The 283,759-nt window shown below is 40.1% G+C and overlaps 16 protein-coding genes across 21 annotated transcripts; 3 read left to right on the top strand and 13 right to left on the bottom strand.

Moving 5' to 3' along the window:
• Positions 1–6,850: 6,850 nt before the first annotated feature.
• LOC117254049 (uncharacterized) lies at positions 6,851–9,587 on the bottom strand. The gene is made up of 8 exons (XM_033622023.2): positions 9,240–9,587; positions 8,945–9,012; positions 8,746–8,815; positions 8,233–8,300; positions 8,012–8,104; positions 7,608–7,752; positions 7,180–7,281; positions 6,851–7,066 (listed from the first exon to the last, which is right to left on the bottom strand). Exons 1-8 carry the CDS (start codon positions 9,585–9,587, stop codon positions 7,001–7,003), a joined length of 960 nt encoding a protein of 319 aa, XP_033477914.1. The 3' UTR covers positions 6,851–7,000.
• A 14,569-nt stretch (positions 9,588–24,156) lies between these two features.
• Positions 24,157–63,991, top strand: tsc22d2 (TSC22 domain family 2). 2 transcript variants are annotated; one of them, XM_033621820.2, is made up of 4 exons: positions 24,157–26,371; positions 45,489–45,560; positions 62,952–63,003; positions 63,544–63,991. In XM_033621820.2, the coding sequence occupies exons 1-4, from the start codon at positions 24,774–24,776 to the stop codon at positions 63,850–63,852; spliced, it is 2,031 nt and encodes a 676-aa protein (XP_033477711.2). In that variant the 5' UTR covers positions 24,157–24,773; the 3' UTR covers positions 63,853–63,991. The 2 variants fall into 2 exon arrangements, with proteins under 2 accessions (XP_033477711.2, XP_033477712.2); XM_033621821.2 differs by lacking the exon at positions 45,489–45,560.
• Positions 63,992–75,646: 11,655 nt separating this feature from the next.
• Positions 75,647–99,651, top strand: rubcn (rubicon autophagy regulator). Of its 3 annotated transcripts, XM_033622342.2 has the most exons (22): positions 75,647–76,009; positions 78,117–78,270; positions 79,782–79,865; positions 81,416–81,575; positions 82,351–82,457; positions 84,633–84,858; positions 85,527–85,952; positions 86,356–86,403; positions 87,207–87,302; positions 88,011–88,126; positions 88,410–88,608; positions 89,175–89,282; positions 90,230–90,304; positions 92,914–92,974; positions 93,265–93,397; positions 93,525–93,670; positions 93,815–93,879; positions 94,208–94,446; positions 95,090–95,151; positions 95,251–95,404; positions 95,551–95,644; positions 98,747–99,651. In XM_033622342.2, the coding sequence occupies exons 1-22, from the start codon at positions 75,972–75,974 to the stop codon at positions 98,881–98,883; spliced, it is 2,928 nt and encodes a 975-aa protein (XP_033478233.1). In that variant the 5' UTR covers positions 75,647–75,971; the 3' UTR covers positions 98,884–99,651. The 3 variants fall into 3 exon arrangements, with proteins under 3 accessions (XP_033478233.1, XP_033478235.1, XP_033478234.1); XM_033622344.2 differs by lacking the exon at positions 90,230–90,304 and having other exon boundaries at positions 75,648–76,009; XM_033622343.2 differs by lacking the exon at positions 86,356–86,403 and having other exon boundaries at positions 75,648–76,009.
• A 4,295-nt stretch (positions 99,652–103,946) lies between these two features.
• LOC117254046 (uncharacterized) lies at positions 103,947–126,627 on the bottom strand. The gene is made up of 16 exons (XM_078169120.1): positions 126,526–126,627; positions 125,732–125,776; positions 125,456–125,565; positions 123,687–123,856; positions 123,277–123,437; positions 117,878–118,088; positions 117,005–117,295; positions 116,275–116,481; positions 112,534–112,694; positions 112,349–112,393; positions 111,719–111,825; positions 111,293–111,462; positions 110,979–111,139; positions 109,833–110,043; positions 108,713–108,922; positions 103,947–105,327 (listed from the first exon to the last, which is right to left on the bottom strand). The coding sequence occupies exons 1-16, from the start codon at positions 126,625–126,627 to the stop codon at positions 105,002–105,004; spliced, it is 2,688 nt and encodes an 895-aa protein (XP_078025246.1). The 3' UTR covers positions 103,947–105,001.
• Positions 126,628–129,071: 2,444 nt separating this feature from the next.
• LOC117254045 (uncharacterized) lies at positions 129,072–152,751 on the bottom strand. The gene is made up of 19 exons (XM_078169121.1): positions 152,656–152,751; positions 151,289–151,499; positions 150,851–151,060; positions 146,341–146,501; positions 146,172–146,216; positions 145,462–145,568; positions 145,187–145,356; positions 144,648–144,808; positions 142,765–142,975; positions 142,327–142,536; positions 141,290–141,565; positions 135,229–135,389; positions 135,061–135,105; positions 132,399–132,505; positions 131,889–132,058; positions 131,382–131,542; positions 130,509–130,719; positions 130,187–130,396; positions 129,072–129,873 (listed from the first exon to the last, which is right to left on the bottom strand). The coding sequence occupies exons 1-19, from the start codon at positions 152,749–152,751 to the stop codon at positions 129,578–129,580; spliced, it is 3,219 nt and encodes a 1,072-aa protein (XP_078025247.1). The 3' UTR covers positions 129,072–129,577.
• Positions 152,752–158,258: 5,507 nt separating this feature from the next.
• LOC117254003 (5-hydroxytryptamine receptor 3A-like) lies at positions 158,259–171,580 on the bottom strand. Its single transcript, XM_033621957.2, has 9 exons — positions 171,320–171,580; positions 168,177–168,337; positions 168,008–168,052; positions 166,919–167,025; positions 166,644–166,813; positions 166,140–166,300; positions 164,816–165,026; positions 164,208–164,408; positions 158,259–161,037 (listed from the first exon to the last, which is right to left on the bottom strand). The coding sequence occupies exons 1-9, from the start codon at positions 171,372–171,374 to the stop codon at positions 160,742–160,744; spliced, it is 1,407 nt and encodes a 468-aa protein (XP_033477848.1). The 5' UTR covers positions 171,375–171,580; the 3' UTR covers positions 158,259–160,741.
• A 2,671-nt stretch (positions 171,581–174,251) lies between these two features.
• On the bottom strand, positions 174,252–183,863 carry LOC117254004 (5-hydroxytryptamine receptor 3A-like). Its single transcript, XM_033621958.2, has 9 exons — positions 183,767–183,863; positions 183,598–183,642; positions 182,889–182,995; positions 182,614–182,783; positions 182,074–182,234; positions 181,119–181,329; positions 180,724–180,933; positions 180,039–180,175; positions 174,252–174,448 (listed from the first exon to the last, which is right to left on the bottom strand). The coding sequence occupies exons 1-9, from the start codon at positions 183,791–183,793 to the stop codon at positions 174,416–174,418; spliced, it is 1,101 nt and encodes a 366-aa protein (XP_033477849.2). The 5' UTR covers positions 183,794–183,863; the 3' UTR covers positions 174,252–174,415.
• Positions 183,864–190,583: 6,720 nt separating this feature from the next.
• LOC117254005 (5-hydroxytryptamine receptor 3C-like) lies at positions 190,584–205,895 on the bottom strand. Of its 2 annotated transcripts, none has more exons than XM_033621960.2 (9): positions 205,803–205,895; positions 200,330–200,490; positions 200,183–200,227; positions 198,692–198,798; positions 198,401–198,570; positions 197,913–198,073; positions 196,476–196,686; positions 192,060–192,269; positions 190,584–191,000 (listed from the first exon to the last, which is right to left on the bottom strand). In XM_033621960.2, exons 1-9 carry the CDS (start codon positions 205,855–205,857, stop codon positions 190,705–190,707), a joined length of 1,416 nt encoding a protein of 471 aa, XP_033477851.1. In that variant the 5' UTR covers positions 205,858–205,895; the 3' UTR covers positions 190,584–190,704. The 2 variants fall into 2 exon arrangements, with proteins under 2 accessions (XP_033477851.1, XP_078024964.1); XM_078168838.1 differs by having other exon boundaries at positions 190,892–191,000; positions 192,060–192,102.
• A 2,948-nt stretch (positions 205,896–208,843) lies between these two features.
• On the bottom strand, positions 208,844–218,341 carry LOC117254297 (5-hydroxytryptamine receptor 3A-like). 2 transcript variants are annotated; one of them, XM_033622473.2, is made up of 9 exons: positions 218,273–218,341; positions 216,712–216,872; positions 216,568–216,612; positions 214,609–214,715; positions 214,187–214,356; positions 213,792–213,952; positions 212,549–212,759; positions 212,245–212,454; positions 208,844–210,656 (listed from the first exon to the last, which is right to left on the bottom strand). In XM_033622473.2, the coding sequence occupies exons 1-9, from the start codon at positions 218,325–218,327 to the stop codon at positions 210,361–210,363; spliced, it is 1,416 nt and encodes a 471-aa protein (XP_033478364.1). In that variant the 5' UTR covers positions 218,328–218,341; the 3' UTR covers positions 208,844–210,360. The 2 variants fall into 2 exon arrangements, with proteins under 2 accessions (XP_033478364.1, XP_078024965.1); XM_078168839.1 differs by lacking the exon at positions 216,568–216,612.
• Positions 218,342–223,837: 5,496 nt separating this feature from the next.
• Positions 223,838–232,501, bottom strand: LOC117254044 (5-hydroxytryptamine receptor 3A-like). The gene is made up of 9 exons (XM_078169122.1): positions 232,447–232,501; positions 231,845–232,005; positions 231,686–231,730; positions 229,929–230,035; positions 227,810–227,979; positions 226,902–227,062; positions 226,183–226,393; positions 225,305–225,514; positions 223,838–224,142 (listed from the first exon to the last, which is right to left on the bottom strand). Exons 1-9 carry the CDS (start codon positions 232,499–232,501, stop codon positions 223,838–223,840), a joined length of 1,425 nt encoding a protein of 474 aa, XP_078025248.1.
• A 2,400-nt stretch (positions 232,502–234,901) lies between these two features.
• On the bottom strand, positions 234,902–246,459 carry LOC117254042 (5-hydroxytryptamine receptor 3A-like). The gene is made up of 9 exons (XM_078169123.1): positions 246,405–246,459; positions 246,011–246,171; positions 245,863–245,907; positions 245,077–245,183; positions 239,313–239,482; positions 238,361–238,521; positions 237,646–237,856; positions 236,934–237,143; positions 234,902–235,191 (listed from the first exon to the last, which is right to left on the bottom strand). The coding sequence occupies exons 1-9, from the start codon at positions 246,457–246,459 to the stop codon at positions 234,902–234,904; spliced, it is 1,410 nt and encodes a 469-aa protein (XP_078025249.1).
• A 2,704-nt stretch (positions 246,460–249,163) lies between these two features.
• Positions 249,164–253,796, bottom strand: LOC117254041 (5-hydroxytryptamine receptor 3E-like). The gene is made up of 8 exons (XM_033622016.2): positions 253,650–253,796; positions 253,374–253,418; positions 252,859–252,965; positions 252,549–252,718; positions 252,252–252,412; positions 250,533–250,743; positions 249,557–249,766; positions 249,164–249,453 (listed from the first exon to the last, which is right to left on the bottom strand). Exons 1-8 carry the CDS (start codon positions 253,794–253,796, stop codon positions 249,164–249,166), a joined length of 1,341 nt encoding a protein of 446 aa, XP_033477907.2.
• A 1,940-nt stretch (positions 253,797–255,736) lies between these two features.
• Positions 255,737–262,176, bottom strand: LOC117254040 (5-hydroxytryptamine receptor 3A-like). The gene is made up of 10 exons (XM_033622014.2): positions 262,092–262,176; positions 261,878–261,932; positions 261,351–261,514; positions 261,023–261,067; positions 260,782–260,888; positions 260,135–260,304; positions 258,701–258,864; positions 258,257–258,467; positions 256,383–256,568; positions 255,737–256,232 (listed from the first exon to the last, which is right to left on the bottom strand). The coding sequence occupies exons 1-10, from the start codon at positions 262,116–262,118 to the stop codon at positions 255,943–255,945; spliced, it is 1,419 nt and encodes a 472-aa protein (XP_033477905.1). The 5' UTR covers positions 262,119–262,176; the 3' UTR covers positions 255,737–255,942.
• Positions 262,177–263,615: 1,439 nt separating this feature from the next.
• On the bottom strand, positions 263,616–264,744 carry LOC117254363 (receptor-transporting protein 3-like). The gene is made up of 2 exons (XM_033622582.2): positions 264,551–264,744; positions 263,616–264,207 (listed from the first exon to the last, which is right to left on the bottom strand). The coding sequence occupies exons 1-2, from the start codon at positions 264,697–264,699 to the stop codon at positions 263,877–263,879; spliced, it is 480 nt and encodes a 159-aa protein (XP_033478473.1). The 5' UTR covers positions 264,700–264,744; the 3' UTR covers positions 263,616–263,876.
• A 1,540-nt stretch (positions 264,745–266,284) lies between these two features.
• LOC117254422 (receptor-transporting protein 3-like) lies at positions 266,285–267,680 on the bottom strand. The gene is made up of 2 exons (XM_033622731.2): positions 267,411–267,680; positions 266,285–266,898 (listed from the first exon to the last, which is right to left on the bottom strand). Exons 1-2 carry the CDS (start codon positions 267,551–267,553, stop codon positions 266,568–266,570), a joined length of 474 nt encoding a protein of 157 aa, XP_033478622.1. The 5' UTR covers positions 267,554–267,680; the 3' UTR covers positions 266,285–266,567.
• Positions 267,681–269,705: 2,025 nt separating this feature from the next.
• dynlt2b (dynein light chain Tctex-type 2B) lies at positions 269,706–273,580 on the top strand. The gene is made up of 5 exons (XM_033621234.2): positions 269,706–269,870; positions 270,414–270,547; positions 271,594–271,663; positions 272,647–272,710; positions 272,813–273,580. The coding sequence occupies exons 1-5, from the start codon at positions 269,824–269,826 to the stop codon at positions 272,858–272,860; spliced, it is 363 nt and encodes a 120-aa protein (XP_033477125.1). The 5' UTR covers positions 269,706–269,823; the 3' UTR covers positions 272,861–273,580.
• The last annotated feature ends 10,179 nt before the right edge of the window (positions 273,581–283,759 follow it).

A 283,759-nucleotide genomic window follows, 5' to 3' on the forward strand; every position in this document is an offset into this window, starting at 1 on the left:
GGTCAGGGCAGAGCTCGCCACCATTATCATTTGATAACATATCTCCTGTTCATAGCAACTTGGGATGAAAATGTGACAATCAGCTTGCCTGGCTCTGGTAACCTTTGCCCCCTGAGACGGGTCAACAGGGGAGATCAAACGTGGTCCATCTGCACCGCCAGCAGAGTCAGTCTGCATGTGTTAGACACACAATGAGGCAGTCTTTTCAGAGGCCTGCACCCTCCATCTGTGGAATGGATCAACACCCCCATTGATCACGACTGCAACGCGTGGATGTCACACACACGCAAATTAACTCTGAAAAGCGCACGCATATATTTTCTCATATGAATAGACACTTAAAACATGGGTATGCAAATGCACATGACACTCAGTCACCACACACACACACACACACACACACACACACACAAGGTGAGCTTACATAAACTTGGAGCATGCTGAGGGTATTGGGTTGGTATGGATATGAATAGCAATGATGCGCCCATAAGGCCTCACCCACCAGAAGGACAAAAAGTTGAACTTACAGTAAGAAACAGACACCATTAATCGCCTCTTTTGTCGCCTTTTTGACCGACGCCTTTAATAAATCTAAGAAATAAACCCATCAAATGATGTGTATGTGCCTAGAAATGTGCAGTAAAAGCTTTTCCAGCTGCCGTGGTATGAAACCCTGCCTGCCTTGTTGTTTCCTGTTCCTCTTTTTGGTCTACAAACCTCCCTTTTCTCTCGCTCTCTCCATAAAAATGCTTGAGGAATGCGACTCATCCAACACCCACATTTTGTTTTTCTTATAAAGAAGGTCACTTACATTAAAAAGAGACAAAAGAGTTCTTCTGATTTTATCTGTCTTTATGCCGCTTTATTCCCGAAGGCAGAAGAAGAAGAAGAAGACGTATCATTATTTTATTTATACATTTAATGGGAATATACGTTTTTAGCCTGCGAGGAAGGACGGAGTTGTTGTTCTGCAGTGCAACAAGCTACTGTACATGCAGTCCTGCTTACACTGGTAGCGTGGTATGATAATGTACAGACGGGACATAAAGCCCCACTGTTCCGCACAGATGAATAGTCATGATTCATAGAGGAGGATGAAGTGAGTCTGACTCTGGATGGACATTTTCATGGTCTGATCAGTTTCACTGCTTCACTGGAAGTTTCTCTCAACTCTGTGATGTTTTTCTTATTATGACTTTAACATTTATTCATTTTCTAAATTGAAGTGGCTGTGTTTCTTATTTACTGACATACATTAAGACATTGCCAGTCTTACGTCTAAGCCAGAAAGATTGAAGTGAATACACCCAAATTACAAATGGGAGGGATTGTGGTTGAAAAGTGTGAAACGAGGCTCCCTTTAAATCCTGCTAATGACACTGAATGGAAGGTTTTTAACGTTTATGAACCAAAGCATGGCTAAAGTAACATTATCCCTTCATTTAGCACAGCTTTCCCTGAGTTACACAGACTCACGGCAGTAGTATCACTGTGACTCTTAATGCAAACATACTGTACAACACTGGAATGTTCAGTGGCATCTGCCAGGTCCAAATTCTTCTGGTTTTATGTCCAACTTTTGTGGTAAAATGCTCACTGCTTTGTGATGCTGCCCTGTTTGACTTCCATGCTAACTGCAGTGCCTCCTCTAACATTTATTCAAAACAGTTTGTAAATGTAAACCATATGTAAAGTCCCGCCCAGTAACCTCGCTTATAGAGTTAGGCCTGGTGACATCACGTGTGGCATCAACCCTCAACTCACAGGTAGTCATCAGTATCATGAAGACAAGTCAAATGAAATAATCAATAAAGCGACCATGCTCACTTTGATTAATGATCAAATGGCCAATGGCTGACAGCAGCACATGGATTTATGGGGAGCGTCAATAATGCCAGTCACAGCAGCTCCTCTCATGAGCAACAGACAGTTTGATGAGCCAAGACTTCAGGAGACAAGTGTTCTTCTAAAGACAAAAATATACAAATCTATATATATATATATATATATATATATATATTATTAATATTCAATGTATAATATATTCAATATAATAAATATTAGTGTAGAGCACTGTAAATGTGAAAAAGCATCCCACATTTATTACACAGCATCCCAAATTTGTTTTTCAAGTCAAATTTTTATTTTTTATTAGTGCAATATAAAGACAGTTATAACTTTACAGGCACAGAACTATACACTGTGTGTGTGTGTGTGTGTGTGTGTGTGTGTGTATACAGAAGATACAGAACATGACACAGTTTACAGTATATAAAACATAGCAAACCAAACAAGGATAAAAAAAAAAGTCATAATAACTCTAATAATACCTTTTGCAGTTATTGTCACTTTAACTAATATTATTACTGAGTGTTGTCGGGGATTTCTGTTTACATGGAAGAAAGAAAGGGAAAAAAGGGTGGAAAGAAATACATAAAATAGAATAAAATAAATTAAAATAAAATAAGATAAAATAAGATAAAATAAAATTGAATAAAATAAAATAAAGATAAATTAAATTAAATTAAATTAAATAATATACTGGAAAAAAACACACAATAAATTCAATAAATAATGAATAAATAAATTTAGATAAATAAATAGTTAGCTGTATGGTGGGTACATTGCAGGGCTGTCTATTCTTTAGTTGAAGTAAGTGAAGGTAGGGGTATTGATGATCTGGATTCCTGTCTCAGGAGACACAGAAACTCCTGTCAGTGCACATTTTGTAGTGGACAATCATGTCTGCTGGCCACATGTAGCACAAATGTGTGTTTCTATTTTAAAAAATGTTGCACCTGGTCACATTTCCATGCTGTGCTCAATACTGCCTCTGCTGTAAATACTGTGTCGTGTGGCTGATTACATGCTGCATAAAGTGAGAGCTGCTCTTAATTAACCTGCTGACATCAACAAATTGATTTGGATTACCCAGAGAATGAGCTTTAAAGTCTTTAAAGATGTTTGACCAAGTTCATTGTGAGGATACTTCACGTGATCTGGCTGTATCAAGTTGGAATGTGTACAAAGCAGTTCACCAATGTGAGGAAAATGCACACAGGGTCAAGTTAAACACCGTTAAATCCTGGTGCCTTTTAAGTAGCCTAAGTCAAGTGTGGAATTACGCGCACATTAGGGATGCATTGCACCTATCTGCTACTGTAATATGACTGAAGTGTTTAATCAATACAATAATAGACTTCATTCTACACACTGGGATGACAGTATTGATCAGAACCAGCCTTTCATTTAGCCCAGCACGGAGTACAGAATCTGCCCTAAAGGTATTAAAGGTTTTATTTTGAAGGGAACTTTGGTGGAAAGCATTTAGAGAGACAGGAAAAAGAAGAAAAGAAGAAGAAAACATTGGCGCTCAAGCTTAACAAAACATATATGTCTCAACCTGAGTAAGCTTGTGGATAGATTACTGTGACTGTTGATAGCCTCTCGCTGTCTTTGTGTCTACTGGACAGTAAAAAGAGGTCTTGAGGAAATGTGGCAGTTGTGTCACTTTTTTTACAGGGTGAACCTCATGACCAACAAAGGCTCTTTTGGAATAATCAGACTGCCCTTCTGTCATGCAACCATCTCATTCAAACAATATTCATAGAAGACTAGATTCAGCAGATCTGAAACCTGCAAGAATTGATTCTTTGGCCACTTGGGGGCAGCAAACATCATGCTTTATCACCAACACTCAGATTATTAAATTCATAATGGTACACAGGCTGTCGATATGAAACAGGAGCTGTAAGTGTAACAAGAGGAACAAATGGAGAAAGGACCAAACATGTTTTTACAGCTTTTAATTTGATTAATTTGAGTGACTTTTTATAGTTTGATACCACTTTCCTCTTACTATGTTCACTACTGATTCACATAACGTTCATTCATCAGTGTAATAGAATGCTGAATACTACAAATCAGCTAAATGGCTGTATGGATACAGTTATGTGTGACAGTTCATATAAGCAATAACACATAGTAAGAGACCCCCAACAGAGTACATTAGAGGGTTCTGAAGCCCTGAATCTCTCACCAGGCCTGTCCTGCCTCTTGCACGTACAGCATTGGACTGGGGCACCTACACAGACTCACAAAGACCATCCATGCTCTATTCTGAACCACATTAGGTGCACCACAGGCTTTGAGTTCAAAGGTGCTTACCTGTGGCTGAGATGATGCCACAACCTTGGCTCTTTTTTTTTTTTTTTTTTTTTAAGATTTTTTTTGGGCATTTTTTGCCTTTAATGGACAGGACCGTTAAGTGTGAAAAGGGGAGAGAGAGGGGATGACATGCAGCAAAGGGCCACAGGCTGGACTCAAACTGGGTGACTGTGGCAACAGCCTTGTACATAGGGCGCCTGCTCTACCACTAAGCCACAGATGCCCCACAACCTTGGCTCTTATGCGATGGCCATGCCCCCCTTGATATAATAGCTGGCACAACCCTGGTGAAAATGATTGGAGGCCGACATTACTGTCTTTAAGAGGCTGTGGCGCACTCAGATTTAAGGTAGCACAAAGGTAGTGGCATCTTGAAGAATTAGACAACGTAAGACATCCATTGGTACCACCCATGAAGGCATAGCTTGTCAGGAAGGGGGAAAAATAGCTTTCAAAATTTAGGCTAAATTTTGGTGAGGGAACAACTGGCATGGCCATTTTCAAAGGGGTCCCTTGAACTCTCACCTCAAGATGTCTGAATGAGAATGGGTTCTATGGGTGCCCATGAGTCTCCTCCAAACACGAGAAAGCTTGTTCCCACTGAATGTTTTGTTCCGTACAATCAATGCACTCAAATTAAAGTTGTATATTTGTCATGTTAACATACAGATACATAACACATTAGAACCAGTGTTGTTGTGGAACTCAGAATATTAACTGTAAGTCGAGGCGCATCAGATAATTAGTAATATTAACTGTCAGATAAGAAACCACAGTATGTCAGTACACAATTCCTTCACTATCACACTGACATAGTTTTAAACCAGCCTATACACTTCAACAGCATAATGGAATTCCTGAAATTCACTTGTGGCTTTTGGTTTTGGTGTGTCACCCCCAAAGACTTTCAGTGGCCCCATCTAGCCACCCTTATGAAAATTTCCCGGGGCACCGCTGCTCTCTTGGCACGCCGGGCATCAGAGCTCTCCACTCCTTCTCCAGAAAAGGATTACGGAAACAGGTCGTATTTATAACCTTGGTTCTGGGGCCACAATGATGTCTTGTTGATTTTCGGCCATACTGCTGGCAAGGCCCAAGGAACAGCATCATTTACCGAATTCTGTATCACTCAGGTTATTTAAGCGCTTCACCGTCTTTAGACTTTTTGTGGACAGGAATCATTTTCTCATGCCCTTGAAAGTGCTGAAAAGGGAGCATATTTTAGCACCAGAATTAAGAACTTAAACAAAAAGCTACTGTTTTTTTATTCTTTACTTTTGGTACTGTAAGTATATTTGGATGCCAATGTACTTTTACTCCTCTTTTGACCTGTGAGCTGTTTGATCTCTTCCAAGGTCTTCATTCCCATGGCAGCAGAGTAGCTCAGGACCTGGGTAGCAAACCTCACTCTCATTGTATTCTTTGGCAACTGTAGTGGTCCCTGACTTTTCAGTCTTGGTGGTTTATAGACAGAGAGAGAAAGAAGGACTCGGGGACTGAATGTACAGTCAGCTCGCCTGCTCTTTGTTAGATCTAGTTACAGTTTTCCACCTCCCATGAGGAGCAGAGCAAAACCACTTCCCTAAACTTTGTCTCATTCAGAGAAAGTCCCAAACGGGGCTCTCACGGACAGTCTAATGCACAGCAGACTATAGGACAGGACTTTTTTTTTCTTCTCAAAATATAACTTAATTCTTGACTTCTCAGATAACAAGGACAGAACAGACAGAGATTTTAAACATGAGCAGAAATCTTACTTAAAAACATATGTGCTAAAGTCCAGGGGTTTATAAATAAATTTTAATGAACCAGTGTATCACTGATGTAAATAGGTGGCACATGCACATTTAAAGAGGTTACCTCCCCAAACACAAGACACAAAGGAGGGCTGAGGAGTGAATCATGCCCAGATGTGTGCTGACTCAGGTTAGAACATTAGATGAGAAAATCTGGTCTAAAGGAGAATTAATATTTGAAAGCAATAGAGCAGTGGTTCCCAAGTGGTGGGTTGCGGTCCAAAAGTGGTCATGGGTCCACTCTGAATGGACCGCAAGCGACTCACAAACATGTCAAGTTTGTAAAAAACACACTTTATTTTTAAGTACAGTGAATTTCTGGCACAGAGTTTTTATTTTGAAGTGCTGTTTCCTGCTGTAGAATGAGTAAATAGCAGACAGCTACTTGACAGAGGGGCCAACTAGCTCAACAACATGGCTAAATGCAGGTATGATGCTGAATGTCTTAAACTGTGTGGACTGCAATAGAGAATGCCTTGCTGCAATATATTCCATTATATTTTGAATTGTCAGTGAATTTTGTTTTCCTTTGCATCCTTTACATTGTTTTCCTTTGCATAAAACTACACCAGCATGCAGGAAATAAAGTGTTTCCTGCTTCCTGGTGTATTCTTCTTCTGCTCTTCCTGTAGCCTCAGATGTTTTCCTTTGTGGGCTGCTCTTGTTTTCAGTTGGATCAATTTGTAAGAGTGCTCCTTAGCTGGCACCAGAATCACCACTTTCTGATTTGCTGCTGTTTGTGATCAGTAATGAGACCTAGTTTAAGTTTGAATGTCAAATTTCCAACTGTTGCTCAAAAATATTTCTATTCACATGGATTTTTTTGTTATATGAAAAACTAATTTAATATTTTAGTTAGTTTAATCAAATCTGTTATTTTGCATTCACTGACATGTTTTTTAATGATATAACTCTATATTTATCTGATAGGAGATGGTAAGGTACCTGGATATTGGACACGGGGACGCTGATCCAAGAAAAGGTTGAGATCCACCGGTGTAGTGTACGGTGTTTTATTGATTAATTAATTTATGTATTTATTTTACAGACGGAGATGACTTCTTCTTGTGGTACTTTGGCTTCTCCTTCTTTTTCTTTTTGCCCTACACAGAAACAAACATAATTAGATGTTTTCCATCTGACATCAGCTAAATAAACAAGGTTCTTTTCAGTAATGCTAACATGTATGAGTTGAATGTCAGCAGAGTGCACATACAGAGCGGGGTGACCAGTCCGGGTACTGTTGCTCATGGAGCTCTTTCTCTTTGCGTGCTGCTTCATAGTATTTGGCCTTCTCCTCCTTTGACAGTGTTCTCCACTGTGGACAGACGACAACACACTATCAGCATATGGACGGACACAAAACTACAGGCCGCATAAACAGGAGCATGAAAAATATCAGATCTACATTAATGAGAGAATGAACCCACAAACTCCCACAGTGCGTTAGTGTCGTAAAATGCTGGAAATCCTCGGTTTAAATTTGCTGGTAATGTGACATTAAATAGAAATCACCAGAAACTACTGTCAAGATGCGAGGATTCAGAGTAAGAGAATTAAATATCAAGCATATCTGCAGAGTCTTTTACCAACTGTGATGAAGGTTGTGTAACACTGAGGGTCTCACAGAGCGAACACACTTACCCTGTGTCCCAGCACAGCGTTCACCACTGCACTTTCAGTCATGGCCAGTTCGGCTGCCAATTTCAGCCTCTTTTCTTTCAAGAACAGCATGAAGGCATTTAGCGGCATCTTTATATCGTCCTGTTTGTCTTCACACTTTGGCTTTCTGTTGGAAGACAGAAGAATGTTAGAAAGAAATAGTGATAATGCAAGACATAGGTGAAATGCATCCTTGCATGGGCTTTACTGGGCTGATATCCGTACTAGCATGTTCTTAAATAAATATCACCTGCTGTCAAACAACAGCTGCAAGAAACAAAATGTGAGCGGGTTCGGTTATGGCTTGGTGGCCACTGCCACATATCATGGGCCAGTCATAAACTAGAAAAGCACAATTTGACCAAAACGGGCCAGCGTTCACTTACTTTGACTTCTTCTTGTTCTGTGACGGTGGAGGAGCAGCAGAGTCGGAAAGAGTGAAACTGTCTGCTGGGATCTCGTACACCAGCTCTCCCCTCCTACACAGAAAAAGAGAGACAGAGATACATTAGATAATACAAAATATTGTGTTTTAAGATACATACAGAAGCTCAGTATCTGTGTACACTTGTGTGTGTGTGTTTGCATCCACGTGTGTGTTACTTACACCTCTCCAACAGGACGCAGGTTCTGGGTCAGGCCCTCAGGAAGCTTTGTCACTAAGAAATTGTTACGCTGGAGACACAAACACACACAGAGCAGGTGGTTAGACAAGCTGCAGCAGTGACATCATGTTGTCTACCAGGTGTCAGGTACCAGGAGTCCCCCCCTCTCTTTTAGTTTCACAGCCAGTCACTTCACTTAAAGAAAACCTAGTCAATCTGCAATTCACTTAAATTGTAAGTTGAATTTGAGCTCAATCCGTGCATCCTTAACACTGAGCACCTAGATGGTGTGAATTGACAGCTTCATCTTCTAAATAGTTCCTTTTTAAATGGAGTTTAAAACTATATATACATGACAAAGTTTGCACGTCCAGAATAGATGTGTGTGTTTCTCAGGTAGAGCTGTGATTGTTTCAGCATTGATATCATTCTCCCACAGTGATGCTACTAAACTTAATGCCTACAACCAGCTAGTGACGATGGTTCAGAGTGTGTGTGGTTAACCAGGTTCTTACTGTTTGTAGTTCAGCAGCAGAGATAAAAAGAATAACATCTGCTGGAACCTCATACACCAGTTCACCATAACTACATAGAAAAAGAGAGACAGCGTTACATTATAATGATAAAATATTGTGTTCAAAGAAACATACAGAAGCTCAATATCTGCGTAAATGTGTGTGTGTATTTGTTAGCATTCATGTGTGTGTTACTTACACCACTCCAACAGGACGCAGGTTCTGGGTCAGGCCTTCAGGAAGCTTTGTCAGTGGCACATTGTTACACTGGAGACACAAACACACACAGACCAGGTGGTTAGACAAGCTGCAGTAGTGACATGATGTTGTCTACCAGGTGTCAGAGTTCTCCCCTTTCTTTTAAATATAGTAACTGCTTGAATGAGCTGCAGTGACATGTGTAGAGTAACAAGACTAAGAGTCATGATGCCATTGATGCTAGCAACCAACCAGTGAAGATGGTTCAGAGTGTGTGTGTTTGACCAGGTTCTTACTGTTTGTGGAGGAGCAGCGCAGTAACTGGCAGCTGCGCTCGAGACATGTTGCATTTGTTCAACATTCAGATCTGGAGCAGACTTCACTGGGGCTGCTGCCAGGGGGAGGCACCCATCATCTCCTCCACCACCCAGGCTTTCCACTGGCTGAGGGTGGATGCCGATGTTTTTACCAGCAGGGACAACAGGAGAAGATGGTGGAGGTGAAGATGGAGACAGAGTGGGTAGGTTGGCTGTGTCCACCAAATCCACTTTCAGTGTCCCTTGAATGGAGAGCAGGTCTCTCTCGTTCATCTCCTTCATAGCATGTTGAGACTCTGGATGCAGATCCATGTGTTTGGCGGACATTTTGTGTGCTGTTTCTCCTTATTATCACTGAACTTGTCCAGAAGAATGATCTATATGAAGCTTACTGGGCTCCTGTGACATGACACACACTGATAAGAGATGAGACACTTTTATAAGGATTAAAGTCAGGGATACTGATACAATAAATGCCCCCAATTAGCTGGCTGAGTGATAACAAACTTGAATACTACCACTGCAACTACTACAACAGCAACCATTACCACAACTGATAATAATAGCTGAATTAGAAATATCAGGAAAAATAAACACACATCCAATAGTAACCTATTATTGAGAGCATGAAAGGCATGAAATGTGTGACTGGAACAATTATGAGGTTTTTCCATTTCTGCTACTTTCTACTTCTACTTCACAACAGTTCAAAGGAAAATGCTGTTTACTGTATTTATTTGGCCGATGAAGTTTCTACTGACTAAACATTTTACACAGCTTATTAAACATATGATACAGTAATAAAATATATGCACATTTAAAGATTGAGGTGTTTTAGGTAAGTTTTACAGGACATAATTATGTTAGCACCACTAGCCCCACTGACCCTGCTAATGGTGTTAATAGAGCTAACAGTGCTAAATGGTTATTGTGGATCAAAATTAAGCCACTTACTCACCAGGGAAAAATGGGGGCAAACAATGCCAGATGAATCAGTCAACTTGAACTTGATGGCGTGGGCGGATACAGGTCTGGACACAGGCAAATATATATTAGGAATGATCAGAAATCATTCAAACATCTTGATTCAAACTGGTTTCCAGTGGCAACTATGGACAGTGATAGAATGGAACAGAATCCAGACACCATTTAGCCACATATAAAATCACAACAGACAGAATCACAGTGTTTGTTAACAATAACCCCCCCCATCATGTACATAAAATGAAATGATACTGAGCAAATGCTGCCTCAGTTGGTTAGCTTATGCCAAATTTAAAAAGGCACACCTGACAAAAATTTGTACACTAGGCTTATACTTAGAATATTCTTACTACTTTACCTTGCTGTCAGACAGCTATTTCAGATGAGGAACTATTATCTCAAAATCACCTGACTTGATTGATAAAAACAGGGATTATATTTAGCAGAACACAAGAGTTGCTACTCTGCCTCCATCAGTTAGTAAAGCAGTGAAAATATAAATATAACATACACTAAACTGATATTGATTTATACTTTTGGGTGGGTCTTTTTATGTGCTAAAATACATTTTGCTGCACCCCCTGCCACAGCAGCACATTGTTGAGCTTCTGTACTGATAGATTTGGTTCTATTTGGCTGGTATCAAAGAAGCTAGCAAATCAACACATAAAGTTAAATCACATTTGTTAACCTAAACTTGATATACACAATTTATTGATGAAATTTCATTTCATAATTTCAACATTTAGGTCATAAATTGTAAGTGATCATAAAATTATTACATTAGAATTCAAGTAAAATACCATAAAACATTTTCTAATGATTAAAGAATTTCAAAATCATAGAACATTTATCGGAATAATGTAAAACGTACCAATGCAACACAAAACAAACAACAGCTTTTTTTTTTTAAACTTCCCCCTGTTTAAGCTACTCTTCCCAGACAGTATCAACAAATGATGTTGTGATACCATTTCCACACCAAAGTTAAGTCACACTTATTTATGCATAAGAATGTGTTTTTCAGAACAATGTAAAATGTCTAAATACAATACACTCCAATAAACAATACTTTGAAAAACAACAACAACAACAGCAACAACTTTCTCCCTGTTTAAGTCACAAAGTCACACATCCCAGGCAGTAGCAACACATCACATGTTGTGAAATCAATGTCACACCATACCCCCCCCCCCCCTTCCAATTCAAGTCAAATGTTTTAATGCATAACAATGTGTTTTTCAGAAAAATGTAAAATGTATCATTGCTGCATAATGCAACTGCTTCTTCTCCCTTTTTCTGTTTTAACACCACAATTCTCTTTAAAAAAAAACATCAAATGTTTCTAAGGGTAACATGCAATTTATCATCCATATATTGTACATGTCCAAGGTCTGAAAGTCCTGGTTTAACTAACACTCCATTGAGGATCAGCTTCGATTGTGTATGCATGCAGGTATGAATCATGACACACTGGGACATAAAGTTTACCGCACAAAAGCCACAGTGTGTTAATGTGTAAATATATTTGATAAAGAAAAAAAAAGGAATATTGTTTGCATGCAAATAATCAACAATGAATACATCTTTATATGTATATTTTACACTGCCAATAATGACCCCTGAAACACACTGCATGTTTTCAATGATGAAAATGGAGTATCTGTACTTGTTCCTGTGACACTTGTCATAGTTTCTGTTTGTTTGTATCCAAATCATTATTCATGCCATGTCAGGTAAATATAAAAATCAACTGATCCTGTGTTTACTTCCTCAGAGACAGACTAAAACAATGATGATGAAGAAGGGATACAGGACAAAATGAGGAGAAAGTTAGGGGGGGAAAGAGAGAAGGTGATAGAGATGAGAGTGGAAGAGCCGGTACTGCTCACTGTGCCCAGGATAGGATGCCTTAGGCCTCTGTGCTTTTCAACACAAACAAAAAACTGACCTGATCCAGTTCAAAGGATGTCACTATCACAGAGTTTATTTTTTATTTATTTAACTGTGATTATTGCATGAGCAGGTAACCATTTCCACCTTTATCCCCTTCAAGTACTTGGCCAACAGAGGGCAGCGTAAACCTGCTGATAGTACGTTTATGTACCCATTGTACAGTGTGCTGGGGTGGAGAGTCCAGAACCTTTCTTTATGCAGTGTTCTTATTACAAATATGTATTTGTTATAATGTTATTTGTATTTTCAGATTCTGTTCCACATGTTCACTTAACATTAAAAAAGGAATAAGGTCTGGACAGGGATATTTAGCTCCAGCACACCAGTATCAGCATATATACCATGTCCCCAACAAACATGCAAAAACTATACTTAAAAGTATGCTAATACAGCAAGTCAAACACATCTGCATGTTGCTGGTGTTGGTGTGCTGCTATGATAATGTCTGCAACATTATAAAGCATACTGGCTGCAGAAGTGAGTGAAAAATCCAAAAGCAACCAGCTGACCAGAGACAGCTTTTCACTCCTTAGTGGGTTAAAGACCAACCAGAAGTTCACCCCGTCATATCCACTGGAGCTGGATTGACTGCATGTCCTCCTTGTTCAGTTGTAACTGACTCCAACTGGAGACAGGTACAGTAAATGATATGTGTGTGTCAGAGCTTAAAGGTCCAGTGTGCAGGGTTTAGGGGGATATACTGGCAGACTGGAATATAGTATCATAAGTATTTTTCTTTAATCACCTGAAAATAAGAATTGTGTTTTCGTTGCCTTAGAATGAGCCATATATATCTACCTTGTGAGCTGGTCCTTGTCTACGGAGTCCGTTATGTTGCACCACCATGTTCCTACAATAGCCCAGAACAGATAAACCAAACGCTTTTTAACTGACACTGCTTTATTCAGTGTTTTTACCAGTTTAAATCACCAGGTCTGTTTGTTTTGGAGAGGAAGAGACCTCTGTGGATAATTTGGCTCTTGGTAAAAACCTCCTGAATGTCTGGATCTTAAGCTATCAGAGAAAAAATGTGAGCATATATTAGCAGATGCGAGGTTAGTGGCCCGTCTCCAACGAGTCAAAGAGCATCGGAGAAACACTCATTTGTAACATGAAACTGCTTTATTCAGGGTATTTACTGGTTTAAATGACTGGATCCATTAGTGTTGGAGAGGAAGAGACCTCTGTGGATAATTCGGCATCTGATAAAAACCTCCTGAACATCTGGTACAGAAAAAGGTGAGCAGACATTAGCAAGTGCTCTTCACAGACAGGCTGAACAGTGCTGGAGAAACACTGCTTTATTTAGTGTTTTTACTGGTCTGTGGATAATTCAGCTCCTGGTAAAAAACCTCCTGCACAATGAACACTGAGGAAATTCTAACCGAGAGAAGTTTCGACTGGTTGCGATCTGCAATCCTCACCACTAGATGCCACTAAATCTCCCTAAATCTTACACACTGCTCCTTTAACTCACCTTTATATTACGTGACAGAGTTCATATTTACAGTCTGTTCAGTATTTTTAGATGTAGCCATCTACATGAGCAGCACACAGCATTCATTAAACATTTACTAATGTTCACTAAAACTATTTGTTGACGTGACTGTAACTGTAAGAAATGTAATAAAAGACAAAAGCTTTTTCATTTATTGGATTGCTCTATGAACTGCAGCACTCATTCAATTGTTTTTAATCTGCAACAAATCATGATGAAACAAAGTGTCCAGGATCACCACTGCTTCCAAAATATGCCATTTGCAGATTAGTTAGATCTCATTAAGCAACTTTATAAACTGCATTTTGGTTATTAAAGCAGTCTCATGTTTCAGTTGCTGTTTTATATTGACATAAATCTTGTTTTGATGTGCTGTCTGCCAAAACCAATCTAGCCTGTGCTGTGAACAGGCTTCTAACTAGTTCCAGGACTTTATTAGGAAATAGATGCATTCCAGCTTAAAGATGTTTAATTGATTCGTGGTACTTGGTTTGGTTTCTTAGTCTTTCGTAGAATCCTACACGACTTATATCATCCCAATCAGTGACCTGGCGCCACTTCTGGCTGTAACCCTACAGTATGTGTATTACATTAGTGCATTTGCACAGTTCTTTGAAATCTGTGCTTCTGGAAAAAACTGAGGATAATTTATTTACAGTCAGTATAATTATTAAAGGAATAATTCACCAACAAAATGACCATTTGGAAACAAGTTAGTCACGCCATGTTACCTTGAACTGGTAGAAAAAATTTTTTTTCTCAAATGCATCCATGGAAAATGGTGAACATATTGATTTATATCCCTGTATTTGCATGTATTTATGCTTCCTAAATATGCATTCATTCATTCATTTTCCGTGCTTATCCTGTTGGGGGTTGCCCGAGGGCTGGAGCCTATCCCAGCTGACACTGGGCGAGAGGTGGGGCAGACCCTGTACAGGTCACCTAAGGGCAATTTAGAATCACCGATTAACCAAGCCTGCATGTCTGTTGACTGTGGAAGGAAGCTGGAGTACCCAGAGAAAACCCACACTGACATGGGAGGAAATGCAGGCTCTGCACAGAGGAGCTCCACCCTGGGGTTCGACCCCCCACACTGGGTTTGAACCAGGAACCCTCTAGCTGTGATGCTGTACATTACTAACCACTGTACCACTGTGCCGCCCTCCTAACTTATATTTCGTTGCAAAAAAACAACACGTTTGGGAAGCACTTCATGTATGACTGGAAAAATGAGACTTTATACTTTTATAGTGCACGAGTTGTGTGAGTGTGTAGACAGATGGTTTGGTCTTGCTGCTGTTAAACATGGTCCCTAATAGACCCTTGTATTGTTAGTAAACAATATGATGTTTTGTTGGTGGGCGGGGCTTAGCTGGAGGCAAAACAGTTCTCCACAGACATTAGCTAACGCTAGCTAGCAAGTTCTGTTGGCTTGTTTTAGACAATCGAGGAAGATGATACGAGTGGTGCATTCTGAAATATATCAGTTCAGTTCATGTAGAAATATAATGCTCTGTTCCTTCGACCAACAGGGCTCTCATTTTAGTGTAGAGCGTGAGACCGAATTTACAAACGCACCATGTCAGGTCATCCACTCGCCAGGGCCGCGAGTGTTACTTGAAAATGTAAACACTGACCAGCGGGACCAGACTGGCTGACCCGTATGCTCTCACTCAGTGGATGGATGATGTCGCAGAAAGCTTTGTGGTCGATTACTATGCCAATCTTACAAAGGAGGACAACACTTCAACAGGTTCCTCCAGTTTGTTTTGCTATTGAAGCTAACGTTAGCTAATGCGCTAAAACGTTAACATAAAAGAGAAATCCAGTATTCCTCCTAATATACTGCCTCAATTTCAATTTTCTTTCATCCCTACAACAGTAAATACTTTTCCCCTAACCTGATATGAAGTGTGCGCTGCACATGTGAGCATTTCTGATGATTGCCTCCATCAAGTCCTTTCATCTTATATAGTTGTCTTTGTTTTCAGTGACGGCCAGTGGCGGCTGGTATGCCATAAAATCTAAGTCTTGAGCCATGATTCCTTCTATTCTGGCTCCCAATAACACGACAGGACGACATTTTAAGACTCCTATGTAGCCTACAGCCCTGTGGCGGTGAGTTGTGTTTTGCCTCCAGCAAACAAACTGACGTCATCGTGACATCATCCCTACAAATCAGTATGTTTGCCATTTTCCATGAAGGCTCCACATATTCAAGATAACACCACATGACTAACTGACATACAAATGGTCATCTTGTGGGGGAATTCCTTTAAGTTTAACCTTTTGACCTTTTACAGTGAGTTGACACGAGCCACTTAAACCTGTTTACTGGAGACAAAGACATGAAAACATGATAAACAAATGCTGGGCGCAAACAGGCAGTGACAAGTGACTGCAAACACACATATATAATTCACACTAACACACAAAGATATGTATTGTGCGCCTTGTTTTCAGTTACTTCATTTGTTCATATGTGAGGCGCTATGAATGTGCAAATAGACACAAAGACTCCACTGCATGAGACAGTGCACAAATAAAGACACACACACACACACACACACACACACACACACACACACACACACACACACAGGTAAAATGTGTCCATGTGGGAGTTTTGTTTACGATTCAAGAATCTATTTTCTCGATGCAAATTATTGCCTGGGAACAAAACGTTACTGCCAAAACAAGTCAGGCAAAATTATTCTGCTGAATGATAGAGATAAACATCTGACCATGAGTACAGAGGTGGAGTGGGAGTAAATCGCTGCACATTTTCCTGTCAAAACATTTCTCCTCTTCCTCACAGATTCCTCTGTACACCCTCCGCCCATCCACGCACCTGCATCACGTCATGCAGTAGCTTCAGTGGAGGAGTGACGGATCAGAAGGATTTTTAGCTTTCCTTTGTTATTGCTTCGCTCTGGCTCACATTCCTGTGAAAAACACTTTCAGTTATACGTGGGCATGTAAGCATACATTATTGTTTCCATGATTTGTAACACGTACACAGATTCATGAGTCACTGCCTCTGTTTTGCACACACACACACACACACACACACACGCACACACACACTTGATGTGACCAAAGCTGTCTGAAGGGAGATAATCCTTGAGGCCTAGTGCTTAAATTGTGAAGATTTCCATTGTTTTATTTCTGCTGTTGCTGCAGTTTTAAGAAATGAATCAGAACTATGTCTCATTCTGGATTATGGCTAAGAAATCTGTCTTCATCAGGAATGTTGTTTCACCTTCTCTGTGCTTATTTTCCCTGTTTTCAGGGTGACTGGCATTATTTCTTGTGTTGTAAGGGCTTTAAGATTCCAAGGCCTTGAACTTTGTACTTGTTTTTGGTAGCTTGCGGTTTTTGGTGATCAGGGAATTTTGACATATTGTAATGTTGCTCTCATTATAAGACCGTCTTATATAAGACGGGTTTGTTTCATTGCAGACAACAGATGTTCGTGATTCCAAAAAACACTGTACAAAGACAAGATATTTAATATTAAAGCTGATAACTTTTATTGTTTTGTTGTAAATATACACTCATTTTGAGTTTGATGCCTGTAACACACTACAAATAGTTGGGACAGGGGCATGTTTGCCACTGTGTTACATCACTTTTTTTTTTTTTAAGGTGAAATTTCTCTCTCAAGATTCAAAATCTTCAAGATTTAAAGTCTGTTTGCAAGAATGAGCCAAAATACCATCTGAACACTGTGAGACATTAGTTTCGCCATACAGCAAGCATCTTGAAGTTGGCGCTGCAAACAAAGGCTTCCCCAGGTATTACATAAATTTTATTTAGCATGTGCAACACTATTTTTGTGTGTCATTCCACTTTATTGCACATATGGAATGTTAGGGTGTCTTTATCCGTATTGTTGCATTGACTTCACACCAACGTCTGGTCTAAATTTCACGTGAATAGCTGCATTGGAAATGTGTACGATGAGAAAAAATGTTAAGATACTTGTTTTCCCCAGCGTATGTCAAAACTGATTTGCAAATCATTGCCCAGCTTGTTTGCAAATGGAGCTATGTATTGCTTTGTATCAACTTAGCGTCAAGCCTTTTTGTGCATGCTTGAGTCTCCTTTTCTTTGTCATTTTCCGTGGTAATGCCAACATGTAATGTCATGACGTACGGGGCCTGTCTCTGTCAGTTAGAGGGAAGCGATGTTATGCAAGCAGGTGTATCAGGAATGATTCACATCTGACAGCACAATCATAGCATCTCTTCCATCTTACTTGCCTACTGACGTCTGAGTATTAACTGTTGGTTAAAACTACGGTGATGAATTGATAAAAAGAAAATGAAACGGTTTTGGTGGCCTGTGAGTTATAATAATGTCATATAATTGCAATATCATATGAACTGAAAGCGTAAAAAGAAGTTGCTAAGCGTCAAAATATTATCCTGTCCGTGCTGTAACAGTCTTTGGAGGCTCTTTCCTCCCAGTTGTACCATATGGGCAGGCATTCTGTACATTACTGTGCAATACTCGCATAGATTATTACATAACTGTCGGAATATTGCATAATAACTGAACTGTGAAGCCCCCAAAGGGCTAATTCTGAAGGAATTCATGAGGTAGTGAAAACATCAGGAGGAGCATGCAAAGCTCAACAGAAAAAATATATTCAATGATCTCCAGAAGTACAGCAGATTTTAACTCAGAGCTTGTTCTGTGAATCGTGTATATTTGGAGCAGAGGGAGGCTTATGTGGGTGAAAAGGGACACCTTGAAACACACACACATGACTTCACTTTATTTAACACTTAGGTTTATTAGCAGTCAGACACAGGGAAATAAATGGTCCAGGTCAAAACTAACAGGCCAGTGTGTGTTTCTGTGGAAAAGGAGCCCAATAAACCTGAAACCATGCGCAAGGGTCACGTGCATATTTCATTATTTCAGTTTCAAGCTGGTCAAGCTGCCCTGAACCGGCCCCTTGTTACCTTTCCTCTGGGGGACCCCTTTTTTTAGCAAGTGCTGAGTGATGTTTGGTCACTCTGTTTGTTGATCGTGCACTCTCAGACCCCACAGTGCTTTGCTAAAGGCTAGAGGTCTCTCAGGTTGGGCTGCTGAGAGTGACCGCTGGCCAGGACCCCGGGCCCTAAAATACAGCGGTACAACGCTTGGCTTGTTACTGCGGTGGTACACTGAAAGTGGACCCAGCATGCTGAACTGTGACGCGCCGCAGCACAGCCTGGTAGTCTTCGCCCTCAGACCAGAGCAAATAAACATGACCAGCTACACAAACACTTTGGCTGGGGCTGGGAAAGCCCACGCACAGGCCGCTACTAAAGGAGGGCGTCTAAGTATAGAGGGCTTGTTGGAGCTGATGTTGCAACATTGTTTTCAGAGGGAGTTGTGTCCAGATCCATTTAGAGAGGAGTAAGGAGGAATGTTTGGCTAATGAAAAGAATCTAATCTTAAAACAATTTAAAACTGTTTTGCAAGTCACAAGTTAGTTTCAAGTCTGTGTGCTCAAGTCCTAACTCAAGTCCCAAGTCACATTTTGAGGCCCAAACAAGTCATAATGCGCTCTCTACCAAATGTAATGTCATTTTAACAACAAAATAATAATGTTAAATTAACAAAAATCATGAATGCATTTTAAAATTTGCATTTATTTGTTAAAACAAGCTTGTTAAAAAACTGAACTGGAAGGCAAAGCTCTCGATTTACTGGCCCATCTACATCCCAACCCTTATCTATGGTCATGAAGTTTGGGTAGTGACCGAAAGAATGAGATCATGGATGCAAGGAGTGAGGTCCCTCCGTAGGGTGGCCTCCTTGGTGCCTCCCATTAGAGCTTTTCCAGGCATGTCCAACTGGTAGGAGGACCCAGGGTGGACCCAGAACTCACTGGAGGAATTCTATATCTCATCTGGGCTGGGAACGCCTCAGGAGGAGCTGAAGAGCGTTGCTGGGGAGAGGGACATCGGGGGAACTCAGCTCAGCCTGCTGTTCCCTGTGACCCATCCCCAGAAGAGCAGATGAGGATGGATGGAAGTTTGTCAAAAAGTCATTTAGATTTTAAGCAGTTAATCAAGCATTAGCTCGCTAACTATGTTAGCCTCTCGAGTCTGTGGTTTGTGCATCTTTAAATGTCGAACAAAGACTGAAGTTACTGGTTCTCTGTCTGCAGTTTGCAAGTCACATATTTTACATACTTCAATGTGTTTTTTGTTGACCTACGCATAGCTTTTGTATGCGAATAAAATTATTTTTGGTATTATTTATTCCAACTGGTGCTCAGTTATGTAACCTTAGTTCTTCATGGTTTTCTCCTACAACATGATTGAATGCTGTCAGATGGCTTCAAACAAAGTGGATCTGAGAAATTAAGTGTCAACTGGCTGGGAATGACTAGCGTTAAAGTTAGTTTATTGAGGACATGAAGATAAATTAATTGATTTCTTTTTGAATAATATGTTTTAATCTTTAGGCATGGAGGAAGGTATCATGTACTTTCAAGTCAAAAGGCTCAAGTCTAAGTAAAGTCACGAGTCACCGGTGTTAAAGTTCAAGTCAAGTTGCAAGTCTGTTTATGATTCTGTCAATAGGAGTCTAAAGTCATCAGAATTGTGACTTGAGTCATGTGTCTTGAGTCCTCTGGTACATACACAAACTGATAACTGAATACTTTTAATCATAAAGCCACAGCCTCCAAAAGAGCCACATTAAAGTACTTTTCCCACACAAATAATCTTACTGCTTCTTGTATCATGTTTCCATAAATTAAGTCATAATCTCTGGACATTTTATCTGTTTTTCCACCCCAAATAAAATGCAGGAATGAAAATCAAGTTATATATTTTACTACTGTGTGTCAGCCCAAATCTATATTGAGCTGTTTTCCATCTCCTCCGTCTTATCTGAGGACTGCATGAAATTGTTTTCGTCAGGCAGACCTTGTGAGCCGGCAACCGGACATTATGTAACTCTGTAATTCAATGATTAGTCAGTCGTGTCAGGGGAATAATACGGCAAAGCAATTTCCAACCTCACTGTGTATCACCCATGTAATAAACTTTATGAAAATAGTATGGTTAGTTGTTTTGCCCTTTCTCACACAGTTGTGTAGTTTTTAAGAGCAATATAAGTGCAATGAATAGAAGACAGACAGGATGGGAAGGTGAAATGCGTTCATGAGGAAGTAGTGAAAATGTTTTATTACTACTTTTCCTGCCTTTATAGGTGAGGGATGAGAGCTGACAGGAAATGGGGGGAGATGCATCAAAGATCCCCGGCTGAACTTTCACCAGGGTTTTTGCGATTACATGGTCTTAAGGGTCACAAAGCCACCACGATGACCCCCAGTGAAACTTTTTTAAAAGTCTGGACCTGTGGTTGAATGCATATGTGCACTGATCACTTTTGTTTTTGGCTCATGATCTAACTTTCCTCTGTATATCAGTTAAAGACAGGTCAGAAAACATTCCTCTGACAACACTTTTGGGCAAGGCCAATTAAAAAAACAACTGATGTCACTCGAACATAGGTAAACATCATGACCTGTTTCCATTTCTTCGTGTCATGTGTTGATCTTATGACAAACTGTGCTGAAGTCAAGCACAAGACTTGGTGGCCTTTATTGAAACAGTGACATCTAGTCATCAGGTCATTGCTAATGAGTCACCATCAGGGCATAAAGTAATCAATACACTGCGGGTGAGAAATCAGATAAATGAGTTACTCGAGTGTCTAAAAGTAATAATGTACATGTAGTTTATTTGGAAATACAGTTCCTCTTATCCAAAATGGATTACCAGGTTTACTGATGGTGGGGACGCCTTACGAGCTGAGGTCACACATGAGTCACTGTGGTTATGTATGAGTTAGTATTAGTATAAATTAAGGTGTGCGTTGTGATATCACCTGGGCAGTGTCAAAGAGACATTACAGTCTCCTGATAAGAGGTGTGTCACAGGCTCTAACCTCCTTAACTTCTGTTTCAAACATCTGTACTTTATGTTTGAAAAAGTGAATATTCCTGTGCTGCTTTGGGTCTTAGTTTTATTAAGCAATAACCACTCGTGAAGAAGCAAATTGATCAACACCATTATAGTGTGATGGTAAATATTTTTGATTCTTCCAAAGCAGGACTAGGGGTCTGATTTTAAATGAACATATTCAATAAAAGGGAGGTGCAGTAATCACAGTTTCAGTCTCTGCAGCAAGTCAAATAACATATTTGGAGATGCACCAGGGAGGATACTAGAGATCATATGTGTTTCTCAATTTGTTTCTGATAAACATATTTAACATTCATGTCATTAACATTGGCCGCAAGAATGAAAGTCAAAGGGCAACCTCTAGCCCAGCTGGTAGAGTGAGGGCCCCATATAGGCAAAGTTCTTTGCAGTGACTCAGGTTAGCTTCCAATCTGTGGCCCTTTGCAGCATGTCATCCCTCTGTCTCTCCCCCTTATTGCCTATCTACAGCTGGCCTATCAATAAAGGCTAAAATGCCCAATAAAATAATCTTGAAAAAAAAAAAAAAAGAAAGTCAAAACTGGAGGAAAATGCAGTCGAAGTTATGAAATGCTGCAAATGCCATTGTACAGACGGGAGTGTATGTCTCTTAAGATAGAATATGTTTTTTATTTGTGCGCAACCCTTAGAGGTCACCACAGTCACGGGCCATATGTATGAGTTATTTCCTGTTTCCTGGACATGACTAGATATGAACACTGGCCACAAGAAAAATACTAAACTGTACATTATACTAGAAATTCTGTTTTCATTGCTAGTTGGTTTGGCAGATGGCAAGCCTGTGCTGAACCAGTGTTTACTGTTTATTATGTTACTAATTGAAGATGACTTTGGCAGGCGAAATCCTGAGTTTACTTGCGATCAGAAGTTTGGTTGGTAGTGTTTTCAGCCAGTCCTTACACTGAAAGGGCAAGATGTTTTGATGACTAAAAAGCAGTTGTGAGTTGACCTTCACACATGAGAAGTGGGTTAAATCTGTTTTAGCACATGGCTAAACAGTAATTCAGTGGTATGCATTATGAGTTAATACATCAGATATTCCTCCAGCAACAACAATGCGAGATGATTTTATCAATCTCATATGAGCTGCCTCATGATGTCAGCTTCATTTAGTTCAAGATTTAGTTTATTGTAATTTGTTTATTCTAATTTTTTCTTGAGTGTCGTTATGTTGTCTGTTTTGTAACTAATTTGATTTGTTATCTCAGCAATTTCTTTTTTGGGGTTAATAAAGTAGCCATTTTTATCTATCTCAATGACCTCCACATGTGCACAGGGACAAAACTGATAACACACACACTATTATTAATTTCACTCAAACCTGTTCATTCAAAAACACTGCAGTCATGACTGTTATCTTCGTTAAGCAACGTTGTGCCAAGTCAGCTAGGCTGTGTCTGAACAGGATACTGGCTCGGTAATTTCCCAGAGATAAGTGAATGTGATTCATTCAAAGGTGGTTTTTGACCGCCTCTCGATAGAATTAATGTTTCAGACTTTAATCCTGGATAAAAATGGAATTTTGCAGCAGAGATCAGTAGAGAGCTTACAAAAATGGACAGTTACTTATTTCAGGTGACTTTAGACAACTAAATGGGGCATTGTTAATTTCATGACTGTAGTATCAGCGACAGTTAATGCAAATGCTACCTGTTAGACTGTATTTGTCATTCAGAATCACAATCAAAATGAATTTTAATGGCAGAGTAGCCCTATTCGTCTTTTTTTATTTGATTCTCTTAATGAAGGTACATATACAGCCCAGGCATGAGCTGAGGCTAAAACAAGGACAACACAGCTGCACAGATATGAACACCAATTTATAAGGTACCTAACCTATATGAAATATTCACACAATTGAATTGTAAACAGTACGACAGTATGTAATGCTGCACAGTGCAAAAGGTGCTGGAATAATGATTAATGTAACAGGTTGCTACATGAGGTAGGCTGATATGACAGTACAGATGCTTATATTCATAATGATAGCAGTGGTATTAACATGTTAAAGAACAGTGAGAATTTAAACTACGAAATATATTATACGTGTGGTTATCCGGCGGTGTAATCCCCCAATAATAAGGCTACATCCCTCCAAAACTAACATCTATCGATAGCTGCCGAACGCTTTCCTGCTTCTACTCGGTGGGACGCTAACCGGAAGTGACGACAGCGAGAAAAAAATAGTTTTGGCCACGGAGAATAAATTAAGCTATTTTAAAACTGTTACACCCTCAACGGTTTCACAAGCGGTACATAATATAAATTTTTGTGGTGCCGTTGATTTATAAAAATGTTTTTTGAGCTAACAGGAAACTAGTTTGACCTCCATACCCAGGATGCACTTCGCTCTTGCCATCTTGTCGAGTGGTTGGGTGAAGAGCGGCAGGCAGGAGTTAGCTACCCGTTAGCATACTGCCGCTGTGGTAAAGTGGTTATCTGTCAGCTAGCTGCTAGTAGCAGCTGCCAAAAGTGAGCTGTCCACACGGCGAAAGGCAAAACTTCGCCGACTTTGGGGCATTTTCTCTGTCCACCGCTGGATTATATACTCTTTTTGGAAAGCCAATGGATTTGTTTACATCATGATGTCGCACATGCTGGTACCGAGGTAGGGAAAACTAGCTAACGTTAAAATCAGCTAACTTAGCTAGTCGGCAAGAAACACATATATAGCTGAGAGAGAAGAGTGGGCTGTGAGTCCGGGCCCGCCTCAGACTAAAGTACCGGTGGCAGCTGCTGAACAAGAACTTTGACAAGGGCCTGTTTGCAACTCCGCTGCCCGGACACAAGAAAGGCCGACCGGGTGTCAGAGAGGCCGGCGTGGGAGAACAGCAGTCGCCCGTGTGCTGTGACCGGACACCTCGTTGGGAGTTTCGCAGGGTCTGGCCCAGGTTGTGACACTTTTCTCCGACAAGAGAGAGGAAGAGGAACGCTATGGAAATGTCCTGTGACGGTACGTGTCTGTGTCAAATCCCTCAGCTGTGAATAACTTCGCAAGACATTAGTACAGCACTTTTTATCTGGGGGCAGACAGACTTGACGCAGATAGTCACCATGTCGAAAATGCCGGCGAAGAAGAAAAGTTGTTTCCAGATCACGAGTGTAACGCAGGCTCAGGTGGCGGCCAGCAGCATCACCGATGACACCGAGAGCCTTGACGATCCGGACGAGTCCCGCACAGAGGACGTGTCGTCGGAAATATTTGACGTCTCTCGGGCCGATCTCGGGGTGTGTGAGAGGAGTTCATCCGAGGAAACCTTAAACAACGTAGGGGAGCCTCAGGAGGGCCAGCCGCCAAGCACAGGTCCTGTCAACGGGGGACTATCTTATAAAAGTTTAGGCACTGGTCGTGTCACCCCACACAATTTAGGAGGAAGTGTGCCTGTGCCAGCTACAACTCAGTCTATTGTTCCGAGCTCAGCCACCCATCCGTCGACAGCCACCAGCACAGTTCCTGCTGCCACCGTCTCCACCAGCGTGGCTCACACAGCTCCTGTGAACACCAGCTGTAGTTCCCGTTTCAGGGTCATTAAACTTGACCATGGTACCGGAGAGCCCTTCAGACGGGGCAGGTGGACATGCACTGAGTTCTATGAAAGAGATTCAGATTCAAATGTTAATCGAACTGTGGATAGCATAAAGCCAGCTGTAATCCATGATCACAGTATAGACAGGGACAGTGGGCTAGGGGCCACCAGCAACTCTGTGGTCACTAGCAGTGCTTTTTCTGCACAGGCGTCGGACAACAGCGGGGACAGTGGCCACTCCACCATGCACCCTGCCCACCCCTACCCTCAAGAGCCTCTACAGCCAGGCTACAGCTTGGCTCCTCGGATAGGGAGTGGGGCAAGTGCCTTCCAGCCCACAGGGTACACAACTACAGCATCGCAACAACAGGCTCAGGTCAATATGCAGCCTGTTGCTCCCCAGACCTTCCTCTCTAATAGCCTCAATGGTGTGCACCATGGTGCCATGCACCAGAAGTCTCCCATTATGCCTCCTGCCTCGCAGGCCCAGCAGTATGCCTATTCTACTCATCCTACTGGCCACTCAGCTGGCCAGGCGGACTATCGTCAGCAGCACTTTGTCTCAAGCACTCAGAGCCTTCCCATGTCTGCCCACCCTGTGGGGCATCCAACCAGCCAGGTACCTTCGCCTCTAATCACCCCTGCTGGTCCGGGAGCCCAGGGGCTGGGTGGGGAGGCAGCCACAGCCCAGCCCCTGCAGCCTCTCCTGCTGCAAGTGGGCAACACATCAGCCATGGCACCCATCCCTCCAGGAAGTAGTCAACAGCAGCATGTCAGCATCGCTCCTGCACCTTCCATCGCCACCACCACCTCCCACAGCGGTGTCCAGAACACACCTGCCACAGTGCCCAGTACCACCAACACCCCTCCGGGAGTGCCAAGTCAGGCGCCTGGCACAGGAGGACTCGTCAAGCCTCAAGGAGCCCATGGAGGAGCAACAACAGTCTTCAGTAACCAGGCAGAAGATAGTAGGCAGAAGTCTGATGCCCTACCTCAGCCCGGTGCAGTTGTGGTGCCAGGGAAAGATGGTGTAAAGCCTTTCATCGGCGAGGGCCTCGGCCTGCCCACCCCTGCTGTCAACAGCCTGTTTGGCATCCATATTACCATGGATGTAGATGAGGACAGGTAAGAGAGTATAATGTAAAAAGCCCATGTGAAATGAGTCCACTTTCATGAATGTTGTTTTCTGCTTTTTTTTAAGCTGTGAGCAATCAGTAATGCAGTATTATAGTAACATCAGTTTTCCCCTGAGTCTATGAGCAAAAAGAGTCACAGTCTCTCATACATTGTTGGGGGTAGCAAGTGTGTAATTGGAAGTTTGCCCTCATATTAAACATTCTTGTTGCATTCTACAGCAGTATGGTCATACTCCGCCGCTCCCTTCACCAGTGCCAAAATTAGGCACACTAACTACATGTGTTTAGTTGTACTGTGGTTATGCAAAACACATTTTTTTTAGCTCTATTTGTAAGTGTAAAGTTGTAGATTGAGTGAAAGGGGAGTAGAAGGGTAGTGAAACCTGGCAGAGACAGGAGGAATATTCTGTCTTTGTCATTAATAGGCAGCCCACAAAACACTGGATAGTAACCTGGCTCTTTACACACCCACAGCCCCCTCCTTCAAGCCTCCATTCAACCATACAGGCTGTTTGGGTTTGGGGGGCATTAACAAGCACTTAGATAAGTTACAACACACGCAGTAGCTGTGTTTTGTAGCTGAGAGGGGAATAACTCCCTAAACGTAGGCGGTCTGTTTTTATTCTCCTGTCTGTCTAGGAGAGACGGTTAGTATGCTCGCCCTGGGCAGCGATCCCAGCTTCCCAACTTTATACCTTGTAAATACTGACCCTTCACTTGCCTACAGTACTTTTCTAATGTACACACGGTAGCTATTTTTAGGGTCTGTCGGATGGCCATCACACAGCTTGTGCTGAAGTGTTGCCACTCGTTGCCATTACAAGCAAGAAGAGGAGAGTTGGAGAGGTGATGTTTGAGCCAAGAATGACCTAGATGAGAGCTGTAGTCCACACACACACACACACACACAGAGGCATAGCCTGCCCTGTATTTATTTTATTTATACCTCAGTGTTTATCAGTGTGCTCTGTTCTGTTCTTCAGTGCTTATTATGAATGGTACAGTCGGACGAGGAGGTGTTTGTGTGTGTACTTTAGGAGGCTGAGGCCTGATTTTTATCACTCATAGTTCAGATATTCCTAAGGCTAATCATTGTTTACCAAGATACTTTATCCCAGCAGCATCACACATACGTTGATTGTGTGTGGAGGGCAGAAACATTGTGTGTTGTCACTGATTTCATGAGAGGAACAGCCAGTGCCTGTTTCCTAGTCATTTCTGTGTGTATTTGTGTGTGTGAGGACTGATATCAGTGGCTGTCTGAGTAGCTATGGTGATGCAGGCAGCAGGACAGTACGTGTCAGGGAGGTGGAGAGGAGACATACACCTGTGGCAGTGATGGCAGGCATGTAAAGCCACCTGTGTATGTGGCAGCGATGACATGGCCAGACCAAATCAGCAGGACGATGTCTGCTTTCTGCTCTGGCTCTCAGTCGTGTCCTTGTCAGGCTTGGCCATGTCCATGTTGACACATGAGCTTAAGGAAGTGTTGACTTGTTGCTGACCTGTTAGGGGTTTAAGCTCTTTTCTTTTTCGTTGTACACTTCCTCATTTTTCAATGAGATTGTAGAGACTTGCACACTTGTCACAAGTATAAAAAAAGTTGTGAAATAGGGTCTCAAGTGGCCACACAGGGATGCTATATATATATATATATTGCGCATTTTAAATCAAATTTAATTTCCATGGTCTACATAAATAATTTGGAGCTAATTTCCATAATATTAAAACAGTTGTTCCCCAAAGGGCTTTTTTTGTTTATCGTCCAATTTGCAATGAAATTACCGCATATCCAGAGGGGCTTCACTCACACTTTTTCTGACAATTGTTCAACAAAATGAGATCAACAGTGTGGGTGAAAGTTGAGTCGACACCAAGCTGAATATTGCTAAACACTTCCCTGAGGGTTTTGCTTGTCGATCACTTTGCACCAAACTTCTGACTACAACCAGAACATGTTGGACAAGAACATTGCAAACAGTGAACCAGAAAAAAAGTGCAGAAATGTACATAAGTTGTTGACCTTTTGTCTTGTTCAAATAAAACTTTGAACAGTCATTTAATTTATAATGAAAACTTTTAAAGTAAAGTAAGACTGGATAAGCACATATTTCCTATTCATACTCCCTAAATAATGAGAATAGGGTAACTGTTTTATTATGTTTCTATATAGATTTTTCCTGCTGCATACATACACTTGTATAAGCATATGTTGAATTATGGTCAACCTCAAAAGATTTGAGTGAGGTTATGGGGCCTAAAAGCAAGTTGGCAGTTATATGCATAATTTTAACTACCATCAGTTGTAATTAAAATGCCTTGTTAACTCATGACTTTCTTGTAAACTTTCTCAGTAAGGACCAAAAAAAGAAAACAAAAAACATAATTCGAGGAACACACCCCAATATAACGGGACACAGATTTTCAAATTTTTGTCAGAGGTGCATTGTTCTGCGCACAAGCTCAGCCTCATAGAGGAATCTGTTCCAGTTTTCATTGTTTGGTTCTGTTTTGAGTTAGAGTCCATCACAAAAGTGGAACAAAGGACTGTGGGTGTGGAGATGAGAGATTAGAGTGATTTCCCCTCAGTTTGGAATGGTTATTCCCCGCTCAGCACGCTGCATCTCTGCCAAATAAAGTGATGAAGACGCCCTTGGGACAAATTGGTTTCCCTCGATAGGAGCACTTGGCCTTTAACTCAATTGCTCACCCCAGGACAGCCCACCCTCCCCTTGCATTGTGTCAGTTAGGAATATATGAATCCATCATAGATACGCTTCTCAAGATAAATGAACAGTGGAGAGATAGTTGAATTTCGTGCACAATTTTCTGTATGTCATTACGTTTTATCCAGAGGCAGTGCATATTAACAGACCTGAAACCAAATGTGAATGAACCATACATCAGTGATGAATTGTATAGATGCAATACACCTTTTTAGGGATAGACCGATATGGATTTTTTAGGGCCGATGCTGATACCGATTTTTTTCCATTACCCTTAGCCGATGACCGATTATGGACTGCCGATTTTCTTGAGCCGATATTTGGGGCCGATACTGTTTAACAGTTAGAGGCTTTGAAAGTTTAAAACTTACCGTTGTCCTGAAGAAGCTTCCAGGGCTGCTTTCACCACTCTACCAGTGGGTGAGGGGTAACGCTGCATGTGCGCTGCAGGGTCTTCCAGCAACACAGAGCTGCCCGTGGATGCCTGTCTGTAAATCATGCCAGGGAAAAATGAATCCGCGAACCCACGCGCGTATCGGCCGATGCCGATACAAATAAAAAAACTCAAATATCGGCCCGATATATCGGCCGGCCGATGTATCGGTCTATCCTTACACCTTTTCCTGGATTAATTTGATTGTAAGAATCATCCTTTTACCACCATACCTCCACATTTTACAACACTAGCACCCTGTGCACACTTCACCCTCCTTCCTTCACTCTCCCTCTACCTCACAAAACAGCCTGTTGGTTGCTGTTTTTCTTGAGGCAGTTCCAGTCTAATCGGAAAACTGTTTGACTTTCTTTTCCAGGGCTAAAAATGGTCGTACTGTTGCAGCAAGTGAATAACTCACGTGGGTGACGAGAAGGTAGTTTTAATAGCCACAAGTAGGTTTGCACCTGCAGGCTTTTCCAACATAACCCTGCCTCACCTTTGTGCATATATACACATTCACACATGAGAGCGACCCAGTTCAACCACAGTCTCCTGTTGACTGCTGAAGAGTATGAAGAGCCAGGGTGGAGGTTTATTGTTCCTTGTCATTCAGGGGATTTTAATTTATCATCATGTAGTCACAAGGGAAGTTTTATGAACTTCATTTTGTTTCTGCCAGATCAAACGGCTGACGCTCGAATCAGCAAACAAACCAACAAAAAGGAGAGCAAACCAGTGACCACATGTACAGACCTCCTTGACTTGTCTGATAGCCGACGTATGATGTCACCGTGCATTTGTGGAAACTCAAATACCCACAAGATTAATTTCTCCCCACACACATTGAATGTCACATAAAGTTGTAATCTGTTTGGAAGCTTTCTGAGAGGTCAGCTGCAAAGTGTGTGTGAGTTCAACTCGATGGAAATTGTGAGTCGTTCCGCCTCCAACCGGGGTGAGTGTAGTGGCTCCTGCAGTTTGGAAAACAATGGTTCAACTGGTGGAGGGTAATTTTGTGAAGAGATACTTGCAGTGTATCTTTTGTTTGGTTGGACAAGCATTAGTTTTGAGTGCTGGAGAGGAGAGCAGAGTTTTAACCCCCACTGTTTGTCCTGCACTGAAAAACTGTGAAGGCACTTTTTTTATTCCTAGAGCAAATCATGAAGTTATTGCCTTATTTTTACACCAAACATGTTCCTTAACTTAACTATTTTATTGCAGAAGAGCCTACCTCCATTTATAGGTAGCCTGAATGTGCACGTGTTTAGTGCTTGTACTGTAGCGCCTGCCTACATTTCACCTCTTGGCAATTTGACAGTTCAACACAAAGGGGGGGATGGAGAGTCAGGTTTGGGATGGGGCATGTGTGTGTTGGGGGTTGTAGTTTGGTTTGCAGCAGTGCCTGGAAACAAGGGAGCAGCTTATTTTCCACAGATAGCTGACCTGCCTGAACTTACAGGGGACACATTCCAGGAGCCCTGAATGGCTGTGATTGTGGGACGTCCCGGGCTGTGCAGACGGGTCTGCGCCAGCTCTGTTTTTGGGCTGGACCACTGGCTCTGCCTCCTCCCTCTAATGTGTCTGCTCTGTCTCTCTGGCTCTTGTTTTTTGTTTATCCCTAACTGGGCTGTTAATGCTCTCCCTCTATGCCTCTAAACTGCTGATGCAATTTTGCGCTTCACATTCACACCATTGTCTTTTCGAGTTTAATTAATCAAGGGAGAAGACTCAGTTCATAGACTAAACTCTCTTTGCTTATAAATTGGGGTGAAAGTTTTGGTGTTGAGCAATCACTTGCACTGGAGTATGCCTTTAATGATGTGTCCTGGAACTTCTCTCATAGTGCTCATTAACAGTTTCCAATGATAGCGCTCCATTCCTGTAGAGGCAGGGCAAAAATAACGTCCTCATTTTGGGATGGTGCAGTGAATGTGTTTGATTTTAAAACATGTCAAGTTTGTTATATTGCCTAAATAAATTTTCAAAGATCCAAAGAGGCCAGCGGTGTGAGGCAAAGTGGTTGAATAAGTTAGCACAGCAGGACCCACCCTGTTATCTCAGCAAGATGTGGTCAGGGGATCACTTCCAATTAGAATGGACCTGCCAAAGCAAGTAAACAACCGAGCTCCTGGCATCCTACCATAACTAACTGAGTTTGTGCTGGAAGCAAGGCCATCGAATCAGCCATAGAGTATGTTGCAGGCTGTTCCAGGAATGAGGATGGCGTGTGTAAACTGTTGGTGTTTGTTGTCTTTTCCGAAATGGTCTCTGCACAGAACAGGTTAGAACCCTCTTTCGAGTGGTTGCAGCACGTTAGGTATGCACTGACTCATTGGTCCAGTCTGCACTTTGTACATGGAGAAGAGAGTGGGCTATGCTGAGCTGAGAGATTGTGTAATGTTCTGGTGTGTGTGGTGTAACTTTGGATTATAATTGGAGAATTTATTCAATCAAGAATATTACCAGAAATATGCAAAGTTAGCATGTCTGGTAAGGACAACTGACCATCAGAGATTTCAGAGTGGTCTGTAGTGTTAAGAGGGTATTTATGTTACTCTTACACTAGTCTAATGAGAGGCAGAAAGTTACACAAAAAACACAGACTTATCTTAAACCTTAGCCAGGCTAGCTGCAGGACTAATGTTTCTATGGAAACAATCAGTGAAGAAGAGAAAAGTATGGCTCATAATTTGTGGTTTGGTAACAATGTTGTGGAGTGAGAAGGGAAAGTTTTCAGACACCACAGTAATCTGATTGTCCTTGTTATCGGTGTTAGACGTCTGACGACCCCAGAGTTGTTTTGCTTTTTTTTTTTTTTTTTTTAAATCAATATTTTGTTGGATGATGGAAACAGCAATTACAAATGAAAGTGTCTGCTCCGTACAGCAGCAGCAGAGTCGTTGTACAGAGTAGTAAGAGTCAGATTTCACTTGTGACGAGAGAAAAGTGATTGAGTTGATAAAACGATTGTGGATTTATTGTCTAAGCAAAAAGAAAAAGCACCTATTTGGCAATACTTTGGAGTTAAAACCCAACGCCAATAAGGAATCTGATACGTCAGCGAGGGAAAAAGAGTTGGTTTCATCGGCTGAGAACGTGGAAGTGTGTAGCTTGCTGCCTCCTTTAACAGCACACTGTGGCTCCTCCTCCTGGTTTGATTCCTTACTGCAATAATTCAAACTGATCCACTGTAACAAATAAAAATGACTGTTTTGTTTTATAGATGCGTTTTTGATGAACGTTAGCAGTAGTGCTAATCTCACTCACTTGTAAACTCTTTGCCAGTTAACTGCTTTTAATGTGAAGCTGCACGATCAGAAGTTTGCATTAGTAGTAACTTTGACAGTGGTCTGATATTTAGCATCATAAGCCCCTTGTCCACCGCAGGAACTTTTCTCATTTACCTGGGATTTTGAAAAAACCTTGGCGCGTTTCCACCAAAATTACCCGTGGAAAAAACTTTCCCTCAACCCTAGACTTCCCCTGAAAAAAGTACCTAGTATGGGGATAGGACTTTTCAGATTCCCCTTTGCATCCTTATTGTTAGTAGCTTTTGTTTGTCCGTGGAGCCTATCGTCCTCAACCACAGCATCCCAGCTCTACGACTGCTGGAGTGAGTGGAGCTGAGCGGTTCGACACGGTTTGTCAGTTAGCCTTGATTTTTTTAGCTTAATTTAAGCAGAATTCATGGCAGATTAGTTATACTTCAGATAGTCAAGGCCGAGCTCCAGCTTTGAGCAGCAGATAGCTTTAGATGTCTATCTGAAGTTTGACTCTTAGTTTCATCTAAGCCATCATCAAAGTCTTTTTAAATCCAGTTTGATTTGTTGGTTCACAGACATCAAACATTGCCCAGTTCTAATTTCTCAGATGTACGTTTTTGCTGCTTTTCCCTGTCATATGTGATAGTGAACTGAACATCTTTTGATTTTGGACATTTGGCCAGAAAAACAAGCAATCTGAAGACATTATCTTGGTGTTTAAGAAATTTTGATTGACATTGTTCATTATTTTCTGACATATTATAGAGAAAGTAATTGGTAGTAAAACAATCTTTAGTTACAGGCCTAGCGCTCACCATGAAAAAAAATGATGCAAGTCGTTTTCATACAACAGCAGCATGTTAGTGTTGAAGTTCATCCAAACTGAGCACTTGCAGCCTATAGCGCACTCTCTGGATGTTTGGGTGCTGGTGTTGGTGCTGACCTAATAATGCAGCATGGAGCACACCACGGAGGGTGATATATTAAAGGACTTAAATCTGTTTGAATTTCCTGGCAATAAGATGTTTAAGTGACAAATGTGGTGTTCCAGAGTTTCCTCAGAGGTCAGCTGGCGTATTTCCAATTTTGTCACCTCTCACCCTGTTGGTTTACAGTAAAGTCAGATATTCTGATACAGAATAGAGGAAGTGAAAGAGAGAAAGCAACTGCTGTGCAGAGCTGGGCCCATCTCAGTTTGTCTAATGCTAATGATGAGCAATATTAAATCACAAAGTGCAGGGGGTTAAAAATATATTTCAGAGCAAGTACAACACAATAGGAAGAGGGCAGACAAAAGAAGATGCAAATCAATAGGGGTAAATGAAGTGGTTAGGTGATTCAGCATTTCTAGCACAATGCCTTTTTGTAGGCTTTTAAAGCTGACCGCAGATCAGAGCTTCGTCTTCAGGCACGGAGGAGAGGATTTGACAGGAAGTCTGTGGGATATAAATGTCTTCAGCTTTAAATAAGTTAACCAGTTGCTGGAGAAAATGTGGAGCTCTGTGCATCACAGCCGTTCAGTCTCCCAGAGTGGGAAGCAAGGGCTGAACAACAGGGTTACGGTGCCTGGGCCCCCCCGGAGCCCGAGATGACTGAATAGTGAGTAATGAGGATGTGTGGAAAGCATGGCAGGCAGCTGCATTTGAGTCATCCATCCTCTCTCTGTGCTCTCGCTCGCTTTCAATGGGTGTCGTCTACTGATCTGGCTCATTGGTGCCTGTGACTGTTCATCTGTTCTCTAGTCCTGTGTGTGTGTGTGTGTGTTGTGGTATGACAGTGTGGGATTGGTTGAGAGAGTTGAAGAGAGGCTCCAAGAGTGAATAAGAGTTTTTAGGGGGTGCTCATGTTTGGCTTCTTCTCGGCGTCTCTAGGGTCTGGGAGCTTTTTTTTTTTCTTCAGTGTCTTTTTCATTTACCATTCACTGCCTGCACCGCTTTTTTTTTTTCTGTCTGTCCCAAACTTGTTCTGAAAGGGTTGTCTGTGGGTACTTCCTACTACTACACATAGTGAAACAAATCACATCAAGGATGGCAAATAATTGAGTATAGTTTTTGCTGCTTTGAATTTATGAACTTTTCCTCAACTGAGAAGCAAAGAAGAGTAGATTGTGATACTAAAACCAAACTGGTAATAAATGTTTGAGGCTAATATCATTAATCATATTATAGAGTTTCAGATAATCCTACAGTGAGATATTGGCTGATATTAAATAAGCACTTAGCATTAAAAACAGTTTTTAATAAGGACCTTTTGAATTTAATTATTGAAGAATTATGATCAATAGGCCTGTCATAATGATTATGTTACTGACTTATCGAGGTCAGAAAAAATGATCAAGGTCATGTCCATTTATGGTATGATATTGATCTTGTGTTTACATGCGTGTTTGTTTACACGAGAATGTCACCAATATTTAGCCAACATGATGCCAGAATTCACAGCCGCTAAGCATAGTGAACATGCTGATTGTTATTTAGATTTTAATGTTTTTTCACATTCCAATTCCAATTTTCTAAATAATCTTAAGAATTAAAAGTTCATAGCTCATTAAAAAGGGGCACTTGCATTATTAGCAGGGTTGCTAATTAGCACCAGTCATCGGCCAAAAGCTGGTGAAATACACTGCCGGATTTGCTTCACTCACCAGTAAAAAAAATCAGTGTAATGTATTGAGTGACTGGTAGATAATTGAATCCACGAACCACAGTTGTAGGTGGACAAAAAAATTCATTTCCAACCCTGGTTATTATGCTATTATATTGAAATTGTATCAGTGGCATGAAATTGTCGTAAAATAATATTGTTTATCGCAATTATTTTCGTCCCCCAAATGTAGTTGTCATGACAGGCCTAATGAACAAAAATGAAACAGAAATTAAGCAGTATATTGGTTGGATTATTTGTTAATTCCATGAAATTGTGAAACATCTTCATAAAGCCAGAGATGACGCCTACAGGTTACCAAAAGTCAAAAACTAATTCGTCTTTCTGTCATATCACACAGAAATGCAGCAAATCCCTATAATTGAGAAGCTGTAACTTCGGATAATTTTGCAGTCTTGTATAAAGAATGACCAAAATAATGAATAGACATAACATTTCGTATCAGTATCTGCAGTCTTACAGATTCATATTTTTACTTAATCTGTCAGTCTTGTCAAGTTGTGTAGCGGTGGTTTTACTCTCGTGTTTCCTCTTTCCTCCTCTTCACAAGTTCTCAACAAGTGAACATGAGCACAACTCCAAAGGCCAACTAAGGTCATATCTGCTCTGCAACTTCAATCTAACATCCATGCAGGCAATGCAAATTCTTCACAGTGCTTTTTTTTCTGTTTTCAGCTGAGAGAAGCGCAGGTTTTGCAAGAACCTACGTTTCCTGCTTCGCTTTGATGTCCGCTTTCATATTCTGTCAAACGCTTCCTCTGTTGTCTTCTTCCTCTTCTCTTTCTCAAGTCAACTTCGTCTCGAGTGTCTCCTCTCGCCGGCATTGAACCGCTCTCTATCCCCACCACCACCTCCAGCGACTTACACCAAGCAGGTTTTCTTGCAAGGAAACGGACGTGAGTCATTGTGGCTGGGTAGACTGATAACGGTGTATTCACTCATCCAAAACAGCGGCGCCGAACAGATGGCACCTTAACTGATAACCAAATCAGGTTTTATTTGTCATAAGTGCCTGAAATTGTCCTCTTTTTCACCCAGAGACGCTGTCCAGATTATATCATTTATCTCCTGGCTGCCAATAAATTTCCTTGTGTAATTATGTGATTATATCTTAGTGTATGTTACTGCTACCACTTATGAAATAATTCTTTTCATAACTCTCTGTTGATTGCGTCATGCTGTGAATCAGACCGTGATCACTTGATTGCTTTAACGCAGAACACTGAAATCTCTAAAAACCCGATTTGTCATTGTGATAATCAGAGACACTGTCAGTCTTGTGTAGCCTTTTAAGAAGCAGCTAACCATCATCAGGCATGTCGACCTTCTGGTTCACACTATGGTGAGGTGTGATGACCGGTTCGTTCTGAACTTTCGCACTTTCATGTCCTGGTATTCCTCATCTGAGTCAGCCTCTAAGTTTAACATGTTAAAACACCCCCCCCCCCCCGCCCCCCATTCTTATCTGTCTAGCTGTGAAAGAGGAACAAAGGTATACATTTACATCACATGTTGACTGCAGTGGTACACTTTTAGTCACAGTTTGGTCTTTTGTGTTGTGCTGACAATAAATATTAATTGAATATTTAATCTATCAACCATCTTTTTGATTTTTATATTCATTACTCAAGCTTTGCAGTGTCGCCGTGTGCTGTTCTGCCACCCTCGGCTTCAAGGTCAGCAAAAAAAACTCCACGCCAAACAATGGAAAATATTCCTTCGCTGTCACTGAATGCACCTCAGTCAGCATAGCAGCTGAAACCAAGAAAAGCAGTGCAATGGCATTTTATCATTGAACCAGGATTGCAACGTAAATGATTGACAGTGTGACAACTCATTAGATGTTCGTTTTATCGGTGTGTGAGGCCACCAAAGACTCTTAAGTGGAAACGTTTCATATTTGATAGGATGGCACTCTTCAGTCAGACAGTTCACACAAATGCATCAGTAATTCATTCAATCATTCTCAATCATTCATAGTAAAAGAGTACTTATACTTTTGATAATTACCCATATTTTGCATTTCTACATTACATTTACTCCAGTAAAACTTTCCTCTTTTTCTCTTTCTCAGTATTGCTAACAGATGATAAAAGGGTTAAGACATTGGCAGAAACACAGGAGTCAGGAGGTGAACGGGGTGTTATAAACAAACTGGAGGATTTCTTCAGATGAAAAAAGAACATCCAGCAAAGCAGAACTGCTTCAAAATGTCCAACCCGTCAAAGATGTCAGGTGTTTTTTAAGGCGTCCTGAATTGTTAACATGAGCATATATGTACTGAGGAATCATATTTAGAAATGAGTAACAGACTGTACAGCGATTAACATGATAAAGCGCCTAGGCCCTCTCTCTGTGATATCCTTTTCTCCCATACAAAGACATGTAGAAGAAACCTTGGCACTGTGCGCTTCCTGTACTCGAATAACCTTTAGATCTAGGGAAGTTTACCTTGGGCAATGAATGTAATTACCACAAGACACACCCAGTGTGCGGTATGTGAAAGGATTGGTTGTTATGTGTCACAGGAATCTGCTGGAGCTTTACATGCACAGAGATATGAATGCCCAGGCAACCAGCAATACAACAGCTGGGACGACCTTGGATTGAAGCCAGAGTATGGTATTGAACAGTTGCAATAACACTTCCGTGGTTAGAAGTGTGGCTCCTCTGGGATCATGTATGATAAACTGAGGGAGTTTATGGTAATGTAATGTTTTTTGATAGACAAGTATAAATGAAAACCACCTGCCTTACCAAAAGCCAAGAAAGAGCCAAGAAACTGGCTCATTTTACCACTTAAGGCTGATTTATGATTGTGCATAGGCTCTACACAACTGGCTTATGCTGTTGTGAGCCTTTATACCTATTGAGGTCAGCAAAAATGATCAAGGTCATGTCTATATTTTGTATTATATTGGTTTTTATGCAGCTGTGTTGAGTTTCTTTGAAGTGCTGCAAAGCTTGCTTGACCAAAACCACATCTAAAACACACCCAAAACACGGCTTAATAGTGACAACATTAGCAGAAGTCCAAATTTCGGCTCCATTATAACTCACAAGGTTTATGGACAGAACAGTTGTCTTTTGCTTGAGACTTTACCCCCCACAAATACACCATGCTAATATTATTAGCATAAGCCTATGACATTTTACATTGCATAAATTTGCTTAGCAGCAAAGTGGAGTTTTCTTACATGAAGCCGAGAACAACAGCAGTGTTTAACCAAGTAGGGCTGCCACGATTAGTCGACTAATCAATGACTAATCGACTATTAAAATAATCGGTGACTATTTTAGTAGTCGACTAATCAGTTTGAGTCATTTTTCATAGAAAAGTACTATAAAAGTACCCCAAAATACTCTTACTGCAGCTTCTTACGTTCAGATATTGACAGCTTTACACACTCTCCCGTGACAGTGAACTAAAACCCTTTGGCTTGAGTATGAAAAAAAGACATGAGATGATATAATTTTGGGGTTTGGGCGAGACAGACCAACATTTTCCAACATTTTAACGCATTTTTCGATGAAATGATTAGTCGACTAATCGAAGAAATAATCGACAGATTAGTCGACAATGAAAATAATCGTTAGTGGCAGCCCTATAACCAGTACTTTTCTTTTTAACTTCACCAGGAATCAGCCGTATGTTTTATCAGTTGCCTGCCCTTTCTGCTCAACCCCAGGCAAAGTCACTGGAGAGTGACAGGCTCAGTATTGTTATACAGCAGCTGACAAGCAGAGACAGAAACAGCCAGTGTGGCAAAGTTCACTTGGCCAGCGCCACGCTTCAGGAACCAATTCTACACTTTATTTAACCGGCAGAGTCAATGAACTTGAGCCGGGCTAAGTGAAATTGAGCAGATAGGGTGGCTTTGTAGCTCCAGGCTTATGCTATCAGCTGCCACCCAGCTGAATGAGCCACGACGGATCCTGAATTATACTGACTCATCTGTACTCATGGTAACAATTATGTGTAACCCAAGCAGAAATTAACACTCTCTGCTTACGAGAATGCGCATATCAGTGTGACATATTTTCACGCGTTTTCACTGACTTTACATGTTTGCCAGACTTTGCTGAGGCGTTCAAGCCTGCCTTTAACATAGCTAAAGCTTGAGCTGTGATCTGTCTTGCAGAGGTTTTTGAAGCTGAGTCATTAAAATCCTAACAAACCTCTCTTCTTTGCCCTCCGTGCTGTAGCCTCCCATAGGAGAGTGGGAGGGGTGGTGGTTAGCTGCACAGCTGGGACTTTGCCTGACTCGCGTATGGTTGCAGGCTGGGACCCATGCAGAGGGTCACGTCCCTCTTTGCCACTGAGCCTCTTCCCCTCTCTCCCACGGCATCCCCTAATCACTACATTATGAGAAGAGCTCCTCCAGCCGCTGGGTCACGTCTCATCCTTCTGCCCAGTTTATTCAGCCTCTCCTTGAATCAAACTTCAGCCGAAAAGTTTTACATAAGTGATTTGAACAAGGAGACAGTTTTGTATGCATAGTCATGTGTTGAGGGATAAGGTCTGCTCAACTCTGTGTGCATTCAGCAACATCAAAGAGTTGGTTGCAGGAATAAACGACTTTAGGAAAGCAACCCACAGCTCAAAATCCAGCGTTTGCATCATGTTTGGTCTTTTGTGCCGTGAAGCTTGTCCTTTTTTTTGTAGTTGACACTAAGAGGTTGTTTTAAAATGGTTTTAATTTTAAAGGGAGGAAATTTAATTTGTGTGCGCTCCATTGAAAGCAGAAGCTTTCTTCAAGTGACCGCAGGGAGCATAGAGTGTTCATTCAGGCCCATGCAGCAGTTTAAAGTCCGGGTAAAGCAAAAATAAATATATTTAATGAGTTTGTTACACCACAGAAAAATGTGTTACTAAGCAGCCATTTTTGAATGATTAAAAAAGTTTCCAAGTTTATAAACGTATGTTTAAAATCATCAAAAAATAGACACTATTCTTTGCACCGAGACGCTTGGGTGTGTCCGCTGCATACGCTAAAGCAACGCTTACTGGCAGGAAAGCTGCACTGCAGTGGCTGCTCCATCTAGCAGCTATATTGGACATGTACAGCAATACATGTTTAAGGCACCAGCCTGAAAAATGATCTAGTTCTTCTGTCACAACAGAATGCTAAATTGTATTTAGCAATAACAGTAAAACTCAATGCTAAGGGTGGCTCCATAGTGTCATTGAACAAGCCTTTAGCCCCACCCAAAAAATCATTGACAAAAAAATGGTGATAAACAGTTCAAAGATCACAATTCAGTAATATGTAGTTCTCAGTCTTTTTACGTGTTTTCAACATGTCTTTCCAAACATGTATAATGCACATTTTGCTTTACCCTGACTTTAAAGAAGTATTTCACTGCTGGAATTTTGGTCTTTTCATAAAACTGAGCTGTCTATACAGGAGACAGATGCAAATACTTTTGACATTGGTGCTACATTTTCTCATAAGAGAAAACAGGGAAAAAAGCCAGTGGCATTTGCATTTGCTCAAGAGGTAGAAAACCTATGAATACCAGAATGCACTGCACCACACCGGATCAATAAACGCCCCCGCTGGTGGATGACACACAGGATCACACAGGAAACTAGATTGCGGCCAGCTGGTAACAAATTATCTCGAATTACAGTTACAGATAAAATGTGTCTGAAAACATTTTAGGTGAAAAATATGCAACGCCTTAGTTTCATATTTGATTAGCACTTTCTAGTTTTATCACTTGATCTCAGTTTTTTCAGTTTACATATAATTTACAAAACAGGAACCAGCATGGCGCCCACTTCCTGTTCACAAATTCTCTTATTACAGCCAAACAGTGCACTAAAATATGTTTCTGAGGACATTTTAGGCAAGAAAAAGGCAATACAATAATAGAATTTAAGTTTATATTTCATTAGCACTGCCTACTTCTAATGTCCATGGTGCTGGGCATATGAAAATGTGGAAGTACTATGTATAGAGCTGGCAAAAATCTTAGCTGAGAGATGAACAGGGAGATCTGGGTGCTGATGAGATGGAGGGAAGGTTACCATTTCATTTACATATGCTGCTCACATTGTTATGATACAAAGCTGGTTGAAAATTGGCAAAGTATCCCTTTAAGGATTAAATAAGTTTAAAGGCAAATCTCCCTGGTGACTCTATTCGTCATCTGTTGTGCCATGGTAGTTAACCAGTCAGAGCACAGAGATTTTAAAGGGCACTCTTGTTTTTAATAACCTTCTGGTCCACAACAGGGTGTTGGAACATCACCAAATCCTTATGGTTATGTCATTGTTATATCACATGTAATAAAATAGTTTTTGAATGACCGTTTTGTCTTTTAAAAACATTTGTCATCACCTATAAAATTATGCAATCTCCTGAACCTTAGATACGGCTGCAAGTGGTTCAGCATGTTTGACTTGACGGGCTCTTTATGTGCAATAAAGAGTTGAGAAACTAACAAAGCTTCTCTACTGACAGAAGTTCTGGCTGCTAAATCCCTTGTCAAGCACACATCATGGGACCAGGGAATGGCCTCTCAGATCTGACAGTATAGTGTGACTCTGCTTCAGGCAACTGGCCTGACATGACACCCATTTTTTGGCAAATGTTAGCAGGGTGGTTACTCAGTCTATAAGGTGCTCTGGCACATTGTTTGATAGCACTTTCATCCAGATTATCACACTTTGCTATGCAGTGGTTTTGCTCTGCTGTAGGAACGAAAAACGTCATTAACTGCAAAGAAATCGGTCCAGAATGTAGTAAATGTTTCAGTTAAATATGCCACTTAATAATATATACATCTTACAGTTGCCAGATAAAATACTGCCTTTATTACAGTTAAATCTACCTGATACAGTCTCAGCTCTAAAGCATTTTTTATAGTGAACAGTTTTCTACATATCTAGTCATGCAAATAGACACGGGCAACCTATTTTACTTTGATGGGTGGGATCAGTAATGACCTCACTCACCCAGCCTGTCATGAATTTGGATTTGGAAGGAGTCACAAATGGTGGACAAGCTGTGGCCTGAGCTGGAGTCACTGCAGGGCTTCTCTGAATAGCAAAAACAACCCAGTCCAGAGAAATTTGCTCTAAAATAGGGTCAAATGCAGTCATGTGCATATCAGTCAAATTGTAAGATAAGTGCTCCCTAAATGAACGCCCGAGGGGTGCATGTGAGTTCCCATCACGCTTCCTGCCAAATCTTGCCGGGGGCTGTAGGTCAACCAGGATGTTTATCAATTAGCATACTTACCTGACAACATTGTGCCTTTACCTTTTCACACACTGAGGAGCTAATTTGACTGTAGTTGCTTAAATATTTGCTCCCAGCAGCGATGCAAGGTCTGACAGCTCAGCTAGGTTAAATGTGTTAAGGTTGCAACGTGACAGGACGTGAACTGTGCTGTGTAAAGACGAATTTAATGTGATCGTAATCATGATTCGGATTTATGTGCAATGTGACAACTAATGATTATTTTTGTTTGCGATTTGTCGTTATTTTGTTTTTAATTGCTGTGTCAGAAAATAGTGAAAAATTCCCATGCCAAGGTGATGTCGCACAGATGTGTTGTTTTACCCCACCAACGGTCCAAAACCAGTGTTTCCCCTATAACTATACAGACCAACAGGAACCCCCGCCAGGCCAAAAAAATATCTTTTTTTAATGCCAAAAATAACACCAAATATCCAGTGTTTCCACATATTCCTTTTGTAGCACTGCTGTGTGCTGCTGAAAGTCTGAGAATGAGGCAAGTGTGATGGGCCTTTAAAGTGACCTTTATAGCACAGAAAAGCACACTCTTCTTCTTTAATCCTGCACTTCCTGCTGCACAGGGTGAGGTCACTAAAGGGCATTCATGTGAGGTGAAGCCCACACCTCCCTAATTTCCCTAACTTTTCCCTGTCTCCACTTCCATCATTTTTAAATTGCTGCTTGTCACTCAGCTATTCTCACGATATATCACTGCTTGTCTCCTCTCTGCCTGATAAGCTCGTCATGCATATAAAAGTCTCCTCGTCCCTATAAAACCAGGTATTTTGGCTTGTTCTGAAAGCCGAGCTCATAGCTGCTGTCTTAGGTTGTTTGTGAGCTCTTTAAACTTGCAGTGTCTAAATACCTCACCAGCGCATGAGGAAACTCAGAAGGTCCTGAGCTGCTGTTTGTGGGGTGTGGCGCAGATAAATCTGTCATGGGCTCAGATATAGAAACTTGGCTGTAAATCAACCTCGCACTGATACAGGAGTGGATGTGTAACCCCACTTTTCTAGTTTCGTAAATGAATTCCTTTCTCCCGCCTGCTTTTGTTTTTTGCTTCTCCAGGGCCTCATTTATAGTGAAACTGTCCTCTTTAAGATTTTGTAGACCACCCCTGCTTCTAGTGTAGGACGAGTCCCTCAAACAAAGTTTAACAGATAGGGTGCAGACAGAAGAGTAACTGGCATGAACTTGAGTGTACGTTTGTTCCATTTGTGAGCTGTCACGTGACATCTCACCTTGTTTCTCTGTTCGTTTGTTGCTTTTACTTGAAATACATGCTCTCTTTTTCAATTTATCGAAAAGCTTTGACTTTAATTTGCCTATTAAAGTGTCCAATGCAGAATGGTGTGGAGCAAATGTCACAAGTGAGAGTGTTGTGTCCTCGAAATACATGTGGTCATACGTATTAAAAATGTATGCAGTCATGGCACTTCCAGAGTTTAAAGAAAATAGTCTAGATCAGACTTCACAAAGTGCTTCATGATGAAAGACCAAAGACATAGGATCAAGACATAAAATACAGACATTATATGACTAAGAAAAACAACAGAGATAAAAACAATTGAATCAAACTAGAAAAGGCTGAACTCTCTGGAGAAAACTTCCACGTGCTTGCTTCTGCAGTTGACCTGTTGAATGAAGTGTCATTTGAAAGCAAAGTGCAGAAAGGAGTTGAAATGTCAGCTCAAGTGCAGCCCTTAAGGCTCAGACACACCAAACCGACATCTGGTGTCGATGGAGGCCTGTGTCTTGTCTGAAATGTTGCACTCCAGCACACCTTTAAGACCTCAAACCATTTCTGCTAAAATGCTCAATAGCTAAAAACTAATCCTAAATAGTTAGTTTCAATCTGACGCTCTCTTGACTTAAGCTGTTTGTTTGCTTTCCTCACTACTGTTTCTCTTCTCGTGCACTGAGCTGGACTTCCAATCAGAGTAATAAAAAAATACCCATAGTCTAATATTATAGAAACATTTCCACTTAAGTTAAGCTTATTAGACTATTTTTAAACTCAGACATCCGGGACTGAGATTTGTGGTCAGGTTATATCATTAACATCCTGTGCTAGCAATTACCTGAATGCTGATGAATATTTGATGCAGTTTGAAATTTTATCTCCCCTGTTTGGAGTTCACTTTCTACCCTAAGCAGTCTGAGTAGTTGTAGCGTTCTCGTATGAATGCATAAACATTAATTGCTAATGGGATGCGACTTAGTTAACTTCCTGTCTAAATCATCCCTGATCAGTGGTGACAAACACTCTGAATTATTTTTGTTTAAAACATTTTTATCCTGATACATTTGAAGAGACTGCCAGAAATAATCCTCTTAACCACGGATGACTTGTGCAGATGTTACTGTCACAGCTTATAGCAGACCTGTTATTGAAACCAGATGTTGGTTTAGCACTGAGATGTTTAAGTTAAGGTTATTATTTGATACAGGATGGATGTGGAGTGATTGGCTGTGATGCAACGCGTCAGTGACGTTATGCAACAAGGTTTTAGACCTGGAAAAATATGCCCATAATGCGCTTGGTGTTGCTTCATCATGTCATTTCAACAAAGAGTTTGGCAATCTGGATTGAATCATCATTTCCTCCAACCTCCTAGTGTGGTTCAGGATCCTCCTCTGCTCTCATTCACAATCTCTTTCCCCGTCGAAGCACCTCTCTCTCTCTCTTTCTCCCTCCCAGCGTACACGTTTCCCTTCCTTTACTCATGTTTCTCTTGTCTCTGTTTCCTCCCCCATTAAAATGCAGGAACCCATCCACTGCTTTCTACCAGGCTTTCCGGCCTAGCAGATTACGGGGGTCAAAGCCTGTCAACGATAGGTATGAGCTCGGGTTTGTTTACATGTGTGTGTGTGGCCTGGACTGGCTGACTAAACCAGACCCTGCACCCCTTTAACTCTGCACACCTTGCAAGAAAATGTCCATTTTGACTTGTTGATAGAGTCTTGAAGTGTTGTTAGCAAGGTCAAGTCAATTTCCAGAGTTTTGACTGTGTGCGATTTTTGTTTTAAGCAAATTATACTTTGATTGGACTTGTTTTGTTTGCACGTTACCCTTGTATGTTATTTAGGTTCCCACCTGACCGCAGCTGCATCAAGTCTTTAGACCAACAGTATAATTTTTACCCTTCAATGTAAAGAAAATGTATAAAAGCAAAATTATAGTTTGCTTACATTAGTTCTTGGGTTTAAGATTTCCTGTCGTGATGGACGAGCCCAGGTTCAAGAACCACTAACTCCAAAATGATTTCATGAGACTCGGTTTAAGTGGAGAGATTCAGTACGAAAGTTATTTAAACAGCAAGCAAGTAAACAGCTTCATTTCAGATAGAGAGACAAAACAAAGAATAAGTGCCTCATTATATTTAAAATGCTGAGTCATACACACTTCTGCTGTCTGGGTTAAAACGCCAGAGGAAAAAACTCACTGTACTGAAAAATAGTCACATGAAGATTGTATGTATTGTCAAGAACATTCTGCTATCAGCGGCTTCGTCGCTGCAGCACTGCAAGTACTGGACTAAATAAATGACTTGTTAAGGTGGACATTTGAGCAGCCGCAAGTGTGTAACGCATGAAGAAGGCATGGCACTGTAGGAAGCGTCTGGATGCATTTTATGACACTTTCTCTGACACATTGAGCGTCTACCTTCTGTCGGGTCACAAGGATCTAGTGCTCAGGTTTCTCTTGCCCCTCCGACATGTGCAGCGCAGTGCCAGGGGGTTTCAGCACTGCAAATAGCATATCACAGTGAGGTAACATGACAGAGGTTGTGCTGTGTTACATCATATTCTCCGAAGTCTGTTTTGTATTCTCAGATGAGAAGCTGGTGATGACTGACTTGGAGTCATTGACTCAGGGAAGTAGAAAACTTTATACATGGAGAAATGATTAGTAAAATAATGGATAAGGTCTTTAACAGAAAATTAATTTGTGACAATTGTAGTAATTTTTCAAGCCAACTAGCTTGCACAAGTGAGTTAAGCGTGGCTTTAGTAGATTACAGTTGGCTTTTTTAATGTTTTTATAGACTTGAGAGATAATCGAGAAAAAAATAGTTTGATTTCTCCGTAATAAAAATAGTTTTTTTAGTGTAAATTTACCCTATAAATTAAAGGTGCCATCCAGACAGGGGCTGACATTCACTGCTACACAATGATAACAATACCGAGAAAATACTGCTGCAAAATTAAATTTCATTTGATAGCCAACATTAATCAGTGTCTCCAGGGAAACCGTCTTTATCACTGCATGGACTTCAGAGATCAGAAGCCAATCTGACAACTATAAAAAATGAATCACTTTATGACTTCTGGGTCATAAAAGTTTCGACATTGGCCAAAAATTGAACCAAAAAAAAAAAGGATTTTTACATGTAATTTAATGGGTGTAACTCAGTTTTGGATAACTGGCATTGTTAAATTCTTTGTTTCCTTCTTTAAATCCACTATTAGTCTTTGTGTTCTCTCTTTAATGGCTACCTGGATATGTATGAAGTATCTGTAGGCAACTGGACAATATTATGGTATTAGAAGGGCTCTGGTTTCTGTTTGTAGTCTGAGTAGCACCGACCAATCACGTTTGAGAGGGCTTTTGGTTGCCAGCAGGTATAGACTAATCTCTGCCCTACTGTGAAGATGACGTTTGTATTTTTTTACTATTAAAAACAGGTAAAATCTTCATTGTGCCCCTCTGTTGCTCTCTCTGTTGCACTCATAGTGAGAGGGCTAATTGTTAGCATCACACAGCTAACGTTGCCTCACATTTATTAACAGGTTTAACGACAGAGTTGAGCTGTTTTGGTGTCGGTGTTAGTTTGTTGGGACCAATAAATGGCTCTGTGTCAGATGTTAGCTGCTGCTGTTGTGTTGCCTCATGCTAACCAAGCAGATGTTGTATTGAGTGGAAGGACAGCGGCTCTGGACTCCGGAGACGGTCCATCAGTGCTGCATCTACCTTGTGTAACGGCAGCATCAGAAAATTTGCTGATTTTACTTTTGCTAAATTTGAATTCATGATTTAATCAGCTAATTGAAGCCAGGTTGTTCAAGAAATGAATTGCAAATTGCACTTTGTTCAGTTGTTGGCCAATTTACATCCCTATTCTTCTGATTTTTTTTTTTTTGGTGAGTACTCCAGTACTCCATAATAATTTAATGCAAGTACTCGAATATGGAAGTTACTTAAAATGCCCATCCCTATGAAGAGTGAAAGAGGAATCTCTGAACCCATTAGCTGTTGTCTGACCACGATTTAGCTTTTTATTGTCTTTTTATGAGCTTTTTACAAGTTAATCTACATTCATATGCAAATATCTGTCTTCAGAGATCAGCTGAAATGTTGTCTGGGCCTGTCTCTAGTTGCTAATGGATCTGTAAACAGTCATCAGCACATGGAAGAGGAGGTCTTGGCCCAGATATCTGCTGGCTACGCCTTAACCCTGGCTGTTACCCCGAGAGGCTGTATCATCATTAGACCAATAGCTGATGGGTTCCAATACTGGTCTTTGTGGGCTTCACATTTTTTGTTATCAAACAGAGTGCACTGATATTTGGACATGTCTGAGGTTTGTTTATGATTCAGAACACACTGTGTGGTTTTGGAGCAAAGGAGCGCTTCTTAATCTCACAGCAGTCAAACTGAGTTATCAGTGGATTATTAATTATTCTCAGACATGTGAGCACCTGTCAAGTAACGTCAGCACTATAGGCAAATGAATACCTGTTGGTTTTGATTTGGGAGTAAATATGTCCGTGGTTTGCATTAGTCACGACCACTTTTTGTTCCCATGTGCCGTCTCCTGGAGACCGTTTGAGTTCTTGACTCTCTGCCATCGATATTTAATTGACTGCCAACAAACAGTGGCAAACAAACTTTGCAGTTAAGGTGGCAGCATATTTATGTTGAACATGTGGTTGTCTTGTCAGGTCATGAAATTGAAATATGATGATGGCTGATCAAAAAACTCCGGAGGCATCACTTCCCAGTTTGGATCCAAGGATGCCAAGATTCTTTGTGTCATATCAGAAAAATGAGTCAATTTTTATGCTTACATAATAGGACAAATTTTGGCCTAATGGGATGTGTGTGATATCCGTTTTAGTTTAAGGATTCACTCAATAAATTCTTCTAAGTCTTTCAGCAATTAACAAATACCTCTTCAACCCGTGGTTGCTCCTGGGTCAAAAACTGGCAGCTCACCCTAAATGAATCCCATGATCAAATTTTATATTTGGCAGTGCTTGAAATAAAAAACGCTGCTCTAAGGAAGCTGATGCTAATGTATGTTCAATTTGTTTGTGCCACTGTGGTTGATATTGAGGGAAGCAGTTCCGTTTTTTCGTTTTACATAGCACCCAATAATGTAATCATTTTCTGAAAATGTAATAACACCAAAATATGTAATACAGTTTGTGCTTAATCTGATCAAAAATGTAATAAAACCCAATGATGTCAAAACTTAATGTAATAAAATGCCCTGACTGATATTGTAATAACATTACAAAAGTATTTTAGTGTAACTAAAGTGAAGTCACATATCTAACCCTAACACAAAGTGCATATTAAAGCTGCATTGGTGTAACGACAAGTCACTGTTAAAATATCTCTAGTTAATAGTTAAATCTGAAATAGATACATAAGAACAGAAAAACCAAACTCCCCTCTACCTTCTTCCCACTTATTGTTACCCTCCCAAAACTATTCAGGAAGTCCTGTTGTGCTGTAAGATATTTCTAATGTTTATCTTTGGGTGTGTAAACTCCCCTCTGACCATGCAGAAATTTCACAAGATCGAGCACTAGCTGCAGTCACATGGACAATATTTTCAAAACCTTTGATTTCCGCAATAGGTCGCACTCACTGTGAAGTGTCTAATCTGCTGGAAATATGACGGAAGAAGAAAAGTTTTTTTTTTTCTGAGTTCATTGAGAAAATTCAATTCATTGAATAGTGTAGAAGAAGAAGCTGTTCTGCCTGCTAATACAATAATGTAGTAAGTTATATAAGGTTATTTTCTGTAGCAACAAATTACAGATGTCCCATAAACACCTCACATGCAGACTACATGAGGCTGCTGTTTCAAAATCAAAGAATACATTTATTGATCAGATCACTCACAAAAAATGTAGCACTAAAGCACTATTTAAAAAAAAAAGAACAATTTTCTTCGATGCTCGTAGAAACAGCTGCTGTGCTGTGTCATGTTTGGTGCATGTACCTGCTACGTCACCTAATGTTTTGTTACGTGTAATGTGATAGGGATTTTAGTTTAATGCATCTTTGCCTGATACCCCCTGCCATCTGTTGTAAATTTCGAATTCTACATAAAGCATAGATTTTACATTTCCAAACATGCAATCAGTGTCAAATGTTGGTGTTTTCAGTGGGCTAACATGACACACAGCAGTATTATACGTTTGGTATACTTATACACGTTAGATTTGTGAGGGAAAAATAAAGCAAAACCTTTTTTACATAATTACATTAACCGTCAGAGTTACTACACCATCAGTTTTTTTTTTTTTTATAGAAAAAATGGACTGACCTGAAACGTGATATCTGTAAAAATCAATATATTACAATGAGTCAAGACATTTTATGTAATAACATTTTCAGGCGTTATTACAGTTAGGAAATTGTGACATTATTGCTTTGTACATTTCCATTGTTGTTTCCCAGTTGTGATCAAAGAGCAATTAATCCTGTCTTATTTGATTTAATTAACGTAGATCACTGCATGATAAAATACATAAACATCCTCGTTTATCTACACTCCCATGGCCTGTTACAGCTGTTGGCAACCAAACAAAGAAGATTATAGTGGAATAAAGGAGATGTTAACTGTCATGAGTCCAGAGTAAGCAAGCTGGTCCAGATGGGACATGGATGTTAATGTAAAAAAACAGTAGCAGTTGAGCAAGTGTGCAGCGTCGCGGCTGGCAAAAGATTCAATGCTTTTGTTTGTTCTCCTTCCAGCTCATGTTTGCCTGTGGGCCCTGTGATTAACAGTGCAGTTTTATTCAAAACTTTCCAACTAACCGCAGATAAACCTCATGGCGTCGCCTCATTCCTCATCCCTTTGTCCTGAGCTAGCTTCCCTGCAAGGTCGGACTTGTTGGAAGTGAAGGAGGGGGATTGCACGTAAACAGTCTGAGGGCATAAAGGAGCATTCCTGAAAATGATTGCCTTGTGAAAAATGTAAAAACCTCAGCTATGCGGCTTGCCCACACATCACTTCTACTTTTTGCACAACCTGCTGTGGTGTATTACGCAAGTTTGTACTGCATTGTTGTCATAAATACATGGTTACCTGTTAACCTTTTCAATTCCATAACTGCTGTGGCATTATGGGCTCAAGTAAGAGTGAAAAAGAGCTTGTTAATATTGCTCAGAATACATTTCCAAACCAGGGGTTATACTGTATTGCACCATTTGGAAACTGACAGGGCTGAGCAGAAGATTATATCAATAGTAAGGTTGAATAAATACTGAGAGAAAACATGCTTTTGTCAACATTTGGACACCGATTCAAAGTAGGGGAAAAAAAGGTGCAAATTTACTTGTACAGGTAAAATCAGGGCCAAAATTTTGACTTGTAACTTAGTTAGGTTTCACAGTTTTCTGCTAAAACAAATGTTTAAAAAAGCAGTTTTTGTATTTCAAAACTATTCTTTGTTTTATTTTATTATTTTTGTTTATTAGATTGAATTATTTTTTATTTATTTTTAATATTATTATTCTTAAATTTAATTGTTGATTTAATATTTTTAGTGGCTAACTTGCTAAAATCCTCTGGTTCCACCCTCTCAGATGTAATTATTTCCTGGTTTCCTGTCTTTTATCATAGTACACTGGATATCTTTTATGTTTTGGACTGTTTGTTAGACAAAAGAAAACATTTGAAGATGTCACCTTCTGCTTTGATGGGCATATTTCACTGTTTCCTGACATTTATAACCAAAACAATTACCTGAAATTAAAGTTTGAGCCCCACAGGATATATTTTTCTACCTATATCCATTCTTGAATTTTCCAATCAGTGTTTTTTTAAAGGATTAAAGGCTGATATATAATTATAGGTTTTGAAATGATTTCTGATTGTCCCTTTACAAGGTTAAAATATATTATTGTCCCTTACTTGACCCCATACAGCTCTACTTAAATCCCCTCTCGCTAACAGCCCGACAAGCAAGAGATTAATGTATTTTATCCTAACTGAATTAAAAGTTACACGCTGCATTGGTAAACATTCCAGGAAAGCAATTTGTTGTTCGGCTGAATGGAATCATTGTGAGGCTGCGATTGGTCCCGATTAAAGCAGCAGCAGCCCTTTTACAGCCCTCAGTCCACAATGATCAACTTTATGATCGCGGACAATAAAGCAAAGACAGATTTATATTCTGACTGAGCAGACCTGATCGGCGGCCCCACTTAGTCACAGAGAGTTATTTGATGCAGACCAGGTATGCAGCTACTGTTTATGACACAGAAACAAACATTGCATTATGGGTGTGAGGAGGAGGAAAGTTGAACGTGGGAAAGTGCAAGTTTCAGTCTTAATGTGTGCTGATAGGAAAGGACTGCACGAGTGGACTTCTTTTATAACATGTATAAAATGGTGGTGCTTTTCGAAAATATCACTGATGTATTTAACATGTGTTAATTTTGTCTTGGCGTGGACTCAATCAGAATCACCATCATGAAAACAAAACAGACACACACGTTGCCAACAAGCTGTGGGGCATATCCTCAGAGAACCCAGCCCAATTCAATTTCAGGGTTTTCCCATAAAGCACACACAAAGATAAGTACATAATTTTGAAAAGCTTACTAAGCGTTTGTACGGGAGCTCCCCCTCCAGCTAAATCACTAACTGCAGAGCCTTGATGGACATGACGTGACTTGACATCAGGCAGAGTTCTCATCTCAAACTTAAGGAGACTTTTTTCTTAATGCAGGGAGGAATTGATGGATGACAGTCACCACCACCAAAGATTTTTCCAGTTTACATAACAAACCGCAGGTCTCAAAGATGGCACTGTGTGAAGGCAACATTTCATCCTTTCAACTTTATCTTTGGAAACTTTGCTGAAATTTGACCTTTAGATTTCCAGGAAAAGTTTGTTGAGCACACATGCCTCCTTTTTAGCATCGTCTTGCTTCACACTCAGTCAGTCAAAGCCATTCACACCTGGGAGATACCAAATATAACCATAGGCGTCTGCTTTTAAACACAGGCTTCATGCAGATCCTTTAAAATTAGATTCAAGAGACATTTATTGATCTAAATCTAAGGCTTTAATTGGCATTAAAATGTCTTAAATCAATCTTTCAAAAGCCTTAAAATGCTAAAACATGGGAAGTAGAACTTTTTAATTTTCTTGGGTCGTGTTGTAAATTCTCATAATAATTGATCACATCTGTTTTTTAAGAATAATTTACCACATGTCTCTGGTGTTAATGTCACTGTACCCTGGATGACATGGAGTAGAGCCAATTTAATGAGGCTATGTGTACCTTATGTAAAAAGTTTTCCAAACTCAGGATGGGTATCAAGGAATCCCAAATACAGAGGGTGAAACACAAAATTGGCACTCGAAGTTCCCAGTTCTGTTCTACCACCATCTCTGCTATGAGACAAAAAAATAATGTCTTATGTCACAATAAATATTTGGGCAAAACTTTCCATAACTTCCCATAATTGACGTTTTAAGAAGTCTTAAATCAAAACTTTCCCTGTAGCTGTAGGAACCCTGAACCATCCCCTCTGCTGGTCCAGAGGTTTCACTAATAGGCGCCTGAGTAGCTGATGAGGAAAGAGACCCAAGTTTCACATTTCATCCTCAAGTCAATTTCAGTTTCAAACAGTTGACCTTCTGGCCGCAAACCCCATTTCTAATTTTTAGGATAACTCTCAAGCTGTATCTCTGACTCCGCTATGTACGCTCCACTGTCAAGTCAGGTCCCAGGTCCAGGTCCCCCTTGTAAAAGAGATCTCGATCTCAATGGGTCTTTTACCTGGTTAAATAAAGGTTAAAAAAAAAAAAAAAATGTCATGATTGAAGCTCAACCTTTGTGACAGACATCAGCTGAGACGTGTATCAGGCCCAGTGTTTTTGTAGCATAGAGTCTGATGACATCAGTCTGACCCAAACCCTGCTCTTCAGAGAGGGAGCCCAAATGAGGCTTAGTCCTTGATCCCGTGATAAGTGCTCTGCTGAATACAGAGGCTCGTTAACGGTGAGGTGCCAGGATTTTCCCATTAAAGCCTCAGGAGTAACACTATTACTTTTAACACATTCCAGTGGGGTCTTAATCCACATCCAGCCAAACAAGTGGCACCGGCCCAAATCACTCTGGGAGGCCAGGGGAAAAGTAGTGAAATATGATACCGAGGCACATGGTGCGTGCTAAAGATCTGGTTTTAGGCAGTGATCATTTAAGGCAGGGGCACGCCTGCCCTGGATCCCCCAATGCGTTCGCATATGTAGTTTGATGGTCACATTACACTGTTGCTCGTTATCATTTCTTCAAGAGCTGTGGCTCGGCAGCCATTAACAAACATTCCTGCTGGTAGTTATTTTAGCCTCTGAGGTCTACAGTAAGCGGTTTAAATTAGCAATGATAATGCGCTGTCTTATGAATTCAGATCTTATCATTTTTATTAAACCCCCGGGGGCCTTGATTCCCTCTCATGCTCCCGGATGTCTGGTTCAAGTGGTCTGCTGGAGGTGTCCATATCTTTGTGTGCGTCACACTGGAACATACGCAGGACCAGATATTTGTGAACAAGTCTGGGAATTATGCAACAGGTCAGGGTGCGTGTGGGACAGTTCCTTCGGTCTGTTTACAAGGAAGCTCGGTGGCAGCAGACACACCTACCTGTGACTCTGAGTTAGTGCTGGAAAAATAAAACCTCCATCTCCAGACAAGGGGGTCTCTGAGGTCTGTCTTATTTTGTTTAGTCTCCATTGTGTGTCCGTCTGGACCACCCTTTATGTAGACGACACGTCCCAACAATACAGCATCTGAAAAATGTTCAGAGGCACATATTAACATACTTTCAACATCCTGCGATTGTCACTGTCGTTTGAAGCATTCCTGTGCAATAAGGACAGAAGTGATTCACTGTTTTGTGACTATTCCATTCCAATATGCAAATTTAAGTCATTGTGGGGAATTTCAAGTATTTAGAGTGTTCTTCATGTATTGAGTAACTCGTTTCTTTCTTGTAAGGTTAAGGTTGAGTGGGGGTGGGGTCAGGTTTAAGGTCATTCACTTGGATTACGACACGCCTGTTGATGGCATTTAGGTTCCTAGTTTCACACATCTTGCAATGCATATTATTACCGATTGATCCACAATCTTCCTCTGATTAACCACTTGTTGGCTTGGGCACTAGCATTTGGAATTTGGTATTGGTACCCAACCCAACAAAGGGTATTGGGGCGGTACCCTTAAAGGTACCAAGTTCGGTGCTTAGCCTTACGCAGTTGTCTTGGAGATGCGCTGGAGTAGTTAAAATTTTCCTTTTTCCCCCCTTGAGCACTTCATAAGGCCTCAACTGTGTTGTCTTAAGCGAAATGAATTTTTCAATCTTAAGTCTAAAAAATGTTTTGCCAATTCATCGATTAGTCAATCTATAGAAAATGTATCTGCAGTACGAACCACTAGGGCTGGGTGGTATGACCTAAAATTTATATCACGGTATAAATCGAATCCCTTCACGGTAACGGTATATATCGCGGTATAAATTTAAGTGTAAAAGTTATAATAGAAGTGTTTCTGAATGGGTTTTGTAGTCCCTTAGCAAAGCTAAATTGATTAAAAAAAACAACAACAACAACAAAAGCAAAGATATAATGTATTTTTTAGAGCATTTATTGTGCAGAATGCAGATCTCAAAACTCAAAATTAAAACCCAGTACTCTATGTTGCAAAATGTCCCCTGGGATCTATATCAAAAGGTAATTTCCTTCTTTTAGCAAAATCCTAAATGACTGAGTTGTGTTTTTTCCACCTGGACCTTTATGCTCTGCCATTTCTCCTCTAATCATCACGCTGTAACCTGTGACAGGCTGTTATGATACCACAACTATCACACATTCACATATGGAGTTTTTTGTGGAGCCCCTAGCGTCACATAGGTTTACATTACCAAAGGTTTATGACAAACTCTCTTGCCGAAAACCAACTCCCGTGTGCGCACGGCGAGAGAGGAGAGGGAGAGACGCTGTGCTGCTGCCAGAGGAGACACTGAATGAGTTCCCTCTGAGCGGTAAGTCGCTAAAAGAGTCTGAGAAGTCCGGGGCTGTTCATAAGACATTAACTCACTCACTCACAAGTTCTCCAGCAACACATGTTGCACGTGCTACGCTAAATCACGGACGTGAACCAGTTCCTCTTGCTCCGCTGTCTCTGTGCTCGCAGCCATTTTCACACTGAGGCAGGTGCGATGACGTCATCGACGATAGGACGGTAGAGCGCAAATCTCTACCGTGGGCCAAATTTATATCATTTCTACCGTCTACCGCATATACCGTGCAGCCCTACGAACCACCTTTTATGTAGTCGACACATCCCAACAACAGTGTCGGAAAAATCCACCATGTTCATGTTCATATTAACGTACCTCCAACATGCTGCATTTGTCAGCATTGCCTGAAGTGTCTTTGTTTTGTTACTGTTATAGTGCAGTATGCAAATTTACATCTTCATGGGGCATTTAACGTGTGCGTCACTAAATACCAAGTATTCCTTGTGTATTGTGTAACTTGTTTCTTGCTTGTAAAACTATTCAGGTTTAAGGTCATTGTTTGGATCATGACAGTCAGTTCAGTTTTGGACTAGATGTCACAATCCCTGATGCACATACTTGAGACTATGAGTGGGACAAATAGTACTGTCCGGGGGTCTGAGTGGGAGCCAAAGGTAGATAGAAAAGGAGCATAGGAAAGGCAGAGCCAAGGAGAGACATCTGTGCGGACTGAGCTCGGACTGGCCTTTACACTCTACCTCCCCCTAATCCCTCATTTTGATGAGGGAGTAGGGGAGATGAGAGACGAAACTAATGATGGCATTTAGGTTACTAGTTTCATGATAATTTAATATCTGTTGTACAATCTCAGCAGGCAGTGGAGGAATTCACCAAGGAAAGATTACACCACATCAATGTAAACCTTTAATCTTGAGTCCAGTTTTAAATTTCTTAAAAATGATGACACACACACACACCCACGTTCGCTACCCCATATGATCCTATTGGTCATGATGTGTCAACCCAAAACATTAAAGCTAGGTCTACATACCTTTGGAAATTTCATCCTTCTTGTGTGGGTTCTTCTTTCCATTGCCGTGCCTTCCTCCGAGAATGGATAATACTCCCGGTACTGCTGATATATCGCTGTATTTGCTTCGAAACAACTCTCAATCTCTCTTCTGCTGCATTGACAGCGTCATACTTGTGTTATGGTGCGTTCCATTTGCACTGGGAAGTCGGTTTCCAAATTCAAAGTTGGAAATTTTGACTGGAACTGAGCTGGAGAAACCTCTCCAACCCTGACCTCAAAATTCAATATGACTGCCCTGTGCATTAACAGTTATGAAAGCTGCAGTAATATACTGTTTATTTGCACTATGGTCTTAGTTGTGTCTTATTAAAACAGCCATACACACAGTACTGTTAAACTCCTACCTGTGGATGTTGCTACGCTGTTTCATGCTGGTAGCGCTCACAATGGGCTCACCTGGCTATGACTGTATTGCTACCAACATCTTGGTTTTCCGACTTGTTTTATTTCAACGTGTTCAACACGGGTGTGACGTCACATCGCTATTGGTACAGGCATATAGATAGCTGGTCTTACTTTTCGCCATCTTCGTCGTATTTTTTCTAACTAAGCCTCCAAATGTAGCGTAGGCAATCCGCGTCCTGTTTACACCAGCAAGCACGTTCCAAGTGTACATGAATGGTCACATGGTGTTTGTTTCAAGCATGTTATGGACGGAGCAGTGAAATGGAGCTAAAACGCACATGTGTACGGAGATTGTTTTCATTTTAAAACGAATTAGTGTGGATGCAGCCTGATGTATCTAACCAGTTAGGTAAACATGACAGACTCACCCTTGTAGAGAACGCCCTCCTGCAAAAATACTGCTCTCCTTGTTAACGGAGAGGCTGATCATTAGTGAAGTGGCTGCAGGGTCATGCAGTAGTTGTGACCTTTTTGGCAAGTCTTAAACAGAAGCCACTTTCAGTTCTCTGAACCTTTTTCACAGAACATGATACATTTCCATGTTCATTTATAGCATTTTGATGACGGTATCAGAAATTTCACTTGCTACACCACAACTACAAATGGAAATGAAAGATCAGAGCTTTTGTGACAGTATCTCTTTGACCATTTAATGACTTTGTCTTGTTAACAGAAATAATAAGGGGTGATGTTTTGGAACAACAGCTTGTAAAATGTCCTGATGAAATGGAAATTTCTAGTTGCAATCTGCCATGACAGTGCACCCGTTGTGATCATCTAAACTGCTCTTGCCTGAAGCTGCTTTGTGTTCTCACTGAGGTTTTGTGTCACACTTATCGGAGCCTCTGCCGACCTCGTGTGGCGCAGCAGCTGAACTGCATCTCCTAGAGTGAAAGACAAGAGCCGGCCGTAACGCAGGTTTCTGCATCTGAAAGAGAATTACAGTGAGTCATCAGTGAAGACACTCGTCTGTTGTTTTAGCCCCCACCCTCCAGCTAATGTTTTGAAGTACACTTACTGAGGGAAGGGGGGTATCGCTGAAAGGCTGAGGTCTAATTTATTCAGCTGCCTCCCCCCTACAGTCAATGTTGGCATGCTTTGCAATGGCAACGTGTGCTGGCGCATCAGTGCCTTAATAGAGAACTCATTGAATGTCTGACACTATAAGACATCATGTGATATACCCAGAGAGACGGAGGAGACCACGCTTTGCTCCTGCACGTGTCTCTTGTGATATAGCGTCATAACATACCGTCAGATTCAGTGATATACGTTTTCTCAGGAGCGGTTTGCCATGTGTGAGCAGGCATAGGAGCTTGGGTTCGAACAGGTGACATGCTGATGATGGAGAAACTTAATTTAGTGTGTATAGAACCAAAAACTGTACTGATTTAACTGGTCCTGACTGGACTGTGTGTTGTCACAGCATGGTGGCTCTGACACAGATGTCTCGGTTTAGAGGCACTGGCCTCAGGGTGTCCAGAGTTGGAATGCGCTGCCTTGTGGTCCTGTTTGTTTGGGGCGGGGGGTGCATGTGTGACTGCGGGGAAGGCCCGTGTTGAGGTTAACACAGCAAGCGGTCCTTATATAAATCACCACATGTCCTCCTCCTTGAATAAAATGTACAGTTTGCTTTGTTTTCCTTGGACACCGAATGGCAACAAATGTGTTTTTTGTCTCCCTACATGTCTTGTAACTCCTTCAGGACAGATCTCACAGCTAATTTGATCCAACCTGTGTGTTAATTGTCTTTTGTTGCTAAAAAACAAAACACATTTCGGCCGAAGCTCTCGGACATTCCTCTCTCTCATTGTCTCAGACATGTTAAGTTCAAACGGAGGGTTAACTTCTTGTGTTATTTATCGGCCACACAACAGAGCGAGTCGCCCCATGTGGAATGCAACTCATTTACCTTGCTGTCATCACATCAGTGAGGATCTGTCATGGTACAGTAGATGACCTCCAAACCTCTCATACCTCCAAACCATTTTAGATGTTATATTCAACAAGTTAAATTATTGAACAAGTAAGTTGACATTTTTCAATCCTACTTGTGTCACGTTTTTTCCTCTGCATTGCCCTGACAGATGAGATGACTGCGGAAAGCTGCCTTACAAGTTCAATTACATGCGAGACATGTGCATTCACAGTCGATTCAGCATGAGCTATGATGTTTAATGTCAATGATGTCATCTTAATGTCAACGTGACCAATAGAAATCTACAGTGGTCTCATTTGTCTTTGAGTTTCTGTCATTAAGCTTATGTACAGATGAAAAATAACCATCAAAATCAGCATTTCACACCTCTTTTCGATGTTGTTTATACATATTTGACAATTTATCTTTTCCTCAGTACTATATAATTACATTAGTAAAAGTTTGAAACAACTAAATGACTAATTTGGTTGTAAAAACAATCCTCCGACTCAACCAGACTTCTTTGCCTGTACATACAAAACGCTGTCTTCTTTTTTAATCTGCTGCTTTTGAATGAGGCGTTCTGTGCCTGTGGGGTCACGCTGTATAATTTTTGGCAGACAGTGACAGTGAATAATGTAATTAGAACATGAGTCTTCCTTAGATGCAAATGGCAGAGAGGGGAATCCAGGGAGAGGCAGAACTCCGCCCCTTTGTTTTCTCACCATGTGACCGAGCGGGGTTTTAAGACACACACTGCTCATATGCAAAGAAGAGGCAGTCGTGTGTGAACGCTCAGAGGAGTAGTACAGCGGAAACTCTTTGGAGAAACTTAAAGAAACTTTGGAGGAAATGCGCAGCAAAATGAGCTACAGTTTGCCCTGCTCGCCGGGAACTTCGCCGACATATTCAGGGCGGTTGATGTCCTACAGAGCCAGATGCGTCAGGTAATGGAGCTTTATGTGCGTCTCTGTCGTGCGTTTTACCTTCGGAATACTTTCATATGTTCTGCGTGCTTGTTACTGCTTGTATCGACTGCGTATTTGGTTTTATTTCTTGCTGATGCCCTGATCCATATTTGAAATGTAAGGTTTTATCTGAAAACTTTGTCTTAGACTCTCACTGTGCCTCTCTCATCTTCATTTGAACTTTTCCACTATGAGTCATGCGCCGCCAAGTGTTTCATCCAATTTTGAAATCAGGCACAGTTGCCGTTTGCTGTCGCTCTGTGCCCCGCGTGTTTTTTTTTTTTTTTTTGAATGCCATCAGCCGATTGGTATGTTGTCTTTGCCTGTGGCAGCACATCAACATACTCTCCCACTACTGAAGCATCTGTTTGGTGTTTGCACGTGTGCGCCCCCCCTCGATTGACCAGGACGCGTTGTACGTGCGCTCCAGCACGCCATGAGGACGTGCTGGAGGAGCTCCTGGAGATCTGTGGGATGTTGTTTGTCAACTGTGGGGTGATGCACGATGCTCATCTTTTTGTTTTGTAGTATTTTAAATTAATCTGCAGCAAAATCAACAGTGGTTGCTGTTGGTTCAATTTTTTGCATCTTTTCACTTTTACGCACACGAATTTTGTTTACATTTCCAAATATATGAATGCATGGCACATGAAGGAGTCATTGATTCTGGCTCACTTTGCAAATTTCTTCCATTATTTGTTTTTTATTGTTGCGTTTGTGGATTTAAGACGTGTCTCAAGGAAATCTGTTCTCCGTATCGCTAGTTAAACACAGTTTTCTCACGTAACTTCTATCTAAAGTTAGTTTACACTTCTTCTACACATTGTAAGATGATGTCTGCACATAATGTTCCCTCTCCTGGCTCACACTGATGGTCAGAGCACCTTCTAGCGGCATGAAGGCACTTCGGTCCCTTTTGTTTTTGCATCCACATCCGCGCAGGGCGGCGATTGTGCAAGAGAGCACGTTATCTGTGGAGACGGATAAAGATCCCGATTGGGGTTTTGGTCTTTCCCAGAGACACACCTTGGAAAACTTGGAATCCTTTTTCTTCGTATGGGTTTCCATAGCCTGGGTCAGTAAGTCGATTGTCTTTTATGTGTAGAGTGGGGCACGATTTTCCTTTCTTTCCTCAGAGGGGGGAGGGGGTGGAAAACCAAATGTTGCGATGCTCTGAAGTGATTTTGGAAACGTGATGACAAAGTGGGATGCAGATAGCAGTGTGGGTGCTTCACATTTGGCCATAACTTGGTAAAATGTGTTTTTTTGCAGAGAAGGGAAGAACAATGACTGGTAATGTAAACGGATTGGTGCTGGCGACATCAGCCGCGCCCGGAACACAGGTCCTGCAGGAGGGGAGCCACACTCCCTGTCTCTTATCGGCTTCATTGCTTAGATAAAAGCTGATAAGACCGTGATCCGTTGAAATGTCGGTATTTTAACAATCTCCAGATGCTTTGTTATCAAGGCTCCTGCTGTTGTTTCTGCATGGCAACATTTTAGTGAAACATGTTGAATGAACAGCGCTTCTTTGTGTATCAAACCCCTTTGAATGTTAAAAAAAACACAAAGAACTGTATTATACTTTTATATGGCTGTGATTCATCCATGAGAGTCTGCACTGTAGGGTACCCAGAGTGCAATACTTGGTTTAACTGGTGAAAGACGTCATGCGAGGCACATCTGGGAAGTAACACCTGGTCAGGTTTATTTGTGTTGCCACATGGGGTTAGCAAAGTGTCTCCAAACAAGATAACACTGACAATTAAAGGATTTGTGGCTCAATGTAGGGCTGCAACTAAAGATTATTTTCATTGTCAATTAATCTGTTGAATATTTTCTCAATTAATTGATTCGTTATTTGGTCTATAAAATGTCAGTCAGTGGTGATAAATGTCAAGCAGTGTGAAATTCCACAGCCCAAGATGATGTCCTCAAATGTCTAATTTTCTCCATAACCCAAAAATATCCAGGTTACAGGCATAGAGGAGGCCTGAAAGAAGAACAAACAAAAAAATTACTCAATCTGATTATCAAATGATTTGGTTACTAAGTGAAGAATGCATGCCTACTTGATTAATGGTTGCAGCTCTGGCCAGCTTTAGGGTGTTGTTCAGGTCAGGGGCTGTTGGATATGGATACATACAGGGGTGTTCAACATGTAAATCTAATATGGTGATCAGTATAGTCTGACCTGTATGCTTAAAAACAGCCCTGTGTTTGTAACATCTGTCTTTGCGTCGTGTATCAGTAGCTCTTTGTTGGTTTTGAAACTCTTCATCTTTGACACCTTCTGTCACGTGCACTAAAAATAGTGTGGGCTATTTATTTTTGCTCTCTGTTTTTGAAATGTTTAAAACTCTAATCTGTTCATCTGATTCTCTGGAAATAGACGCTGACTATCAGATACGTTTACTTCTAAAATACCAGTGAATTCCCTGAAGTCACAGTCGTCACTTCATGGACCAGATTTTGACTTTAGTCATTGTGAAAGAGCTGATTCAATCTAAAGCATGAGGTAGACGAGATGAGTATCTTGGTGGTAACTCTCGCTCTTTTCTCTCCACAGTGCATCCGGTGCCAGCGTCGTAGCCATCGACAACAAGATTGAGCAAGCGATGGTAAGTTTTCCGCAGATGTAAACAGTTACAACAAATGAGGTCAGGTGACCCACATTCTCTCGTAACCGGTGCAGCAGCTTGTTACACAATGAGTGTTTCACTGCTGACACAACTGTCTCAGAGATGAGGAACGTTAAACTCACTCTGAGGGGCATTTAATGAAATAACCTGTACTCATTTGATGAAAGCTTCTGCACTTGCTGTGAATAAGCAGCTTTAGAAAATCAAACAAATAACTTGTGTTGCTCACACAGTTTGATTGACAGGTGTTCTTTTGAAAATGCAGTTGCAGAACACCTCACAGCACTGACACCTTAGTGCTAAAAAAGATCCGTGGCTGCTACTAGCACTGGATTTATGTGTCGATTATTCCTTTGATTAATCAATTATTAGTCAGACAATAGGAAAATAGCAACATTTTATTAAAAAAATCACACCTAACCCTTTAAATTCTGAGATGCCATGTGTTCCCGTGTGTGAGGATGGACTCTGCTTAATTTGTGTGCTAATTTTAGTTTCTCTTTTCTCCCTGTCTTTAAGGATTTGGTGAAGAGCCACCTGATGTACGCTGTTCGTGAGGAGGTGGAGGTGCTGAAGGAGCAGATCAAGGAGCTTTACGAGAGGAACTCGGTGTTGGAGCGCGAGAACGCCGTGCTGAAGTCGCTGGCCAACGCGGATCAGCTCGGTCAGCTGACTAATCAGCTCAACCAAGGCAGCAGCACGTCGCCGCCGCTGCAACAGCAACACCAACACCCGCTCGTTACAAACAACAACAACAACACCGCCCCCTCGGCTCACCACGAGGGGAGTCAGAGCATCCCTCACCAGCCCAACATCACTTCAGCGTGATCCCCGTTACCCCCAGTAAACGCGTTTAAAGACACACCTCCCACGGACAGGAGCGGAAGATCCTGTTAGTAAAGACAACAACTGCTACCGTCCCCTCAGCTTCATAAAGCAAAAGGCTCAGCCCTGCATTCAATATGCTCCATTCAAGGAAAAATCAACAACAGCCACATCTTTGTTTGCAAGAGCCATGCTTCAGTGTGTGCACGCTGCCGTCACCGGGCTTCACATCATTGAGACATTCACCACCCCTCGAAGAGTCTTATCCTGAGCCCACGGTTGGCTGCGAGAAAGCTGGAAACGAAGGAGGGGCAGGGGTGCCGGTGCACACCATCAAACATAAAACTGCATGCTGTTCTTGTGCAGGAGGATGGGGTCAAAGGGCACAGGGAGCTCGGTTCGTTGGGGCAACAAGCTGTCGAAGAGGGCGGCGCAACCCTGCAAGGGCCCAACGAGGTCCTGTAACATCCAGCAGGGACTGTCCTCCCAGTGTCCCCAACCCCACTCGCTCCAGGGCTGTAAGAGGCAAGAGCGCCGAGGGAGAAGTGGGGGAGAAGATTCACCCTCCCTGAGCGGAGGAGGATGCCGGGTTGCGAGTCAAGAGCCTCGGCTTGTTATATGCTGCAACAAAAGCTTGTGTTGTTTTTCTCAGAGCCACCGTACTTTGACATGAATCATAATACTTTTTTTTTTTCATTAGTTCAGTTTTAGTATTTGCATTTATTTATTTCAGGGCTGCTATTTTCATAATGTAAATGAAATGTCATGGAGATACTCATTAACACATACACAAAAAAAGAAAACCTTTCTCTTTGGTCTTTTTGGTATTTTAGAATCTGTCAGGTATTAAAAATTTGGTAGTCTCTTGCAACAAGTAGATCTCAATAAGTAGGCAATAAGTTCCATAATAGACAATTTTCTTTCCATGAAATAGTGCTAACACTAAAGCGAGCTTACATTAGATGAAATCCAGGTTGAATGTATATTTTGTAAAGTGTAAAGTATTAAGAGCAAAGGAGGGTTTGTACAGGAGAACACCTGTTGTTAAGATGTGATGGGATGTTTTGATAAAGAAAACTATCAGTTTCACTTTTTCTAGACTTTCTTTGTCAAAACAAGAAAACAGAAATTAATTTGGGGGGTTCGGTCGGGGGGGATGAAAAGCTGTGAAAATAGTTCGACCTACTTTATAACCAAAGACGCAAAGCTGTGTAATTCTTTTGCCCCCCGCCCCATTTTTAAATGCACACTCATTTGTTTTCTACTCTCTCCTTCCCTATATTTTTTTTTTGTTGCTGTTATGCATGTTCTGCATGATCTATAATCAAACCACTTTCTTACCTCATGTTTTTATCCAGCACTCTTATTTTTCTGTCGAGATGTCAAGTCTGTGAACGATTGTGAAAGGATTTATGAAAGAGAAAGGGAACAATGGGCGGAGAGGGGCAGAGTAAGTTGTCGAGGGTAAGGATAATAATACATTAAAAAAAAAAAAAAAAAAAAAAAAAGAATAGCGAGGTGTTTGTGTCGGATGGAGAGAAGGGCCCCGTGCACAAAACATTAGTTAGAAAAGGAGCCATCTTTTTTTTTCCATGTAAATGCTGTGTTGAATTTCATATGCAGAGAAAAAGGTTTTGTTACATTGCAAATTTTAATGTATTTAATGAATGCAGCATTTAGATTTCGATTGTAGTGTTCCAACACTTTGCTTACAAAGGAAAAAAATAATACCTGCATAAAAAAGAAAAAAACAAAACAACAGAATCTATTAAACATTTCACACTGAAAAGCTGGAACCCAGTCGATTGTGTGTGAGCATATTATGGGATGTCCTGTCTGTGTCATGTCTTTTGTGCCTCCTGTGCCGTCGTCTGCTGTCGCCAGGCGATCCGGTTTCTTTCTCTGTGGCTTAGAACCAAACCAAAATGCTTGGTAATTGTACAATCAGTCATCTTTCTACAGGATGGACTCTTTGATTTCCTTCTTTTTTTTGTTTTGCAAACGGGCTTATTTCCTTTGTCCTTAGATTTTTTTTTTTATTTTTTTTTTCCATTTGAAGGAGATGCCGTGTACATGCCAAGTGTACTGTATGAAAGTGATCACTGAGCCTTGGAGAAGATATCTTAACAATGCCCTTGTAATGTGCTGTTCAGACAATTTTAGTTTTCAGTCAAAAATAAATTACTGTTTTATTAAGAGATTGTTGATGTGCCTTTTCTTTTTGAACTCCCCCACCCAACACATTCTCACTCCCAACTTGTCAAATGCCCATGTGCTCATGTCTATGGTTATGTGCTTGCTCTTTGCTTATGTGCCTTTCTATGCACATGCCACCAATCTGCCGATGAAAATGAGCCTGTATGGCTAAATCTGGCACATTTACATGACTTAATTAATCATGCTAATTAATGTGCACTGTCCCTTTTCTAAATAAAATAAACATAAAACATACTGGTGCTTAGTCAGTTGGCCTACATGTCAAACTATTGCACTCTAGGTAAACTTCCAGAGGCAGTTTGAACAGGATAGCGTGTCACTTTACACTCATGCCATGCACTGTGTTCTTTCAAAACAGATTTCCATTTCACAGGAAATGTACAGCTTCTGCTCGTTTAAAGCATACTGTCTTTTTAAAGATAAACGACTAGCAAAGTTAAAAACCTTTTTTGTTCACTTTATTAGGTTAAGGCAAAAAAAATGTATTGGCATCACTAGTATAGTATTCACCACTGTGACACTTCACTTACATACTGTAGTTATTGTGCATTCTATATTGTATTCTACACTGCAGTGTGCACATACTGCTTCTATTATGTTAGGCACAAGGATTTCAATCAATCAATCAATTTTATAAAGCCCAATATCACAAATCACAATTCGCCTCAGAGGGCTTTACAGCATACGACATCCCTCTGCCCTTTGGACCCTCACAGCAGATAAGGAAAAACTCCCCCCAAAAAACCCTTTAACGGGGGAAAAAATGGTAGCATGCCTATCTACCTGTTATGTGAAGGACCACAGATGGAAATTAGCGTTTCGCTATGTCTGATGGAACCATGTTTTCATTTCTTGTAAATGATTAATGCCATTGCACACTGTCCTCTTATAAATCAACTGATCTAAACCAAACTGTGAATAAATCAACTTGATTGCCTTATGGTTCCATGTGGGACACAAACTGCAGTCTCCCATGCAACCTATACCAACTTAATCTCGCTTTATATTGTGGCGGTTGCTCGGAGCATCAAAAAATGCCTCCACACAGGGGGATCTCCTATTGCCACTAAAGAATAGTACCTCTGTGTGTCGGTATCTTACACTAAAGGCCGCTGACCAATTGTCTGTATTTGATGGACTGGCGGAGATGGAGTTGCCCCACCAGGAAAAACACTAATGAAACACATTTTGTAGAGAATAACATTACAAACACGGGTCTATAAAATACTGAGCAGATTCCTTTGATCACATATATATTTTGTCTGTCTTACACATACACATTTTTAATTAAATCCAAATATTTTTTTCCTAACAGGGTCTACAGGTCCTTAAAATGTCTTGAAATGTCTTAAATTCAATGTCACAACAATAAGTCCTTAAACGTCATTAAATAGTCTTACATTTTAATTTGTGACATCTTAAATACAAACATTTTATCTAATTTATTTATTCATTTCTTTTTGTGATAATGAGTAGAGCCTTTCTATGTAAAAGCCCACATTTCTAATCTAAAATAAAAGTCATTTTACTTCATACTTGCACTTACCTGTTGGCAAAATGTAGACTGACTTAACTCACTCTGATAACCATATTCCTACATAACACTCACTCTGCACAAGACCACATATATCCTACTTGCCTGCAATGCTTAGCTGCAATGCTTAAAAAAGTAAAACATGATTCATCCAAAAATTAAATTAAACTAAACTAAATTTGGGTAAAAGATGTCTTTAAAGGGTCTTAAAAGGCATTAGATTTAACTGTCTGATACCCGTGTGACACCCTGTGTTAAGCCTCTCTTACAAATGTTTTTTAAAACCATGAACAAGGAAGGCGAGTGGTGTAGTCATTCAAACCTGACGATGAGGATACAAGTGGCTGTCACAAGTTATCAGCCCATGCCAACTGGCCTTTTCCACAGCAGACATTTTATACTTAAAGTAGTGACGAGTATAAGTGACAGACAGACAGTTGTAGTTGGAAAACTGCAGGTGTTACTAGCAAGCACAGTGCCAGGACTCTGAAACTGAACAGAAGTGTCCCTAATCTTGCAGAAATATAATGGCTTGTCCTTCAAATCAGAGCCTAAAGTCTCTGTGTGAAGTCCAGAATAGATTTGATATGTCGTATTAAGACTAAAGCATGTTGGTTGATATTCATTGTAAAAGCAGACGTCATCTATCGGAGAGGAAAAGGATTTTAAGCAGCTGAATCTCTGAAGTATTGAGCAACATCAGAGGAAAAAACCCCAGGATGCATACAGGCTCGTGGGTCAGTCCAGTTATTCCAAGTATTTATCAATTTCCTGGAGAGCATCTGCCCAAAATAAAGATGTAAAGTGACATCCAAATCTACACTACAATGCTAATCATGCTCCACTTTGTAGAAATGTGAGAAATTCTGATCAGCATCACAAACTGGGTGGTCTTTGAGTACAAAACTTTGTGACACACCTCCAGCAGAAAGATTTAAAATGTGTCTATCATGTTGAATATGGCAACAGACAGACAAAAGATAAAAGATGTCTCATTGTTTTTTTAAGATTAATGACTTAATCTGTAATTGGTACGCAGCCAATGTACCAACGTGCTTTTTCCCACAATTCCTTGGAACAACAGCGGATTGTGCTCTGTGTAAACTGTAAGTTTGGAGGAAGTTATTTTTCCATGATGGAAATAAACAGTCCCCGCAAAACCTGTCTGACGGGGGACGGAAAGCTGACACCTGCCCTGACACCAGGTGTGAAATCCTACATGACGACATCCTCAGCGATTCATCAACCACCTGTCATTTCAGACGTAAATTATCGCCTCACACTCTTTCAAAAAGGTGGTAATTTTCAAAGCAACTCTGGCATGTGACTTGTCAGCCGCCGTGACCCCCCAATCCGGCGTCCACTGACAGGTGATGTCAACTTCACGACTGGAAGAATTCTCTCTGACACGTTTGTCACGTCCTACATCAAACTGTCATACTTGCTTTTCAACAAAGGGACAACGTGTGCTCTGTCTGAACCCATCTATGCCTGTCTGGTGTTCAGTCTCATCACAGCTGTCGTGCACGCATATAGTCTCTCTAAGTTGGCATGTTCAGGATCTGTTTGTGCAGGTCGGCTGTTCAGAAGATAATGTAGGCACAGGTAATTATCATAAGGAATAAAATGCTGAGATAAAGCATCAAATAATCTGATCTTAGCTGATCTTTATAGTGAGCAGGAGGAAATGCAACAACACACACGACCTTACTCATTCTCACCTTTCGTCCACTTGCATTAAAGTCGCCTGTTGAAACAGAAAACAGCCACGTTATCGAGTGGGAGGGGAGCTTTGTTTCAAAACAGAGAAAGGAGTTTCAAGAGGAAGAACTGAGCAACTTTCTAAGTAACTGAATCACAATCCTATCACCTTCTTGGAAGCGAAGCCTGACTTACTGACCTTTTAAAGCACCCGCATCATTTCCATACTCCTCATGAACACTTGAACATTTTGCTTGTCATCTTAAAAGCCACAAATTGCTGGTTTGGTCAGCAGGGTGTTTCGTGTATTGCAGACCCCAGCCTCCACATAACGCTGCTTTCTATGTTTACATGTGGCACCATGTGAGTCCAATTTCCCTCATGAAGTTTTACAGAGTTACATGTAATCTGATCGTTTAGGTACAGAGAAAGGTGGAATGGACCATCTGGCAAAATTTTACCCATGTCTGGGTCGACCTCTGCATGAAGCTTTTTTGTTTGACCTACTTTTTGGTTTATCGTGTCAGAATCTTGTCGGAAAGCGTTTTCTCTCCGTTGAATGTTACACTCCCTGCCCAAGAATAATGAAGCGTTGTATTGTATAACGTGAACAGAAGAGACTTCAGAAAACTGTGACACTCTCATGGATTTTTAAAAGATTTTTTTGGCTTTATTAGATAGGGTAGTCAGGGTGTGAGGCGGGGATGGCATGCAGCAAGGGGCTGCAGGCTGGAATCAAGCCTGTGGCCGCTGCAGCAAGGACATTGCGTTTGTATATGGGACGCCTGCTCCACCCACTGAGACACTGGACGCCCTGACACTGTAGGACATGAATTCATTGTTTTGGCTAATTAAAGGCTTTTCTGAGTGTTTTCTCCACCACACTTCCTTCTCTGTGTTGAATATGCTATTTGCTGCATATCCTGTAAACCAGTGGTTCCCAGCATGGGGGGCATGACCCCCTTAGAGGGGCGCCAAACAGCGACAGGGAGTTGCGAAGCCCTCTTGATTTTAAGGTGTCTAATAATTTTACTCTGATGTGTCAAAATTTAATTCATTGTGTCAAAAACAAATACATTTAAGGGTTATATTGAAATTGTAGTCATGTATGAACAAATAAAGAAAGAAATTAGGATAGAAATTTTTTAAAATGTGTATCATGAGGACACGAGTGTGTGTAATGTGTGTGTGCGTGTGTCTGCTCTAAACCAGTGGTTCTCAAATGGTGTGCAGCAGCACACTGGTGTGCCCAGATGCAAATCCAGGTGGGCCGTGGATTTTGTGATAAGTTTATTATGACAATATTCAACTGGGCCTATAAAAAAAGGCTATGAATTAATTTTAATTGACTGTATTGGTATGTTGTGCACACCCATTTCCTTATAAAGAGGCAAACTCAAGCTAAAAAATGTCATTTAATCTTATTTAAAAACCTAACAGGGAACCTATTTGTTGCCGTTCGTGTGTGGAAATTATAAGTGTGTGACACATCACATCATCTTACATTATCTTACATTATTTCCCATTTAAATGGATGTTTTATTGTTGATTTCAAAATGTTAAAAATGAATTCTTGAATCATTTTTGATAAGATGATAAGAGTGATAACATGCTATAGAGGCTATTGTGCACAGATATAAATACAAGTGTGCCTTGAGATTTTGGATCGCTCTCTGGTGAGCCTTAAAAAGTTTGAAAATCACTGCTCTGAACCATCTGAATGCAGTTTGGAGTTTTTGTTGCAAACTAAAAGTAGAATTACAGCCTTGTGGTTTTATGCCTTTGTGAACCAGTCAAGCTGCAGTTACAGTTTACACCCATGTCTGTTCAGGCTCAATGGCAGCCATGACAGTTGGCAGAGCTTCAAATATGGAAGTTGCGGCAAAGAAGCTTCATGTTCTAACACATGGATGATTGACACACATCTTCAGCCTGGCAGCATGGGATATCTGTACAATCGGCACAGCTTTAAAGATGGACACCCAAGATTAGTGTCACCAATTCAGTATCTGATCAAATGTCTCCTCGTTTGTTCCTGAGATATGATGTTGAGTAATGGCCAGAGGAGTGTTTTTGCAGAACATTAGGATGTCATAGTGAAGCTGACCTTTGACCTTTTCAATACAAATATATATCTTTTATCATTTTTATAAAATTTTGTCATAATTAGCATATGAATTCTTGAGTTATGGCCAAGAACATGATTTGTGAGGTCATAAGGAGCTTAATCATTGAGTTCAGGTGGATGTTTGTGCCAAATTTTAGATTACCTTAAGGTGTTTATAGAAATTGCTTTTACGAGAATGAGACAAACGTACGTACAGACGATAAAACAGATGGAAGTATGGATAGATAGGTATCTCAGCGACATAATGACTCTGTTAACGCCGCGTCTGGCACAAAGGCATAATGACTGTATCAGCAGGGCTCTGCGTCATCGTGGCTGCTTTTCCTACTCACCTACTTTTGGCTCATCATGTGTGTTCATGCCACAGCAGGTTACAGCTCTGAGTCACAGCTGCTTACACAGAGCTGTGGTAAGAACGGGGTGTGCTTCAGTAAAGGCAAAACAATGAATGGAGGCTGAAAGCTGATGTCAACATTTCCTCTTTCTCGGACCTGATTATTAACTTGTCGTGACATGTGCTGACACCTGACATGTGTCAAATAGGCCTACGTGCCAGGAATCAGACATGTTTGTTAATTTTCCAGATTTGAATTTCAAATACAAACACTACAATCATCAGTGCTTCTACTTTGATACTTAAGGCATATTTTGATGACAATAAATCTGTAAATTTTGATTGCGTATAATTATTAATGCAGAACATTTGCTTGTAAAAACTATTTTTCATTATGATATTTCTACTTTGACTTGAGTAAAGGATGTGAAAACTCCTCACACATGAGATTGGAATGAGTGAAACTGTCTAGATAAAGACATTTAAAACCTTTCTATAAGGATGTTAGTATTGTCCTCGATATTATTGCACTTGTATAGCTGGACTCAAAGGAGTCATTGTATTTAACATTTCCACATGTTGAGAGATAACATGTCCTCTAAGCAAAACACTTCAGTTGTGATAATTGTGAAACTCGCTGTCTCAGCGTCACCCAACAGTACCAAAGAATCCCAAGTGTCATATACAAAGGACAGGGGAAGGAAGTGGTGAGTGTGTTTGTGTGTGTGTGTGTGTGTGTTTGTGTGTGTGTGCGTGTGCTATGTAAGGACAATTACGCATGATTCAGTCATCCGTAACCACACCCAGCAATTATTGGGAATGAGATTTATGGTTACTGAGTGAGGCACTCTGCACTTTCTTGACTCACTACTGCCATCAAGTGATCAAACTGATACATGTCAACTTGGGCACAAAGAATTCAAAGACATTTCAATACTGTGGTGCCATCATGTGGGTATGATTTGAAAGTGAGTGTAAAGGTGCAGGGTTATAAACATTTTTTTAGTGTATAATAACAAATATTTTGTGTTTTAGCAGCCCCTCTGCGATGAGCAGTATTGGAAAAACACTGATTTTTTTTAAATGTGAAACTGCTTTATTCAGAGTTTTTACTAGTTTAAATCACCGGTCCGTTTGTTTCGGAGAAGAGGGCTCCACTGCAGATAAGCAGCTCCTGCTAAAGAACTCTTGAATATCTGGAGCCGTATTCACAGTGCGTCGCTTTTTGTGTGTGTTGGGGGCGGCACTTGACTCGCGTCAATGACGTCGCCGGTGTGTTTTGGCCTTAGGGTTAGGGTTAGGGTTAGGGTTAGGGTTTTCTTCTTTCTTAAGCAGAGGAGAACAGAGGCAGGAGAAATATTCCTCAAATGCCGGATGACAATGGCTAAATAAAATGCTGCAGATTATACTGTGCAGGGATAATGTTTGCGGCTGATCTCATTAGAGATGCACCTTCATCTCCCAAACCACTGCAGTAATGATATAACGCCAGACATAAAGTCATCACAACACTAAGATCTTTGGCGCCTGGAAAAATGCAACGGTGCAGCAGTGATGACTTGTGTCTGTCTGTCTCATTCTACCATCAGCGGAGTGATCACACCAACAATGAGAACACTTTCAGATTCTCATGTTGTGATGCAGTTCATTTCTAATATCCACTGGGAGTCCACACCTTGCAGGCTCACAACCAGTCACATCTGTTAAAAGAATGTGTCATTCCTTGCAACTGGGTCCTCCTCACTAAGGTAAAAGTTTGTGTCCCTTTCTTGCTCAAGAGTTGCTCTGAGAATTCTCCTAAATCACGACTCCTTGCCAGAAATGTTAGGAGCTATGAGAGTACTCCAGAATGTTTGTGAATATGGCTCCTGGATCTTAAGACATCAGAGAAAAAAGCCTGATCAGCTCTGATGTTGGACAGTGTCGCACCCACCTCCCATGTACAGCACCCCGCCCAGAAAACAGTTACAACATCCCTGATTCTTTCGCTCAAAGCACATCTGAGCCTCTGTGTAGTAATGGTCTTTTATTCAGGCATCACCCTGAGACTAAACTTTACATTTGGTCTCCAGTCCTTTGATCCTTCAATGTGATTATTAGGCTACCATTGAAGACTTTATGAAAGAAACCCAACTCAGTTTCTACTTGTATCAGGAAGTAGGATTTACCATTTTATATCCCCTTACCAGCTTGTGACTAACTGTCCCATTCTCCATCAACGTGTTTTTTGTGAAAACCCTAGACTTCCTGAAAAGGGAGAAAAGGCTATTCATAGAGAACAGCTGGATCCACCTCAGCCGAACCAGCCTAACCAGCCTTACCAGCCTGTAGAGAGACCACACTGCTTTGTCCAGCGTGGGAAGAGTTTCAGGAAATGATGTAACCTGAAGAGTCATCAGCATATCTGCACTGGAGAAAGGTGGAAAGGTTCAGGCAATTGGTGCACTTGCAGAGTCTATGTAATGTATCTTTACAAGAAATGGTCTGTATCTTTATTGCAGATTTTTATCCTTTTTTTATAAGTTTTACCCTTAAATTTACAACTAATTAACCCAATTTATTATTAGCTATATATCATATTACTGTGCATATGAAGAGTAGATGTTGTGCAGGTTAGAATATATTTATATTGCAGTGAGTGATGACTGATGATTGCCAGTTGTGGTGTATGTGGAGTACTGAGAGCAGTGTCGGTTGTGAGGTCTGATAGCCGCAGGAAGGAGGGACCTGCAGTGTCTCTCCTTCACAAGCAGCCTGTCAGTAAATGAGCTGCCCAGTGCTGTCAGAGTGTCCTGCATCGGATGGGACATGTTCTCCATCAGAGACGATCGTTTATCCATCATTTTCCTTTCATCATTCTCCCACCACCCCCACAGAGTCCCAGGACAAAGCTGGCCTTCTCAACCAATCTGTTACGTCTGTCAGCTGTGGAGATGCTACTGAACCCCAGTGCACTCTATACCTTCTTTGAAAGTATAGAGTGCACTGGGGAAAATATTTAAATCCCAGATATTAGGAAGTATTGGATGTCTTGAGGCTTCCCATATTACATACTATAAATAAAATAAAATAAATGTAATAATAAATCCAATTTTTGATATCATATAAGCATTCTTGTAGAGAACGCAGCATGCTGAGGTCAGTTGGTTAAACAGGGAGGTTCAGCTGAGTGTCATAAGCAGAACTGTCGAAAGAGACACCATGTCGATGGATGACATCACCTAAGGGGAGCATGTATATTGGGAACAAGATAGGACCAAGGATTGACCCTTGAGGCACACCGCACTTGATATGGGAAATGGATGACATGACACTGTTAATCGACAGGAGAACCAGTTTAGGGCAGTACCAGCTACGCCCATCCAGTGCTTAATAAGTCTATCTAAAAGAATGCCATGATCAATTGTGTCAAAGGCCGCACTTAGCAAGAATTGAGCACATGCCTGCATCAGCATTCATTAAGAGGTCATTAGTGACTTTGAGAAGGGCTGTCTCAGTGCTGTGATACTGACGAGAGGCAGACTGAAAGTTATCAAATATGCTGTTGTTATCCACTGCTGCAATTGTCATTTCTAAACCATATCTATTAGTCTGGTGTATGCTGTTTACATATACCAGACACATGGTTTTAATGACTGACGATTTTAGATTTACAGTTTGGGATCAGGAGGAAGAGAATAAATCAGTGAATGATTATAATGTTTTACTGCAGATGCAAAGACATGTGAGATCACACTTTTTGGTTCAGAGGGCAGCAGTCATAAGTGTAATATTATTTCCTACCAGCAGGTGGCAGTGATGACCAGGGTTAAAACTGTCATCAGTCATGTGCCTCTAGAAAGCTGCACAGCGTTAAATAGTTAAGTTTATATGTCACAAGACTTGGAAACAAAGTGGCAACCCACAAACATGGAGCACAAACAACAGAGCAAAATAACACTGAGCTTATTCCGGAGTAAAACATGATAATCGTTAAAAAGTGGGCAGAGCAGGGGGAGACATCACCGCCCACTTTCTGATGATAGCAGGTTGTGCGGCCTCCTCTGTTTTGATTCACAGCTCGGACAGGCGGGGCAGAGATGGCGGAAGACTGGAAGTCCGGGTAACTACTTCAAGCTACTCCACTACTGAGATTAAATTCCGTTGTACTAAATAACATAACGGGGAAGCTGGCAGCCTTACACGGTACTCGATTCCGCCCGGAGGAGATGGAGATATCGGCGGAGGGTGAGGCGGAGGAGCGCAGGTGAGTGACAGCCTGGGCTGGGTACCCGGCTAGCTGTGCTAAGCAGTGCTTACAAATGTGTGTGCTTACCAATACGACAAAACTAGAACATATACCACTGAGAAATCACTCAACAGTTAAAGAAAACCGGCCAGCATTTATTTCTGGGGCGTCAACTCACTTAAACTAAGCCGTTGTAATGTTAGCTAGCTAACCAGCTAGCTAGCTAGCTAGCTAGGGGGATTACTGACGCTGGGGTGCTAGCGGCAAAGCTAGGCTAGGCTAGGCTAACCTGACATGTCAATTTTTGACAACTTGGAGCAAACACAATTAACGTCATCTGCGAGGCTTGTCAGCCGGTGAAATCTCAAAGCTTGACTGATTGATCAATTGCTTTTAAATTGAAAATATATAATTGAGTTTACAATACTGGGTAATTTAGCAAGCTAACTTTATTATTTTTACACAAGGTGACATCTAAAATAACTCATTATTAGCTTTCATGGACAACAGGAGTACTGGAAGAGTTTGACAGGAAATGCTGCACGTTCACTAGTTTTCTACCGAGTGTGTTGTAACGTAGTCTTTCAGTCTGTAACGTTACAATGCACATACAGTTTACTCTCCCATATTGTGAGTATTGTATCAGTATAGTCCTGCCTTGTTGCGTCATAATAGATATATGAATGATGATGAGCAGGGCTATGACAACTTTGACATCCCTATTTGTTTGTTTCAGATATGAAGGTCAGACTGTACAAACAAACATGTTTTGAGGCTTCACATGTTGAGTAACGTTGCACAACAAACGAAACAGAGTTGATCCTTAACCTCAGCCTTTCTGAGCCTTGTGGAATTTCACTCTCTGATGCTCAACACACACACATGTACAGATACATACACTTAACACAAGTCACACACACACACCTCCTTTGTTGCATAAATGCATCATGCCCTACAGTATGTGGAGAATGTTCTGTAAGGTCCAGGCTGTCTCTTCCTATGTAACATGATGTGATTTGATTAGCTGGGAGCTGAACTCGTGATGCTACTGCTCGACACTGCAGCTTGTTGTGTTCATAAGTGTGCTATTCATAGGATTCATAGCCTTTACTTTCCGACAGTCTCTGCATCCACTTCTCTGTCTAAGATGGAGATTGTTAGTATTTGGAGAAAGAAAACGAGGTAATCGGTTTGGCTATATGACTGCATTGTCTACATAAATCTTGCACAAAACAGAGCAGGCCTTGTTGTGTCTTGGATTTAATGTTGGACCTTCATTTTAATTGATCTATTTTGATATAATGAATTATGTTTGGAGGCATATTCTTCTACCTTATAATGCATTTAAGCATAGTATAATAAATAGATGACCAGTTAAAATAGCCTGTACTTAAAGAATACACCCTCCAGTGTTGGTGTCCTCTGACAGCGGATCCTTTGTCCCATCGCTGCAGCTATATGACTGGAACTCAATAGCATTCAGCTCGACTGCTGACTTAAGGGAAAAATAGAGGAAGTCCTGGATATGAGCCAGCACTTTGTGGCTCTTAGGGAATGTGACCTGATCGAATTTTGTTTTGCATTCGACACTTTTTGAGCAACAGCTTTCCATAGCTGTATCCTAAAGATAAAGTTTGACTTCCTGAACTTGCACATCTTGAACACAGGACTAATAACTTCCAGTTATGATAATCTTTGCCCAGTGACTCCATGCCAACCATTTTTTGTAGTTTGTAATATAGGATATCAACATTGAGACTTGAGGATGGAAGATAACTTTAAAGCTTCTAATGCACACACATCAGAGCTCCTGTAACCTTTTTGTTTCTGGGGAGGAAGCAGGACAGTGTTTATTTATGTATCTGTCTTTTTAGGCAAGGATGTGGTGATACTCCTTGCACATTTATTGAAAGTTAGCACTCCCTGTGAGTCATTGAGTTCAGAGTAAAGTGAGATTATTATAACTAACTTGCTGAAGACTTGGTTTTTAATTTTTTTTGTTCATGTGAATAATGATTTAAGCCACAACACTGCTAACATCAGCACTTATTAACCTCCTTCCTTATTACCAAACTTCCCTCTTCACCCTGTCTCACTCCTTTCTGCTGCTCTGTCTTCCTCACAGGAAGGAGCACTGGAAGCTACTGTCCAGCCTGAAGACCACAGTAGAGGGTCTTTTGTCCACCAACAACCCCAACGTGTGGTCACGTTATGGTGGGCTGCAGCGGCTCCACAAGGACATGAACAACATCCTGAGCCATGGACTAAAAAACGAGCAGGTCAGAACTCAGGAGATGTGACTGACACCACTCCCTTTTTGAGATCCCCTTTTGATCAGATTCCTGATCCTTTTCTGTGTGACGTCCGGCCAGCTCTGACAGAAATGCAGGTCAGAGTTAGCTTTTGGTAAACGTAAGTCTGAAGATCTGCAATAAAGTCCTGTGTTTGAACATGGAGGAGTAAGTGATTCTAGGTGTGTCCCATAACCCCATAATACCACACCATCTGACAACAAACTGCAGTATCAGTCGGCTCAGTATTTCCAGATTACACATGTTACACCTGTGATGTCACATGATGCTTTGGTGAGAGTCTGATTGCAACCGCAGATGCTAAGACAAATGACACTGACAACTTCAATACAGAAGTAATTAAAACTGAAGTTACATTTCCAGTAAATGTTCCCGTCATCAGAGAGTAAGTTATTCACTTACCCGCAGGTTGTCAGGAATGGTCGCAATAGGTTTTATCACATGCTCTACTGCTGTTGTGACTATAACCGCATACGTGCAGTACCACAGTCATGTGATGCTGCTCCTGCGACAAGGTAATCACCACATTTTGTTTTTGTCTTTTGCTGCTACAGTAAATCAATGGAAAAATACACTACCTGATGTCTGATGCAGCCCTTCTGTCTCCAATCCCCATGCTGTAGCCTCTCTCAATGTCCCATCCAAAGTGCTATTGGTTACATGTCACGATTAATAGCCTATCAACACTGAAGGCTGTCGTGCACAGAAAGCAAAAACTGAGACTGGAGCAAGAGCACTTGGAGCTGTATGTCAAATGTAAAAATGGCAGATATAAGTTTTATAAGATATAAGTTTTAATGAACATCACAATCTCTTCATCTAAGTTTGCAAAACAGACCGGTGGTAATGTTATGCAGTTAGTAGTAGTAATAGTAGTTACTGGATGTAACGTCAGTTGTACGAGTACAAGAACTGCAAGGACATGAAGAGGGAGTGAGACTGCGCCTGAACGCAACACGAGTTGTGATCACATTGTTGTATTTTATAAAAACACAGTGCAGTGATGATGCAGACATGTCAAACACCATAATACAAACCTGCTGATGCGCCTTCAGCCCGCATTGGACTGTTCATATGAGTCAGGTGCCTTGTCACTCTGTTTGTCACTGTGAGTAGAGAATCCAGTCTGCAGTGTAGTTGGTACACTTCACTGATAAACCAGAGTTATACAGTAACTTTTATGATGATGCACATGTGCATAATGCTCTGTACATAGGGAACCAAATACTGGCAGGAGCACTGTAAAGTCCAATAAAAAAAACAAAGACCATAAAAAAAGAATACATGACCACGGTGATGTGTTGCTTTTTCACTTTGGTAAGAAAATTCCAAACCATCATTCTGGCAAGTATTAGACAGGTATAACCCATCATTATCAGTCCACTTCCTTAAATACCAACGGGAAATGTGTCACTCTGTAATAGCTTAATGAATTCATGTACTTTCTGTAACTAGGTCGTGCTTGTTTTGTGTCACAGGTGTACTACAAGCAGAGAGACTACTGGCCTTTTGTGTGGTGTGTTCGCTACATCAGCCCCCACCTCGCCTCGCACGTTGAACAGGTAGGATCATTGGCAGCCACATGGATGGTGTAAATATTTCCAAGTTCAGTCAGCGTACAAATCTCTTGCATTTGTCACAAGAGGGAAGTTAATGCAAATACGTTCCTAAACGGCACTACCTTGCTCGAGGTTATGTTTTTTTTCTTATGCAGATTTTCATTGTGAGCTGTTTTAACAGTGTATGGTCAACTTCTCTAGAGCTTTCACATGGCAGACTCTACTTTGCAGTGCAGTTTTCATTATGTTTCCAGAAATTTGGTAATATGACTGTGTGAAAATATGGCACTACCCATAAGCTTAAACAGGTTCCTGCTAACTGAAGAAATAAAAGTCGCTGTCAGGCAATCTGTATCAATAATTAGGGCTTTACTGATAATACAACAATCCTGAGGAGGAGAGTGAAATCTGCAAACGTATTTAAAACTGTATATTCCGTGTTCTAGGATCACTAGTCATGCTTGAACATAAAGGAAAAAGAAATCACTGACGAAACTTACAAAGCTGACTGTGATGAGTTGATAGAGTTTTTTTGGCACTGTGATTTTATTTATCTCCTTATCACATGTCATCTTGTTTCTTGGTTTTGTTTCAGGAGCTTAAAACAGTGTTGGAAATTTTGAGAACTTTTTGTGTTCCACATTTACAGCATGAGGGGGCTGCTGATAATGTTTCAGTTCTTTAATTCATATTCACACTCCACAAATCATGTGCAACCGCATCTTATTCACTGTTATTACTTTAAGAAGAGAATAAATTGGTGACTTATACGTTATGGAAGAGTGATGATAGCAATGTGTATTACCCATTTTTTTGATTTTATATTGTGGTATTCCCACATTTGTTTGTGTGCTCCGCTAGCCACTGTGGCAGCAAACTGTGTTTGACTTGGCTTGTTTGCCAGTAAAAATAGGTGGTGAATTTGAGAGCCGATCTGCCTTTTGGAAGAGAACAATGGCTCATTCTTTTGTCAAGTTTTTAGTTACATGCACGATAAATATCTGACCCTGTTTACACTGTCAGATGCCTTGGGCAGATTCACTGCACTTCCTGGATTACCTGTTGTCCTACCTGTTTGTGTTGTGGTAATTTGTGGAGAACAGTCACGTTTAACCCCAGTCCAGTGCAACAGTAAAAGTACGTGCAGTAGTTGGAGTCTACACCCTGTTTCCCTAACAGCAGGGCTAACAGTACACTTTGCCATGATTAAATTCTCATGTAACAATTGGTTGGTGATATCTTGTCTCCCATCTCTTAGTTTTGTTTTTTGCAGATGTGTTTTTGTCACTCTTCATTCCACTCATTTTTCACACAGTGTGTAGACTGTCAAGCCAACCATGTCAGACCTGTCTCTTCACCACTCCCCTGTAGCTTTTTTTAGGAATAGATCGAATATCATACAGACTGGTAGACTTTATTGGGCTGCACACAAACAACAGCATGTTTGGAGGAAACAGAATAAGATTTGGAAAAGAGCTTATGATACTGAACAACATGGACCAAAAACATTTCCTCCTTTCTTTCTCACAATCCCTCTCTCTTTCCGTCCACAGTTCAGCCACCTGGAGCCGGTACTGACCAGCGGGATGCATAGTGGCGGTGAGAGCTACAAAGCTGAGCGCTGGCTGCTTCACAGCTTACAGGTTCACATGCTGTCCGCTCAGCTCCGACCTCTGCTCCGGCATCTGGGGCATACACGTAAATACTATAATGGTGAGTGTCATATTAAAGCTACAGAAGGTAACTTCTATTAAAAAAAAAATGTTGTCATATGTTCAGAAACTGTCACCACATCTTGACAGTAATGTATGACATTTGTTTAAAAGTCATGTTCCTTTGGCTCTTCCAACCAGTCAGAGCCTGGAGAAGTCTTATGCAATGTCAATCACTGCTCGTTCACATGCTGCACTGCCAACAACAACATACTTGGCAAAACATATGTGACAAAAAGCTTGTTCTGAACTTCTGTTGTTTTTGCTGTGTACGGTGTTTTGGCGAAGGAGGGTTGGGCAATTTTTCATCACTGGTGGTTTTTTTTTTTCCCCAGCAATTGTGTTTGCAGAGCTCCTCCTAAATCTGTGCTGAGGAAATTATGCTTTACTGAGTGAGAGCATACACGGGAGGGGGTCTGTGCACAAGCTCTGATTGGTTATTTCATTTGGGCGTGGTGGATTCTTGCAAATGCTGTTAGGAGCACAAGGAGGAGGCAGAGGAACAGATTATCTGTCGTGTTTTCGGTCCAGTTTAACTTAAAAGACTTTGGTGTTAAGTGTAAACTAAAGTAAGAAGCAGCTAAAATGAGTTTTTCTTTTCCCCTAATTCCCTCGTCATGTTTTCCTGTCCTTTTGTATGACTTCTTTCTTCTCTTTTACTCTTCTCTTTGTGTCTTTACTTATGTCCCACTAATTAATTATCTCTCATTATTATCTCTTTGTCTCCCTCTTTGTTTGTCCTTCTCTCCGTCTGTCTGTCTGTCCCTACCTTTCAGATGATGCCTTTCTGCTGAGTGAGCCCCATGTGACCGCCATGTTCCAGTGTCTGGAAGCTGTGGAGCAGAATAACCCCAAACTGTTGGCCCAAGTAGACACTGTCGGGGTGGGTCTTGTGAGATTACTTGCTGTGTTTATGTCTCATCTATCATCAATTTGTTGTTAATCTTTTGTTCAGTATGTGTTTTTTTCTTTGGTTTCATGACACAATGTTACACGTCCTCATTATCAGTCTTAAGCCCTTTTTACACAGAGATTGCGCTATAGAGCTGCTAGGAAGTCCCTTCTATATGCCGCCTTTGCATTTTTACACAGCACCAAACAACAGCAGCATCATGCCACTCCACTGTGTGATTTTTAGACAGCATGCTGGCATTGCAGAAGCAAAAGAGGCGTGACAGGCGTGACATGTAGCACAACAGTGTCGGCCTCTGCTGTGACATATAACATGCACATCAGCAGCACTTTCTAAACAGTAACAGTGTCGTTAACATGGCAGCACCAATCATTTATCATCCCTGTTATATGGCAGCTGATATCATTGATTTCCCAGTTTATCGGACATTGTTGGCAGCTGAGTAAGCTGCCAACTGTTATCAGCTACTTTTAAAATCTCCTGCAGTAGGTTGCACGCATAACACGTAATCAAAACATCACACCCATGCCGCTCATGGTCTTGTCCTGTTTATACAGACATCCTTTTACCACTGTTACTACCCAGGGCTTGACGCTAACTTTTTTCCCAAGGAGCAGTGAAAAAGTAAGAAGCGCACAAAGAACTTTAGGGGCACAATGTAAATTGATCAAATAATGTGTTTTCCATAATAAACGCGATGCAAATAGACATTTACAAGCAAAATTATTTAATGAATTTGTATACAAAATGTACAGAAAGGTAAAATCAAGTTTTGAAAAAGTATTGCACTTTAATTTTGTCTTTAATGTTATTATCTTATATATATTATCTTTGCAATATGATTATCTTACATAATGTTATTACTATCCTAAAACATTCTCCAGGTCCTCTGAAACTCTGCAGGACTTAGGCCTCTTTCACACAGAGCTTTCGCGGCACCCACCGCGGGGTAGGTTGCAGAGGACATGATTTGGGGGAGTTCAGGCTCGTTCAGGAGCTACAGCTCCATGGTGACCGCTTCTGGGTCTACTTCAGGCTCTTCTCTGCTATTGGACGCGCGGGTCGTCACAGTGCGCAGACACCGCGACACGCGCCCTCTCGCGTGCCGCTCAGCTCGGCGGCAGAGCGGTGCGCACTTGCGCCAAGGTAGCACATACGCAATGAATGGGTTCATCGGCGGAGGTCTGCACTTTGCGTGCTCTGTGTGAAAAGGGCTTTATTTCTACCCTGCCCAGCAGCGGTACTGTGGCGAACGGTCCCTAAAGGCCTCTACACATGATCAGCTGTAAAACCGCTTTGCGCTGGCTGTCCCATTGTTTGTCTATGGAGAGGGCAGCAACGCCTGACAAAGCGGCACCGCTACCCTTGGCGTCGCGCACCGCTCTGATTTTCCGCCCGAGTGCTGCGCTCAGAGTTGAAATTATTTGAACTACGGGGAGAACGGAGCAGGCTTCCCCGGAGATCCGCCGCTTAACCCGGTCCATCTCCTTCACACTTTGACTTATTTCCACGCTGCCGACAGTGGGACTTAAGCCCTTTTCACACAGAGCGCACAAAGTGCAGACCTCCGCTGACGAACCCATTCATTGTGTATGTGCTACCGCGCCGCAAGAGCGCACTGTGCCGACAGTGGCTTGGAAAACCGCCCATAACCGTGTCACACGGGGAAGAGGGAAGAGGGAGGGCGGCTGGAGTTCCTCCAACATTTGCGGTTAGATTATCATATTTTTTTTATTGACAAAAATATAGGCTGCTTCGGCTGATTTTTTTTATGCGCACATGTGGCCCTAAATATTTTTTTACAGTTCGCACACATCTATTTTTAGTCGCAAATGCGAGTGAAACGCTCGCACTGTCGAGCCCTGCTACCTCTGATGCCGGCTTAAAGGCAAGAGAACTCTTTCGACCCATTTTGCAGTTGTACCTTTTATACAGAACGGCAAGGTGGTGTAACAGCGTGATGTTGCTGTCTTGAAGAGGCAGTGTAAAAGGGGCTTTTGATGAGCGGTGGTATTTTACTCCACCTATCGTAGCGTCCTGTTTAGAGGGTCAGTCAAAACTAAGGGTGACTTTAAAACAAAGGAAAAATTTTGAGATATTTTTGAGACAAGGCCTTAAAATCTTTTTATCTCTTCCTCTCCCCAGCTGTCCCCTCTGAAGGGCCCACCATGTCTGGGCCTATTGAAGAGCCAGAGCCTGTGTGTGTTGCCAGGGGCTGGTGGGGTTTGGCGGAACACTGACTTAGCTCCCAGAGGAGAGTCTCTAAATCGCAGACTCACCACCTCGAACTGCTCCCTCCGAGAAGCAGTCGCCACCAGCCACAACTCTGGGAACAATTCGGGAGTCGGATCTCAGAATAACAACAGCACAAGTGAGGAAAAAGTAGTTTTTAAAGGGGTTTGTGGATTTTTACACGTGTTTAATGTGTCGTTTGCTCTGATTCAGCTGCATGCTTAAAGATGTGTATTGAGTGCCTCATCTGGATCTATGGTTGATTTTAGGAACAGAAATTTAGCAAGGTCATTCCATAAAGTGATTTTAGATCTCAGAAAACAGTGTCGTCTTGGAACAGGCTTCTTGTATTTGTCTTTATTTAGGAGAACATTTTTGGTAGTTGTACACTTTCCGCCCAGTGAAAATGGTCACTATTCTGTGATCAGTACATACAGGGATGTAGGGGGTGGGGTTAAGGGATGGCACTGTGAATGCACTACAGTTTGTATGTGAATAGACTGACTGACTTGGCTATACAGAGGCCTGATTGTTTGTGGACAAGATCAGATATTGAAGAATGTGTTGACACAGCCTCCAAAACTCAGTGTCCCGAACTGGCTGTGCTCACTAAAATGGATTAAACCATTTTGGAGTTGTTTTCGTAAATGTGTTGTAGTATTATTGTTACAGTTTTGGATTCAAGACAGTCTGTAAGCTGATCTATGTTCATTCCACATCAGCAAAGCTTGAGCAAGTTAAAGGGAAGAAACTGAGAAGCAGGCCTGTGACCTTGTGTCTCAATCCATCTCCCCTATTCTGTTGCAGACACTATCTCTCCAGCCAGCAGCCTGGGAGCTCCCTGGGTGTGTGTGTCCCGGCCGGAGGAGAGCGAGCGGGGTGTGACTCCCCCTCCCGGCTCTGCCTCGGTCCCTTGTATTTCCCTCACAGAGTCCCCCTCGTCCACCTCCCTTCAGCCTGAGGCCGGGGACTCTGGCGACGGCGAGTACGACGATGGTCCTGAATACCTCGCTATCGGTAACCTGGGGCAACGCACCCGCCGTGACTCCCGCAGTTCCACCCACAGCAGTGAGCAGGGCGTCACCCAGGACCAATCTCTGCAACGGGGTTCCCTAGCCCCGCCCCCACCCAGACGTTCATCTTTCTCAGAGGGCCAGAAGGGGCCGGGTCGAGGGTCCAGGGGCCACACCCGCTCGTTGTCTGACACAGGGGTCAATCAAAAACTCAGGAATGGTGAGTAAACTTTGAAGTTACTCAAATGACAATAAGCTGGGCTATCCTCCATTTGTATGTAGGTTATGTTGTATTGAATTAGAGAGGTTGAAATTAAATCGAAAATTCAAAAAATAAGTTTTGTTGACCAAGTATGGAAACATACCTGATTAACAACCTATTTTTGCATATTTGCATAGAATGAAGATGAGATTCAGATGTGATAGTGTCTGTATATATTTGTAGCTCTGCAAGATGTGGTGAAGCCACACTCTTTCTCGGAAGGTGTACTCTTCCTGTCTGAAGTTTTTTTCTTCTTCTCCAAATTAACATCTCTATTCTCTTTGCGCTGTTTCCTCGTCTTGGCTTGAGGTAATTTTCTCTCCTTCTGCTCTATCTTTCTCCTTTTATTGTTCTTGCGAAGGAGGGGGCCACCGAAAAATCACCATAATAATAGAAGATCCAGTAGCAGGTTGGCAGTGCAGTTCCACTGTGCTCCATCACTTGACCTCTCCCACCCCTCTTTCCTTTTTCCCTCTGCATGCTGATGAATCGTTCCATCCCTCTCATTTTAAGTCTTTCCTTCAGCTCATAATCTGTGCTTTTGGTCTTCGATGTATTTTTGGTTTGTGTTACACGGGTCGTATTGATGTGATGAGGCCATGAATGACCCATTACTGTGTGTTTGTTTTGTTCATGAACACATTTTTTTTTACAGTGTTTTGTTGAAAGTATAATGGAAGTAATGTATAAACTGTGTGTTTAATTGCAGTTATCATAGTGACGTCCTGATAGGAGTGCTGGCATTAACGTTTAGAATTTTACCTAATACTAAAAAGTGCGCAGAGGTTGAAGATGAAGCAAAGCAAGTGTATTCCTGTACATACTGCACAGCTGAATATTATAATTTAAGCATATTTCCTCAAGTAAAAGGAAGAATTGGATCACTCTTTTCCCCCAGCTTATAAACAGAAATCTGTCATCTCTGTGTGATTTAATTTCTGAGTATCTACATCCCTAATTCATGTCATTATACTGACAAAGGTCAGCATTCATGTTTTTTTTGTGCATGCAATAAAACGAACCATCTCCATGGATTTTATTGATTGTTTGACGGAAAAACGATGATAAAATCAAACCAGCTTTTAACGTGCTTTGTGTATGAATGATGATGCATGTTCCTCATCAATTTTCTTAAAAGAATTCAGCATTTGTTTTAGTGACTTTAGCATTTAGGTGATAAAAGGCCCTTAATATGGATTATTTGTGTCTCAGAATCAGCAGAGGACGACTGCTGCATGAAGGACTACAGCCCTTTCTCACCTCAGCGCAAGGATGCCAGCACTCCGAGTTCCCTCTACATGGAGTCTCGTGAGTTTTCTATTTGCGACACTTCTACAGTTATATTGTAGCTACTGTTGCACTTAAAATGAGTCAGATGTTTCAGAAAGATTTGGAGAAAGTCCACGGCAAACTTAACCATGGGAAGAAGTGGGACAGGAAAGCTGACATGAAATGTCGAAGAAAAACTAGGTTTCACTTCCTGAATGTGAATGTAGTGAGTGAGTCAGCTGATCCATAATCGTTACACTCTGGACCTGAGCTGGAAGTTCATAGAAAGGTTGTCAGGTGTGTGTATGTCTCATAGAGATTTTACGGTTTAGATAATAAGAGATCCTGATAGCGTGCAGTTGGCTCCTGGCAGACTTATTTAATTTTGTTCTGTTTTTTATCAGGCGTTTTTGGGACATTTAAAGATATGTTTTTTGGGGGGCATTTTGGCTTTAATTAATAGGACAGCCAAGTGGGGGGGGGGGGGGGGGGGGGGGGGATGACATGCAGCAAAGGGCCACAGGCTGGACTCGATCCCGGGCCGCTGCGGCAACAGCCTTGTACATGGGGCGCCTGCTCTATCCACTAAGCCACTGACGCCCCGTTTTTGGGACATTTAAAACCAAAAATGTATTTCGAAAATTAAAACAGATGAAAATAAAAATCCTACAGAAGTGCAGAAAATACAATTTATCCGAAGTGTCTGTTGTGTATATTTGTGTCATGTATTTTCTGTGTGTGTGTCAGATGGGTCCCAGTACAGCAGTGTTCCAGATGGGATGTTCAGGAAGCCGTCAGAGGGTCAGAGCCTCATCAGCTACCTGTCAGAGCAGGACTTTGGCAGCTGTGCTGACCTTGAGAAGGTCAGAGCTTGGTACATTTTAACTCATGACTAAATCTGACGTGCTGGTGATGACTTGATGAGTCAGTCATTGATTTTGTCAAACTCTGACTGTATACACTTTTCATACAAAGTGATGTAGTTTTTTACAAATGCAAGAACTCAGTGCTAAAATTTTGCAAAAGCTGTGATAAATTAAGGTTTATAAATAGTGCAATGTAGAACTGATGATGTTGCATGACTCAAATAATAGAATTAGTCTCTTCCTCTAATTGATTCATAATTTTTGTCTGTGTGCTCTGTAGGAGAACGCTCATTTCAGCATTTCAGAGTCTCTCATTGCTGCCATCGAGCTGATGAAGTACAACCTGCGCCGTCAGGAGGAGGAGGGCGAGGAGGAGGGGGACAGTGACTGTGAGATCCAGCAGCTCAAACAGAAGATCCGCCTCAGAAGGCAGCAGATCCGACGCAGCCGCCTGCCACCCTGCGCAAACTCCCAGCACAGTAAGGCAACTTCAGTAGTGGGGTTAATAGCCCTAAGTTGAAAACAGTAACTTCCACAAATATACTAGTTTGTAAGAGCTACTTCTTTAAATTTATTGAAAGGAATACTTAAAGTATTAATTGACCACGTGTGTATTTCAATAAGGACGTTTCTATTAGCTGCAATCATAGTTTAAAACCACTTTTCCAACTAGGACTTAATGGTGCCAGGTTTGCTTTGATTTCAGTTTGGCACACCTCTGCCGTTAGCTTTGCCCTTTAATGTATTGTAAGGCCCATTTAGTTCAGACCCTCCATAAAATAAATAAATTGGTAAAATATTTATATATATTTTCTTTATCTGGAACATCCCGGGATCAGTGATGTTCTCACAAGAGCGTACTAATTAACCTGACAGCTTGACAGCTCATAATTCCATGGACATATTGACATATATTTTAACAGCTTGAGTCTTGTTCAGTAGTTAAGACTCACTGCACCACAGTGTTATTTGCTGTTGTTGATTTCTATCCCCTTATTTCTCTCACATTTTTTGTTTTGCCTCTCGTCTCCTTCCTCCCCTGCAGTTTTCCACTCCACTGACAGTGGTGGCTCCAGGAGGAGCTCTCAGGACTCCTGCCAGGGCCTGTCAGACTCCGGCTCTGCTGAGGAGGTGGAGGAGTGCGAACTACGAGGTAGAGAGAGGGCATGAGGGAAAAATGAACAGTCTAAATTTTTTTAATGGCACATCAGTGTGACCACATGTCTTCAATTCAGGCATATGACTGCAGATATTGTGTCAATTCAGCTAGCAGCTTTTAACTTGATGATGAAGCTACAGTTACAGAGTGACAAAATGCAGTTAACAATTTTACCTTTCAGCTGCTGTAAATGGTCAAAAATTTGAACTCTGATAAATATTCCTATCCCCATTTTAAAATTTAAAATATGTAGGAAGCCTCTAAAGAATTCATCCTTTGTCTGTGTGAGTGAGTTTGTTTTTGCACCAGTCATAATTCATAACCTAATCACCGCACTTGCTTCATGTTGCTCACCAAGCATGTCACGTTTTACCATCGACCATAAACATGGATATCTAAGTGCAAAAGTCACAGAATGACAGACTGTAAAATGTTTTTATTTGCGTTACTATTGAGTTACAGTCATGTGAGTCGGCATAGCTCGGATTTACAGAGTCACGATAATTTGATAACGTATGTTTGATGTAGGAAAGCTTCTGGTATATTCCAGGCAGTGTTCACCAAGTTAATTTGACACTCTGAATTAAATGATGAATTGCTGTTTTGTGTGACAAATGGTAACCACAAAAGACTAATCACTAACATAAAGAAATGTCAGAACATGTATTGCTTTGATACTGTTAACATGAGTCGTGGGATTTTCTTAATTGCATGTTCTTATGTATTGTTTATGTATAACTGCACGTCTCAGTACTGCGGTTTGAGCACACAAAGTTTGTTGTATCTTGCAGCTGTATAACTGCATGACCTCCACACGTACTGTATCAGTGCAGTATACTGTATGTTTGCCTGTGACACTGACATACAGCTCTGTGGAGTGTTACAAAAAATGTTTGTGCTTGTGGTGACGGTTGTGCTGAGTGTTAGTTTCTGTCTCTCAGATGGCTGTGAGGGTCAGTCCCTGCTGGCGGTGTCTCAGAACGGCCTCTCCCTGTCACTCGCCTCCCTCTTCTCAGGTATCTGCAGGCTGGACGGGTGGTGGGCGAGGCTCCATAGCTAAAGTACAGACAGTTTACTGTAGCACGGCTCCTTTGAGAGGAAGCTGATAGCTCCACTCCAAACTGAGAGTTTCTGCCTTATCTGTACCAGTATAATGACGCTCACTTTGTTTTAAGATTTATATTTATTATTGTGTTTTAGTAAATCCATGGACTGTCAGCTTTCACTTTCAGTACTCCATGACTGTGTGCACTTGCACTTGACAGCTACTTAAATTTGTGACTATTTTAATCTGTACCTGGTAGGCAAACATCCATTAATAAGAAGTTTTTACCCTCTCTGTTTTTGTTCTTCACTGGCCATGTTACTCAGATGAAAAAGATTATCTTTCTTTGGCTCTCCAGTATCCTACAAAAAAATCTTTTCTAAGCAGGGCGGGGCGTACTGCAAGCTTTCAGTTTGGAGTTGAGCCAGCTGCCTTCTCGCCTCAGTTGGATAGTGCGCTTGGCTGTTTGTGTCGGTGCTTGTTGTTCAGTGCTCCAGGGTTTTGGCGGATAAATGTGCCTGTACCTGTCAGAGTTTAGGGAGGCTCATGGGAGGAGACAAGCGAGTTAACAAGTGGCGACTCTAACTACAGAGATTATACACTTACTTAACCATCTATTCATCCACTCCATTATTCATTATCTTCAATGTGACTCCAGTGAGAATGAGTTGTGATTGCTGTCACATTCTTCCACTTTGTTTTTCCCTTTTGTAAGTTTGAAGTGAACCCAATATTAACTGTTATGGCATACAGCAAATTTTAGCACTGGCAAAGTGATGATTTTATCATGGAGACACGCTGGGCTGTTAAGTCAGAGACTGACTACACCTAATTGTAGTTGGATAATAGATCAAAAGAATATCACCGTTTGGTGAAGTAAAAGACTAGATATTGCTTTGGATTTGGGCTGTAAAAAGTTTTTCTTGGTTTGCATTACAGGGGTAGTTCACCCCAGAATCAAAAAAATATATTTTTACTCTTACCCATAGTGCTTTTTATCTATCTGGAATGTTTTGGTGTGAGTAGAGAGGCGGAGAGATGTCTGCCTTCTCTCCAACATAACAGAACTAGATGGCACTCAGCTTGTGGTGCTCAAAGCGCCAAAAAAATACATTTGATAAACACAACAGCAATGTCTCTATTCAGAAATCTTTACTCAGTTTCTCAAGATAATCCACTGACCTTGTTGTGAGCAGGTTCATGTGGGAACAGTTTTCTTTCTACCAAACTACATCTGCCAACCGTATCACTGTGCAGAAGGAAACATGCCTCTATTGCTAGCTCACCTAGCAACACAGAGCTAACTAATGTTACAGCTCAGCTGAGGAGGATGTCATTATGTTAACATCTCGCTCTGTTACCAGCACGAGCCTCTTGTCCATGAGTAGATGCACGCTTCCTTCTGTGGGTGTAGTTCTTCAGAAAGAAAACAGTTCCTATGTGAAACTGCTCGCAACAAAGTCTGTGGATTAACTCGAGTTTTTCAAATGTATTTTTGATGTTTTGGGCACCACAAGCTGAGTGCCATCTAGTTCCATTATATTTGGGAGAAGACAGTCATCTCTACTGCAGATATCTCCGGCACTCACCAACTCACACCAAAACAATATAGACTGAGAAATAGCTCCACAGGTAAGAGAGAAAAAAAATCTGTATTTTTGATTTTGGAGTGAATGGTCTCTTTAAGTGATACATTTTATGTTTATAGGCTGTTTAACTTAGTGAAATGAACATTGAATGCCTCTAAGTAGCCTAATAACCCCAATTGATTTGAACTTAACTACATATCCATTAACCAAAATAACTAACTGCAAGTTTAACCAAAACACTTAAACCTAATCAGAATTCAAAAGAATTGGACTAAAACTGAAATCATATGTGTGGTTGCATTTTAGTATTGATAGAATGGAAGTACAAATTGATGATGATATAACAGAAAATGCGCTGACATTGTATGTATCCTACGAAAAGTAAAAAAAAACCCTTGGTAGTGTCTTACTCTTGATAGCGTTTTTACTTTAGTTTATGCATTCTTGTCTAATGCCAGTAATGAAATATTACTATCAGCTGCACCTTGCTCGCTCCTCTGCACACAGAATCACCATAAAGTCAGTCATGATGCCCCATTTGCTCACATGTGCTGTTTGCCGTGTGCTAGTGTAACAAGAAGATGTAGCAGCAATGCTCTGCCTTAGATTCTCTCTGGCTTTCCTGCATGCATCCTGCTAAACTACATTCAAAACAAGCTTGAATTTAATTAGGGATGTGAATTTTTTTTTTTTTTTTTTTTTTTTAAGTTTAATTCAGTATCTTTAAGGAGAGATTGCCTCCTTTATATTTCTCCTAATTTTGTGCATTAAATCAGATTCCATCATCTGACACAGGGTTCCCCCTGATCCCTAAAAAGTCTTGGAAAGTCTTAAAATCTGACTTGCCTTAAACCGTAGGAACCCTGTGACAGGTATTTCCAAATCTACAAATCTTGAAATTTTTGTTTAGATTACACAAGTATTAAGGATATTTCAGTGTTGAGGGCTGATTGATCAAATCTCTTTATTTTGCTGTTGCTGTGTCTTCCAGATGCAGATATTAAGCGCAGCGTAAGCTCCAGTGGCAGGTCTTTTCTCAGCTCGGAGTCCATGTAAGTAACACAGCCACTTCCTGTTTCCTCTCTTCCTTTTAATAATAAATAATTATGTAATTTTTAAGCATGTTAATAATTGAATGTTACTCGAATTGCTTACGGAAACAATAGTACACTGCCTTTTAAAAACTAAAATCTCCTCAGTGGGGACTTTCATCTAATAAGTTAATGATAATTTGAGCCACAGTGGGGATTTCATGTCAGCTCTGTAGATTAGCTGCAAACTGGAAAACGTGTTTAATACATTTAAACAAAAATATGTTCTGTCCTTCTTTGTGCATTTTCAGCTCTCCATCCTTCCTCCAGTCTAACTCAGCTGAGTCAGTAGCCATGGGTTTACTCAGGCAGTTTGAGGGCATGCAGCTTCCTGCAGCCTCGGAGCTCGACTGGCTGGTTCCAGAACACGATGCTCCACAGAAGGTACGACGTCTTGCTTACGTGCAGCATTTAGCAAAACAGCTGCTCTCCACACATGGCACTCAGCACTGCCTAGTGACTGGGATTCACACAATAAAACTGAACTTTGAACTTCTTTGCTCTCTCCTAGCTGCTGCCCATCCCCGACTCTATGCCGATCTCGCCTGATGATGGTGAACACGCAGACATCTACAAGCTTAGGATTCGGGTCCGGGGCAACCTGGAGTGGGCACCGCCTCGACCGCAGATCATCTTCAACATTCATCCCGCCCCCAAGTGAGTCCACACTGACACTCTTATTTTGATTTTGCTCTTTTTTTATTTTGTTGTTGATTTATTTTAACCTGTGGGGCACACCCAGCTAACCGCTTCTGTATTTGATGAACTTGATGTTACTCACACGTTTTATTCTCCTGTTAGGAGGAAGATAGTTGTGGCTAAACAGAACTACCGCTGCGCTGGCTGTGGCACTCGCATCGACCCAGGTATGACCAGCAAAACCCAGAAATACTTGTCCTTAAAAATTTTGCAAGGCATTTCAAATTTCTATTATTCAAACTGTAACAAAACACAAAATATTTATTTACATTCGTAGTTTCAGTTCTTGTTTTCAGTTTCATTTCACAAGTGCAACTATAAGACTTTCCCTTTCGATCAGCTGGCCTAAAACTTGGTGTTTTCCTTTGGCATTTCCCTTCCTTATATATAGATATACTAAGCAGAGGTGCTTTTACTTTTTGTTTTCAGACACAGTATCATTCCATATTCTGACCTCTACCCCTCTTCTGTCTCTGCTGTCTGTCCACACTTCAGATTATATTAAGCGACTGCGTTACTGTGAATACCTCGGCCGTTACTTCTGCCAGTGCTGCCATGAGAACGCCCAGGCGGTTGTTCCCGGCAGAGTGCTGAGGAAGTGGGACTTCAGCAAATACTATGTCAGCAACTTTGCCCGGGATCTGCTGAGCAAGATCGCCGGAGACCCGCTGTTCAACCCCAGTGACATCAACAGTGGCCTGTACAAGAAGATCAAAGCTTTGGAGGCCGTCAGGGTGAGCACAGAAGCAGCAGTGAGATGGAAATTAGTCATTAGGCTAATTTAGTTATTCCCATTCCCAATGAAAAATGTGATTAACATTTTTAAGTTGCTCTGATAATACACTCTAAAAATGGTTCATGTGGTTAGTGGATAATGCTTAAAGTTTTGCCAGAGTTGGAACTACTTAAAAAGATGCATGCAATTTTTGGACAATTTTCAACCTATTAGATTAAGTTTTGCTCACTTTTGACTGTTTTCTGTTTAATGTTTTTTTTACTTTAAGGCTCGTCGACTAGTCTAAGTGTAAACTTCAGTTTAAATGTCAGGGAAATTAGTTGTTAGGAACATCCCTAGTTAAAAGAGCAAGAATATGCATGAACACCTTTTCACAGAGAGATTAAATGGCACAGAGCTGTTTTTTAAAGAGGTGTCACAGGAGTTCTTACTTACTAGAAAACAGAAAGAAATTTGATGCTTGCCCGCCTCAGTTAGCTGGCAGGGACACTGAATATTAAACACTTTAACAGCATAGATGCTGTGACTTGAAACCAAACCTGTCCTTGCTGTTCCTGTCACCGTGTATCAAGCTATTTGGCTGTGTGTGTCTGTCAGGATATGTTACAGTAACAAGATGGCGTTGTCTCCTTTTTGTTTAGGTTTTAAGGATGCAGCTGTTTCACATGAAAAATCTCTTCAAGACCTGTCGCTTTGCTAAAGAGTAAGATGCCTGTTTGTGCATGTTGTGTTCCACAGCAGTCTCAAAATAAATGTATTCTCCTGCAAAGATAGACATCATCAGTGTGAGTTTTGCCCTCAGGGTGCTGGATCAGTTCGACAGCCTGCCAGGTCACCTGACCGAGGACCTTCACCTCTTCTCCCTCAATGACCTCAGTGCTGTGCGCAACGGGGAACTGGCTCCCCGCATGAAAGAGCTGCTTAAACTTGGTACCATGCACGTAGCTGGCTGTGTGGTAAGATAATTACGTGCCTTTTAACCTGGAGAGTTTATCCAGTCAATTCATGCAGTGATTAAACATGAGTGACCAGAGATTCCTACTTTAATTAAATGTCTTTTTTTTTTTTTTTTTTTGGTCACCTATTTTTCGGTCTCCCTCAGCTGTGCCAGGCGAAGGGCTTTGTGTGCGAGTTCTGCGGCAATGACAAAGACATCATCTTCCCCTTCCAGCTGAACAAGTGCCAGCGCTGCGAAGGTGAGCCCTCTCTGCTGGGTGGCTCGAGAGCCCCTTTCCACCGCCCCTCCATTCCACTCTCCTGGAGAGACTGGAAGATCTCCAATCCCCGTAGGCTGGCGAAGGCCCTCTCCAAAGACAGGAGAGAGGGGGAGGGAGGGGAGGAAGGTTTAGAGCCAGATGTGGGTCAGGAGGTGGAGAGTGGAGTGCCAGAGGAAGGGGGTGACACAGCAGGAGAGAGACAGGGAGGAGGAGGAATATTTCAAACCTTCACTCCTAGAAAACTGGTGAAAGCTTTCTCCAGGAGTAAAGGTGATGATGACGAGCAGGAAATGTCAGAAAGAACAGATTCAGAGAAGGAAGTAGAAGGAGAAGAGGATGAAAATGGTCAACATGGGGAAGAAAAGGGTCAGGAAAGGGGACATGGTCATGCAAGAAGGGAAATGGTCAACTTATTGAAGGTTCTTCACATAGACAGACTAAAGATGAACATCTCAAAGGGAGACCGAAGGGGCAGCGGCAGCGAAACACACAGCAGCATGGAAAGTCTAGAAGAAGCAGGACAAGAGACGAAAGGACGGTGGAGGATTTCAGGGTTAGCAAGTCTCACTAAAGGTGCCTCAAAAAGAGAGACAGAGGATGAAAGGAAATCAGAGGTGCAACAGGAAGAGTCTGCAGAAAGATTATCAGAGAAATTTTCGGGAAAAGAGGAGAAAGGAAAGGCCAAGTGGGATGAAGGAAACACAGAGAAATTTACACTTACAAAGTTGTTAAAACCTCATCAGCTGGCGACAGTTTTCTCGAGAGGGACGAGCAAGGGAGAGGAGGATAGAAGTGGGGAGGGTGATGTAGAAAGAGAGATGGATACTGAGGAGAACGTCCGAGAGGAGCCAGCTGTAGTGACCCGGACTAACTGGAGAGGTCGCAGAACTCGCAAAGCCAGGAGAGAAAAAAGAGGCAGGAAGATCAGGCAAGGGACAGAGACAGGAAGCACCAAAGAAAGTGGAGAGGATGCTGAGACAAATGATGTAGATTCTAGTACAGAGAGAGGTGGAGGACAGGAGTAAGAGCAATATGAAGCTAAGAGACAAGTTACAGTACTATAAAATGCTGAAAGCTTTATATTTGATAGACCTGCTGGATGAAACAGTAGTTTGTATTTGTCTGACTGATAGCAGGTAACTGACAGCTTAAAGATTAGTTCCCCTCTTCTAATCATATCAGTAAAAGTCTGTAGAGGATTTTAGGTTTACAACAGTTTTATTTTGTCAGAGTCCACTCTTGTTTCACATGTTTTTAGCAGTGTTTATCGTCTGTAGATTTCAAATACTTAACATGTTATTTCTCATTTGTTTAGTTCTTACAAAACCTTTAAGTATAGAAAAGTAGAGAAATGATGTGTCTTACGTGGGAGTGGTGTGCTGCACTATTTCTTGGCTGGGTGACTTCCTCCTGCATTGTGGAGGAATTGTAGATGCATTGTGCTGCTCTACTGCTACATTTCTGCCTTCCTGCTTGAAACTTCTATACTTATTCTCCTACTGTTCTCATTTGGCACCAAGTTCTTTGCACAGCATTGGTGGTTGGTGTTTCTTGGCTTTGGTTCTGACACAGTTTGCACAGTTGCACAAGTGGTGGAGGGTCGATATTTGGCAGCTAGTTGGTGGTGGATCCCTTTGGCTTTGATTCCAGAGGTGTTGGTGTGTAAAGCTCGGTCATCAGTGGTGTAGTTACTCTTGGCTCAGGGTGCTGTGCTGCTTTGTCTCGGCCACATGGATGGTAGATTTAACTAAAGTGGCGTATCACTTAAAACGTTTACATTTCAGTTGCTTTGGTCTGTTACATGTTTCCCTGAGCCAGTGGAGGAGTCTGTTTTCAACCCACACAAACACTACTTTAGCTGATCTCACTACCACGTTTACATGCACACTGGTATTCTTCTATTACTCTAAATATGACAGCATTCTAACTGCGTATTCAGTATAGATATTTTGAATTAAGCCTTTTTTCGGCTTTATCTTTTCCCGATTTAGACATGTGGGATATGCCGATATCATTCAGGTTTTAGGACCCATTCTCTGGACATGTACACAGCGCATTCATACACGCGTATACATGTGTTTTGCCTGTTTACGGTCAGCTCTGCTCTTTGTCATAGAGCTGTTTTACACAAACCAACTTGGTGCAGAAATGCATACCCAAAAGAAAAGCCTACATTCCTGGTCAGTAGGAAAAAACTTTGACTTTTAAACATGATTGTTTTTAGATATGCGGAAAAATCGCAACGCCAACCTTTTCACGAAGGTTGTTCAAGGAATGAAAGAGGGAGGCTGTGTTTGCAAAACCCCCCAGAATATTCTGTGCATGTAAACGTAGTAACCGGTCACCATCTTCCTCTGTGAGATCTCTAGAATTAGTGTTTCATTTAATTTAGACTCTTTGTCCAGTTTAGAGGAAACAGTGCCTGTTGGGCTGCCTCATCTGTGACTGTTTTTAAGCCATGCTGTCTTCATTTAGATTTTTGTTGAAGGACCTGTGTCTCATTAATATGAGGTGACTGCGAGTGTCAGAATGAATGTATAATTTATTCTTTAAGTTGCTTTAATTTAAGCTTCGTCTTCATGTGAACATGAATAAACACCTTTTTTTTTTTAAAGTTGCGTTGCCTGTCATTTTATCATGTGTTTAAAATCATTTTAGACATGTGTGCAGTCATAAATGTCCGTTGGAGTGGACTAGTTAAGACATTTAAGAGTTTTATGGCCTAGTTTGGAAAAACGGGATGTGCCTGGGCAGGTTTAGGGTGTGAAGTGTTTGCTTCTCAGGATATCAGCCATCTCACATACCTCCTGCCTTCTGCTGCGCTGTCTCTAACCTCTGTGTCTTTTATACTCTGCTCCTCACCCTGCCTCCCTCAGGTCTCATTGTGATTGGCTGCTCTGTTGACACGTCACATCTCTTTGTCAGCAAACTGGTTGAGCTGGTTAACGTTTGTGGACACCGCTGCATTGTTTGGTTTAGCTGATGAAAGCTGCTGTGAACTGTCATCCTTCTTTTGTTAAGATGATTTATTTGCCTCAAGTGTTCCATTGCTGACTTTCTGTGATGTTTTCCCCTTTACAGAGTGCCACGCGTGCTACCATCGCAGCTGCTTCCGGACAGGTAAAGACTGTCCTCGATGTCACAGGCTGGCCGAGCGCAGAGAGAGGATGGCACGCAAAAACATGGAGGAACAAGAGGACGAGGGAGGTGGGCCTTAGTGCTGGTGTCAGAGGAAACTTTGAGACAGAAGAAGAGCACAATGCGACCATGATTGTAGTGACTGACCACCTCTCGTTTCCGCTCCAGTCCTCTCAGACCTGGGTGACGATACTGAAAACAGATGTTTTGATCTCAGTGGATTGCCAGATGTGCAGTTATGTTAGTGTGGCGACTGTTGATTTTTTTGGATGCATCTAGTGTGAACTAAGCCCCTTTCACACATGCACTTTACTCTAAATAGTAGTTATTTCAGCGTAATTTTTGAATCAGGAACTTTAATTTGGTTTCCCACAAATATTGAGGGACTTTTTTAGAGAAATTTTTCAGCCCATGCAGGATTTCTTTACGGAAACACAGGATATTCCAGCACTTTTCTTTTAGCTAGACATGGGTTCATCCTCAATATTTAATTCCTAAAATAATTATTTATTCATTTCCTAGAGCATAAGTAAAAATGTAGGATTTGTCTGACACTAGTGACAGGACAAAAAAAAAAGACATGGCAGTTAGGGTTGTCCTGAATCCTTTTTTTGTGCTTCGATGCTTTCGTGACAATTACCTGCAAATATTCAAAGCTTCGACAGGACGTGATGTGACCCGTAGGTTGGGTGTGGGGTAATATATTCAACTACCCGACCCGCTGTGTGGGCGAGAGAGTGATAAAGAGGGTGGACTATTCCATGCAGTGTTTCTGCAAGTCACACTTGCCACCTTATTGTAGTTTCCTCCTCGAGTTTACCATTGAAAAGTCAAAACAAAAAAACAAAGCATTTAAATACGGATCTGGACGTCGATTACCATGGCAATGATTGAATTTTCGAAGCATGCGGGTCAGCCCTAGTGGCAGTTGTGTGACAAATCCACGCTGAATCGTACAGGGATATTTGACGCTGGCCCTGTCGCTGCTACATGTGTGAAACAGGCCTGAGATTCACTAAACATCTCGGCACTTTGTTCCTCTGTGGTAAAACCGATATATTTGAGATTAAAGTAGATGAGAAAACAAGTACCGTAAAACTTGGAATATAAGTCGCACTGGCATATAAGTCGCAGTCTATTTTTTAAGGTCTCAAACAGGGAAAACAAGGTTTTATATTACTATTTGTTAATAAAAACGTTATACAAGTTATTCCTACACTGTTTCCCTTTATTTTTAATTTGAAACACATTCAAAACACAATAACCTCTTAAGCAGCTTTGGTTACTTTTCAGATTGCAATTTTCCAAACAACCTCTTCAGGAAATAAAATTACGGTATAACAACATCTGAGCCATAAAAATGAGTTTAAATTAACGTTAAACTTCTTTTTTCTTTTTTAAGAAGACAGCATTACAGTACCTTATTACAGTGTGGGCTGTAAGTATACATGCTTACTCAAATCCCAAAAAAGAATGAGTTTAAATTACTACGTAGCGCCATCTTGTGGGTCAAATTACCTATGTCAGCATTTACCTTGGTCTATAGGTCGCACCGGTCTATAACCCGCACCCAACTTTTTAGATGGAAAAAAAAAAAGGGGAAAAAAAGTGCGACTTATACACCAAGTTTTACGGTATTTGTTCAGACTATTGTACCCAGGTTTGATAGTTCTCCTTCCTTCAATTGCAGCTTCCGGCAACTGCTTCAACTCTGGTAAATTTCTTGGCTACTGGCTTAGCTGACGTTTGTTTTTGTGACCTAAAATGGCAGGATCTGTTTTTAAAAAAGAAATCAAATAGCAAGTACAAAGTTTAGATTTTTTTTTCTTTTTTTTTAACTTTTTGTCTGACTTTTCAGTGCAGATACTGTATTTGAGCAATCCTGCCCTTTATGTTGAGGTTTTTATTTTGATTTGAAAATACTGAAGATATTTAACTAATTCGTTTTCCTCCCCCGTCCTTACTGTCCTGTTTTAAGCTCTTTTAGCCACGCTTATGTGCCTCTGGGACCAATGAACTTAGACTGGTAGAACTAGCGGAGTTACATTGGAAATGACTTTATAGAAGGACTGGACTCCAGAGTTTTAGAGTCGTGTTGCAGATATTTTAAATGAAACTACAAATGCTCCATTTTTGTGCTGCTTTGTGTGAGTGAGCGTGCGTGTGTGTGTGTGTGTGGTTACTAGAAGAAGCTGTGTGATTAAGAGTGCTTGAGTGTGTGTGTGCACACATGTCTACCTGCTGTACATGCAGCCATGCACAAATGGTTTGCACCAGCCTAATCAGTACTTGTTTTCTAATGTTGTAGGTTTTGGAACAATAAGAAAGTCGAGTTAATTGCACTGATCCTGTCTGTCGTTGTTGGAGGGTTGAGTTGGGACGTCACTCGTTGGGGTTTTTTCTGTAGTTCATGATAAAAGTATGAACTTTCACCATGAAATCTGTTTCTTTCATGAAGCTTTTATCACCTGGGTTGCACTTTACTGTGAGGGGTGTCAATTCAAAATAAGAGAGCCACAATTTAATAGCAAAATCATCACCATTCATCACCTCTAAGACAGAAATTCTTCTTATTTAAGTGGGTTTTCTCCTCCAGCAGATCTTAGCAGTCTAGCACAGGGGCTCCCAACCATATCGGCCCTTAAAAGAACATCATAAAGGTATACTATGCAGAATTGTTGCTTACTTTTAGTGCATACCCTCACCATTGAAAGTGAAAGTAAAAGCCACCCCCAGATTCACTCTCGTTCGGCGTCCCGAACACAGCACATGAGGAGAAAATAGAGCCAGAGAAATAATAGAAATAAACTGCCACACACTTCTAGTGGGCCCTAAGTGATTATTGAGAGGCATTACTTTTGTATGACTCTATACATTGCTTTTTAAGACAATCCTGAATAGTATATCTGTAAGTGTTTGGAAAATAGGTATGCTAAGTATGTAGCTGGGGCCAGCAGCTGGTTAGCTTAGCATAAAGACTGGCAACAGAGGGAAACAGCTAGTCTGAATATGTCAAAAAAGGCCCGCCAGCACTGATAAAGCTGCAGCAGTTGAACAAAACATGTTTTTCTTTCTTTCCTTTTTTGCACTTTAAATCATCTTATGACCTCTCAGATCTATCTTGGGACCCCTTAGATTTGAAACCACTGGTTTAGTATATATTATAAAGACACTTCTCACATGCTACGGCTCATGTGGGCTGCTTTATGTATCATGAGGCTGAGTTTGTTTCTATGGCTTCATCTCAACGATCTAATCAGCAGCTCTGTAGTGAGTTAAATTAACCACCAGAGTATGTTGGAAAAAAAAAGAACTTGTGGGAAACAAATATGCAGCCCACTAATTTAATCAAACCCTTTCCCCTTGATTTCAGTCCTAGGTACAACTTTATATGTACAAGCCTATTAATAGATCATCCTCCACAGTACGTACCGTCCTCATTAGGCTTTGAGTATGTGTACGATCCCTCACGAGATAAACTCTCATGAGACACCACTTAAAGCAATGAACGTGATATTCATGTTCCTGAGGCCTCACAGAGTAGAATTAAAGAGAAAAGCTGCGCCCGTGTCTTCAGTTTGAACTCGGCTGCCTCTAAAGGAAACACTGAACCGTTCAGCTCACGGCTCCTGAACCAAGTGGCCCCTCGACTCCACTGAAAGCCTCCTCAGCTCAGCAGATTGTTTGTCCTTTGACTGCCTTTAACATGGAGGTGTGGGGAGGTTTATAGTGCACTACAGATCAACATGTCTATTATTAAAAATGTTAATTATTGTTATTATGATGTATTATTTGTGTTCATTTGTCTTTGTTCTGTAAGTATGATGACAATAAAAGACTGGCCAGACTGTTGATGAGGGTTATTGTTCTTGCTTGTTGATAGAACAATATAGTCGACAAGGCTAAGCTAATTAACGCTAAACTGAAGTTGGTTTGCAAGTATATTTTGTTTCTCTTATGTGACTTTTTAAACAACAGTTCAAAACCCAAAGATTTATATTTGATGTAAAAACACAACCAGGAATCAGATGATGTTGTTTAAAGTTCATAGTTGTAGATTAATTGACCCATCATTTTAGCTCTTAACTGAAGGTCATATAATATTTGGAGTTCCTTCGCTTGTGTAGTAAAAAACCCAACTATAATATCTTCGGTAGCCAAACCTTATGCAATATGTGCTGTAAGGAGTGTGAGGCAATGGTGACCTCTTTGTCATCAAAACAAACTGAACAAAAAGTGTGTGTGTGTGTGTGTGTGTGTGTGTGTGTGTGGTTAGAGGGGTTTACAGCTGTGTACATTAAAGGTGCTACTTAAATATTAGCCACTAGATGTCGCCCTCCCCCGTCCCCTTTCCTTTGCTTCAATGTCACATCATTGTAGCTTGAAGCTCAAATGGTTACCAGTTAGTTACACAAACCTGCATATCTCATGGTTGAGTGGGCCGACACACTCAGTCTTGTTAAGTGCTGAATCTTTCGTGGTAGAGTAAGGGATTCAATTTGCGACATGTAGCTGTAGATATACATGTAGCTGTAGAGAAGTATATTTATCTCTTTAGGAAATTGCCTAACACATATATACAGACATAAAACATATTAAAACAGGATTGGAACTCAAAATGCTAACTGTGCCAGTATTAGTCTGTGCATATCGTAGCATTAACTGTAAAAAAAGAAACCAAAAGTAGATCTGTATGTGAGTGCTTAAATCTCCATATAAATATAGTTTTCAGCTACTTCAAAAGCATGATCAAATTCCTGAAATTTGTGGCGTTTGGTTTTGGTGTGCCATCCTAAGATTTTCAGTTGCCCTCATCTGGCCACTCCTGTAATGTTTGGGGGCGCCACTGCTGAGTTGTGGTGGAGTGTAAGGTTGCAGAAAATTGAAATACTCAAGAAAATAACAAATACCTCAGAACTCCATCATCAATCGATGGCACCATCTAGTGGATATAATGTGACAATATTTCAATAGAACTTGAACCTCAAACATTCTTTAATCACAATCTAATTAGCTGGCCTAAATATCATCAAATAATATCATCATAAAATAAAATTCCCTAATGTTTTGACACTGATTTAGAAAATTTGGTTCTTCTAATGAAAGGCTACCCACAGGATACAGGAATGATTTCAGAGACAAATTAAAAAAAGAGGAGATCTTTTAATGTTGTAGCCTTGTAATCATTAAACATGGTCATAAAATAAAGTTCAAACAGGTGACAAATGCATGCATTTAGTTCCTCCATTAAAAAAAGAAAGGTGTTGCTGCACTTTAAAATATAAAGCTCAGTCAATAAAGGATATTCTCAAACTCATATCTTAAATTGCAAAACTGCAAATGCGGTTACACCTGCACACGTTTACATTCACATAACACAACGTTGCTGCATTGACACAAAACAAAGATGAAAACTCCCTCCTGTTTTAATAAATGGAAATGTATACAAAGTAGATACAAAATATAAAAAGTATAGAAGAAAAATAAAAAACTCTATAAGCTCAGAAACTGCATTACCCTTATCATTTACTTTGACCAGTCTAAGTCCTTAATGTAATTGAAGAGCTGCATGTATTGTAAAATATGCTGTTTAGCCTTCAGGTTATCTCTAAATGAGTAGTGCTTGATCTGTAAATCTTTTTTTGATATCACTGCTACATATTTTTTGGAGTAAAGCAAGCTGAGGTCTATAAAATGCCCATTTAGATTTACTGGTATTATATCTTGCAGGATATAACCTCAACAGAAAAAGCTTAGCTGCACTTTTACTATGATCATTACCCTGTATCATCTGATCCTCACAAATACTGTAAATGAACACAAATGGAAAAGACATACAATTCACATATTTTATGTTTGCAGTTGGATCCAGATCATGAACACACTTTGCAAAGCACAGGACTTATTGTTCAACACCTCCGGTAACCACTCACCCATTTTATTTTTCAACACCTGCACCTCTGGGAGCTACAACATGTTCGGTTCCTCAGCACTGTGTACTGTTCCATGATCAGTAGTCAGATCTCAGATTTAAAGGACACAACACAGTAAGGGCCGACAGTCTCTTTGCTACAAGATGATTGTTCTTTACCCTGGAGGATACTAACCGCCACATCTTTAATACATCATACAAACTGCTGATAGGTGTGACCATTTCCTGTCTGTGATATATGTATGATCCCAACCCCTGTAGTTGAATCATGCTTTGTACGAGTTGTTCCAGATCCAGATAGCTATGATGGTGATGAAGCTGACCACTATGAAGATAATGTACAAGCCGAACAGCAGGCGGTCGATGACTATCCCAACCATTTGCCATTCCTCCGAGGTACTGCTCCCCTTGAAGTGTTTGTCCATCTGGAGGCGGATGGACAGGAGATCTTTGCTCAGTTTCCTCAGTTCATCCAGGACCGGATCAGGAGGGGACTGAGGGGCCGCAGGGAGTTTCTCTGGAGGTTTGTCACTAAAAACGCTTTCAGGATAAATGGCTGAGATATCCCCGATGCTGGATCTCATTGCTGGTTCTTGGAGAAAGGAAAAAAAAGGACAGGTTGTTTGAATTCCAATATACGTATATTTCCAAATACTCGCCTGGTGGCAAATAGCCGCCGGGCACCTAATGGCCGCCGGGGGTTTGACCCCATTTTGCGTATTAAACGCCGGTCCAATTAAAAGCCCGGGCGATTATTTCCTCATTCATTGCCTCATGGCTGTCCCTCCTTGAGGGACTGTTTGCGCTTTCACACACGGGTCGGTGGTGAAGTGGTGCACATGACTCGTGCTACGGATGGACAGACGGACGGACAGACAGGTATCTAAAACAGGTAATACATCTGGCTACATCTTTCCCACATCAAATATCCGTGATCGCCTTGACCCGCGTGCGTAAAAGCGCACACAATTCCGTGTCCTCTCACCGCGGATGCTGTGATTTGATAATAATAATAAGTTACTGTGGACCTATATGCCATGCCTTTTAATAAAATTACCAGAAGAGTTCGCTGAAAAACAGGTAATGTCAGCCTGAATTACTCAAGTGCGTCCCCGATGAAAATCGCTGACATGCATGGGGAATACAGCTTCTACAGGCTCGCCATAGCTTACTGTCCGGACTCGGGGACCAGAATTTGGGGTGGCGGACCATCGGAATGGCGATATTTCGGTGAGGCGGCCTGTAACTGTTGGTTAAATGGCCCGTTCGGTTGGTATTCGGATAACTGGGGCTTTACTGGTATAATGCAGTAGCACCACCCAGCAGTGAAACCCATGTACACGAAAAAAATGACCCACTCTAAATGTTTAGAGATTTTTGTACATGAACTCACCCCTACATTATACAGTATTTTTGCACTAAAAACATACTGGACAGGAACTGTAACCAAATAACAGCCTGGTGCAGGTCGGTGCAAAAAAAAAAAAAAAAAGCCTTGAGCAAATAGCCGCCTGGTTCTTTTGAATGTAATTCTTTTCTAAATCTAACTTGGACGTAGATTAGATCAGTGGTTCCCAACTGGTCCAGGCACAGGGTCCAGATTTGTCCTTAGGCATTAGTTCAAGGTTCACACAGTTTAATACATTCAGCATTGTACTTGTTTGGCCATGTTGTTGAGCTAATCAGTTGGTCACTTCTGAGTCGCCTGCGGTCCATTCAGAATGGACCCATGACCCACTTTTGGACTGTGACCCACCAGGTGGGAACCACTGGATTAGATTATTCAATGGCCATGGAATTAATACTTCTTATTGGCTTGCAGGTGTCCATTAAAATGATCATCAAACACTGTTTTTCTATAGTTTAAAATCAGTGCATAAGGTAAGCATAAAGAATGGGTAACCATGGGCTCACAACCAAGCGGTACTTCTACAGTTATGAGCGGGCACTTGAAAGGACTACCATTTTAATGAAAAACACGTACGTATCAGCTACCTTGTGTAAAGGAGGGAAATAAGCACACAAACAGTTTTTGTGATTAGTGTAGAAGACGCTGCTCGGTCATTGCGTCTTGTGTGGATACAGTAGTGCAGTGTATTTCCAATTAACTTAGGATTTAGGAGCATATATTGGCAGAAATGGAATATAATATAATAAGTGTGTTTTCTTTAGTGTAAAAATCACCTGAAAATAAGAAATGTATTTTCCTTACCTTAGAATTTTCTCTTAATTCAATGTTTTTTTCTGGTTTAAATGACTGGGTCTGTTTGTTTTACAGTGGGAAAAGCCTCTGAAGATAATTCAGCTCCCGCCAAAAACCTTCTGAAAATGTGGATTTAAGTTTAAAAAAGAAAAGAAAAAGTGAGTGCAGATTAGCAGGTGCTAGGATAATGCCCTTTTTCCGATCAATGGAACAGCATCAGAGAACATTGATGTGTAGCGTAAAACTGTTTTAGTCAGTGATTTACCAGTTTAAATCACTGGGACTGTTTGTTTTGGAGAGGAAGAGATCTCTGCGGATAATCCAGCTCCCGGTAAAAACCTCCTGAACAATAAACATTGACTATGTTCTAACCTTGAGAAGTTTCAGCTGGTTGCAATCTGCAGTCCTCACCACTAGATGCCACTAAATCCCCCTAAATCTTACACACTGGACCTTTAATGAGTTAGGAACAGTGTTTTCCAAAATTTTGTAATTCGTATAAATTCTTCAACAATGAAGATGACATTAAACAAATTAGTTTTCTGTGACTTAACATGTAGTCTTATAAATTATTTGGTCCATTAAATCAGTGGTTTTCAAACGTTTTGTGTCCAAGACACACCAAAGGGCAAGCAAAAATCTCAAGGCACACCTGTAAATATATCTGTGCACAATAGCCTCAATAACGTGTGTTATCACAAAAATAAGAAAAAATAAGATAGGTAGCTTTTGTGATACTGTCTACTCCCTTTTCTTTTGGTGGTAAGTCGTCTTCACTGGTGCCTTGTTGTAATTTGCCCTGAACAATTAAGCAATCCATTGTTCCACTCATAGTCAGGGTCACAATGTCCTGACTGCAACCTTCGTTCAAAATCTTTGGGTAGTTTATAAACTATACATTTTCGGAAAGTTTAGAGTGTGACAAACCCAAAAAACAATGTTTCCATTATTTTCCTGTCAAAATGGCGACCACTCATAACTTGTTTTTAGCTGAATAGCTCATGATAAATCAAATTGGCGTCTGACTTAAGTGGCTAATTGCACATTTTCTAAGCTTAGGAAACAGTACGATAAAGGTTAGTTGAGACCAGTGGTGTAGTGGTAGTTGATGAGGTGGGTGTACAACTAGGTAGATAGGTAGGTTACCGATGAGGAAGTGGGCATACTCTCCTGTATATTACAATGGCTGTTTTGCTGATAGGTGGGTATACTGTGTATATACTGTATACTGAGTGTACCCTCCACTACACAACTGGTTGAGACCCACTACCACTGATGAACTCCCAGCTCCTCAGGCCATCAGTGAAATGGTGAGATGACCCTTCAGAGGAGACTGTTCAACACAAAGATGTTCCTTGCTTAACTTGGTAATAAATGGAATGGCTAAGTTTAGAGACGTCTTAACATATACAGAAAATTTTGTTGTATTCATTACAATCCATTTTCTGTATTAAAATGCTGTTGTTTTATCAAGCATCTTTAATTCAAATTATGTCCAAGTGTTTTTCTTAGTTTATGTGACTTTTTAAATAGATAACACATTTGTTTAGCCACCAAAAAAAAACAAAAAACTGCAATGCTTGGGACTCCAAGCATTGCAGCTCTGGGAGTTTTTTTTAAAAAGAAAAATGTTTTCCACCTTTCCAAATCCAAATCCAAAATGGCTACCATAGAGACTTTGAACCAGATGTCTGGTCAAAGTTCTCATGTCTTTTATATACTACTACTACTACTACTACTACTACTACTAATAATAATAATAGTAATGATATACCTCCATGAGATGGGTTGAGGAAGACAGTGACCCGGTTGCTCTTTTTCTTTGGAGGCAGACAAACTACAAGAGCAAGATATCGTAACACGAGGACACTGAGCCACTTAGGCACTGCGCTGTACTGGCTGGAGCTGAACTGGATGTTGGTGATGAACACCGTCTCCAACAGGCTGGCCACCATCAGAGCCAGACTGACTGAGAAGAAAACGTCTGCAGGAAACAAAAACAACAAGAGCAGGGAGGATTAAGCACACTAATCATTAAATGCTGTATGTTTTTAAATGCCTGCTGGTAACCTGGTTTTTATGACCATATTCTGGAAGTGATGTTTACACTACAACCTGTTCTTCATCTCCTTGTTGGCTATACACGGTTTTGACAGGTTATGATCATTTGCATTGAGCTGTGTCTTTGATGCTGTAAGAACCAGACCAAGGATATTCATGTCCAAGTAATTACAGTCACTAAAGTGTTTTTATACAAGGTGGAACTCAGTGGCAGGATGTTGAAATCTAATGTGGAGCATTAAATGTCCTGCATCACAAATAACAGTGTCTACCAACTTTGGACGTTGGTACAATGGATTATTTAAAAACATAGTGAGTCTTCTATATGAGTTCTGGAGTTACAAGAAGCGTATTTTTACTATGATTTCTAAGCTGATTTTTGGACATTTGTTGATAGTGGAAATTGGAGATACTGATATTCCCCCGCCAGGCATATGTCACACTGAACCTAACAAAATATATGTTCAGTTTGACTAAGTTCTGACTCCCAAAAGGAGCACAAATTTTAATAGTAAACACGTTCCTCCTATGTTAACCTGATGGTGCCACTGAGTAGTTCAGTTACCTGCAGTATAATAAGCATGTGTGTGCTTAAACAAAGCAGCTCTTAGCTTTGTGCTGCTGTAAATTGCATAAAGAAGTATGCATGTTCATTTAGCTCTCTTTGAAATGAAATAAGAAACAATATATTACAGCTGCCACTAACTTATTTCTTCATTTATTTTTATTTTTGTCATGTATTAAGTGTCCTATCTGGTTTTGTGAGGTCTCCTTTGGTGACTTAAGAAGCACTTATAAATAAAATGCAATATTGTTTTTTTAATGAATATTACTAATGAGAGGTGTTGTATCTCCAGTGACAGGCAGCAGGTCGTTCATGATGAGCAGGAAGACAGTGTAGCCCAGGATGAGGGTCATCTTGAAGGAGGACCGGTCCACGCTCTGGGGAGGCAGCAGGAAGCTGAAGAGGTCCACTGTGATAAGGAAGCAGCTGGGGATCAGGAGGTTCACCACATAGAGGAGTGGTCTGCGTTTCAGAATAATCTTGGGGAAGAGACACAGATAAAGCCCAGCTTTAGGGTACATGGTATCAGTGTCCTGTATGGTACCGATGGCCCTCAATACAGCCAAACAGACAATCATGGGATCATGGGTGACACGGGTGTGACATTTTTCCGCCATGTGTGCATGCAACCCATCGCGGCAGATTTACATTTTACAGTTGCTGGTAGCAGTTAGCAGCTAATTGAAAGAAGAACAGCGGCCAAAATTGCCCGCAAATTGGGAAAACAATCCCAGAGAGGGAGGACCCCACTGAAACCTGACAGACTGAACAGTGGAGACATGAATCCAAGTGTGTGTGTGAGACCGAGACAGTAATAGACTGTGTACATGAGCACGAGTGAATGAAAGCAGTTAGTCTGTAGCGAGTCCATGTTTTTGCATTTATCCTGCATGAGCGCTGGATATTTTTATTTGCCTCTCACTTTCTCTGTGAGATAATGATGAGAAACTGCAGGCTTGCTAACTTTAGATGGTGTGCAGCTTTTTGATTTGCTGTAGCAAGTTCACTTTCAGCTGTGAGAGTCAGAGGGAGAGTCAAATGCATTGAAGGACAAAGATAATAATGTTTTTATGGCTTGTGTGTGCAAGTCAAACATTTCAAGTTGGGTGAAAAATGAGTCTCTCCTGATTGAATTGTGGATGGTGATAAAACTGCTCCAGGAAAAATCCAACGATTCATTTTTTTGGAAAAAAAAAAAAAAAAAAAAAAAAAGTTCTGCTGAGTCATTGTTAAATTTTATCGGTAGTGTCATGCTTCAGTTGCAGTTTGATTGATGACTGATGGTGTAAGTACTGTGTCCTTTCCTGTTTGTTTAAAACTTTTAAATCTGTTGATTTCTTTCAAACTCACAGCAAAACAGTACTTTAAATAGTCTGTACTATGTGCAATCAGTGTGTGGTGTAAAAGCGCTCACATGGTATTTGATCTCAGAGTAGCTTCCATCCTCTAATGCCAGGGCATGGGGAGCTATACCGATTCCTGCAAGCTCCCACTCGCCATTGGTCTCCATTACATCGAGAGACTCCTCCAGGATCTCTTCAGCTGTGGTGCCTTGAATCATCCTCACGTCCGAAGCTTGAATAACATTTGATAGCACAGTTTTGTTCTGAAGTTATTAGATGGCACAAGTGAAGTTCTGTATTTTAACAATATAATATAAATAATATTTTCACAGTTATGTAGCTCAAAAATAAGAGTTTTTTGGACCTGTATTTTAAGCAGGCTTACCAAAGTGTAGATATGATCCGAAGGTCAGAGTGCAGTTTTGGATATCAAATGGGAAAGTGTAGATTACTAATCGGCAGGAGCTGATCACTCTGATTGGCTTATCATCAAATACACGACCTGTGTTTAATAAGTAGACATAAGGAGTTTTGGGAGATTTGTCCTCCTCCATGCTGGAATAGAAAAGAATAGAAAAACTTTTTAATTATTAAATTAATTAATTAAAAGAAATATCAAAAGGAGAAAGGATGACAAAGACAAGAAGGTTTATCCTTCCTCCTTTATTAAAATTTGTACTGTATATTCATCTAAAATGGTGCATTCCAAGTGCTGACATTTCAGTTTTTTTTCTCTATTTTAAGGCTCTTGTCTCTGATTTGGACAATAAATTGAAAAGCAAACAGATCACTAAACATTCTTCGAACTTACAACTCTGCAATGTGGACGTCTGGGACCCAAAGCTTTTCTCGAGGGATAGAGACTCTCGAAGTTCCACATTCCTCCTCATCCCACCTCAGTCCCTCTATATCCCACTCCTACATTAAACAGAACAACACTGATGTGACGTCCAACCATGTCAGATGTGTCACTACATAAATTAACAAAGACAAAACACCAGGTCAACATCATTCCAGGGGAACAAAATGCAAGACATTTTAACATTTTGAACAAAAACATATGCACAATGATCAACAATATGCCAATGAACTTTAATTTAAGTTAATTTCAGTAATTTTAAACAAGTAGACGTGCATGTATCGTTTTGAGTTATAAGAAAAATCCGACAGCTAGAGCCTCTGAATTTCAGTCACATCTACTTCCCTTAGATTTTCGCTACAAACAAAAAACTAATGCAGTCACGATAACTTGAAAGACACTATAATCACATAAAGCAAGTGCAAATTTGCAATAGTTGCATGCATGCATCGACTCGTTCATGCATTCACACACACAAAGTCAAAATTTGTCACTAGTACAATGACACCTCTATGACAACTGGTTCATGAGTTATGAAAGGAGACATGGCAAAATGGTGGGTGTTTACAGATCTGAACCTACCAGAACTTGCCATATAAGTGTTGTCAGGATTTGAGATTTTTCATCCTGTCGGTGAGACATTTTTTTTTTTACATTAATAAGAGCCAGTAATACAGATGGATTATGAATTTGTGACTGTTAAGACTTGATTGAAAACGTTATGCATGCTCATGTGCAGGTATGAACAGGTGTTTGTGTAGACTCACCACTCCTACAACTCCCACCACAGTGATACCGATGGTTATGTTAACTGACTTTGAAAAGCTTTTTACAGGCGGCAGTAGCACTTTAGGGAATAATACTCTCTCAAATGCATCAAACAAGGCTTCAGGAGTTGGACTTGTGCAGTTCAGTGTTGCTACAAATCCTAAGAAAGTAGAAAGCAAGCATACATGCACATTGAAGTATTCAGTCCCAGTTCTTATATTAGTGTGATCACAGAAGCATAGTAGACCTGTCTTTGTCTGTTACACCCTATGGGTATGGTAGGGAAGCCAATTTGGTTGTGGATATAAAGGTTTTTGTTTTGTTTTTTTTTACCCTGCTTTCTTGGAATCTCAAGTGAATTGTCTTCTTGCTCTCACATGATAACAGGCTAATGATCTTGAAAAAACAAAAGCTCATTGTTCTTGCAGTGCACTTGACTGTTTGCATTGACAAAAATGCACATATTGAACCGCCACATTCATTAAATTGTGTCTGAATACATCGAAAAACTGCGAGTAGAGTCACATCATGATTGTCAGGCACATAAAAAGGTTTATAAGTTGTAACTAAATGCATTGTTGATGGTTAACAAACACCAGCCAGGCCAAAATGCACATATACCCAAACCTGTCTCCAACTTGTGATAATCGTCATTCTTAGAATGGGTGTCCCTGAAGCATAAAGACAACTCTCCATTGCCAAACAAAAATTCCTCTCCTATTGTATCATCATGACAAAAAAGCTATAACTAATGTCATGGGAAGAAACAACAGTTCAATATGTGGCTATGTGACCTAACCAGCACACTACATTTGGAAAGGATAAGATACATCTTAAAGGGCAGACTCACACAATATATCACAATCTGGCAACCTCTCATATCAGACCGTGCACAAAGTACAGTTCCCCAGTTGTAACCCACTCTTCTACAATATCCTATTCTGAGATTAAGGTAATGGATAAGGGAGTAGAAGGGGTTAAGGAAGTCCTGTACTTAGACTTAGTTTCCCTTTTTTTCATTTTATTTTATTTTTATTCTTTTTCCCCCCTCTTTATTTACTTTATGTACATTTAATACATCTATGTTTTGTCCTACTAACATGTTCACGTTGATGTTTTCTTGCATCTGTGAACCAACTATTTCAAAACTCTTTTCTGTAACATAAAATGAGCGCTGACACTCCATCACCTGGGGAAAAAACAAATAAACAAAAAAAACACCAACCAGAACTTTTTTTTTTAATTTTTTGTTAAGTTGTTCTTATTAGATACTTATAACAGGTCTGTAAATTATTAGTAAAAGTATCTTTGCTGCACCTCACTGTCCCTCATTTCCTGTCATCTCTCTAATGTCAATAATAAAAAGATAAAAATGCACAAAAAACAGAGGTGTCTAATACATACAGGATGTTGGCTCTGCTCTGCTCTCTGCTATGTTCACATTTTAGAAAATATAATCAATGTTTTGCTAATTTATTATTTCATCCAACTGCAACCCATTAGCTATTTATCAGAATATGGTTGCTTCTGTATGACAGCTGCAATGATGACTGTTGGTTTTATTGTGGCGTGTATTGGTAACATTTGTGCAAAAAAAAAAAAAAATCTCTGCAATTCTTCATGGCTGTCCCACTCTAAAAAAGTTAAATTAAGCATAAAAGTAATATCTTCTACGTAGATATTCAGAGATAACTTCCTGTACATAAGAGATAATATCTTGTACGTCAGAGATAAACCTAGTTTTGGCAGACAACTTTTTCATCTTGCCTTTCGGAGCTTTCATATAATTCCCTTATTTTTTGGGGGGGAATAAAAGCTGGAAATACTGAATATATCATGGAAACAAGAACTGTATAACTATGGTTCTAACTTTAGCTATAAGTAACTATATATAGAGAGAAAAAGAATTTATTATGTTGTATTTGTCTTTAGTTTTAAGTTGAATATTTTCTGAAAACGAACCTAACCCACTGTACAAGACCAAAAGTAACTGAATTGCCCCTTTAGCTACTGACTTGCAGCTGTTCAGCTTTTAACAGATGGAGATATCTTCCCGCCTTACCGTGAAGCAGCGTGAAAGAGATGAAGATGAGCTCAGCAGGCTTTATATCTCTCATTTTCAGCCTCAGTTAAATCCTTATCATGAAAAGTACCTTAAATTACAAAACAAAAAAGATCAGCGGTCTGCTCCATCAGGTTGAGATGTTCTGCCGCAACGACATAAATTATCAATGCTTAGGTGAAATGTATAACCTTCTCCAGAGGCTAATATTGACTGTGAAAGAGACTGCAGCATGACTTACTGTACGCCTTTGGGTATTCCAAGCTGCAAGCAGAGATCCGCTCATCTGATGAGCATGTTTGCTTAATGAGTTGTGAGCTTGTTCAACAGGTTTTTAAATCATCTTTATGTTGACTGGCATTAGATGTGTCAACAATTGGATATGTCGTAGCTGAACCCAAGGCAAACACAACAGTATACACAATCAAGCTTTGCCTCTCTAAGTCATTCAATGGATTCTCACGTTAGCATCATGGTTAGGCTTCTGGGTTTGCATTTTATTACATTTTATTTAAACTGCTCTTTTATAGTAACTCTTAATATCTTTTAAAAATAAATTTGTCTATCTTTTTACACTTCTGTGTGTTGCCCTGTAGATGATGATAAGTCTTGGGGAGCCAGGCTTAAGGGTGGGTTTAACAGTACCCTTATCCTCCAGTTGGGTGGGTCACATTAGCATCCACACATTTGCATAAACTCACGGAGCAGCCAAGGCTGATGGAAATTATGTTAGTTTTTCAGACTGGCATTGCAATCCCCAGAGCCACACAGCTAGCATGACCAAAAAAAACGACCCACTAATTTGGCTGAGAGAGCAAAATTGCCAAATTATGCTTCACAATACACTGGTACCAGATCATCATTATTAAACTGCAATTCAACTGTGCAGTAGCATTTAGGAAAGTAGCTACTTGTCCTACAGTGCTACTTTCACTGCTGTTATATTTTATGACTTTAGGACAAATAACTGAAACAACAAAAGATTTATTTAAGACACACATGTTGTGATAGATGATTTTATACCCCCAATTCTGATGCTAAATTATTTTACATAAAACATTTCATGTTAACATTCTGTCAATCCCAAACATATCTCCATCTCGAAACCCGACTGTCTGTAGTTGTAGTCTAAAGAAGTTATTGTTGTGTGTCAAGAATAAAAAGTGACTGGAGTACACTGATTGATTTGCAGCCTTTAATTGTAGGATAACAGGAATAACAGAGAAAGTATGTGATATAATATTATTGTCTGGCTGTTACATACATTATTTGCATGGAGCATACAAGATGAATATTAGAGGTCCGAGAACGGAACCTTGAGGGATTCCACCAGTGATAACAACATGGCCCCGGCTTGAGGAACAACCTGAACCAACTAAGCACAGTGTATAGATGATTCTAAAGTACACAGAGAAAACAAACTTTGTCCAACAGGTCATTTACATTCAAAAAGGCATTAAACAAAAACAGCATTCTCAATAGTTTCCCAATAAAATGATTATTTAGAAGAGTTTAGGATGTACTTTAGCAGGGGCTAAATAAATGCAGGACACAAAACTAGCAGTACTGCAAAATGAAAAAAGGAGGCAAATACACAAAATGACTTTTTACAATACCTTTTTAATTTGTAACATAGATATCCTATGAATCATCACTAAATTGATCAATTAGGACTGGCTGATCCAGACGCACCACATGGAGATGATGACCAGGGCATAACATGAAATAAGCAGCAGATAGATGCGGAAGAGCAGGAAGTCAAGGACATATCCTACATGGCACCACTGGTCTTGCAGCTCGCTCTCCTTCTGCAGCGAGGTGAGGTGGGCACGAAGGTCGCTGAGGTATTGACAGATCTGTTGCAGTTCAGGAAGAGCAGCTGTACCTGGCCAGAGAATAGCAAACACATTGATGATAGTTCACATCTGGTGGCTGCCAGGTCTGGCTGCATGTTCATGTTAATTATTATTATTTTTTTTTTAAGCTAAATGCTGCCGCTCTGCACTGTCTTTATGCAGCGTTACTGCTGATATCAGGATGGCGTTGCTGCTAGCCAAAGTGTAGCGCCCAACCTCCAGTTTCCCCCAAGGCTAATAATGTTAGCTCTGTCAGCGCGGTTGCTGTTGTTAGCGCTAGCCGCCAGCTTATCCACCTCCATGTTGAGAACTGTGTGCAGACTACCCTGATTCAGCCTGTGAATCATTGATGTGCTCTAAATGTTGCATACAGCTCCTATAACGAGACTATGATTCACTGTTTTACTCTGTAGAAATTGTCATTACAGATATATTTCCATATGTGACATACATAGATTTAAATGTTTTAATAGATGACTGCTAATATTTTTGACGTCAGGCCACTGAGCAGCTCCAGTTGGCAGAAGCAATATCAAAGCAGTGTTTGATTACCTCCGCTGCTGTTTGAGTGTTGGGGAGCTGTCTGGCTGGCTGGTTGGATGATCCACGACTCTGAACCTCTGTTTGAGCTTTCAGGTTTATCCTTCTGTTGCACTGAGGGGCGCTGGATGTCCTCAGGCCATCTGTAGCAGATAAGGGTGGCTATGTGTTTGAGGACAACCACCCTCACCCAGTTTGGAACCTCTTGATATTTCATGGAGCTGTGGTGGAGGACATTTGTGATGATGACCGTTTCCAGTAGACTGATGACCATGAGGGCCAGACACACCGAGAAATAGATACCTAGATTAAAGGATAGGGATTTAAGGAGAAATGGAAGGACACACATAAAAGATGTCACATGTAGTAGCAGGAGCAAAGGACCCCCCTTGTCTATAATTCATTTGTAGCTCCCACCGTCATGAAATATGCAATTACTTGGGTCATGAGACTTTTGGGATGTAGAAATTGAGTTACTGGCCACAAAATGTTGAAAAAACCTGTTGCAGCTTTAGACAGTTGATAGTTGTGTAGCTTGTCAAAAACAAAGGGCAAAAACTCAAAACTGTATTAACTGATTTTCACCACTTGGGGGCGGAGAAACAAGCTGAAAGCACAACACTGACATTTTGCCATCTGATACAAGAGTTACAATTGGGAAATAGCTGGCAAGCAAATCACTTAATACACATTTACAGACACAAGCAACCCCTTTCAAATTACAGAGAATCATTTCATTGTTAAAGTCAAAACCTTGATTAGAACTGCTTCTCATTACTGTTGATTTAAAGCATGGATTATCATGATGTCAGGTAAGATGGAACCTGTAACCCAGACTATGATAGCGCTCAGGTTATGTCACCCCTAGATGTCACCACCTCTGACCTATAATGGGTGTGCCGTTTGCTGTGCTGGGCAGCAGGTCGTTCATGATGAGCAGGAAGACGGTGTAGCCCAGGATGAGGGTCATCTTGAAGGAGGCACGGTCAACACTGTGGGGGGGCAGGTAGAAGGACAGGATATCGATGAGCATTAGGAAGGAGCTGGGGATCAGCAGGTTGACCACGTAGAGCACCGGACGCCGCTTTATGACCACCTGGTGAAAAACAGTCAGTTTGAAGGGTCTTTATTGTGTAGGCCATGAATAACAATCATGTAAAAAAGCTTTGCAGGCTTCTTAACATAATATATATCGAACTAGGAAAATACGCATTCAAAAGATGACATTTAACAATACAAATATGTTCACCATGAGTAAACATTTGTATTATGCATTGCTAATTCTGTGCTGAGCATGAGGCCTGCGCTACAAAGCAGGATTTGAGGTTAGCGAGGTAATGTCAGGGTAAACCCTGAGTCATCAGTACTACAAAGCCGATTCTCTTTTTACTGGGATAAATGACCGTGGTCACTTATGCTGAACAAAATTGAAATCACAACCTGTCAACACCCCGACCACTGACCAATTAGATCACTAGAAAAATATCCTGACATGGACAAAAGTCCGGAGTGACAGGTAACAAAAGAGTAGCTATATATTTTTATACGTGAGTAGGTGGGTCATTATACAAAAACGTGCCATTTTGTGTCTCTCAAACAAAACCGTGCTATAAATGTCAATAAACACACTATAATCATTTTAGAATTTATTTTCCATGATATCTCTTGTAACATTAAAACAATGTAAAATTTTATTTATTTTGTTTTGAAAGTTTTAAACACCTTTTTGTACGAAGCATCATTCAAAAACTGTAAAAATGGCCTGTCGCTCAATATGATTGTTCTACTTTCACTGGCTATTAAGGCCCAAAAAAGTCAAACTATCATAAAAACATAAACTTATATATAAAGCCTCAAGTGTCTTTCATTATTCATGAATGGGTTTTATTCTTAATATATGTAAAATGTTGTAAAAAACATCAATTTAGTTGGGTCGCCAGGTAGTTGTCAACCCTGTTACTTTTAATGAAAACACCTCTTCTGAGATAATGGACTGCTCCGAAAGTTGCATCATCAGTGAGTGAAATCAGCTTCCTTTTGTGAACATGCTGGTGTAAAGACAAATAAGTGTTCTCTTCTTTTCATGATTTTTCTTAGAGTTATAATGTTTGACAGAGGGGGACGAGCTTATTGTGTCAGCCCTGTTTCCACAAAAGGACACGTTAAAAAGATATTTGTTCAAAATTTTTAATGTACATAAATAACATGATTTAAGCCTCTAATGAATGCACACCATGTGGTCTCATGACCTTCACCACATGGCTAGTAATGGCTGCCAAGAACATTTTTCGTCAACCCTGTTACCATTCTAGTGTAAAAGAGTTGATGGTAACAGGGTTGACAAAAGTATGGTTTTGCGAGTACATGAAAATATACTTTCCTTACCAATAGCATTTACATGATATACATGGTTTCACAAGTGTCATTGCTAGCTGAGAGGGAAATTGAAAAAATTGTGCACCTGGTGACAAGTTTTTGAAATTTAGCATGGTGTTACACTTGGTGGAGAGGTATAACATGGTCCAACATGGAACCCATTACAATTTGGAGCAGATCCAAATCTCCAGTGAGGGCCATATTGAAATTTGTGGCTATCCCAACGGGAACTGCCCATTGGTTTGACAGCCCATTGGTTCGACATCCCATTGTTCCGACCATATTAAACTCATTGTTCTGAAGTCCGTTCCGAAATCATCATGACGCCCTGTGGTTAAGGTCTGGTTAGGTTTAGGCACAAAAACCACTTGGTTAGGCTCAGGAAAAGATCATGGTGTGGGTTAAAATGAAAAAGAAAGTGGCAAACACATAAGCCGTGAGCCTGCTCCGCCTCAAGCCGGTCGCGGCGCACCATACGCCCGCCGTGAGCCGTCCAGCACCGCGGACAGTCGGACTAATGGGATGTTGAACCAATGGGCTGTCGAACCAGTGACATGGACCTATCCCAACTTGGTTTTTGAAAACCTTATACCCATACCTTACACTATGCCAAATTTCAAAAACTTGTCACCAAGTGCACAATTTTTTCAATTTCCCTCTCAGCTAGCGATGAAACTTGTAAAACCATAATGTAAATGCTATTGGTAAGGAAAGTATATTTTCATGTACTCGCAAAACCATACTTTTGTTACGTCAACCCTGTTACGCTAGAATGGTAACAGGGTTGACAAAAAATGTTCTTGGCAGCCATTACTAGCCATGTGGTGAAGGTCATGAGACCACATGGTGTGCATTCATTAGAGGCTTATATCATGTTATTTATGTACATTAAAATTTTTTTAACAAATATCTTTTTAACATGTCCTTTTGTGGAAACAGGGCTGACACAATAAGCTTGTCCCTCTCTGTCAAACATTATATCACTATAAGAAAAATCATGAAAATAAGAGGACACTTGTCTTTTCACCAGCATGTTCACAAAAGGAAGCTGATTTCACTCCCAGGAAATGATGCAACTTTCGGAGCAGGCCAAACATGTTTAATGGATCAAATTCATTGTGACTGTCCTTTCAATATCCTTAATGTTTTGAAAAATGCTAAAACCTCTCAATAAATATGTCTCCAAAATATTCTTTGATTAGTCATGTTGAATTAAAGGTTTATGAATGTCCCATTATCTCCATTAGACCCAAAGCTGCAACTTAAACTAGCAGTATGGTAACTGTTGTCAACCCTGTTACTGAGGTGTCAGCCCTGTTACTTGTATAATATTCTAGTATAATTCAAAAAATGAAAAGACAAATGTCAAATCAACTCATTTTATATGTTAAGTAAAAGAAACCAGTAATCTACAGAATGAAATGTGGGTATTACTGTTTTGTTTCCATATTCTGTTTTTTAAAAGAAATGCTGTAAAAGTGTCAATTGCAAATGAGCATATTCATCCATGGATAAAACATAAACACTTCAATACTCCCACTGTATAAACACACTTGGTGTAACAAGGGGAGATTTATCCTTCAAAGTATATCAGATTTGTTGTAAATATGCATTTAAAACATTTTCAAACACTAATTGGTGTAACGTAACAGGGTTGACAAAATTAAATGTGGAAAAAAATAAAAAATAAGATGGCCTGAGATGACACAGCACCTATTTCTGATAGGTAAGGATCTATTTAATCCAAAAAGGGTCATAAATAGTTTTAAAACAGTACTTTGAAAATAAAACATTAAGAATGGGAAATGGCACGTTTTCATATAATGACCCAGAATAATTTTATTGCTCCAGGGCTCTGTTTCCACTGGTTAAAACAGAGTCTCTAACAAAGGGAGAGATCGTTTACAACACTGAACATATGATGATGATTTTAGCTGGATTTTAACTTGTGCAACAAACTAATTCTGCACTTAATTCAAATCTAATAATACCTACATGTATTTTAAGTTCTGAGCTATGTTTAATGTTTGGAACTAGTTTCCAGTGTTTCTCTTTTTCTGTTGTAAGATTACAGGCTTTCATTTACATTTCACACACATGATTTTCTCCTGTCTCATGAACAGAACAGTCCTAAAAGTTATAGTATCACAGTTTCATCTCAGTTGCCGGCTATTTTCATAAACGGACATTTCACCGTCTCCGTTTTCAAAAAGATCTTCGTTTACACTTACCCGTGTACACAAGAGCATGCCAAACCTGTAGGTGGCAGTGTAACGAGAGGCTCAAGCCTTCCATGTATCCATTGTCACCATAGCAACATAGGTCGCACTTTTGACACAGGCGCAAGTTCCGGCGCATACTGTGACGTTGGCTGCCTATAACTCTGTTTATCTCCGTTTATCTCAGTTTACATGCAAACGCGCAACCGGAGTTTTCCAAAATCTCCACTCTGGCCGGAGTTTTTAGAAAGACTCGTTTTCAGAGGAGAAATCTCCGTTTGCGTGTAAACGAAGGGCACAAACGAAGGAAGATGTCTCCGTTTATCAAAATCACCGTGTACGTGTAAACGGCCTCTTATATTATATGGTTAGTAGTGAGCTGCAGGGTAGAGGTGTGGGGGAGATGGCTCATGAGAGTAGTACCAGGTGAGTTGATTGACACAGCTGTTGCTGCTTTGCTCTGATTACATCTCTCCCTTTTTCATGCAGTAGTGTGCTGGCCCTCAGAACACTGCAGCCCAGACCAAGGAGAAGGACACCACCTGAGTTGTTGGTTTATAACTGAAAGGACAGGGAGACGTGCTGGAGGAGCCGGGCAGCCACAGTCACATGTTGTGGACTGATTGTTGTTGTTGTGTGCCGGGCAGTAGTTAATGAAGTATTGCATATTGACGGATTGCTGAATCTGTACATCTGTGCTCGGGAGCTCACAGGGGCAAGACGGCTACAAGCACCTGTCTAGTTTTCCGACCACTCAAAGTGCTTTTTACTCTTTTTACTCTTGCTTTTAGCTTTTGTTTTTAATGATCTATTGTTCCTTTAATGTTTTATTTTAATGTATTTCTCTTGTAAAGCACATTGAATTGCCTTGTGTATGAATGGTGCTATATAAATAAAATTGCCTTGCCTTGACTTACATGTCACATTCACACACACAGTCACACACTGGTGGCCGAGGCTACCATACATGATGCCACTTGCTACACTGACCATTCGCACACACTCACACACTGATGGAACAGCCATAGGGAGCAATGTGGGGTTCAGTGTCTTGCTTCAAGGATACTTCGACACACAGAGTGGAGGAGCTGAGGATCCAAACCCTGATCTTCCTATTAAAGTTCGACCCCCTCGACCTCTGAGCTACAGTCGCCCATTTTATATGAAGTAGCCTACTTCATTCATGGTTCACATGAACACGCTTGTGGGGTTGATAACCAGCTACATAATACCAGTTTCCAGACGGCCAATGTTAAAGTTAGTGAAGCCAGAGAATATCGTGGATAAATTAAATTGGTTTCATAATAGAGGCCTCTGGAGTAACTGATTTGGTCACTTGGGGTAGAAACAGTTTATTGTTGTTGATGTATCGTCCCCTTTAAAATTGAAATGTTGAACTTGCTGCACACATACTTGTTTAAACATCCAGCATCCAGCTGTTTCCTTATGCTTCTAGTGTTTATGCTAAGCTAAGTGTACCAGCTGCTGGCTCCAACAACATATCGTACAGACGTGAGAGAGGTATCAATCCACTCATCAAACTCTTATAGACAAAGCAAATGAGTGCATTTCCACAAAACTTTGCCTTTAACATAAGTAATCATCGTTGTTTAATTATGTCTGACAGTCACCGATTTTATTTACGGCTGGTATTTGCCAACATAAGAGAAGTTAACTATTTTCCCTCACCCAGAAGGTGATAATGTCCCACTCATCTATCCCAAACTGGAGGATAGAGGTCTCTCCCAGTATGTCCACCAGCTCCCACTCTCCACTGGCTTCCAGGTAACGCTTTGAGTTTCCAGACATCTCCTTAAAGGTCAGGGCTGGACCAACCCTCACATCCCTTACTGTGAAAGAGAAAAAGACAATGAGACAGTGAGAACTAGCCAGACAGTTCTCCAGAAACAACACCATTATGTAAATAAATAAGTTAGCTAAAAGTAACAACTGATTGATTACATAATCATCTATATTTTTGTCCTCTTTTTCCTTTTGTGTTTATTGTTATTCCCTGCAACAATGCTAAAAGTGCAACAAGTGTAGCAAACGACTGGATGAGTTTATGACACCGTAAATGTAGTGAAGCCTTTTCTTACTGGTGTGCATGTATGAGCCAAATGTAAATGTGCAATTCTGCACGTCAAAAGGAAAACTGAAGATCTCCAGGTTGCAGGCTGAGACGAGCCGAAGCATCCTGTCCCAGCGGATGTGACCTGTGTGGTTGACGTAGACGTAAGGACACGCTTGGGAAACATCGTCATCCACGCTGGGAGGGTTGGAGGAGCCGGGATGAAAAAGAAGAAATACAATGAAACACAATGACAGAAGAAACACATTAAGATGGTATTTAAATGACACCCATGAGGAAACAAATTACTTTCAAAATGAATATGATTATTCTCTCTCAGCTTCCCCTGCTGGATTGTCAGACATGCTTTAACAGGGGAATAATCTGACACTGAAAACAGAGCTGGAAATATCCCAAACCAGTCTGAGCAGGAACGTACTTGGACAAACTAATCCCCCTACTTTCTGGTCCTGAAGAAAGTGTATGGTCGCTCCTGGACCTCTGTACCCTGAATAGTCATGTCGTGGTCCGCACATTTTTGACTATGCATCAACCCCACATCTGATGGACATCACTGTCACGCCCTGAGACCCTGACACATTGGTTTCTTCAAGACAGAGGTTGACATAATGTCCAGAGAAGGACAAAGCCCCTTGAGGCAATTTCTGATATTGGGCTATATAAATAAATTTGACGTGACTTTTCCACACTCTGTGGCAACTCAGTGGCATCATTATGACCAACAGCAGACCTCTTTGCATCCAGGGACAAACTGTGGAACCCACTGAGGATAAGCGAAGCATCTCCCCATGGAGATCATGCATTTGCTCATCCGTTGAGGCCATAGGGACTGATGTGTATGCTGCCACATCAGACAGGGATGATGCAGCTGGTTTGCAAGATCAAGACACAGAAGTTACCATTTTTGTATCTCCAGATTGTCGGTGTGACTTCTCCTATCTGGACATACTTCAGATTGGACTCAAGGGTCTCCGATGTGCCAGGAACTCTCTCTCAGGCAGCAGGCATGATATCTGTACAGATGTGTGTCAACACCTTTTAGTTGCAGCTGAGTGGATTATCATTCTACAATGGTGGCCACTATGCAGAGTGTATTAGATGCTGCATTCTTAGTAGGTTGTTGTGATGCATGAACTAGTAACACTAGCACTTTAAAAGATGTCTCAGGGCACTAGGCCTTGTTCAGACTGCCAACTGTAATCCATTTTCTTTGGCATATCCAGATTGTATCCAGACTGCATTATCAAAATCTGGACAGTGTGTCTCAGTCCAGACCCTTTAGCTGCTTGTAGCGGGTTTTTAAAGTGTCTTTTGAGTCTTTTGAATCCAGAGTGGAGGAAATGCTATGGAGGACAACATGGAGAACAACCATCTGTGGGCAGATGTCAAAATAAATTGCCTGCTGCTAATTGTTTGCAGGGTGAAGTGGTCGACCTTCATTTCTTAAGATTCCACATGGAAAGGCTGTGTCACCAGCTTAGCTCCGTAGATACTGGTACCTATGTCATTACTACAGCAACCCATGCAGATGGGCTGTTGAAGTCTGGTCACACAAATCCGATCTGAACTCTTGCAATTAACAGTGTGGACAGTCTGTCTTAAAGATCAGATTTGAGAAATAAATCTGATTTGCCTGCACACTAAACGTAGCATAACTGCTTTGTAACAAGCCATTGGGTGTGTGCGTAGAAGACCCTCAGGGATCCACTAAAAGAAAAACACACAAAAAAGAAAGTAAGAAAGAAAACCACAATTTTTTAAAGCTGGAGAACTTACAACTCATACACGATGATGTCTGGAGACCAGAGCTGCTTCACAGGGAGAGAAATCCTGGTGACACCGTCACACTCATCAGGGTCCCAAACCAGGAACTCATGGTGCCAGTACTGCAGTGGATTCATCAGAAATAATGTGAAATTTCTAACATGGAGTTAAAATGCCTGCTCACCTTTCATTTTATAATCTCTGTATGTGATCCTGCAGTGGCTACAGGCACATGATAAATCAGATTGCATTACATTTATTGACAGTGCGTTGTTGCATGCTACTTACCAGTCTCAGCCACAGGAACGTAGTGAGTATTTGGGTTTTCTCATTCTGAAATATAATAAACAACAAGTAAACATCATGTGAAGCTGATTTATATCTACCTATCAAGCCAGGTTAAATCTAAAAATGCAACGTTTTATAACGATACACATGGTAACCAGTAATAAGAGTTGTAGTGATGAATGTTTGCACATATATATATATATATATATACATACATATATATATATTGACATCTGCATTTAAGTTGCCTTATATGCCCTCTGTCAGCTGTGGTGGATTACTGTAGTGACTAGCCCCAAACTTTAGCCGCTAATGGTTGCTATATTGTTTAGACGTGTGCTCAGAAAACTACTCTCAATCTTTACCGATGCTATATATTATCATATGTTTATTTTCTCACCAATGTCCAAATAACTTCCACTAAATTTTGACGTGAACTTCCAAATCTTAATTCGAGCACAGTCAAAAACTGCTTGTTTCCTAACATCAGCAACACCTGTGCTCACTGGCATCAACTTAAATACCATCGCCTGCCTCAGCCAGTGACATCAGCCACCTAGTGGCGTGACGGGATAATACACTTAACACAAGTCAAACATATGGCTACAACAATGACATTTTTTGGGGTTTTCGCCTCTATATGATAGGGTAGCTTGAGCGTGACATGTAGCAAAGGGCAGCTGCGACAAGGACACAGCCTATGTACCAGGTGAGCAACTGCTCTCTAACAATGTGTTTGTTTTCTATCTAGATGCTCTCAGTGATTTTCTTAAATCATTAAGTGACATACTCACCACCCCCAGGACAGCATACAGGGTGAAGGAGATGTTGCTTATGGTGGGATTGCTGAGGTTCACTGCTGGCCTGAAGGGTTTTAGGTCAAACACAGCCTGCATGGACTCATAGGTTGGACCACTGTGGCCGTCTTTACAGGACAGTCTACCATAACACAGACACACTGACGAAAGAGAAGGTTTAAAAAAGCACTTCAATGTTGCTTTAATTACAATGCAACTGCAGGTTAAAATGTTAGGAAAGAATATTAAACTGCAAAGTTACTAAGTAGAATATTATTGCAAATGTAAATATCACAAAACAAAACATAAAATAATGATAATAATACATTTTATTTAAAAGGTGCCTTTCAAAACACCCATGGTCACCCTACAGATCATAAAATAACATGCAGAACAAGAGACGTGACTTGGGCACACAGATAATGTTGCTATGATATGATCGGTAAGACTGTTACAAAGTTTGATAGGTGGCTTTTGAGATGGGATTTAAAAGATGTTATGCTGTCAGACTGTCGACTGTGTGTGGGGTAGGGAGTTTCAAAGCCTGGAGGCAGTGCAGCTAAAAGCCCTGGCACCCATGGTGTTGAGGCATGAGGTGGGAATGGTCAGGAGACCAGCAGAGGAAGATCGCAGTGAGCAGGAGGAGGTGTACTTCTGGAGAAGGTCAGAGAGGTAAGTAGGGGCTAGACTGTGGAGGGCTTTGAAGGTGAGCAGAGGGTTTTTGTAGTTAATTCGGGAGAGCCAGTTGGATCAGAACAGGGGTGATGTGGTCGGATGAGTTTTAAAATCTCAAATATGTGGACATGGAGGAGGTTTTTTTTCAATCATTATTGTATCAATATCATAACATTACTTAGTAATTATATTATAAAGCACAGGACACATTAGGTCACAATGGCATCCTTTCATTACTTGAACATGTTTCTCAAATATAATGTAGCATAAGACTCAATTTTGTAGAAAGATTCCTTTATTTTGAATTCAACACTACACATGACTTATCGTACACATGAAAAATAGTGGATGGATCATTCTGAGAAGTGACAACTATGAGCGAAAATGAGTTACATATATCAAATGAAAGCTCTCAGTGAGCTCTTTCTACTGCCAAAAGGATACATGTGAATTCTAAAACAATCAAGAGTTATTACCAAAAACTAAAAGACTTAACACTGACCACACTGAGCTGGCCAAAAAGGCTGTAAGTGAGAATATTTTTTCAATAAATGTCAAAACATTGTCATTAATATATTATCACCCACATGCTTATGAATTTTTATGTTATAGATTAAAATGAATAAAAATCTGAACCAAGTATGGTCATTTTTTGTTCCCGCTGTCCTGTAGGGTTAGTCATATGTCACATACGCCTCTCTGGTTCTTACCCATTTATACACTCTCATATGCAAGCAATTCAAATTTACCTCGGCAAACTATATTATTGCACTGTGAGGATAATTTAATCCTGAAACAGACAGAATACTACATTAATTATTAGGCTACTAAAATAACAACCTCACTGCTTCCAGTTGCAGTGTGTAAGATGTGTCAGCCTTGAAAAACCCCCCAGTTAAAATAAGTGAATGAAAGTATCATTACCTGACATTAAGAGTAAACCTGAGATGATGCTGATGCTCTGCTGAGACGCTCTCATGCTGGGTGTTTCTAATGGAGCAAATATTCTCCACAACCACAGATGTAATCATGTGTAAAGCAAAGATAGCTCCTACTGGCAGTATAAATGCATGCACACTTGTTTTTGCCACTTAGTAGGACACCGAAATGACTAACAGTAGTTCTCAGGAGACTTAGCCTTACTTTAACCACAACCATTACATGCCTAACCCCAGCCCATAACATCCCTTAACCCTAAACAAACACTTAAATATAGGTATGTAGGTAAGGTATATATAAAAACTTGGTTGTTAACATTGTAGGAACCAGCAACTGTAAATGGGTATACATACATTAAGTTGTCCCATTAGCTATTTAAATTGTGGATATATTTTATTTAAATACAGACCTCGTGAAAGACACTTTCCAACTTTTATAATGCAAACAAATGCACAGATAAGATATTTCTATCATTTTGAGTACATTCAGTCCTCCTGCATATAAAAATATATATAAATGAATAGATGCAACAAAAAAAAGCAGCATGTGAAGATGAGTCATAAACATACGCGGGACAAGGACTTGTTGTTCCACACCTCCGGTAAGCGCTCAACCATTTTATTTTTTTAACACCTCCACCTATGGGAGTTTTGATCTGTTCTATTCTCCAGTTCCTCCTGTTTCTGATTTTACTTTGTTTCTCCTGCATCAAACAAGTCAGACTCTGAATTATCTACTAGAGCCACTGAGAAACCAAGAAAGAAAAAAAGACTACAATATGTTTCCATTTAATGTAGTTTTATAACTAGGTTTGGGAACAAAGACCAAGACTTGAACACATCCCATTCCCAATAGTCTATAGCATATCTGATGCATTTGATCTCTCTTCGACACATTTCTCACACCCCACCCACCCAATCCCTTCTCGCCTCTTACATCTTTTTCTCTGCTCCTTTCTGCATACAGGAACCAGTAGGGGCTCTATCCGAAGCCAAGCTCACAAAGAGACAACTCCCCAACTCAGTCTCACTCCCGGGACCTCTCCTGCGTTCCTGCCTTTGACCCAACACATTCATCATAGCGCTTGCCTGCTACCCAGAAATCCAGCCTTCATCCCTCAACCCTCAGTCTTCCACCCCTTCATCCCTTCATCCCTCATCCCTTCATTCCTCACTCTATATCCCTTGATCCTTACCCTGTCATCCCTAACCTTTCATCCATCTGGCCCTCGACCCTCATCCCTACATCACTCAACCCTTCACCCCTCATCCATTCGACCCTCGACCCTAATCCCTTCATCCCTCTATCCTCATCCGTTCATTCTGTAATCCCTCGATCCTCACCCCTTCATGCTTTCCTCCGAACCCATAATCCATCATACGCAATAAATCATTTGAAATCTTTACCTGATTGGCATGGTCTTTGTAAGTGAATATCATGTTATGTGCAAGTTACTAAATATCCAGATAGCTACAATGGTGATAAAGCAGACCGTGATGAAGACAATGTACAAGCTGAACAGCAGACGGTCAATGACTAATCCGATCATTTGCCATTCAGCCGAGGTATTGCTCCCATGGAAGTGTTGGTCTATCTGGAGGCGGATGGCCACGAGATCTCTGCTCAGTTTCCTCAGTTCATCCAGGACTGGATCCCGAGGAGGTTTCTCATGAGGTGTACCACCAGAGACACTCTGAGAATCTCTTAAAGAGATGATGCTGGGACTTATTTCTGGATAATAAAAAAAATCAAGAGTGATAGTGTGAGACAGGTACTTATACTAATTCTGATAATCAAAATATAAATGATAGATCTCTATCTTCAAATGTAACAAGAAAACATGTCAGCAATCTAAACAAATGTAATAGCAAATATAAAACTTTGGCTGAACAACATGGATGCTGGCAGCAGCACGGGGGCAAAGCCAAACATGGTTCATCTGCACACATTGCAATGACACACAGCTGGTTGAATATCGCAGCATATAGCAGCAGTAATAGTGACAGAAGTAATACAAAAAATAATAATGACAGTGTAATTGTACCTCTAGCAGGTTGGTGAATGGAGACTGTGATGCGGTTGCTCATCTTTTCTTGAGGGAGACAAACAACAACAGCTAGATATCGTAGCACAAGGACACTGATCCAGTGAGGCACCTTTCTGTACTTGCTGGCGCTGAACTGAATGTTAGTAATAAACACTGTCTCCAACAGGCTGGCCACCATCAGAGCAAGACTGATTGAGAATAAAACGTCTGCGGCAAAAAACAAACAAAACAAAAGGATTAAAAAGTTAAGAGACGTTTTTCATACATATTTACATTTACTACAAATTTTGAATATACTCATATGACAGGTGTCACTCACTTATTAGAGGTGTTGTATTTCCAGTGACAGGCAGCAGGTCGTTCATGATGAGCAGAAAAACGGTGTAGCCCAGGATGAGGGTCATCTTGAAGGCGGACCGATCCACACTGTGGGGAGGCAGCAGGAAGCTGAAGAGGTCCAGTGTGATGAGGAAGCAGCTGGGGATCAGGAGGTTCACCACGTAGAGGATTGGCCTACGTCTCAAAATGATCTTGGGATAAAAACAAGTACAAAGCTTCAAAATTTTAGTCAGCATTCACAATAGTGGTCTAATTACCATTAAGAAATTACACATTTGCCAGGAGTAGTAAACTCCTCCACCACCCTCAGACCTTTGGTGTTCCCCAAGGATCAATCATCGGTCCTCCTTTGTCCTCTGTTTACATGTGTACACTATGTCAAATTATCCACACAAATAATGTCCACTTCAGTCAACTGTTCAAACTTTTAAAAATACCGATCTTTTTTCTGATACTGTTGTATTTTATCGTTTTTTAGCAGTGACATATTTTTATCCAGATTAAGAGCCTTGATGCATTATTTTATCAAAAAAAAATAAAAAAATGTTTTTTTTAGACTGGTATGGGTAGAATAAAAAAGACCCTGGTTCACTACCTACTGCTCTGACCTGCCGCACTGAGACGACAGGGGTTGAAAACAACACATGGACTATACAAATTTTGGCTGGGATTGCGTCATTTTAATACAAACAACAATTTCATCAAAATAATTTCAAAGATTAATCACTTAAATAAAATCAACATAAATTCTACACACAGTTTCTCCAAGGTGTCACATCTGATTTAAGAAATGTTAAGCAGATAATCACTTGTATTCATCATGTGAACATTGAATAAAATATATATAACTTACAAAGAATTTGAGCTCAGAGTAGGTTCCCTCTGTAATTTCAAGGGTTGTTTGAGCTTGTTTGATATCCACAAGCTCCCACTCTCCTCTGGTCTGCAACACAGCTCTGGACTCCTCCAGGATCTCTGCAGCTGAATGTCTTTGAGTCATCTCTATGTCTTCAGCTGGAATAAAATTGTAGGAAAGTCTGTTTATATTAGATGTCCAGTCTGTGTGAAATGTTACTTGTGATGCACATGAGTAGGGTTAAGTTGTCAACATGAAAGTTGAGGTCATGGAATTTTGGGCTCCAAAGATATTTAAATTAATGTATTTAATTTGACTTAATTTCATATCACTTATGTGTTTGTAGTTTTAATGTTTGAAAATGCATAATTTCTGCAAAAATAATATCAGTTAACCTCTTAAATTGTACTCAGTGTACTCACCATAATTATAATGAAACTTAATGTGAAGTGAAGTTGCAGTTTTGAGATCAGGTGTTATTTTTCTAATTTTGCGCAGGCTTACCAAAGTGCAGGTATGGTTCAAAGGTCAGAGTGCAGTTTTGGACATCGAAGGGGAAAGTGTAGATGACTAATTTGCAGGTGGCGATCACTCTGATCGGCTTTTCATCAAATACACGACCTGTGTTGTATAAGTAGACATAAGGCGTTTTGGGAGATTTGTCCTCGTCCATGCTGGAAATGAACAGATTAAAAAACTCTTAATTGCACCTTTATACTTTTAAAAGACAGGTTTCATGTTCCACTAAACTGACTCTTTTCCAAGGGGTTCTGTAACAAATAATCAATGATTAATTAAACCATCAATAATTTATTATTTTAATAATTATTTCAAATTCATGGGCATGTGATCAAAACAAGCATATAAGATAAAGTGTGGCCAAAACAGCACAACAGCTATAACTGAGTACAGAAGTGTTGCCAGATAGGGGATAAGGTCTATTGATGGTGTATTTCCTTTTGTTTTCTAATCGATGAAAAAGTTGATAGGCTACTAAACATAATTTTAACTTACAACTCGTTGATGACGATGTCTGGGACCCAAAGCTTTTCTCGAGGGACAGAGACTCTTTTAGTTCCGCATTCCTTCTCATCCCAGCTCAGTCCATCTATATCCCACTCCTAAATTAAAGAGAACAACAACTATTTAACTGTGTCACTTTGTATACTTTAATCTAAAGGTTAAAGGCTCAGTGTGTAGTGTCAAGTATGATTTCCTAAGTGTATAACCAGGTTTTTATTTTGTTTTTATTGTTAAAACACTGCTGTTAAAATGTTTGGACTATACTCAGTCTATTTAAAAAAGTCTTGTTCACATTTTCCAGTTGCACCATGACCCTGCGAACTCAGAAAAATCAACATAATTTCAAATAGTATGGGAATTAAATGATGTTCCCTCGGTGCAACCAATCATATAAACCATGGGGATAATTATTCATTGATTCTCCATGTCACCATGTTGCACTGCCATGTTTCTTCAGTAGCCCAGAATAGACAAACCAAACACTGGCTCCAGATAGGGCCTAATGTTTTTAGCACAACCCTTTGGCATTTTACATTGTATAAATTAGCTTAGTGGCTAGCAGACTTTTGTTCTATACTCATACAAAGCCAGGGTCAGCAGCAACATTTAACAAAGGTAATGTTATAAAATTCGGCTCCATTACAACCCACAGTGTTCACCGACAAAACAACTGTTTTGTACTAAACACGTTTTTCAAACAAATACAATATGCTAACATTATTAGCACGAGCCTATGGCATTTTACATTGTATGAATTAGCCTTGTGAATAGCAGAGATTATGAACTTACTGTAGGATAAATCACACACAAGGCTTAAAATGTTATGTTTTTTAGAGGCTTTATTGTCTTTACAATTTATTGTTCCTCATCTGTAAAATTAAAGTAAATAAAAGCTAAAAAAGTTAGGCTACATCGTAGGGTACGATGTAGGCTCTTCGTTGACGCAGTTTCAGCTGGTTGCAATCTCCAATCCTCACCGCTAGATGCTACTAAATCCCCCTAAATCCACCTTTAAGTTTTGTGGTATTCTGTATTTTTCTTATTTTCAACAAATCTCACAAAAAGACCATAGTTAACAATATATGGATCCTACCAAAAAATATTTCCTGTGTAGCCAAAGCCTGAATTAGCTTATTTCTCTTTTGTATATGGAGCTGCAGTGAAAATGGGACTTCCAGAGTCTTTTCCAGATGTAATGCAAACAGCCAAAATTCCAGCCAAGGACCACAGCCTGACTCACAATTCGATGCATCATATTCATGCCAGCTTCAAAGCCATGTCACAAAAGCTTGGGATGGAGAGTTATGAAGTGTTTTTCAAGAGGGTTACAACTGTACCCCTGTACAATGTCTGTTTCAGCTGTTTCCATTTTACTCAGTCCGGCCCTTGGTCCCGGTCTCCAGTTATTTCTCACTTCCCTCAGGCTCATGCATTTCCTTGAGACTGTCTGGACTTGCCATTCCCCCTCCATCCACCAGATGCCCTCAGACTTTTCTATGTGTGGGCTGCTCACCTGTTTCCAATGTCTCTCATCATCCCTGTCAGTAGTTATACCAGCTGCTTTTCCACAGTCAGTTGCCAGATTTTTCGTGTTCCTTTGTTGCTCTTTGAAGTAGTTTTGAGCCACTGATACCACGTTATCCTAGTGGCATTAGGCCCCTTCTGTCTGGGTCTTTAAGCCTGTTTAATCACTGTTAATACATAGCTAGTGTTACAACTCACATCAGTATCAAGGTTGATTACATAGACTGTATATGAATGATGGACATAGCCACTTTGATGTCACCAGTGGGTTTGTGGACTCCTGTTTGGAGGCACTGTGTTCGGTATTTCAGCTGTCACCATCTTTCTCTTAGTTTTGAGACCAGGAGTGACCATATTTGGACAATGGGGTGGAGATGTGAGGGAGGGGTTGGATCTGATGCATAGATTGTGGTGACGCATCACGGACAGTCTGTCACGCAAAGTGGCCACACCTGTAATTATATGTAACTTTTTGTATTTGCGTTTTTCCGCTGCAAAGAAAGGTGAGTTTTATGAAAAACATCTTTCCAGCAGTGAAATACTTCTTACATAAAATGTAACCAGGTGAGTCATATTTTTACAGTCTATGATTATATCAAAATTGCCACACATACAGATGTCATTAACTATAAAGGCCTTTTTGTACCAGGCTGTAAACATGTTGGTATTTTTTTTGCTGTTATGTTGGGGATTTTAACATTAGGGTCTATGGGGATTGAATGGCTTCTGGAGCCAGCCTCTAATGGCCAGTTGAGGAAGTGCAGTTTTTAGCACTTCAGCGTTGGCTCCTAGAGGTTGCTGCTTGGTTGATTATAACAAGGGGAATTTTTGTATTTGACATTAACTTACATATTCTGGGATTATGTTGTAGATGTTTGAGTGACTGTTTTGCTGCAGACAAATATAAATAGCTTGTCGATATACATGGCACAAACAACCACTGAGTGAATGCTGAAGCAAAAAGTGTCACGACACTCTTGTTCTGCGAATACCACTTGATATCAATTTTTTTTTTACAGTCTTCAAAAAATTGACTACATTTGTATTATGTGTGTGCTTTTGTTTAAGAAAGGGTTTTAGACAACATTCTGAATTCATTCATGTTTTTGTCAGTGCTCTGAACACTTACCAGGACTTGCCATATGAATATTTTCAAGTTTTGGTCTTTTTCATTCTAGGGATGAGACACATACAATTATTTATGATCATTAAAATTCACTCGCAGAATACTCTGTTAAAAAAATATGCATCTGTATGCGCTGTCATGAATAGATTTTTATGCAGCTCATGGACTCACCACTCCTAAAATTCCCACTATAGTCAGTTCGATGGATACGTTCAGGACATCTGTAAAGTTTCCTACAGGTCGAAGTAGTTTTCTAGGAAATAATTCAGTCTCGAATGCATCAAACAAGGCCTTAGGAGTTGGGCTGGTGCAGTTCAATGATGCAACAAAACCTGCGTTGAAAAAGAGAAAGACAAAATCTAAATTCATACATACAAAGTCCAAATAAAAGTATTTTTCTTTTATTTGTATTTGCTCAAAAGCAGAAGTCTTGCTAAGACTTCATGAAATGTTTAACAAAATGCTTCATACCAGCCACATGAAATTATGTGATCCATTTTAAACACCTAAATCCACACATCTGTCCAAACAATCACCCTGTTGCTTGCACTCTTTACCATGAGCTCTGAGGCAAACCGTTTCAAAAATGAAGATTTTCCACTAAGTACAAGTTAGTGGATTAGATACATGCTGAAATGAACACAGACTCTTGTTCACTCCACAGTTCCACCAGTTTCTCCTCCCTTTTCACCGTCCAAGAGAGCTGACTTGTTCTTCTATCTTCCCAGAGTCCCCTCCACATTTACTATCTACCTGGTTTTTGCTTCTTGTTTGGTGCTGGAGAGAGCGCAGTTATTAATGTCAATATTCACGTCACTGATCGTCACTGTCTACACAAGTAAAGACTAAAAACTTATATGAAACTGTTTGATTGTGTAAATACCTCTAAATAAGTAACATCAGCAGCACTTTGTGTTAAGTACTGCTTGGTGAGTATTAGCATACTAACGTAGTAAACTGCAGTGGTAAACCTGGTGTACATCAGCATGCTAGCATTGTCATGTGAGCATGTTAGCTTGCTAACATTAGTATTTAGCTTAAAGCACCTCTGTACCCACATACAGCATCACAAGGTGTTTGCGTGGCTGTTGACTCTTACTCTTGACATATGTCCTACTTCTCTCAGCTTTACTTGCTACAGTAACTTACTGGTTAGTGGAAAGCTCTTTATTCGGTTAAAATAAAACACGTGCCACAGGTTTTCAGTCTTTTTGGTAAGAATTTGGTTTAAGATTTTACTTAGATTCTCAAAACTTTAGATTGTTTTTTGCTGTTTTTTCACATACAGTTCATAAACATCTTCTGACAGTATTCATCAATGTGCCACAAACTTTTATAAAACACATATCCAGTCATACATACAATGTATATATAAAATTCAAGGCAATTTTAAAACCCCAATATCATGTAGCCTATTTGCTTTGTATTAGCTTAAAGTGTCTCAAAGCATTACCATGGGAATAGGTTTCCTCCAGTATTTAACACATCAGTATTGTTTGCATTGTTTATTCAGTAGATAATGTAAATTCTTTCTTTCTTACCGTAAAGAAGTGAAAAAGTGATAAAAATTAGCCCGGCTGTCGTCACCTTTTTCATCTTGTTTGCATCAGCTCAACCACTTTCATAACTCGTCCCAGCGTTTTAAAAGGTTAAACCTGACAGTCTGAGTTTCTTGTTTCTGATTGGCTCAACTTAACTTACAGGTCTTCCCTGTCAATTATATGCATGCATGTCTAGTTTTTCAAAACAACAGTGTTGCAAACTAATCAAACAAGGATGTCTACTGGTGGTGTCAGTTTTCAGATATTTTTAACACACACCTCAGCATATGATGAGCCTAAATAAGTACTTAGTCACTCTGCTCTGCACCCATACTCACTCATTTATCTGAATGCAATCTATTTAAAAACAAAAACAGGCCAACAAGATTAATTTTTAAAACAAAATTATACATTAAATATGAATATTAAATGCAAAGAAATGACTGTTTATGTCTCTTTTGTGTTTTAGTGCTGCAGTCCTGGACTTGTTTTACTTATAGTTCTTAGGGAAAAAAGCAAACAGAAAAGCTTTTAGTGAAGCCATGAACAGGGTTATACAAGTTCACTGGACACCTCCAGGGCAGAGATTTCTGTAGGCAAAAGGATTCGTTGAAACATGCAAATATTTGTTGCTTGACTGAAAATGGATACTTCATATTTAGATGTGGAAAGTCCATGACCAAAAGTTGATATGTAATGAAGTCAGAGTGAAAATGTGTTGCACCAAATGCCTCAACTCCATTAATCCATTGATGGGTAACGTTAGCTGTGTGATGGCAACATTTTGCCGTGTCACTGTGTGTGTGAGTCTGTCACAGGCACGGAGTTCACACTCCTTCAGCAGTAGTGTCATGATAAACAGAGAGATGGAGAGTGGGAAGGAGAAGAGCTAAGATGGGCTGAGGGAATCATTACAGCACATGCAACTCTACAATGAAATGAGTTTTTACCTGTTGGAGCCTATCCCAGCTGACATTGAGCAGGGGGCAAGGTACACCCTGGACAGGTCCCCAGACTATTGCAGGGCTGACACATAGACAAAGATGACCATTCATACCTACAGGCAGTTTAGAGTCACCAATTAACCTGAATGTCTTTGGACTGTGAGAGGAAGCCAGAGTTCCTGGAGGAAAACCACGCTGACACAGGGAGAACTTATGATCAACTAGTTACTCTACTTCCTTCTGTTTACCCCCGGCCCTGAGGCAACACGAAAATGGACACTCCCGTCTTCCCAGGTTCAAGAACCAGCAACAACAGTTAAAGCCTGAGAGTGTTTATTTCTTACAAAGTATTCAAAGAGACAATTTGGCTTCAGGCTGGGCTGAAAGCAAAATGAAACTTCAGCACTATTCGGACGGGATTAGTTTTACATGGGCACGTGGGGTAATGTCACTTTACCACAGGGTGTCAGTAATAATAATGGCCAATTCGCACGGGATAAGAAATATCAATAAAACTACCACAAGTGGGAGGGGTAAATCCATTCACGCACCGCCGTCCCCTCCTGACATCAAGTGCGTATGATAGGACTGTCAAAAGCACCATGAATTTGAGTTTGAATATTTTCGAATTAATTTAGAAGAGTTAGAATATTTTTGAATTAATTTAGCTAGTAGAGTTCGAATAATATTAGAATTTATTATTATTATTATTATTATTATTATTATTATTATTATTATTATTTTTACAAAAAAAAAACAAACACAAAAAATAAGATGCTTATTGCTGACACAATATGAACGTCACACTCGGATGAAAACACCCGTTCTGACCTCACTGAAGTGCCAGGTATGACAAACTTCTGCCTCTATCTGAGCAATGTTTGGATACTTCAGTGCATAGTTTTCCACCACAAGAGTGGATCCTGGTCGGCTCGTGGTGGTGTCTCATTCTGGTAACGTTTCATCTCTTCTTCAAAAAGGGTAGGCATGGAGGCAGCAGGTGCAACACTCTCCCTGTATGTCTTCCCGAACAGGTTACACATCGCGAACAGTGCAGTGGGTGGTGTTGGCGCAGCGGGCTCCTCCGTCGGCGCCTCTCCCTCCGTCACTGCGTCCGTCTCTGGCCCGGCTTGTGCGCGAGCCATCTCCGCTCGAACGGGATTCGCCGTGATATACAACATTATTGATAGTATTAATTAATTATTAATGATATTCGAATGATCAAATTTAGCTTCGAACTTAGAAATAAATATATGTATATATATATATATATGTATATATATATAGACATATATATTCGGATATATTTCTAACTTCGATTTTTTTTTTGACAGCCCTAAATCACATATTTACTGCTGGTCTATTCGCACGGGATTAGTATTACCTGAGGTAATTGTCCGGGATCCTTTTACAGAAGGTAAAAGTCACGGTAATCTTTACTGACATCGTGCGGTAATGATTACTGACATGGCACATTCGAAAGGGACTAAAATCTCTGGTAATTATTGCTTTATCCCACATACCTATGTAAAACTAATCCCGTCCGAATAGGGCTTAAGATAATACTCTCACATTACCTATGAAAATGTAACAGAAAGACAACTCTTTAAAGGCGCTGTATGTAAGAATGTGGCCAAAACGGTTACTGCACTCAAATTCAAGTCGTGTCCGCCCCCCCCCCTTCCTCTACAGATTCGAGGTTGCTGGACAGCTGCACGCTGGAGACTGATTTGTTTGCCCACGGGCAGCTGCCGTGTCCTTGATCTTCGGTTTTCCAGTGGACTGTTCAAGCAAGTCCGGCTTCTCTGCTGCTAACGCTGCTGCCGGGATACAGCTGAGGAGGAGCCGGCTGCTAATGCTATGTACCGGGACACTGCTCACGCTGCTGCCAGGATACAGCTGAGGAGGAGCTGGCTGCTAATGCTATGTACCGGGACACTGCTAATGCTGCTCGCCGTGCTGCTGTAGCTCAGTCGTAACTGTAACTGATGCTGAGACTCTACTGACTGGGTGACTGGTAGACGGCGGTGGGTGGCGCAACAGGCCAAAACACAAATTCAGAACATAAACATGATTTGCGGACTTTAAAAATGTTTTTTAAATGCGAATATTCTGGCTGTACTATTGTTGTCGGTGAGATCAGTATGTTATATGGACATTATTCCTTAGTCTCTGTGAAATATTAGGAGGATTTTACGACTATTTGCTTTATATTTCTTACATATAGCTCCTTTAACCTAAAACAAAAAATGGAATTCACATTTCAGATTTTACACATAAAATATTCGTTATCTTATTGATAAAGATATGTAATCAAATGGCATTAAAATAAACACACACAGAAGTCATTCCACACTGGTAACAACTCCACCATTTCATTTTCAACACTGCCACCTATAGGAGTTACAATCTGTTTCATTCTCCAGTGCTCTATATATTGGGAATTCACTGAAAGGATATCCCTTTGAGATATAGCATCTCATTTTCAATGGGATGCCATAGACACAAATATACATTCATAGAGCAGATACAAACAAAAACAGCATTACAGTTTGTCAGTTTTTCATTGTACGTACACACAAATAAAAAGCACAAACATATTGTTCAAAGATGAGAAAAAAAAATTCCCAAAGCAGCAGAAAGAGATTAAAGATCTCAGAAAAAAAGGAAAATTATTACAGTAGAATTGAGCTTTGACATAAGAGACTGTCCATTCATAAAGACTAGAAGACCTTATGGTGTAGATATGGTTGTTGGTATGTGGTTATGGCTGTCTTCAATTGTTTAAAGGGACAGTTCACCCCAAAATTAAAAAATATATATTCATCCTCTTACCTGTAGTGCTATTAATCAGTCTAAATTGTTTTGGTGTAAGTTGCTGGGTGTTGGAACAAGATGGCACTCAGCTTGTGGTGCTCAAAGCACCAAGAAATAAAGTACATATGAAAACCTCAACCGCACTGTCTCTTTTCAGAGATCATGACCAGTTACTCAAGGTAATCCACAGACCTTGTTGTGAGCAGTTTCATGTGGGAACTATCCTCTTCTAACCAAACTATGCCTGCCAACTGTATCACCACGTAAAAGGAAACGTGCATCTACTGCTAGATCACCTAGCCCTGAGCTAGTTAATGTTATTGCTCAGACAAGGAGGACTTTGTTAATGTTTATATCTCTTGCTGTCACCCATGAGTAGATTCACGCTTCCTTCTGATATATTTGGCAGGTGTAGTTTGGTAGAGAGTAAAGAGTTCCTACATTAAACTGTTCACAACAAGGTCTGTGGATTATCTTGAGTTACTGGGTCATGATTTCAGGAAAAAGTGCGTTTTGGGCTTGAAGTGTACGCATGAGATTTTAAAATATAGGGTCTGTTATCAGAATATCTCCAATTAATTATACAGAAACTTTAACTTGGACTCAACCATTGATCTTAGGTTCATGAAGATAATTAATACTGGTTAAAGGATAGGTTCACATTTTTCAGTTCTGCTATAAAAAACATTCGGTATCCATATAAACATTAAAATAAGCTAAGCCTGCTGTAATCATTCCCTCTATACATACTGGATGTTTTCTGCATTTCATTTTGTTTTCCTGCATCAAATAACTCAGATTCTGAATCTCTTACTCGAACTACTGAATAATAAATCTAAGTGTAAGCTGCTAACTGGTCAAACTTTTGCTGATGATCCACATAACTGTCTGACTTAACTCTTCCATCAAGTCAGCTAAGTTCTGCGTTACTCCAGACCCATATGGATATGATAGTGATAAAAAGGGAAGAGATGAAGCCAATGTACAGGCCAAAAAGCAGACGGTCAATGACTAATCCGATCATTTGCCATTCCTCTGAGGTATTGCTCCCCTGGGCATGTTTGTCTATCTGGAGGCGGATGGCCATGAGATCTCTGCTCAGCTTCCTCAGTTCATCCAGGGCTGGATCCAGAGGGGGTTTCTCATGAGGTGTATCACCAGAGACACTCTGAAGATCTCCTGAAGAGATGATGCTGGGACTCATTGCTGGATATATATATAAAAGAAAACAAGATTACAGTGAGAGCATGGTATATGGTGTGTCACATTTTTTAAAAGCTAGGTACTTCTATGGCAACAATCTATGGTACGTTAACAATGTAACTTCAGCTGGCTTGGATGTTTTTATTTGTAGCCTATTATGCTTACTTTTCTCTTCCTGAGCAAGTAACCAGGCCATGCTGTAGGAAAAATATCACTGGCAAGTGACGACAGCTCAGGGAAAGTGAGTATAATCATTGTAGATGGTAGGTACAAGGTTTTAATGTAAATGCAATGGTATTTTGTTTCTTCTAATTTTAGGTATTGCTACAACAGCTCATAGGGTGAAAATCCTTGGCTCCATGTTGTCACGGATTTGTAAAGCACCTGGTAGACAGTGTACACCAACTACTGCTTGCAAAGCACTGCACCACACACTTTTAAAAAACCCCTGATTCTTTGATTCGGGCAAAGAGGAAACAGAAACCATGATGAATGGAAATTGCATTTCCTTTGACTACTAACAATGAAAGTCAAGTAGTCTTTCACCAGTGAAATGTTTTTAATGTGAAGTCAGCAGCAAAAAGAAATGTTTAGTTTGCATTAGCAATAACTTATTACACCCAGTTCATAATACTGCAAATATATATCAAGGCCTATTTCAATACCTACATCAGCGGGCCATAGGCTCAGTGACCAAAAATAAGATGAAGCAGCAGTAATAGTGACAGAAGTAATACAAAAATAATCATGATGATGTATTGTACCTCTAGCAGGTGGGTGAAGGGAGACTGTGATGCGGTTGCTCGTCTTTTTTGGAGGGAGACAAACAACAACAGCAAGATATCGTAGCACAAGGACACTGAGCCAGTGAGGCACCTTTCTGTACTTGCTGGCGCTGAACTGGATGTTGGTGATAAACACTGTCTCCAACAGGCTGGCCACCATCAGAGCCAGACTGACTGAGAATAAAACATCTGCAGCAAAACAAACAAAACAATTAAGAAGTAAAGAGACATTTTTCATTTTAACTTTAATTATCAAGGGCAGAGAGCATATTCACATTTATATTAAGTTAAAATTTAGTTGCCAGAGGAGCCATCAGAGGACAAGGTATTAATTGGTCAACAATGGCATCTGGTCAAGAAGAAGAATTGGCCACAGTGGTTAATCCTATACAACAATATATCACAGGTGTCACTCACTTATTAGAGGTGTTGTATTTCCAGTGACAGGCAGCAGGTCGTTCATGATGAGCAGGAAAACGGTGTAGCCCAGGATGAGAGTCATCTTAAAGGAGGACCGATCCACACCTTGGGGAGGCAGCAGGAAGCTGAAGAGGTCCAGTGTGATGAGGAAGCAGCTGGGCAACAGGAGGTTTATCACATAAAGGATTGGCCTACGTCTCAAAATGATCTTGGGATAAAAACAATTACAAAGCATCAAAGTTTTACTCAGAATTCACAATAGATATTTGCCAATAGTTGCAAACTCCTCCACCAGCCCCCTAAAAACTTATTTTGTTGTTTCTGATGCTTTTCTGCAGGCCACTCAGAACTTTGGTATTCCCCAAGGATCACTCATTGTTCCTCCTTTGTTTTCTGTTTACATGTGTACACTATCTAAAATCATCCATATGAACAACACCCACTACATTCAATTTTTTTTTTTTTTTTAAAAATACCAATCTTTTTGGCAGCTTTCATTACTGTAAATTCCTTCACCATTATCCTGTCCATGATGCTTCTCATCAAACATGACATTTGTCATAACTGATACTGTTGTATTTTATCGTTTGATCCAGATTACATGTAAGCACCTTGATGCATTATTTTATTTGTGTATATATATATATATATATATATATATATATATATATATATATGTGTGTGTGTGTGTGTGTGTGTGAATATTTGTGTTTAAAATAAGATATGAAGTTTGAATATATGAAATGAATGAAAATCCAAATATATGGAATGAACCTTTAATACATGGAATGAATGAATATATGGAATAGACCTTGAATATACTGAAAGAAAGTCAGAATATATGGAATGAAATCTGACGTCATCAAGGCACTAGCGCCATCTTGTGTTCCTTCTGTATGCTTGTATTGGATGCTGCAGCAAGAACACAGTGAATATGGGTGAGTCGGTGAGAGACATAGTGGTGGCAAATTTAAGGAATGAAGAATTAATGAATTAAATAACTAATTTCCACATTGGCTAATGCACGTGGTAATGTTAACCACACCCGATACCGCAGTATGGTATGAGGTGCCGTTTGTAAAATGGCTCGCACTGAAATTGACAGCAACATTATGCCACATTTCGCTTCAAACAATGTTGGTGAAAAAAAAGTGGTGTAAATTTTTTGAAGTCACTTTTTACCACATTTACAGCAATATTTGAAATATGTTAAATATCATGTCACAGTTAAATCTAAATATTAAATGTTAAATCTAAATGTTAAATGTTAAATCTAAATCTAAATGTTAAATCTAAATGTGCTTGGTGAAACTAAATATTTAGCCAATATGCAAATGCACACTGCCGGTCAGTGGAAGTACCAAAATAAAAGCTTGGGTGGTCATACAGAGGAAACACAAGATGGCGCTAGTGCCTTGATGACGTCAGATTTCATTCCATATATTCTGACTTTCGTTCAATATATTCAAGGTTCATTCTATATATTCATATTTGTATTCCATATGTACATACATATATATGTATATAAATGTATATGTACATACATATATGTGTATATATATGTATATAAAATGTAAACATTCTTTTAGACTGGTAGTCATAGAATAAAAAAGACCCTGGTGCACTACCCACTGCTCTGACCTGTCATACTGAGACAGTGGTTCAAAACAAATAAAATCTTTGCTGGGATTGTATCATTTTTCTGCAAAAACAATTTCATCAAAATAATTTCAAAGATTAATCCCTTAAATAAAATCAACAGATATTCTACACATGGTTTCTCCAAGATGTCACATCTGATTTTACAAATGCTAAAACAGATAATTATTGGTATGCCTCATGTGAACACAGAATAAAATATAATAGCTAAAATTACTTACAAAGTATTTGAGCTCAGAGTAGCTTCCCTCTGTTATTTCAAGGGTTGTTTGAGCTTGTTTGATATCAACAAGCTCCCACTCTCCTCTGGTATGTAGCACGTCCCTGGACTCCTCCAGGATCTCTGCAGCTGAATGTCTTTGATTCATCTTTATGTCTTCAGCTGGAATAAAATTGTAGGAAAGTTTGTTTATATTAGATGTCCAGTCTGTGTGAAATGTTACTTGTGATGCACATGAGTACAGTGAAGTTGTCAACATGAAAGTTGAGGTCATGGAATTTTGTGCCCCAAAGATATTTAAATTAATGTATTTAATTTTACTTAATTTCATATCACTTTTGCGTTTGTAGTTTTAATGTTTGAAAATACATAATTTCTGCAAAAATAGCAATTAACCTCTTAAATTTGCAAGTGACAATTTTTAGTGTACTTCAAGTACAAATCTGCCATAATTATAATAAAACTGAATGTGAGGTGAAGGTGTAGCTTTGAGATCAGGTGTTATTTTGGTGTTATTTGTTGGACTTTGCGCAGGCTTACCAAAGTGCAGGTATGGTTCAAAGGTCAGAGTGCAGTTTTGGATATCAAAGGGGAAAGTGTAGATGACTAATTTGCAGGTGGCGATCACTCTGACCGGCCTATCATCATAAACATGACCTGTGTTGTATAAGTAGACATAAGGCGTTTTGGGAGATTTGTCCTCGTCCATGCTGGAAATGAACAGAATAAAAAACTCTTAATTGCACATTTATACTTTTAAAATATAGGTTTTTATTTATTTGTTTGACAGGCTACGAGACCTTATTTTAACTTACAACTCATTGATGACGATGTCTGGGACCCAAAGCTGTTCTCGAGGGACAGAGACTCTTGTAGTTCCACATTCCTTCTCATCCCAGCTCAGTCCCGCTATATCCCACTCCTACATTAACCAGAACAACAACCATTTTAACTGTGTGTGCCATTTGTGTTTTCGCCCCTTGACGATGAGCAGTGTTGGAGAAACATTGATATTTTAATATGAACCTGCTTCATTCAGTGTTTTGACTTGACAAGGAAATGTACAGAAAATGTAGGGAAACTCTGACCCATACGCACGCACAATTTGGAGACAGGGGGAAACTGGCATCACAGATGGCGAGGTGATGAATTGAAGCAGATTGTGGAAATTCGATGTGAAAGGAATCATTATACTTATAATGATGTCTCACACACTTAAATTCACCTCATATCACACGTTTCTTATAGATCCACTTCATAAACATTCAAATGCAGCAGTGTTATTTGTGTTTGTGCCAGTGAGCCATAACTTTTTTTATATATGCAACTTTTGGTTGCAAAAGATGTGTCGTCACCTTAAATCTCAAATATTTCATTGCCACTGTCTCACCATCACATTCCCCACCACCACAGCACAGAGGAGAGGTTGCAGCCAGATTTCTTACAGTCTTCAAAAATGTGACTACATCTGTGTTCAGTGTGTGCTTTTGTAAAGAAAAATTTTGTCAGTGCTCTGAACACTTACCAGGTATTGCCATATGAATACTGTTAAGGTCTGCTCTTTTTCATTCTAGGGATGAGACACATACAGTTGATAATGATAATTAAAATTTACTCACAGCATGCGTAGTTAAAAAAATTATGCATCTGTATGTGCTGTCATGAATAGATTTTTATGCAGCTCATAGACTCACCACTCCTAAAATCCCCACGATAGTCATTTCGATGGATACTTCCAGCACATCTGTAAAGTTTCCTACAGGTCGAAATAGTTTTCTTGGAAATAATTCGGTCTCAAGTGCATCAAACAAGGCCTTAGGTGTTGGGCTGGTGCAGTTCAATGGTGCAACAAAACCTGTGTTTAAAAGAGAAAGAAGATATCTACATTAATACATAGTTATCCCAAATAAAAGTATTTTTCCTTCATTTGTATTTGCTCAAAAGCAAATCTTTCTTTGTATGCTATACAGAGTTTTGCTAAGACTTCATGAACTGTTCAACAAAATGCTTCATATCAACTACATTAAAATACAGTGATCCATGTTCAACACTCACATCCACACATATATCCAAACATACATCCTGTCAATTGCTCTGTTTACCATGCACTCTCTCTGCTTGTGATTGCAGATCCAGCCACTCCCTCCCACCCAACACCATTTCCATCATCTGACCTTCCCCACCCACAAACTCACCTGCTTCACATTATCCTAATCAGCCTTGTAGTATACAATATATCCAGGCCCATCTCCACCCAGTCCCTATCAGATTGTCTTGTTTAATCCACCCTAGCTCCTCGGCCTTCTTTACTGCCTGCCCCCTGTCTGTTACTGAATACCAAACTTTATAAAGATTGAAGTCTGACACCCTCTCGTCTCTAAAGACGTTTTTAGTCACACACTGTAAGATTTTGCAAAGACTGGGGATCTCGTAGGATCATTATTTGCAAGGCTACAGCGAGATTCCTTTTGAGATTATTTCCCATCCTGCTCCCTATAGAAAATATTACACCAAACTTCTTTTGAGAAATGTGATATATAAACAATTCTTTCTGTATCAACAAAAACACATAACTCTAGAAAAAGAAAAACAATCAAGTGTATTTGCATTTAAACTTAACATTTTGGATTTTGTTGCCTCAACTCACCACCAAGCTTTGCTGGTCAGCTGCTCCATTAAGTGGTAGGAGACCATGGGAATAACAAGCAAACAATCAATATTTAGGATTTATCACTAATAGACTAGTCTGTTTGTTGTTTACTGTCTACCGGGTTTACTTCTTCTTGTTTGCTGCTGGGGAGAGCTCAGGTAATTGTTGTTGACTAGACGAAAGACTAAAACTAAAACCTTATGATGATATTAAAAATGTTTGATTTTGTTGGATGGCAAGATGAGAAAAAGACTGACTTAAGACAATTTAAACTGAGTTTTGTGACCACCTCATGATTTTATTCTGACATTGGAAATTTATCTGTGACAGTGAAATTGCTTGAAAAGTCATTTGGTGTTAGGCCAGCATAATTTTGCCTATCTGGACAGGTCACCTGGTTTTGACTCTTGCCTGTTGTTGAACTCCAGTAAATAAGAACTTCTATATTACACTGACTGTCTTTGTGTCATGCTTTGGGGTTTGACGTTGTATTGTTTCTAAACCTTTACACTTTGTGTCATATAATTCAATTCAAATGAAATTCATAAAGCAATATGCCAATAAAATCTAAGGGTCTTGTTATACTCTATAAATGATTTTTAATCCACACACTACCTCTTTGTTTCTTTTCTCATTTTTGGCCATGAGTGATGGATTACCATGTTATCTGGTGTACACATTCTTCTTCCCATCAGGATGAACTGTAATAGATTTGGTGATCCTTGAACTTTTCATTTAGTGTGATCCTCAGGCTAAAATTTTAAAGTACCCAACTCTTTAGTACCTAACTGTAAACCAGGAACATCCCCATCAGCAGCACTTTGTGTTTAGTGCTGGTTGGTTGGTGAGTATTAGCATGCTAACATAGTAAACTAAGATGGTAAACATGGTGTACATCAGCATGCTAGCATTGTCATCGTGAGCATGTTAGCATGCTAACATCAGTATTTAGCTCAAAGCACCTCTGTACCCACATACAGCATCACAAGTTGTTTGCATGGCTGTTGACTCTTGTTCTTGACATATGTTCTACTTCTCTCAGCTTTACTTGATACAGTAACTGACTGGTTAGTGGAAAGCTCTTTGTTCGGTTAAAATAAAACACATTCCACAGGTTTTTAATCATTTTGTTTCGAATTTTACTTAAATGCTCAAAAGATAGTTTTCTGATGCTTTATCCACAAACAGTTCATAAACATCTTCTGACAGTATTCATCAATGTGCCACAAAACTGTTATAAAACACATATATGGAGATAAAGTGATAAAAGATACAAACATTTCATCATATTTGAGTTTACTTGGTGTTTAGTTTTCTGTGTTTAGTTTTTACAAATCATTTTGAAAGTTTCTAAAGCATTACCATGGGAAAAACAGCTTTTTTAAAAAATGTGTTGCTAATTTGTTAGATAGTGTAAATTATTTTTTTCTTACCGTAAAGCAGTGAAAAACTGATGAAAAGCAGCCTGGCTATCTTTACTTCTTTCATCTTGTTTGTGACAGTGTTACTGACAGTGCCTCACTTTCATAACTTGTCCCTGCAATTTACAGGGTACAACTGGAAAGTCTTAGGGAATAGTGTTTCTTGTTTCTGATTGGCTCAACTCAACTTACAGCTTTTCCTTCTGCATAATTTGTATGCATGTCTTGTTTGTCAAAACAACAGTGTTGCAGTGTTGACCATAAACGAATCAAGCAAGGATGTCTGGAAATATCTGATGTCAGTTTTCAAACATTTTTAACACACACCTCAGCATATGATGAGCCTAATCAAGTACTTTGTTAATCTGCTCTGCACCCATATTGACTCATTTATCTGAATGTAATCTATTTAAAAAATAATAACACACAAACAAGACAGTTTATGTCTCTTTCTTGTCTTTGTGCTGCATATGTCTGAGCAGTACAGGCCTGGACTTGTCTTACTTAGGGAAAAAACCAAAAAGAAAAAGTTTGTTAAGGACATGAACAGGAGATTTCCCATGGGTAAAAGCAAATATTTGTTGGTAAAATGTTGCTTGACTGAACATACAGTATACAACACATTGAAATAGGGGGAGAGGATATAGTGCGAAGGTGTGATGTAACATGTTACTTTCAAATAAAAGATTTCAGCCATTCTTTCCGTTTCCTCTCTGTTTATCAATAAATCACAAGGAGTATGAGAACATGTGCACAGTAGTCCCTCCAGGATTTCAAGGTTTTTTGGGGGATCATCGTGGTCTCAACATAGATTGCATAAAATCATGGACAAAGCCACTGTGATGACACCAAGTGGATTGTGGACTCCCGTTTTGAAGCCTTAAGTTCACCATCTTGGTTTTTTGGAGCCAAAAGTGGCCATATTTGGGTGAGAGGCTGCCACTGTGGGGTAATCTGGGGTGGATCTGACTGAGAAGTTGAGGAAACTCAAAGTGTCCATTCAAAGTGAAGTGAAAAAGTTAGAAATATCTCAAACCAGTCCCAGCAGTGACTTATGATGAAGTAGTCACTCTACTTCCTTCCGTTAGGCCCGGGCCCTGAGGCAACATGAAATGGACACTCCCGTCTTCCCAGATTCAAGAACCACCAGCAACAACAAATTAAGTGTTTATTTATTACAAAGTTTGCAAAGGGACAACTTGGCTTCAGGCATAGCAAAATGTAACAAAATGAATGTTCTCACATTTCCTACTTAATATGACAACTCCCTGACCTAAAACTCGAAACAGGAGAATAATGATTCACACAATCATTCACTCAGCCAATCAGGGATGCTCAGTAGACTTACCTGAGAGGTGGGTGAAAATCCTTGGCTCCATGTTGTCACGGATTTATAAAGCACCTGGTAGACAGTGTACAGCAACTACTGCTTGCAAAGCACTCCACCACACACTGTAAAAAAAAACCTGATTCTTTGATTCGGGCAAAGAGGAAACAGAAACCATGATGAATGGAAATTGCATTTCCTTTGACTACTAACAATAAAAGTCAAGTAGCCTTTCTGACTCACCAGTGAAATGTTTTAATGTGAAGTCAGCAGCAAAAAGAAATGTTTGGTTTGCATTAGCAATAAATTATTACACCCAGTTCATAATACTGCAAATATATATCAAGGCCTATTTCAATACCTACATCAGTGGGCCATAGGCTCAGTGACCATCATGTTGCCTCATTTGGCAAAATAAATGAATAAATAACTAAATAAATAGATAAATAAATGAAAGAGTAAAATAAAAATAAAAATGAAAATAAAATAAAATAAAATAAAGATAAAAATAAAACTAGCTAAAATATGAAGGAGAATTAACCTGGGGTTGGCTTTCACTAGCTTTTCCGAGAGCCTTTAAGTGCATCTCCATGACAAATGAACAAACTCCATTTAAGAGTTTATTAGTTTATTTAGCTTTTTAGTCAAGCTTTGGTTAAGATTATTTTCATCCAACTACTACTTCTAAGATCAAGAATGAAGAATGAACTTTCACGCTCAGTTGCATAAAAAATGATTAAAATAAGGTGAAGCAGCAGTAATAGTGACAGAAGTAATACAAAAATAATCATGATGATGTATTGTACCTCTAGCAGGTGGGTGAAGGGAGACTGTGATGCGGTTGCTCATCTTTTTTGGAGGGAGACAAACAACAACAGCAAGATATCGTAGCACAAGGACACTGAGCCAGTGAGGCACCTTTCTGTACTTGCTGGTGCTGAACTGGATGTTGGTGATAAACACTGTCTCCAACAGGCTGGCCACCATCAGAGCCAGACTGACTGAGAATAAAACATCTGCAGCAAAACAAACAAAACAGTTAAGAAGTAAAGATACGTTTTTCATTTTAACTTTAATTATCAAGGGCAGAAAGCATATTTACATTTATATTCAGTTAAAATTCAGTCTCCAGAGGAGCCATCAGAGGACAAGGTATTAATTGGTCAACAATGGCATCTGGTCAAGAAGAAGAATTGGCCACAGTGGTTAATCCTATACAACAATATATCACAGGTGTCACTCACTCATTAGTGGTGTTGTATTTCCAGTGACAGGCAGCAGGTCATTCATGATGAGCAGGAAAACGGTGTAGCCCAGGATAAGGGTCATCTTAAAGGAGGACCGATCCACACTTTGGGGAGGCAGCAGGAAGCTGAAGAGGTCCAGTGTGATGAGGAAACGGCTGGGCAACAGGAGGTTTACCACATAAAGGATTGGCCTACGTCTCAAAATGATCTTGGGATAAAAACAAATACAAATTCTTAAAGTTTTACTCAGAACTTACAATAGACGTTTGCCAGGCCTTTGGTGCTCCCCAAGGATCAATCATCGGTCCTCTTTTGTTCTCTGTTTACATGTGTACACTATATGAAATAATCCAAATAAACAACAGCCACTACAGTCAGTTCTTAAAACATTTTTTAAATACCAATCTTTTTGCCAGCTTTTGTTAAATTCCTTCACTGTTAGTGTGTCCAGCATCCATGATGCTTCTCATCAAACATGACATTTGTCATAACTGATACTGTTATATTTCATTGTTTTTAAGTATTGACATATTTTGATCCAGATTAAGAACCTTGATGCATTATTTTATCAAAAAATGTAAACCTTTTTTTAGACTGGTAGTAGTAGAATAAAAAAGACCCTGGTATACTACCCACAGCTGTGACCTGCCATGCTGAGATGACTAGAAGATTCATCAAATAAATAAAATCACACACAGTTTCTCCAAGGTGTTACATCTGATTTAACAAACCTTAAACAGATAATCAGTGGTATGCATCATGTGAACATACTGTAGAATAAAATAAAATAATAATAAAATTTTGTGCAGGCTTACCAAAGTGCAGGTATGATTCAAAGGTCAGTGAGCAGTTTTGGATATCAAAGGGGAAAGTGTAGATGACTAATTTGCAGGTGGCGATCACTCTGACCGGCCTATTATCAAATACACGACCTGTGTTGTATAAGTAGACATATGGGGTTTTGGGAGATTTGTCCTCGTCCATGCTGGAAATGAACAAAATAAAAAACTCTTAATTGCACGTTTTTTTGTTTGACAGGCTACGAAACATAATTTTAACTAACAACTCGCTGATGATGACGTATGACGTATATATATATATATATATATATATATATATATATATGTATATATATATATATAAGTATTTAGTGTATAATTACGTGAAAGAAGAATCGTGTTTTTGTTATCTTAGAATGCGTTGTACATATCTACGTAGGGAGTGGAGGTCCATTCCAGACAGCAGCTACTATGAGTCTTAACCTGAACTGAGTTGATGAACCCTGAGATGGGATTCAGTTTCAGAACAGCTGAATTTCTTCAACTCTGAGGGTCAAATTTTTATGGCTTTGCCCCCGGTCTCACCTCAAAGTTGATGTACTCTTTCACTGTCATCCTGGCATCAAGAGTGGTAAAGGTGTCAATTGGAAACCATCCAGATTTCAGTTTGCTGAATACCATCCTGGGAAATTCAGTGTTTTGACAACTCAGCCAGATTAACTGCCAGACCAGGGTCATTAACTATGCTTTTAAGTTCACTGATCTGCTGAAATCCAAGCAGCAGGGAGAGACTCCAACTTGCCCACCACCAAAGAATCATGTCTTTCATAAAACAGACTGTTTTCTTAAGGACTTAATACTCTACCTCCAATAAAACCACATCCTCTTCCTTTTTTGTCTCTCCACACTTCTGTCCCTCTATCTGTTATACAACACATCTATAGGAGTCACCCCAGCTCTATCTTACTCTCACCCTGGTGGAAATAAGATAAGAAGACCAGATGTGGTCTTCTTCCTGAGTAAAAACTAAGTTTCTCTTGTTAACCAACTTTAAATGTCTCTTGAAAGTAAACTATACATTTTATCCATGTTCTAACATTTTAACTTTGCATAATCCTTGTTTCTTAGTTGATTAATATTATTTCCACTTCTGTAGGTCATAATATGAGTTAGATATAATTTCATGTGTTTAATTCCTCATTTAACATAGAGTCATACTGCCATCCTGTGGCGATAGTTAAGAAAGATTCCGTAGGAATCCCATATTATAGTTCAAGTTAAGAGATAGTTAGATTGATCAATCAACTTGTCTCTATCAGTATAGGCTTTCTCATTTAGTATGTTGATGTAACTGCAGACTAGTTTGTAGTGTTTGTGCACGAAACACTTTATACTTGTGTTCCACTGATATATGAAGTACAATAATCGTATTAAATGTAATTTGATGTTAAGAGCCGATTTTGACCATAATGGGAAGAGTATGTGTCTATTGTGCCTAACATGTTAAAGTATATAATTCACAAAATAAAGTTCATTAAGTTTCCTCCGAAACTAACTAAGAGACCCACCTTGCCTCAAACACGCCCACTCAATCTGGTCAGATAAAACTATTGAGCTCGGCGCATCTCGCTCACTTTTCTGTTACTTTACTTTTTCTTCACTTTTTACTTTTAATTCACTTTACTTTTATTTTTGCTTTTTCATTTTTCTCTCTTTTGCTTCCTTTCTTTTGCCGTCTTTCCTTCTAGTTATACTCTTTACGCTTTAACCCGTTACGCTCTTATACTCGCTTCCCGCGTAACCCTTTCTTTCTTACGATAGAAATTATTTTAAACTTTTAAGTTTTGCTCGCCATGTCCAGGATTGCCTTATTTGTCCTGAGTTTTCCTTTGTTTTCTGTGCCTTCAGAAACATTCTACCCAAAGAGACGAAGTCAGCTGATTCCAACATTTTTTATACGCTCTAATAGTCCATCCATCCATCCATCTTCTAACCGCTTCATCCTCTTGAGGGTCACGGCGCGCTAAGAATAACTTTGATAAAAATATCGAACAGCCGACGAGATTATTTTCAACCTTATTATAAGCGAGAAGCCACAGCCAAATAGAGGAGCTACTATTCGACCTGCAACTCCATCAAAGATTTATCGGCTCCAGTGCTGCCAGCCACCTGCCAAAGTTATTTGCTAGATTGATTCATGATTTATAAGTGTACTGACAAATTAATAATTGGTCTCCAGAGTTATTAATTTGATTACAGTCACTTGCCTTCTAAGTGAAGGTGGTGCCCCAAATTTATGACGAGAGCAAACATTTTCTAAAGGTATTGCTCCTACACTACGTCTCACCATGGTAACAGGTAAATAATCTGCAGGGCCTCCATTTTCATCCAGTGGATGTAGACTCTTACATATTACTGATATTATATTTTATGAATTCATGAAACAAATAAACTGATTGATTGATTGACTGTAATAATTGGGTTGGCAGGATTACTAAAAAATTGTCATGTAGTTAATTTATAGGCCTATCTCACACACTTAAATACTAAAGTGTACTTCAGCACACTAAAAAACTCAAATTCTTTTGATTGCAAAAGATGTGTCACCTTAAATCTCAAATCAAATCCCACTTGATATTTCATTGGCACTGTCCCACCATCACATTCCCCACTACCAGAGCGCAGAGGAGGGGGTTGCAGCCGCATTTCTTACAATCTTCAAATTATTTTTTACCACATTTGTATTAAGTGTGTGCTTTTGTTAAAGAAAAGTTTTTAGACAATTTTCGAAATTCATTCATGCTTTGTCAGTGCTCTGAACACTTACCAGGATTTGCCATATGAATACTGTTAAGGTCTGGTCTTTTTCATTCTAGGGATGAGAAACACACAGTTATTATTGATGATTCAAATTTACTCACAGAATACTTTGTTGAAAAAATTATGCATCTATATGTGCTGAACACAGACTCTTGTTCACTCCACCAGTTTCTCCTTGTTTTTCACCGTCCAAGAGAACTGAGACTTGTTCTTGTATCTTCCCAGAGTCTGCTCCACATTTACTGTGTACCTGGTCGCTTCTTGTTTGGTGCTGGAGAGAGCGCAGCTATTGTTGACAATATTCTTGTCACTGAACCTCACTGTCTACACGAGTAAAGACTAAAAACTTATGAAAATATGAAACTGTTTGATTGTGTAAATACCTCTAAATAAGTAACATCAACAGCACTTTGTTTTTAGTACTGTTTGGTGAGTATTCGCATACTAACATAGTAAACTACAGTGGTAAACACTCAAAGCACCTCTGTACCTACATACAGCATCACAAAGTGTTTGCATGGCTGTTGACTCTTAAGGTGCAGACACACCAAACCAACATCAAACAACTAGCAACTGTTGGGTCGTCTACATCGCCTCACGTCGCCATGTGTCAGTTGCATTTGAACACACTACAGAGACTACATCCGACGGCCAAGTGGCACGTACGTTCTGCGCCTGCATGAGAGAGAGCAGAGTGACAGAGTGGTACATCTTGACAGCCGAGGTGTTACCTATCTGTGCAGCCGTGAACCGCAGCACCTCCACGGACTATTACATTCAGACGGTCCTGGTGTTTCCTCCGCAGGCTCCACTTCACTCAGCTGCCCGATAAACCTGCTGCTTCTTCCCACTTTAACCTGAATAACAAACCAGGGCTTGGTGCTCCGGTTGGAACCAAACGGAGAGCCAGGGCTAGCTCAGAGCTAGCCGCTCCCAGCTAACACCGGGGCTAGCTCGGAAGCTACCTTTTAGTCTTTTTGGCAAAAATTTGGTTTCAAAAACTGCTCATATACATCTTTACGTACATCTTCTGACAGTATCAATGTGCCACAAACTTTTATAAAACACATATCCAGTCATACGTACAATGTATATGTAAAATTCAAGGCAACTTAAAAACTCCACTATCATGTAGCCTGTTTGTTTTGTATTAGCTTAAAGTTTCTCAAAGCATTACCATAGGTTTCCTCCAGTATTTAACACATCAGCTTTGTTTTTATTTATTTTTTCATTGCTTATTTAGTAGATAATGTAAATTCTTTCTTTCTTACTGTGAAGAAGTGAAAAAGTGAAAAAAATTAGCCCAGCTGTCGTCACCTTTTTCATCTTGTTTGCGTCAGCTCAACCACTTTCATAACTCGTCCCAGCGTTTTAAAAGGTTAAACCTGACAGTCTGAGGAAATGCTGTTTCTTGTTTCTGTATGGCTCAACTTAACTTACAGTTCTTCCTTCTGAATTATATGCATGCATTTTTAAAAACAACAGTGCTGCAAACTAATCAAACAAGGATGTCTACTGATGGTGTCAGTTTCAGATACAATCAGCTCAGCATTCAGCATATGATGATCCTGTCCTGGACTTGTTTTACTTATAGTGTTAGGGAAAGAAAGCAAATAGAAAAGCTTTTAGTGAAGACATGAACAGGGTTTTACAGGTTCACTGGACACCTCCAGGGCAGAGATTTCTGTAGGTAAAAGGGTTTGTTGAAACATGCAAATATTTGTTGCTTGACTGAAAATGTATACTTCATATTACGATGTGGAAGTCCACAATCAAACATTGATATGTGACGAGGTCAGAGTGAAAACGTTTAGACACCAAATGTCACGACTCTGTTAATCCATTGATGGGCAACGTTAGCTGTGTGATGGCAACATTTTGCCGTGTCACTGTGTGTGTGAGTCTGTCACAGACATGGAGTTCACACTCCTTCAGCAGTAGTGTCATGATAAACAGAGAGATGGAGAGTGGGAGAGAGGGGAGCTAAGAGGAGCATAAGTAGGGTGACCAGACATCCCGCATTGTGCGGGACTGCACAGCATTCCTGTCTCTTTTCACACGTCGCGCAAATTGAGGCCATGTCCCGCATGATTGGTTGCCACCTGCGCTAGCATTGTTGGAGTACCGTAGTACTACGGCACCTCATGGTACCACTACTGTGGGATAAGTTTAAAGTCCAATCGTAAGAGGGTGAGTGTCTATGCGCCGTCCAATAATTGGTGCAAGCTGGCCACCTGGCACTCAATATGCCGCTGCAGTGGTTTGTATCCAGTGACATTTCAGGTATTAGCTGAGCTATTGAGTATCTTTAAGCAGTGAAAGTTATTATTTATTTCTTTTTACTTGTAGGTTGATTTGTTTATATATGCTACAATGATTTGTTTTCCACAGAGCTCTACGGTTCAGCATTTTACTCGCATTTGCAACTAAAAATAGTTTTGTGCAAGCAAAACAAATCATTCAGGAGCACGCTGTGCGAGTACAGATTTCAACCAGCAGCAGAAACGAAAGGCGAATCCTGCCGGTTGTGGGTTGAACGGGGGTCACAGACGCCATATTCCTGTAAAATACGGCGCAAGATAAGGGCTTACCGGCAACGGAGAAGTCTGGCTCCAGGTCCAATAATTTCCTCTTTGTTGATTTCATGACTGCCCAGAAATACCTGAACAGCCGAGCCATGGCGGCACACAGGTATGTGATGTGTCAGAGGAGAAACGAGCCGTTCACATTTCTCTCTTTGTGGCAGGTAACGGCCCACAAACCTCACCGCACTTTAGGGACTGTTCTTTACTTATGAAGGGACTGTTCTTTACATGTCAGGGGAGGAGGGTGGTTGGTTGATTTTTATTTCATTTATTTATTTATTTAATTTTGATCCCCCCTATGTTAATCATTTATTGATGCTGTTTTTGAAGTATGAATAAGTCCATAAGTAATTTATTCCATTGAAATATCATTGATGTATTATAGAAAAGTGATTTATCTTTTTATAAATGACAAAAGGCACATCTGCCTAATTTTTGTTGTGGTATTGTGATACTACTCAGAACCGTGATACTTTAACTGGTATGGTACCGTGGGTCCCAATTTTGGTATCGTGACAAGTCTCTGATGACTAAACTTCGCACTGGGGGCGGGTGTCCCACATTGTCCCTCACAAACCTACTCCTTGTCCCACATTTGGTTTATTGGGACCTGGTCACCCTAGAGGCAGGGGCGGGGGGTGGGGTTCCAAGGTGCCTCTTGCCTGGGGCCCCCAGAGTGTCTTGAAACAGCCCTGCCCCTGGCAAAGATGAATTTGGACTGGAAGATTAGACAAAAGGAAGAAAAGAAAACTGTTTTGGGTTGTGAAAATAAAACAAACAAAGTTGCAAACAACGTTTTTATGTTTAATTCACATTTCAGATTTTACACATGCAGTATTCTTTATTTTAGAGATAAAGATATGCAATCAAATGACATTAAAATAAAGGTTTAACCCATAGGTTACAAAACAGTGTCAGTCTTTGAAAATCCCTGATCTAAACATAAACACACAGGGAACAGAGCAGTCGTTCCACACTGGTAACAACTTCACCATTTTATTTTCAATACTGGCACCTATAGGAGTTACAACCTGTTTCATTATCCAGTGCTGTATAAGAAATTTATTGAAAGGATATCCCTTTGAGATATAGCATCTCATTTTCAATGCAATCCTATAGACACAAATAGACATTTATAGAGCAGATACAAACAAAAACACCATTACATAGTTTGTCATTTTTTCATTGTCACATAACATAAACCAAAAGCATAAAAATCTTGTTTAAAGATGAGGAAATAAAGACTTCAAGACAAAGACAAAGCAGCAGAAAGAGATTAATGATCTCCGAAAAAAAAGGAAACTATTAGCCTACAATAGAATTGAGCTTTGACACGAGAGACTGTCCATTCATGAGGATTAGAAGACCTTAAGGTGTCTTGAGATATGTTTGTTAATAAGTGGTCCTGACTGGATTTAATTGTTTAAAGGGACAGTTAACCCCAAAATTTAAAAATCCATATTTTTCCTCTTACCTGTAGTGTTATTTATCAGTCTAAATTGTTTTGGTGTGAGTTTCTGAGTGTTGGAGATATCAGCTGTAGAGATGTCTGCCTTCTCTCAAATATAATGTAACTAGATGGCACTCTGCTTCTGGTGCTCAAAGCAGCAGAGATGGGACCAAGTCACACATGTGCAAGTCTCAAGTAAGTAACCTTCAACCTTCAAGTAACCTTAACCTTCAAGTCTCATGTAAGTCCCAAGTCATTTTTTCTTGGGCAGGGCAAGTCAAGTCAAGTCAAGTCACAGGTTATGTCAAGTCAAGTCAAGTCAAGTCAAGTCAAGTCAAGTCCTGTAATAGGTCAAGTCAAGTCCAAGTCAAGTCACCTTATTACTGTAATTTTACCTGCAGAATCTGATCTTAATGAAGTGAAAAGACAAGATATAAGTAACTGTCAGTAAACATTGACTTCATCGCTGCAATGTTTACTTTGCAGGGACGACCCCCATGCGTGCGCGCACGCACGCACGCACGCACACACACACACATACACACACACACACACACACACACACACACACACACACACTAACCAAGGCAGCGACCAAAATCACCCATTTAGCTCATTTAACCCTGTGTTGCTCGTTCATAAAACGTACAGCCGGTCTTGTGATGAACCGGTCGGAATGTTCGCTCACGTTTTCTGGGGTTAATGTTAGCAAATAAATTATCTGACTAACCAGATAATATTAGCTAATTGACAAGCACTTACTGGGCAGAATGGCTCTTCAAATGCCGAACAAAGTTTGAAGTTGTCGCCTGGCTGTCCGAGATGTTTATGCCGCATGTCTTGCACTGTGCTGTTCGTCTTTTGCCGTAATAATGGTAATCCGAAAGCCGAAGACGATGACTCTCGGTACCTCTCCCGCTGACATGTTGATGCCTATCTGATATAAGAGGACCTGTTTCTCCAATAAACATGTAAGGTACGTAGAGAGGGCATGACTGATTGACAGGGTAGTGATCCAATCATGACAACGCCATTCTCAGCCTGCGCTCCTACCAGGTAATCGACATTATTTTTTAAATTAATTTATTAATTTTAGATTCTAACCGAAAACATGATGTGAATAACAATCAAGTCATTCAAGTCATTCAAGTCATTCAAGTCATCGTGTCTCAAGTCAAGTCAAGTCCCGAGTCTTTAACTTCCAAGTCCGAGTCAAGTGTCAAGTCTTTTATTTTTTGTCAAGTCAAGTCACAAGTCATCAAAACAGTGACTCAAGTCAACTCAAGTCCAAGTCACAATGAGTCGAGTCCCCATCTCTGGAAAAGAGTTCCTACATAAAACTGCTCACAACAAGGTCTGAGGATTATCTTGAGAAGCCAGGTCATGATTTCAGGAAAGAGACATTTTTTTTTGTGTGTTTTGGGCTTGAAGTGTAGGCATGGCATTTTACGTAAAATATAGGGTCTATTATCAGAATATCTCCAATTAATTATACAGAAACTTTAACTTGGACTCAACCATTGATTGTTCATGAAGATAATTAATACTGGTTAAAGGATAGGTTCACATTTTTCGATTCTACTATAAAAAACAGTCGGTATCCATATAAACATTAAAATAAGCTAAGCCTGGTGTAATCATTCCTTCTATACATACTGGATGTTTTCTGCATTTCATTTTGTTTTCCTGCATCAAATAACTCAGATTCTGAATCTTCTACTCGAACTACTGAATAATAAATCCAAGTGTAAGCTGCTAACTGGTCAAACTTTTGCTGATGAGCCACATAATTGTCTGACTTAACTCTTCCATTAAGTCAACTAAGTTCTGCGTTACTCCAGACCCAGATGGATATGATAGTGATAAAAAGGGAAGAGATAATGGCAATGTACAGGCCAAAAAGCAGGCGGTCAATGACTAATCCGATCATTTGCCATTCATGTGTGGTATTGCCCCCCTGGGCATGTTTGTCTACCTGGAGGCGGATGGCCATGAGATCTCTGCTCAGCTTCCTCAGTTCATCCAGGGCTGGATCCGGAGGGGGTTTCTCATGAGGTGTATCACCAGAGACGCTCTGAAGATCTCTTGAAGAGATGATGCTGGGACTCATGGCTGGATATATATAAAACAAGATTACAGTGAGATTACTCATTTCCACCGCTTGTATCCGTGATCTCATTCTTTCGGTCACTACCCAAAGTTCATGACCATAGGTGAGGGTTGGGACATAGATGGACCAGTAAATCGAAAGCTTTGCTTTCCGGCTCAGCTCCCTCTTCACCACGACGGACCGGCGCAGCGCCCGCATCACTGCAGAAGCTGCACCAACCAGCCGATCCATCTCACGCTCCATTCCACCCTAACTCATGAACAAGACCCCAAGATACTTCAACTCCCTTGCTTGAGGCAGTAACTGTCCCCCAACCCAGAGACAGCAATCCACTGGTTTCTGACAGAGAAACATGGCCTCAGACTTGGAGGTGCTGACTCTCATCCCAACTGCTTCACACTCGGCTGCAAAATGCCCCAGTGCATGCTGGAGGTCACGGTGTGATGGAGCCAACAGAACCACATCATCTACAAAAAGCAGACATGAAATTCTGAGGTCCCCAAACCGGACCCCTTCCTCCCCCCGGCTGTGCCTCAAAATCCTGTCCATGAAGGTCACAAACAGGATTGGTGACAAGGGACAACCTTGGCGGAGGCCAACACCCACCAAGAACGTGTTCGACTTCACTTCTTTTAAGTATGCGACATAGCTCTCACTTTGGTCATACTGGGACTGGATAGCTCGTAGCAGCGAGCCTGGCACCCCGTACTCCCGTAGTACCCCCCACAAGACCCCCCGAGGGACGTGGTCGTAAGCCTTCTCCAAGTCCACAAAGCACATGTAGACTGGATGGCCAAACTCCCACGACCCCTCCAGCAGCCTTGCAAGGGTAAAGAACTGTTCCACTTTTCCACAGCCAGGACGGAATCCACATTGCTCCTCCTGAATCTTAGGTTCGACAATCGGTTGGAGCCTCCTTTCCAGCACCCTGGAGTAACTTTACCCTGGAGGCTGAGCAGTGTGATACCCCGATAGTTGGAGCACACCCTCTGGTCCATTTTTTTGAAGATGGGGACCACCACGCCAGTCTGCCACTCTGCAGGCACGGTACCAGACCTCCACGTGACACTGAACAGGCGTATCAGCCAAGACAGCCCAACAGTGCCTAGAGCCTTCAGCATCTCAGGGCAAATCTCATCCACACCTGGCGCCTTGCCACTGGGGAGCTTTTTAACTACCTCAGCAACTTCTGCCAGGGATATTGGTGAGAGTTCTACCGAGTCTTCAGGCTCTGCCTCGTTCACAGTGGATGTGATGGCCTGGTTCAGGAGGTCCTCAAAGTGCTCCTTCCACCGCCCGACGATATCCCCAATTCTGGTCAGCAGTCTCTCTGCTGAGCACAGCCTGAGACAAGCCCTGCTTTCCCTTCCTGAGTCGGTTAAGGGTCTGTCAGAACTTCCTTGTCGCCAACCGAAAGTCTTTCTCAATTGCTTCAGCGACCTCCACAGCTGCAGCCCTTCTGGCCAACCGGTACCTGTCTGCTGCTTCAGGAGACCCCTGCGCCAGCCAGATCCAAAAGGCCTCCTTCTTCAGCCTGACAGCCTCCCTCACCGCTGATGTCCACCAGCGGGATCCTCGGTTGCTGCCCCGACAGGCACCGACAACCTTCTGACCACAGCTCCTAGCAGCCACCTCCACAATGGAGGCTTTGAACATGGCCCACTCAGACTCCATGTCCCCAACCTCCCCTGGGATGCACGAGAAATTCTCCCAGAGGTGGGAGTTGAAGACCCCACGGAAAGGGTCCTCAGCCAGACAGTCCCAGTTCACCCTCACTACATGTTTTTGTTTACCAGGTCTGTCCGGCAGCCTCCCCCGCCATCTGATCCAACTCACCACCAGGTGGTGATCAGTTGACAGCTCTGCTCCTCTCTTCACCCGAGTGTCCAAGACACACGGCTGCAGATCTGCTGATATGACCACAAGATCGATCATTGATCTTTGGCCTAGGGTGTTCTGGTAGAACCTCCCTGTGCTCAAACATGGTGTTCATTATGGCCAGTCCATGACTCGCACAGAAGTCCAATAACGAAGCACCACTCGGGTTCAAATCAGGCAGGCCGTTCCTCCCAATCACCCCCCTCCAGGTTTCTCCGTCATTGCCCACATGAGCGTTGAAGTACCCCAGGAGAACTATGGAGTCCCCAGCCGGCACCCCTTGCAGGACACTGCCAAGAGACTCCGGGTACTCCGGGGGTACTCCAGGTACTCCGCACTGCCGTTCGGTGCATGAGCACAAACAACAGGCAGAGACCTTCTCTTTGTGACCCACAGTCGCATCGAAACGACCCTCTCCTCCTCTGGGGCAAACCCCAACACGGCGGCGCTCAGCCGGGGGCTTGTGAATATCCCCACACGCACCTGGCGCCTCTCACCCTGGGCAACTCCAGAACCAGTGCTGCAGGGATCGGCATGCCAGGGGCCACGCCCCTGCCTGCCGCCCGGCACACAATGCCCCGGTCCCGATTTCTGTCCCTCTGGGTGGTAGGCCCACAGGGCGACGGCACCATGTTCTCTTTTCGGGCTGAGCACAATTGGGCCCAATGGCCGAAGGCCCAGCCACCAGACGCTTGCTGGAGAGCTCTCCCCCCAGGTCTGGCTCCAGGAGGTGGCCCCAGTGTCCCCATACCGGGCAAGGTACTTTGCTCCCAAAAGGTCTGTTTCATCAAGGTCTTTGAATCGCTCTTGGTCTGGTACCTCCCCCGGGACCACTTTGCCTTGGGAGACCCTACCAGGGGCTATTCGCCCCGGACAACACAGCTCCCAGGTTCACATGGAAACTCAAACCCCTCCACCACGTTAACGTGGCGATTCTCGGAGGACGTCAAGTAGTCCTTCACCAGTGAAATGCTTTTAAAGCAAACAGCCAGTTCATAATACTGCAAATATATATCAAGGCCTATTTCAATACCTAATCAGTGGCTCAGTGACCATCATGATAAAAATAAAAATATGTAAGATAATTAACATGTAGTTGACTTTCACTAGCTTTTTCAAGAGCCTTTAAGTGTATCTCCATGACAAATGAACAAGCTCCATTCAAGAGTTTATTTAGCTTTTTAGTCAAGCTTAGATTATTTGACTTTGTTGCATAAAAAATTATTAAAATAAGATGAAGCAGCAGTAACAGTGACAGATGTGACTCAAAAATAACAATGATGAGTTACTGTACCTCTAGCAGGTGGGTGAAGGGAGACTGTGACGCGGTTGCTCTTCTTTTTTGGAGGGAGACAAACAACAACAGCTAAATAACGTAGCACAAGGACACTGAGCCAGTGAGGCACCTTTCTGGTGCTGAACTGGATGTTGGTGATAAACACTGTCTCCAACAGGCTGGCCACCATCAGAGCCAGACTCACTGAGAATAAAACATCTGCATGAAACCAACAGAAAAAGGGTGAAAAGAAATAAGGAGACACTTTTAATTCAAACTTTATTAATCAAGGGTGTAAGTGATTTCACATAGCACAGAGAACTGGGGTTATGGTGATAATATTAAGGTCTCTTTCAAGCATTTGCATCAGGCTGGCCACCATCAGAGCCAGACTGACAGTTGCAGGAAAACAGACCAGACAATTAAGAAGTAAAGACACATTTTTCATTTTAACTTTAATTATCAAGGGCAGAGAGCATATTCACATTTATATTAAGTTAAAATTCAGTTGCCAGAGGAGCCATCATAAGACAAGGTATAACTGGTTAACAATGGCATCTGGTCAAGAAGAAGAATTGGCCACAGTGGTTAATCTTATACAACAATATATCACAGGTGTCACTCACTTATTAGAGGTGTTGTATTTCCAGTGACAGGCAGCAGGTCATTCATGATGAGCAGGAAAACGGTGTAGCCCAGGATGAGAGTCATCTTAAAGGAGGACCGGTCCACACCTTGGGGAGGCAGCAGGAAGCTGAAGAGGTCCAATGTGATGAGGAAGCAGCTAGGCAACAGGAGGTTTACCACATAAAGGATTGGCCTACGTCTCAAAATGATCTTGGGATAAAAACAATTACAAAGCATCAAAGTTTTACTCAGAATTCACAATAGACATTTGCCAATAGTTGCAAACTCTTCCACCAGCCCCCTAAAAAACTTCTTTTGTTGTTTCTGATGCTTTTCTGCAGGCCACTCAGACCTTTGGTGTTCCCCAAGGATCAATCATCAGTCCTCCTTTGTTCTCTGTTTACATGTGTACACCATCTAAAATTACCTGCATAAACAACATCCACTACATTCAATTATTATTTTCTTTAAAATATCAATCTTTTTGGCAGCTTTTATTACTGTATAAAAAAATATCTATCTATGTATTTTATGGCATGCCGTTCAGGAAATTATTATATATATAATACAGGATGAAGTTTGAATATATGGAATGAATGAAAGTCCGAATATATTTAATGAACCTTGAATATATGGAATGAATGTCTGACTATATGGAATGAACCTCGAATATATGGAATTAAAGTGTGAATATATTGAATGAACCTTGAATATATGGAATGAATGTCTGCATATGGAATGAACCGAATGAACGGCATGCCATAATACATATATATATATATATATATATATATATATATATATATATGTATATATGGGGTCTTTTTTATTCTACGACTGCCAGTCTAAAAGAATGTTTACATTTTATATACATATATATAAATATATATATTTATATATTTATATATATGTATATAAAATGTAAATATATATATATATATATATATATGCACACACATACAGACATATGCATCAAGGTGCTAAATCTGGATATGTATTTTTTTTGTTGTTGTTTTCTTATATGTATGCATATATATATATATATATATATATATATATATATATTTTACTGATAGAGGTAGTATAATTCTCTATACTGACACAACAGTGGTTCAAAACAAATCAAATCTTTGCTGGGACTGTGTCATTTTTCTACAAAAACAATTTCATCAAAATAATTTCAAAGATAAATTCCTTAAATAAAGGATATTCTACACATGGTTTCTCCAATGTGTCACATCTGATTTTACAAATGTTTTACAGATAATTACTGGCATGCATCATGTGAACACAGAATAAAATATAATAGCTAAAATTACTTACAAAGTATTTGAGCTCAGAGTAGGTTCCTTCTGTAACTTCAAGGGTTGTTTGAGCTTGTTTGATATCAATAAGCTCCCACTCTCCTCTGGTCTGTAGCACGTCCCTGGACTCCTCCAGGATCTCTGCAGCTGAATGTCTTTGATTCATCTCTATGTCTTCAGCTGGAATAAAATTGTAGGAAAGTTTGTTTATATTAGATCTAATGCCTATTAGATTATCTCTGTGAAATGTTTCTTGTGATGCACATGAGTAGAGTGAAGTTGTCTACATCAAAGTTGAGGTCATTCAATTCAGGCCCCAAAGGTGTCTAAATTAATTCATTTAATTCTACTGAAATTTCATTTAACTTTTGTGTTTGTAGTTTTAATGTTTGAAAACACATAATTTCTACAAAAAATATCAATTGCCCTCTTAAATTGTGTGACTAATCTACCATCATTATTATGAAATACTAGTTGCAGTTTTGAGATCAGGTGTTATCTTTTGAATTTTTTGCATGCTTACCGAAGTGCAGGTATGGTTCAAAGGTCAGCGAGCAGTTTTGGATATCAAAGGGGAAAGTGTAGATGACTAATTTGCAGGTGGCGATCACTCTGATCGGCCTATCATCAAATACATGACCTGTGTTGTATAAGTAGACATATGGGGTTTTGGGAGATTTGTCCTCGTCCATGCTGGAAATGAACAGAATAAAAAATGACTTAATTGCACATTTATACTTTTAAAAGATAGGTTTTTGTTTTTTGTTTGACAGGCTACGATACTTAATTTTAACTTACAACTCATTGATGACGATGTCTGGGACCCAAAGCTTTTCTCGAGGGACAGAGACTCTTGTAGTTCCACATTCCTTCTCATCCCAGCTCAGTCCCGCTATATGCCACTCCTACATTAACCAGAACAACAACCATTTGCACTGTGACACTTCATACTTGTTATACTTTCATCTTAAGGTTAAAGGTACAATTTTTTAGGATTTCGGGGGATATATTGATAGAAATGGAATATAATTAGTGTATAAGTATCTATATAAGTATTTAAGTGTATAATTAGTTAAAAGAAGAATCGTGTTTTTGTTACCTTAAAATGTGTTGTATACAGTATATCTACATAGGGAGTGGGGGTCCATTCCAGAAAGCAGATTTAAGATACTATGAGTCTTAACCTGAATTCTGAGTTGATGAACCCTGAGATGGGATTCAGATTCAGAAGAGCTGAATCACTTCAGTCAACTCTGAGTTAGGTTTGTGCGCAGTGAGTGAAAAAAGCCAAAATCAGTGGAGCTTTGATATTACGTCTCATCATGGTAAATAATCTGCAGGGCCTCCATTTTAATCCAGTGGATGGAGAGACTTACATATTACTGATGTTATATTTTATGAATTCATGTAACAAATAAACTGATTGATTGATTGACTGGCTCAGATGTTAATGATTGGGATGTGAGTTCCACTGCCGGCAGGATTACGATAAATCTGTCATGTCCTAGTTAATTTACAGGCCTATCTCATACACTTAAATTCACTGCATATCACACGTTTCTTATAGATCCACTTTGTTAACATTTAAATGCAGCAGTGTTATTTATATTTGTGCCAGTGAGCCATAACTTTTTAATATACGCAACTCTTGATTGCAAAAGATGTGTCACCTTAAATCTCAAATCAAATCCCCCCCAATATTTCATTGCCACTGTCTCACCATCACATTCCCCACTACCAGAGTGCAGAGGAGGGGGTTGCAGCCAGATTTCTTACAATCTTCAGAAATTTAACCACATTTGTATTAAGTGTGTGCTTTTGTTAAAGAAAAGTTTTTAGACAATTTTCTAAATTCAATCATGCTTTGTCAGTGCTCTGAACACTTACCAGGATTTGCCATATGAATACTGTTAAGGTCTGGTCTTTTTCATTCTAGGGATGAGAAACATACAGTTAATAATGATGATTCAAATTTACTCACAGAATACTTTGTTGAAAAAAATATGCATCTTTTTGTGCTGTCATGAATAGATTTTTATGCAGCTCATAGACTCACCACTCCTAAAATTCCCACTATAATCAGTTCGATGGATACGTTCAGGATATCTGTAAAGTTTTTTACAGGTCGAAGTAGTTTTCTAGGAAATAATTCAGTCTCGAATGCATCAAACAAGGCCTCAGGAGTTGGGCTGGTGCAGTTCAATGGTGCAACAAAACCTGTGTTGAAAAAGCGAAAGAAGAAAACTAAATTAATACATAGGTATCCCAAATAAAAGTTTTTTTTCTTTTTTCTGTATTTGCTCAAAGACAGATCTTCTTTGTATGCTATACAGAGTTTTGTTAAGACTAAGACCTCTTCATATCATCCACATGAAAATACAGTGATCCATTTTCAGCACTTAAAACAGCTGCTATTAAGGTGGTCAGTGCCATTATTGAGGGACTGGAATGCCAAAAAATATTGTGCAGGTCTTTTCATCCATTTTTTCAAAGGCCTTTGACACATTAGACCATGCTACCTTGGCAGATAGACTCTGGACATGCTGTATGCTGTTTGCTTATTTGTCAGGTACAACACAATGCGTTCAGTTTGCTGGGTCTTCCTCTGCATTACTCCCTGTGTTAAAAGGTGTTCCTCAGGGTTCCATACTGGGGCCATTGTTGATTTCTATACATGTAAACAATCTCTGTGACAATTTATAAAATGCTGCTTACCATTTCTACACAGATGATACTGTCATCTATTGTTCATCCCCTCCAGGGGTAAAAGCTCTAGAATACCTACAGTCTTACTTTGACGTTGTGGGGACCCACTTAACTCAACTTAAGCTGGTGTTAAATGCAGAAAAATCCAAATTCATGCTATTTTTAAATGGTAAAGAGTTAACATCTAATCTTCCAAAGATCTTAACTGCTCAAGGGATTGAAATTGAAATGGTTACAACTTACAAGTACTTAGGTATCATCATTGATCAGAACTTGTCTTCCAGTCACATATTGAAAACCTCCAAGCTGAAGGTTGAATTGGGCTTCTTTGTTAGGAACATATCTCAATACTCCCTACAGGCAAGGAAACACTTAATATCTGCAACTTTTTTACCTCTGCTGGATTTTGGTGATTTGCTTTTCATGAATGCCTCTGACCAGTGCCTAAAGAAGTTAGACACTTTGTACCATTGTGCTTTGCGCTTTATTACTGGTTGTGGAAATCGCATACACCACTGTACTCTATATGCTGCTGCTAATTGGCCATCTTTGCATGTTTGCAGGCTTTCGCATTGGTTGGTTTTTATATATAAATCTATTCTTGGCCTGTCTACATACATGTGTAGAAAAATCAATATGTCCTGCACTCTCACAATATTCTACAAATGCTGGTTCCAAGGGTGAGAACAGAACTCGGCAAAAAACCCTTTTAAATATGCTGCTCCTTTGTCCTGGAATAATCTACAGGCTGTGGAGGAATTCAAGTCGATTTTAAAGGATCCACACATATGTCCAAATAAATGTTTGGATATATGTCTGGACATACATGTGGATATATATATACATATCCACACGTACGTCGAAACAGTCATTCTGCGGCTTGCTCTGTTTACCATGTACTCACTCTGCTTGTCATTGCAGATCCAGCCACTCCCTCCTGCCCTCCGCCATTTCCATCATCTGACCTTCCCCACCCACAAACTCACCTGCTTCACATCAGCCTTGTAGTATACAATATATCCAGATCCGTCTCCACCCACTGCCTATCAGATTGTCTAGTTTAGTCCACCCCACTTCCTCAGCCTTCTTTACTACTGGCAGCCTGTCATGTTACTGCCTACCAAACTTAGTCTCACAACCTCTCACCTCAAAAGACATTTTTAGTCACACACTATAAGATTTTGAAAAGACTGAGGATCTCGCAGGGTCACTATTTGCAATACTACAGGTAGATTTCTTTTGAGACTGTTTCCCATCCTGCTCTTGGTAGAAAATATGATGCCAAACTTCCTCAAAGAAATCTGATATATCAACAATTCCTTACGTATCCACAAAAACACATAACTCTAGAAAAACAAGTTAGAAGGCCTCATATGTTGACAGTGTGATTGTCAATTCAGCATTGATACAATATATAAAAATCAAGTGTATTTGTGTTCAAACTTTACATTTTGGATTTTGTTGCCTCAACTCACCACCAAACTTTGTTGGTCAGCTGCTCTATGTAGTGGTAGGAGACGATGGGAAGAACAAGCAAACTGTTAAATATTAATATTTAGGATTTATCCTTAAAATAAATGCTGGTTGGTGCCCCACCAGTTTCTCCTCCTTTCCTACGGTAAAAGAGAACTGAGACTTGTTCACATATTTGCTCCTCGCTGGAGTCTCAGGTCGGCACAAGTTTGCCTGTCTGGAGAGATCACCTGGTTTTGACTCCTGCCTGTTTTTGGACTCCAGTAAATAGGCACTCTTACATAACACTGACTGTCTTTGTGTTGTGCTTTGGGGCTTGAGCTGGTTGCATTTTTGAGCCGTTGCACTTTGTGTCATGTAATTAACATGAATTGTACATTAGGTGTAACTTAGCAAAATGCCAATATAATCTAAGGGTCTTACGTTATACTCAATTATTTTTAATGAGCTGTTTGCATGGCTGTAGACTCTTATTCTTGACCTATGTTCTACTTCTCTCAGCTTTACTTGCTACAGTAAATTACTGGTTAGTGGAAAGCTGTTTAGTCGATTAAAATAAAACACATTCCACAGATTTTTAGTCTTTTTGGATCAAAATTTTATTTAAATTCTCAAAACTTTAAATTGTTTTCCATTGCCTTTTCACAAACAGTTCATAAACATCTTCTGACAGTATTCATCAAAGTGCCACAAAACTGTTATAAAACACATATCCAGTACAAAGTTGTATAAAATTCAAGGCAACTTTAAAACTTCACTATCATGTAGTCTGTTTGTTTTTCTTGCTTTTTGACATACCAAGATAAAGTCTTAAAACATACAAACATTTCATCATATGTGAGTTTACTTGGTGTTCAGTTTTTGTTTATTTTTTACAAATAATTTTGAAAGTTACAGTTTCTTAAAGCATTACCATGGGAAAAGGCTTTCTAGGTTTACTCCAGTATTTGACACATGAGCTTTTTTTTTTTTGAAATTTGTTGCTAATTTGTTAGATAGCATAAATTATTTTTTTCTTACCGTAAAGCAGTGAATAACTGATGAAAAGGAGCCCAGCTATCTTTACTTCTTTCATCTTGCTTGTGTCAGTGCTATGTTCAGTGACCTACTTTCATGATTTGACCCAATGTTTTAAAAGGTAAAATTGGACAGTCTGAGGTAATAGTGTTTCTTGTTTCTGATTGGCTCAACTCAATTTACAGCTTTTCCTTCTGAATAATTTGCATGCATGTCTTGTTTGTCAAAACAACAGTGTTGAAAATTTGACCATAAACTAGTCAGGCAAGGATGTCTGCATGTATCTTATGTCAGTTTTCAAATATTGTCAAAACACAGTCCTGGACTTGTCTTACTTACAGGCTTAGGGAAGAAAGCAAATAAACTGAGCACAAAAAGGAAGGAACTTTGTGTTTGGTAGATTTCTTTGTTGTAACAATGCTTCTTGGCAATAAATCTTATTTCCCTTTTAAATGGTGCCACATTTGTACGGAACATGCGTTTGTGGGATGAGCAGCAGAGCTGAGTATGTTGGTTGCGGCCATGAAAAATTTGCCAAATCTTCTCTGCCAAGATTCAAGGTTCAAGGTATCTTTATTATCCCCAAGGGGAAATTTGTGTCACAGCCAGCAGTTAAAGCAAAGACAACAATTATCATAACAAATAAATAAACAACCACAAAAGAATACACAAATACATTTAGCAGCCATTTAAGAGGTTGATAGCAATTCAATTCAAATTCAATTCAAACAACTTTATTAATCCCACAAGGGGCAATTAGTTATGAGCAGCAGGTTGTCGTGATACATGTAGCCTACATGGCACACAATAAATAATAAGTACATCAGACAACATCATACATATACACACACCAGGAGCTTAGTGTGGAATAATAAGAAAGAGCCTATGATAGCCTATAAAAAAGAAAAAGAAAAAAAAAGGCTTCTTAAGAACACACACACACATTCCTTCAACGAATTAAGAAAGAAAGAAAAAAAAAGAATACAACCCTATGAAGAGTTTAAAAGTCTGAGTGCAGAGAGGATGATTGATTTGGAGAAGCGGTTTGTTTTACACACAGGTAGGACATAGCGGCGTCCTGAAGGCAACAGAGACCTGCAAGAACATGAGTCGGAGAGGCTAAAATGGACTCTGCTTTTCGGAGGATTTGCTGGTTGCAGAGGCAACTTAAGTCTCTTAATTTCACTCCAATAATCTTAGAGCAGGACTTAACAATACTGGTCAGGCTATTTCTGTCTTTAACTGAAAGACAATGAAACCAGCAAATAAAAGAAAAACACACAAGGCTCTCAATAAATGCTTGATAAAATCAATAGAGTATAACAAGCCTGACAGAGAAAGAGTTTAGTTTCCTGAGAAGATGAATTCTCCGTTGCCCTCGCTTCACAATAAAATCCGTGTTCACATCAAATTTGAGATGGTCGTCAAAAATGGTCCACAAGTATTTGTATGATGAAACAATTTCGACTTTTTCGTTACGTATGATGCACTCAGTATGAGTGTCCTTCTTATGTCTAAAATCAATAATCAATTCCTTAGTTTTGGATACATTTAAATCCAAAAAGTTACAGTCACACCAGGAAATAAAATCAATTAGCTCTCATGGTTTGATTCTGAACAGTGCAGTGTCATCTGAAAACTTAATCAGATAGCTATCCTCCTGCCTGCTCCTGCATTCATCAGTGTATATGATAAAAAGTAAGGGCAAAAGGACGCACCATTGGGGTGAACCCGTGGAAGTGGTTACAGAGTCAGAGAGAAGGCCATTAACAGAGACTCTTTGCTCTCTGCCAGTAAAGAAATCTAAAATCCATGACACAAGCTGGTGAGACAATTCAAATTTAGACACCAGCCTCTCTATTAAGAAATGTGGCTGCATTGTGTTGAATGCTGAAGAAAAATCAGCGAATAGGAGCCTGGCATGGGCTTGTGGTTTCTCTAAGTGTTTGTAGAGGTGATTAAGTATGAAAAGCTTTGCGTCCTCTACACCTTTCCCTGCCTGATAGGCAAATTGTAATGGATCAAATCCCTCTATAGAAGATATGACCAGGCCTCTGGACCAGGGGCATTCCTTATATTGACCTGTTTTAAAAGATCTCTAACATGATCCTGCTCAATGATAATGTTAGAATCAGAGATAAGAGACTCTCTGAGAAGGGAAATGTTATCAGAAAAGTCATGCGTTTCAAAGCGAGAATAAAAACTATTAAAAACATTCGGAAGGTCAGTCATGTTTATTCCCTCAATTTTAATAGGATTCCTGTCACTTCCACTACTTCTTTGAGAGATGAAGGACATTGTCTTTATTCCTTTCCAAGCTGCCCAAAGATCTCCACTGGTGTATTTGTGTTCCACCTTATCCCTATAAACTCTTTTAGCTTTCCTTATCTCGCTCCTTACCGCTCTGTTAATTTAAATAAAGCAGCAGGGATAAATGATTTTTTGAACCGATTTGTTCTGCATTGGGGGAGATTATATCTGCGTCCTGATGGTAGCAGCACGAAATTGCCATTCCCTTAATGGATGGCTTGGGTCAAATATATTACATTTATTACAGGTACCATCATCATTGAAGTAGGCAGGGAAATAGCTAAACACAGCAGAGACCGAGAGTGAGTGAAAGACATCGCTAACTGCTAAACTAAGTTTAGGGGAGGCGAGTGGGGGGTAGGGGGATGGGGGGTGGAGAGCAGAGGTAGAGGGAGGTGTGGCTCATGACACACTTTGTTTTGGTCTACAGGCAGTGCACAACAGCAAACCTAGCGGTGAAACAATTTCGCTTTTTGCCCCTTTAAGCCAAGTTTCAGTGAAGGCAAGAAGACAGGCACTGTTGTACTTGGCCTGGAGCTGGAGCTTGTCAATTTTTTTACGAAAGGACTGGACATTGGCGAGGATGACTTTAGGAAGGGGGATCCTCCAGTGTCCCTGAGCCTCTGTCGCATGCTGCTGCGTCTCCCTTTTTTCCTCACCGTTGGTTTGGACACCCGGCTCCGGATCCTTGCAGAAGGGTCCGGCGGCTAGTTGATCTCTACAGGGAGAACTGCAGAGGGGCCCACGGTGCCCACACTGGTGCTGCACAATAGCAGAAGAAATTCCCGGCTATACTGGATAGAGTCTGCATACATGGCGAAGCTGCGTACAAAGTGAAAAGTCAGCGTTAGCAAGAGGAAAAGACCCATCATCTTAGGGTGAGTCATCAGGTTGCCTCAGTTCATATGCAGATCAGTTAAAAATGGGTTAATAATGACAATAAAAAACAGGAAAGACAAGACAGGTTAAGAACCACAATTCTAACCGTAAGAACGGTTTAAACCAGTTAAAAAAACATTTTTTTCCAGACGCAGACAGCACACTCTCACCCACTGCTGCTGCATGTCACCTTGACCAGCACCATGTCTCAAGAAACACAATGGCAAACAGCTTTTTTTTGCTGTTGTTTTGAGCCTCTGGTACCCCCAAGTGCTGACAATCAGGTGCCTGATTGGCACTTGATTGTCAGCACCTGTGAGCATGGGCCCTGCTACAGTGGTCAGTTGGTGTCTGCTCCAAGAATCGGCATGCCACATTTGACTGATCTGGATCGGGTCTGTCCGATAGGGCAACTTCAAACTGGTGTTGCACAAAACCAAGTTGCGGCATTATTTGGAGTGAACCCTACCATCTGCAAACTGAAGGCCAAGTTCCATATAAGGGGGGATGTCAGAGACATGTGGGCGTCCAAAGAAGATGGCACCCCAAGAAGACCGTTTTCTCATCCTGTCAGCACTTAGGAACCATAGGCAGTCTTCTACAGATTTGCAGTCAAGGTTTGCAGGACGATTTGGCTGATGGCACTCTGCCCAGACAATCCGGAACAGACTGCAGGCAGCCAATCTCCAGTTTCATAGGGTTGCCAGGAGGCCTGCCATGACTGCCCTTCACTGTCAGGCCCATTTGTGCTGGTGTCGGCAACACGTGCACTGGAACCTGAACATGTGGAGGAACATTATGTTCAGCGATGAATCCAGATTCTGCCTACGGCAGTTGGATCATAGGGTCAGAGTGTGGAGAAGACATGGAGAATGCTTTGTTGATTGCAGCACTGAAAGAGTAATATCTTTTGGTGGAGGTGTGACGGTGTGGGGCGGAATGTCCCTGACTGGAAAAACGAGGCTTGTCATCATTGGAGGCAATCTCAATGCAGAGAGTTATTGAGATAAAATTCTGCAACCAGTGGCAATTGCATATCTTCACAGTCTGGGACCAAGCTTTATCCTCCAAGATGACAACACTCGCCCCCACAGAGCGGGGTTTATCAGAGACTACCACCAGAATTTGGGAGTGGAGAGGATGGTATGGCCTGCCAGCAGTCCTGACCTCAACCCCATTGAACACTTGTGGAATCAGCTTGGGCATGCTGTTCGTGCCAGAGTGACCAACACAACCACATTGGCTGACTTGTGACAAATGTTGGCTGAAGAATGGAATGCCATCCCACAGCAGTGTGTGACCAGGCTGGTAATCAGCATGAGGAGGAGGTGCCAGGCTGTTGTGGCTTGTGAGCTGGACACCTCCAAGGCAGAGATTTCCATAGGTAAAATGGTTTGTTGAAACATGCAAATATTTGTTGCTTGACTGGAAATTTACAGAGCATTAAAAATGGGGAGAGGATGTAGTGCGAAGGTGTGATGTAACATGTTACTTTCAAATAAAAGATTTCAGCCATTCTTTCAGTTTTCTCTCTGCTTATTAAAAATCACAAGGAGAATGAGAACATGTGTATAGCAGTCCCTCCAGAATGTCAAGGGCTTTTTTTTTTTTGGGATCATTGTGGTCTAAACATAGACACTAGAAAATAATGGACAAAGCCACTGTGATCACCCATTGGATTGGGGACTCCCATTTTGAAGCCTTGACTTCGCCGTCTTGGTTTTTTGGAGCCAAAAGTGACCATATTTGGGTGAGAAGCTGGCACTGTGGAGGAATGAATGATTTTGTCGCCTCAACTCACCACCAACCTTTGTTGGTCAGCTGCTACATTAAGTGGTAGGAGACCATGGGAATAACGAGCAAACTGTGTCAATATTTAGGATTTATCACTAAGATAAATGCTGCTGGGTGCCGCACCATTTTCTCCTCCTTTCCCAAGAAAACTGAGACTTGTTCACACGTGTGCTCCACGCTGGAGTCTCTTTGTTGTTTACTGTCTACCGGGTTTACTTCTTCTTGTTTGCTCATGACAATGTGCTCATCACTGAACCTCACTGTCTGCATGAGTAAAGACTAAAAACTAATGATGATAGTAAAAATGTTTGATTTTGTTGGATGGCAAGATGAGAAAAAGACTGACTTAAGACAATTTAAACTGAGTTTTGAGACCACCTCTCACCAAACGATCAAGATCAGGGGAGCAAGAGAGAAACTCATGATTTTATTCTGACACTGGAAATTTATCTGCGACAGTGAAATTGCTTGAAAAGTCATTTGGTGTTAGGCCAGCATAATTTTGCCTGTCTGGGCAGGTCACCTGGTTTTGACTCTTGCCTGTTGTTGAACTCCAGTAAATAAGAACTTCTATATTACACTGACTGTCTTTGTGTGGTGCTTTGGGGTTTGACGTTGTATTGTTTCTAAACCTTTACACTTTGTGTCATATAATTCAAGTCAAATGAAATATAAATTCATTAAGCAATATGCCAATAAAATCTAGGGTCTTGTTATACTCTATAAATGATTTTTAAGTCACACACTACCTCTTTGTTTCTTTTCTCATTTTTAGCCATGAGTGATGGATTACCATGTTATCTGGTGTACACATTCTTCTTCCCATCAGTGATCCTTGAACTTTTCATTTAGTGTGATCCTCAGGCTAAAATTTTAAAGTATCCAACTCTTTAGTACCTAACTGTAAACCAGGAACATCCCCATCAGCAGCACTTTGTGTTTAGTGCTGGTTGGTTGGTGAGTATTAGCATGCTAACATAGTAAACTAAGATGGTAAACACAGTATACGTCAGCATGCTAGCATTGTCATCGTGAGCATGTTAGCTTGCTAACATCAGTATTTAGCTCAAAACACCTCTGTACCCACATACAGCATCACAAGCTGTTTGCATGGCTGTTGACTCTTGTTCTTGACATATGTTCTACTTCTCTCAGCTTTACTTGCTACAGTAACTTACTGGTTAGTGGAAAGCTCTTTATTCGGTTAAAATAAAACACATTCCACAGGTTTTTAATCATTTTGGTTCAAATTTTGTTTAAGATTTTACTTAAATGCTCAAAAGATAGTTTTCTGATGCTTTTTCCATAGACAGTTCATAAACATCTTCTGACAGTATTCATCAATGTGCCAGAAAACTGTTATAAAACACATATATGGAGATAAAGTGATAAAAGATACAAACATTTCATCATATTTGAGTTTACTTGGTGTTTAGTTTTCTGTGTTTAGTTTTGACAAATCATTTTGAAAGTTTCTAAAGCATTACCATGGGAAAAACAGCTTTTTTAAAAATGTGTTGCTAATTTGTTAGATAGTGTAAATTATTTTTTTCTTACCGTAAAGCAGTGAAAAACTGATGAAAAGGAGCCCGGCTATCTTTACTTCTTTCATCTTGTTTGTGACAGTGTTACTGACAGTGCCTCATTTTCATAACTTGTCCCTGCGATTTACAGGGTACAACTGGACAGTCTTAGGGAATAGTGTTTCTTGTTTCTGATTGGCTCAACTCAATTTACAGCTTTTTAATCTGAGTAATTTGTATGCATGTCTTGTTTGTCAAAACAACAGTGTTGCAGTGTTGACCATAAATGAATCAAGCAAGGATGTCTGGAAATATCTGATGTCAGTTTTCAAACATTTTTAACACACACCTCAGCATATGATGAGCCTAATCAAGTACTTTGTTAATCTGCTCTGCACCCATATTCACTCATTTATCTGAATGTAATCTATTTAAAAAATAATAACACACAAACAACACTGTTTATGTCTCTTGTCTTTGTGCTGCATATGTCTGAGCAGTACAGGCCTGGACTTGTCTTACTCAGGGAAAAAAGCAAAAAGCAAAACTTTATGAAGGACATGAACAGGAGATTTCCCATGGGTAAAAGCAAATATTTGTTGGTAAAATGGTTTGTTGAAACATGCAAATATTTGCTGCTTGACTGAACATACAGTATACAGCACATTGAAATAGGGGGAGAGGATATAGTGCGAAGGTGTGATGTAACATGTTACTTTCAAATAAAAGATTTCAGTCATTCTTTCTGTTTCCTCTCTGTTTATCAATAAATCACAAGGAGTAGAACATGTGCACAGCAGTCCCTCCAGGATTTCAAGGGCTTTTTTGGGGATCATCGTGGTCTCAACATAGACTGCATAAAATCATGGACGAAGCCACTGTGATGTCACCAAGTGGATTGTGGACACCCGTTTTGAAGCCTTGAGTTCACCATCTTGGTTTTTTGAAACCAGAAGTGACCATATTTGGGTGAGAGACTGCCACTGTGTAGTACATTGGGTTGGATCTGACTGAGAAGCTGTGTCCATTCAAAGTGAAGTGAAAAAGTTAGAAATAGCAGTGACTTATGATGAAGTAGTCACTCTATTTCCTTCCGTTAGGCCCGGGCCCTAAGGCAACATGAAATGGACACTCCTGTCTTCCCTGATTCAAGAACCACCAGCAACAACAAATAAAGTTTTTATTTATTACAAAGTATTCAAAGGGACAATTTGGCTTCAGGCAAAGCAAAATGTAACTAAATTTATCTTCTCACATTTCCTACTTAACATGACAACTCTCTTACCTAAAACTCAAAACAGGAGAATGATGATTCACACAATCATTCACTCAGTCAATCAGAGATGCTCAGCAGGTTTACCTGAGAGGTGGCGGGAGGGTTAGAATCTCCATACCCTAAATAGTTTGTGAAAGATTCAATGTACAGTAAATCTTGTGTTGTTTGTTGGCCCACAATGGGACTAATGATCATAACAGTGACTGTAGCTGTTTATATTCCTTCAATAGCTGTGGTCGGAGGCACGATGTGTTTGGGTTGTCCGTTCATAAAGATTAGAGGACCTTAGGGTGTCTTGAGATATGCTTGTTGGTAAGTAGTTCTGACTGGATCTAATTGTTTAAGGGGACAGTTCACCCCTCGTAGTGCTATTTAATCTTGTGAGCAGTTTCTAATTAATTGTACAGAAACTTTAACTTGGACTCAACCACTGATCTCAGATTGATGAAGATAATAAATATTGGTTAAAGGACAGATTCACATTTTTCTGCCCTTAATCTGCTGTAAAAAAATAGTTGGTATCCATATAAACATTAAAATAAGCGAAGCCTGCTGTAATCATTCCCTCTATTCATACTGGACATTTTCTGCATTTATTTTGTTTTCATACATCAAATAACTCAGATTCTGAATCTTCTACTCGAACTACTGCATAAAAAAACAAAAGACAAGAAATAAATGTCATTATTGATTTCATTTTGTCTTTCTAAGTGTAAGCTGCTAACTGGTCAAACTTTTGCTGATGATCAATATACCTATGTGACTTAACTCTTCCATCAAGTTAACCTATGTGTATGTTACTCCTGATCCAGATGGCTATGATGATGATAAAAAGGATAGCGATGAAGACAATGTACAGGCCAAAAAGCAGACGGTCAATGACTAATCCGATCATTTGCCATTCCTCTGAGGTATTGCTCCCCTGGGCCTGGTTGTCTACCTGGAGGCGGATGGCCATGAGATCTCTGCTCAGCTTCCTCAGTTCATCCAGGGCTGGATCCGGAGGGGTTTTCTCACGAGGTGTATCACCAGAGACGCTCTGAAGATCTCCTGAAGAGATGATGCTGGGACTGATTGCTGGACATATATATAAAAGAAAACGAGATTAGCAATAACTTATTACATCATTTATCTCACAGATGTCACCCTTGACACCCAGTTCATCATACTGCAAATATATAACAAGGCCTATTGCAATACCCACATCAGTGGGCCATAGGCTCAGTGACCATCATGTTGCCTCATTTGGCCAAAAATAAATAAATAAATAAAGATAAAAGTAAAAAAAAAAAAATAAAAAAGCAAAAATATGAGGGAGAATTAACATGGGGTTGGCTTTCACTAGATATTTTTCCAGAACCTTTAAGTGCATCTCCATGACAAATGAACAAACTCCATTTAAGAGTATGGGATGCAGCCAGAAGCTCCACAAAAAACGTATTAGTCAAGCTTAAGTTGAAATCATTTATGTCCAACTATTATTTCCAAGATCAAGAATGAAGAATGAACCTTCACACTCAACTGACTTTTCTTATATGAGTTGCATAAAAATGATCAAAATAAGATGAAGCAGCAGTAATAGTGACAGAAGTAATACAAAAATAATCATAATGATGTCACTGTACCTGTAGCAGGTGGGTGAAGGGAGACTGTGACGCGGTTGCTCTTCTTTTTTGGAGGGAGAAAAACAATGACAGCTAGATATCGTAGCACAAGGACACTGAGCCAGTGAGGCACCTTTCTGTACTGGCTGGAGCTGAACTGGATGTTGGTGATAAACACTGTCTCCAACAGGCTGGCCACCATCAGAGCCAGACTGACTGAGAATAAAACATCTGCAGCAAAACAAACAAAACAATTAAGAAGAATCATTTTTTATTTCAACTTTAATTATCATTAATTATTATTAGAGCATATTCACATTTATATTAATTGGTCAACAATGGCATCTGGTCAAGAAGAAGAAGAATTGGCCACAGTGGTTAATCTTATACAACAATAAATCACAGGTGTCACTCACTTATTAGAGGTGTTGTATTTCCAGTGACAGGCAGCAGGTCATTCATGATGAGCAGGAAAACGGTGTAGCCCAGGATGAGGGTCATCTTAAAGGCGGACCGGTCCACACTTTCGGGAGGCAGCAGGAAGCTGAAGAGGTCCACTGTGATGAGGAAGCAGCTGGGGATCAGGAGATTCACCACATAAAGGATTGGCCTACGTCTCAAAATGATCTTGGGATAAAAACAAATACAAAGTCTTAAAGTTTTACTCAGAACTTACAATAGACTCTTACCAGGAGTAGTAAACTCCTCCACCCCCCAAAACTTATTTTGTTGTTTCTGATGCTTTTCTGAAGACCACTCGGACCTTTGGTGTTCCCCAAGGATCAGTCATCAGTCCTCCAAATTTGTTCTCTGTTCACATGTGTACACTATGTCAAATTATCCACATAAACAACAGCCACCACAGTCAATTCTTTTTTTAAAAGAAATACCAATCTTTTTGCCAGATTTTGTTAAATTCCTTCACTGTTAGTGTGTCCAGCATCCATGATGCTTCTCATCAAACATGACGTTTGTCATAACTGATACCATTATATTTTATTGTTTATTTTAGCAATGACATATTTTGATCCAGATTAAGCACCTTGATGCATTATTTTATCAAAAATGTAATCGTTTTTTTAGACTGGTAGTAGTAGAATAAAAAAGACCCTGGTATACTACCCACAGCTGTGACCTGCCATGCTGAGATGACAGGGGTTGAAAACAACCCAGGTACAAATTTTTGCTGGGATTGTGTCATTTTAATACAAACAACAATTTTATCAGAATAATTTCAAAGATTAATCAAATAAATAAAATCACACACAGTTTCTGCAAGATGTCACATCTGATTTAACAAACCTTAAACAGATAATTATTGGTATGCCTCATGTGAACATAGAATAAAATATAATAGCTAAAATAACTTACAAAGAATTTGAGCTCAGAGTAGCTTCCCTCTGTTATTTCAAGGGTTGTTTGAGCTTGTTTGATATCAACAAGCTCCCACTCTCCTCTGGTCTGTAGCACTTTCCTGGACTCCTCCAGGATCTCTGCAGCTGAATGTTTTTGATTCACCTTTATGTCTTCAGCTGGAGGAAAATTATAGGAAAGATTGTTTATATTAGATGACCAGTCTGTGTGAAATGTTACTTGTGATGCACCTGAGTACGGTGAAGTTGTCAACATGAAAGTTGAGGTCATGGAATTTTGGGCCCCAAAGATTTTTAAATTAATGTATTTAATTTTACTTAATTTCATATCACTTATGTGTTTGTAGTTTTAATGTTTGAAAATGCATAATTTCTGCAAAAAATAGCAATAAACCTCTTAAATTTGCAAGTGACAACTTTTAGTGTACTTCAAGTACAAATCTGCCATAATTATAGTAAAACTGAATGTGAGGTGAAGTTGCAGCTTTGAGATCAGGTGTTATTTTGGTGTTATTTGTTGGACTTTGCGCAGGCTTACCAAAGTGCAGGTATGATTCAAAGGTCAGAGTGCAGTTTTGGATATCAAAGGGGAAAGTGTAGATGACTAATTTGCAGGTGGCGATCACTCTGACCGGCCTATCATCATAAACATGACCTGTGTTGTATAAGTAGACATAAGGCGTTTTGGGAGATTTGTCCTCGTCCATGCTGGAAATGAACAGAATAAAAAACTCTTAATTGCACATTTATACTTTTAAAAGATAGTTTTTTGTTTATTTGTTTGACAGGCTACGAGACCTAATTTTAACTTACAACTCATTGATGACGATGTCTGGGACCCAAAGCTGTTCTCGAGGGACAGAGACTCTTGTAGTTCCACATTCCTTCTCATCCCAGCTCAGTCCCGCTATATCCCACTCCTACATTAACCAGAACAACAACCATTTTAACTGTGTGTGCCATTTGTGTTTTTGCCCCTTGACGATGAGCAGTATTGGAGAAACACTGATGTTTTAATATGAACCTGCTTCATTCAGTGTTTTGACTTGACAAGGAAATGTACAGAAAATTTAGGGAAACTCTGACCCATACGCACGCACAATTTGGAGACAGGGGGAAACTGGCGTCACAGATGGCGAGGTGATGAATTGAAGCAGATTGTGGAAATTCGATGTGAAAGGAATCATTATACTTATAATGATGTCTCACACACTTAAATTCACCTCGTATCACACGTTTCTTACAGATCCACTTCATAAACATTCAAATGCAGCAGTGTAATTTGTGTTTGTGCCAGTGAGCCATAACTTTTTTGTATACGCAACTCTTGATTACGAAAGATGTGTCGTCACCTTAAATCTCAAATATTTCATTGCCACTGTCTCACCATCACATTCCCCACCACCACAGCACAGAGGAGAGGTTGCAGCCAGACTTCTTACAATCTTCAAAAATGTGACTACATCTGTGTTCAGTGTGTGCTTTTGTAAAGAAAAGTTTTGTCAGTGCTCTGAACACTTACCAGGTATTGCCATATGAATACTGTTAAGGTCTGCTCTTTTTCATTCTAGGGATGAGACACATACAGTTGATAATGATAATTAAAATTTACTCACAGCATGTGTAGTTAAAAAAATTATGCATCTGTATGTGCTGTCATGAATAGATTTTTATGCAGCTCATAGACTCACCACTCCTAAAATTCCCACTATAGTCATTTCGATGGATACGTTCAGGACATCTGTAAAGTTTCCTACAGGTCGAAATAGTTTTCTTGGAAATAATTCAGTCTCAAGTGCATCAAACAAGGCCTTAGGTGTTGGGCTGGTGCAGTTCAATGGTGCAACAAAACCTGTGTTTAAAAGAGAAAGAAGATATCTACATTAATACATAGTTATCCCAAATAAAAGTATTTTTCCTTCATTTGTATTTGCTCAAAAGCAAATCTTTCTTTGTATGCTATACAGAGTTTTGCTAAGACTTCATGAACTGTTCAACAAAATGCTTCATATCAGCTACATTAAAATACAATGATCCATGTTCAACACTCACATCCACACATATATCCAAACATACATCCTGTCAATTGCTCTGTTTACCATGCACTCTCTCTGCTTGTGATTGCAGATCCAGCCACTCCCTCCCACCCAACACCATTTCCATCATCTGACCTTCCCCACCCACAAACTCACCTGCTTCACATTATCCTAATCAGCCTTGTAGTATACAATATATCCAGGCCCATCTCCACTCAGTCCCTATCAGATTGTCTTGTTTAATCCACCCTAGCTCCTCGGCCTTCTTTTCTGCCTGTCCCCTGTCTGTTACTGAATACCAAACTTTATAAAGATTGAAGTCTGACACCCTCTCGTCTCTAAAGACGTTTTTAGTCACACACTGTAAGATTTTGTGAAGACTGGGGATCTCGTAGAATCATTATTTGCAAGGCTACAGCGAGATTCCTTTTGAGATTATTTCCCATCCTGCTCTTGGTAGAAAATATTACACCAAACTTCTTTTGAGAAATGTGATACATGAACAATTCGTTCTGTATCAACAAAAACACATAACTCTAGAAAAAGAAAAACAATCAAGTGTATTTGCATTTAAAATTAACATTTTGGATTTTGTTGCCTCAACTCACCACCAAGCTTTGTTGGTCAGCTGCTCCATTAAGTGGTAGGAGACCATGGGAATAACAAGCAAACAATCAATATTTAGAATTTATCACTAAAATAAATGCTGCTGGGTGCCGCACCAATTTCTCCTCCTTTCCCACGCTGCAAGAGAACTGAGACTTGTTGACACGTGTGCTCCACGCTGGAGTCTCTTTGTTGTTTACTGTCTACTGGGTTTACGTCTTCTTGTTTGCTGCTAGGGAGAGCTCAGGTAATTGTTGTTGACAATGTGCTCATCACTGAACCTCACTGTCTGCATGAGTAAAGACTAAAAACTTATGATGATATTTAAAATGTTTGATTTTATTGGATGGCAAGATGAGAAAAAGACTGACTTAAGACAATTTAAACTGAGTTTTGTGACTACCTCTCACCAAATGATCAAGATCAGGGGAGCAAGAGAGAAACTCATGATTTTATTCTGGAAATTTTCATTTTATTTCATTGGAAATTTATCTGCAGTGAAATCGCTTGAAAAGTCATTTGGTGTTAGGCCAGCACAATTTTACCTGTCTGGGCAGGTCACCTGGTTTTGACCCTTGCCTGTTGTTGAACTCCAGTAAATAAGAACTTATATATTACACTGACTGTCTTTGTGTCATGCTTTGGGGTTTGACGTTGTATTGTTTCTAAACCTTTACAATTTGTATTATATAATTCAATTCAAATGAAGTATAAATTCATTAAGCAAAATGCCAATAAAATCTAAGGGTTTTATGTTATACTCTATAAACAATAAATTTAATCCACACACTACTATGGGGTGCTGTTTGTAAACATCTAAATATTAAAATTAAAACTAAATCTAAATATTAAATCTAAATCTAAATGTTAAATCTAAATGCTAAATATAAATCTAAATGTTAAATGTTAAATCTAAATATTCTGGGTGAAACTAAATATTTAGCTAATATGCAAATTCACACTGCTGGTCACCGAAAGTACCAAAATAAAAGCTCGAGATGGTCAGACTGTGTTTATAGTATCAAATAACAAATTTAAACCAATTTATCGGGGGAAATGAACACTTGAACATACATTTGCGTGGTAATAACTACCTAAAATAACAAAAAACATGTTTGGAGCAATTTTATTTGATGTGTACTTTGAGTTGTTAGTGTCCCTTCGGAGGGAATCGCCTTGTAGTTAACAAATACTAACAGGTAGAAAACCTGTTTAGCTACATATATATATGAATATCTCACATTTTTCACGTCACTATATCACCGTTTAAACTAATCTGATGTTGGTAAAGTTTATAAACACAATGAATGAACAAACATTGCTATTTCTGTGTGCACGTTTTGTAAATAATAACGTTAACGTTATCGTAGATTAGCGGGGCTAACCGTTAGCTGGGTCTGTAATGACTCATTAACTCTAAATGGTCTGTGAAATTTTTTTTTTTTCCAGCGGATGTCTTAGTTACAACATGATTGAGCTAGCAGAGCAGTTTTGTGTTGCTATGTGTGGTATTTAGTCAGTTTTGGGAAACCATGATGTCTAGAAAGCATGAGTGGCCGCAGCTGACAGGGTCAGCTAACAGCAGAAGCAAAGCTAACATCAGGACATCATCTGTTAAAAGCCTCCCATTGTCGGATACAACATGAAACTACTCCAGTTAGCTCAATCATGTTGTAACTAAGACATCCGCTGGAAAAAAATATTTTTTTCACAGAGCGTTTAGAGTTAATGAGTCATTACAGACACCGGTAACGGGGCTAACAGCTAACGGTTAGCCCCGCTAATCTACGATAACCATTCAATCATTGTGTTTATAGACTTTACAAACATCAGATTAGTCTAAACGGTGATATAGTGACATGAAAAATGTGAGATATTCATATATGTAGCTAAACTCTGCTGGTTTTCTACCCGGAAGTATTTGTAAACAACAAGGTGATTCCCTCCAAAGGGACACTAACAACTCAAAATACACGTCAAATAAAATTTCTCCAAACATGTTTTTTGTTATTTTAGGTAGTTATTATCACGCTAATGTACAGTATGTTCAAGCGTTCATTTCCCCCGATAAGTTGGTTTTAATTCGTTATTTGACTCTATAAACACAGTCTGACCATCTCGAGCTTTTATTTTGGTACTTCCGGTGACCGGCAGTGTGAATTTGCATATTAGCTAAATATTTAGTTTCACCCAGAACATTTAGATTTAACATTTAACATTTAGATTTATATTTAGCATTTATATTTAACATTTAGATTTAGATTTAATATTTAGATTTAACATTTAGATTTAGATTTAGCATTTAGATTTAACATTTAGATTCAGATTTAGCATTTAGATTTAACATTTAGATTTAGATTAAATATTTAGATTTAACATTTAGATTTAGATTTAGCATTTAGATTTAACATTTAGATTCAGATTTAGCATTTAGATTTAACATTTAGATTTAGATTTAATATTTAGATTTAACATTTAGATTTAGATTTAGCATTTAGATTTAACATTTAGATTCAGATTTAGCATTTAGATTTAACATTTAGATTTAGAATTAGATTTAATACTCAGATTTAATATTTAACATTTAGGTGCCACATTTAATATTTAGATTTAACTATTTAATATATTTCTAAGTTAACAAATATTGCTGTAAATGTGGTAAAAGGTGACGTTAAAAAATTCACAACACTTTTTTAAACATTGTTTGAAGCTAAATGTGGCAAAATGTTGATGTTATTTTCAGCATGAGCCACTTTACAAACGACACCCCACACACTACCTCTTTGTTTCTTTTCTCATTTTTGGCCATGAGTGATGGATTACCATGTTATCTGGTGTACACATTCTTCTTCCCATCAGGATGAATTGTAATAGATCTGGTGATCCTTGAACTTTTCATTTAGTGTGATCCTCAGGATAAAATTTTAAAGTATCCAACTCTTTAGTACCTAACTGTAAACCGGGAACATCCCCATCAGCAGCACTTTGTGTTTAGTGCTGGTTGGTGAGTATTAGCATGCTAACATAGTAAACTAAGATGGTAAACACGGTGTACGTCAGCATGCTAGCATTGTCATCGTGAGCATGTTAGCATGCTAATGTCAGTATTTAGCTCAAAACACCTCTGTACCCACATACAGCATCACAAGCTGTTTGCATGGCTGTTGACCCTTGTTCTTGACATATGTCCTACTTCTCTCAGCTTTACTTGCTACAGTAACTTACTGGTTAGTGGAAAGCTCTTTATTCGGTTAAAATAAAACACATTCCACAGGTTTTTAATCATTTTGGTTCAAATTTTGTTTAAGATTTTACTTAAATGCTCAAAAGATAGTTTTCTGATGCTTTTTCCACAAACAGTTCATAAACATCTTCTGACAGTATTCATCAATGTGCCACAAAACTGTTATAAAACACATATATGGAGATAAAGTGATAAAAGATACAAACATTTCATCATATTTGAGTTTACTTGGTGTTTAGTTTTCTGTGTTTAGTTTTGACAAATCATTTTGAAAGTTTCTAAAGCATTACCATGGGAAAAACAGCTTTTTTAAAAAATGTGTTGCTAATTTGTTAGATAGTGTAAATTATTTTTTTCTTACCGTAAAGCAGTGAAAAACTGATGAAAAGGAGCCCGGCTATCTTTACTTCTTTCATCTTGTTTGTGACAGTGTTATTGACAGTGCCTCACTTTCATAACTTGTCCCTGCGATTTACAGGGTACAACTGGACAGTCTTAGGGAATAGTGTTTCTTGTTTCTGATTGGCTCAACTCAACTTACAGCTTTTCCTTCTGCGTAATTTGTATGTGTGTCTTGTTTGTCAAAACAACAGTGTTGCAGTGTTGACCATAAATGAATCAAGCAAGGATGTCTGCATATATCTGATGTCAGTTTTCAAACATTTTTAACACACACCTCAGCATATGATGAGATATGATATGATAACACACAAACAAGACTGTTTATGTCTCTTTCTTGTCTTTGTACTGCATTTGTCTGAGCGGTACAGGCCTGGACTTGTCTTACTTGGGGAAAAAAGCAAAAAGAAAAAGTTTGTTGAGGGGTTGTACAGGTTCGCTGGACACCTCCAGGGCAGAGATTTCCCATGGGTAAAAGCGAATATTTGTTGTTGTGGTAAAATGGTTTGTTGAAACATGCAAATATTTGTTGCTTGACTGAAAATATACAGCACATTAAAATACGGGGAGAGGATGTAGTGCGAAGGTGTGTGTCAAATTAAAGATTTCAGCCATTCTTTCAGTTTTCTCTCTGTTTATCAGTAAATCACAAGGAGTATGAGAACATGTGCACAGCAGTCCCTCCAGGATTTAAAATAAGGACAAAGCCACTGTGATGTCCCCAATTGGATTGTGGACTCCCGTTTTGAAGCCTCAAGGTTGCCATCTTGGTTTTTTGGAGCCAGAAATGACCATAATTTGGTGAGAGGCTGCCACTGTTGAGGAATGTGGGGTGAATCTGACTGGGAAGCCAAGGACACTATTTGCAGACAGCCTGTCATTCAAAGTGAAGAAGTTGAAAAGATATCAAATCAGTCCCAGCAGTGTTTTATGATCAACTAGCCACTCTACCTTCTTCTGTTAGGCCCCGGCCCTGAGGCAACATGAAATGGATGCTCCCGTCTTCCCAGTTCCAAGACCCACCAGCAACAACAGTTAAAGCCTGAGAGTGTTTATTTCTTACATATTCAAAGGGACAATTTGGCTTCAGGCTGGGCTGAAAACAAATGAAATTAAAATAATCTTCTCACATTACCTACACAAAATGAAAATTTAACAAAAAGACAAGTTTTTCACCTAAAACAAAAAACAGGAGAATGATGATTCACACAATCATTCACTCAGCCAATCAGAGATACTCACCCGCAGCCTTTTACACACAGAGCCACAGCAAGTTTACCTAAGAGGTGGGGGGAGGGTTAGAGTCTCCATAGCCTAAATAGTTTGAGAAAGATTAAATATACAGTAAGTGTGATGTTAATTGTCGACCCACAGTGGGACTAATGATAATAACTGTGACTTTAGCTGTTTATTATTCCTTTAACAGCCGTGGCTGGAGGCACGATCTGTTTGGGATGTCCGTCTGTTTGTACGTATGTTAATCTGTCCCATTATTGTGAATGCAATATCTCGAGAATGGCTTTTTTAAATTTGGCACAAATTTGGTAATTACATTTTTTTTTTAATTAGTCAAGATTAGGCATGTCCGAAGTCCGGCACGGGGGACCATCGTGGCCCATGGGCAGATAAGAAATGCCCCTTGACTTATCTTTCAAAATATACTATATGTGGCCCGCCATACAATATTCGTTCATAAAGCAAGACTACTTTGCATTTTTTCCATTCACCTCACCATGGCAGGACTATCATACAGTGTGTAGACATGCACTAAGTAGGAGCTGTGCAGGTAGAACCAATTTCAATCAGGAGAGGATCATTTTTATAGTGAAAAGAATATTTATTAGCAGGTGCACCTAAGAATGAAAATGTGAAAAAGTCTTTGGCGATTAGACCCCATCAAGATGGTATGATTTAAGGAGGGTGAGCACAAAGAAAGTCTTCCTGGCTGAACTTACGCAGAGAAGCATAACGTAGACAGCGAGGGCCACCGCTTTCAGGAGCAGTGAAAAGTTGAATTGTTTTTCAGTGCAAGGTAACACAGTTGTGTTTGTCTAATTTGTATATGTTCTTATTTTTTTGATAACCCATATAATGGGAGAACAGCATATTATCTAATCTTGTCCCCATTCAAAATTGTTGGGACACCACTGGCAAAGATGACTTTGATAAGACAAGAGGAAGAAAAGAAAAATTGTTTGGCTTATAAAGATAAAATAAGCAAAGTTGCAAGGAATGTTTTCATGTTTAATCCACATTTCAGATTTTACAAAGGATAGGTGGACATTATTCTGCCCTAAGTCTGCTGATGATCAATATAAATGTATGACTTAACTCTTCCATCAAGTTAACCTACGTGTATGTTACTCCAGACCCAGATGGCTATGATGGCAATAAAGAGGGAAGAGATGAAGCCAATGTACAGGCCAAAAAGCAGACGGTCAATGACTAATGCAATCATTTGCCATTCCTCTGAGGTATTGCTCTCCTGAGCATGTTTGCCTATCTGGATACGGATGGCCATGAGATCTCTGCTCAGCTTCCTCAGTTCATCCAGGGCTGGATCCAGAGGGGGTTTCTCATGAGGTGTATCACCAGAGATGCTCTGAAGATCTCTTGAAGAGATGGTGCTAGGATTCATTGCTGGACATATTAAAAAAATAAAAAGTAAGATTAGAGTGAGAGCATGGTATATGGTGTGTCCCATTTTTTTTATAAGCTAGGTACCTGTACTCATCTGATTAGTATAATTCTGCATTAGATAGTGACTTAACCTACATTTATTTACATCAAAATTTCAGATTATTAGTTTTAAAGTATACTATGCAGGATTTTTTCCAAAAAAAACGATAACATAAAAGTGACTCCCCAGTGACTCTAAAGCAACTCTGCACTTTTCCTGTATTTTCTTATTTTCTTTCTGTTTTACTACATTTCTGAGCACAGCACACTTGTGAGGTTGGCAATTTAGTTTAAATTTAATTCAATTTTATTTTTAAATAAAAAAAGTAGTGGATGTTTTCATTCATTCATTCATTCATCTTCTAACCGCTTCATCCTCTTGAGGGTCACGGGGGGGCTGGAGCCTATCCCAGCTGACATCGGGCGAGAGGCAGGGTACACCCTGGACAGGTTGCCAGACTATCACAGGGCTGACACATAGAGACAGACAACCATTCATGCTCACATTCACACCTACAGACAATTTAGAGTCACCAATCAATCCCATTGGACTGTGGGAGGAAGCCGGAGTGCCCGGAGAGAACCCACGCTGACACAGGGAGAACATGCAAACTCCAGACAGAAGGGCTCCCACGCCCGGGATCGAACTGGCAACCCTCTTGCTGTGAGGCGAGAGCGCTAACCACCGCACCACTGTGCCGCCCTAGTGGATGTTTTATTTTTTTTAATACTAATTTAAGATTATTTTTGTCCAACCACTATTTCCAAGATCTAGAGTGAAAGATGAATCTTCACACTCAATGTACTTTTCTTATATGAGTTGCATAAAAAATTATTAAAATAAGATGAAGAAGCATTAACAGTGACAGAAGTAATACAAAAATAATCATGATGATAATCATCGCTGTTGTGTTTTTGCTTTTGGAAAGCATAGAAAAAAACACCATCCTTAACACTCTGATTACAATAAAACTTAGTGACAGAAATTATAATAATAAAGAAATAATGATGTCACTGTACCTGTAGCAGGTGGGTGAAGGAACACTGTGACGCAGTTGCTCTTCTTTTTTGGAGGGAGAAAAACAATGACAGCTAGATATCGTAGCACAAGGACACTGAGCCAGTGAGGCACCTTTCTGTACTTGCTGGCACTGAACTGGATGTTGGTGATAAACACTGTCTCCAACAGGCTGCCCACCATCAAAGCCAGACTGACTGAGAATAAAACATCTGCAGCAAAAAAGTACTGTAATAAGTGCTATTTAATGCTTAATAAGCACAAATTAACAGTTAATGAGCACTTATAAGACGGTATAAGATGCTTATTAAAGGGCCAGTGTGTAAAATGGGTTGAAAACAGTGACATCAGTGGTCAAATTCTAGATTGCAGGGCTCACTTGCTCACCCCTCCTGTCGGGTAAATGACGGTGGCCTCGTGACAAAAAGCCTTGTGCACGAGTTTTTCAGGAGTAGGTCTATCTAGTGACGAGGTGAATGTTTATTTAAAAATCTAAGCCATGTTACGATATTGTAATGAATCCCTCACGAGCAGGAGACCAGAGGAGCGTTCGGGAAAAAGGCCAGTTTATTTGAGCGCTCCAAAAACTCTGGTAACACTCCAGGGGGTAAAAGACCCCGTCCCAAACTCTGACTCTTCTAGCGTAACAGACACACTTCATAACTTTACACACATACTCGTTTACCATACCAAATGGGGACCCCCTCCCCTCTCTGCTCCGCCAATCTCCAGCCCGCACACTGACTGACAGCGTAGCCGGTAACAGAGCTCAGCTGTTTATTTAGCCTAGCAATATCTCCGGACTGTAGTAGCTGCAATGGACGACTTTGAACGCGATTTTGAAGAGTTTCTTGTAGCGGACACAGACCCAGAGCCATACCTGTTTGAGCCGGAGCATACAGATGAGGAACTCCATGTGTTTGATGCTGAGCGGGCGAGAAGAGAGGCTGAATGCACAGAATGGGATTCGGTGCTACTGCTACCATCGCTGGGGAGATATATCATCAGGAGGAAAGCGCCGCAGAGAGTGCATCACAAGGAGTGAAGTTGCGTCTTCTTTTCCTCGCAGCAGAAGTGTTTATTACAGCATAACTGACTGAGTTATTATTGCTTATAGGAGCATTATCAGCACTTAATAGAAACTTCAGTAACAGTCTATAAACCTATACTAAATATTAATAAGATGTCTATTTACATTAATTATAATTTTTATGGGTTAATTATAGAATAACCACATTTATTACTGGTTTATAAGACACTATAAGACCCTATAATATGGAATTAATAAGGTGTTTATTAACATTAATGAGACTATAAGAAGTTAATATAAATGCCATATTACTGTTAATAAATGCTTAATTATGCACTTATTAATAGTAAATAATGATCCTTTGCAGCTACCGGATCCAAAGTGGGAACAGTGTCATATAAAGGTTAATAAATTATTAATATGCACTTATTAACAGCTCATAATGCATCTTTGCAACTACTGGATCTAAAGTGGGAACAGTGTCGTATAAACGTTAATAAATTATTAATATGCACTTATTAACAGCTCATAATGCATCTTTGCAGCTACTGGATCTAAAGTGGGAACAGTGTCTTATTGGCATTCATAAACTCTTTATTATGCACTCACTGAAGTTAATAATTGTATTAATTATGCACCTATTGCAACATCCGGATATTAATCATTATTTCAACATTAAAGAATTCTGATGCGTTCTTTTCACGCTAGTATGTTATTATTTTCTTTAGCAAAGGATCATGGGAATCTCATTTCCCCAAAATGGCATACTAAGACAAACATGAGTTATTTGAACCTAAACTTTTGAGCAGATTGTTTCAGAGTTAGCTGCTTTATTCACTCGTGATGAGAATTAAGCCTACCAATGGTGGTGAAAACACAACATAAGGACATTTTCTTTTCATATTGATTTTTAATGCAACCACTATTGTGAAAAACAGGAAAAAAGGATTGGAAACCCTAATAGTTGAGTTCTAAAAAAAATGACAGATCTGAGTTCATTTGGCTTTTTCAAAAGTTTTGTTACTTAGATTGACTGTTCGTGAATACAGTGCTCCACAAAGCTCCCTGTAACCCATCAGTTTTCCGAAAGTGAGTGACAAAAGTCTCAACATTGGCCAGACCAAAGGTGGCCAGGTCAGTGATGTCTTCAGGCCAGTTGCTTAGATCAAACATGGTGGCAGCGGCCTTTAAGACACCCATATCAAGATTGCCAAACTGTGTAGTGAGGTTGTCACAGAAGCCATTGATTAGTTTATCTTTCACTTTGTGGAAGTCATCATCATCCACTTGTTTCCTGTTGAGTTTTACACCAGAGAAGGTGTTTCGCGAAGGTGTTTCCAGGAAAAGGTCCCACTTCATCCAGGAACTGCTTCAGATGCTGACCTGGGACTGTCTGAAATACAGAAGAAAAAACTTTCACTGTCACGATTGCTAAACATACACCGTAGCATATTAATTCCTCTCTAGGGAGTATTTTGTTTACCTGCATGGCTACAAGACACCATCTGCAATGTCAGCCCATCCCTCTGAAAGAGAAGGCTCAGAATTAAACTCATAAACACATTTAATCCAACTTCCCTTGTTTTTAATCCACAGCCTAGTACTGAATTACTCTCACAATGGAGTGATAATAAAACACTTACACACCTGATACCTGAGCCTGAGCCTGATACAAATTTCAATTGCCAAAATGTATGAGGGAGAACAGGCTCTGATTGGAGGGAGAGCTAACCACGCCCACTTAGAAGGAGACAGGAAGAGTAACCATTTTCTTAACATTGGATAAGCCTACAGTGGGGTATCTCCTTTATCCAACATCTCTGACTTAGCTACCGAAGCTATTTCTAGCGGCACCCTCCACGACACGCACACACACACACACACGCACACACTCTCTCTCTCTCTCTTCATCGCGGTCAAAGTCAATGTCTCTGAGTGTCACAGTTACACACTAAGGTTCTGCTAACACATACTACTGTTATCTGGGTGTTCATTATACTCAGCTTATCTGTAGGGAATTTAGAAACATGACTGGGTGCTAGTTCAGGCATGACCTTCATCTCTGTAGCTAAAGTTGCTAGCCTAATTATTACTGACTGAATGAAACGAGTACACCTCTTCTGATTAACTGTGTACCGTCATGATCATAAACATCAAAATTTAGAACACATAGTTACATTTTATAACTTTGTAAGGCCATCATGTACATGATTAGCTGAGTTGCTAGTGTTAGCTATCACAAAGAACTAGAACTAGCTAAAAATCAACAAGCTAATGTTAGCCTTTAGCCTACTTTAACAAACTAACTTACCACAGGGGCAGAAACAGATGAAACATCGTCTTCAGAGTCCCGAAGCCAAGTGTCGCATCCTACTCCAACTGGAGCGGCACTGGAGGGGCTTGCATCAGTTGTTTCAACCATCTCAGCATTGCTAGGTTCTGTGCTCTGATGAGGAGTGATGAGCATAGCTGGCGAGTGGCACCCAGCGTTACCGTCATGCAGCGAGTTGAGTTCCGTGTGTGTGCATTGTGCTTGTGGAGCCAGATCAGGTGCAGCAAAAGCCACTGTATTTTTGCTGTTCATAAGTTTTTATTTAAATTATTCAAGCGACAAAAGCAACGTTAAGATAACCATACGTAATGACGTTGTAAATAACACCCATTTCCATATTGCTTTGACACATCATCTTTGTGTCCCAGTAGCAATTTTTATAGTCCCCAGAACATTGGGACACCGTTAGTTTCGAGCCCTGAGAGCATATTAATTATTTATTAACCTTTATACGACACTTTCCCACTTTAGATCCGGTAGCTGCAAAGGATCATTATTAACTATTGTTAACACCTTATTAATTTAATCTGATAGGGTCTTATAGTGTCTTATAAACCAGTAATAAATGTGGTTATTGTTCTATAATTACCCCCTTATAAATCATAATTAATGTAAATAGACATCTTATTAATTAATATTTAGGATAGCTTTATAAACTGTTATCAAGTTTCTATTAAGTGCTTAATAATAACTGTGTTAATTATGCTATAATTAACACTTATATAGTCTTATTAATGGTAAGCATCCTATTCTGTCTTATAAGTGCTCATTAACTGGTTAATTGGTGCTTATTAAGCATTAATTAATGCTTATTACAGTACCTTAATATAAAGTGTTAACAAACAAACAAAACAATTAAGAAGTAAAGAGTCGTTTTTCTTTTAAACCTAATTTATCAGGGTTGGAGAACATATTCAGATTTATATATATTTCAAATTCAGTTGTCAGAGGAGCCATCAGAGGACAAACTATTAATTGGCCAACAATGCCATCTGGTCAAGAAGAAACACCATAGTTGGATTATTTAATTCTATTTACATCACAGGTGTCACTCACTTATTAGAGGTGTTGTATTTCCAGTGACAGGCAGCAGGTCGTTCATGATGAGCAGGAAAACGGTGTAGCCCAGGATGAGGGTCATCTTAAAAGAGGACCGGTCCACACTATGAGGAGGCAGCAGGAAGCTGAAGAGGTCCAGTGTGATGAGGAAGCAGCTGGGCAACAGGAGGTTTACCACATAGAGGATTGGCCTACGTCTCAAAATGATCTTGGGATAAAAAAACAAGTACAAAGCTTTAAGGTTTTACTGAGACTTTGCAATAGTGGTCTATTCACCATTAAGAAATCAAACCAGGAGTAGTAAACTCCTCCACCAGCCCCCATAAAACTTAAGCTGTTTTAATTTCTGATACTTTTTTTTTTTTTTTTTAAGACCACCTAGACCTCTGGTGTACCCGAAGGATCAATCATCGGCCCTCCTTTGTTCTATGTCTAAAAAAAAAAAAACAAAGAAAAAAACCTTTTTGCCAGCGTTTGTTAAATTCCTTCACTGTTTGTGTGTCTAGCATCCATGATGCTTCTTATCTAACATGACGTTTGTCATAACTGATATTGATGTATTTTATTGTTTTTTTTTTTTAGCACTGACATATTTTGATCCAGATTAAGAATGTTGCTATATTATTTCAAGAAAAAAAAAAAAATTGGCTGTATAAAAAAGACCTTGGTACACTACCCACTTCTCTGATCTGCCATAAAGTGAGAAAAAGAGTTGAAAACAACACATGGACCATTGTTAAGGCCCAGACACACCAAACTGACTTCAGAAAACTAACGGCGACAAAGGCCCCCTGCTGCATTGTCTGATGTTGCCGTGTCTCTGCCATAAAAGTTGTACATGAGCACACCACAAAAAACTACAGTAAACCACCAGCCAGCATGTACTGTATGTTCTGCAATTGCAGGAGATGAAGTAACTCTCCACACCAGCAGACAGAAGCCATTGTTAATCGTCATTTAAAATGGGACACTGGACGACCATCTTGACTAGTTAGCCAGTTGACACATTAACAACACAGTCCAATGATGATGGAACAAAGTATATTTACCATGTGAAACATTTCTGCTAAAGAGTTCAATGGCAAAAAAAGTAATCTTAACCACCTCTTGACTATAGGCCTTTGTTTACTTTCCTCACTTTCATTTCTCCTCTTATGCCCTGAACTAAAGAGTGCCTATCAGAGTGATTACATTCATTGTTGGGCTTTGCTGTCATCGCAACATGTTCAATTGACCAATAAACAAATGACGGGGGCCAATGATGGACAAAAGTTGGCAACACATCGCACCAACTAGAGCAGCAGTCACTCACCAATGACCCAACCTATGACTGACATCTAGCTGTTGGCTTGGTGTGTCAGGGCCTTTAAACAGATAATCACCATTATTCATCATGTTAACACAGAGTAAATTAAAATAGCTAAAATAGCTTACATAGTATTTGATCTCAGAGTAGTTCCCATGACCTGTTTCAATGTAAGATTCAGATGATCTGATATCCACAAGCTCCCACTCTCCTCTGGTCTGCATCACATCTCTGGACTCCTCCAGTATCTCTGCAGATGTGCCTGTTTTAATAATCCTTATGTCTTCAACTGGAATAAAATCATAGGAAAGTTTGTCCATATTAGATGCCCAGTCTGTGTGAAATGGTACTTGTGATGCACATGAGTAGAGTGAAGTTGTCAACATAAAATTTGAGGTCACAGAAGTTCAGGCCTTTAAGATATTTAAATGTACTTATTTCACTCTATTGAAATGTTATACCACATTTGTGTTTGTAGGTGTGATGTTTGAAAATACATAATCTACAAAAAATATCAATTAACCTTTTAAACTTGCAAGTGACAACTTTCAGTGTACTCCAAGTACAAACTTGCCATGTTATTTTGCTGTTAATGGTTTTTGTTGCACAGACTTACCTACATGCAGTAATGATTCAAAGGTCAGCGAGCAGTTTTGGATATCAAAGGGGAAAGTGTAGATTACTAATTTGCAGGTGGCGATCACTCTGACTGGCCTATCATCATAAACACGACCTGTGTTGTATAAGTAGACATATGGGGTTTTGGGAGATTTGTCCTCATCCATGCTGGAAATAAAAAGATAGGATAAAAAGATAGTGATAAGTGTACAAAAGTGCTGCCAGATAGGAGATAAGGTCTATTGATTGTGTGACTCCTTTAGTTTTCTAATGAATGAACTTAACTTACAACTCTTTGATGAGGATGTCTGGGACCCAAAGCTGCTCTCGAACAACAGAGACTTTTTCAGTTCCACATTCCCTCTCATCCCAGCTCAGTCCCGCTATATGCCACTCCTACATTAAACAAAACAACAACTATTTTAAATGTGTCACTACATACTTTAAATTCTTAAATCTAAACATTAAAGGCCTATTGTGTAGGATTTAGGGGGATTTATTGGCAGAAATGGAATATAATTTTTTCTTTAGTAATCAACTGAAAATAATGATCAGAGGGTTTTCTTACCTTGAAATGAGCCCTTTAAATCTACATAGAGAGCGGGTCATTTTCTGCAGAGATTGCCATCTTGCACCACTATTTTTCTACAGTAGCCCAGAATGAGCAAACCAAACACTGGCTCTTGATAGAAATTTCAGCTTGTTGCTATCTGTAATCCTCACCGCTAGACATAATTAAATCCACCTAAAGCTTACACACTGTTCCTTTAAGTATAGTGGTATTCTATATTTTTCTTCTTGACAACAAACATCATGTAAAAAACAGTCAATCAATCAATCAATCAATCAATCATTTATACGTCACTTGAAATTGTACAAGTTACAGCTCCAATGAAATGTGATCCCATTAGCCCCTTTAACTTGTGCAATGTAATGTAGTCCTTTTTTTGCATTTTCCTACATCGTTTGCTGCTGCTGCATAACTGTCCACATATACCGACACCAACAGGACATCCGCATTGTCACCCCTCCTGAACACAGGCAGTGCCACTCTGCAGCCGCCTCTAAACTAATGGGGGTTGGAAACTAATGTGGCACGGAGGTCATCCATTTTATTTCCAACCCCTATTCAATTACAAGCAGAATCCTCGTTCAGCTGGTGTCCATCTTCTCCATCTTTTCTTCGATGTTTGCTGATGTACACATCTGAAATAGTTAAATAGCCAAAAATCCAGCCTTGGATCACAGCCTTACTCAACAATATGTCATGTGGTTCATTCCATATGTGCCTGGTGTTTGGAACAACAGGACTTTGAGTCATTTTAAGGTACGTCCTCCTCACCATGTTTCTTTTCCTAAAACTAACCACGGTAACTTTTCTTGCCTAAACCTAACCTCCATAACTTTATGTTAGCGTCATTTGTTGGGCAGTTATTCCTAAGATATCATTTAAACAACTGTGGATGAGGATTGCATTTTCCAGTCTGGAGAGTGCCACTTGGTTGATCATAACAAGGGAACTTTCTGTATTAACTTACATATTCTGGGATTATGTTGTGGATGTTTGAATGACTGTTTTGCTGCAGACAAATGAATAGCTTGTATCAAACGCTGAGATACACAGCACAGACAACCACCAAGTGAATGTTAAAAGCAAAAAGTGCCACAACACTCTTTATCTGCCGGTACCACTTGTATTTGGTGTGTGGTTTTGTTAATGAAAAGGTTTAAAACCATTTTCTGAATGAATTCATGTTCTGTCAGTGCTCTGAACACTTACCAGGATTTGCCATATGAATATTGTTAAGGACTGCTCTTTTTCATTCTAGGGATGAGACACATACAGTTAATAATGATGATTCAAATTCTGAGTCATGCATCCGTATGTGCTGTCATGAATAGATTTTTATGCAGCTCATAGACTCACCACTCCTAAAATCCCCACCAAAGTCAGTTCGATGGATACTTCCAGCACATCTGTAAAGTTATTTACAGGTCGAAATAGTTTTCTTGGAAATAATTCAGTCTCAAGTGCATCAAACAAGGCCTTAGGAGTTGGGCTGGTGCAGTTCAATGTTGCAACAAAACCTGCGTTGAAAAAGAGAAAAATGAAAACTAAATTTATACATAGGTAACCCAAGTAAAAGTATTTTTCTTTTATTTGTATTTGCTCAAAAGCAGATCTTTCTTTGTATGCTATCCACCTTATTTGTCACGGAAACACGGAGGCAAAACAGAACGCAGCCAGCTATCATTTTTTTGTGCGACACTTCCGGTCCAGCACTCTTACCACTGTGTAAATAGGAATCGCCTTGTTGTTTACCTTGCTGAGTTTAGCTATATATATGTATATATCACATTTTTCACGTCACTATATCACCGTTTAGACTAATCTGATGTTTGTAAAGTCTATAAACACAATGACTGAACAAACATTAGTATTTTCTCTGTGTGTAATTAATAACATGGTTATCGTAGATTAGCTGGGCTAACCGTTAGCTGTTAGCCGTTAGCCGTGTCTGTAATAACTCACTAAACTCACAAAGTGGCCCGTGAAAAAAAATATTTTCTCCAGCGAATGTCTTAGTTACAACATGATTGAGCTAACTGGAGTAGTTTCATATCATATGCGACAACTGGAGGCTTTTAACGGATGACGATCCTGATGTTAGCTTTGCTGCTAGTGTTAACATTAGCTGTCCCTGTCAGTAGCATACACCTCACATATTTATTTCTCACAGTTGCGCACACATTTGGCTGGCATGCAGAAGCACCGTCTGTGTGTCTGTGTGCCGAGGGTGCGAGCCACAGCTTCAGCTGCTCAGGTAGAGAGGCTGTGCAGCCCAGTGTGTTTTTTCGCTGATTCGGTTCTGCAGGTTCTCTGCTGGTACACTGGAGACAGGGATCAAGTTTGTCTCACTCGGGATAGATTGTGCTTTTTTGGTTCATAGTTTATGATTGACGTGCGATTTATTCGCGTTTAGAGGGAATAAATTTCCATTATAACAGAAACGTGGGCACAGTTATCTAACGTTATACAAAATACACAGACTAACTAACTAACTAACTAACTGATTGACTAACATAAACAACTGAAAATTGAAAAAAAATTAGCTTGCACCGTTAGCTCTGGTAAGGGAAAGCATGAGGGAAAGCGGCTGACCGGAAGTCACGCACAAAAAAAACGGAAGTTGATCACTATTTACTTCCGTGTTTGAAAATAAGGTGGATACAGAGTTTTGCTATGACTTCATGAAGTGTTCAACGAAATGCTTCATACTGGCCACATGAAACACTCACATCCACACATATGTCTAAACAGTCATTCTGTTGCTTGCTCTGTTTACCATGCACCCTCTCTGCTTCTGATTGCAGATCCAGCCACTCCTTCCCGCCCTTTGGTGTTTCCTTCACCTGACCTTCTCCACCCACAAGCTCACCTGCTTCACATTATCCCAATCAGCATTGCAGTATACAATATATCCAGGCCCATCTCCACCCACTCCCTATCAGATTGTCTCGTTTATATCCACCCTAGCTCCTCAGCCTTCTTTCCTACCTACCCCTGTCTGTTACTGTCTAATGCTGGTTGGTGGATCAGATAATCTCCAATTTAAACACTGTATCCTGTTTGCACCACAGCTCGACCAGTTTCTCCTCCTTTCCCACGGTACAAGAGAACTGAGACTTGTTCATATGTTCTTCTTGTTTGCTGCTGGGGAGAACGTAGACATTGGTTATTGACAATGTTCATGTAATTGAACTTTTTTGGACTGAAAAACTTCAACGAAAATATTCAACATGTTGTCTTTGTTGTACCAACATGAAAAAAGGCTGATTTAAGACAGCTTATGCCAGGTTCACACAACACAACATTTTTATCTGTTCCGACGGTCACTAGGCGATTGTGGAGTCATACAATCATGCTGGCAGACATAACAGACTACATGATGGTCCACACTAATCATCGCTGGTCGTCTTTCATGACGTGTGTGATGCCACGGATTATTCTTGTCCTAATTTTATCGTTGTAGCGATCATTACACTCACTGTGTCTGTTCATGTGCCAGCTGAAATGCCATTGTAGTGGTGAAAAAAAAGTGCCACCAGATAGCAGGGGCTTCATTTGAAGTACAGTATGCAAACTACGCAAGTCACTGAAACCTCCACAACAAGTTCCTGCAAATGTTTCACAATAAAAGCCTGTTTAGAAAGTGAAGGGATTCTCTCAACTGAAGTTATAAGGGGCTTTTAATTTTAAACAGGTACAGGAAGTGTTGAGTTTGAAATGATGGTGCGATGCATTAACTTTATATATAAAAACACAGAGGGAATGATATACTAATAGCCCATTTATAATGTAGTCTGTTTCAAATGAAGCTGGCACCCTCTGCAGTTGTGGTAAGTAAAAGCACAACCACTATTTTTCAATTTTATTAAAATGAAGAAATGAACATTATGAAGAAATAACATTGTTTGCCAGCCTTATGCTAATGGCAGAACTCACCGGGTTGCTAAAGTGCCTCTGCTGTCATTTTTCCTTTTTTACTCTGTGTGATAACGTCCCTATAGGAAATGTCAAAAAGGCTGAGGTTTGTTGACATACAGTTGTCTACGGCAGCAGATGGGTATTCCAGGTAGGAGGTTCAACAAACTCTAAGTCTATCCCTGAACTCTGAGTTGACTTACTCTGAGATGGGAAACTCTGAGTATCCGGTTCCAGAACAGCTGATCTGAGATAGTTCAGTCAACTCTGAGTATGTTCACTTTGAGTTAAACCGACAATAAAAAGCCATCATCAATGGAGCTCCAGATATTAATGCATGTGTAGCAGACGGTGCATGTTTATCTTTAAAAGAAGAGCCTGAGTCAGAGCGAGGAAAGTGTAAATAAGTTAACCATAAAGTTAATAAAAAAGTTTGATTCAGTGTTGTCCGTTTATTCATCATTTATCAGACTTACATTTCCTTAATGAAGATAAAGTGATGGAATCTGACTGTGTATCAGGCTGTAGATATATTACATTACATTATATTAATAATATATAATAATATATTTGTTCAGATTTGATCTGATGGGGAAAAACACAGGAGGCAGCAACTGAAAAATAGGAAGATTTAAAACATATAGGCTAGGCTATAGATCAAAGACATAAAGACATGACTGTAAACTCACAGTCTGTCCCAGTAATAATATGTTTGGTGATTTGCACTTGAAGACGTTGAGGTTAAAATACAGTAGATTTGAAAATGTTGCACATCTATTTGTATCTTGACTCAACAGCATTCAGTGACTTTATTTCAGCTACAAATGTAGTAAATTTAAAGACACTGAAAGGCTGCACCAATGCTCACTCAGAAATATTAACATATAATCCCCAATATTAGGCTATAGGAATTATGTTCCATCAGTGCGACCAATGACATCAGTGATAGAGATCATTAGTCATTGATACTACGTGTCTAAAGCTTCATACCGATTTTTAAAATTTAAATAATTAGACCTACACATTATGTGCAATAAACATTTGGGAGCTGCTCTAACAGACTGACAGTCTGATCCTTGTGCACAGTGTTATAAAAAATAATTAATATAAAAAGGACAGATGTTTGACTCTGAGCTGAGAGTGAATTCTCGCTGTGTAATATTTGAATGTAAAGACAAAAACCGATGTCCAAAGAAATGATTGATGTGCATAAATTCAGTAGCCTAACATAAGACAGTCCTGAGTAACAAACTAATATCCAGCAGGATTTAGATTGTGACAGACGGTAAATCTCCGCTAATGAATGCGCTTCGATACAAGCTTTGACACGGACTGAATGAATGAGGAAATGAAACAGCGTGTAAGAGGGAAGAGACACAGAAAAACTCAGGGTTTATTGAAGAAAACCTGTCAGCGAGCAGGTTATGTTCACAGAGTCTGTTACCATGGTGATTGACTCAGAGTTTCAGTTACCTCTCTTTCTGGAACGGATAACTCAGAGTTTCCCTCATCTCAGGGTTAACTTACTCTGAGTTTTCACATAACCCGCTTTGTGGAATACCCCCCAGATCGCTCTGTGTTTCTTTTGGTCAGAGTGACGACTGTGACGGTAGAAGTTGTGATTGACGAAAAAAACAACACACATTATGACTTTCTGTTGGGAAAGATGGCTCAACTATGACACACTACACTAGATAAAAAGATGAATTATTGCATCGCATTGCATTGACACTTGTTGTCGTTCAGGATCTGAGCTGACACTGTACGACACTGTGTCGGGCTATAATCTGGCTGATAATAGTAGTGTGTACCCGGAATTAGACTGACTTTTATAAGCACCTCTCACCAAACGATCAAGATCATGGGAGCATGCACTAACTGAGGTAAAACTCTCATGATTTTATTCCGACATTAGAAATTTGTCTGCAACAGTGAAATCACTTGAAAAGTCGTTTAGTGTAAGGCTGGCACAAGTTTGCCTGTCTGGACAGATTACCTGGTTTTGACCTTTCCCTGTTTTTGGACTCCAGTAAGTAGGAACTTTTTTTATCTGAGCCTTTGTGCTTTGTGTCGTATAATGAACATGAAGTGTAAATTCATTTACCAACCACCAATAACATCTCAAGTCTTTAAAACTAATTTTTGACCCATACACCACCTCTTTGTTTCTGTTTTCATTTTGGCCATGAGTGATGTATTACCATGACATTTAGTATATACATGCTTCTTCCCATTCGGATGAATTTGAATACATTTGGTGATCCTTAAACATTTTATCTAGTGCCATCGTCAGGCTAAAATCTTAAAGTATCCGACTACTGGGTACCTATCAAATAACTGTAAACCAGTAACATCCCCATCAACAGCACTTTGTGTGCTGGTCAAAAAGCATTAGCATACTAACATACTCAACTAAGATGCTAAACTTGGTATACATTAGCATGCTAGCATTGTCATTCTGAGCATGCTAACAGCTCAAAGCACCTCTGTAATTACATACACCATCACAAGCTGTTTGCGTGGCTGTAACTCTTACTCTTGACATATGTTGTACTTTTCGTAGCTTTACTTGCTACAGTGGTTAGTGGAAAGTTCTTTATTCTGTTAAAAAACACTCATCACACAGGTTTATATTCTTTTTGGTAAGAGCTTGGTTTAGGAGTATGCTTAATTGATTTCAACTGCTTTTTTACAAACAGTGCAAGTTCAAAAATATTCATGAATTTGCCCCAAAACTGTTAGGAAACTCATATCATTCATACATACAATAAGTGATTAAAATTAAGGCAACTTTAAAACTGCACTATCATGTATTTGTTATGTATTTTACACAACAGTTTTTCTCTTGCTTACTGACATATAGAAATATAAAGTGAGAAAAGATACAAACATTTCACTATTCTTTCTTCCTTACCGTGAAGCAGTGAAACACAAAGGAAAATGACCCCGGCTGTCTTCACTTCTGTCATCTTGTTTGTTGTCTACTTTCATAACTTGTCCCATCCTAAATGCCGACAGTCTGAACAAAGGTTGTTTCTTGTTTCTGATTGGCTCATCTCAACTTACAGCTTTTACATCTGAATTATTTGCTCACGTGTCTTGTTTGTCAAAACAACAGTGTTGCGCATTTTTCCAGACACTAATCAAACACGGACGACCACTGATGATGTCGGTTTTCAGATTTTGTGAACACACACCTCAGCATACGATTAGCTGAGATAAGTACTTAGTTAATCTGCTCTGCACCCATATTCACTCCTTTATCTGAATGTAATCTATATAAAAATAAAAATACACAAACAAGATGACTTCTGAAAACAGAGATACATATTATTATGAATATTATTAATTTTTTGTGCTGCATATTTCAGAGCGGTACAGTCCTGGACTTGTCCTGCTTATAGACTTAGGGAAAAAAAGCAAATAGAAAAACTGTAAGTGAAGACATGAACAGGGTTGTACAGGTTGACAGAAACCTCCAGGGCAGAGATTTGCAATGGGTGAAAGCAAATATTTGTTGCTTGACTAGAAAAAAATACATAGCATATTAAAATAGGTATGGGAAGATAGTGTGCACGTGTTGTAACATGTTGCTTGCAAATAAAACATTTCACCCAACCTTCCAGTTTTGTCTGTTCTTATTTATATGTCACAAGGAGAGAGAATTCAGTCCATTTGCAGGCTTTTTTGTGGGATTGTTGCGGCCTACTAAAAACAAAAAAATTAATAAAAAGAAAACTCTGTTAGCTAAAACCTGAAACAGTAGAATGATGATTCACACTATCACTCGTTCAGCCAATCAGTGATGCTCACCTGCAGCCCATTACACACAGAGCCACAGTGGGGGGTGTGTAAGAGTGTCCATAGCGTAAACAGTTTGTGAAAGATTTAATGTACAATAAATCTGATGTTGTTTGTCGGCCCACTGTGGGACTCATGATCAGAACTGTGACTGTAGCTGTTTATTATTCCTCTGCATTATTTGTTTGGGTTGTCCGTACATATGTTAATCTTGTGGATGTAATATCTCAAGAAGGCCTCAAAGGAATTTCTTCAAATTTGGCACAAATGTCCATTTGGAGTCATTGAAAAACTGCTAAGAATTTGGTGGTCAAAGGTCAAGGTCACTGTGACCTCACAAAACATTTTTTTGGCCATAACCCAAGAATTCCTGCACTAATTATAACAACATTTCACACACATGTCCAACACAACAAAATGATGAAGTGGTGACATTTTATACCCAAAAGGACAAAGGTCAGCTTCACTGTGATGTCATAATGCTCTGCACAAACACTTTCCTGATTATTATTCGACATCATAATTCAGGAACAGAAGAGAAGACATTTGGTCAGATACTGAATTGCTGACACTGATCTAGCTGTCATGGCTACATATGAGTCTGGACAGACATGGATGTAAACTGTCACTGCAACCTTCCTGGTTCATGGAGGCATACAGCCACTAGGTGGTAATCTACAAAACAGTGTCAGCGGTTACGGCTTTGACCAGCGGATATAATGGGACTTGGGATGTGCGCCAAACGCTGGCTCCGTTATGCAGCAGATCCAGCTGTGCCGCCCATAGGTGCCGCCGTCATCAGAAAAGGACGTCGCTTTACGTGACGCTTCAGAGTAAGGCCGTCTCATGTCTCAGATCAGCATTCCTCGCTCCTCATTCCTAACAAAGAGCATGGATACCAAGAGGTGAAGCTCAGTAGAACGCCCCATAGCAACAGACTTTTTTTTTTTTCTTTATTGGTCATACTCACATTGCCAGAGATAAACGGAGGGTGGGGGGGTTACATGCGCAAATAAAATAATCCCAATTAAAGATTACATGAAATCATAAAGTGCAGGAGAGAAAACAAAATATACAATATGTTTCTGGTAGGCCAACACAAAATCATTTCAAAAACATGGAAACAAAGAAAATAATTCTAGAGTCTTTATGGCTTTCTTGTTTTCAGATTGAGTAATTGTATTAATGTATTGTTTGATTTCCTTTTCAAGACGGTAAGTACATGGTATTTGATTACTGAATTTCCGGTTATGGATATGAGCTTTGGCTAAAAATAATATTAAATTAATTATGTAATATTGGTCTATTTGGGGGGATGGGACTGAAAAGAAACCAAACAATACATTTCGATACTCCAAAGCAAAATTGTTGTCAATATGCTGACGGATGAAGGTAGTGACATTGTTCCAAAAAATCTGCAGGTGGGGACATGACCAGAAGAGGTGGTAAAGATCTTCTGGAGCCTGTTTACAGAAGGAGCAGAATTAGTTTATGTCTTTTTTATATCTTTGCATAAATAGATTGGAGGGATAGATTCGGTGGATGAGTTAGCAACAGACTCGCCCATAGTTTCGTCCTACCGCCGCCATTTTGGACTGTCAGCAGACCGCAGCAGACCCGCTTGCATACAAAAACACACAAACAAACTGAAGTATAGGCCTATCGCTATTAATTATGCTTACAATGCTACCCACCTCGTGATAGCTTGGTGACAGCTGCTTTTTCACGTTTTTGTAAAGCAAAATATAGACTTTAAAAAAAAAACGAAACGAAGAAAAACGGCCTAGATGGCATCTCTACATATTACATCCACTTATGAGAAGATTAACTTAATTACTCCTTCAAAATCACCCCATAAGCCAATCTACTAAAAAAAAAAAAAAAGAAAAAAAAAGAAGAAACACATTAATGGCGACGTCACATAGTCAGGAATAAAGATTTATTTACAGTTTGTACAGTACGGGGACAGTAATAATAATAATAATAATAATAATAATATATGCTATTTTAATATGATATATTTTAATGCTAAAGCAGTAATCAGTTCTGACATAAATGGTCCAAGAGGCCATATATATATATGTATAGGCTATACATAACAAAACAAAACTGGCATATTAAATTAATATTAAAACACTTTAAAACTTACACCTCAGGAGTTCTTACCTGTCGGGATCCTTCGGGAAACGGTGGAAGGCCAGGTGCGGGGTGTTCCACTGATAGTTGTTGCAGTTAATTGCACTACACTGTTTTCTTTTACTTTTTGTCTCCTCTCTCCTTGACATCTTGCATGTTGTCTGGGCGCAACAGTCCAAGCTCAACAGTCCAAAATGGCGGCAGCGCCCCTAGTGGCTGTTGGCAAAAATTCAACGGAGCTTCGCCTCTTGGTATCCATGCTCTTTGCTCCTAACTCCTGACTCCTTAAATGTTTTCCTAAGTGGGTGGGACTAAACAGTTAGATAAGGTGGCTAGATAAGGTGGTTAGCAGTAATTTTAAGGGACTTGGGATGTAGCCAGAAACAGGAAAAACAGGAACTGCTCCACACCTTTGGTGACATCTCAGCCATTTTATTTATTCAACACTGCCATCTATGGGAGTTACAACCTGTCTCATTCTCCAGTGGTGTATAAGGAACTTATTGAAAGGACAGCTCTTTGAGATATAGCAATTCTATTTAAATGAGGTCTCACAGACACAAATATAAAATCATAAAAGACAAATAAACAACATTACATGAAAAACATACACTATAAACACACAGATATAGACAGCTTGTCACCCTCTCTTACCCATCTTCATCTGTTGTACAGAAAGAATCAAATACAATGACCCAGACAAAAGCCTAAACATATTTAAAGATGAAAAAATAAAGATCTCCAAAGCAGAAGAAAAAGATTAAAGATCTCCGAATAAAAGGAAAATTATTCCAGTAGAATGGAGCTTTGTTTTCAAAAGGAGCATTGCAACCTTCGAGAGACTGTCCGTTCATAAAGGTTAGGACCTTAGGGTGTCTTGAGCTATGCTTGTTGGTAAGTGATTCTGACTGGATTTGATTCTTTAAAGGGACAGTCCACCCCCACTGAACAAGATAACATTAAAGCTCAGCTGAAAAGGACACCATTAATGTTTACATTTTGTGCTGTCACAAGCAAAAGCCTTTCGTCTATGAGTACATGCACGCTTCCTTCTGTGTGGTAATACGGTTGGTGGGTGCATTTTTGTAGAAGGAAAATACTTCCTACATGAAACTGCTCATAGCAAGGTCAGTGGGTTATCTTGAGTAACTTGTTATGGTTTATGGAAGGAGACATTGCTGTTGAGCTTTTCAAATATACTTTTTTGGTGCTTTAAGCTTGAAGTGTACACATGACATTTTAAAATACAGGATCTACAGTATATCAGAATCTCTCAAATAAACAAAGGTAATAAAATAAATATTGGTTGGTTCACAGTTGTTTTTTTTTGCCCTGAGTCTGCTCTAAAAAAACAGTTGGTATCTATACATACATTGAAAAAGGTCCTCCTGCTGTTCTTACTGGCCATTTTCTGCATTTCATTTTGTTTCCCTGCTGTTTATTTATTTAATTTTGTCTTGCTAACTGTAAGCTGCTAACTGGTCAAACTTTTGCTGATGATCAAGTCAGTTGTGTGATTAATCCTTTCCATCAGGTCAACCTATGTGTGCTTGACTCCAGATCCAGATACATACAATGGTGACAAAGCAGGCCAAAATAAAGACAAGGTACAAGCCGAACAGGAAACGGTCAATGACTGCCCCAATCATTTGCCATTCCTGCGAGGCACTGTTCCCCTGGAAGTGTTTTTCTATCTGGAGGCGGATGGCCATGAGATCTTTGCTCAGCTTCCTCAGTTGATCCAGGGCTGGCACCGGAGGGGTGTTCGCTGGAGGTGTATTACCAGAGACGCTCGGAAGATCTCTTGAAGAGATGGTGATGGGACTCATTGCTGTACATATAAAAAAAAAAAAAAAAAGAAAGAAAAAAAGATAAGATTAGAGTGAGAGCGTTGTATATGGTGTGTCACATCTATCTATCAAGTGATACTGTGATACACAGCGTGAGTGAAACATTTTTTAAAAGTCAGCATTAATACTAATTCTGATAATTAAAATATAAACAGTCAATCTGCTTTTGACTTTATGTAAATACATAATGTAACAAAGGTTACATTATTGTAACCCTAGCTCTATTAGAACAGGCATAGCCCTCTAGTGGACTTTATGGGTAACACTCTCCTACAGTCATGGGGACCCATTCTCCCACCAAATTCTGCATGAACTTAGCCTGCCAATCAGAACATGCCTACCTGAGTACATGCGGAGACCACAGTGTGTAAGGCAAAACCACAATGCTGTCTGCCATCCAGCCCTCTTAAGTGAGTGGCATAGGAGCGACAATCTCACACAGGCTCTGCCCTCTACTGTGGGTACAGTGGGTGGAGCCCGATAAATGAACACCCTGTTGCGACATAACATCAACCCAGTCACACTGGTCCTGAGTGTCTAAAGGTTACTTGCTGTAGCCCACCTACTTTTTTATAACCTAGGCTGCTGCAGTGGCGAATAGGGGACTCTGGTCTACCCAGGTGGTGGGCAGCTGAACTGGGTGGAGCCATGGCCTAACCTTGCAGGGGTTGAAAGACAAGCAATAAACACTCTACACACATTTTCCGGGTCATCAAGGAGCATGAAACATGTTGGTTTATCACATCCAGAGGGGAGTCAGGTGCTCTCTCACCAGTCCTGTGTTGTTCTGGTGAGCACAGATCCTAAAAAGGAGCCCGTCATGACCAAGAGACAGAACTGATTGAACAGGCAGGGCGTAGAACATGTGGCTGCCGTATATGTCCTTGACACTCACCCCAGTGAAAAAGGCCACCGACACTACCATACCACATGTGGAGTGTGTGCCGATCACAGCGGGAGGGTCCCTGTCTGCCTGCAGGCTTGGGAGAATGCCATCTAGCAAGGTGTTTATTGGATAGGGCCTTACCAGCCACACCATCACCAAAGCACACAAACAGCTGTTCAGTGCGGCTGATGGAGGCCATGCCATGCCATGTAATGCCATGCCATGCCATGTAATATGCCAACACACAAATTGGGCAGAGTAGATGCAATTTCGCTTCCCTGACCCTCTCATGGTGTGGAAGACAAAAAAGCATCCAACCACATATCTTTCATCTGTGGAAAGAGCTGGTCAGTGGACAAATCACTGATTGCTAAAGAACAGTGGATGGCAGACGGCATTGTGGTACTGCCTTATATACCGTGGGCTCTTTAAGTATTTGGATAGGCATGTTCTGATTGGCCAGCTACCAGCTAATTCAGTGGGTGAAAGCAATGGAAGTATTACCTCTAGAGTCCAGTAGAGGGCGGCACCCGATAGAATGCTTGAGTTTGCAGCATATATCGCTATTGTGTTTTTGCTTTTGGAAAGCATAGAAAAAAACACACTATCCTCAACACTCTGATTACAATAAATGTAGTGACAGAAATATCAATGATAAAGAAATAATGATGATGTTACTGTACCTCCAGCAGGTGGGTGAAGAGAGACTGTAACGCGGTTGCTCTTCTTTATTGGAGGGACACAAACGATAACAGCTAGATATCGTAGCACAAGGACACTGAGCCATCTAGGTGCTGCACTGTACTGGCTGGAGCTGAACTGGATATTAGTGATTAACACTGTCTCCAACAGGCTGGCCACCATCAGAGCAAGACTGACTGAGAAGAAGACATCTGCAGAGAACAATAAAAACAGGAATTGTTAAGAAATAGAAAATTTTATTCAATTTCAGTTGTAGTTGGTTAAACTAAATCTCCTAGGTGTTACTCATGAGAGGTGTTGCATTTCCAGTGACAGGCAGCAAGTCATTCATGATGAGCAGGAAAACGGTGTAGCCCAGGATGAGGGTCATCTTAAAGGAGGACCGATCCACACTGTGGGGAGGCAGCAGGAAGCTGAAGAGGTCCACTGTGATGAGGAAGCAGCTGGGGATCAGGAGGTTCACCACATAGAGGAGTGGCCTACGTCTCAAAATGATCTTGGAATGAGGCAAAAGCACAAAGCTTCAGGTTATAGTAAGACTTTACAATGTCAGTCTAATTACCATTAATAAATGAGACAGTTGCCAGGAATATTGAGCCCTGAAAACAACTTTTGTTTGTTGGTGGCCTGTCAGGCCTTTGGTGCTCCCCAGGGATCCGTCCTCGGCCCCCCTTTTTTCATTCCATTCCATACCCGGAAAAAACCTGAGCTGACACAGGGAGAACATGCAAACTCTGCACAGAAGGGTTCCCCCACCCTGGGCTTTAACCACTACATTACCGTGCCACCCCAATATATATATATATATATATATATATATATATGCACTTGTTTTTTAATATATATATATCATGTAGTTCATTCTGTCTTATTTTGTTATTCAGCTCCCTTGTTACTTACTCTACCTACGTGTGAGTAATGACGAGTAACACTTTCTTTGATCATGATGCCTGGTGTATAACCCCCTGGTTTATCAGTGAAGTGTATAAACTACTCTGCAGATTGAAATCTCTACAAACAGTGACAAACAGAGTGACAGTTGACTCATATGAACAAGTCCAACAAGAGTGGAATGCTCATTATCAGGTCCTTGACATATACGTACATCTTGTGCATGAATTATCTTTACTGGGCTGCATTTTTACAAACTATGATAATCTGGTCACATCTCTTACTGCATCCAGGCACCATCTTACTCCTTACTTGCAGGTCTCGTACTCAGTGGACTTAAGTTACATTTAGTAATTAATATTGTTCCTTTGTCAGTGTGACACTGACACTACCTGCCACTCTTATCTGGCATACTGACTTGACTGGCTTGAAAACAACACATGGGCTTTACAAGTTTCATTGGGATTGTCTATTTCTATAACAAATGACTTCTTCCTCTGAATTTCATCTGAATAACTCTGAAAATGAATTATGTTAAAAAACTGATAGAAATTCCACATACAGTTTCTTTAGGATCCAGTAATGTTAAGTTGATAAATATCAGTAGTCATCATGTGAATACAGAATAAAAGCTTACATGGTATTTGACCCCAGTGCTGCTTCCATTGGTCATCTTCAGGTTAATTGGAGCTGATTTGATATCTACAAGCTCCCACTCCCCTTTGATCTGCATCACTTGTCTGGACTCCTCCAGGATCTCTGCAGCTGTGGTGCTCTGAATCATCCTTACGTCTGCAGCTGGAATAAAATCACAGGAAAGTTTGTCCTTATTAGATGCCCAGTCTGTGTGAAGTGTTGCTTGTGGTGCACATGAGTAGAGCAAAGTTGTCAACAATGTGAGTTCATGGAGGTTCAGGCCTTGAAGATATTCAAATTAATATATTTAATCCTACTTTTTTTGACAAATAAAAAATGCATGATTACTGGAGTTTAGATTTTATTTTGTTGTTTTTGGTTTTTGGGCAGACTTACCAACGTGCAGATATGGTTTAAAGGTCAGCGAGCAGTTTTGGATATCAAAGGGGAAAGTGTAGATTACAAATTTGCAGGTGGCGACCACTCTGATGGGTTTATCATCATATACATGACCTGTGTTGTATAAGTAGACAGAGGAAGTTTGGGGAGATTCGTCCTCGTGCACGCTGGAAAAAACAAAAAACAAACAAATGAAAAAACTTTAATTGCACATACATAGTTCAAAGCTGACTCTTTCCCTTGGTTTCTGTAGTCAATAATTAATTTAATCAACAAATTTTTAAAATTGGGCACAGTTCTTGTTTTTGCTGTTTCTAAAATGGTGGCTAGGAGATGAGGTCTATTGATGATGTGATTCCTTTTGTTTTCTAATGCATGCTAAACAAGTTTACAGAACATTGAACATTATTTTTACTTACAACTCTCGGATTTGGACGTCTGGGATCCAAAGCTTTTCTCGAGGGACAGAGACTCTAGTAGTTCCACATTCCTCCTCATCCCAGCTCAGTCCCTCTATATCCCACTCCTACAGTACGTTAATCAGAACAACACTGATGTAATGTGCAGATTAGAATCAACCATTTTGATAAATAATAATAATATAATAAACTTCATTTATATAGCACCTTTCAAAACACAGTTAAAAAGTGCTGTACAATAAAACTAAACACAATTAAAACATGTGAAGAGTAAAACATATAATATGTCATAAAATGTCATCTAGTAAAAGATAAAACAAAGAAGGCCAAAGCTAAAATCAGGATAATAAATGGGCATTAAAATCAATAAGATATCGATAAAACAGACTCAGCTCAGATAAAGTCAGGATATGCTTTCCGATAGAAGTACATTTTTAGGAGAGACTTAAACGAAGCCAGTGACTCAGATGGCCTTATATCCTCGGGTAGGTCATTCCAGAGCCTCGGGGCCCTGGTGGCAAAAGCTTTGTCCCCTTTGGTCTTCAGTCTGGACTTTGGGACAAGCAGAAGACCTCTGCCCGTGGATCGCAAACCACGTTAAGGTTCATAAGGGACTAACAGGTCCAAAATGGAGTCTGGAGCCAGGTCATGAGGAGCCTTAAAAGTAATTAATAAGATTTTAAAATCAATCCTAAAAGAAACAGGGAGCTAATGTAAAGAGGCTAAAACTGGTGTGATGTGGTTGTTCTACTTGGTTTTGGTTAAGAACCTTGCAGCTGAGTTCTGTACAATCTCATTGTTGCAAGGCTTTTTGGTTTAAAAAGGCAGGAATAAAGGCTGTTGCAATAATCAAAACGTGAAGAGATAAAAAAAAACATGTGTAATAGTTTCTATATCTCTAAAAGTTAAAATAGGTCTTATTTTAGCAATATTTCAACTTAGTGCCATGTTGTTCAAAACATAAATAACTATCGGACATGACGCCAAGATTTCTTGCAACAGGCTTCATGTGCTGAGACAGGTAACCAGTAGACGGCAGTATCTGCTTCGTGATATGCTGGGACCCATTTACAAGGATTTCTGTTTTTATCACAATGGAGCTGAAGAAAATTTAACACCATCCATTTTTTTTTTTAATGAACTGAGGGTCCAGAGGGCTACACCTACACCGTCCTATTAGAACTAGGGTTACAATATTGTTATTTTCACACCCCCACCCCTGAAACTATGCAAAACTTAATTAAAATGCCTTGTCCCAATTAAAGGCTGAGTCCCTTTTACTAGCCCATTGTGGCTACACATTTTGGCATATATACGCCTGTCTCAGTTAGCCGCCTGATATTCCTTTAGACTGTAAGGGTCCTCAGATGTGTTGGTATGCTGGTTGCCGTAATCCCCAAGTGCTGTAACTCTCTCTGATGCGCTGTCTGTCAGAGCTAGATCAAATGAATAATTCATAACTGATTTATTATCTGAAGTCTAATTTTTATGCAAGTAATATTCATACTGATTTAAATAAACAATTTGATTGTACTTCCCATGTACTGTCCCATATAGACACCTGTCCCAAATATAGACCTGGTGATTTCAGTGATTTACGGAAATAATAGCCGGGATATAAATCGAAGATATTCAGTATATTTGTGACCTGTTTTTATGATTGTACATCTTCAGCAGTAATCAATGAGCTTGGGGCTTAGTGACACAGACAGTTTGGATTGTTTTATGGCACATTATATAATATCAACAGCCTTATCCCTTAGGCGAGAGAAATATGACGAGTTCCTTTCCAAATTTTCTAACGAAAACACATAAAAAACAGACCGTCAGTTTGGACTTTTTAAATTTCTTGAAGATACTTTCTCTGTTTAATGTGGCCTCTTATTGTGCTTATTGTTAAACAAAATGTAGACACATTTTTGAATTTACTCCTCTTTTGTTAGTGCTTTGAAAACTTACCAGGACTTGCAAAATGAACATTGTCAAGGCCTGGGTTTTTTCATTCTAGGAACAAGACATATATTTACTATAAATAAAATTCACTGACGATATAATTAGTTGAGAAAGTTATGCACGTTTGTGTGTCAGCATTAATAGACTCACCAATTCTAAAATTCCCACCACAGTGATAGTGATGGATACATTCAGTGTATCTGAAAAGCGTTTTACAGGTCGCAGTAGTTTTCTAGGAAATAGTTCTCTCTCAAGTGCATCAAACAAGGATTCAGGACTTGGGCTGGTACAGTTCAATGCTGCAACAAAACCTGAGTTCAAATACAGAAAGAACAAATCTTAGCTCATGTTTATAATAAATGTATTTAGTCATTCATTTACTTTATTTCTACATTTCTTTTATTAACATAAATATCAACATGACAGAAACAAAACAATAAACACAGAACAAAAACAATACATAAGTCACTGAAAGAGACCAAAAATACAAAATCAAGCCCATACACCCTGATAACACAAACACACAGTGTATATCATTACAACACATATCAGCAAAAAATAAAATAAAATAAATAAATAAAAAAAACAGAACATTGATATAATAATTACAATCAAAATAATGATAATTACAACAACAATAAGAAGAATGATAATAATAACAATACTACTACTACTTATACCACCACTAAAAATAAAAAAGACAGGTTTGATCATACTTAGTACAGATACATTACATTATTATATGGACAGTACTGATATTACAACAAGCAATTACCTTAACCTACACTGAATTTAATTTCTTCTGCTAGGCACCTTTAGATCAAAGCAATGACAAAAGACAGACTTTGATGTTGTCTCGGAGTAGCATGGAATCATGGGAGTTATTTTCTTTATTGTTAAACAACCACCATTGCTGATGAAAATCTATCTGACATGACTCGGGCAGAAATCTTGCTTATGGATGAGGAAATGTATCAAACTTTTATTCATTCATTCATTGTCATTTTAATGAAATAACCATGACTAACGTAAAGTTAACTTGCTAACTTACCATTAGCGTTAGATGAGTTGACTATACCATTGAGCTTCTGTAGTTAACATTATTGTTGGATAGCCCAGCTCTGTTATCCTTGGTGAAATCAGTCATTCTGAAAATAACTTTATGTTGAACAGTGTTTCCCACAGAATTAGACTCTATTTGCGGTTGTAGCTGATTGAAGGGGGGACACAGACCTTCAGTTAGGGCCCTGTAGCAACTTGAACTTTAACCAGCACAAATGCAGCACCCGTGGTTTGATCACAGGATTTATGACTCTTAGTCTTGACATATGATGAACCTCCCTTGTTTTTACTTGCTACAGTAACTTACTGGTTTCTGTTTTAAGGGAAGTTGTTCATTGATTCAGTAAGATCATACTTCCCACAGGCTTTAAGTCTTTTTGATAAGAATGTGATTTAAGGTTTTAGATTCTCAGAACTTTAAATTGTCTTCCTTTGCTTTTTCACCAACAGTACAAATTCCCCAAACACCTCATGACAGTATTCATGAATGTGCCGCAAAGCTGTTATAAAACTCACATGCAGTCGTAGGTGCAATGTATGTTTAAAATTCAAGGCAACCATCATTATGAAATACAGCCAAGCGTCTGCCAGCATGCAGACATCTTTCTCTTGCTAATTCAGTAGATAGTCAGTGTTCTTTTTTTCTTACCGTGAAGCAATGAAAAGCTGATGAAAATGAGCCCGAGTGTCTTTATCTCTATCATCTTGTCTGTGTCAGCTCAACTGCTGTCACAACTTGTCCCACTAATCTCCTTTGAAGACGGCTTTTTACACACACACACACGTCTTGTTTGTCAAACTAATCAAACAGAGCTGACTCCTGCATGGCTGCATGCAGGGTGTTGGAAATAATGACGTCAATAAACTAAGCTTGCATGTGAGGTCTGAAAATTTTTTGATTTCCCCTGATCTAAATATGTGCATTTTATGATGTGTGGAAAGCAAAAATTGGACAACCGTAGCCATAAAACTATGTTGGTGAGTGGCAGCATAAATGATCTGTCACTACAATCTGGAAATACAGAAGAGGCTAAAATGGTCATGAAACATCTAAAAATGAATGTGGACAATGTTTAATTTTAGTGTCTGAGTAAAGGGAAATTCACACTACGGACAACATTAAAATCCAATCTGTCTCACCCTCTGTGACTCAAATTTGTCTCTCCTTCCAAACTGTATTAAAAATAATTATAAATACAATTATGCACACCTTCTTTATTTAGTTTTTGTGTCTATTTTTGAATTATAGAAATGAATCTCAAACAGTACTACATAAACGTAATCAAAATGTGTGTTATTGGTAATAAGCCTGTCTGTTATTATTATTTATTTATTCCACTGAACTCCTTGGCATAGTTTTTTTTATTTTTTTGGTTTTTAAATGTTTACTCATCTATTTATGTGTCTACATGTTATTGTATGTTATAGTCAGAGTTGGGTAAGGGTTACTTTAAAAGTAATCAAAGTAGGCTACTTTACTGCGTTACTTTTTTTTTAAAGTAACCAGTTACTTTACTGCGTTACTCCCTGAGAAAAGTAACTCAAGCACTTTTAAAGTACTTTTGAGTATTCTACATTTCCTATTGGGCAATGGACCACAGGGCGCTAAGCCTACATTTTTTGTCTCCAAAATTAAAGTTATGGACCACTTGCCCTTCACTGAGATCCAATTCTCCCATCACAGCCGTCACTTTGACCAGTAGAAACACAGAACGATCTGCTGCCGTAGACAACTGTATGACAACAACACCCCAGCATTTTTAATATTTCCTCTAGGGATGTTACCACACAGAGTAAAAGGCGGAAATGATGGTGTGAAACAGCAGAAGCACTTTGTCAACCCGCTGAGTACTGTCATTAGAATCAAGCTAGCAAACAATGTTATTTCTTCATAATGGAGATGGACATAAAGTAATAACATTAACCAATAGCGGCGGGGCTTTTACTCACCACAACTGCAGAGGCTCCCAACTTCATGTGAAACAAACTACATTATAGACGGTCCGTTATTTATTAATCCCTCTGTGTGTTCATATATTTAACGTTACTTTTTATCCGCTCCATTGTCTTTATAAAGTTAACATAACATTTCAAACTCAAGACTTCTTGAATTTCTTTCAAATTAAAAGCCCCTTATAACCTCGGCTGAGAGAATCCCTCCATTTTCTAAATAGGCTTTTATTGTGAAACATTTGTAGGAACTTGTTGTGGAGGATACAGTAGCTTGAATGTTTGCGTATGGTACAAATGGAGCTCCTGACATCTGCTGACGCTTTTTAGGTGACTACAACAACATTTCGGCTGGCATATGAACAGACAGTGACTCAAAAAGTAATAAAGATAGGACAAGAATAACCTGATGACATCACACACGTCGTGAAAGACAACCGGGGATAATTGGTGAGTACCATCGTGTAGTGTGTCATGTCTGTCGGGCAAGTCACGGCACGATTTTATGACTTCACAATCGTGTAATGTGACATAGTGACTTTCAGAACGGGCAGAAAAGTCGTGTAGTGTGTACCAGGCAAAATGCAAGTCCTGAGTCTGACCTGTCTGTCAGCGAGTCCTCCTCCACCTTTTCTTAGTCTCCACTGTAGACAATAGCAGCATTTCTTCTACCACGTAGCGAGCCACAAGCTTCGTGGCTTCTTTTGGACTGATAGGTTTAACGTTATCTCTGTTATTAGAACCAAAAGACAGTCGTTGCTGTTTCGGAGCTGAAGGACCAGTGTTCTAAAAGTAACGGAAGTAACTGATGGCTTGTTTGAAAATGTACTCAAGAATTGGATTACTCAAACAGCAAACTAACGCGTTAGGTTACTCGTTACTGCAAAAAGTAATCAAAGTACTCTAACGCATTACTTTGTAACGCGTTATACCCAACTCTGGTTATAGTATGTGTGCAAGGCAAGCTGTTCAGATAAATAGCCCCGAGTGGGATTAATAAAGTTGTCTGAATCTGAATCTGTTAAACAGTAATTTATTTATACAATACTACTAGGCTATATTGAAGCATTATAATTATCATAAGTGCTATGTCATAGGCAACTGGACTTGCTTGAGTTTCTTGGAGATGTCTCGCCTCTCATCCAAGAGACTTCTTCAGTTCTTACAAACTGATGAAGAGTTTGTTTTTAAATTAAGCTTAAAGGTAAATTCCAAACCACTGTTATTATCAAAGGTGATATATATCTCTGTGAAAAGGACATTGTTTGAATTGGATCAGTTTTGATTTGTGTTGAACAGCACACGGACATAACGCTAATCCTGTCCTGGACACATGGGGAGGTACCTTTCTCTCCCATCTCAACCACCTTGTCTCTTCCTTTATCTCTCAGTCTCCTCATCTTGTCCTCTGTCTCTTCCCTTCCAACACATGGCCCGCTACGATAATCTTCACTTAAAGTAAAAAAAACTATAGGGGTAAAAGTTGAACTACAGTAACTAGCTGGCTTCATTATGGAAAACCACTTGCGTGACAGCACAGAAGCTGTTCGTCAAATAAACTCCAGCAGCCCACTGGCAACATTCTCTAGTCACGCTTCTTTCACACTTAACAAGGATTTACCTACCTGACCTGCTTCCTCAAGTTGTTGACATAATCAATGAACCACTATGTTAGGTAAAGATTTTGCAGTAACGACCATTTTTGTTTGTCGGACACATTAGAGATGATTTTTGTAACTGTATTATATATTGACATGAATATTAGATGCAAAGGAAGGACAGATTATGTCTCTCTTGTGTCTTACTTTTGCATATTTCAGGAAAAGTCCTGGACTTCTCTTGCTCATGGCCTCAGGGAAAAAAGCAAATAGAAAAACTATAAGTGAACGTGTGAGCAAGTTTGTACAGGCTTTCAGACACCTACAGGGCAGAGTGATTTTCACACGGAAATTCCATCCATCCATCCATCCATCCGTCCATCCTCACTCCGACCTCATCACATATCGACATTTGTTCATGGACTTTCCACTTCCAGCTACAACGTGAAAGGTACCCTGGGTGTTTGTTGTTGACGTTCTGGGACGCCGGGTCACGTGCTGCGTGTTACATACATTGTCTTCTTTCAAAATAAACTTATGTTTTCACAGGAAATTTACCATTTACATACTGTCCCTTTCAAAATACATGCACAATGTCAGTACAACAATGCAGACTGACATTTTTTTCCCTTCAACAACTAATGCACGTGGTTGAATTTAGGAACAAAGAACTGGGTTTTCTCCCGGGTGAAAGTTGGTGTTTGCTGGACCCTTCCACCACCACTCCAACCTACCCTACTCAGACTTCGCCGCCTTCACTTTCATTCTTGTCATGTCATCTTCCCCTGCCGCCGCCGAGCACTATTAAACTATAACAGTGACCAGCCAGGAATCATGCCGATGTTCAAGGACAGCTTTTTTAATCAGTCTCTTATGCCACAAGTCACTGCCTAAGTGCCAGATTTTGTTGACTTCAGAATGAGACCCTCCTCCCAGCAACATTTCTGGAGCTCTTCCTGGGGCATGCCAAGTTGTTCCCAGCCCAGATATATAATCCCTCAATCAGGCTCTCAGTCAACCCTGAAGTACCCTTCTGGTTTGATGTGCCCCCAGAAGGACACCCTAGGGGGAGGCACTTAGAGGCCATCCTGATCAGATGCCTGACCACCTTAACTGGTGGACTTCTGAGACGCTTTTAGTGACTTACTGCTCAGATGGAACTCATTCAGTGGTTCCTCTGGCAGCAGCACAGCGTCTCTTCTCTCTCGCCGTGTGCACACAGGAGTCGGTGTCATCGAGTGATTTTGTCAGAAACCTTTGGTAATGTCAACCTATGTGACACATGCGGCTAAAAAAGGAGATGAGAAATGGCAGAGCATAAAGATGCAGGTGGAAAAAATAACAACTCAATCATTTAGGATTTTGCTAAAATAGAAGAAATCACCTGTTTATATATATTTATATATATATATATATATACATATATATATCTACTAATATTGTATACAGAATCTGAATCTGAGTTACTGTTAATAATTAATTATTTTGCTGAAATTTTATTTTCTTAAAGTAATATTTTTTTTTTTTTACTAAATTGTCATATCATCAAGAATATTGTTATTGTGCAAATACATACCCTGAAGTATTGTGAAATTATTTTAGGGCCATATGAATTTCAATTCAATTCAAATCTATTTATGAAGCCCAATATCACAAATCACAATTTGCCTCAGAGGGCTTTAGAACATACCACATCCCTCTGTCCTCAGACCCTCACAACAAATAAGAAAAAGCCCCCCCCCCCCCCCCCCCCCCCCCAAAAAAAAAAACAAAAACATTTCAGCCAACTGATAAGTTGGTAAAGTTCCTTTTTGTTTATTATCAACTGACAAGGAATATGAAAATACATGTTAAATAAAAATTTAAACATCATTATCACCACCAAGAAAGTGGGGAAGGAGGAGTCAGGATGGAGTAATATAAAGAAACAATAGCAGACAAACACTGTGAGATGGTATTTTCCCCATATTTCATGGTTCATATACTTTTTACATACATTTTACAACACCTTAATCACTATGACAGTGGAGTTTCCTCCCTCACCTGTTTGAAAAGCAAATACAAGTCAAGACTGCAGCCTGAGGCTGATATGGCCCTCTGCCTGACAACCTCCATCTGGCTGGTTTAATATGCGGTGCAACTTTATACAACATATAAAGTCCATGCTCCATTTCTCTTTCAGCTTATCAGGGTCTTTGGCCTAAAATGTTGAAGATCCCTGATTTAAACCATAAACTGGTATGTGATTACTGACGAGTATCCCAAACATCCCACAGCTTTATCACATCCAGAATGTGGTCATTACATCAAGTCTGTGTAATAACCAGTTTAAATGTAGATGTGACTTGAGGGTCTTTGGCTGAACCCAGACGTGTTAGCAGCTCTGACTCCGGCCAGCTCCTCAGATAGGAGATGCAAAGCCCTAATAGGGGCATCAGAGCAATACCCCAGTAGGGGTAGTAGGGTCTCGCTGAGTGGATCATCCCATTGTGGTGATGGCTACAGCAGCTTCTACATCTGTTACTTGTAGGTGACAACCAACTTTCCAACACTTTAATTTGCTGTATTCAGGATGCCTTCCCAATTCTCAAGCCTTGTCAGTGTTTAATAGCTGTGAACTAGCAGTCAAATTAGTGCTCTGTTGGGGTGTTAAACACTGCATTAAATCAACCTACATATGCGTTACTCTTTATCCAGATGGCTAAGATGGTGATAAAGCAGACCATGATGAAGACAATGTACAAACCAAACAGCAGACGGTCAATGACTAATGCGATCATTTGCCATTCCTGTAATGTACTGTTCTCCTGGAAGTGTTTGTCCATCTGAAGGCGGATGGCCCCGAGATCTCTGCTCAGCCTCCTCAGTTCCTCCAGGATGGGATCTGGAGGGGGGTTCACTGGCAGACCAGGCATGCTCTGAAAATCGCTTGAGGAGATGATGCTAGTATTCATTGCTGGATATGGGGAAAAAAAAAAAAATCAAGATTAGAGTACGATGATTACCATGACTTTTGGTGTCATGGTAAAGGGAACACTTGTGAGATTTGTTAAGATGTGTAAATATCAGTATATGTGTTATACGTGAAGAGTAAATGAAGATGGCACACAGTACAAATGAAACATTTTGAGGTTTGCCTTAAAAAAAGCATTTTCAGGATGAGTATCCCTTTGGAATGATGCAGCAGCAGCAGCTCTAAACCTCTATCAAATCATAGTACAATATGTGAACATTAACTCTGCAAAGGCTGATTCTGATAAAGTGAAGCAGAACAATATTAGAGAGGTTTTAGTACAGAAAATACAGGCGAGCTCTCCAAAATTGGACCATGTTTGCATGTGATTTTTGTCATGTACAATCCTATCTTTCATTTTTTGTTTCTGTAAATCCCTACTGATATTTAGGATATACACATACAACTGTCCGTTTTGTTTTTTTCTTCCATTTCCCACTCCAAACTGACCAATATACACCTACTACATTTGAACCTGAGTTTCTATTCTGAGCTTTGGAGGCCCGTATCTCCGTGACGGCTTGGCCGATTTGAGTGATTGACACCTTGTTTGATTTGTTAGAGCCAATAGAATGACACTATACCCACCAAAACGAGATTGACAGCACTGTAAGACGAATCAGAGTCAGCAGAGCGCGTTGTGGGGTGATGTCAGCTGCTGTGAGTGGTCATTGTTTTGGTTCCCCAGGAACAAGTTTTTCTGCCCGGACTCATTTGAATGACGGACCACATCTGGTAATACGGGAATGAAGCGTGAATCAACGGCAGAATGCACTTTTAACAGCAAAAATAATAAGGTAAGAGACATATTACAAATGTATTTTGGCGAAAAGATTTCTGTTGTCGTTGTTCTTTGGCCTGTAGCTCTCTGATGGTTTTTGGTAGAGTGCTTTGGTGCATACGTGTGGAAACAGTCTCAGCTTTCATTTGAGATGAACGGCGTGTGTTTTGAATAACATGTGGTCAAGTTAGAGCCCGACATCACTATATTCTTCGTGATCAGTGTATTGTTACACACTGTGCTTGCAAAGTCGCTCTCAATAACAATTAATATCATTAGAACTTTGTTTGAATTGCATATAAAATAATGATCTTAAAATAAATGATGATGTCACTGTACCTGTAGCAGGTTGGTGAAGGGAGACTGTGACGCGGTTGCTCTTCTTTTTTGGAGGGAGACAAACAATAACAGCTAGATATCGTAGCACAAGGACACTGAGCCAGTGAGGCACCTTGCTGTTCTTGCTGGAGCTGAACTGGATGTTGGTGATAAACACTGTCTCCAACAGGCTGGCCACCATCAGAGCCAGACTGACTGAGAATAAAACATCTGCAGGAAACCAACAGAAAAAGGGTGAAAAGACATAAAGAGACACTTTTCATTCAAACTTAATCAAGGGTGTAAGTGATTTCACATAGCACACTCATGCAGTTAGAGAACTAGGGTTATGGCCATAATATTAAGGTCTCTTTCAAGTATTTTCTCAATATCTTGTGATGTGGATATATGGAGATTGCATACTACATGTGCCAGGGTTGGCTCAGTAATTTCCTATTTATAGAGCCTTACAAAAATGTGAGGTGAGGCTGAAAGCACATACATGTAGGTGCTAATTTACTAGGAACACCTAGCTAAAACTAATGCAGGTTTTGGTAAACTGTTTTAGAGAGATGGTTCAATTCTATGGTCATTTTGGAGGATGTATTAATGGTGCTGTTGAACTGCATTGCATTAGACAGAGGGGTGCTTTTGTTATTTAGCCTACCCTCATTTATATAAATGGTATTGACAAAATATCATCCACATGAATAAACCAAACAACAGAAACACCTGTCCCCTCTGATTTGAATGGTTGAAATTACATCCTGACTGAGCAAATTTATAGGCAGCAATGGCATCTGGTCCAAATGTAAAAGAAATAGCATGGCCTTCAGCTCAACAAGAGCTGTTGCTGGCTAATTTAAATCTACTTATACTGTACGACAGGTGTCACTCACTCATTAGAGGTGTTATATTTCCAGTGGTTGGCAGCAGGTCGTTCATGATGAGCAGGAAAACGGTGTAGCCCAGGATGAGGGTCATCTTAAAGGAGGAGCGGTCCACATTTTGGGGAGGCAGCAGGAAGCTGAAGAGGTCCAATGTGATGAGGAAGCAGCTGGGCAACAGGAGGTTTACCACATAGAGGATTGGCCTACGTCTCAAAATGATCTTGGGATGAAAAACAAGTACAAAGGCTCAAGGTTTTAGTGAGACTTTACAATAGTGAAATGAGACCTTTGCTGAGAACAGAAAACACTTCCACCACCCCCTATAAAACTTCTTGTGTTGTGATTTCTAAGGCTTTTTTTTTTTTGGTGGTCACTCAGACCTTTGGTGCTCCCCAAGGATCAGTAATCAGTTCCCATTTGTTCTCTGTTTATATGCTTCCACTATGAAAATTTTTCCACTGAAAGGACATCCATTACATTAAAATCTTAAAAATTAAACAAAGAAAGAAAAAACAAAACAAAACAACTTTCATCTTGGCAGATTTTGTTTTACTGCTTTACTTTTTAGTGTATCCTATCACTTTGACCTTTCCAAAAATAATTGTATAAATAGTAAAAATTCACATAGAAATTCTACACCTGGTTTCTTAATGTGTCACAATTAAAAAGTGATGTTAAACAGATAAATAATTCATCATGTGAATACACAATAAAATAAAATAGCTTACATAATATTTGATCTCAGAGTAACTTCCAGCAGTGATTTCAAGGGTAGTTTGAGCTTGTTCGATATCTACCAGCTCCCACTCTCCTCTGGTCTGCATCACTTGTCTGGACTCCTCAAGGATCTCTGCAGCTGTGAGCTTTTCAATCATCTTTATGTCTTCAGCTGGAATAAAATAAAATAAAAGTTTGTCCATGATAGATGCCCAGTCTGTGTGAAATGTATCTTGTGGTATCCTGTACATGAATAGAGCAAAGCTGTGTTCACAAAAGTTCAAGCCTGGAGATATTTAAAGTAATGAATTTAATCCTTCTGAAATTTCATTTGACTCTTGTGTAAAGTATTCAGGTATCATTATTGAAAATGTATAATTAGTGCAAAAAAAAATTAATTAAACTCTTAAACTTAAAAGTGACATTTTTCATTGTACTCCAAGTACAAACCTGCCAGAATTATAATGGTTATGGGGACCAAATCTCAGCAGGGAAAGCGGCAAAGTAAAAAGTGATCAAAGATCATAGATTTGAAAAACTTTACTCACCTTACTTTACACCAAATCATTTTTGTCTAATTAGTCATTTTATTACACTATCGACTGATCTTGGTCCTGTTTTATATGAATATGGGATTTGGAAGAGAGGCTAAAAAACTGTCTAAAAAGCTGCTGGAAACACTGACGTGTTGCTACATAAAGCAGCTGTGAACATAGCAATGACTCATTTAATCACAACCTTTTTTGTTGTTGTTGGTCCAGAACAGTAGTCTGCAGCTCTTCAGCTTAAATATTATATCACCTTACAAACGTTCACATGATACATATAAAACATACAAACGTAGCATATTATCTTTGCAGAGATATACAGTGCCAACATTTTCTTCTACCGACTGAGCTGTGTTTTTCGGCAGACTTACCAAAGTGTAAAAATGGTCCAAAGGTCAGCGAGCAGTTTTGTATGTCGAAGGGGAAAGTGTAGATTACTAATTGGCAAAAGCTGACCGCTGTTAGTGGCCTATCATCATAGACACGACCTGTATTGTATAAATAGACGTAGGGAGTTTGGGGAGATTTGTCCTCATCAACGCTGGAAAAGAATAAAATAGAAAAAAGAAAAATTTAAATTACACGTTAAAGTAATTAATTTTCCACTCAGGTGACGCAGATAGTTTCTCTAACTCATAAAACACAAAATATTTAAAACTGGGCACAATTCTTGTTTGTGTTGTTACCATATTTATAATCAAGCCAATTATATTAATAGATAGGATAATAGAAAAGATAAATTACTACCCAAAGTAATTACCCAAATTAGTACCCAAAACAGCACAACAGCTATAAAGTCAGAAAAAAGTGCTGCAAGATAGGGGATAAGGTCCACTGATGGTGTGATTCCTTTTGTTTTTTCAAGATAAACAAGTTTACTTTCAAGTTATTTTTACTTATTGTCATCGCATATTTAAAGTGTGCTTGTTTCAGTTTGACCACGTCACTATTTGTATAACCATTTCCATATATTTTGCACTTTTACTGTTTTAAATTCAAGAGTTTGTTTGTATGTTGGCATTCTATCTGCTTTGTATGACATATTTTAATCTTGAAAGCTCTTAAGCCCTGTTTCCACCAAGCAGTACAGTATGGTACAGGTCAGTTCAGTTTGGTACACTTTTTTTTTCCATTTCCACTGTGAAAAATTGTGGATGGTACCAAAGGAACCGTTCTGTACCGTCCCCATTTTTGGTCCCCCCTCTGTTGGGGTACCTACTGTAGCGCACAGATCTGGTACTAAGAGGTGGAGCTGTGAACACTGCAGTCCGTCGATTGGTCAATAGCAGACGGTCACTCTGCTCAGGGCTGAGCAGTGGCTGGTTTTAAAGCTCATGTAACCAATGTTCATACCATGGAGAGTTTATTAATAGACTGTAACTATAAAATGAAAGAATGTCTTGCTGCCTCTCGCAGCAGCTGCTGTTGGATCAAAAAAATAACTTAATATACTGGGCTGAATGCTGGCGACTTTTAAGGTGGAACATTAACTTGAAATGTTACTCACTGCATGAGTTAACGACATTAATCCATCAACACACCTTAAATTCCACTGCAACAACTTTGACCATTACTTTAATTTGTATATGACATAGACTTTTAGTAATGAGTGGATCTTCAAGCATTTATATTACTTTTGACAGGGGTGGTATATAGCCTAATCCTCACTCCGGGAAAAAAGAAAGCATCATGGAGCGTCGTTCCTGTGGGGTCAGGCAACTCTAAACCCCCGAGCTTGCCTTAGGGGGTGATCACACAGAAATGAGATGCTAGAGACGCGGATGCTTCAAAGACGCTTGAAACGCTGGAAGCACTTATTCAGTGCGCACTAGCTACTGCCGTCTGATGCTCAAAAAAGTTGAAAATAATTTAACTTTTCAGCGCCTACGCGCATCTAAAAAGAAGCGTCTAAAAAGACCCGAAAAAACGGCCGTCTAAAAAGACGCTTGAATGCCGGTCAGACGCGCCGTTTCATAGGAAAACAATGGTTTTACTGGAGTTGCGTTTCTAGCGTTTCATCTCGGTGTGATCCCTCCCTTAGAAGGACTAAATGCACAAACTTGCTGTTTTCAAATATCCCATGGAGAGAGACTCTCACTGCAACCTGTTTTATATTGTTCTGAAAATGTGGGCGAGCAGCCTCATTCTGTGGACGAGTTGCAGACTTCCCTCTGTGTCACCGGTAATGAGGAAATACAGCAAGTGCTGAACAGAGCAGTGAGTGACAACAACCCCGCCCACATTTAAGAGTACTGTTTGCGGTGGAAATATTAGGGTCTATGTACCATGCCTGAAGGGTTACTTTTGGTCCCAAAGGTACCATACCGAAAGTGTTTGGTGGAAACGGGGCTTTTGTGCTAAGGTTTAAAAAGTCCCATATAAATATATTGATTTTCTTCTTCTTCTTCTTCTTCTTCTTCTTCTCCTTTATCTTCTTCTCCTTCTTATTCTCATTATTATCAGAGGCTACTAAACATAGTTTTAACTTACAGCTCTGAGATGATGATGTCTGGGACCCAAAGCTTTTCTCGAGGGACAGAGATTCTTGTAGCTCCACATTCCTTCTCATCCCAGCTCAGACCTGCTATATCCCACTCCTGCAGAGTGAACAACAACCATTTTAACTGTGTCACTTCATACTTGATATACTTTGATTTAAATGATAAGTCTGGCATTCTATAGTGTATTACTGTCAATAAATACCAGGGAAAGACCACAACAAACAATATATGGATCCTATTAACAAATATTTTCAGTGTCGTCAAAGGCTGAAATGTCTTCTTCCTCTTTGCCATATAGAGCCAAAGTGAAACTGGAACTTCTGGGTTTTGTTTCAGTCATAAAAATAGAGATAACCCTCTATAGCATGGCTTTTTATTTTTTGGGGAGAAGAAAAGTAACTTTTTTGGGTGTTTTGGAGGTCTCTGAAAATATATCGATCATGAAATTTGACCCCACTTCAACCCCCTGAACCAGATTTTGGTTTGTTGCCTCAGGGTACTACTACGTGGCTTTTTTGTTGTACCTGATGGGCACCTTGGTACTTTTGTTCAGCCATAATCATCCAGTGGGCTGTAGCATCCAGATCAAGGCCTGGAACTGGAGCAGCAGGTCCTTTTCTCCTCCTCTCGTCATACTAGCCAGCAACGGAGGAACTGGGATGACCTTTCTTGCACTCCAGACTCTTTCCACTTCTGCGAAGGCCTTCAGCGGTGTGTGATTTAAAGGTATACACATACTCATTTGTTCCTTCTTCTTCTTCATATCATTGCCTCCACAATGTCTTTGGTAGAGCAGCCAGGTGGTCAAGATGATCATATCCAGGAAACAGAACAGAAGCAGTGGTACCACTTCTTTGATCTGATTTTGGTTTGGTACAGTGCATTCAGGGAGTGGAGCAGATCCACCCCACCCATATTCTTGTTGTATTTTGTCAGAACCCCCCAGTTCCTCATTTGCTGGCGAGTATGAGCAGAAGAGGAGAAAATGACCTGTTGCTTGTTTTCAGCTGTAACCAGTGGACTTGGTGCTGAGTGATACAGATAATAGGAAAACTGTAAAGTATTGAAACATGATGCATTGTTGGATGGCAAAATACTGGTTTGAGGAAAGCTGCAAGGTCGATGTGTTCATTCATAAGATCAACATTTTTGGTAAATAATTTTGTAAATAGCCTTTATTGTGTAGGGAGTTTGAGTTTTCTAGGTTTTTCCTATGTTTTCTTGTTCCCCTGTATGTTCGTTTGTGGGATATATGACACATGATGCACAGGCTCATGTCAAGAAACACACCCACAGCTGATTAATTCCCTCACACCTGTGCCCATCATGCCAACATTAAAGGACGTCTCTTTTTCATCAGTGTCCGACGCCGCAAGTCACTGCCCAAGTGCTGGATTTCCATGCCTTTGGAGTGAGACCAGGTTGTTTAAATAGCTTAGTATTGTATGCACCATAAAAGGGTATGTTTATAGACAGAACCTTTGGCCGCTCTACACATTATTTTCATGAAAGACATTTTAAATTGTCACAGTAGGAAAAGCACAGGTGTAATTAATCAAATTAATTCTGGCTGAAATCCATTTCGCTACTTCAATTTCAGGTTCCTGCAATTGTGCATGCTAGTTCCCTGGAACAGCTGAATAGAGCAGCATTATTTTTACTTTTCTTTTGATTTTAAAGATGAAACGCTTCACATTTCTTTTAAGATATCTTTTTCTCTTTTTTGTCAGTGCTCTGAAAACTTACCAGGACTTGCCATAGGAATGTTGTCAAGGACTGGGCCTTTTCATTCTAGGAATGAGACACATGATTCTTAATGACAAACAAAATTCACTAACCGTCATTAAAATTTTTTGCATGTTTATGTGCAAGCATGAATATATTTTGTACAACCCATGAACTCACCACTCCTAGAATTCCCTCTAAAGTCACTTCGATAGATACGTTCAGTGTATCGGAAAAACTTTTTACAGGTTTTATTAGTTTTTTAGAAAATAAGTCCTTTTCAAGTGCATCAAACAAGGCTGCTGGAGTTGGGCTGGTGCAGTTCAAAGCTGCAACAAAACCTGAGTTAAGAAACAGAAACAAAAAAAGAATCTAAATTAATGAGAAAGCCCAAATTGATGTACGTATTTGCAGTTCTTTGAATGCTGTACAGAATAAAGTAAGACCTCATAAACCGTTCAACAAAATGTTTCATAACAACTACATGGTTCATACATTAATCCACTTCAAATTCAAGGCAACTATCATAATTTTAAACACTACTATGTCGTTTCCCTCTTGCTTACTGAATATAGAGTGAGCAAAGACACAAACATGTACTCAGATTTGTTTGTTTTTCAACTTTGCTTGTAATTTCTTACAGCAAATCTTAAAAGTTAAAGTTTCTTAAAGGATTACCAATGAAATTTGTTTCCAACAGCTTTTAACAGATCATCTTCCACTAATCTTTTCTTGTATTGTAAATTTATCATTATAGATAGTCAAAATTCTTTCTTTCTTACCGTGAAGCAGTGAAAAGCAGATGGAGATGAGCCCAATTGTCTTCACCTCTGTCATCTTGTCTGTGTCAGCTCAAGCATTTACCCTTCTCCACCAATTCCAAAGCAAAATGCCAAGAGTCAGATGAAGTGGTGTACCTTGTTTTTGAGTGGCCCAACTTAACTCACAACTAGATTATTTGCATGCATGTCCTGTTTGTCAAAATAACAGTGCTGCCACATCAAAGAAAAGGGATTAAACAATGAGTTTGTTCTTGCAAGAAAAAGTTAATGTATGCTGCCCCAAACAAAGCAGCAATGAATGAAATTCCCTACAGTGTATATCTATGCAATCTAATCAGCTGTTTATAAACTTCTGCTCTGCACTCATTTAGATAAACCTTTATTTAATCAGGCAAATACTGTTGAGATAGAGATCTCATTTTCAATGGAGACCTGAGAATATAAATAACAACATAAAACAACCAATTTAAAAAGTACAATATAGCACCAGTCGTCTGCTGAAGAATTTGTTATTCATCAGTTCTGGAGATCTCTGCCCGCAGACAAGTTAGAGTCAACTGAAGAGGGTAAGGGTGGTTCCTTTACATTTTAACTGTGTCTTGGTTTGCAGCATACAATAAGCGTAACATTTTCGACCACCTGACACAAACTCTACAATGTGGTCATCGCCTCCTCTGTCCCCATTAATCTCGTCTGTAAGCTCCCCTAAAAAGGAACTTGTCTCTGGAACCCAGTCTCCTGCCTTTGAGATGAAAACCACACTGTCTGTCCGAATACATACACCTCTCCCCTAACTTGTCCATCAGGTCATACAGCATAAGTCGTACGTATGCTGTAGTCATTGTGCCAATAAAGATGTTGATGTTACTAGTTTTAGCCGTCACTGAGCAAGAGCCACGTCATTAGATACAAACGAAAATTGTCTAACGTCATAGAGGTTGCTAAACATGTAGCAGACAAATTGTTCAGGATCAGCCACAAGCTTGCATGTGGGTAGAAGGAGTTGAGTTTCCTCAGCAGATGGATCCTTTGGTTTGCTTGCTTTACAATGCTGTCAGTGTTTTCACTGAATTTTAGTTGTGAGTCAAACACAGTGCCCAAGTATTTGTACGTTTGTACTATTTGTACCTCTTCACCATGGATAGTGCTTGGTTTGGGGTCGACACTGGATTTCCTGAAATCTATGATCATTTCTTTGGTTTTTGACACATTTAGGTCGAGGAAGCTATCATCACACCAACTGACAAATTCAGGGAGGGCACAACCGTGATTTGATTGGTGGCCCTGAAGAAGAGACAGTAAGACTGTGTCATCTGAAAACTTGACAAGACAGCTGTTTTCTTGAGAGGATCTGCAGCTGTCTGTGTAAAGAATAAAAAGCAGGGGAGAATGGACACAGCCCTGGGGAGAGCCTGTGTTTGACTGTATAACGGAGGACATGCGTCCATACACAAAGACCTGCTGCAGTCTGTTTGTTAAAAAGTTTAAAATCATCAATAAAAGTTTGTCCAGTTTGTCTAAAGTTAATGAGATAATTTTTTCCATGCAGTAGGTATTTGACCACCATTTGCACACATTTGAAAAAGGGTTACAGCGTGGACTGGTAGCTGGAGAGGTGCCAGTTCACCTCCTGGGCACTGCCGAGGTGCCCCTGAGCAAGGCACCGAACCCCCCAAGCGCTTGGAGCGCCCGTCATGGGCAGCCCACTCTGACATCTCTCCACTTAGTGCATGTATAGGTCCTGTTTGTGCATGTGTGTGTTCGGACCTGTGTGTAATTGACAAACAGAGTGAAAATTGAATTTCCCCTTGGGGATTAATAAAGTATATAAAATTAAATTACATTTTAAAATAAATAAATAAATAAAACACTATCAGCAACAAAATGCTTCTTAAAATGGCATTATAGACAGCACCTATGGGAAACCCTTACCTAACCTAAGAATACAGGCTGAATAAAGCCTGAATTTAGAAAGAAAAGATATCAGACAAAAGGAAAAAAAACTGTTGGATACTCATCAGATACAAGAGCCATTTTCTTCAGAAAAAAACCATCAACACTTCCATTTGCTGTATTCAGGATGCCCTCCCAATTCTTAAGCATTGTCAGTGTTAGTAGCTGTGAACTAGCAGTCAAAGTATCACTCTGTCTCTGGGCATTTTGTATGAGTAATAATAATAGCAGGGTCCCAAACCAGGACTGATAGTGCCAGTACTGCAGCCAAATAATTCACATCCGAACACACTGATTTGATAAACATAGATTTATCAAGGGTAGATTCAGATTAACGTTAGGAGAATATTATCATCTCCAGAACTCACTCAAGAACTATTAAGAAAATAATAATAATAAAGTATATAAAATAAAATAAAGATTAAATTAAAAAACTGTAAATTGTCAACCTTTCAAACTTTTGTTGGTAATCAGTATCACTGTGATAAACTCTTCCATCAAATCAACCTACATATGCGTTACTCTGTGTCCAGATAACTACAATGGTGATAAAGCAGAACATGAAGAAGACAATGTACAAACCAAACAGCAGACGGTCAATGACTAATGCGATCATTTGCCATTCCTGTAATGTACTGTTCTCCTGGAAGTGTTTGTCCATCTGATGGCGGATGGCCCCGAGATCTCTGCTCAGCCTCCTCAGTTCCTCCAGGATGGGATCTGGAGGGGGGGTCACTGGCAGACCAGGCATGCTCTGAGCATCTCTCAAGGAAATGAAGCCGGTATTCATTGCTGGATATGGAAAGAAAAATCAAGATTAGAGTGATAGTGCAGTACAAGGTGTGACATGTTTTTTTTTTTGTTTTATTAAAGGCAAGTACTATTTAGGGATGGACATTAGCATCTGCCCACCCGCTAAATACAGGAAGCGGCATATGTGCACGCAGCTGCACGGCATGTACACTGATGCTCACAATGAGGAACCAAAGTTCATGTGCACGAGTTTCACCCAGAAAGTTTTAACTGGCCACTGTTAGCAGCAAGCTGATTGGCGTGCTAGGCAGTCACATTATGGCGATCACAAATGAAACACCGAAGCTAGGTGAACTGTCTGCAGGTTATGCACCTTCAATGGCATCACCCAGATGTGCCGGTCACCTGGACCGGGAAAAAATACAGCAGAGCCCAACTCCTTATCCTCTCTGCTTTCAAGCAGTGTTCCACCTAGAGTACATGCTAAGTTACTACTATAGGAAGAAAGGTAATTAACCATGCTCATGTTTGCAGCTTATGTTAGAAAATATATCAATTTTCTAAATTGCATTCCTCACCATTTTGCTGTTGTGTTTCTGGAAAGCGTAGAAAAAAGTCTCCAAACCCTATAAAATGCCCAGTAGGCCCATCATCAGTGGAGGGTATATGCAGGTACCCACCTCTTTTTCTGACCGTTTACCCACCTATCAGTCCAAAACCCACTGGGATATATAGGAATATGCTGTCGGTGAAAATTCTCAGTCATCCAGGTCATGGCAATAAGTGTAAGTATATCTTAGGCAACTGGACTTGCTTGAGTTTCTTGAAGATGTTTCACCTCTCATCTAAGAGGCTTCTTCAGCTCTGACAGACTGGTGTGGAGTTGCAGGCTTTAAACCCTGTGTGAGTGTGAACCCTTAGAGTGGTTGAGGTCACATGGGAGTCATTGACCCACCATGCCATCTTGTCTTTAGGGTTAGATGGGTCCAGGTGAGGTCCAGGGTCCACGGGTGTTAAGTCGTCTGGGGAGGGATCCCAAGACTGCATTGTAGGTGGGTGATAAGTGGTGTTGTAGGCCATCTCTAGATGAGGTCTGTGAGAGTCTTTGAAACGTCTTCAAGAAACTCAAGCAAGTCCAGTTGCCTATGATATAGCACTTATGAGGAGAGTGTACCCACTTCTTCCTCAGTTGCTTACCCATCTACCAAGTACTTCACCCACCTCATTAACTACCAATACACCACTGCCTATTACTCTTCCCATGACTTCAAATACACTGCTTCAACATGTGGAGAAAAATTAAGCTTGACTGGCCTGTCATGTCTAGTTATGGTTGCCAAGCTACAATTGGACAATCACTGTTCAGTGGAGGGGTTTAGTGATCAGTAAATTAAACTAAAGTCTCTCAGTTTCTGAGACATAATTGTCTTGCCTCTAGTGTCTGTTTCCAGTACCAGTAGTTCTTCCCAAGAAATGTCCTAGAGAATGTGTTCACCAAGATCCTTGTACCACATTTTTTCAAAGCTTTCAGGTACATCTCTATGATATATGAACAAACTCCACTGATGATTAAGAGCATGAGATGCAGTCAGGAGCTCTGAAAAGAAGGCAGTAAGTTAAGCTTGAGTTAAGATTATTCTTTCAAATTACTCTTTCCAATATCTAGAATGCAGGAGAACCTTCACACTCAATTTTCTCATACATTCCTTTTGATATCATTAGAGCTTTGTTTGTATTGCATATAAAATATGATTTTAAATATAATGATGATGTCACTGTACCTGTAGCAGGTTGGTGAAGGGAGACTGTGACACGGTTGCTCTTCTTTTTTGGAGGGAGACAAACAATAACAGCTAGATATTGTAGCACAAAGACCCTGAGCCAGGGAGGCACCTTTCTGTAGTGGCTGGAGCTGAACTGGATGTTGGTGATAAACACTGTCTCCAACAGGCTGGCCACCATCAGAGCCAGACTGACTGAGAATAAAACATCTGCAGGAAACCAAAAGAAAAGGGGTGGAAAAAAATTAAGAGATACTTTTCAGCACATAAATGCAGGTGCTAGTTTACTAGGAACACCTCGCTAAAACTAATGCAGTCTGACTTATGAGTCCCAAAATAAACCCTACCTTCATGAATGTTATAATGTTCAGGTTTTGGTAAACTGGTTTAGAGAGACGGTTCTATGGTCATTTTGGAGGATGTATTAATGGTGCTGTTGAACTGCATTGCATTAGACAGAGGGGTGCTTTTGTTATTTAGCCTACCCTCATTTATATAAATGGTATTGACAAAATATCATCCACATGAATAAACCAAACAACAGAAACACCTGTCCCCTCTGATTTGAATGGTTGAAATTACATCCTGACTGAGCAAATTCATAGGCAGCAATGGCATCTGGTCCAAATGTAAAAGAAATAGCATGGCCTTCAGCTCAACAAGAGCTGTTGCTGGCTAATTTAAATCTACTTATACGACAGGTGTCACTCACTCATTAGAGGTGTTGTATTTCCAGTGGTTGGCAGCAGGTCGTTCATGATGAGCAGGAAAACGGTGTAGCCCAGGATGAGGGTCATCTTAAAGGAGGAGCGGTCCACACTGTGGGGAGGCAGCAGGAAGCTGAAGAGGTCCACCATGATGAGGAAGCAGCTGGGCAACAGGAGGTTTATCACGTAGAGGACTGGCCTACGTCTCAAAATGATCTTGGGATGAAAAACAAATACAAAGGCTCAAGGTTTTAGTGAGACTTTACAATAGTGAAATGAAACCTTTGCTGAGAACAGAAAACACTTCCACCACCCCCTATAAAACTTCTTGTGTTGTGATTTCTAAGGCTTTTTTTTGGTGGCCACTCAGACCTTTGGTGCTCCCCAAGGATCAATAATTGGTCCCCATTTGTTCTCTGTTTATATGCTTCCACAATGAAAAATGTTGCACTGAAAGGACATCCATTACATTAAAATCTTAAAAATTAAACAAAGAAAGAAAAAACAAAACAAAACAACTTTCATCTTGGCAGATTTTGTTTTACTGCTTTACTTTTTAGTGTATCCTATCACTTTGACCTTTCCAAAAATAATTGTATAAATAGTAAAAATTCACATAGAAATTCTACACCTGGTTTCTTAATGTGTCACAATTAAAAAGTGATGTTAAACAGATAAATAATTCATCATGTGAATACACAATAAAATAAAATAGCTTACATAATATTTGATCTCAGAGTAACTTCCAGCAGTGATTTCAAGGGTAGTTTGAGCTTGTTTGATATCTACCAGCTCCCACTCTCCTCTGGTCTGCATCACTTGTCTGGACTCCTCAAGGATCTCTGCAGCTGTGAGCTTTTCAATCATCTTTATGTCTTCAGCTGGAATAAAATGTAAGAAAAGTTTGTCCATGATAGATGCCCAGTCTGTGTGAAATGTATCTTGTGGTATTCTGCACATGAATAGAGCGAAGCTGTCAAAGCTGAGTTCACAAAATTTCACGCCTGGAGATATTTAAAGTAATGAATTTAATCCTTCTGAAATTTCATTTGACTCTTGTGTAAAGCATTCAGGTATCATTATTGAAAATGTATAATTAATGCAAAAAATTGTAATTAAACTCTTAAACTTAAAAGTGACATTTTTCATTGTACTCCAAGTACAAGCTCGGATGTTATTTTGCTGTAATTTTTTTTAACCCCATCACCAGACAAAAAGGGAAAGCAGTGATGTCTCAGTAAAGAAACCTGTATTGGACTACTGTCTCAGCAGGGAAAGCAACGATGTAAAAAGTGATCAGAGATCATAGATTTGAAAAGATGTAATTAATTAAGAGTAACTTTACACCAAAGCCTTTTTGTCTAATTAGTCATTTTATTACACTATCAACTGATCCTGGTCTTGTTTTATATGATTATGGGATTTCAGACAGACGCTAAAAAGCTTGCTAGAAAACTGCTGGAAACACTGTGACATGTTGTTACAAAGCACCCATGTTTGGTACCTATAAAGCCACTGTGAACACAGCAATGACTCATTAAATCACAACCTTTTTTGTTGCTTAAATATTATATCACCTTACAAATGTTCACGATATATATAAAACATACAAAAGTAGCATATTATCTTTGCAGAGATATGGCGACTGGGCTGTGTTTTTCGGCAGACTTACCAATGTGTAAAAATGGTCCAAAGGTAAGCGAGCAGTTTTGTATGTCGAAGGGGAAAGTGTAGATTACTAATCGGCAAACGCTGACCACTCTTAGCGGCCTATCATCATAGACACGACCCGTATTGTATAAATAGACGTAGGGAGTTTGGGGAGATTTGTCCTCATCCTTGCTGGAAAAGAATAAAATAGAAAAAAAAAAATTAATTCCACATTAAAGTAATTAATGTTCCACTCAGGTGACGCAGATAGTTTCTCTAACTCATAAAACACAAAATATTTAAAACTGGGCACAATTCTTGTTTGTGTTGTTACCATATTTATAATCAAGCCAATTATATTAATAGATAGGATAATAGAAAAGATAAATTACTACCCAAAGTAATTACCCAAATTAGTACCCAAAACAGCACAACAGCTATAAAGTCAGAAAAAAGTGCTGCAAGATAGGGGATAAGGTCCACTGATGGTGTGATTCCTTTTGTTTTTTCATGATAAACTAATTTACTTTCATTTGTATAACCATTTCCATATATTTTGCTTTTACTGTTTTAAATTCAAGAGTTTGTTTGTATGTTGGCATTCTATCTGCTTTGTATGACATATTTTAATCTTGAAAGCTCTTAAGCCCTGTTTCCACCAAGCAGTACAGTATGGTACAGGTCAGTTCAGTTTGGTACACTTTTTTTTCCATTTCCACTGTGAAAAATTGTGGATGGTACCAAAGGAACCGTTCTGTACCGTCCCCATTTTTGGTTCCCCCTCTGTTGGGGTACCTACTGTAGCGCACAGATCTGGTACTAAGAGGTGGAGCTGTGAACACTGCAGTCCGTTGATTGGTCAATAGCAGAGGGTCACTCTGCTCAAGGCTGAGTAGTGGCTGGTTTTTAAGATCATGTAACCAATGTTCATACCATGGAGAATTTTATTAGTAAAGTGTAACTATAAAATGAAAGAATGTTTTGCTGCCTCTTGCAGCGGCTGTAGTCGAACCAAAAAAATAACTTAACTCACTAGGCCGACTGTCTGCGACTTTTAATATGGAACGTTAACTTGCAATGTTACTCATTTCAATGAGCTGACAACATTCATCACCACACTGTAAATTTCATATATATTTGTATTAATTTTGACCAGGATGGCATACATCCCAATCCTATTCGGGGGGAACAAAAAGCACTGCAGAGCATTGTTCCTGGGAAACGGGGCTTTTGAACTTAAGTTTGAAAAGTGCTAAATAAATAAATATAAGTATTGCTCTTTCTCTTCATCTCCTTCGTCTACCTCTCCGCTTCCTCTATTCAAGATGGCGCCCCCAGTGTGGACGCCTGTTAGAGCAGCTCCTGCTCACTGCTGAGCTTTTCTCAATTTCTTTTTCATTTAACTTTATTATTTGGAGTTTTTTCCGTAAGCTAGCTAGCACTTATGTTCTGTTTTGGTATGGAGACGAAGACCGCTCTCTTTATAGCGGTCTTTCTCCTATTTTTCCATGGACATGATCGTGTGCGGGGACCCGGCGCCCAGCCGTGGCTTCATTGTTTACACCCGGGACCAGCTGTTAGCACTACGTCACACCGCGGTGTGGCCCGAGAAGAGGCACGATATTCCCCGCGAGCTGCGGAGAAAGTGACGGGGATGTCGCGCCGGAGTGCAGTGCCGACACCGGAGGAGACGGTACAAACCCGTCCTTCCATCCGTCGTCATGGGGGACGTAAGATCGCTCCCCAACAAGATGGACAAGCTGTCTGCGCTGACTCGCCATCAGAGGGAGTACCGGCAGAGCAGCGTGCTGGTGTTTACCGAGACATGGCTGAACGCGGAAGTACCGGACACGAATGCCACGCTGGACGGATTCCAGCTCATCAGACACGAGTGGGCAGCGGTAGAGGAAAGGAGGAGGGCTGGCTGTGTTTGTGAATGATAGATGGTGTAACTCTGGGCACATCACTATCAAGGAACAGCATTGCTGCAGGGACACTGAGCTGCTGGCTGTTGGCATGAGACCATATTATCTACCCAGGGAGTTTTCTCATGTCATTATGGTAGCAGTGTATGTCCCCCTGTCTGCTAAAACTGAGTCTTCTTTCGACATTCTCCTCTCTGTTACGAGTAGGCTGCAAACACAGCACCCTCAGGCCCTCCTTCTGATCTCTGGGGACTTCAACCACGCCTGTCCATCCACCACCCTGCCCACCTTCACCCAGTATGTTTCCTGCCACACCAGAGACAACAAAACACTGGATTTATTTTATGCCAACACCAAGGAGGCATGCCACTCACCCCCCCTGGGAAAAACTGAGTGATAGATCTGAATCTGTTCTTCAATAGATTTGATCAGTCTGCCCCTCCCCTGGCCCAGACATCACGGCAGCAACCCCCCTTATCACCTTCACCCCCCCCCCCCCCCCCCTACACTCCTGGCACACTGCTTCAACACCTCCCCCACCCCCGCTACCCCAGATATCTCACCAACCCCCAGCCCCCTGCCCCCCCCCCCCCCCCCCCCACCTCATCACCCCCACCCCCCAGCACACAGCCCCTCTGCTCCAGCAGAGGAGGATAAAGACGAGGAAGGCTGCGGGTCCAGACGGCATCAGCTCCAGGCTCCTGAAGTCCTGCGCAGACCAACTGTGCGGGATAGTTGAAACCATTTTCAACCTGAGCCTGAGGCTGGGGAGAGTACCACAGCTGTGGAAGACATCCTGCGTGGTACCTGTGCCCAAGACTCCACACCCCAAGGACTTCAGGAGCTTCAGACCGGTGGCATTAACATCACATCTCATGAAGACTCTGGAGCGCCTGGTCCTGTCTCGTCTCTGCCCCGTAGTAGGCCCTTCAATGGACCTGCTGCAGTTTGCCTACCAGCCTGGCACTGGGGTGAACGACACCATCATCTTCCTCCTGAATAGAGCTCCGTCTCACCTGGAGAAGCCCAGAAGCTGTGTGAGAATCATGTTCTTTGATTTCTCCAGCGCTTTCAACACCAAATAGCCTGCACTTCTGAGGGACAAACTGGAGCACATAGGGGTGGCTAATCACCTCACATCCTGGATCCTGGACTACCTCACGGACCGGCCGCAGTATGTCAGGACCCAGGATTGTGTATCGGACTTGGTTGTCTGCAGTACGGGGGCCCTGCAGGGGACGGTGCTGGCACCATTCGTCTTCACCCTCTACACACTGCAGACTTTTCATACGACACCCCCACCTGTCATCTCCAGAAGTTCTCTGACGACTCTGCCATAGTCGGCCTCATCACAGATGGGGACGACAGGGAGTACAGAGAACTGAACCAGGACTTTGTGGACTGGTGCCTGAGGAACCACCTTCAGATCAACGCGGGAAAAACCAAAGAGCTGATGGTGGATTTCCGAAGGCGCAGACTCCTCCCCCCAACACCGGTGAACATCCAGGGAGAGGACATTGAGATGGTGACATCTTATAAGTACCCGGGTGTTCATCTTAACAATAAACTGGACTGGACTGATCACATAACAGCACTGTACAGGAAAGGCCAAAGCAGACTTTACCTCAGGTCTTTTGGAGTGCAGGGGGCGTTCCTGAAGACCTTCTTTGACACTGTGGTGGCATCAGCCATCTTTTACAGAGTGGTCTGCTGGGGCAGCAGCGTCTCGGCTGCAGATAGGAAGAGACTGTACAAGCTGATCAAGAAGGCCAGCTCTGTCCTGGGATGCTCTCTGGACTCTGTGCAGGTGGTGGGAGAAAGGAGACTGCCATCCCCTGCAGGAGTAGATAAAAGCTCTGGAGAGCTCCTTCAGCGATAGACTGATTCACCCAAAGTGTGTGAAGGAACGCTATCGCAGGTCCTTCACTGCACGTGCGCATTTCGTGCATCAAGTATACTTTCGCCTTAAGCTGACACCATTTCCCTCAGTGGAAACGAAGCTTGTATTAACTTGTAGGCTATTTCACAGATAAGAAACAATAAATTGTGAAGACAGTAAAGCCTCCATTAAAATAGCATTTTAAGTCGTGTGTGTGATTTATCCTTCAGGGATTTATACCTCGGGATTTATCCTGGCTTCATATGAGCAGAGGAAATCTCCGCTCATCGCAAGGCTAATGTATAACGTTACCATGTAAAATGCCATAGGCTGGCGCTAATAACGTTAGCATGTTGTATTTGCTTGGAAAACGTGTTTAGTATAAGACAGCTGTTTTGTGGGTGAATGTTGTGAGTTGTGATGGAGCCACATTGAGTGCTGTAACCTTTGTTAAATGCTGCTGTTGTCCCTGGTTTTATATGAGAGGAGGAAAAGACCGCTAGACGCTAGGCTAATTTATACAATGTAAAACGCCATAGACTTGTGCTAATAACGTTAGCATGTTGTATTGGTGAGGGAAATGTGTCCAGATAAAGACAAGTATTTGTCTGTCAGTTCTGCGATTTATAGTGAAGCCAATTTGCGTACTTGTGTTTGAAATTGTCTCTATAGAGTGTGCCAAGGCTGACGTCAAAACCCGGAAGTTTAGCATCGCGCTGGTTCCCGGAAGAGAAAGTGAATGTGATTTTTGCATTGCGTTTTGGATTATGTCAGAAAATAAGCTCTGTGACTAACACAAGTTTATGATACTTACAGGTTTTGTTCAGCGAGATAATCTTCACATATGAACACCTTTCATACTGCATTTGAAGCTTAAATGCGATCGCCAGAAGTAAAAAGCTAACGTTAGGCTTTAACGGACTACATGACTACTCCACGGTCGCATGACTTTTCATGTTACCGCCACTAAGCTTTCAACTGATTTCGGCCGCTTTATTTTAAAAACATTGTAAAATGGGGAAATCGGACTGTTAAAGCTAAATAAGAAGCTGTAATGGCGGACTGCCAGCACTCTTGCCTGTTCGGGGGTGATGACATTTAATGTCCCCGACAGGGTTTGTAGTCGTATTGAGCAACTTGTTAGCAACCGCCTTTTTTATGACACGTAAAAGCTTCAACATTCACAAGTAGGGTATTTACTGACGTGTTTTATGTCATAGAACAAAACCTGAAACTCGCTTAAGCTTTTGTTAACCACAGACCTTATTTGATGCATTTTACCAAAATCCCATTCAAAAAACGTATTGACTTTTAGACGAGAGAACCGGAAGTGCTAAAAGCGCTAACAAAGTTCCGGGTTTACTGGCACACTCTATTAAGCCATATTTAATGTGTGTTTTGAATCAACTATATAAATAAAGTTTGATTTGAACTAAACTTTACATCACTTAACACAGTCCTCCACCGCTGACTAGTGTTTTGGGGGTGTAACTGCAGAGTGACACAGACACACCACTGCACAAGTAAAAATAACGTGAAGATTTTTTTTCCCCCACGACTAATAGATAGTTGAAGATTTTGTGTGACTTTTGTCGACCAAGATTTTCTTTGGTTGACTACAGTCCTACTGCTCACAGTAAACTGCACCATGGACACTTTATGGACACTATGGACACGATGTGCTCTCTTTAATCCACTGCTCATTTTTATTCACTGCTCATTTTTATCCACTTCTCATTATTATTATTATTATTTCTTCTTATTGTTGTTGTTGTTATTTATCGCTGTTTCTTGTATTTTTGTACTTTATTAAGTTTTTTAAGTTTAAATTTTGAAATCTTTAATCTGACTCTTTTCCCTTGACTGCTGTAACACTGGAATTTCTCAATTGTGGGATCAATAAAGGTGTATCTTATCTTATCTTATCTTATCTTATCTTCTTATTCTTCTTATTATTTTTACAACCTATAGTTTTAACTTACAACTCTGCAATGATGATGTCTGGGACCCAAAGCTTTTCTCGAGGGACAGAGACTCTTGCAGTTCCACATTCCTTCTCATCCCAGCTCAGACCCGCTATATCCCACTCCTACATTAAACAGAACAACCATTTTAACTGTGTCACTTTATGCTTGATATACTTTAATTAGAATGAGTCTGGCACACGATATTTGTATTACTGTCAACAAATACCAGAGAAAGACCACAACAAACAATGTATGGATCCTATTAACAAATATTTTCAGAATCGTCAAAGGTTGAAATTGTCACAGTAGGAAAAGCACAAGTGTAACTAATGACATTAATTATGGCTGAATTCCATTTAGCTAATCTAATTTGAGGTTCCTGCAATTGTGCGTGCTCGACTCGTTCCCTGGAACAGCTGAATAGAGCAGAGCCATCGTTAGTAATATTAGTTACACCTGCATGTTTTCTACTATGACGCTAAAATGTCTGCTGTGAGACAGGCCTATTGTAGGCCCAGATGCAGCTCAGTTTTATACAGTATATGTTGTACGGGGGTCCCTGCTCTGTTTCTTCTTAGCTTAGGGGTCCTTGGTCTGAAAAATGTTAAAGACCCCTGTTTACATGGTGAAGATCATATTTGACCATCGGTTTTTAATTTCTGGCATATAAAACAAAGATATTTGCTCCGTTTGCCTCTCATTATATGTCTCAGCATTTTAAAGATGAAATGCTTCAAATGTGTTTTGAAAATATCTTAACATATCTTAACATTTTTTTTTGTCAGTGCTCTGAAAACTTACCAGGACTTGCCATATGATTAATGTCAAGGACTGGGCCTTTTCATTCTAGAAACGAGACACATGATTCTTAATGACAAACAAAATTCACAAACAGTTGTTAAAAAACAATTACGTTATTGTGCAAGCATGAATACATTTTTGAACTCACCACTCCTAAAATTCCCTCCACAGTCATTTCAACAGATACGTTCAGTGTATCTGAAACATATTTTACAGGTCTCAGTGTTTTTTTTGAGAATACTTCCTTTTCAAGTCCATCAAACAAGGCTTCAAGTGTTGGGCTGGTGCAGTTCAATGCTGTGACAAAACCTGAGTTCAAAAAGAAAAAAGAATCTCAATTTATGAGATAGCAAAAATAAATGTATTTATTTACACAAGCTCAATGGCAGATCTTTCTTTGTATGCTGCACAGAATAGGGTAAGGCCTCATACACTGTTCAACGAAATGTTTCATAACAGCTACATGGTACATACATTAATCCATTGCATTTCTAGATTTGTGAATTTATGGTTGTAGATAGGCAAAATTCTTTCCTCCTTACCGTGAAGCAGTGAAAAACAGATGAAGATGAGCCCAACTATCTTCACCTCTGTCATCTTGTCTGTGTCAGCTCAACCAGTCACCCTTCTCCATCAATTCCATCAATTCCAAAGCAAAATGCCAAGAGTCAGATGAAGTGGTCGATCTTGTTTCTGAGTGGCCCAAGATAATTTGCATGCATGTCCTGTTTGTCAAAATAACAGTGCTGCCACATCAAAGGAAGCGGAACAAACAATGTGTTTTGTTCTCGCTACATGTCATTAAAATGTTAACGATGTTGTTTTAACTTTATTTGAGCTGGTTTCACTCGCTAGATGTGTTTATTTTAGTCATTTGTCTATGTTGAACAAATATTATACTGTGAATCCACATCTCGGGATGCCATCAGCCTCAAGCCTGCATCAGAGTACAAAGGGGTCAAGAAAAAGTTAATGTATGCTGCTTCAAACAAAGCGGCAATAAATGAAATTCCCTACAGTGTATATTTATGCAGTCTAATCAGCTGTTTTTAACCCTATGGGCCCGAACAACGCATAGTGCGTCCAAATTCACACCTGTTCTTCTCTATTGATTTTCTCCGCGACCGTGCGTTTTCACAGCGTTTTTAATGATGATAAAGTTACACTAAAATTATGTATAACAGAGCTTTCATACAGCTTTGCACACACATTACTGTTGGGTGAATTACTCACGAATGCAGCATCGCACAGAAATGCCATGCATATCACATGAAAGCGCAGGAGCAGAGCTTTCCACTGATACCGCACACAGCATTGTGCTGTCATCCCATCATGCTATAAATACAGATTAACTGTCTACATAATAAAAACCTGACGAATTTCTTTACAATCCATTATACAGATCTTGTTATCAGTCACTTCATATAGTGAGGAATATCGTATCTTACCACGTCTTAGACTTGCGTGTGTTTCTCCCTGTCTATCCACATTTGTTGTCCAGCTTTCAAGATGCAAATATCTCCATATTGTCCAGTTGACACTCCATCAAACTTTGTATGGCAAGACCAGCCAGTTCACCTTTGCGCACCCAGACAACTGCAGCCTAATTATGCATGCTGACAGGGCCGTAGTCACCATATACATTGAGGGGGACATGTGTGCCCCCCCACCAATGCCCCCCCAATATATAACTGAAACTGAAAAACAACAACAAACTTTGTTTACTGCAATCAAAGTGGCAAATATTATCTTGGAGGACATCATTGCACTTAGTTGACTATTTTTCTATTATCTTAGATGTAAAAATTGCATGTTTCCTTCAGATAAAACACATTTTTGACTTGTGAATGAGTCAGTGGAATTTCTTGCAATAATGAAAAAATACTGGCAAACATGTCCACCTGGCACAAACCACATGTTTTGGACAGCTGTGAAGTGACAGAATGTCCCAGCATCATGGTTCTTATATTGCCAGATTCCAGAGAGTCCCCCCTCTTCATATATGGCAGAATATGTCTACTTCCAACTTGCTATGCTGAGATACATGTAAAAATGTAAGAATTTAGTAACACAGATTTGTTTTTTTCAGTGATATAAAAATTAATATAAAATACAGGCACATAGAAGGACATGAAATTATGGCAAATCTAGTTAGCCCAGATTGTCCTGGAAAAAAAACAAAACAAGATATAGCATGTGTATGTAGCCTTTAGAATGACTGTGATATGAGCTTAAAAGTAAAGGCAGTAAAAATACCCCAAAACGCCTAGGGCCCATAGGGTTAAACTTCTGCTCTGCACTCATTTAGATAAACCTTTATTTAATCAGGCAAATCCTGTTGAGATAGAGATCTCAGTTATTTTATTTTATTTTGTATTGTATTTTATCATATTATAATGAGTCAGTTAAAACAAGTATCAAGCTTCAAAGTACACTGAAATTTGTTCCAGGTGTGTGGTGCCAAGAATCTAAGCTGGATGTAATCAGGTGTAAAGAGATAAAGAAACACACATGAGATGATTTCCATAAAGACCATGGCAGCTTGTTTATATTATTATTATTATTATTTCATTTCATTACATATAATTATCAATATTAAATGCAAAGGAGGAACTACAGTTAATGGGTATAATATATTCTCATGTCTTAGTGCATTATACTACAGAGAATTACAGTCCCAATAACAATTGATCTTATAAGGTAGGAGAGTTTTTTCCACTCCTGTGGTAGACCCTCGTTAACTTATAATCATCAGTGTCATCAAGACCGTCTTCAGTTAAGATGGTTTTGGGAAACACCTCTTACCTTGATCAAAACCCAATTATGTTCTAAAATCACAAAACAATATTGCAATGAAGGATTTCTAATACACTCATTAATCATGAGCAAAAACTTTTTTCATTGTCAAATAAGGAAAAAAGGGACAAATAGAAGAACTTGTAAGACACATCTGTTACGTGTACTGGAGACCTCCAGGGCAAAGTGATTACTGCGAGTCCAGTGGTCTGTTGAAGTATGCAAATATTTGCTGATTTACTGACAATGCCAGATAAGACTCAGCAGGACTGTTAAATCTTTCACATTCTTGTTCCTGAGTCCCAGTGCCCTTATAAAGAACTTTTAACAAAATCATTTTAAATTATAGAATATAACACAAAACAGGATGAATTGTGAAAAGGTGCGACATTATACTTCCAAATGCAAAAATTCAACCGACCCTCAACCTTCCTCTGAATGTGTGAAAGCATGTTAACAACTGATAATTCTTCCCCAAATATGGAAAAGAAAAACAAACTTAAAATCATAATCCAGATGTGCTGTAGGACTGCCACCACATGATGGTGATGGTAATGAAGCTGACTGATATGAAGAGGATGTAGAGGCCAAACAGCAGGCGGTCGATGATGAAACCCACTTGGATCCATTCCTCTGAGCTCTGGCTTCCAACCAGCTGCTGCTTCACCTGGAGGTGGATGGCCTGGAGGTCCCTGCCCAGGCTCCTCAGCTCCTGCAGGGCCTTGTCCCCATCCAGCGATCCCTTCTGTTCTGGAGCCCCCCTGTCCTCCACCACCAGTGAGGACACTTTCATTTCTGTTGTGGAGGAGATCAGGGAAGAGGTGATGGCGGCACATAACTGCATGAACAGATTCACTTGTGTTAAACCACTTCCCAGGTCTTAGATACAACAATATACCTTGTGCGGCAGGATTTTGGATGACCGTGTCCTCTAGGTCTTCAGGCTTTGGAGGAAGCCACACCAGGCGGCCCAGGATGTGAATGACAAACACTCGGACCCAGCGAGGGACTGGAGAGTAGTGAGCGGAGCCACACAGCAGGTTGGTGATGACGATAGTCTCCACTAGACTCGCCACCATCAGAGACAGACACAGACACAGGAACACATCTGGGAGAATAATGAGTGCTTTTTATACAGGACTGCTTCACAGACAAATGCAAGTTAAATCCAGGCAGAAAAATCCAAAAATCAAAGGCCTAAACCTTTAGACAAATGTTGACACTTGGAACTGGATGACATGGCATATGTGCCAGCAAAGAATTGCTTGCTTTGGATTATCATTCATTCAGAATCGTGTTTCTGTCCTTCTGATGAGTCACTCGCCTTTTAGCTTTGTTTTGATTTCTAGTGTGTGTTGAACTTTGTGTACTTTTTTGATGCTGGTCAGGTCAACCTGGTCTCAGTTTTCACCCGGGTAAGCAGTGTTCACGTCCCGTACGATTATAAAGCCAAACCCTGTTCTTTTTTGCTAAACCAAACCATGTGCGTTAGTTGTTGAAGGAAATAAAATGTAAATTTGCAATGTTGCACCGACTTATTGTGTTTATTTTGAAAGAGACTGTATATCAAGGGTAAATTTCTTGTGAAAATGGAAGTGTACTTTGAAAGAAGACAATGCATGTAACAGGTAGAACTTGACATGGCGTCCCGTAACGTCAACAACCAACACACCCAGGGTACCTTGCATGTCGTACCTGGACTTGGAGTCCATGGCCAAACATTGATATGTGATGAGGTCGGAGTGAGAATTTGTGACGGTCAGGTTGGCCTTCAGTATGTTTTTACATCTATTTAATGACCATAATAACACTCATCATTCAGAATTGTTGGCTACTAGTGACCCTTGCATCAGTCGAAGGTAATGTCAACTGACTTATGAGAGGTATGGTGTTTCCAGTGACAGGCAACATGTCATTCATGATGAGCAGAAAGACGGTGTAGCCCAGGATGAGGGTCATCTTGAACAAGGACCTGTCGATGCTCTTGGGAGGCAGCAGGAAGCTGAAGAGGTCCACTGTGATGAGGAAGCAGCTGGGGATCAGCAGGTTCACCACGTACAGGGTGGCCCGGCGCCTCACTGACACCTGTAGCAGTGTTGACAGATATACAGCAGCTGGTAAACCTCAATGTTAGACTTGTACAGTGTAGCTGTGACTAACTGGTGATCTAATTGTATGATGTTTCTCCATTTTACACAGCCAATGAATGAAATGTGATTATTTGTCAGTTTACAAGTATTAATGCAGGTCTAAGACGTTTGTTGTGTTTGAAATGCTCGGAAAAATATCTATTACAAAAAGCTGCAAATGCCTACAGGTATTTGTCACAGCTCAAGTTTCTTAGGTTATGTTTTTTGTGTCATTCAATCATGTTGTTTCCTGTTTTACTTTGAAACTCACATCTCCTCTCGTTTCAGATCACTTCACTTCCTGCCCCTGTGTGTTTTCCCTCCCTTCTGATGACTTCACCTTTGTCTGATTGGCTGTCCCGCCCTGATTAGCCTCACCTGTGTCTCGTTATCCTTCCCCTCACCACAGTATTTAGTGTGTGTCTTGTTTCCTCTCAGTGCCAGTTCGTCTAAGAGGCCGTTTACACGTCGCTGGCTATTTTCATAAACGGACATTTCACCGTCTCCGTTTTCAAAAAGATCTTCGTTTACACTTACCCGTGTATATATACACAAGAGCATGCCAAACCTGTAGGTGGCAGTGTAACGAGAGGCTCAAGCCTTCCATGTATCCGTTGTCACCATAGCAACATGGGTCGCACTTTTGACACAGGCGCAAGTTCCGGCGCATACTGTGACGTCGGCTGCCTATAACTCCGTTTATCTCCGTTTATCTCAGTTTACATGCAAACGCACAACCGGAGTTTTCCAAAATCTCCACTCTGGCCGGAGTTTTTAGAAAGACTCGTTTTCAGAGGAGAAATCTCCGTTTGCGTGTAAACGAAGGGCACAAACGAAGGAAGATGTCTCCGTTTATCAAAATCACCGTGTACGTGTAAACGGCCTCTTAGCTCCTTGTGTGTCTGGTGTTCCAGCCTTTTGTTTCCCCGTGTCCTTTTCTTGTTTTTTTTTTGGATTTAGCCTGTTGAGTGACTCTGCCTTTGCCTCATCCCTGTCCATCTATGTACTGAACCTACCTTTTGACCAGTAAAGACTGAGTTGTTTTACCCAAACTGTTTCAAGAATCATGCATTTGAGTCCACTCTCACCATTTGATGAAGCCAGTTGCTGTCACAATAGAGTCAACAGTGCTGTCACAATAGAGTCAAAGGTTTTAACAGAGGGAATTTTAGATATCTCTTTTTATCACTGCATAAATCAGAAAATACTGCCAACAGCCATTTAAAAGATCAATTTTGGCTTCAGGAATAAAATGTCACTATAAATGATACATGACCAAAACCCCTCTGTAGAAACCTCTGAAATATAAATTAGAATTAAAATGGAAAGTTTGGTGTAAGTAAGTGCTGCTGCCCAAAAGACCTTCAAACCTGTTCTTCCTCCTGAATCTTCCTCTCACCTTTCCCATTGTATAAAAAAAAATAAAAGAGTACAATAAGGTTACAGTCTGCAGTATTTCCTTACAAAGAAGCAAATCTCGTGGTAATATTCATCACCAGCTGGTATTTCAGATATCTTCACTGCGATTCCAACCAGTTCCCACTCGCCCATAGTTGTCATCACTTCTTTGGAGTTTTTAAAAATGTCCTCTACAGTTGATGAGACGTTAAGTCGCAGATCTTTTACTGAAAGGAAAATATACTTTTGTGAGATTTAATCCATTTACAGTTAATTACAAAAATGCCCACCTGCACCACTGACTTTACAACGAATGCAACAATCTGTATATCTCAAGTAAAATTAAGATTAAGTTCTGCTTACGGAGGTGTATGTAGGAGTTGAAGCTTAAACTGCAGTTCTGGATGTCAAATGGAAACGTGTAGATGTCGAGCCTGCAGGAGCTGATGACTTTGACAGGCTGTTTATCGATCACCAAGCCGTCATGAAACAGATAGCTGTATGGGACGAACGGAGCTGAGTTCTTCTCCATGCTACAGGATGAGAAAAGACATGGAAGCCAGTAAGGGACTGTTTGTTATGAATGAGGGGAGGTGGTGCAGGTAACAACCAAATCTAGGCTGAAAAATCAAAAGCTAAGGCTACACTTCTCTATAGAGGAGCTGGTACTTACAATTCATTGATGACCACGTCTGGTACCCAGAGCAGTTTCCTTGGAATTGTAATCCATGTAGAACCGCACTGTTCTGGGTCCCAGCGGATGAAGTTATTTCTCCATTCCTGCAAAATGAATCAGACAGATTCAACAAATATGTACCTGACTACATACAGTATAACAGCTTTCAGGTGATGTCAGGATGTGACCAGCTGGTTACGCTTTGACATGTCCAGTGGTCCCATTTTCACAGAATTAAGGACCAGCAGTGTACATTTTTTATTTGCCAATTTAAGTTACACTACACTGTGATGATTTAATGCAATTTAATTTAATTTCATTTCATTTAATTTTATATTATTTTATTTTATTTTTAATATTTACCTTATGTAGTAGCTTGTATTCTTTTGCTGGTATAGAGCGTTATCTGCCTTAAAATTTATTCCAAACATCTCCAAGTTTTTTTCTGATCTCAAGCCTGAGATTTATTATTGCTAATAAAATGAGAAGTTGATTGTAAAGGGAGTACTTACTAATTCCTGCCAAATAAACGTTTTCAGGACTTGGGCCTTCTCATCCTATAAATGAAACAACATTCAGTCGAATGCATTCCTTCATTACAAGCATTTTCTTTTATGGACAGATGAAATTAGACTGTATAGAGACTCAAAAACATTAAATGTAATGAAATAGCCCTGTTGGCTAAGTTATTAGTCTGCAAATAAAAGCAGATTACACTCTTTACAATCAGAAACAATCGAGCATGGCCTAATGGTGAATAAGTTATAGGTTAATGTAGTGTTCCTTACCACCCCCAAAATGCCTAACAGGGTGAAGTCGATGCTGACATTAGTGGGGTTGGACATATCCATGACAGGTCGAATGGAGCTCAGGCTGAAGACCGGTTGGAGAGCCTCCAGCAGGGAGGGCGGGTCTGGTCGAGAGCAGTTCAGCATGATGGAACTGCACGGAGCTATGGAGGACAAACGAAATGTACAGTTGATGTACATTGGCTGCAACAAACAGCAAGTAAAGGTATTCCCCAAAAGTATGAACTCCAAAAACCAAAGACTGTAAAGTAACTGGCATAAAGTATGCATCCTTATTTAACATAAGAGCGGCAAAAGATGTAATGATGGTGAATCAGCGTGGTTTGGTGGTGAGACTTTTTTCCTTTATTTCAGTGACACATTTTGTGGGAGGAGATTTTTTGGCCCTTGAAAAAACCTCTCAGATGAACCCCTAATCTCAATGTCTTCCTAGTGGCCTGAAGGACACTCAGAAATTTAACTGACTACAAGTGCTGTGTGTCATCCTGCATTTAGCATTAAAGCAGCAGGAAGTGTGGATTAGTCACCAGCACAATGCCAGACGGACTCCAGACTGAAGAGTGTGCAAAGGTCTCAAATAATCAGTGACACAGATGTCACACCTCTGCCATATCACAGCGGGACAAATCAAACCCACACGAACTTTAACCCTTTTAACAGGTGTTAAAATCTGTGAGGCTGAGGCTGAACTTTGCGACCAAGAATCTGAAATGTGTACTATGGAGAGACGTCTACTGATAACATGAGTATCAACGTTCAGTAAGTATAAACTTCCTCTCTTGATTACACACAGTGGCTTTAGTTTGCTAAACCATTACAATGCCTTTTGACTTCCTTCATATATTTTGATACTGGAAAGACTGACTTGAATAATAACTGTGAAATAATTAGCTCTTGGAAATCAGTGTCTATTACTGTTTAATACAGTAGAAGCTGTACTTACCATGCATGAGCACAGAGATGAAGATGAATAGAACCTTAGAAGACTTGACTTTCAGCGGGCAGCACTAAAAACATTAACATTGGGTCAAAAGCGGTTGTTAGTTTGAGTGGTGTGCTGGCTGTTAGGGCTGTCCAGTAAAGTTTTCTACACATATTTTAGATGGCAAATACAGACATGATCTAGAGAACTGGAATTTTAAAAAGAAAAATCTATTTTTTTTTTTTTGTTTTAATGTAAGTGCACTTTAAGACAAACACCTTGAGGTGACTTCATTGAAATTGTGATATGCCTGCAAAGCCCTGAATCCCACAAAGTCCCAACAGTAGGAAAGCATAAGATATCAAAAAGCAGAAGCAGAAGACTTCTTTAAATTTAAGACCCAAAGGGAAAGTGTGAATGCTTAAATTACTGCGAATTTGCAGATTTTTGTTTCGCAAATCTTATAAATATGACCACATGGAGACAGAGATGCTGTTTAGGTAAATTATGTTACCCTTCTGCTTACATCCTGGTGAGTTCTGCATATCCAGATGCAAGATATTTACTTGAAACTAACTAGAAAAGAAACTAGAAAAAAAAAAGTTTGGACACAAGATACACTATATGGAGGTGTATGTTGGGCTGGGGACATCTTAATACAACATAATTCAGTGATTTTTTTTAGACAACAATTTGCTTCGTTGTGGCTCAGAGCCCTAACTTCAACCCCACCCCAAACTTTACGATGACTGTGAACCAAGTCTTAAAGCCCAACATCACTGCTTGAGCTCACTAATCCCTGCAGCACTGTTGTCCACATACTTTTGGCCATGTAGTGTACCCTTTTTTTATTTGTGGAACGAATGACTTGCTCACTCTGTGTGAGTGTACACACATGGTTTTTATGGCTGGTATTTAGTAACTTATTTGATAATTGGAGTGTTTTGGTTTGTGTAATAAAAATGAAAAATAGAATATAGGGTTCAAAAACTGGCATTAACATGAATGAATAGATAGGAAAACAATTGGAACATGATTATTATGTCTGAAATGAATGTCAATCGAAAACTGAATGTATTTTTCTTAAGTAATTTTATTTTGTATACATGATTTTCTCCATTTTAGAGCGGCACAGTGTAACACAAAAGGCTTAGAACTACATATAATTAATGTAATAGTGTTAGATTAATGATGATTGTTATTATTTACAATAGCACAATAACTTGAGAGTATGTATAAATGTCTTGGCTCCAAGCAAAACAACAACATTATCATCTATTGATTAAAATTCAACACACGTTTGAGTCTCTAGCTACATAAATGGAGCCCTGTAAAACAGACAGCCGTTGTCTACTGATTGTATGACTTCACCCAGATAATGATGATGGTTATGAAGCTGACTGATATGAAGAGGATGTAGAGGCCGAACAGCAGGCGGTCTATGATGAAACCCACCTGGATCCACTCCTCTGAGCTGTGGCTTCGAACCAGCTGCTTCTCCACCTGGAGGCGGATGGCCTGGAGGTCCCTGCCCAGGATCCTCAGCTCCTGAACCGCACTGTCCTCCACCGCTGGCCCCTTCTCCAACGGAAGTACATCATCAGCTTTTCGCTGTGCCACCACAGCGCTGGGTTTCCTGTCTGGTTTTTGCAAGAGAGAAGTTTATCATTTCATTCACTCCATCAATGTGGTGTGTTAACAATGTTGATCCACCTGATTTACTCTGAACTGTACATTCAGTCATTGCATATATTCGGACATTTCTAGATTTCTTTTGTGAATGTAACCACCTGAATCTTTTGGTCCTTGACTCTTCCAAGTCAGGCAAACGAGACGGCCCAGAATTTGCAGAACAAACACTTGGATCCAGCGAGGGGTGGGAGGGAAGTCATCCGCGCCATACAGCAGGTTGGTGATGAGGATAGTCTCCAGTAGGCTGGCCACCATCAGAGCCAAGCAGATGGAGAAGAACACATCTGGCAGAGAGACAGGGCAATGGGTGTTTTGGGTGGACAGTTGCCAGTGAGGGTCAAAAATGAAAACTTTCTGTGCCCCATTTGGAAATGCAGATGCAAATCTGAACAATCATTTGCCCACAGTATCTGTATGAGGCACAGAAATCAAAATTGCAGCCAATTCTAAGACTATCTGCACCAAATACCCATGTGCACAAGATCTTTGGAAGCGTGACTTTTCCTCCAATGAAAACCTGTAAGATCTTTAATTATGATGGCAACAGCTTGCTAGGGACCACAGACCCACATGTCCCTGCAGGCTGACATTAACTGAACACGTGAAATGATTGAGTGATGATGGCATTTCAGCATAACAGCAGTTTGTTTAAGTACAATAGTGTCAAGAGAGAGCTCTGGCTTTTAATCAGAACCAAGAGACGTGATCACATCGCTCCAGTTTTAGCATCTTCACACTGGCTCCCAGCATGTTGCAGAATAGATTTTAAGATTTTACTGATTACATTGAAGGCTCTTCATGGTCTCTGTCTTAGCAGTAACTCCGACCTCATGATATCGTACATGCTAGTGTTGTGTCGTTTGCGAACAAATCGTTCAAAAGAACAAATCTGTTGAGTGAACGTACTGAATTGAATCACTTCTGGAACCGATTCGTTCATTTCTCAGTTCAGTTGAGCTCAGAAGTGAGCGTGCAAGCCAGGAGTGGAACTCAAGTCCAAGGCAGCCAGGGTGCAGGGAGGGACTGCCTACCGCGTGACGAATCACTCGGTAAACGAATCACTCGGTGAACGACGTAACCCTGATCCCTGAGTGATTCAAATCATTTCTTCTCAGCCATACACTTTCATACGGACCGTTTTCTCCATGCTAATGTAGCCAGGAGTCAAGCCACATGAACACAATCACACACCTCCCCATTGTTTCAATAGACTTAGTTTCCAGATAAACAAACTTAACATGTTAAGCTGGCCAGTGATGAGACTCGCCAGTGCAGGGCAGATGCAGCAGGTCAGCCATGTATCAGTTCAGTGAGTCGGACTACGCAGTACACAGTCAGGGCTCCTCCCGCCAAGCACTGAACGATTGGGTGAACGAATCTTTTTAATGAACTGATTCTAGTGATTCAGTAATATCTAAAGAATTGCTTTGCCCATCACTAGTACACGCCAGGACATACCTTGAGGTCCTCAGGAAGGAGGTCTTTTGTTTGTACCAGAGGCCTAGCTGAAAACTAAAGGGGACAGAGCATTTGCTGTCAGGGTCCCGAGGCTCGGGAATAGTCTGCCCAAGAAAATGAGGTCAGCCGGGTCAGTGATCTCTTTTAAGTCCCTTTTTAAACCATACTTTTATCGGAGAGACTTTCCTGATTTTACTTGAGTCTTATTTCCTGTTTTTTTTTAATCAGTTCTTTTAAAAGTTGTTTTCATGTCTTGTCTGTTTTAATAATTGACATGTAAAGCACTTTGTAACTCTGTTTTGAAAAGCGCTTTGTAAATCAAGATTATCATTACATCATTCTTTACACTTTGGACCACCCAATACATGGCAGTTTACGCTCCTCGCACAGCAGCTCATGTGCGTCAAAAGATGCTTCTCAGTAACAATTAGAGCAACACCAGAACAAAACAAACACATTTGAAAGCAATTTACAAGTGACAGGTTTTAGTTTTCAGAGGCTGAATAACACTGACTTATGAGAGGTATGGTGTTTCCGGTGATAGGCAGCAGGTCGGTCATGATGAGCAGGAAGACGGTGTAGCCCAGGATGAGGGTCATCTTGAAGGAGGAACGGTCCACACTGTGGGGAGGCAGCAGGAAGCTGAAGAGATCCACTGTGATGAGGAAGCAGCTGGGGATCAGGAGGTTCACCACGTACAGGGTAGCACGGCGCCTCACTCTGATCTGCAGAGGGAAGAAACAAATCACTGTGTCGATACCACATACTGTTGTCATAACAGCCACCCACTTAATGTTGTTGATGAATACACGTCAAACGTTTCAGGCAGAATTATTTAGTAAAGTAAGATGTTTCACAACATAGGTTTTCTTGCCTTCAACCACACTGTTATAATCTTAGAGCGAAATGTAAAATAATGTCCACTTTGTGCGCTTTACAAACTTTAAAATCAACCTACATGAAATGCAAGCTCGTCTACGTAAGCGCCATCATCATTTCCTTGGTTTTGTTTGTGGGCAGTAATTTCCAGCAGCTCCCACTCCCCCATGGTGGTCATCACATTCTTGGAGTGCTCTGTGATGTGATCTGCAGCCCTCCCCAGCTTAATCTTTATGTCCATTGCTGGGGAGAGAAAAACAGAGAAACGCATTATCCTGTTAAGTCACATTACATGTCCACATTACAGGAATTCATAGTTTCAAAAAATTGGTATGGATTATATATGTTTTATTCATGTTTCTTGTCTGTCTCTGGCTAATCATGGAAGTATTATAGATATTCATCCCTTCCACATATTCATAACCATCCCAACTCTGAGGTCAATTTCCAAGGCCAATCCATTTTCAATAACTCTAATGCAGCAGATTTTTTGTCATGGTGCATCAACAATAAAATATTCCCCAGAAACACAGGAAATGTAAGATAACACACATCACACAAAACTTTTGGTAACTCCACACAAACACAATTTATGTAAGGTCCAATGTGTAAAATTTAGGGGTATATAGTGGCACAAATGGAATACAATACCATAAGTATGCTTTCATTTATATATAATCACCTGACAATGAGAATATTTGTGTTTTCTTTACCTTAGAATCAGCCATTTAAATTAACAAAGAGGGCGGGTCCTCTTCCAGAGAAGGAAGAAGGGACAAACCAAACACTGGCTCTAGATAGGGCCATTTGTGTTTTCGTGTCAGCCGCCGTAGCAGCAACTCTGCGACATGAGTGTCGGAAAAACACTTTTTTTTAAACGTGAAACCTGTATTCTGTTTTTTTACTGTTTTAAATCACTGGGTCCATTACATTTGGAGAGGAGGAGACCTCTGCGGGTAAGTCGGTTCTCCATAAAACCATGAACACTGAAGGAAATCTAGCTGGGAGAAGTTTCAGCTGGTTGCAATCTGCAATCCTCACCACTAGATGTCACGAAATCCCCTAAAATCTTACACATTGTTCCTTTATTCATTCATTCATTTTCCGTAAACGCCTGTCCTTTTGGGGGTCGCGAGGGGCTGGAGCCTATCCCAGCTGACATTGGACGAGAGGCGGGGTACACCCTGGACAGGTCGCCAGACTATCACAGGCCTGACACATAGAGACAAACAACCATTCACACTCACATTTACACCAACGGGCAATTTAGAGTCAAAAATTAACCTGCATGTCTTTGGACTGTGGGAGGAAGCCGGACTTCTTACTCACGTACTGTGAGGGTACAATGCTAACCACTGCATCACCGTGCCACATCCAAACATGTCAACATTCATCAATGCTTACATAAGGGACAAAGATTACTTTATGTCTCTTACATTTACATCTCTTGGACACTTTTGTCCAAACCAGCATACAGAAGTCTTTAAATGACACATTTGGTGAAGTGTCTTACCGAGGTGGATGTAGGAGTTGAAAGTCAAAGTGCAGTTCTGTATATCGAAGGGGAACGTGTAGATATCGAGGTTACAGGAGCTGACAACTTTGACCGGTTGAGCATCGTGCACCCTACCATCGCTATACAGGTACACATATGGGACAAACGGGGCTGTGTTTTCATCCATACTGCAAGACAGGAACAAGCATCAAGAGTGATGAGTGAAATGTAAAATTAGAGCGTGGCACCTTTAATTTCAGAATTTAGATGAGTCACCTCTTTATAAGCGTCATTACATCCCAAAAAGCAAAAAGAGCAACAACAATCTGGTCTTTCAAACAAGTACTGCCTGTCAAGCCAAAACCTGACAACAAATTAATGAGTCATGCTGTTGGTAGACGTTTTCCGTCATTACAGCAAACATAGACACTGCGGTTGTCTTTGATTCAATCCCACGTACACTGTCCTGTTGCCCAAATACTCACTAGAGCACTAATGTATATGAATCCACAGCTTAAAATGCCCTATTAACTCCTGTTAGAGTAACATTTGGAAAAAAATACAGTGCCCAGCCGTTTTAGGAAATTATTTACTTTTGGAAAAATAGAAGAGAAACTCTGTGTGTTTGACATGCTTTGTATAAACAGCATAAACAGTGGACTCACAATTCATTGATTACAATATCTGGCACCCAAAACTTTTTTCTTGGGAGAGTAATCCTGTCGTTGCCACACTGGCTTGGGTCCCAGCTGACAAACTCGTTCATCCACCACTAAAACAACACAACTGGCGTCAGTGCACAGAGCCGGTATGGTATAAGTAATAGTCACATCATCACAGAAATAATCCCACAGTTGTCCCTACATGACTGACTGAGAAATAAAGATGGATGATTGCGGTACATACATAATGTAGCCAAAGGTATGTGTTCAAGAGTTGAGCCTTTTCATCCTGGAAGACAAGAAGAGCTGCTTTACGGCACAGAAACAGAGAGAGTGTTTTCTGATGTGTTGTTTGGGGACCATACAGATCCTAAAGGAAGTCTGAGTGGAGCCCAGAAACACAAAGAAGTGGTTTGATTCAGGTTGGTTGGAAATTAAAGTAAGAAATGACATGATTTGGTATCTGAAGAGTTTCATCCTAAGGAGGTGCCACATACTCGCCCAAAATACCTTTACACACTCAGTATACTGTATAACACTACTTATCTTATCTACTGAGAGCTGAAACATACCACTCCCAGTATCCCATACAGGGTGAAATATGTCATGACAGTGGTACGGGTTGTCATGTTCATGACTGGTCGTATGGCGCTCAGGTTAAAGATCGGAGTCAGAGCCTCCAGCAGGGCGGGTTGGTTTGGCTGAGAGCAGTTCACCTGTCTGGCACTGCCTGCAGCTGAGGAGAAGATTAGAAAATTAAAACTTCCACCCTAAACATTTGGCTTATTTCCAACGATACAGCAGACTATAACTAACAAAAGGGATTAACTACTAAGGGGACTGTCTCAGCTTTAGTTCCCTGTAATCATTGGGATTTTGATTAGCTTATTTCCCTATTAACGCACAGTATAAAAGAATCAAATCCTCCTGTATTTGGCTTATCATATTAGACATACATTATAAATTGTATAAGTGCTCATGCAGTTCACATTTCCCTGCACTTTTCATTCTGTGCAACCTTTTTGGTTATATTTTTTGGGGAAAAACATTTGATATAAGCATACCTTATACTCAATATTGTGCACACCAAGAAGCTTACCTGGTATAAGAATGAGAAACATGACCATTATGAGCCTGACTGACGGAGGGAGACACTAGAATAAGATAACAAATATATTTAGGCAACAACAACAACAACAACAATAAAACCACAAATCAGTCACAGAGAAGATTTATTAATACTGACGCTGTATTTAGCCTCAGAAATAATACTTCATTACATCCAGAGCATGCACCTGAAGATGATACTTTACCTTCAGAGTAGTATCCTTGGGTGCCATGATGTCAATCTTTCTACAGTTGTGAGATGGAAGCAGTTTCTTCAGTACCACTGGAAAGCACACAGAATAATTATTATACTGCATTACATTATTTGCTTTTAGTTGCCAGTTGTATTAACAGGTGAGTTATCTATCCAAAAATAACCACTTCAAGACAGCAGAGGCATACCCACCACTCACCCGACAAACTCACTCTTGCAAGACTAAATTCAGCCCTCGTGGGCGAGATATACAAAGTGCCACTGTAAACCAAGCGTGATGTGGACAACCCCTCTGCAAATGATGTGGAAAATGGAAAACTCTGCAAAGCAGCTACTTTCCCTGCAGGTGGTTTCATACAAAACGAGGACAAAACCACAGGTGATGTATTGTCCCGCAGTGTGTGACTGGCAGATGGTGGAAACTGACCACACCGGCATCGGCGTCACACCAGTTGGTCAGATGCAAATAAGCAGTGGATGGCCTGTGAGAGACAAGTGTCCTCTGGTGTCACCCCAAACCTCCTGCTAGCCAATGTTTTTTCATTTTATATTAATGCTGTCAGTCAAAATGAACCAGGTTGCACATAGAGATATAATTGCTGTTCAACAAGTTCTCACAGTATGGTACTCTAACAAACTTAGTGTTGGATAAAAATGTGCGTTAACAGTTATTTTAAATCTCTCACATTGACTTTGTTACTGTTAGAAAAACACTGCAAAATTTGTTGAAAGTTTGATTCTATCAAATGTTCATTGCAGGGGAGCTGCTGCAGTCACGGTCTTTTGTGTGAGTGACACCTTTCCGTCATTTCTTCTGTCTTCCATAGACACTTTCCCACCTATACTCTTGGTATAGCATCTCATTTTCTCACTTGTACATGTCCAAATATTATATTTAATACAGGGGCGTGAATATAGACAGCGCAGGCAGTGCGGTTGCACTGGGGCCCATGGGGTGGAGGGGCCCGACTGCCACCTGGAAATATGCCCGTGTTCAAAGAAGAACTCACATTAAAACAAAAGTGGTGCTATTTTCGATACATGCCCTAAATAAGACAAACCCATCTCCATCATGGTTTTCTGGTTTTGTAAAACAGTGTCAATCTATAACAAATTATAAACTTATTCTACATAAATTATTTAAAAAACTATAATTTACCAATAAAAACTATCAAGTTAAACTAATAATTTCCTTTTTTTTTGTAGATTTGTCTTGTACAGATATGTAACGATGATTGCTGTGTAATATGTAATATGTATAGGCGTAATAGGGTCCCTCATAATAGTGCGCACTGGGGCCCATTGTCACTACCTTACACCACTGATATAATAATTAATATTGTGTTGTTTGCAGATCAGTTTACCTTAGTGACTCCTTTACTCATACTTTAAGTGTCAAAATTCATTGTCAGGGCCTTCATCCTCTCATTAAATGCCACATTTACACATTAAATCATTAATAAATAAGACCTTTTTTTGAAAACAGAAAATTCCCACACAACAAATCACAGATACATTTTGATTATTGTTTGTATATGCTTTATTTAGATGACTTGCTTCATGCGTTGGAGCAGAAAGTCAGTTGAATGCCAAAAAGAATTAATATGAAAGCTTACATGTTCTTAAATATTATATGAATATGATAGACAGCACAATATAATGCAACAGAATGACAGGAAGGCAAATCTTACACAGTTTGCTTCTATTATTTGCTTATATATTACTATTTTTTTAAATTACAAAAATGGTTGGTGTACAAAGGAATGCAAACACAAGTTCATTCCTTTGTACAGATGCCTTGAATGCAGCCCTCGCAGTGAGCAGGCTCATGTGGACTTTTGACATCCAGGCCCAGAAACTTCTTGTATGGTTTGCCCAGGTCCTCATGGTAGCATTTTATTCTTATCTTCTCCACCAGATTCTCCATGAGGATGCTGATGTTCTCGGAGGTGATGCTGGGCCGCTCCATCGGAGCTTTGCTGCACTTCTTGCAGTTTTGACGGAAGGGCCGGACCTTGACAACGCCCTGGCCGTCTGTCAGGCGCATGTGGAAGACCACCATCACCCGGTTGGAAGGCCACTCTCTTCTGCACTTGCTGCATTTGAACCTTGAAATGGATGAGGACCCAGGTTATAAAAAAGACTCAACTGGCCCTTTAATGACATGACTCTGCCATTCAAGTGTTGAAAACCTCTGATCCTATCAGTATCACTCTAACTCTAAAATAACCAAGCTTTTATCACACTGCACCTTAACCTACTGTGCATTTATTTCCTTTACCCTAACATGACCCTTATGGTTACTCTAAACATTGAGGGGACCAGTTTTCGTCCACATAACCTAAGTAGTATAATTAGTTATAGATGCACCTACACACAGACTTAAATAAACCTCTAAACTATAACTTATACTGAATGTTTACCACACTATACAAAACCCAGCACACTGACCTTGCGCTTGTGTTCCTGATGTACTGCTGCCAGCCCATGTTTGGGCTGTTAGGCACAAGATTTTGATCAAACTCCAGATGCCAGGTGTCTCCTTTTTTGAGATCATTTGCGTTCGCCTGGAAGATACGCGTCCACTCTGAATCTGCCATCCTGTTAGTGCAGTGGTGCTAGTGGCAAATGACAAAACAAAACAAAGACAGCTGATTCATACAGTGAGCACAGTCAGCTGACTTTGCTGATAGCGACTTTGGGGAAAGTGAAACTTATCTGGTGTCCTTAGGTTTCGGATGTGGTTTTGTGTCATGAATGCAATGTTGGATAACAAGTTTGTTTGATGGGGCAAATGTTGAGCATATAAAGACAGTGTTCAGTAGACTGCTGGATTGTCTATTTATACACGGAAATGAGCAGAAGGAAAAGCCTATGTGTGTTTGGGTGGTTTGGGTGCCTTAGGGTTATCACTAGATGTGTGGAAAATGTGGATTAACTTCTTACCACTCCTGTAAAACTCAACTAAAACACCTATCCAAGGCATAATTGAAGTAAATTAAAAGCTTTGCTTGTTTCAATTTCAGTACATGTACTTGCATGGTCGGATTTGATAGGCAACACTTTTCCCTTACAGTCAGAATCACTGTAAGTGCTATTGTCATTGAGTAATAGAAGTCTGAACACACTGAGGTACAGTTGTTTTTAATGTTATTTTAGCTATTGTCATGACTGTCTGCCCTGCATCTCTCTCTGTCTCGCTTTGTCTCTCTTTATGTCTCATTTTGTCATATGGATTACTGTAAATTTATTATGTCGATCTGTTCTGTACACTGTCGCCTCACAGCAAGAGGGTTCCTGGTTCGATCCTGTGTGTGGGAGCCCTTCTGTGGGGGGTTTGCATGTTCTTCCTGTGTCAGCATGGGTTTTCTCAGGGTACTCCGGCTTCCTCCCACAGTCCAAAGACATGCAGGTTAATTGGTGATTCTGAATTGTCTGTAGGTGTGAGTGTGAATGGTTGTCTGTCTCTATGTGTCAGCCCTGTGATAGTCTGGTGACCTGTCCAGGGTGTACCCTGCCTCTCGCCCGATGTCAGCTGGGATAGGCTCCAGCCCCCCTGCAACCCTCAAGAGGATAAGTGGTTAGAAAATGGATGGATGGATGTTCTGTACACACGTAATCTATTGCACGTGTGTCCGTCCTGGAAGTTGCTCCTCCTGACAATAACTGGGACTTATTAACTGGAAAACAATATCACAGAAAGGAGGTTTTGTTTAGGCACTTTCCAAAACAAAAAAGGTTGAAACAATGCACTGGTGCAGGAAAAATAGATCAACAAAGACTGACATGTCTATGTGGGACCTTACTGTATATAAAAACTCTTTTAGAAAATCTAAATCAATAAGAAAAATGTCAGATCTATTGAAAAATAAACTGCACAAGGTTGATTGAAATATGATCGCTGATTTACGTGTTTCATAAAAACTTTAGAGAACTCACTAGTGATGGACTGGAAGAGAAAGTTTTCTGTTATACTCATGCAACACTGCCACCTGCTGGTGTTATGCTGCCTTGTCTTCTATGCATGTATTTATGTATGCACAATATCTCATTTTTTACAATTCTTACCTGAAAAATGTCCAAATATTATTTCTAATATAGACGTATCCTACTGTTTACAGATCTGTTTACCATAGTGACTCCTTGAGATATATAATAAATAAATCACACAGAAAATACCCACACTGCATATCACACATAAGCTTACTTTATTGCTAATACAAGCTTTGTTTTAATCTTTTACATTGTTAAGTGAAGTGAAGGCTGATTTGATGCTTTTAGCAGACAACAATATTTTTTAAAAAACAGACAGCAAGAAGAAACTGGTAAGAATAAATGAGAGCTCCCATAGGCTTGGTTATAATATAAACATGATAATACAGTGTAACAGAGTGACAGGAGTCTCACACAACCGATGCTTTTCTAATATGATCTCAGGCATAAAACATCATTAGAGAACAGCAAAAGTTCAACGCTTCGGGCAGATGCCTTGCATACAGGCCTCACAGTGAGAGGGCTCGTGGGGACTGGTGGTGTCGAAGCTTCTGAAAGGCCGGTTCTTTCTGCCCAGGTTTTCATTGTAGCATTTTATTCTTATCTTTTCCAACACATTCTTCATGAGGGTTCTGATGTTGTCGGAGGCGATGCTGGGCTCCTCCATTGGGGCGTCGGTGCACATCTTGCACTTCTGACGGGTGGGCCTCACCTTGACAACACCCTGCCCGTACGCCAGGCGCATGTGGCAGACCACCCTCACCATGTTGGAAGACCAGCCTCTTCCACACTTGGAGCATCTGAACCTTGAAAATGACAGAGGTCCTTTAACAGAATGGCACCCAACCAAAGTAACACTGAAAACTTTTTAGTTGCTTGAAAGCAGTAATGCTTTGGAACAACAAATAATATAATTAGATTTAAATATCATTTGGCTGCCCCAAACTGTTGACAATCTGTCTTTATAATGTTGTAAGACTACAGGCAGTGCAGATGGTAACATAGGAGGAAGAAAGCCATTTGATGTCACCTCCTTCCTGTTTACGTAATTCAACTGAAATCTTTGTTTCCCAATCAACTGAGATCAAGTCTACATTACTTCTTCGATCAGTATTACTCTATAACCCAGATTTCTGTTATACTGAACATGGCATTAATTTAGAGTATCCAGACCCTTATCCCAATGCCAACCTTAAGCCGGAACACCTGTATAATGTTTGCACAAAGACACAGACATACACACAAATCTTAATAAACCTAATGCACCCACTATACTATCCTGAATATTAACAAAACATACACCATACTACTCACTGACCTTCCACCTGTGCTCACAATACACTTCTTCCAGCCCGGTTTTTGGTGGTTATGCATAAGACCTTCATCAAACTCCAGACGCCAGTTGTCTCCTTTCTTGAAATTGTCTGCTATAATCTCGAAGAGACGTGTCCACTCGGCCATCCTGTCAGTGCCAGTGATGCTGGTGGCTGAGGAAGAAGCAAAACACTGGCAGGAGATCAGCACGGTACACAAACAACCTGCGAGAATGACTCATCCTGTTTGGGTTGAGAGACTGTAACTCCTCCAATAGAGAGTTCAGAGGAAATGAAACCTACAGGTGGAAACCTATTTTCCTTAAGCTTTGGTTTTGATTGGGCAAATGCAAGGCTTTTGAAAGGACAATGGTAACTATTGACTGCCTAGCTGCTGGGTAGCAAAGAAATAAAGAGAAGGAAAAGCCCATGTATTAAAGTGTAACTTGTGTGCCTGAGTAGTTAGGATGCCTTGTGATTGTTATCCACTGGAGGTCAACTGAAAGTTAACTTTTTATTTACTAATATATCAGTCACACAAATAAGAAATTTGATTAGTAATTAAGAAGTGAAATATGCTCTCTGCCTTAATGTGTTTCACAAGAACTCACAGTGAAGGACTGCAACAGAAATGAAACTTAAAAGTTTTCCCATTGTAATTACACAACACTGCCACATGGTGGTGTCACGCTGCCTTCTCTGCTACATCCTCTGTCTTGCAGAAATTGAAAATATATGGAATAATTTTGCAGAGGTAATCTTACTGTACTGTAATTGATCCACTGTCATCATCATTTACATATAAAGAAATAGATATACAGTAGCTTTTCAAACATTTTGTGCGTGGTTTCATTTCTACTTCAAGTCCAGTTTTAACTTCTATTCTGTCTTTCATCATGAGACACTGACGTGTGCAATAAATCATTCTTATATGATGCCAATATCATGGCCACCCTCACTGTTTACACATTATCCTGATCCACAGCTATCAGTGAGGGAGCGACAAGAGTAAATGGTGCTTAACATCAGCCAATAAACCTATAAACCTTGAAACTCTTCCAGGACAACTGTGCATGTAGGCACTTGTTGTAACAAACCAATAAAAACATTAATGGCTCATTTAACCTCATTTGCAGGTTTAATAACGGTAATTCTGTTACTGTTATTTGCAATATTTTCCTCACCGAGGGCCTGTAGATGATGATGATCAATACTGAATGTAATGAATGCCACCGTATCCAACCATTACCTGCAACATTATCAAATAATTAAACTGAGCACACAGTGTTTACCCCTCTGGCCTTTTGACACAAGCACAATTGATCTGGAATTCCAAATGAGTCCCTTTAATTATTCTAATACATCTTCATGTAGATTTTATGATGTTATTGGATTTGTGTTCGTCTGACTTGCTGTCACAGTTTGGCTTATTTAGTCGCTGCAGATGTTGGATGGTGTAGCTGAGGGAAAACTCTGTTATCATGCAGATAGTTTTAGTTGGCCTATGAGATATCTGATAAATACTTCTTGATTTATAATGTGGAAAAAGCCTCATTTTTTTAATTTTCTGTGATTCAAATCCATCCCTCCTGTCTTGGACAAAGTGAGCAAAGAAGGGAGATTTGCATGTGCCAGGATAGAGCCATCCCTGCTGCTATCAAAGCTAGAGACTGATCTTTAAAGTCAGAAAGGGATCTTAATTTGCTCTTGAAATCAAAGCACATTTGTGCTGCTTTTCACATGTAAGTAAAGCCAAATGACACATGCTCTGATTTGGCTGCATCTGATGAGGCCTTGAAAGCAGAGGAGTTCAGAAATCAGGACGAAGAGAACAGTAAATTGGCTTCATCATACTATCAAAGCCAAAGCACAACATGTGTCATTTGGCCACAGTTGATGAGGCCTTGGAAGCAGAGGAGTTCAGAAACCAGGGTATGGAGTGCAGTGAATTGGCTCCACCATATTACACCTTTGGTTACAAACCCTGGACCTATACCAGTCCATGTGGGAGTAAAGAAAAGGGGCTAAATAACAAAAAAACATGAAGATTCTAATTCGTTTGGGAGTAAAGGGGATGAAATAAAAAATATTGGAGGTAATAGTGTTATTTTAGGGGGAAATTGAATGAAAGACCTCCTTTGTCTGAGAGAGAAACGTATGTATCATTATAAGAAGTTGGCATTTTAATTTATCTCACACATCAGTGATACGGAACAAAATACCCAACAGATTACTGACTTTAGTTCGCAATGAAAGCCACGGTGCCTTATTTACCATACTCTTATTTTGAAACCGGAAACTAGGAAAACATGTCGCCATGGTAACGGATGAAACTGCCGAGATTAGCTTGTTAGCAACCGTGTAGCCTCTCTGTTTCAATCTCTCTTGTTTTAACCAGCGTTATATTACTGACATACGATGGAGGGGTCCGACACATACCTCATACGACCTAATCATCAGTACAAGTGAGTTGGTCAAGGCGGTTAAATCATTTTTATAGCAGGCGAAGTTAGCTTTTAGCTAGCGAGTTCATTGCTAACGATGTGTTTTCTTAGATACGTTTGCACTCATATAGGTGTCTTTTGTGTACCTAAACCAGAAGTGTCAGCTTTTAAGACTGGCTTAAAAGTCTAAATAGATTGTTAATAGTGTCAACGACGAAGTTATGCTTTCAAACGACAGTATTTGGCATCAATTCTACAGTGTTTGTTAGCTAGTGGACGCTTTATGCTAACTTAGTTGTGGAGACGATGTGGGGAAAATGTCTGCTTCACTGTCAACCTACGTTTCGAAGGCACTCGATTTTATAACAGAAAAATATGTTAAGTAGCGTATAAGATTGGGGATATTAAATATAGGCTTCAGTTGACCGTTAAAAAATATCATTCAAAATCATTTATTAATGAATTTCTACAGCTGTGGGATCTATATTGAGAGAAGCTGTTGTGGCCACTGTCACCTGTGGAAACTTAATGTCCTGCCCTGCTGCTCCCTGTTAACTCTTCCAGGTTCAAACCAGCCATTGTGAAGGAGTGTGTCCGTGAAATTGTGAGGGAGCGACTGTCTGGGATGCGATATGACCCAGAGGAAGTCCCAGAGCTGTCCCGTTCACTGGCAGACAGCATTAAAGACAAAGTGAAGAGTGGGTGATGCTTTCTCTCCCTTTCTGTTAAAACTCAGAAGGAAAGAGCATCCAAGTTCTGCTGTAAATTTAAAGTAATATCAAGATAATTATTCGGTGAAAATGCTCATCCAAATACACATTATACAATAAGACAACAGGAGTGTTACTCAGCCATGTTAATTGTCCTATTTAATATTCAGAATACCAGTGACAGGGCAACACAAGTGCAGACTTCGCTTGCCATTGACTGCATACACAGCAAGCAAAATTCTCTCGGTTCATTGTTAAGGCAATAGACTAAAGATGTGCTGCCAATTCTGAAACAAACTTCTGGTTTAGACTGGTGTAGCTGTCATTATAAAACCATGCTGAATCCTTAGGAGAAGGAACAAGTTCAACAGGAACGTATGTAGCCAGAAGATTTAAGCTGAATTAAATTGTACGCAAGACATTTTGCCTTTACAAATATAACCAACAATAGCATTTCTCCCTTTAAAACAACTTCTACTAGTAAATTGTTTAGGTAAATGCTACTGTAATGGAAATTATTAATATAATTGAAAAGGTAATCAACAATATAACAGAAGTTATGTAATCATGTAAAATCTATGCAACATTTAATGGAGACTTTTATGCCTTTGTACTATGTGCCACAAAGCAGAAAAAATGTGAAGTAATTTTGCATTTTGAGCGCTTTACTTGATGTCCAAGGACATGACTAGATAAGGTGGCCCAAACTGCTTTGTCACCCCTCTGACAATGCTAGTTAAAGACCCCTGACCTCAGCAGTTGTCAATAAGAATAAGTATCTGACATCTGCTGTGTTCAGGGCTCACTCTTTGCAGTCAGCACATTCTTGACTGTTTGTTGTGAGTCCATCCGCAGATGCTGAATTAAACATACAGAAAGACAAATTTCTGACTTGATGTGTTTTGTCTAGTAGAAATTGCCACTACACTACTCAGCAAAATGCAGCATGTTAGTGCCTTCTCCTGTATTGTCTCGACAGAATGTTGCACAGTTACTGATGTACACCATTACAGCTTATTTCTCTTCTTCAACAGATGCAGGGTTTGATAGATACAAGCTTGTCGTGCAGGTGGTCATTGGAGAACAACGAGGACAAGGAGTCAAGTGAGTGGTCATGTGGTAGTGGTAAACAAAAATAGCTGATACAATTTGTTAAACCACTATGTACTATAAGACTGTGTCAAAGGAAACAGAGAGTGAGGGGCTGCCAGAGTGGATATCTTCCTACCATCAGTTTTTAATGATTAACTCTTCAGCAATGGGCAGAAAATTGACACAAATTAGAGGATGTGTGTTGTGCACTTTATGGATGCTGAAGCTGCAATACAAGCCAAAGGACCAGCAATGCAGAAGCAGCACTATATTTAACAGAATCTTTAATATTTTATACAGTTGCTAGATTTTTATGACCTCACTGCCATCCTGCTGTTTGATTTTGCTCGTATTTGTAGTTTTCTCCATTTTTAAAAAGTAAACTGGGTTAGACAAGGATTTTTACTTCATCGTTTTTAAATGTATAAAAAAGATATTTAATAATTTCAGGAAGAATATCCATTCAGTGACAGTCATTAAGCTGGCAGCATTAATTATCTATTTCCTGAAATGTATAGTGTTCTTTCTTGCTGTTTCAAAATGGCATTATTCAAGCAGTATTTAAGTACAAGTAGCTAGTAACCGATATTGACCCAGCTCTGCTCTTTTTATTGAAGTAATGGCGGAAAATTTTTGTGGTTATGACAGTAGTTTGAGGTAAACTTGGAAAATCAGTCCCACGTTGACTGATTTGCATCAAAACTGTCACTTATATATTTACTCAACTCTTTTTTGTGACTGTAGTTTGGTAGTGTCTTTTTAGATGAATCTATATTGAAAGGTGTTTCTATTACTCTGCTCACCTCATGTACATAAACGACGCTCTCAAAATTACCACAGCGTTTGAACTTCCCTCTGAGCCACTGTCAAGAAAACTGTATGTTGTACATAGCATGAAAATATAGTGTTAATGGAAGGGATCTTCCTTCCTGGATTGGTTTTTAGAAAGCAGTTCAGATTAAATGAATCCATAAACTTGTCATGTGTTTCACCAGGATGTCTTCGAGGTGTTTGTGGGATGCTGACACAGACAACTATGCAGAAGATGTTTTCATGAACGTAGGTGTCTTTGTTCTGTTCACTCAGATGTGAGGGGGGGGATCAGACTTCTTTATGACAGTTTTCTTTTTTCAATTAACTGTGTTTTTCCTCTGGGTACAGGACAGCTTGTTTTGTGTGGTGGCAGTTTTTGGAAGCTATTACTACTGAGGACAAAAGGATGGATGACAGAGAGTTCTTTCAGATGAAGAGATGTGAGGCCAACATCCAAATGAGACTGCTCACTGTCAGCAATTTGGGTCCACGGTGTGCTGAGCTGAAGTAACTGTGAATGTAATTGCTGCATCTTGAGATCAAGACAGACGACATCCCATGCAGAAGGGTTGGATACCTGTGCTGTTACTGTAGTGATTTTAAAAGGAAGGATTTCATCAGGATTTCCTGACTAGGCAAGATGATTATTGAAGACTGAGGCCTCTTGTGACCAGTTGTTTACTTTGAAGGATTAATGGCTTAAAAATATCTCTTCTGATACTTCCCGGTACATTTTACTGTGTTCACAGCAGATCTGCTACATTAGTAGAATGCTTGTGGACCACACTTTGGGTGGTTAACCTAGCACAGTAGTGACAGTATTTGTCTCCGATTGTCTGTGCTAGTACAGTTGATTACTTTTGGCCAGCTACTATAATCATACAGTAATTAAGCTGTCTAGAGTCCTTTAATATTTAATCAGCAGTTTGATTTTGACACCATGACTTTGTCATCTCTCAGAGGAATACAAAGTCTATTTGTATATCAATTTGTCATGCCCTGTTACCTTTAATTTGTTTTAACAAATATCCAAAAAGTGAAGTAGATTGGTATTTTGAATACTGTAACATTTGAAGTTTTGTTTCAATATCAAATGTCCAATATAATTTGAAATAGATGCCACCGACTGTTGTCATAACCATTGCTTCTTACGTACACTGTGTGTAGCACTGTACCATTACAAAATCAGTACATTATCACATTGACCATTTGCAGATCTGCCATAAACAAACCAAAGCATAACTGAAAAGGTTTTAAACTTCCACACTGCCTACTTACATATTTGGCTGGAGATTTATTTGTCATGTTGGGTTTTATTTTTCTGGTTGCCAGGCGATAATTCACATGAGATGCTGCCTGAAGTGATTCAGATTGGATTTTTTACCCCCACATGACCATTATATTTCTGTAGTCATAATGTGCTGGAGGAAAATAAGGTCTGGTGCCAGGCATGAAGACAGACGTATATCTGTCACACATACAGAAATATCATATTAAAGATATTTTTGTAAATAAACCCATTTGAAGCAGTAGTTTGAAATGATAGCAACATTTTTTAATGGGACAGTTGCATTTCTTTTTACAATTTTAATACAGTAGCAAAGCTTTTATAGTGGTGGTTTTCCTTCATTTAGGATTAGGACAGAGTTTCAATCAATCAATCAAACAATTTTATTTATAAAGCCCAGTATCACAAATCACAATTTGCCTCAGAGGGCTTTACAGCATACGACATCCCTCTGTCCTTTGGACCCTCACAGCGGATAAGGAAAAACCCTCCAAAAAAAAAACCTTTAACAGATGAGTCCCCTGGAGCAAAAGCCTTTTAAATGACCAAACTGTTTTTAGAGTTGTTGGAGATTGTTTTTTGGACTGGCACTAAAGCATCACTGAGTAATATTTTTTAATTCATAATTGTAAGAAAAAGGCTGGATTTGGCCAGTTCTGCAGAAAATTAAGACCCAAATCTTTGCACTTAAGCTGTCATGTCATTGTGTTGGGTCACATGTAAAACCACTGGTAGCCTTTTACTGCAGACACGCACTCACACACACAGCCAATATCAACCTGCCCAGCATTAAACAACTCAAGGAAACCTCACTTTTGGATACTTACACTAATATTGCTCTGTGTCTGGATGAAGCAAACACTGCACTCGTCTCCTAATGCAAAGATGATGGTGTAGGCCTCAAATCTTAAATATATGTGCAAAGTTAATGGGCAAACGATCTGCCTGTACAAATAAACAGTGCAGCTGCTTGCTTTTATTTGTTAGTCAGGCTTTACAGGTTTTTTTTTCTGATTGCATCAGCACTATCTTTCAAAGTATAAGCTACTTTCTTTAACAAAAGTAACCACAAAACCTTACACTATACCAGCCAAACAATATACATCTCTAGCAAAAGCAAATAAGTCTTGCAAAACTCCTGAAACTCTTATAAAAATGTGTTTTAGCCTCAATACAGTACACACACACACACACACACACACACACACACACACAATCATTTGAATAAGAACACAAAGCACCAACTACACACTGATAGTAAAAATGAGAAACGAATGAAAAACTTTCACATTTTCTGAATGTTAGAACATTTTCAGAATGTTCTAACATTCCTCAAACAACAAAAATGCATTAGAAAATAATAATATCATGATAATAAACTTAATTTATATAGAGCTTTTCAAAAACAAGTTTAAAAAAGTGCTTTACAGACATAAAAACAAAATACGAAGTGCATTTACAAGATTGGAGCAGTTCATTGTGGCTAAAAAGGGAAACAAATAAAAGAGACAGTGAATAAAACAACCAAGAGACACACACACAAAAAAAATATTCCAACTTCAGTTTGTAAAATTAGTTTTTAAAAGAGGACAATGATGTAGCTTCTCGAATTCCCAATGGAAGGTTGTTCCACAGTTGTAGAGCCCTTATGGCAAACGCCCTACTACCCTCTGTCTTAACTCTTGCGTGAGGGACTGATAACAATAGCTGGTCTGCAGATCTGAGAGTGCGAGGTCATAAATGGATGATGGGGCAAGGCCACTCAATGACTTGTGAGGAAAAAGAAGGAAACATTTGGAAAAAAAAAAAGAACAAAGAAATTACCTGTGAGGTAAACCTCGCCTTTTTTGTGGAACTGGCCATAAGACTTTGTCCACATCTCTGCATCCAGTATTGCCCTCCATTGTTGTCTAAACCAAATGTTTAGTTGTGGCCTATTTTTAGTGCTCAAACTCTGATTTGTAAGTGCACTCATTATCCAGAAGTGTTTTCCCATGTGTCAATGTGAAAGGGCAACTGGCAGAATGTGTCGCGTCGTAGGACCAGTGTTGACAGTTTTGCTGGAAGTGTGTTATTAAATTGCAAACTTAGCCTAAAGCAGTGAGTTGTGTTTACACACAGTAATTGACAACCCTGCACAGTACACCTCTGAGCATTTAGAGGAAACTGTAACAGCTGTGGTGGCTGTAAGGATTGGCTGCCGTTTTCACATTCTGCACCATCTTGTCAAAAATCTTCCCACCATATGTCAATAATAGACCTATTTCGAAAGCACTGTACTCTTGTCAAAATGAGTGAGGGCCAGTGACATCAGCTGATTGCATGTCAGACGCTCCTTGCTCTCACCTGGGGTTGCTGTGTTGCTACACTGGACTGTAGCTGACTCACTCTAGAAGAGTGGTCATGCTCCTAAGACTCCCAGGAATCAATCTTGGAAGCTTTCTTTTGTTCCTCTGCCTGACTGCTTTCTTGCTTCTACTCTCAATGAGCTTTTTGACCTTATCCATTCAGTCTCTACGTGTCTTTGTATCCTCCTCTTCTGGCAATTTTTCATCTCTCGGGGTTTCAGTCAGAAATTGATTTGGAAACAGATAGCTTATTAGCTGATGCAAGCACAACGTCTGCTTCCACTAACACAATTCTCCCTTGCCTCACGGTCATGCCCTTGGCCAGGCCTGGCCCGCGGTGGAGTCTTCAGTGGTAGCACAATCAGACCAAAACATACACATCAGACAAGTAAGCAGCTCTCATTCAGGGAAAAGAAACACAGAACAGAATAAGTCTGTTTCCATCACCTTCTGTTTTTAACAATTCATAAACAACCACAAGTTTAATAGCTTCATTGAGACAGCTGCAGCATAACCTGCTGTCTGATGTGTCAGTGCATGCTTTGTAAGATCTAACAGATTATCCTGTACCCACCCACAGGAGACATGATGCATAAGACATTATGTCTCTGTATTAAGGGGTGGGCTACATGTGGCTCTTAAGCCCCTCTCCAGTGGCTCCCTGTGGCATTGACAAAAAAAAAAAAACAATTTGAAAATGAATAAAATTTAGATTTTTTACATTTCATTTTTTAGTTCTCATTATTGTCGGCCTGAAGTAATTCTTTCCTTTTCCAAATGTAAAAATGTGAAGCCTATACATCGAATTAAAAAATGTTTTAACAACTAAAATGGGTGCCATACCTCTACAGCCTGGTGCCTCAACCTCAATAGCAGTGGCTAGTCTTGAGTCCAACCAGGCTGGCTATGGATTTCAAACCAAAGAAAAGTAGACGTCTTAAAGTAGAGAATTTAAAGGGATAGTGCACCCAAAAATGAACATTCAGCCATTATCTACTCACCCATATGCTGAGGGAGGCTCAGGTGAAGTTTTAGAGTCCTCACATCCCTTGCAGAGATCCAAGGGGAGAGGGGGTAGCAACACAACTCCACCTTCACGTGTGCACGCTTGTGTGCGAGACCAGCAAAAGCACGTGAACACACATGAAGGAGATGCCCATGTCTCACGGTCTCGTGCAAGCACACACACATGAGTGCAGTGTACAGAGAGGCAGTTAGAGTGCAGGCTACAATGAGGCTGAAAACAGAGTTCAAACAAACAACGTTTTATGTCGGGGCTTCAGGACACTTGGATCACTACAGACGAGCAGTATGGAGATATTTTGTGGTTTCAATTCTGTGTTCCTGGACGTTTTAATCTGGGGCGCCGTCAGCCTGCATCAGGTGGAGTTGTGCTGCTACCCCCTCTCCCCTGGGATCTCCGCAAGGGATGTGAGGACTCTAAAACTTCACCAGAGCCTCCCTCAGCATATGGGTGAGTAGATAATGGCTGAATTTTCATTTTTGGGTGCACTATCCCTTTAATAATGCATGCAGATTAATTTGCTCTCAGCAAGAACTCGTAAAAGTTAAAGTACCAAATAATCATAAATATCCCATTGTGGTAAAACGTATCACTGAATGCTCATTTAGACCTTTTAGTAATGTCGATGGGCTAATTCATAGGTAAGAAGATGTTCATTTCCCATAACTGCTTATCCTATTGAGGCTGGGAGGCTGGAGCCTATCCCAGCTGACATTAGGCGAGAGGCAGGGTACACCCTGGACAGGTCACCAGACTATCACAGGGCTGACACATAGAGACAGACAGCCATTCACACTCACATTCACACCTACGGACAATTTAGAGTCACCAATTAACCTGCATGTCTTTGGACTGTGGGAGGAAGCTGGAGTACCTGGAGAAAACCCACACTGACACAGGGAGAGAATGCAAGCTCCGCACGGGCCATCAGAACCCTGGGGTGGGGGAGCCGTTAGATTCGTCTTCACGAACTTTAGGGTGGGGTTCGAACCAGGAACCCTGCACCACCATGCCGCCCGTAATAGGCTGCGTTACTTTCATTATGAGACTCAAATGTGTTTTGCAGCTCCAGAAATTTGTTCTACTATTATTTTTGGTCAAAAATGGCTCTTCTGATAGAAAAGGTTGCCAACCCCTGGCCTAGCTAAACCAGCTTGAAATCAGATACTCAGCATAAAAATCAACAGTGATGAGATGAAAGGAAGGTTTGATTGCATTCAGACTCAATCAAAAGCTATCAGAGCTCTGCAAGAGAGCCACCACCCTCAGAGTAAATGTATTTAAGGTACTTTCTCTAGAGGATTAAAATTAATCCATTGACCTTTTTATCCACTGAAGCTTTCACCAAAAAACACCTACCACACCATGACACTCTTTAAAATAATTAATTAATTAATTAAAATAATTTCCCCTCGGGGATCAATAAAGTATTTCTGATTCTGATTCTGATTCTGATTCTGATATCCTACTTGTTTTACACGATTACCATCAGTTTATTCTGCCAGACTCCACTGTAAGTAGTCTGTACAGTCTACATTTATACAGATAACAGATTTAGTGAAGAGGCACTTCACATCATTGGCAACACAGCCCATTAAACTGTTAGTCATCGCATAGCACCAGAGTTTGACCATGCAATTGTTGTAAATATTTTATGAAGAGGCACTTCACATCAGTGGAACTGAATAATAAATCCCATGTGCACCTTTAGGATTTAATATTCGCATGTTGCCTCACAACAATTTTGAAGCTGACATTTCCCATTGACTGAAATGTTAACATATTTAAAAATTAATTTGTTTTTGTGTGTTTTGGTGGTGATATTCTGTGGCATGTTTTCCTCATTAAAGTGTCTGTCTGTTGTATTCTGTTGAAGATTTGCCTGCTTTGGCTCATTTCAATACAGAGTCAGACTCTTCAAAGGCTGACTATAAAGGTAAATATTACTTTCAGACTCACTCCCTTTAATTACAGTATTTGAAACCATTGCCAGTTGTCTGCCTTTCAAAGATAATTGAGTCCCAAGTTTGCCAACTCTTCTTTGCTGTAATTTGTTGGTGAAATTGACACAGGAGGTCATTGTCAGATATTCGTATGGTTTTGTAATAACTGTCGGGTCTATCAATTAATGTCAGCAAACCAGCTCCCTGCTGGAAAACTAGGTGCTTTTTAGACTATATATATAAAGACTAATGAGACAGAAGTGAGCAGTTGATCAAGCTTAGCTGAAGCAATTAGACAGATGACTCATACTCAGATATACCTACATGCCAAAGTAGGTTTTGCCTCTATTTCTGGCTGCAAAGCACAGCTGAAGTGCGACTGAACTCTAAAGCTCAAACATTATTACTACAAATTGCTGCAAAAATGTTATAGTAACATGTAGTATAATAGTGATTTCCCCAAATTAGTCATAAAACACTTTCGTAATTATTCTCTAGTAGTGTGATGTATAAGGATTTTTTTTTCTTTGAAGAACTTGTCAATCTAAAACTGATTTGCTGTTCCCATTTCCTCACACTTTAATGTCTCAAACTAAAACATATGTTTTCATGTTCATGTTCACTCTCTTCTGTGCCTTTAATTTGCAGTCTTTTTCATTTCGAAGTTTGAGTCTTTATGGAGACTGACCCTTTGATGGATAGTTCCTCTTGAGGGGCTGGAGGTGCAGGCTCTTAAGAAGAAATACAGCAACTTGACAAAAATCGACCCGGTAAAAAAACTTTTCCCAATCTCACCTTCCCCAGAGCTGTTTTTAATACTGTGCACACTTTTCTCTGTGTGGCGTGCTAGAAATATATATTTGAAAAAGGCAGTGTTGTCTGCTTTTTTCATCATTCAGTATTTATTTTACTTTTTTTATGTGACTATAAATGAAAGTATTAATATGTGATTTAGAGCGAAAGACGAGGCGTAGAGCTGTTATTTGGTTAGTTCATTAAATATTCATCTACAGAATTTAATGCAGCATGTTTACATCTTGTTTGCTCATCAAAGCTTCTGCTCATTTATGTTAATTATCTTCCGGCTGAAGTAATAAAACAGACTTCTCATGAGCTAAGTGGCCAGAGTTTTTGTATGTTCTCCAGCAACAAGTATGAAAAGGTCTGACCATGAGAGGGTATGAGTCATACTCTCTTTGAGTGAGCAGTGGTGATAGAGGTCACAGTAGCAGCTATACTTACTTGGTCTGACTCATTAAATGTTAATTAATCTAAAAGTAGATTTGCACATAAAACACCGGATTCATGAATGCGCGGGAAACTTGTATTTGATCGTAGGCATGGGTGTGTATTCATGAAGTTCCAATCAGATCTCCCGCTAGTCAGTGATTAGCATACATCCCCACCCATGGATAGCCAGTGATCACCATATAAGGTCATGATACTTACTATATAAGATTTTATTATTCTATTATTAGTGGTGTGACAGGGACAGGTAAATCAGAGGCCTGGAAAGAAGTAATGGATGCCGTTAACTCTGTGTCGTCTGGTGTAAGAACCATCCAAGACGTTAAACAAAAATGGTTCGATATGAAACTTGATGAAAAAAATCTAGCTAAACAGCTACAGGAAGAGGCTCTTCCAAGTCTCTTTCAGGAATTATTCCTGACAAAGACAGCGACATGCCTCCACTGGGGTAGTCAACAAGAAACTCAGAAGGTAAGGCGATGTACGTGTTATATTAAGTGTTAAATCATTGTACATTCTGACAGCTCACCCCTATGACTCTGCAAGGGTTCCCACCCACACAGGGTTTATAGCCTGCAACTTTGTACCAGTCATTGAGAACTGAAGAAGCTTCTTGGATGAGAGGCGAAACGTCTTCAAGAAACGCAAGCAAGTCCAGTTGCCTACGATATAGCACCATTACCATGACCTGGATGACTGAGAATCTTCACCGACAAATAACAGAGCACAATACAAATTGAGGATAAAATTGGGTTTTTACTTTCGAAATAAGCTATGTTTTTCTTTTAATGCAAAAAAGCGACTTGTTGCTGCTACCTTTTTACCAGTGTTGGATTATGGAGATCTTTTATATATGAATGCATCTGCTACATGTCTTCATATGGTTGACACTGTCTACCACGCTTCTCTGAGGTTCATTACTAATTGTAAACCATTGACACACCACTGTGAGTTATACTCTCGGGTTGGATGGGCTGCTCTGGCCACCCGAAGGCTCAGTCATTGGTATACTTTTATATATAAGGCATTACTTGGTCTATTGCCTGCTCTCTGTTCCATATGCCCGTACTGAATTAGGTAAAAAGGCTTTTGTCTACTCTGCACCTTCAGCATGGAATATGTTGCAAAATGACTGGAAACTAACAGGGTTAATTTCTTTGAGCACCTTTAAATCCAAACTAAGAATACTTGAGGCCGACTCCACTACATGTACTTGTTTTTCATAATCTGCTTGTAAATACAATACTATTTGTTTGTGTTTTATCTGTGTAATTTGTAACTGTGCTTCATACTTGCTGCTGCCTGTCTTGGCCAGGTCTCCCTTGAAAAAGAGGTTGTTAATCTCAATGGGATCTTCCTGGTTAAATAAAGGTTAATAATAATAATAATAAATTAAAATTGTAATTTCTAAGAATGACAAGCAATATTTATGTGCATTCCTTATTTACACAAGCACTACAAGCAGTCAGATGAAGGTGTAGATTTTGTTAGTACCTCTAAGTCTGACAACCAAATTAAAAGGTCAGTTGAAATAATAATTGAAAACATCACTCTCACTGATTTGTTCAAGATAATTTGCATTTGACTGCAGGATTATTGGCTCAGAGACAGAGACAGTATTTAATTTTCCATAGTAACTGCACTGTATACACATTCAGTTTTTGTTCTTTATATAAAGAAATTCAGAAAGGTATTGCTTTGTTTTAGAATATTATATAAAAAGTAAGAGTGAAAGTAGTTATAATCAGCAGGTATCTGATTGATGTTGTTTTTCCAGGTGACTGCACAATGATAGATGCTGATTGTTGGGTGTTTTCCACTCAGGCAGCAGTGATTGTGACCATCCCTGTGGCTATTAGACTCTGCTCTCTCCTCCCTTCTGTCTGTTGGTTTGGAGGCAATGACATGGAAATCAAGACTATGTTTATGCTTGGAGTATATTGTGACTGACTTGATTTGCTTAAATGGCTTCAACAGATTATATGTTACACTCAAAGTGGATTTTGTTTTATTGGGTGAATTTAAAGTTATTGCATTTGCAAAAATCCTTCCTGTGTGTGTGTGTGGTTTTTTTTAACAAGTTTCAGACAACAAAACTCCATCCATCCATTATCTGTTACCACTTACCCTATTCAGGGTCATGAGGTGGCTAGAGCTGATCCCAGACGACACTGGGACACCTGTCCCTAGACAGGTCGGCAGACAGTCTCAAACAATTTAAAGTCACCAGTTAACCCAAACTGCATGTCTGCGGACTGTGGGAGGAAGCTAGAGAACCAAGAGAAAACCTACGCTGACACCAGGAGAACATGCAGACTCCGCACGGAAAGGCCCCAGCTGGTTGGCAGATTTATACCGAAACCCTTTTACTGTGAGGCGACAGTGCTAACCACTGCACCACCATGCAAACAGTGCAAAACTGTTTTCGAGAATTATTTAGCTATTTAAAAATCAAAACTAAGCATTTGTGACAGTTTTGTAGATTTTCATCCTGAGGAGAATGAACTGGCTTGTGGTTAAAAGTCACAAAGTAAGAAGTTTGAAAGTAGCGTAGGCAAACATGCAAAATTATTATAGCACAAATATGCGGAAAGCCTTTAAGTTTTTTTTTAATAATTGAAATGGTATATAGAAAAAGAAATTCAATTTTTTTATACACGAAGGCCCAAAACACACACATGCACATACAGGACCTATATATGCATTAAATGGAGAGATGTCAGAGTGAGTGGACAACACCATGGACAAGCACCCCGAGCAGGTTTGGTGCCCTGCCCAAGAGCACCTTGGCAGTGCCCAGAGGGTCAACTAGCACCTCTCCAGCTACCAGTACACACTCCACATTTGGTCCAGATGGGGACATGAGCCGGCGACCCTCCGGTTCCCAACCCAGGTCCCAATGGACTGGGCTACCGCCGCCCCTAACAACATGTTCTAACTCATTCAGTAAAGGCCACAAAGGCGACAGTTTCATTTACAATGGGCGCGATTTTGGTAAAAGCAAAGTTACGGTAATTAGAAAAATGCTGAATCTCAGAGACAATAATTGTTTAACCCCTAATTTAAACCTTTCATCTTCAGTCCACAGTTGTTCATCGCCTATCCCCCTGAGCCTGTGTAGTGATGAAGCGATTAAGTGCATTGATTTTTATCCTGAGCCTTAATTGCGGTTCCGGCTTAAAGCCAGCAGATGTACCTAAATACCTGCAACATAATCCAGATCTGCTCTGGCTGGAGATGCTTAAGACCAAAAGCAGAACACTACTTTGGGCAATTCCCTTTCCCATTAGAATGAGTGAGTTAATGTGAAGCTCAGTGACACTGAGGGGAATATTCACTTCAGCCCACCATGACTAAATGAATTAAATAGATCACCTGCTTCAAAATAAAGAGACGCAGTGTATTTCATGGTCTTATTTGATGTATTGCTTTAATCACTTTAAA

The sequence above is a fragment of the Epinephelus lanceolatus genome, chromosome 6 (genome assembly GCF_041903045.1).
Source record: "Epinephelus lanceolatus isolate andai-2023 chromosome 6, ASM4190304v1, whole genome shotgun sequence".
In the NCBI taxonomy this organism is placed as follows: Eukaryota; Metazoa; Chordata; class Actinopteri; order Perciformes; family Serranidae; genus Epinephelus; species Epinephelus lanceolatus.

What these genes read in the sequence shown, in the direction of transcription:
- LOC117254044 (XM_078169122.1), bottom strand. Translation starts at nt 232,501, where the DNA reads ATGACAGAGGTGAAGACAATTGGGCTCATCTCCATCTGCTTTTCACTG. An exon ending in CTGCTTTTCACTGCTTCACG is followed by an intron (nt 232,006 to 232,446) that starts GTAAGAAAGAAA and finishes TTCTTAACTCAG; the next exon opens with GTTTTGTTGCAGCTTTGAAC. An exon ending in AAATATAACACCTCTAATGA is followed by an intron (nt 225,515 to 226,182) that starts GTGAGTGACACC and finishes GGTTTCCTGCAG; the next exon opens with ATGTTTTATTCTCAGTCAGT.
- tsc22d2 (XM_033621820.2), top strand. Translation starts at nt 24,774, where the DNA reads ATGTCGAAAATGCCGGCGAAGAAGAAAAGTTGTTTCCAGATCACGAGT. An exon ending in TCAAAGCCTGTCAACGATAG is followed by an intron (nt 45,561 to 62,951) that starts GTATGAGCTCGG and finishes TTCTCTCCACAG; the next exon opens with TGCATCCGGTGCCAGCGTCG. An exon ending in ACAAGATTGAGCAAGCGATG is followed by an intron (nt 63,004 to 63,543) that starts GTAAGTTTTCCG and finishes CCTGTCTTTAAG; the next exon opens with GATTTGGTGAAGAGCCACCT.
- rubcn (XM_033622342.2), top strand. Translation starts at nt 75,972, where the DNA reads ATGGAGATATCGGCGGAGGGTGAGGCGGAGGAGCGCAG. An exon ending in AACATTCATCCCGCCCCCAA is followed by an intron (nt 93,671 to 93,814) that starts GTGAGTCCACAC and finishes TTCTCCTGTTAG; the next exon opens with GAGGAAGATAGTTGTGGCTA. An exon ending in TGGCACTCGCATCGACCCAG is followed by an intron (nt 93,880 to 94,207) that starts GTATGACCAGCA and finishes TCCACACTTCAG; the next exon opens with ATTATATTAAGCGACTGCGT.
- LOC117254004 (XM_033621958.2), bottom strand. Translation starts at nt 183,793, where the DNA reads ATGACTATAGTGGGAATTTTAGGAGTG. An exon ending in GACATCGTCATCAATGAGTT is followed by an intron (nt 182,784 to 182,888) that starts GTAAGTTAAAAT and finishes GTTCATTTCCAG; the next exon opens with CATGGACGAGGACAAATCTC. An exon ending in AAATACAACACCTCTAATAA is followed by an intron (nt 180,934 to 181,118) that starts GTGAGTGACACC and finishes GTTTTGCTGCAG; the next exon opens with ATGTTTTATTCTCAGTCAGT.
- LOC117254046 (XM_078169120.1), bottom strand. Translation starts at nt 126,627, where the DNA reads ATGCAGGCTGTGTTTGACCTAAAACCCTTCAGGCCAGCAGTGAACCTC. An exon ending in TGTATGCTGTCCTGGGGGTG is followed by an intron (nt 125,777 to 126,525) that starts GTGAGTATGTCA and finishes ATTATATTTCAG; the next exon opens with AATGAGAAAACCCAAATACT. An exon ending in CATGTGGTGCGTCTGGATCA is followed by an intron (nt 112,695 to 116,274) that starts GCCAGTCCTAAT and finishes CTACTTTCTTAG; the next exon opens with GATTTGTAGCAACACTGAAC.
- LOC117254422 (XM_033622731.2), bottom strand. Translation starts at nt 267,553, where the DNA reads ATGGCCGAGTGGACACGTCTCTTCGAGATTATAGCAGACAATTTCAAG. An exon ending in ATTGTGAGCACAGGTGGAAG is followed by an intron (nt 266,899 to 267,410) that starts GTCAGTGAGTAG and finishes GTCATTTTCAAG; the next exon opens with GTTCAGATGCTCCAAGTGTG.
- LOC117254363 (XM_033622582.2), bottom strand. Translation starts at nt 264,699, where the DNA reads ATGGCAGATTCAGAGTGGACGCGTATCTTCCAGGCGAACGCAAATGAT. An exon ending in ATCAGGAACACAAGCGCAAG is followed by an intron (nt 264,208 to 264,550) that starts GTCAGTGTGCTG and finishes ATCCATTTCAAG; the next exon opens with GTTCAAATGCAGCAAGTGCA.
- LOC117254042 (XM_078169123.1), bottom strand. Translation starts at nt 246,459, where the DNA reads ATGACAGAGGTGAAGATAGTTGGGCTCATCTTCATCTGTTTTTCACTG. An exon ending in ACTCTGAGATCAAATATTAT is followed by an intron (nt 237,857 to 238,360) that starts GTAAGCTATTTT and finishes TTTCATCCCAAG; the next exon opens with ATCATTTTGAGACGTAGGCC. An exon ending in AAATACAACACCTCTAATGA is followed by an intron (nt 237,144 to 237,645) that starts GTGAGTGACACC and finishes GGTTTCCTGCAG; the next exon opens with ATGTTTTATTCTCAGTCAGT.
- LOC117254045 (XM_078169121.1), bottom strand. Translation starts at nt 152,751, where the DNA reads ATGGTATTCAGCAAACTGAAATCTGGATGGTTTCCAATTGACACCTTT. An exon ending in AAATACAACACCACTAATGA is followed by an intron (nt 151,061 to 151,288) that starts GTGAGTGACACC and finishes GTTTTGCTGCAG; the next exon opens with ATGTTTTATTCTCAGTCAGT. An exon ending in TGAACCATACCTGCACTTTG is followed by an intron (nt 131,543 to 131,888) that starts GTAAGCCTGCGC and finishes ATTTTATTCCAG; the next exon opens with CTGAAGACATAGAGATGACT.
- LOC117254040 (XM_033622014.2), bottom strand. Translation starts at nt 262,118, where the DNA reads ATGGCACCCAAGGATACTACTCTGAAG. An exon ending in TAGACGAGCTTGCATTTCAT is followed by an intron (nt 258,468 to 258,700) that starts GTAGGTTGATTT and finishes TTCCCTCTGCAG; the next exon opens with ATCAGAGTGAGGCGCCGTGC. An exon ending in AAACACCATACCTCTCATAA is followed by an intron (nt 256,569 to 258,256) that starts GTCAGTGTTATT and finishes TCTCTCTGCCAG; the next exon opens with ATGTGTTCTTCTCCATCTGC.
- LOC117254049 (XM_033622023.2), bottom strand. Translation starts at nt 9,587, where the DNA reads ATGTCCGCCAAACACATGGATCTGCATCCAGAGTCTCAACATGCTATG. An exon ending in CTGCGTCCTGTTGGAGAGGT is followed by an intron (nt 8,105 to 8,232) that starts GTAAGTAACACA and finishes TTTTCTGTGTAG; the next exon opens with GAGGGGAGAGCTGGTGTACG. An exon ending in CAGAACAAGAAGAAGTCAAA is followed by an intron (nt 7,753 to 8,011) that starts GTAAGTGAACGC and finishes GTCTTCCAACAG; the next exon opens with AAAGCCAAAGTGTGAAGACA.
- LOC117254005 (XM_033621960.2), bottom strand. Translation starts at nt 205,857, where the DNA reads ATGACAGAAGTGAAGACAGCCGGGGTCATTTTCCTTTGTGTTTCACTG. An exon ending in TATTCATATGGCAAATCCTG is followed by an intron (nt 198,799 to 200,182) that starts GTAAGTGTTCAG and finishes TGTTTAATGTAG; the next exon opens with GAGTGGCATATAGCGGGACT. An exon ending in TGAATCATTACTGCATGTAG is followed by an intron (nt 198,074 to 198,400) that starts GTAAGTCTGTGC and finishes ATTTTATTCCAG; the next exon opens with TTGAAGACATAAGGATTATT.
- dynlt2b (XM_033621234.2), top strand. Translation starts at nt 269,824, where the DNA reads ATGGAGGGGTCCGACACATACCTCATACGACCTAATCATCAGTACAA. An exon ending in CATTAAAGACAAAGTGAAGA is followed by an intron (nt 270,548 to 271,593) that starts GTGGGTGATGCT and finishes CTTCTTCAACAG; the next exon opens with ATGCAGGGTTTGATAGATAC. An exon ending in CAACGAGGACAAGGAGTCAA is followed by an intron (nt 271,664 to 272,646) that starts GTGAGTGGTCAT and finishes GTGTTTCACCAG; the next exon opens with GATGTCTTCGAGGTGTTTGT.
- LOC117254297 (XM_033622473.2), bottom strand. Translation starts at nt 218,327, where the DNA reads ATGATAGAGATAAAGACACTCGGGCTCATTTTCATCAGCTTTTCATTG. An exon ending in TGGTGGGAATTTTAGAATTG is followed by an intron (nt 216,613 to 216,711) that starts GTGAGTCTATTA and finishes TCTTGTTCCTAG; the next exon opens with AATGAAAAAACCCAGGCCTT. An exon ending in AAATGCAACACCTCTCATGA is followed by an intron (nt 212,455 to 212,548) that starts GTAACACCTAGG and finishes TGTTCTCTGCAG; the next exon opens with ATGTCTTCTTCTCAGTCAGT.
- LOC117254041 (XM_033622016.2), bottom strand. Translation starts at nt 253,796, where the DNA reads ATGCTGAACTGCTCTCGACCAGACCCGCCCTCCCTGCTGGAGGCTCTC. An exon ending in TGTTAGGCATTTTGGGGGTG is followed by an intron (nt 253,419 to 253,649) that starts GTAAGGAACACT and finishes TTTCATTTATAG; the next exon opens with GATGAGAAGGCCCAAGTCCT. An exon ending in CAACTCCTACATACACCTCC is followed by an intron (nt 252,413 to 252,548) that starts GTAAGCAGAACT and finishes TTTTCCTTTCAG; the next exon opens with TAAAAGATCTGCGACTTAAC.
- LOC117254003 (XM_033621957.2), bottom strand. Translation starts at nt 171,374, where the DNA reads ATGAAAGAAGTAAAGATAGCTGGGCTCCTTTTCATCAGTTATTCACTG. An exon ending in ACTCTGAGCTCAAATACTTT is followed by an intron (nt 165,027 to 166,139) that starts GTAAGTAATTTT and finishes TTTTATCCCAAG; the next exon opens with ATCATTTTGAGACGTAGGCC. An exon ending in CCTTCACCCACCTGCTAGAG is followed by an intron (nt 161,038 to 164,207) that starts GTACAGTAACTC and finishes ATATATATCCAG; the next exon opens with CCATGAGTCCCAGCATCATC.